Source organism: Cyclopterus lumpus, chromosome 19 (genome assembly GCF_009769545.1).
Source record: "Cyclopterus lumpus isolate fCycLum1 chromosome 19, fCycLum1.pri, whole genome shotgun sequence".
Taxonomy (NCBI): Eukaryota; Metazoa; Chordata; class Actinopteri; order Perciformes; family Cyclopteridae; genus Cyclopterus; species Cyclopterus lumpus.
The window spans coordinates 12,149,681-12,420,499 of NC_046984.1; the positions used below are offsets into that span (position 1 = coordinate 12,149,681).

At 42.3% G+C, this 270,819-nt stretch overlaps 6 protein-coding genes across 12 annotated transcripts; 1 reads left to right on the forward strand and 5 right to left on the reverse strand.

Annotated features, from left to right (window-relative positions):
- Window positions 1-5,723: 5,723 nt before the first annotated feature.
- LOC117748667 (calcium-activated potassium channel subunit alpha-1-like) lies at window positions 5,724-77,498 on the reverse strand. The gene is given in 30 exon segments (XM_034558640.1): window positions 5,724-5,932; window positions 8,072-8,076; window positions 8,701-8,922; window positions 9,042-9,163; window positions 9,897-10,091; window positions 10,871-11,001; window positions 12,284-12,397; window positions 13,270-13,462; window positions 14,325-14,549; window positions 14,877-15,000; window positions 19,462-19,555; window positions 22,906-22,938; window positions 27,717-27,793; window positions 28,648-28,734; window positions 29,214-29,282; window positions 29,949-30,058; window positions 30,281-30,436; window positions 30,576-30,644; window positions 31,116-31,211; window positions 31,325-31,430; window positions 31,961-32,071; window positions 35,829-35,920; window positions 37,537-37,707; window positions 37,819-37,894; window positions 38,839-38,914; window positions 43,706-43,817; window positions 43,911-44,004; window positions 48,157-48,218; window positions 66,867-67,010; window positions 77,274-77,498. Coding segments are annotated over 30 exon segments (3,540 nt in total). The 3' UTR covers window positions 5,724-5,783.
- A 1,491-nt stretch (window positions 77,499-78,989) lies between these two features.
- Window positions 78,990-108,096, reverse strand: LOC117749060 (disks large homolog 5-like). 4 transcript variants are annotated; one of them, XM_034559263.1, is made up of 33 exons: window positions 107,411-108,096; window positions 102,533-102,601; window positions 101,615-101,768; window positions 101,103-101,246; window positions 98,441-98,624; window positions 96,488-96,744; window positions 95,792-96,104; window positions 95,072-95,302; window positions 94,244-94,428; window positions 93,970-94,095; window positions 93,603-93,735; window positions 93,386-93,510; window positions 93,002-93,177; window positions 92,635-92,738; window positions 92,068-92,160; window positions 90,979-91,956; window positions 90,758-90,875; window positions 90,516-90,660; window positions 90,057-90,157; window positions 89,209-89,292; window positions 88,954-89,113; window positions 87,950-88,112; window positions 87,730-87,863; window positions 87,124-87,288; window positions 86,606-86,789; window positions 85,879-86,027; window positions 85,410-85,580; window positions 85,063-85,259; window positions 84,290-84,433; window positions 83,958-84,085; window positions 83,506-83,615; window positions 81,238-81,347; window positions 78,990-80,016 (listed from the first exon to the last, which is right to left on the reverse strand). In XM_034559263.1, exons 1-33 carry the CDS (start codon window positions 107,706-107,708, stop codon window positions 79,913-79,915), a joined length of 5,937 nt encoding a protein of 1,978 aa, XP_034415154.1. In that variant the 5' UTR covers window positions 107,709-108,096; the 3' UTR covers window positions 78,990-79,912. The 4 variants fall into 4 exon arrangements, with proteins under 4 accessions (XP_034415154.1, XP_034415153.1, XP_034415155.1 ...); XM_034559262.1 differs by having other exon boundaries at window positions 101,615-101,783; XM_034559264.1 differs by lacking the exons at window positions 78,990-80,016; window positions 81,238-81,347 and having other exon boundaries at window positions 83,958-84,083; window positions 101,615-101,783; window positions 107,411-107,708.
- Window positions 108,097-111,362: 3,266 nt separating this feature from the next.
- Window positions 111,363-118,929, reverse strand: anxa11b (annexin A11b). 2 transcript variants are annotated; one of them, XM_034558369.1, is made up of 15 exons: window positions 118,799-118,929; window positions 116,324-116,774; window positions 116,181-116,218; window positions 115,864-116,007; window positions 115,674-115,761; window positions 115,467-115,561; window positions 115,218-115,331; window positions 114,910-115,000; window positions 114,642-114,721; window positions 114,465-114,521; window positions 114,268-114,361; window positions 114,010-114,105; window positions 113,098-113,156; window positions 112,848-112,970; window positions 111,363-112,753 (listed from the first exon to the last, which is right to left on the reverse strand). In XM_034558369.1, the coding sequence occupies exons 2-15, from the start codon at window positions 116,763-116,765 to the stop codon at window positions 112,694-112,696; spliced, it is 1,581 nt and encodes a 526-aa protein (XP_034414260.1). In that variant the 5' UTR covers window positions 116,766-116,774; window positions 118,799-118,929; the 3' UTR covers window positions 111,363-112,693. The 2 variants fall into 2 exon arrangements, with proteins under 2 accessions (XP_034414260.1, XP_034414261.1); XM_034558370.1 differs by having other exon boundaries at window positions 118,814-118,926.
- Window positions 118,930-120,030: 1,101 nt separating this feature from the next.
- Window positions 120,031-132,550, forward strand: LOC117748536 (zinc finger CCHC domain-containing protein 24-like). Its single transcript, XM_034558371.1, has 4 exons — window positions 120,031-120,305; window positions 121,247-121,447; window positions 130,686-130,850; window positions 132,022-132,550. The coding sequence occupies exons 1-4, from the start codon at window positions 120,093-120,095 to the stop codon at window positions 132,133-132,135; spliced, it is 693 nt and encodes a 230-aa protein (XP_034414262.1). The 5' UTR covers window positions 120,031-120,092; the 3' UTR covers window positions 132,136-132,550.
- A 1,209-nt stretch (window positions 132,551-133,759) lies between these two features.
- Window positions 133,760-137,046, reverse strand: LOC117749151 (peptidyl-prolyl cis-trans isomerase A-like). The gene is made up of 6 exons (XM_034559374.1): window positions 136,785-137,046; window positions 136,618-136,648; window positions 135,900-135,988; window positions 135,707-135,803; window positions 134,749-134,824; window positions 133,760-134,171 (listed from the first exon to the last, which is right to left on the reverse strand). The coding sequence occupies exons 1-6, from the start codon at window positions 136,935-136,937 to the stop codon at window positions 134,036-134,038; spliced, it is 582 nt and encodes a 193-aa protein (XP_034415265.1). The 5' UTR covers window positions 136,938-137,046; the 3' UTR covers window positions 133,760-134,035.
- Window positions 137,047-137,841: 795 nt separating this feature from the next.
- LOC117748851 (zinc finger MIZ domain-containing protein 1-like) lies at window positions 137,842-243,115 on the reverse strand. Of its 3 annotated transcripts, XM_034558954.1 has the most exons (24): window positions 242,931-243,115; window positions 213,893-213,992; window positions 200,794-200,869; window positions 174,981-175,101; window positions 169,746-169,859; window positions 166,037-166,142; window positions 147,437-147,572; window positions 146,903-147,020; window positions 146,499-146,716; window positions 146,163-146,364; window positions 145,654-145,929; window positions 145,381-145,563; window positions 145,168-145,245; window positions 144,893-145,061; window positions 144,651-144,792; window positions 143,542-143,752; window positions 143,270-143,375; window positions 143,009-143,169; window positions 142,829-142,896; window positions 142,647-142,715; window positions 142,317-142,561; window positions 142,035-142,198; window positions 141,500-141,826; window positions 137,842-141,410 (listed from the first exon to the last, which is right to left on the reverse strand). In XM_034558954.1, the coding sequence occupies exons 4-24, from the start codon at window positions 175,047-175,049 to the stop codon at window positions 141,303-141,305; spliced, it is 3,270 nt and encodes a 1,089-aa protein (XP_034414845.1). In that variant the 5' UTR covers window positions 175,050-175,101; window positions 200,794-200,869; window positions 213,893-213,992; window positions 242,931-243,115; the 3' UTR covers window positions 137,842-141,302. The 3 variants fall into 3 exon arrangements, with proteins under 3 accessions (XP_034414845.1, XP_034414846.1, XP_034414843.1); XM_034558955.1 differs by lacking the exon at window positions 200,794-200,869 and having other exon boundaries at window positions 146,903-147,017; XM_034558952.1 differs by lacking the exon at window positions 200,794-200,869.
- Window positions 243,116-270,819: the final 27,704 nt, after the last annotated feature.

Sequence of the window (270,819 nt, forward strand, 5' to 3'; positions counted from 1 at the left end):
TACATGTAGTAACTGGAGTTAAGACCGAGGGCGCTCAACAAATGTTAATCCTGTTATGAGTTATGAGCTCCATGAGCAAACACTTTTTTTAATACACTGCCTATGTTCTTTGGGAAATCATTCAGTAATCAGAAGCATTAGCAAACTGACATATGCTTTGAAACTCTTATTAAAGAAATATATTTTAGGTTGTCAATCATCAATTTGTATCTTGCCATCAGCAGTTGGTTTCAGTTCAATCGCAGTTACAGTTTAACTGGCATTGTTACGTCCATCTTTTTTAAAAATACTCACAAAATGCCTTTATCGGAACATATTTAGATACTCTTATATCACAAATGTGTTATGTAATTTATTAATTTAGTCTTCTTGCTATCAGTTTACAGCTGACTGTAAACTGGCTATTGTGCTAGCTGTCTGAGGCTCATGCGTTGATATAATCAATGAGACAATTGGCATCATTTGCCACATTTATGTGCTCAGTACATGTATCTAACCTTTTGTCAAATCCATTAAGGTAAGGATGTTTATTGTCATTGTAAAAAACATACAACGAAATTAAGTTGGCAACTCAGTCAGGACAGTAGTAACCGGTAAAAACATGAATGAAAGACAGGACATTCTGATTTAAAAACAAGACATTTAAAAATAAAACATAAAAATAAATACAACATAAAACAGAGGCAGCAATGGCTTAAAAGAGAAAACGTGTCGTGTTATTGTCTGTTTGTGTCCCCGCCAGCACTGTCCGGTGTGAGCTGGGTGGGGTGCTGGGTGTGATGGAGGAAACCGCTCTGGGGAAAAAGCTGTTCCTCAGCCTGTTAGTCCGAGTTTTAATAGTCCTAGATGTGTATATATATATATGCACATTTATAGATATATAACTATATGTATCTCAATACAGTTGATATATACAGTAATTAGGTGTGATGGCTCCATGTGTTTGTTTACTTAGAAGGGGACACTGCCGCTGGCAGCAGGATCAGAGAAATCAGCAGCTTCTCTGCGAGGTGTTAGACTGTAAATATTATTGGCATGCCGTGGGTCTCCCACAGTGCCGCGGTGTGTAAAATCGTTAACAGGCAACACTGAGGTGTCACGTGATCAGTCTGGCAATCAGAGACTATGTTATCATAAAAGGAGAAGGCTTTATGCATGTAGTCCCTCTTTGATGGATACGTGTGTAAAAGGTGGCCTAGTAATATTGTCTGTGCTGAGCCTCACGTCAAAACTATTTTATATATAAACCTATTTATGCAAAGTTAATTTATTATTGGTTGTTTTAAAATAGTCAGACATATCATCTTAGCACTGTCATTGTATTCACAAGTTAATGTAATAAAAGGAAATTCATAAATACAATACAAACTACACTGCAATGTTGAATGCCTCTCAACCCCACAGGACTAACTATTACAGTTTTAATTATCTACTATTGACGACGACCGAAATTATTTTAAAAACAGTTTTACAATTTTAAGAATAATCTTTAAAGTCACTCATCTTTTTGAGGGGCTATTGGCTTTTGGCTTGATGCAACTTTATTTTCTTATCGAAGAAAATCGATATTCCGGCATAATAAAGCGCTGCTGAGTCATCCATTTGACAATGTCTAGTTAGCACATTAACCCATATACCAGTATAAATACATGTTGCTAATGATAAAACATGAAACATCACTTCTCTCTGAATAAAGTGAAGTAGTATTAAACCCTTCAGTTTGCAATAACACAATCTACAATCAAACCTAAACCTGACCATGCAGTCCTGATGCAGTCATTTGGAAAGACTTAACTTTTTGGCTTTCATTCAGAGGGTAAAATGTCAGCAAGGGAATGACCATATTAAATGCATTATTTAACATTGTGCATAATCATTAACTTTCATACCTGGGCCCACTCTATTCACCCTTGTTGGGCTTCGATAAAAGAAAGCAATACACGAAATGTACGCAAAATGAGAAAAACTAATATGACCATTATTAACAGAAACTGCACAGCATAACGATCAGAGGTATAAAAACAGCAGATGCTCTCATTATCCGATAATGTGGAGTCGATTGAACAGTAGGGGGCGACCAATAACTCATCAAAGAATAAAGGAAAACAGAATATGTATCATGTCAGAAAATGTCAAGCAGCCATATTGTATCCATGCCGGTTGCCAATTAGAAGGATGATATTTAGATGTAATTCAGAAAGCCAAATGAGCAGCTTTCAGCACGAAATAAGCACTTTACTGTAGAAATGTATTTATTTCTGTAAAAATGTGCAAATTCAAATAGAATTGTGTGGCTAAACATGTTGTGATTTTAAATGGAAACAGACTACAAACAATGAAAAGCTTGTAAAGTTTAATTAGCAGCTGTGAAATAGTATCGTATATCTAATAACATTTGATGAATTAATTGATGATGAATGAACATGGACGAATATTAGCTTGTGAATCATTTTCCAATAGAAAAGATACATATGAAAATACTTGAAGAAACTATGGCATACCTTTGCCATGTCTGTCAATGCTCCTAATGTGTCAATAATAGTATTAATAATAAGATATAATCTCTTGTCGAGATGCACCATACCAAACAAAAAAATGTAATTATGTTTTCTACACACATTATAACCAATTATATATATTTTTTATGGAATACTTGGATTATATAACATACTATATTATTTACTTTTTTCGACACACTACGACTTTTTATTACATTTTTCTACCCACTATAGGATGACTTTCTTTTCGACACATGACTTTAAAATTAAAATATAAGCGCTCCGTCAACATTTTATAATTCTCAATTATCTATCAGTTTTAGGTCCAGGTCCGAAAACAACGGTGTCAGGGTCCTATATGACTTTTCCCGATATACTATATAGTATGACCTTTTTTTCAACATACTTTTTATCTTCAACTATATACTAAGTATTTTTGACACTTTATGCTATTGCTTTATTATGTTGTATACGTTGTATATGTATACTTTTAAACATACTATACTGTTGAATTTTGACTTATTTTGCTATACAATTACCTTTTTGACTTTTTTCAAACTATATCATGACTTTTTTTCCAACATCCTGCAATATGACTTTATAAATATCTGAGAAAACAAATTACACAACATCATGTAGAACACAATACATCAGCTTTTAATTTGTGAAAATACAAATTGAAATCATGTACAATTTTATGTACAAGCCTATTTGTACAAGACAATAAACTGTATTGATTATTGGGTATTATGACAGTCAGAAATATCAGCTTAGCACAGTCATTGTATCCACAAGTCAATGTGCTAAAAAGAAATTCATAAAATAATACAAACTAGACTGCAATGCTGAATGCCTCGCAACCCCACAGTTACTGTCAAACAAGAACATACTAGAAAAAAATATGTTACATTAAGCTTTACATATTGATTCGAAGAGTACATACATTTAATTGCTATCACGCTCTGCTATTGACAATGGATCATTTAAAAATAGTTTTAAGACTTTAAATTATTTACTACAGTTTTATTTATCTCCAGGGAATTACAGTCTCTTATTAAGAAATTAAAATAAAAAAAAAAGTGTTAAAAGAATGATTTCTGCGCAAAGAGGCAGGTACATTTCTCATTCTCACAGCACAATTACATTTGGATTACATTTAGCTAAACTAGAAGCCTCTTTTCGCAGCGGTGGGTCTTCTGGAGTCCTCCGATGACTTTAAAGCACTGCCTGGCACATTACTGGCACTGAGGGTTGGATGGTTTGGATGCTCTCTGTGCCACTAAAAATCTCACAACTTTGCTTTTTTTCACATCCAACATGATTCCTAGACTAGACTGTGTTGCATCGTCATGTGGATTCAGCTTGCGTTGCTTTTTTAATTTGTTATACATATATATATATATACATATATATATATATATATACTTTCTTTCCCTTTTATTGATTCTGAAGTAAAGTGAAAACAGTGCCAATACAACTGTTTCATAATTTAAAGAAAACAAGAAAAGATTAATAACCACTCTTAGCTCTGCATTCTTGACTCGTGCATGTCCAAAATGAAACAAGTGACCTGTGTTCCTTTAGATGCGTTCGTTTTAGGAATATATCAGATGCGTAATGGATTACCAAGATGGTTTACCAACAGAATAGAGTCTTTTAGAACATATAAATAGCCCAAATAACTTTTTATGATAGAGCTGTTTCTCATGTATCTACAAAAAGCATGGACATGTGCGATTATGGCATTAAGATTGGTCATGGAGTACAAACGAGCGCTTAATGGCCTCCAAGACAATCCTGTGTCAGGCAGTGCTTACAGCCAAAGGAGGAATTAAAGATGCCCACTTCATGCGATATGAGGCTTTCTCATTCAACACATCTACAGACTTATCATATGATGCCATGCTGAACCATAGTATAGATTTGCTCTTTATGGTGTCTTAAGTGAAAATCTCTGTCACTATCATAAACTGTGTGAGATTTTTGGTTATATTCTTTTGTCGACAACAAAACAGCTCTATCATATTTGGCTATTATCAAAAAAAAAAAGAAAAGAAGAGGGGTAAAAAAAATATTGCTAACATTTTACCCCTGGAGAAACCTTGTAGATACTTAAAAGCTTTACTCAATATAATTTCTGGGGTTTTGGACATTGCAACCAAACAGCAAAATGAAAACAGTTATAACAAACGACTCAAAAAGGCAAAGATAAGACAAATATAAATGGATAGAGATAAGGCTGGAGCCAAATGCCATTTACACATGGACGCTGGCCATCTTAACTGTCACAAATGTTGTGAATTAGCTCCAAATGGCAAAGGAATCACTGAGAGTCAGGCCCAATCCCAATGTGTGAGAGGCTGCAACTTGATTGAAATGGCGTCAATACGAAGGGCTCGGCACTTTGCGGTGACATATCACATGATGACACTAAAACATCTCATGTACAATTGTGTTTTTTTTACTGCCTGACTTGAACATTGGCAGATAATCTATTTACTCATTGGTCAAAACAGCTTCATTAACCACAATTAGAACACATGTTTGATAAATAAACCAGGTGTGTAATATAGCATATGCTTAAATCAATCGGATTTCAAATGTTTTTAATGTACAATCTCAAATCTTTAACGTTAATATTTATGTGCCGTCCTCTTTGTTTACCTTATTTTTTTAAATAATTCTGCAGGCTTCCTCTGGTTACCCAGTGTTTAACCAACCGGAAGCCCTTAAAGACGCTGGGAGTCAAAGTTCGTGATTCCGGACATTGGGATCGGGCCTCAGTCACTAACAATGCCATTGTGGTGGGATTGCAGCTGGATGTAAAATACACTTTTTAACATACTGTACAGAATAACTGCAACACTGGGTAAAGTCAATGCAGTAGTAGTAGTTGTTCATCAACAGCTTAAAAGGCAACTTTTACAATTGCAAAACTTGATCCAGTTATTATAATCACCTATTTTTGCAGCAGTAGTCATTTTTTTACATTGCTGTTCTTGACCTTCATTCCCTGAAATGGAACAGAAAGGTCATGGAGTCCGTGCCCCCCACAATATTAGCTGTGCAAAGTAAAAGTTTAGCGATTTTTGACTATGATTGTCTTCATCTATATTTTATCTATATTTCGTGAATGATTCTAAATCTGCTCGCTGCAGAGGTGAACGAGGAAAGCTGGTTGTGTTCATCTCATCTAATGCCAATTGGTGATGTGTGTTTGCAAATGTGAATCCCAGTCTGAGACCTACACAAAGAGTCTTCTCGGGGTCCAAGCGTGTCAGGAGCTCAGCACTCGTCTTCTACTTCTCTGATGGGTGGAGTCAAGCTGCTAGAGGATTTACGCTGACTGGCTTGGTTGATGGTGAGCGTATTCACAGGCTTGATCTGTATGGTCCTCAGGTGGGTATTCTCTGGCTCATCTGTAAACCTCTTTTCTAAGAAAGAGACAAAATCATATCACACAGTTATTGCGAGATGGACGGCGATTACACACAACATAGGGAGAACATTGGATGTTTTTAAGTGAGTACTGGTTTTCAATTGACACGGTAAAGAAAAGAAATAAAATGTTCCCAGATTTTTTGTTTTTTTTAATGGCACGTAAATTTCACTCATTGTCCACGTTTTAATCCTCTAATGTCACTCATCTTGTTGTTACATGTTTTGTTTTTATATAGACCATGCTGCCATTGAAACATGCTGCTTTGTTGGGTCACCAGTTAAACAAAATCAGTTATTGATACTTCTCTGTAAATTACCAAATTAGAAAGTTTATACTTCACAGTTCTTACTCCCAGTGTTTTTATCTGTTTGAAGGGCTTCAGGCTTGATGCAACTTTCTTTTTTTATAGAATGAAATAGTCTGGCATTATATATATATATATATATATATATATATATATATATATATATATATATATATATATATATATATATATATATATATATATATATATATCGCTGGTGATTCATCCACTTGGCAATGCTCATGGTCATGCATTTCCATCAGCATGACTTGTGGTGCTGCATATGCCAGTATATACATGTCGCCAATAATAAAAACACGAAACATCACTTGATACTGAATAAAGTGAAGTAGCATCAAACCATTAAGTTTGCAATAACACATTCTGCAGTCAACCCTACAGTGAGACGTACTGCACAGGTCATAACCATGCAGTCCTGATGCAATGAAAGACTAAACTACTTGGCTTTCATTCAGAGGGCAAAAGGTCAGCAAGGACATGACCATATTAAATGCATTATTTAACATCATGCATAATCATTCACTTCCATACCTTGGCCCATTCTATTCATCCTTGTTGCACTTTGGAAAAAGAAAGTAGTACACTAAATGTAAGTGGCGACCCACTATGCATTTAGCCACTGTATCATATGGAAAGCAGCCATTGTATTCATGCCTGTTGCCAAAGCAGTTAGAAGGATGGTTTTGTCCATGATTGAGATGTAATTCAGAAACCCAACGAGCAACATGCAGCTAACAAACCAAATGTGTTACTGCACTGATGTACGTTGATTAGCACGAAACAAAAGAACTTCATGTAGAAATTAATTTCTGTAAAAATGTGCAATGCAAATGAATTGTCGCGGCTGAAATATATTTTTTTAATTTCAAATGGGAACATATTACTAACCATAGAAAGCTTGTGGTGTTTGTTCAGCAGCTGTGAAAATGTAACATGTGTTCATTCAACAATAGAAGTTGGAGAACGCATACCTAAAAATTATTTACACATTTGAAATCAAAATAAACAGAGATGGACAATAATTCTTATTGACATAAATGCCTGTTAACAATAGTGTTACTAATACTGTGACACTTTTGTATCGCATACGACATATTTTGTGACATACTACTTGTGTATCTACTTTTTGTTACTTGTGTTTAATACTACAATGAAACTGACTTTTAAAATTGCTTCACAATTCAAGATAAGATCATTAACAGGGTAAAATGGCACAAATGTTAATTAATAGTTTGATAAAATTCAACACTCGTTTTTTCACTCAATTTCTTTTTCAAATAAGTTTATACATTTGTAGACTGCAAATATAACCAATCAGTAAAAATGGCCAACAACTTATTATGTATACAAATAAGATTTTCGTGAAGATACATCTCTCGCCTTGTGTTTCATGTCCATCTTATGATTTCATCCGGAGTAACACCACCAGCCTCTTGGTGTCTCGTGGATGTACTCATAAGGGTTTGGGGCTCTTGTTATGAGGCATTTGGTCCATAACTGGAGCAAGAGCTGTGTCTGTATTCTTGATAATAAGTAAAGCGAGTTTCTGCACCGTGCACAGCCAAGGACATGGCATGCTATGGATTTTGTTTGTTGTTTTTCATGGAAATAATCTCTGGGTGCAGTCAAGGAGTGGAGTTTGGCTGGTATGTTGACTTCAGGGCTGCTTTGAACCACGACTATCAGAAATCACCAAGTAACCAAACAACCATGTTGTTGAATATAATTCAATGATAAATAATTTTAATGTGATATTTACATGTGAAGACAATGTAATTATAATGGTGGTGTAACTTTATTATTAACTTTTCCTACTCGCATCTTGACATAATTGATACTTCATGGGTATAGCATTTGAATGTGATTGATTTTTTTCAAAGGCATTAATAGAACACTATGCTCAGTATTTCATAGATGTGACATACTGTGTATAAACATTTAAGACATAATTTAAAGTGCAGCAAGTAAAAAAATTATTGTTTGGTCATTTATATTCAATAAAACTTGGGTCAAAACAGTTAATTGGACACTAAAACAATCACTAGAAAGCTTTCTTTGTGTTTCTCAGAGTTAATCAGAAACTAAATGTTATCTGTTGATTCAAACAACTGCAGAAGGCTTTTTAGATGAGTTTCTAAGATAAAAAAAAAAAAACAATATGTTACATCATAACATAATAATTAGGGAAAAATAGCATCACCCCGCTACTCACAATTACTCACAGCCAAAGTACACGTTTACTGTAGTTCTTGGCATAGGAAATGTACAAGTATGGGGGAATTTAGAACCACAGTAACAACCCATGATGGGAAGAAACTCCAGGGAAAGCCAGCCTACTTTGCCCTATGCCATGAGATGGCCCAACTCGAGGGGGGAAATCACACTGTTCTCATTCACAGACATAGACAGTCAGAGCGCTTTCGAGGGACACCTACTTTTGTTTGTCTCGTGAGTCTCTGTTTCGGGCCCGGTTGGTGCGGTTGGTGGTTGGGATGGAGTGGACAGAGGAGCCCTTTTTGCTGGAGGAATGGGACGAATGGGAAGAGTGGGAGAGACTGGTTCGAGACTGGCCAGCGTTGTGGTCAAACTGCATCAGGCAGAATATCAGGTCTGAGGGCACCAGCTCAAAAGCATATGGTGGATTGGTTATGACATACCTGGAGGAAAGAGATGAATATTTGGAAGGCCAGTTCTAGATTTAGTAGAGGTTGAAACAACGTATTTTCGTGGCAGTTTTGAGCTTCTAAATGCAAAGACACGTTCGGTCCATACTCACCGTTTGGTACATTGGCTTTGGCTGCTGTTTAGATGTGCGTCTCGTAACCGATAGATGCCAAAGCACAACATGTTGTATGTTTTCAGGGCTTTACAAAACAGGTCACCATAGCAACCGCCATCCTGCAAGACGAAGAAGAAGAACAACTCTGTAGTGCAAAAGCAACACTAAAAACAAAACATATTACAAACAAATATATCATAATTCTTTACATGGACTTAATACAGCACCATAACCAAGGAGGTAGTGTGCTTGAATTAACTGCATTAACTTTATGAGAGACAGTTTCCAAGCTAGCCTGCTTGACAACAGAAAGAAGTCCAGATGTTGCTCTAGTCTTAACAGATCTTCATTTTTTGTGTGTTTTTAGCCATTAAGTGTGAGTAGTCCTTGCCTTTTTTTTAGCAGATAAAGTAATTAACATATATTGATGTGCATCAAAGTATAGTGCAATATATGTTATACATTTTACTTTTGAATATGATAGCACACAACTTCTAAAAACTTAAATGAACTATATGTATTCCACACACATATGTTCTGGATTTATTCTAAGAATTTGTCATTCTTCCCTGTTTTTATTGGAAAACATCATATTTGTAAAGTATGACCATAGCCATATATAATATGAAGTGTAGTGTTGCTGGCATATATTTCTCCAAGTGCCAATAAACTTATGTGAGGATAAATGTATTGGACTAACACCTATTGTTGGACATACAATCTCTGTTACTTATCTCAGCTCTGAATCACAACCATCCCGGTTAGTCTGAATCCTTTCACTAAAGTCAGCTCCCACTACAAAAGCAGACAAAGATGTGCTTAGCCCTTGGGTGACAAAGACTAGCCACTTACCCCGAGGTCGGCGAAGGGCCCGTCGTACAGGGCCAGCTGTGCCACGCGACACCTGTCCCTGTTCGCCAGCGTCTGTGGCGTGCTGTAGCCGCCCCGTAACGCATTCTCCTCGGCCAGCAGCCCCTCCAGCTCCGGCGTCGCCCCGCCTGTTACCAATGTCCGGATCAAGGTGAGGATATTATCATTGAAGTATGTCTAAAGGAATAAAGGTAGAGAGGGGGTAAATCCTTCAGCACACGCCACCAAAGTCACAACTGAACCGTGTCAAAGTGCCAGCCCGGCCGAATGGTGCCATCTAGCCTGCCCTGGTGTGTCACTTTGCTCTGCACACTGAGTGAAAAGACAGGAGAATCCAATTACTGCAGGTTACTCTCAATCCCATCAGAGAGACACACGGGAAGTCCTTGTACACATTATTGCTGTCCAGGCATTTCCTAGAGCTAAATAGCAGACACGTATGCAGAGAAGTCAGTTTTGCATGCTATTGAGCATGTTAAGCCTGAACATACACTTTCCTCAGTGAAGTTGCTATCTTTTTAATTCCAACCAGTAACTGCTTTGTTGATTTTAACGAGAGCAAATGTGTGCAGCACGGCCCCTTGTCTCCTTCTGCTCGTACAGCACAGTGACATCTCCCTTGGCTGCTGACAGCACTATTGACTAACATGATGGATGAGGGCTGTCCATTAGGTAGCATTACCTTTGTCTTCACTGGAGCGCACTTGAAGGCAGCTTTGTTCTAACCTCACTCAAACTGAAAGGCAGACAAGTCAAGCCATCATATCTAGTACAAGTTCCAATCTTGTCAGTTACTGTTGTAAGGCGAGCAGAGAGGTCCGACATTTTCTCGGGGACTGATATCGAAAGACGAGATTTCTTTGCATATATCAGATCTATGTCAGTTATTATATCACAGCACAAAAGCCTCCAACACAAGCTTATATATTCTGTAAGCTAAATCCATTCTGACTTACAGCACTCATTAAGGAATCCAGCACACTGACGGCGAAGGCTGTCCCACAGGCAAAAGGTTGAGTGAGGTACAACTCTGTGTCAGGGTCGTCATCGTCATCTTGGTCCAAGAACTGAACATTGGAGTCATTTACTATGGAGAAAACATGTCAATGGCATTACTCATTGTGAATTCTTCCTGTTCATTTTCTGCATTGCAAACCAGATCTTATGAAATTATTTGTGATTTGAAAAAAAGCATGGACTTTGTGCTTAAGCATTGATCAGGCAAATACTGGAATACAAGGTGAATACATTCCCGTGAAGAGGAGGACACAGAAGTACAGATATGGACTATTAGAAATCTGTGAATGGTTGTGAAACATTTCTTTAATTCACAGTTTGGATAACAAATTGTAACTTCTTTGAAGCGACTGAAATTAAACCGTGTCTCGAATTTTGTGTTTGGCTTTTTTAGCCAACTTGCCTCATTCCTCACATTCCATATCTGGGCCATGCACATTTATGACACCATGCATATTATCAAAGCTTCAGTTTTTTATTCAACGTCATCCTGAAGTCAGTATTAGAAACACCAATATTCATTGTTTGTCTTTTTTTTTTAATTCAAGACAGAACTTCCAATTACTTGTAATTCTAAGTCTAAACGCATTAAAAGTATCTCATTGCCCCAGAACCTTCTTTGAAGATGTCTCCTAGCACAAAAACTCATGCAGTGGCTGGAAGAAAGTAACGATGTAAAAATCTGTTGGAGAAATAGTACTTCTGTGAGGACAGAAATAAATGCCAGTTATATCGACGGGGCCAAGATGAAAGAAGGACACGGGCCAGAGAATGTGATCCGACAGAAGATGCTATGAGAACCCCTACAATGACTTCTGAGGGATCAAAGGCCTTGTAATTCTTAGAAAAATAAAAGGGAAAGATGTTGCTTCGAGATAAGGGGGCCAAAACAAGTCAGGCAATTTCAACCACAACCAAGGGTAAAATGTGCTCAAAGTGATGCCATGGGAATGGACTGAGCCTCTTGTGCAGCGAGAGAAATCAAAAGAAAGCTGATATGGAGGCAGCAGCAGTTACAACACTGCAGAACAGGACACAGGCACTTCTTACCCAGCTCAGTTATGATTTGTATGCCGGTCCCACTGCTTTTATCCTGACTGAATGAAATCACAGGCAGTTTTTTGCCTGTCTTTGCTAACGGTGCTAGACAAGTGTTGAGGAAAAACAGTTACTGGAGCATGTCAACAAGGGACAGAAAAACTAAAAGAAAACTCCACTTTAACTACGGTTTATCTAGGGATGGCATCCTCTAATAGAAGATCTGTTTATAACTACATAACTGATCAAAAAAGCATGCAACAGTTGAGCTATCATATCAATCAGCGGACAGAGAAATATGTCAGAAAGCCTACCTAGTTCTGTTATGATGGGAATATTTGCTCCAGTTGTGACAGAAGTCTGCCTCACTAATCCATGGACGGGGCTGTTTTCAGGAGAGGATCTATCCATTCCTGGTGGGGTGAAGCCTAAATGAACATGCAGATAACATAAAGCACACACGTTAATGCAATATTCAATACTTTATCAGAGGCTACAAACAGTCATATCAGCAGAACTTAATACGCCGCGGCTATTTCATCCATTCCCGGCCACCGCCAAATCATACAGTTGCTGAGTGCTATGTCAGCGTATTCTTGACAAGGTCCAATATACGTCTATATATAATAGATGTGGCATACTGATCATTTTGTTTCCTTTTGATTGTGTGCGTGGAGATGGAAACCTCTGTGTCCGCACACGCACACAGTGTGGAGCCAGGAAATACAAAATAAGTGACGCAAGATTGAATTCAAATCGACTTGACATTTCTTGCTTTCCTCAGACTGACAAGTAAGCACATTAAATCAGTAATGCTGCATGTATTATACATAGTCCATGTTTTGACATCCATCACTTACTGCTGACTAAGGCAAATGCGAGGTCATACATGTATTAGAGAAATAATGAAATTGGCGGGGATTTCCCCCCTCCCTCTCCTCAGGTCAAAAGGTTTCTAAAAGCATTTCTCTGTGCCAGAGAATGGCCACTATTGAGGGCAATCTCAAGATAACAATATTAATAAATTATACACATTTGTCTTTTTACATAGTAGTCCTGTGTACTTAAAAATAAAACGTGTAAGCCAGGTCAGGTTTTTGTGCCAACACTGTGCTTGTTGCCACCAATTAGGTTTGTAAAGAAACCAGTTGTTACAGTAACCTGAGGAATAGTCAGTAGGGTTTAATGTCAAACGCAGTGACACCAGGTCAGCCAGGCAGCACCCAGTGAGGGATATTCTCTGTGCCAGGGCCCTGTCCCTTCCAGGCGGTGCAGTGAACTATGATAGGGCGCTCCTTACCTTGGGAATTAGCCTGCAAGACCCCGATGCTGTCGTCAAACAGCATGGATTTGATGTTGAGTGACGCCAAGATGCATTCTTTGTCCTGAAGTGATGCATCGTCAATATTGTTCTGATTGGCTGACAGAATGACACACATGTCGCAGAGGTTGATGTTGACAGCCCTCAGATCTGCTCGACTCAACGGTGTGCCCTTTTGAGAGGAAGCGAAGGAGAGAATTTGTTATCTCACCTATGACACCAAGAGGTAAAGGAAAATGTAGGAACTTTTAAATTGTAGTTTTCACCCTTGAGCCTTTTCTCAGCCCAATCTCCGACAAAATACTTTTACACGCTACTAAATCGCTTTGCCAAATATGTTCTGGAGGAAACTTAATTGCTGCCTGGATTACTTCACTGGCAGTGAAGTCGTTTTTCCACTCCAGAAGTGTATCGCTGAACAAAAGTCATGGTGCAGTGGTTGTGGTGCATGGTTGAGCAAACAAAGCAAACAAAGCACACTTTGACACCGGAGGTCACAGGTCTTCACATTCAGCATCCCCCATGTTGTTATGTTTAGGCAACAGTTCAGGAAAGATCATGGTTTTGATTAAAGACTGAAAAAGTGCTTCAAGTCAGCTTTCAATTACTTAAACATAACAATAAACATTTCAATCATGCCTTTGTTGCCCTGAGCGAAATATGTGAAAATTAACATTATTAAATTACACTTTGGTTTTTTTAAATTTTGACATGATTGATGGCACTAGAAAAAAAGTTCAGGGGTCACTGAAATGATTACAATTCAATTTACAATTATGAGCAAAATATTCAATAGCTGTTTAGCTGATATTTCACTCAGAAACACACATGTCAATCTCATGGTGGCGCTAGAGGAAAGTTCAGGGGATCAAGTTATCCAGATACACTGTTTGGGTAATATAAATGTTTGTTCAACATTTTGTGGCAATTTGTCTCCCAGTTGTCGAGATATTTCATTTTGGACCAAAGTGTTGCGACGTTTATCTGCCAAAGCAAATTAGTTGCGCATTGAAGTATTATTTTCTTGTACTCACAGGTAAAATGGAGACCTTTGGAAAATTGTGAAGCGTCTCCCACTCCCGTTTCAGATACTCGAGTGAGCCGACAAACACAATGTGCTTCAGCTCATGGTAGTGAAAGTTGCTCGCTCTCAGAGGCATGACAAAGTTCCGGAGACCGATCAACGCAGATTTCACATCTCCAAATATGCACACGACCACGTGACCGCTCAGAACAGTCATGGCGGCCTCGCTCCGGGTCTGAGAGGGGAAAGGAAGAACAGATGAAAATGTGACATCAACTGTTTTTTCTTACAAATGTTTTCTTCCCTCAGTTGCCTACTCACCCAGTAAAACATATCATGCAATAGACTATGAAAGTAATTTTAAAAATGGCATATGTATTAGTACGAGAAATGTTCTATGTTCAGGGACTCCATATAGCAAATGACATGTCAAACACCTCATTACAGAGTGTTTAAGTGCCCTGTCAACCTCTGATGGTGCTTTGTGACATGACACATCTGTGACCGGGGAGAAGAGTGTCGGGGACAAATGACGTGTGCCGAGTAAAAGAGCAGAACCCACCAAGATGACCTTCTCGATGTCTTTGGACGGGCACCAATGAAACATCCCCGTGGAGTCGTATTTCTTCACGTTCTCGTCCATGCTCTCAATCTGCTCGTTCCCCGCGATGAGGAGCGGGTCATGTCTATATCAAACAAAAAAGATGGGAGGGAGAGAATGAAAGAATCCCGTCAGACAATGTAAATGTGGATTAAATTAACGGAAATTAAATAGTAGATCTAAATTGTAACATGATTAATAAGAGAATGTAAATCAAAGTTTTTGTTTCATAGATTTATAATACCGCACCTTAAAAAACTAAATGGGTAAATCAAGATTACAATTGCTGATAATAAAAGGGGTAAAAGTGCAAAAATGAAAGACACTAAATTGAGATAAAGCAGTTATAATATGGTCGTTGTAAAAAAAAAAAAAGAAAGAAAGAAAAAAAGAAACTTGTCAAAAACATTCATTAATAGAGCAGAATATTTAGGAATCTTCAAACAAATCCAAAAAGTAGCTTTCTTTTTTATTCCCCTCAATGCTCATTCCTGTCAGTGGCCATCTGCAGAAATGCCAACAAAAGTGCCATGTCATCAAGCAGAGTGACATCAGCGGCAGCAGCCAGGCGGAAGGAGATGGCAGCAACACACTGCGTTGAGTGGCATGAGCACGGAGATGCAATTACGCCCCCTTACTGCATACAGCTTTCGACGTACTGGGCTGCGTGGTAAAAGCTTTAACAGACCAGACTTTAAATATTTTAGGAATTTGCTCAATCATATTTGCTGTTGGAAGTGAAGGGTATATTAATGTTTAAAGAGCATCCGAACTACATAAACGAAAATTGCACTGAGCGCAGTTTCATCCTACCCAACACTGACCACTAAAGTGGTCTCCTAACATGAGTACCTGAGTAACACGCTTGTTCAGAAGCAGAAGAGCTTTTGACAGAGCTCCGAGAGATAAATTAAAATATAAGAAACTTCACCTCACCTCCCTCTCAAGCCCCACATCCTCCACCCTTCAGACAAATAGAAATACATAATTTTTTTAAATAATTTGAATTAAATTAATTTAAATAGAATATAAAATACTATATAAATAAAATAAATATAACGTATATAAATCAAAATCACACAAACAATTATGTAACATTCAATGCAGAAAACACAAACGGATTAATTTGGACATCATTTTGTAAAATGCTCACGCAATACAAGGGTTGATATAAGATAACATTGAATCCTATCGTTTCCAATTCACCTACTGTACCCTGCATGTCTTTGCACTGTTGGAGAAAACCCAAACAGACAGAAGGAGAACATAGACACGCGCTAAAGAAAAGCGCTAACCAGCTAATGTGGTTGAAAACCATCCGCTACCGCAACAACAATGCTAACCACGGAGGCCGTGTGCAGCCCAACACAACTCCCTTTGCACTAAATTGACTTTGTCACATTCAGATCAGACTTGAAGATGTTTTCTTCTGAGACTCAGACAGAAGCCTTCTGTCTCTGTCCAAAACCTTTTAAATATGAAAAAAAAAAAAAGGATTCTGCACGTCTCTTTAATCCATGTGAGTACTTTAAAAGAATGCTACTTTAAGTAGCATGTTAAGTATGCATCAAAGTGTCAGCTGCAACTATCATCCCTCAGGCTCCAACAGACTGAAGCCAAAAAAAGCCCGCCTTGGGCTTATATACCCCTAGGCAAGACCTGGATGTCCTTTCAAGAATGGAAGTAGTTGGAGAAGATGAAATGTCTTTCTACCACTTTCAACCTCTCAGACTCACATCTGTCAAAGCAATTCTAAATTGAAAGGACAAAATGTGTGAATATCAAATTCTGTGGGTGAAACTATGAAATTATCAATGAGTCTTTCTAGCAATACTGAAACACCGTAAACTGTTTTTCCATGATTCATTTGTTATTTACTTTTTTTACTTATTAATTTATGTGTAACAATCAAAACAATGTCAGAAAGTTGTACAAATAATCCATTAAAACATATCAGAGATCAAGATGGTGTAACACTGCTGCCCATAACCCAAACATATTCAAATTAAAATGATATAAAACAGAACAAAGCTGCTTGATAAATTATGCTGGTGTTAATAAATCTCCAGCAATTCACCAAATCAATGACATCATCGCGACAATCATCTTCCATGACTCTCGTTGCACTCTACATTATCGGCTTCTGCTTGAGTCTGAAATGCAAATTCTAATAAAAGTGAAAGCATTTAGTGGTTTTACACCCCAGCTAAATATTGCATCAGAAGTCGAATGTTTCACCACTCACTCAGTGGAGCCACTGTCACTTCAGTTTGCCCTTGTGCAAGATGACTGGTGAGGCAGAGCTCTGCCAGGATGGCTATCGCTCACTGTCAGCCATGACGGCCTGTCACTATCCTGCACTGCCAATTGCCTCAGCAGTCCTGTAGCAGACATGACGTGTACGTCGCGGCACTGTCCGACGTGACCCAACGCGTTGTGACATCCCACAATTAGATGCGTCTTATGACCCATCAAGGAGCCTGTGGAAATGGTGTTAATTTCAGTGAGGTCGTCATTGCTAAGTTCCAGACAGGACGCGTTAGTTTGCCGATACATCTGGAAACAGGAGACAGTTCTGCTTCTGCAGCTGATCGCTCCACGTTCCTTTTGTGCAGTTCTTTTCAGTACACAGAGCGGGGGCGTCTACGAGTGTCTTTTCTGGAAGCGCACTTCTAAACATTCAAAATGATCAGCGGCATAATTCACTACTTTAGTGGTAAGATGACACGTTTGACAAGACTTCACACGTCATGACCGCTAAACATAAAGCCAGGTGTCTGCTTGAGGAGCGTAATGACAGCTGAGAGAGACACAAAGTAGAAGCTAAACCTGCATATTATGTAAATGTTCTATTTCAGCATCACTGCACTAGCTGACTGTAACGTTGCACAAGTAGCGATGGCAAAGACTTTGAAATCCTCCCCATCATGCAAACTGACAAAGACTCCTCAAAACCCACAGCCAATCTGTTGGTCATTACTTATTTACAAAGGCCTTCAGACCGCAGGTACTGTAATAACACATTCGATACGGAATACACCCAGATGTTTTTTTTTTTTCTCGGCTTGTTGCAATGAAGTATCCCTAAGGCTACCGCAGTGAATCGCTCTCACCCGGCGTGTCTACTGCCTACACGCCGGGTGAAATAACACATCCACCTGTACCGTGCGGTGTATTAGCACGGCATGTAGATGGATTGGTTTGGTGGGCTGATATTTAGCTGAGGGCTAAAGCATAAGAAAAGCCTTGTTTTGTTACCCAAGAGTGTTGAAATCTCCTGGAGCGATTACACTTCGACACAACTTTGAACCAAATCAAACAATCAAATAAGGGCAAACGCTGACCTGAAAAAACAGAGGCCATAGATCAAAAGTAGAAAGAAAAAAATCAACACAGCTTTTATATATAATACCAAGTCATTTTTACGGTACTATATTTTGTATCTATTATTCCTCAGACTTAAACAATATAAAAATGTGTGCCTTTAATTTCTGAATGCCAAATGAGTAGCAGCCCTATAGCCCTTTATGGGAGCATAAAGTCATCCGTCAGTTTAAATAAAATGTCATCTGTACAATTCCACTTTGTATATGTCAGGTCGCAGGACTTCCCTGCTGCCTTGCTTCCTTGTAACATGGCACTTAATGACTATTACTATTATCATCAGTGTAATGGCTTCTTGTTGAATAACCGTGTTATCTCCAGTCAAAATCAATAAGCGCCAATTTAATTTTACGAGACAAGATAAAAGCAAGGTAGCGTTTGAATTCTCCTTTCATTGTGATCATACATTTCATCTGTGGCCTTACGTGCTGAAAAGAGCTCGGAGGGATCCAACAATAGATGAATAGCCTCGGGCTATCTATCGTTTAGAGCCTCTCTGACTGTCATTAGTGCCAGGTCTGTTTAAGAGCTGTACTCTGTGGGTGTCACTTGAAAAACCTCGTTGCACCGAGCCCTTCTGCAACTCTGATGATTGCCATGAAAACAGGAGCACGCAAACAATATATACTATTGATATTTGGGGTAAAAAGATGCAAGGAGCCTTAAAGCTACACTAGTCCATTTTTGTATTCGGGGGTTGCTCGTCATGATGATGGCCTCCGAGAATCATCAGCTCACTGTGCAGCTTCCCTCAGCTAGACGCAGCATTTTAGCGTCTTTCAGTATAGTTTCTTTTTTTTTTTACGCCCCGCAACTTAACTGATTTTGTTCACAATCACCACTCTCAACCTCGTTTTCCGCCATAAGAGCAACTGTTCTCAGCAATCAATAGTCTGATAAACCGACTGTACGCTACCTGCGCAAAAACAAACGGCAGCGACTTGCTGGTGAACACAGCAAGCTAAAGAGACAGAGATTATTCTCAGGAAAAACTGAGAAACACTTGAAACACTAATTTAATATTTGTTGAAACATAAACACGACTCCATAGTACGTAAGTAGCTCCGTGTTGATTTATAAAAATGTACTGAGCAATAAAAGTAAAAAAACAATGTCAGGAATCCAGAGAGACAAAGCACAAATATCACCGTTGTTGTCCTACCTCATGATCTTGGGTGAGGAGTTTGGAGAATTTTTCATGCCTCCGTTGCGTTGCTTTTTTTTGGGCGATAACGCAGACTGTTGGTCCTCTTCAACTGCAACTAAAGGCAACGGTGTGAGGGAGTGAATTTTCAGAAGACACACAAAATCTTAAAAATCAGTGACACCAAAAGAACAACACAGCACAATTTAAAGGAAGAGATAATACAGTTACAGAGACACGAAGAGGAAAAAGAGGATGGGTGAACAAGATGGAGTGGACGACACTTAAACGTGTGTGCAATGGAAAACAGCCCAATGTTTGCATGATGACGACAGCATACGCTAGCACATCTTTTGCATGATTGTGTATGAAGATGCAAACATGCAATAGTGACATTATCAACCATCATGCCAATTGCTAAAGTCTAATCTGGGAGGTTGTATTCACCACACACCAATCCAGAGAATTGCTGTAATCTAGATAATGAAGTATACCACAATTATCTCAAGGGTATTAAAATACTTTTTTTTAATCCCTAGTTAATACAAATTTCCTCAGACCTAGACGTGGATAGCTCTTCTTTTGGCCATGTTAATCATTCACATTTAATTAAGGTAATAACGTGTAAACATCGTGCAGCACAGTTTTTTGTGCCAATACTGGATCCAGTCTGGCTTGCTGGTCTTTCTTCATCTTGGGAGTCACGCCCTTGGCTCATATTATTATGTTAGTCCTTGTGCCAGAGTGATTTATGTACAGCTGAGATGCCCCTTGGACATTGTCTTCATCACTACAGGAAACTGCACTGAGCTCTTCATAGGGAACAAATTACAAGTTTTACCATTGAGTAAAGTAACCAGGCAAATATTTTCATGAACTCATATCACAGCTGAAGAAAACGACTCTACTCTGTGGCTGTCGACCGGTAAAATAAACACAAGTGCATTTGCTAATCGCATTTTAAAAAGCCATCGCTAATAGCTTGTTACACGTCATGGAAAATACGCAAGTGTATCTTTTAATGATAGTTCAAGCTGTCAACAACGAAGAGACTAGAAGAGCTTTGATCCAAATGAATGAAGTCTCAAAGATCATGCTACTCTGCAGATGAACACAGGATTCCAGGCGCTGCCAGCAAGAGTGACACTGTAATGGAAAATGTTGAGTTGCGGGGGTGAGGTGGGGTGGGGGCTTCCAGTGGAGAGAGATGCTCCAACACACTGGCCCTTCACATCTTGCTTGGCCTGTTCAATATTTAATGTTTCACAGCTGACAGCTGCACACACTGGGTCATTAGTAAGGAATGCTACACATGCGACCACTCCAGCCTGGCAAGCACATGCTTTGGTTGTGCTGTTGTCGAGTACAGGCCTGCCAAACACGGCGACGGGGGAGTGGGGGGGGGAGAGAGGCCCTTACAGTGTCTGTGACCGAGCGTGGCCTTATTGGAGTGACTGCGATGGTATCTGTATTTCACGGGAAGGCTACGTGCCCGCCGGAGGCGGCTGGCCTCTTCTGCCAGCCCTGGTAGCCGACCCACCTGGCCCAGGTCCCCGGAGTACATGAAGCCCGGGTCCCAGAGCAGAGGGCTCGGGGGGGGGGGGGGGGGGGGGGGGGGGGGGGGGGGGCAGCAGGCTTCCCTCGCGGTTGTTTACCAGCGACTCCACTACGGGGACCCCTACGCTGGCTGACTTGGGGTTCAGTTTAGCTGACTTGTATTGATAAGCTGCAGACTGGATTAGGGGACCGTTGTTTACTGCTAAATGAAGAATGACAATCAGGATCTGTACAATGCAAAGTTTAGGGTTTCTTTGCTTTTAGTTTAAAGGATTGTTTTACTTAAACCCCCCCCCCCAAAACAAAAATGTCCCCCCTTACTTCTCGTGGTATCTAGCCATGTCGATAGCTTTGATTTTAATGAACAGAGGTTTTGAGACATTTTGACCTCCATACCAAAACAATGAAGGTGAAAACTATTTTGTTTGTGGGACACATACCATTAAAACATTATATTTGAATTATCATTGTGTTTTCATAGGAACTATTTTCTTCTGAAGAAATAGTCACAATGAAAACTGTTCAAACTGTAATTCTGTCGATCATCCAGAGGACATGTTTTTGTTAATCATTTCTTTTAAATCTAATTTTTATGTTTGTGAGCACCACAAACACAATTAAATTCACCTCCATTGTGTCGTTGGAGGCATAAATCTCCGAGACAGAGATTTAAAAACGTGGGTGCATAAAACTAAATACAATCTGCATGACTAGTTACCACAATGAAGAAGATATAAGATTCTTGCTTTGTGAGTTGGGCGAACCAACTCTTTGATTCCTCGCATTAACCACAAGATGGGATTTAATTCAAACTGACTTCAAAAGGACCTGCAGTGTGTATGTTAATAAAACATCCTGTGACTCTTATCATAATTAAAGAACAATCACAGGTTTTTGGGCGTAATTCTTTCTGGCACAAGAATGCTAATAGCTGAATAATTAAAAAACCTCCTTTTTATTAAACACCACTTAACCACTTGGTATAGCCACCAATGACATGTTGGATTTGACATTTACTGTGATATTTATAATAAACATGAATTAATAAATATGCTCTCAGGTGTTCCAGCGATTGTTATGCCATAAGAACAAGTAGGTGACAATGTGAGTTAACAACTCTAGCTGCTGTTTGCAGTTTATGCCTGATGAGGGGAGGAATTTGAAATGTAGAAGTGTACATCTCCACTGGTGCCATAATATAAGCATAACTGGTAAAGATAATATGATAAAATAGGAGGGAAAAGGAAGCAGAGGAAAAGTGTCCCCCTCACTCCAAAAATGGCCAGGAGCTAAAACTGGAGAATAGAGATGATTATTTCAACAGTCAGCTGTCTCGCAGATTATCCTCCGCGCTCCAGACCTCCACTGTTCATCTGCCCCATGTCAAACATGCGCAGCACTTCTCCACGACAACTCATTGTGGCACATTTGCTGCCTATCACAGATCCTGTTGAAGTGGACGGCCCTCATGGTTCACACTCCTCTTAATGGCTGGATGAGAACTGAGAAAAATATTAAACCGACTCTTAAATGTTAGTATTTTTTATGCTTCCTGTCTCATCTCCATTATATTATCCTTGCACACATTGACTTTAAATGTTGGGGTTTTTTTTTCACGTTGAATTTTCAGCGGTACACCCTATTAATTTATCTCCACCCACAGTGAAGCAGTAGCACCATCTACTGCCGAGCTGTAACGGATACCCAACACAAACCACTCTGAGACAATTTCCTAATGCTTTGCACATAAAATATAATGACGGATGATGATAGACTGGACAGAGCGATGAGCAGCAAACAGTGAAATACAGCCGGTTAGAGACAGTTCTAGAGGTGAGAGCTGGGAATGCACAAGTGGAAGGGTTAGAAACAAATGACAAAAAGAAAATGGAAATCAAAACTTACTTGATTTGATATATCCATTATAGCTATTTTTAGCTGAGAAAAATGCAGAGACAGATGCAATTACAGGTTGTAATGAAAGCAAATTATAAATGACAACTAAGGCTGACAGATTTCTCTTTAAGGCACGTTAACTGAGTGGTGCCTTGAAGACAACATGGAGAGAGCAATGAGAAATTAAACACGGATCAATTAGGAATATGATTTTTTCAGCAATGTGGTCAGCGAGCTTAAACAGTAGAACATTGTCAGTGTTTGTAGGCGGTCACCAGCTGAATATGAACGCTCGTGTTTGAGGTAGTAGGCACTGATTTGGTGATTTGCAAGTCAAAACACGTCTGCAGTAGATGTTGAGGTTAGATTTGGTTAGAAATGTACGTCTTTTAAACCAAAGTTTAGGATATCTGCTACTTATTTTCTCAATGAATTGTTTGTTTTGGTCTATTAAATGTCAATATATTGAAATATGCTTGTTACATTTCCCGAAAGCCCAAGCTGATGCCTTTAAATAGCTTGTTTTGTCCAATAAATAATGCAAAACATTTATTGTTTTGTCAGAAAATATTCTTGTCATTATTTACTTTAATGGAAAACAGGCGAGGGGAATGTTTGGTATTTTTTGCTTGAAAAAAGCAAAACCAATTCTGCAGATTGACCAATCAATTAGGAGGATACTTGTTGCAAAGAGAAGTCTGTCGTTTTAGCAGAAGTAAATGACTATTTGTATGTGATGCAGGTCCACACACATTTCAAATATCATCTGCTCTTGGTTCTAAAAGTGTAAACAAATGTGGCCTGTCATATGTTTTACAATGCAGGTCAGCATTAACCTTTAGTCAAGAGATATAAATGGAATAAGACTTAACATAATGTGACAATACTGTACGTGTTCTTAGATCTATAGTATTGTGTTTATTTGTTCTTCTCTTTCCCAAAAGCGGTTTCCCTTTTCCTCTTCACTGCCTCACACAACCTGCACAAATGCATGGAACTTTCTGCGAGTCACTTTTTTGGAGCATGGGTCCCACACATGCTCATTAGTACCTTATTTCAAACCCTTGCTTACAATAAAGGTCATGCATTGAGCTTAAGGCAGGACAGTGACAGCAATGTTCAAACAGGGACCTTGCTGGTCCTGGCATCTGTCGCCTGCAATCGGGAGGGCGCGAGCAGAGTCACAGGACTAACAGGCTAGCATCTGTCCCACAACGAGAGAGGAGGAGAGGGGCGGAGGCACTCAGCTGCTGGTGGTTAGGAAACTGTCAGGCTGAGTTTCATGACAACCGGTAGCACTCCAAAAATGAAAATGCAAACATAATTTCCATGTCAGGCCGCATAAGGCCTCGCTCCATGCGTCTCCCGCACCATGTCGACAGCGACTCCGGAGCTCGGCTCGAGCTCAGCTCGCCAGGCAATGCTCACGGCACACAACCCTGGAAGACACGTTGAGGGGTGGAAACGCCCAGAGACGTTCAACTATACACAGAATGGTCTTTGATCAAGAGACGTTCACTAAGACTGCATGACACTCTGCAAACAGGCACATTCTTCATGCCTTCTGCGATACATCAGTGCAATTTAACATGCCTTCTGGCTTTAAAGGGGAATCACATTTGAATTAAGAATTTATATGCAGCTCAATCCAATTCTGGTGGATTCACCGAAATACAATACAGCACTATTTAATTGTCCTTTATTCCTCTTTCAATCAAATACGATTCAGTTCTATTTAACTGTATTATAGTCAACTGTTTGTACAATTCAATCAATAGCACTGGTTTGTGTCCTGCATAGGTTTGGGAGATCTTACCCTCCGTGGTTGCTCAAGTTTTTGATCTTAATCTAATAAATCCAGTACATTAACCTCAATATGTACTGCTACCCTCAGAAAATCCCCTCAGCACCATCTCAAGTTATATCCTGTTCATCCATTCTGGAGGGTACAGTAGTTTGGATTAAGTTAATGTTATTTGGGTTATTCTAAAAAAAGATTTGTTTTTAAAATGACCCTCTCCAGTGACATCATTAAGCACCAGGGGTTTCCAAAGTTTGAGTGTGCGTTAAGAGATTTGTGGCGGGAATGCGCAGCTGTACATTTTTCAAGGCTTTGGCTTTAATGTCTTGTAATTATGTTGGCGAGGTCACCGGTGGGAGGAAGCCCTCTATATTACAGGGGAGAATTATCGTTCGAGCTCTGACAAAATGTTGTGTTAGTGACCGTTTAGTTCATTGAAACTACAGGTCAATTTGAATTTACATTCTCTGACAAAACACACAAGCAAAACAGAAACACTGGCATGCATCACAACAGCTAAAAGTCACCTCCAAAAAAATAGCAACACATGGCGAAGAACACGAGCGGACTGAAAATCATAAAAGCTCAAACAATAAAGCGACATCTATATCCATGACAGTGACGACACAGCTGCTAGAGCGACTGGAGACGGCACACAAAGCGAGAGACATTTTGTACGGTTAACACAGTGCATGTTACAAACACTGAAGAGCACATGTCATGGCGACAACTTACAGGCACGTAAAGTGGCTGAGCAATCATTAACAGAGGACAGCAGAGTAGTGGGATGTCGCGTTGAGGGGAGTCCATGTTACAACGCACATTAACTGGCATGCAAGAGCAGTCCCGCTCTGAGCGGCCGCAATCAAAACAACATGCCAGTCTTATTTTCTTGTAGGCGAGCTTCTTGGCTACAGTCACGGGTTCAGACGAGAGGAGAGGAAGAGCAGGTTAATGTAGAGGGTCGTTCTGGAGGAAGAGTGGACAAAGGCAAGACAGGGAACAGAGGACGGCTGCTTCTGGGATGCACAAGATACACTTTGTCTCGACAGCGTGCAAATGTCACATTCGCCGTTTGGAATGTGTTCCACTCTTTGTGGTTGATTCGGTTTGGGTCATTTTTTTGGGAAATATATGAAGATGTCAATAGGTCATTTGGTTTTCGGGGTGTAAGTGTGACATGAGTGGAGGGAGGGAGAGAAGGGAAAGTCATTATTTTTGTTCCAGCAGCAGAGGAGACAAAATGAGTTTCCATCTCGACTTGGCCCCTTACTTCAACGTGACCACTCCAAGCTTGTGTGCACTATGTCATGGGACATGCCTGGAGCATGCGTTGTGAGTTTACAACTCTTAAATAATTGTGCTGGTTTCTAATTCTAGCTGAGAATTAAAACGGACAGAAATCTCTCCGACAAAAAAGGTCAAAGTAAACGTGACAATGTTTCCTGGAGTACACTGTAAATGCATCCAGAAAGAACAAAAACCACAAAGCTCCAACACTTGGGAGAAACTGTACAAGACCAAAAAAAATCATTTGACATTCTCAACCAACACATACCCGCCCGGGAACTTTTCTGTTTGTCCCAAACCATCCCTGATATCAGATGCGCTGGGAGAAACTGTGCACTCTGCTCAGTAAAGAACATTGTTTTGGGCTGCGTGTCAAACAAGTTATTCCTTTTATCAAAACAGTTGAAATGAGAGAAGTTCCTCATTTCTCATCCTGGGGGCTTTGTTGCTCTGCTCTTATTGCAGGGATGTTGTTTTTGTGAAAGGACTGTGGGGACATCTGGTGGTGATATGGAGTACTACTACCTCAAGCAGGCATGACTGAATTGTTGATGCTCTGTTAATAATGCTATAGAGATGCTGCAATAACGTATTTCTTTTTAGCATTTTCAAAATAACATCCAATAGCGTGGGGTAGTGCATGCTCAACTGTTATCCTCGTCTCTCTGGGTCTTTTAAAAAAAAATGTATGTTTGCTTTTCTTTTTTGTTGAATATTTTCCTCTACTTGAAAGCGACGTGCACATAACAACGGGCGGTCCAGACAGCATCAACCAGTGTACATGCAACATTTACAGTACATTCAAACAGGTTGCTTCAGTCGGGGGTGTAGCAGGCTGTGCTTTCGGAAGGGAAATAAATCCACGTTACTCACAATATATCACTATAAAGTGAATTTTTAAGGAAAGTATGTCAAGTTCCCGAGCAGCAGGAAGAGAATACATCACACATGTTAAGATTGGGTGTTAGCTTTGGTGGTTAAGACACACTGTGTTAAATCCAAGAGAAAGAACAACAAAGTGGCACATGATGTTTTTAAAGTCTCGAAACAAACAATCCATCCGGGTACATGTGGTGCTAACAGTCAGTCTGAATGCCTGTTAATATCACAAAGTGATCAATGAACTGGGACAGCGCAGACAACTGTTATACAAAAGAGAAGATAGAAAACATCCACACAGGAAAACAGACAAAATGCACATTTAGATTGTATTCACAGGTGGTTGGAAAGGACTTTACTAGTTTGAGTTCTCACTTCGCTGTGTATTTAAAATACGTAGAAATTCCATGGAAAATAGAATATGTTACAAATAAAGAATACTTAAAGAATCAGTTCACCCAAAACACAAAAAAAAGCAGATCTCAGAGAAGAATACTATCTGAAAGAATAAATACCAAAAGGAAAGCTGTGTTTTGTAATTTGGGGGAACTGACTCATTAATGAGGACAGGTATTTATGTTATGCAGAGGCCCAAATGTGTAGCTTTACAAGGGAAACTTGGAAGGGCACCTGTTTGTTTGGCTGCGGAAAGAAACCCGATGACCTTTCTTCATGCACAAGTTACGAGAAAGTGAATAATTAATGCAGTAACTAATTGGTTTGGACACATGGCTGTGTAGGTTATGTAAATGCCCAATCACACTGCTCGACTGACGCCAACTCAGTGCTGTGAAGAAATGTTACTGAAGACAAACAAACTTATACAATGTTTTTATATGTAGTCACTTACATTTCTTGCATCCACATTTCTTAATCCTTTTGGGATCAGTAATGTCATCGTGGCAGGCTTTACAGTAAAACAGCGCTCTATGGAAGAAACACAAGAAGCCCACTTGAGTCAATGTCCAAGTGTTTACAGACATTTCATCTTCACTTGTCTGCAACAAGTAGTTTCAGTTTGCATGTAATCACGCTGGAGAAGAAACCGTTTGTGGTTTTTGGTGCTTAGAAAATAAACTGTTAAAATGGAGGCACAGAGATGTATTTCATCAGGAAGAATCAGGTTGGTTAAACACATTTATTCTCCGATTTAGAAAAAAAGGCATTTGCCATTACAGTACATGTAAAATGTCACAAGTAAAACATTTTAAGCTACCTTTCATATTGTAAACATTAGCAACATGTGGCCTTACCCACTAACCTAACCAAAAGCCTCCTCAGCTACTTCATTCTAGGAAGCAACAACATACACTACAACAACATCACAAGCTAACACTTTGCTAGCTAACAACAACAACAACTACCAGCTAGCAACATGCTCAGCTAATCAAACAAAACCCCTTATCTAAAGGTACACTATCAACAAAATCCAATCCAACCTTTATTGTTTTTTGTGAAATCCACCACATCTTTTTATATATATATATTTTTTCTAATTATTATTATTATATATAAATTCGACTATGTAAAACGAAAATCCAATATTTGCACGAACCTCAGGAATGACATTATAAATCCCTCCTATGAATTCTCTACTAGCATTATGGAGATTAGGGAGTTAGATTAGAAAGTCAATAACTCAATTGAAATAATGTATATATTGAAAGTTACTGTATGCATTGATGTGCTAATACAACAGAGCAGGAAAAAACAGCAGCGTGAACCTCTATAAGAATCCTTTTGTAATTGTAAACAATCTCAAGTGCCATTCATTAACGTACCTCTTCACTTCTTTGGCATCACTTGCAATGAAGAAGCCCAATGTCCCCTCCTGCATCTTCATGTGGTTTCCAGGGTTTATCAGGGTGCTGAGAGGATTCACAAACCAGAGATGTCACAGTGGAAAGTTATATCACAGAATTGTACGGTTTTGCACTCATCACTGGCACAAGCTGGCAGGATTCGTATTTGCAACTCATTTGGCACGATAGCCCGTTTATTACATTAAGCTGATGAAAGCGGATAGCAGTGACACTTCAAATGGCATCAAATGATCAGTGCATTAGAGGAAGCACTAAAAACAACTCTTCAGCTGTGTTTTAGGGAAATAACTTCCACCTCCCCCGTTAATTTGTTAGGATGTTATCAGAAAATGCCTCTGATGCCTGTTAGCAAATCAATTTAGACTCCAATTTAGAACACTTTGTAACGCAGCTTATGTCTGCAGTCAAACAGAAAAAGCTCATTCAAAAAAGCTTCATCACTGAAAGCAAATACTGACAGAAGAAGCGTTTAAGTTTTTTTCATCCATGAATTTTAATAATCCACTGTGAGCACATCCACTTACCTGCATTCCCTTTGATCAGACTTATACTCTATAGCTATCAGGAGCAGCTTTAGCTTCACGTAGCAGAGTCTGCAAAAGAAAATAACAATAGAATAAGACGTCATGCAAGCTTATATTTATAGTTTTCTGAAAATCAGCTCAGACAGCTTTGTGTCACCTTTTTCTTTTTCTTAGAGGCTCAGCATCCATTTTTGCTGTGTATTGTACACTTCTTTTTTTATTATAGTTTCTTCCAGTAGTTAAAAAAAATATATATATATATTGTAATTTTAGGTTTTTGTAAAGAAATGGTTCATAAAGTACAGAAGGCGCAGAGGGGCGATGATTGTTTTTTGTTTGTTTTTTTTCCATCATATTTTTCAAGGTCCAAATTGCAAATTATTACAACTGTGATTATCTTCATGTGGTTTGGACCAATTGTTTCATCTTAATAACACTGGATAATTTTCTATACGGCTTGAGAAACGAGCCTTGTGTTTTCTTCTCAAGATAATAAAGACATTTTATATACTAGCTCAAACGTTTTTTTTTTTTAAAGATTATTATCTGAGAATCTTAAATCATAAAATCATGACCAATGCATTGAACTCTACTAGCTACTGAAAAGACAAATGCTAAATGCCACAACGTGTACGTTTCTTGCATGCAGAAAATACAAAGTAGCAAAGAAGTAAACAAAAGATGCCACAAAGCATAACGTAGTTTTAAAAAAATCCTTTGTTTCAGTGTACTTACTCGCAAATGACAGGGAAGGACATGCCCACAAAGGCACTCGATAGGTACTCAGTATACATCTCATTGGCTACTCCTTCGAGGTAATACTTCTGCCATGTGTCCTCCTCAATCTACAACAAAGAGGTGTCACAAAATACAGAGAGCTTGTTCCATTACAAAAAGAACTGATTTTATTAACCAATTTTTTTGCAAGTTCATCCCCATTCACCAGATGCTGCACATGGGCCTCATCTGGGATAATCATTATGATCCATTCAGGCTATGTTTATGGCCAACATTACTTCTGAATTTAATCCAGTGAGCACAGATGGGTGAATCTTAGCTGTGGCTACCTTGATGAAGGACCTCATAGAAAATAGGTTGGCCAGCATGGTGGAGAGGCCCTGAGCCAGGCAGCTCTGAGCGATGAAGCCCAGCTTAAGCTCCGCAAGGCAAATAGCGTCATCTCCCTCCTTCCAGTTCCAGCTCGGGATGTTCAAAAGGTGGGCCTGAAGGCATGCAATGACATCAGTGCAGCCCAAAGTAATAACCCAAACTTGATTGTGTATATCAAAATGCTAAAATGTGACAAGAACAAAGATCTACAGTAATTAAGGACTCAAGTAAAAGTGTAAAGATGACACCAACCTTATTGTGGTACTGCAACATTTGAGTGATAATTCTGATCTTTGGATGGTAGTTCTTGATAGTATTACTCTGCAGCAGGGACAGAAAGAACAAAACTAAATCATACCACTTGCATTAAACTTTTCTTGCATCAATGTCAACTTTTTTAAATTTATTGTTTTAACTTTCTGTACAATATCAACCCAATTTACAGCTGGCAGTTATTTATGCTCAAAATTGTATATCCCAGTCTGTTGTATCTGCATTTCCAAATACATATGGCTCCTAGATTATTAAACAATTTAAAAAAGCACCAATATATCATGTTTATGAATTTGTCACTTCTACAAGCTGAATAGATAAACCCTTAATGCAATTATATGTAAATATTTTTGTGGTGTATCTGAATAACTAGCAGTGCACATTTTCCAGGAACTCCATTTTAATCTTCTTCGTGATTATTTCCATCACAAAATGTGTGCTTGAACTTTGACCAATTTCACTTCTTCCACACCAAAGCCGGTCACGGGGTAAATAAAAAAGTGTAAATCTCGAAGAAACTGCTTTGTTTTACCTCATAATGTTGGATGCATCCTCAGCATCAGGGTCAGCACAGTATTTGTTGGCTAAGATCAAACAAGCATCAGCTGATTCGATCTGGAAACAAACAGATAATGTTATCCAACTAGTCAGTAAGCTTGAGAATAGACTTTATAGGCATCACGGTTTCTCTCTGAGCCACAGAGGATGAAGTATCATCTGACAGGTACCTTCACTCTGGCCAGGTCGTGTGGGTTCAGGACGGATCCTTGGTAAAACTCCACTTGAGTGAAGTGGCGCTTGAACAAGGCTTCCAGCTCAAGATTAGGGGAGATACTGACAGAGCAAAGGAGAAACTCTTACATTTGAGGAGGAACATTATTTATATTCTTCTGAATAGATTAGGTTTTTTTTCCTGAAAGAGATATGCTGCTTTGTACAGAAATTCGGAACAGGACTTGGAGGGAAAAATACAAATATCAAAAGGTTGAGAAAAAAATATATACTTTTGCTGGATATTGCAACGTTTTTTTTATTTAGATTAATACTTTCTCTTTTTTTTTTTTTTTTACAGCGGTGGGTTGCTACAACCACTTACTGAGGGTCCATCTCCGGCCACTCTCCTCCCAGCGAAGTAGTCTCCTAGTAGCAGTGAGTGAGGAGGACGGACTGCAATAGCACAGCTAATTAATAAGTATAATAAACAGTACGTTTGTCAAATTTAGTCTCCCATATCAGTATTTTCCAAGCTAGTGTGGCTGTCATGGGGAACCTAAATAAAAAAATATTTTCTAACATTTTTATTTTTCCCACCTCCATGTCCCTTCCGGGGCTCCGTAGTTTTGTACAATATATTTTATACTTACTTATGGAGAAAAACAATTTCTACATTGACATCATCCCTGTCCTTGTGTAGGAAGTCTTTTAGAAAGTTGGACACACTCTCAAGTGTTATATGACCACAGACCACGATGTGCCTGGAAAAGGAGGTGCAGAATCATAAGGAAACTAAAATGCAGTCGGAATAGAAGTCAAAAAACTAAAAACGCACACACACACACACACATACACACACACACACACAAAACGTTGTTTCATCTTTGTCCTGGAATCAAAAGGTAAATCTGAGACAAGAGAGATGTAATGGAAAGGTAATCAGTACTGTTTGTATTTCGGTGATTTATTTGAAATAATAAAAGCAATGTTACACACTATCGTAACGAGTGAGAACTGAATGAGCAGGTCAGAGAGCGCTGTGGATTTCAGTATCAGATTATAGAGGATCAGCGTTTACTTAGATGGAGATTATGAAATCAGCACAGTTTATCTCGATTCCCACACACCACTGACACTTTAGGGAAGGATGTCTATATTATATTTATATTATATTTTCAGATGTTTACTCACTGTACTGCATTGATTCTTTGATGGGTTTAATGTTCAATACATGTATCATAATCATTGCTGCTTTTTGCACCACTTGTTCAATTAATTTGTGAAGGAAAGGAGTAGAGAGGATGTTATATCCAGTAATGATGATGTTAATGACAACAAGTAGACACAAAGAAGGAAATAGAAACATAATGATGCATTAAAATGTAATGCAAAATGCACTCATATTTAAATGTAAGAAGTCAAAACTAAAATAACACAGGTGTAAAAATTACATGTACTGATTTTTCAAAATTTCTAAGTTGTTAAAACTTGGAAATCCACCGTGTCCACCAGATGTTTGTGTGAGTAATTACAACAACATACTAAAACACAAACAAGCTGATTGTTTGCTTCAGCTCCTACAATGTCAATTTACCAATAATTAACAAATTAGACAAAATAATGAATACAAAATCGTACAAAGATACACAAAAATGACTTTACAAAGCACTAATTGAGTTTTTTCAAATTTTATAAACAAAAGTCGTAAAGATTTGGTTTAAGAGAGTTTCCAAAACCAAGTCCTGGCTTCTTAAAAACTAAGTGAACGAGCACAAGTACCAAACGCATGCTACAAAAAGCCATATTTTGTTCGGAGGCATCCAGCAGAATCTCACTATCTTTAGAAACAGCTGCAAAGCTAGGGACACAAAAGTGTATGTGTTAAAGGAATAGTTTGACATTTGCGGAAAAAAAACCTCTTATTTTTTGCCAAGAGTTAGGCGAGAAGATTGACGCAACTCTCATGTCTCTGCTTTAAATATGAAGCTGGAGCCAGGAGGTGATTAGCTGAAACAGCTAGCCAGGTTGATAATATAAATGCTTATATAGTCATAATGTTAGGTCAGGTTACTCAAGTTCAGAATAACACATAGAAGGTGAAATTTGTGTCTGGGAATGTCTGCTTCTCGAGAATAGATACGCACCTTGGATCACAACAAAACCCATATGTTATCCACTAGTCTCATTAGAAAGTGGACTGGCCTTGCATGGCTCAGTCCTGTGAGAAGAGAGAGGAGGAGATGGAATTATACCCCTCCTTGATAGTTCAGCGCCAATTAGAAGTGAGGATGATGCATACGAACCTGTGACGAAATCTGTGTATGTAAGGACCGAACTTTCGGTTCTAAGGGAGAGTTGTTGTGACTCCCCTGGCATTGCAATCTCAGCGCTTGTACTTTGCTTGTGATCAGAGAAATAAATCTACCAGAACGAGAGAAGTTGTTGGCTGAATTCTTCCAAAGGCTCTAACCGGGCAGGCAATTTTGATCTAAGCTTACAAGGTGCTGTCCAAAGACACACATAAACAAACCACTACCTCTAAAGATATCTAATTAATGCTCTTCTTTAAATCCATGCACAAAAAATGTATGCAAGCTAAGCTAATCGCCCCCTTGGCTCTAGCTTCATGTTTATCATATCGGACATGAGAGTGGTATCGTTCTTATCATCTAACTCTCTAACTATTCCTGTAAACTCAAGATGGATTTCATTTAGTCCTGAGGGTGTAGGTCAGACTGAAGATAAAGGCCAAGAATATTCAGAAGCAAAGCATGACAGATAGACAAGCATAACACAAGTTTTTTTAAGAACAAGAAAACAAAATTCCAAAAAGTCAGCATGAAGCAAGCAAGCAATGGAATTCAGGATTGGATCTATGAGTTTGATCATTTAAATAAATATTAAATAAATACTGAACTCAGGTAAGCTTGGGTTCATCAACTTTATAATGCTTTATTACTGTCTTAAAGGCTCTGTCTTTAAATATTATAATAATAATAATAATAATAATAAATAAAGTATGTATTTAAAGACTCTGGTATGAACACATTATTATTTATTATGACCATGAACAGATGAATCTTCAAAGCAACTCCATACTGTATAGAATTGATTAGTGAGAGTAGCCCATTAGTAAGGCTGTCTATCAGTGCTTATTTTACTTCGATCAGTTATTTCATTTAATGTTATTTAGACAATTTGTCTGATGTATAAATGTGAGTTTGGTTGGGTGAACAAGGAGAACAAACTCAAACAGTGTATATCACAAACACAATACGCAGCCTTATTACAAGTGAAACACCACAAAACATGTCGGATTTTCTCTCAATGCTTCACGGTTCATGAAGTATGAACCTGCGAACTGGGATGTAATTTATGCAGAATAATGGGGGACCCTGTCAAAATAACTGCAGTTTTTAATCACTGTTGCACCATGGTCATTGATCAGGCATATTTCTGATTGGGTTGCAGCTCTTTGTTAAAATCATATCACAAGATGCTACAAACATAGTTCTGGTTAAAAGTGAACTGTAAGAAAACCAAAGGTAACCAGAGCAACAATTAATAAATTCTAAAGCGAGACTACATCACATTTAAAAGAAGAAACTAATTCAAAGTTACCTTCATTCATTCAATACTCGCTTATATATTTTCAATATTTAATTTTTTCCCCAAAAATGCTGGAATATCTCATTTATATCGCAGGGAATCAAAGAGAAAATCCAACATGTGCCATCTTTAAGCACGACACTATACATGTACATGACTACTCAGCCAAAATATTTGTTCTATCAAGTCATTTTTGTCTGGTTTTGAGTTCTCAAGGTCTTATTTTCTGAAAACAAGTGAAAAAGAATCAATCTGGGAGCAAAGTTATTTACTTTCTAATAAGAGTTAAGAGTTTGTTAAAAAAATATTTGCTCAAGTCTATAATTTTTTTAAACATACTGACCAGTTAATTCTTATCGAAAACTATTCAAAATGATCCAGTGCTACTAGATTTGTTTCACTTTTTCCTTTAAGAAAATGACACTTAGAATTCATTAACCGACTAAATTGGTTGTGATAGGTATTTTTGCAGAGTAAAATCAGACATTAATTTATGACAAGCAGCAATGATAGCTTGCACACATATAAGAGCATCAGCAATACAGTACAATAAACTCTAAACATTAATCATGGCCAAGTTCTTCAGTCACAGTGTGACTTTAGTGCTAATAGAGATCATTACATCTCAAATGACTGTTTCATGACGTCTGTTAAAGCAAAAGAGGGGCCAATTAAGTCACACAAAACCACACCATTAAATGTTTGCTGTTTTTTTCATTTGTTTGACTTACTTTCTGCCTCTGGTCGAGTTATAACTCCCTCCATATTTCTTCCGATTAAGGATGAGAGCAGCAATTTCTGGCACGTAGCGAGCAAACATGGCCTACATGCATGAAAAAGAAAAAGAAAAAAGGCATGCAGAGAAGGTTCTACTGCGGCGGAGGCAGTAGAGCCTCCTTGAATACTTACTTTCTCCCATTAACCGCACTATAGGAACCACCATATTTCTTGCGGTTTCCTATTAACTCTATGATTTCAGGGACGTAGCTCGCAAACATGGCCTAAGGAGAAGATCAGAGACAGAAGAAGAGACTAAAAAAAAGATAGGCAAAGAAGGGCAGGTCCTCTATTTTTATTTTAAAAGAGAAACTCTACTGTGTGTGTAGAAGTATTAGTATATATTTGTTAAAATTCAAAAAGGAGAAAGAAAATTTAATAAAAAGTTAATTTAAATTAGCCTTCTGAATGTAGCCTGTAGTTATATCACAGTTACATTGCAAATATTAAGAATAGTATGAAAATGAAAAAAGGAAATTATAAGGCCAATATTTACGGATATTGGAAGAGTAAAGGAGAAAAATGACAGCTGATCAGCGGTATGTCAATCTGCGATAGAAAAATAGAAATCATTAAGAAAAAGCCTTATGTGCCATGTTTCGTCCAACAAACACACGTCAGGTTGATTTGGATAGCGCTGCCGGATGGATGGCAGACATGAACTCTGAGGCTCGACACTGCGGCACAGAGACCTCCTATTCAAGTCAGTGTGAGGACTTCAATTCAAATGCATCAATACATTTACTTATTATCATTTTACAAGTTAGAACATGAGTGCAAAAGGGCCACAAGTCCAATTTCAAAGATTTTACGAGAGAGCAAAAATAATAACTCGGAATGCATCTATTTCATTGCAGTTCACATAAGCATGTTTTTATAGATAATATACACGTTTAGATTTTATGTCAAGAATGACAGTAGATACATATGTTTTGCACTGGTCCATCACATGGGAAGATTTTGCAAAATGTTAAACATGTTTGACATATCTGGTATCTTTTGAAACTTGGATCTTCACTATAATATGAAATATTATTCTGCGGGTTTGAACAATGTCAGGTTTCACACCATGACTTTGAACCGACCACAATCAAATAATTTCAAACTCTCCTTGCCTGAAAGATATTAGATTACTTTGAGTGTGAAATGTATTGATTGAAAGTTTGAAAAATGTATTGAACATTTTTCTTTCCTTACATATACAATGTCACTCAAACCCCTTTTAAGACTGAACTCTACCCATATTACAGTGTGTCACCATGCCGTATAATCCACTCCTGAATAATACTTTATGATCCGGATAATGGTTTCATCAGGTAAACTCACTGTAGAAAATCCCACAAAGGATGTTTTCTGTAAGATTTAGAATGTATTTAATCATCTTATCATTTTTCTGTAAAATCTCAGTTTCATGCATTTTACCCCTTAATATGTCTTTAAAAATGTCTGCGGACATAATGTCGCTACATCCATCAAGCTAGGCTATAACAAATCCTCCCTGTGTCATTGTGTTTGTTGGAAAGAGGGAAGGGGGGGGGGGGAGCCACCTGAAACCGCAGTATTTTTACAGTTAATAAATAAATATTCTACGTCATATAGAAATCATTTTTTTTAAAACAGAACAAAACTTCAGCATCATACCCTGAATAAATGCTGCAATACTGAAGACAACTCATACAATGCATGACATGCAACATACTGTGGTGAAGTGGTGAGCCACTAAAGCCCCCAGTGTAACGAACAGGTGAAGGGCGTCCCGGCGCTTGTTAACACCTGGCGGGCTGTGATGATTGGTTGCATGGAAGATATTAAGCAGTAAGTAATGAGAGAGCTTTTTTACCAAACCACCGAGGATGAAGAAGACCATAAACAGGCGGCCCAGGGTGGTTTTTGCATAAACGTCTCCGTAGCCGACAGTGGACATAGTGACCATGAGTAAGTAGACACATTCCCAGTAGGAAAGTGCCTGGGAATTTTTGAAGTTTTCCCAAGGATCCCCTGAATTTTCCACCTGGAACAGGAGAACGCATAGAAGGAAAGCATTTTGACAACAGTATGAGCAACCATGTGCAATAACAACATACTTTCAAAAACTGGCTTCATTTGGCTCCCAATAACTCACCAAATGAATGAATCCTGCTGCAGTTAGCCATGTGCTTATGAAGATTGAACACAGGTTCACCAGCTTTATTGAGTTGCTAAAAAAAACAAAAAAACATCAAAACAACAATACAAGTTTGAATGATTAGTTATTACATTGGTATCATGAAACTAGTCCAAATGAATTAGATTGGAAGATACATGCTGTAAAATGCATTATATAGTGTTCATATTGTATCCAGTAATAATAGAAGAAAGGACCTACAGTGAGAAACTGCAACATTATGAACAGATTTAAATATTATATAAAATGTAATACTTAGAAATAGAAAACATGAGATACAAAAAACATAATATAACATGCTGCACAAATTATAAAAATCCTTACAGCTGTTGCATTTATTGAAGTTATTATTATTTTTTCAATTAACATGTATTGAATCACATTGCATGCACATTGTTTACAATATATTTCCATAAAAAGGATTATTTTATACCATCCCATTAAAAGATATGATAAATGTAAATGTAATGCTCTCCTCCCTGTGTATGTAATATGTATATGGGTGACGTTCTTTAAATAAGAGAAAAAGTAGGAATAGTCCTTGCGTGACCTCTGCCCTCTCCTACTTTGTGTGTTCTGTCTTTACCTTCATCTGAGTGAATGAGAGAGGAGATTATTCTAAAACACTTTGTTGCGCCATAAGCTCTTCCTGACATCTGTGCAAAAAAAAAAAAAGCTCTAACACTGAGAATCGTGGAGACAAAGAGTGTTGTTTGATTCAAGACTCCCTCATACGGTTCATGTTACTGACTGCAGTACTGAGGAGTAAACTTAATGTTATTGTTTACTGGATCAAATGATAGCAAGCGCTCGTGATACTTTTGCTTCAGGCGAGACATTATTGCATAAAGGCTTACTTCTCTCCTTGAAAATACAACTATATTCATGCTTACAGCTTGACATGCAATGCCCACACATTAACACAAACATTACAAGCAGTTTGATACATTGGCAGAGATAATATATTAATACACTTACCTTGTCTTTAGTATATTCAAAAACTGTAAAATTTCTGAGAACTGTATCAACCTTAACGCCCTTAAAAACCTCAAGCCTGTGAGAAAAAAGACCATAAAGAAGTAATCAGTAATGAATAATGACAATTGGAACAACATCAGAAGCATTTTTCGAACACCATACCTTTCATACTTTCCTCCATGTTTAGCAACTTCATTGGATTCATATTGATAGAAAGATAAACTCCGACTGATCAAGCGACACTGAGCCTCACACTCTATAATAAAAGAAACTTTGTGGATTACGTGGAGAGCGCACCATCCCAGGTATCTCTTCACCAACTCGCAACAGTCTGTTTTAATCCCCGGCGTCTACCTGATACACATTTCATAACGTCGACGTTATGAAAACATGGATTATTAGAGACAGGTGGACAAACTCACTGATTAAACAGATGTGACGTCAAATCCTAAATTTGAAGATATTTATAGGAATATAAAAATATACAATAGCTTTGCCAAGAGTTCAAGGACAGCAAACGGCAACATAAACAGCTCTGACAACACCAGCCGGAGCTTCTCGACATGATTACTGATCGACTGTATACATACATATGTCATATGCATCATTCAAGCTGCGTATATGTTAAATAACAACCTCGTTATAACTTGTTTACTGCCGTCTGGACACCGAAATCCCAATGTTCATAAAAACACGTCTGATAAAGCAAGATAACACATTTTTATTGCGTATGTGTCATTAAAAAAAAAGTACAATCCACCGCAGTGCCGATGCTGCGCGAACAAATAAAAGCCACATCAGCCAAGAGTGAGCATTCTAATAAAATCCATCTCGGAATGCTTTTAATTTCCCTTCTTAGAATAGATTTGTGTGAATGCTAAATGACACAAATCAAAAAGATGTTACGGGCAATCAATCAGCCGGACAAATAGAACAACTTTTTTTCTTCTTTTTTTTTTTAAAATGAAATGACGTGAACCGTGGTGTGGCTTGCCAAAAGCTCATTTCTCATTTCAAGTGAGCGTTTGCCAGATGGGGAACATAATACAGAGCAAATCCTGAACCTGAACCTGCTCCAGCTGGAGCCCAAAGACCTCTGGACACGCCAGCCTTCAGCTTTAGTGGAGATTCCCCTCGTTCCCACGTCCCGCAGGTCTTACCCCAGTAGGAGATTACATTGAAGCATGAACCCAGGCTGTAGCAGATGCTGTCCTGGTCCTCTTTCTCATGCCCGTGGCCCATCCTGACCCTGTATCCATTCTGGAAGAGCTCCCCGGTTGATTTCTTGCGCCTTCTTGTGTTAGAAATGGTCTGAGAGTGTGTGCCTCCATCGGGCGCCCTGTACACTAACATCTTCGTGGGAATCATGTTTTTGGTCGACAAACATCAAGTCCTACAATTTTCTTCACATCCAAAAACACAATTCTGCATCCACCTCGCCAGCTATCGTTTGGAAAAAGAATATGATCCTCCTCCAAAAAGAGAACAAAAAAACAACACAAAAAAAGAATCGGGTGCTGTCATGATATTTCCACCAAACAGGTTGGCGTAAAAAAAAAAAAAAAAAGAAAGAACTCTTTTTCTTTTTTTTTGACAGAAGCCTTTTTGATTTCACCTCAGACATTCATAGCATCCTCGCTGTGATCGGGCGCATTCGTCGAGCTTAAAGCAAACCCTTTTGCCATCAGGATATTAGAGTGTAAGCTCCTTTAGGATTCATCCAGGGAAAGGAAGAGGCCAGGCAGCGAGTGTGACCGTCAGCTGGCTTCACAATGTAACCTACATCTCATCCCTGTAGCCCTGCAACTGCTCTGGACAAACCAAATTCCATTCTCTAATCTTGGACAAGAACAGCATGTCTCGCCTTTATAGCAGGAAACAATAATCCCTAAATTAATCACAGCTGATGTAATAACCGCCATTGTAGTTGACGTTAAATCTAAATGCGCAGCATGAAAAATGGACCTGCAAACAGCAAAAATACAACAGCTGACGGAAATCTAAGTCCGCAGAGTCCACTTAATCTGAACAATTTGAAATATGTGTCACTTCAGCATCTGCCCTAAATAATTTCAGTCCAAATAATGGGCAGTATACAAATTAAATAGATTCATATTCAGTATTACTAAAGAAAAAGAAAAAGCCTTATTTCACAATTTAAAATAACTAACTAAATTATAAATGTTAATTCATTTGTGGAAAAGTGTAATTGTGTACTAAATATAGTTAAAATTGAGACTGTGTTCAATTGGTATTGTAATTCCACTGGATTGCTGGCACAGCCGAGAGCAGACATTCCCAACCTGGAGGTGTATTATCTAATGAATAAATATGTACTTGAACTAATATGAGGCATTGCGCAACTAACTAGAACTGTTTCTCACTTTTTTCCCTTGATCAAATGAATATTATTTCCAGTCAAATTTTTTGGAAAATTACAGACCTCTACGAGGGGGGTTGTGCCCCTAAAGTTAGGAACCACTGGCTTAGAGGACATTTAGTTCCAGTGTACAAAAGCCTCCCTGTGTTTTACTACACAGCTGCAACATGTGGCCCCCCAAGACATGCACATCTTATCCGGATGAGTTATGTTCCGTTTACCTCATTACATTTAGAAGAGTTGCAATGGACTATTTTCACTCTCAGAGATAAATGTGAGTATTTCACACCTGCAGGAGGTCAGAATTCCAGCACCTGAGATTTTGCAGTAAAAACGTACCATTGTGGGTGAAGGCATTTTCTACACAACATCTAAAATGTGTGTCATGCCCCCACCTGCAAGCCTGCCATGCATCGATGAGAGAATATTAACACATTCCGTGTGTGTATTTCAAAACACATTCCGTGTGTGAGTCAAAATGTTCTGACGGGAAGATTGAGTTTTGATCAGAAGAGGGAGTTTTGATCAGAAGATTGAGTTTTGATCAGAAGATTGAGTTTTGATCAGAAGAGGGAGTTTTGATCAGAAGAGGGAGTTGGACAGCTGCAAATAGATGCTGCTGAGCTGGTTATGACCTCCTCGCCTGGTTAACCTCAGTTTAACCAAACAGTAAATCAGTCACTAATCCTCCGCGACCAACTGCTCACCGGCCATATTGACTGAGATTATGCCCGACAGAAGTACTTCCACTGGAACTCATTCTAAAAAAACACGGGAAATGTGAGTGTATTTTTTCAGGCTTCATTGTCAATTTGAATAATAATGGTCTTTCTTTTAATCATTCAAAACTGTATTTGGCCAACCGTGTGCATGACGTGCTGCATTTTGGTTTGCGTGACGTACAGAAAGTAGAAGAACTGCACAGCGTGCACTCACAGGCAGAGCAGATAACAAGAAGAGCAACACCCACACAAACAGTAATAAAAGGGGGGCAATGCAGCCAAAACAATCATGTAGAGAAAATATTGCCATGTCATTTTCTAAAATAAGTGATGGCTAGGGTCCGTCCTCCATCATATCTCTGACAACTTCAGCGAACAAAAACAAAACTAGCAGCATCTCACTGAGCAGCTGAATTCTCCTCACGACTCTTTGAACCCAAAACAACACTGATCCACCAAAAAAAGTTGAAGTATAGTTTGGTGTCTTGTTTCAATCTATTCTGAATTATATCTTTATATATATTTTTTCTCAGCATGTGGCTTGTTCGTAGCGCATCTTTCATTCCACACAGACCTCACAGATGCTCTGCAGGGGAGACGGGGGAGCGGCATGGGTCAGAGGGATTAATGTGTGATCTTTATCTTCTCCTTTCAAACAACAGCACGGTATCTACGTATGTAGAAAAGAAGTGGAGGCATAAGGAGAAAATAAATAAAAACACTAAAGAGCGCAAAAGTAGAGCCAATGGGCATGCAATAAATAATAAAAACAAGCTTGAATATAAGCACTGTTTGAAACAACTATAATAACAATAATATGGACACTCTAGACTGCTCTAAAACGACAAAATCATGGCAATACTGTCATACTCTCCCATGTCCACTAGATGGCAGCGGCAAGCAGCACTAGCTAGTTCTCACACCGAAAGTCACTCACTGGGAAAGCACTCAGGCTTGTTATGCAGCTACACCGATCAAGCTGTCACACTGACTCTAAAGCAGAAGGTCAAGGCTGGGGTCGGCTACTTGGAGGGTTCGTTCCTCAGCTGACCGGAGAAGGGAAAGCAGCTATGAAGCTAAAAAAACCTTACTACCCCCCCTAATCCTGTAATTCCTCACAGGCCTCTCCAAGTGATGAGTCCCACACATTTAGCAGATTGACTTCTATTGTAGCGATCAAGGCCCGACAAAGCCCAGTGCCTGTCTTTTTAATCTATTCGTGTATTTCACAATCACAACATGATGTCATATCGAGTGCCGGAGAGGTGAAGGGCATGTGAATGACACCTGCAGCACAATGACCACTGCCCACAACACATGCTCAAAGGACATGGAGCCGATTACATTTCCATTTGAATCAAATTGCATGAAATGCAAGTTTAAATGGCACACCAGATGACAGCCATACAATATTTGATAGTGTTGTCATGCAACCCAGCATTAGTTTAACGAGTAATGCTCATTAAGACTCAGAGTCGCCATGCTTTTCATTTGATGAACTATGGTATCATGCAATGTTCCATAGAGTTAATGTCATGACAAAATTATCAAATATTTATGGCAAATATTGAAGGTGTTCCCGGGTAAAGTGAGTCTAGTGACGTACTGAGATTATCTGGTGTGTGCCAACAGCTGTTAGACGCGTTCAATCCACTGGGTGGCAGCACAAGCTCCTGGGAAATACAAACCCAAAACAAGCCACTCTCCAATGCAGGGCCTGCTAGTCGGGCAATGGGAGCAATGGGAGCAATGGGAGCATCCTTACCGAGCCAGCTCCTGTTCAGGTACACGGACACAAACACTGGAGGAACCGTGAAGAAGTCGACCACCGAGTTCACCTCCAACCAGAACCACAGCTTGTCATTGGCAGCAATGAACTGATGGGAATGAAGGGTTAAAAAGGTCAGATTCACAGTTTTCAGGTCCACAGATAAGAGTGTAAATCAAGGAAATGCACTCGTTTTACTTACACGGAGGCCAAAGTACAGCAAGAAGAACACGTTGAACGCCATGTCGATCTGCAACGTGAAGTCTTTGTAGAAGTTCTGACAGGACTCGATTGGACTATTAGAGAGGGAGAGAAATGAAGTATGTTAATCTCTTACAAGTATTGGTGGTCAAGTAAGGAAAGGGTTGGTAAAATGCATATATATAATATATATGTATGTATATATATCAATGGTATAAAAAAATTAAAAGATGCATTCTTCTTTTCCTTTTTCCACTTTTAAGATTTCCAAAAGAAGAGGGAACTTAAGTGTTGAAAAAAGTGCAATAGTTGGTATTTTCCAATGTTTTTTCTGTTGAGAAAGGACATGCATTCATTGTCACTCAAGCAATAACTTGTCGAGATGCCCGATTAACCCTTAAATAACTGCAAAACAATCTGTCATATCCCAGGTGCCATATCACATTATGAAAATGCCGCTCTTTTCCTCTACGGCCCGCATTTCCGATCTCAGAAACATTTCAGGAACAAATTAATTCAAACGTGATGGAAATGCAGAGCCACGGCAGTAGTTTAAGGGTTAAATGCATGCAGGGTTCATGTCTTCTTTTATGAAATCAGGCAGCCATAACAAATGCTAGCAATGCAGTGAAGTCTCACCCTCAAAAAGCTTGTATCTGGCACTAAGAATTCAAATAAAGAGAAATCATTAACAAGATGAATGTAGCTGTAATAGGTTAGTAGGATTGGAGGAAATATGAGCTGGAAGTTAAACGATATCCTTCTCAAAATATTATTCACACCTAAAATGAAAACACAGGTTCACATTCAAAATTGAAAACAATGCCGTGGAGAAAGACAGTTAATTAATGTAATGTACAGCTGTGATGTTGAATATACGTTTGATTAATATACCATTTGAATTAATAGTCGAGTGAATTTTATCAAAATAAAACAGAAGATTTTTTGTGGTTAATTGTGTTAGTGCTGAAACAATTAGTTGATGAATCAATTAGTCATTTGCCAGAACGTGTATGTTCAACAATTTTGTTCCGTCTTCTAATATGTGATGATTTACTGTTTTTCATTTGGGTTTTATATCATTTGGGTTTTAGAACAAAAAAAGACATCAACTTGTATAAATGATGGTTTGATCAATCTACGAAAGAATAACTGATAACGAAAATAACGATTAGTTGCAGCCGGGTCGATAAATGAGATGATTAACAGGATAATAAAAGCAAAATCTATTTCTGCGACACACATTATAAAACCATAATATACGGGATTACAGCCTCTTTGTTAGTCTACTACACATTCAACAGCTACCGTCTCCCATGTGCTGTTTAATACCGGTCGGATTAAAGCAAATTGCTTTTGTCATGTAAAAAAATAAAAAATAAAAATCCCATCAAACTCTGTTTGATAAAACGTTGTCCTTGTGGAGTTGGAATTAGGTAACATTGAAATACCTCAGGGATTATTTTTGAACCGATGCCCAGTAGTGACACTCAGTTGATGGTCAGGTCGGTGATGTGATGAGAACTCAATCCGTCTTCATCGGCCTCGCGCTTATTGTCACATCTCATCCCAGGTTCTTGCGAGGCAGTATTCATAAACAATCCTATTTACCTTAATATTTATCTTAAGGGCTGACCAAAAAATTTAATAAAAGATAATTCTCAACTTTTTGCATCTTCAATGCAAAACTATACACCAAGGAAAAAATAGAGCAAATGTCTGAAAATGACTTCTTGTCACTTTTACAAATAAAACATGTTTTGATTGTACTCTAGTTGTATGTATTCCTCCTCCTGGTGCATCGTAGGAGCTCCTCAGCACTTTTGCTTTGTTTGTTTTTCTCCATTTATTTAGCGGTACATTTAACTTAACTGTTACATTCGATTGTAAAAAAGAGGGGGGGGGGGGGGGGGGGGGGGGGGGGGGGGGTGTCTTCTTTTAGGCATCTCTAAGAATAGTCCTAATATACGTTACTAATATACATAGTTCTCAGTCACTGTAATGACACATCCCTGTCATAGCAGGACCATATAGCGGTGTTCAATAATTGAGTTTCATAAGACCTGCTTTGCAAGAGGACTAAGCCTGTTAGGGATCACAAACCCTTCCTGCCCAAAGTCACTCTGGTCTCTCTCTCCCTCAATCCAGGCTCAGATCAAACAGTAGGAGGAGACCTTGATGTTATGGGATGGCACTGCAGAGAAGCTAATGCACTGAGAGTGAAAGGTCACGTAGATCACTCCAACCAGCTATTGTTGGAAAATCTTCAATACCGTACAAGTTTGAATACAATACATGTTTTGTTTTCTTATACCTTACTTTAAGCAATATACGTTTCTTTTTCAAACGCATCAGCATTATTGACACAAGCAGTTGTGCAATAACAATTGCTCCAGTTGCAGTTACAAACTCAAGTTAGTTTTATGTCCTCTTTCAGTTCAAACGGTTTCCAAATGCAGCAGGAATCGATTTTCAGAAAGATGTTTTCAAGCTGTCATAAGCCTTCTTTTTTGGAGAGTTTCTTCCTGTTCCAATGCAAGGGTCCTCGGACAGATAATGTCATATATGTTGTACAGATTGAAAAGCCCTCTGAGGCAAATTTGGGATTTTGAGCTATACAAAATAAATTGAATTGAAGTCGTGAACTCAAAGATAATACTCTAGGACAACTATATGCCAGGCCGTGGGTTTGCCAGCTTGTTGTGAAGTTGTTCTGCCCCCTAGTGGCAAAAGAATAAGAGTATACTCATTAGAGTATGACAAAGTATTCCACCCCAGCTTTGTTCAGCCCTCAGTGTTGAGGTTTGATACCCAGCTCTCGTTTAACATCGATGGAACACCGGCCTACATGGAAGCGTAGGGTGCAAAGTAAGACACGACTACAGCTTCAGGAAGTGAAACTCCCTGTGGCAGTGAACCGTCTCCTTCCTCTCTGTGCAGCTCCGAGCTGGAGTTCTTCTCTGTGAATCTGAGTGGGTCTTGCTGTGTTGACGTCCGTCTCTCTCTCTGTGTCGCTTCCAGCCAGGTCAGCCTGCCCATCATGGGATAGCCTCAGCAGCCCCACAGGACTAATTACAGGAAGGGCTGGTCGGCGACCCCTTAGAAGCATGCAGGAGGGCAGTTGACTTGCTGCTCTTTCTCTAAGTACCGGCCTTGTTGGCTTGACAGGTAGTGAAAGAAATACTGAATAATAGAAAGACATGGACATGACTTAATGAAAACTGGGACAAAGAGCTTTGTAGATGAATATGAATATAAGTCATTGAGCAGGTGCCGCAGCATCATACCTCATTGTGTATTTATAACAAGGGCCTTTCTTATGCGTGAAAAGGTTAAAGACAGAGGTCGTAGGTCATCCTTAATCAGGTGCAAAAGGCGTTAGGCGCCTCTACAAGCAAGTTCTGAGAACAGGGGGCCACAGATGGCATTGGGGAGGGTGTAACTCTACCTGAGCCTGTCCAGTTAATGAAATGAGATCATGCTCACAAGCTGCAAGCCAAGCCCTCAGCTGTGTAGAGTCTTATGAAATAACAAATAACCTGAACGCCCGCCTCCAGGAGCATGAGCCAGATTATGCAGCGGAGACTCCCTCTGGGGCTTGATAAAAGCTTTTATCCTGGTTTATTTTGCTCCACCTCTTAATGGCACATCCTGTCCAAACACCACCAGGATGCAGTAACGGTACACTGTACCGTACACATGGAGCCGAAAAGGCTTTCCCACTTCCTCCAGTTCGATGAGTGACGGTGATTGGTTTTGAACAGGAACTTGGGTCCTTCCTGCCTATTTGGGAGTTTGATCCTTTTAATATAGAGATTAAGCGTCTGTGTGTGTGTGCTCTCAGATACCATCCAGGGCACTAAGCACTCAGTGTTATTAAGGCTAAAACTACACCGTATGCATTATATGAGAATTTACGAGAGGGTAGGAACCAGTTAATGACTGAAGTCTCTGAGGTTAATCCAAATCATAAATCTTTCCATAACACGTAAACAAAGACCATCACACGTAGAGCACAATTGCAACATTTCTACATTCCTCTGACGCAAAACTGACAATTTAAATTGTAATAAAGCTACTGTAAGCTTTAAGGGACATCAGGACCGAACACATTGAAACCGGCTCAAGGCCACTTTGCAGTTTCTTAATCTCTCAAATATTGTGCAGTGGAACAAGTTAAACAGGGACCAATAAACCAGAGTAGCATTAATAGGGAAGTATGTTGAAAAAAATGAATGAATACTTACTCAGAAGAATCTATGAAGTATATAACAAGGGCTCCAATGCTGAGAGCAAATACGAGCACCACCTGGGGAAAATGAGACAAAGGAGCAGTTGTTATAGTTATTCATCCAAAACATACTTGAACACAAAAACTAGTTCAGAACGAAAACATAGATCATAAATGTTCAGATACTTTGCACTCTTGTAGAGGAAATGTATGAAGGAGGACACCAGCTGTATGCATCCAACCTGAAAATATCATTTCTAATGTCTATTAACTAATATATAAGTGATGTTTGCATTGTGTGATGATGAAAATACTTTTGTTAAAGTGCAATATTCATGAAACCAGAAAAATAAATGGATCAGTGAGATATAAAATAAAAATATTAGCAAATTAAATTCAAAATTCATTCATAAAATGTACAGATGTATTTTTGGAGCGGCAACAATTAGTCAAAAAATCTTGTTGGTATTTTACTAATTATTTCTTTGTTTATTAAGCAAAAACTCCATGCTATCATTATAAATCGATTGACCAAAACAAACCATGTGAATACGTCAACTCAGTCATTGGGAGATTTAGACGGACATTTTTCACTATTCTTTTTACATTTTACAGACTAAATCAATCATCAATAATTACTTGACAAAATATGACGTCATGGTTAAAAAAAGACTACAATGACTGCCAGTAGGAAATGGGAAGCAAACCAACTGTATACAAGTTGATTTTAAAAAGTAGACATTTTTAATTGACTTAGATCTCCAATAGTTATTTGGTTAAAGGGCCAGTTCACCCAAAAATAACAAACCTGCCACACTTTTCTATCTTGCAATTAAAATAATTTTGGTTTCATGTGCTGAGATTTAAACAGCAAGTTCTGAGATTTATAATTTTTTTTTAAACATTTTAAAGACTAAATGAACAATCAATTACTTGACAAAATAACCAGCTGATAAATCAGTGATGAATATAATAAGATTGTCAGATGCAGCTCTAGATCTTTTGTTCTACAATATATTTTAGAAGAAGCATAAACTATTCCACAACCAAACTTAAAGTGAACAGAGGAGCAAATGCATTAACAGGCATGAGACATTCGCTCCACACCTTGAAATTACAGAAATGTGTGTTCAAGATGGTGAGCGAATGTTTAATGCCTATAAATGAGCATTGACAGACCTTGATGCATCTCGTCAGCCTGTAATAATTGTGTTATATAAACCAAAGAGAGAGAGAGAGTCACAGTTTGGAACAGCAGTGTCACAAATCAGTTACTGTATATCCGACAGTGTAAATAAACATGCGAGAGCTCGGCTCATCATGTAAATAGGCAGCGGAAGAGTGGGCGAGGTGACAGAAATGGCTTCAGCTTTCACAGACTGGTAATAATAAAAACCAGGGCATTGCTTTTACTCGGTCACTTCGTCTTTCTGCAGGGGGGAAAGCTGCTGAATAAATGGCCGCCTGGAGTGGGTGGAGAGACGTTCAGAGCGGACTGGGAGGCAGGTTGCAGGGTAATAAACATGAGATCCAGAGGTGTTAGCAAACAAAGCAAGAGTTGTCAGGCGACAGCTCCGAAACTGAGATGGCTTAGGTGAAACTTAGGCGAATACCACAGGAAATCAGAGTAAACTGTGAATACAAATAGTAATATCAGTATAACGATATTATATAATACAATCAGTATATTTAGCTATTTAGAGGTCAAACGGTGTCTCACACAATACAATTAAAAAGTGACTGCTGTCATGTTGTGTTTGTGGAACCGGAAAAGAAAGTGGAAGATTATCAGAATCGTTACCCAATTAGAGCATACATATTGCAGAGTAGGCAACAAAGCAACTCAAATGCAACGCAGATCATGAGTTGGTACAATTTACACGTTGTAATGTAGCAGATTTGAAATTCTTTAAAAATAGTGTTTGCCGTACATCATTTATTAATATTTAGAACAGGGTTGGACAATAATTCAATGATAATTAATTGTCTTTCTATGGAATCGTATTGTGAAGAAATCATATATAAAAAAAAAAAAAGATGTGGATAGCGTGAAACACAATTACATCGTCTAAATTGATAATAGCAAGCACATACCAACTAAAATTTCACAGACAATCAGATCCTCTTGAACTTAAGTTCAGTAATCATTTAATTCACACAGCAGTATGCACAACTATGTGGTTAATTCAGGACTATTTATTTAATTAACACAAAATGTGCTATATCTTGCTCTCAATATATGAAGAAATATTGATGTCTGGATAGATGATGATTTGGCGATATCGCCCAGCCCTACTTTACAAGTCAAAGAGCAAAACACCTTATTAATACTATCGCAGCATAAGTATCCTCATTTTCCGTTGTAAAAGTCAGTGCTAATGCTCAACCCAGAGAGACTGAGATACGACCAGAAAGGTTTCTGACAGACAGCAGAACAAATGTTTTACATTTTGAAATGCAGTGCCAGGCTATCTGCGACCCTACCTGGCTGTCATCCGTTTAGAAATGACACAATGGCCGTCTTGAACAAGAAACCAATGGGCATCCATAATGAATGAGCTCAGACTAATTCATTTCCATGATGTGAAATTGTATTGTCAACCTGCAACCACTGATGGCTCTATAGTGACAAAAAGCACCCGCATGCATATTTAATTGAACCTTCCTCTTTGAAAGCCAGGACATCTCTTTATGCCTCTGACCGTCCCAGTTTAGAAACTGGAAACAATGTTGGTGCAACCTTAGAAATGCTAATGCCAACGGCTGAGGGAGATTCAGCAATGGCAGTAAATAACACACAGGCTGCAACAAAGAGGGGGCAATCATGACTGGGTTTGTCAATGAGGTGGCAGCAGACGGTGCCAGCTTTCATCATTCATCTCAGTCAGCGGATAATGATGCATCACATCTGTATCAGGAGACGCTTCCAGCTGCAAGGAGGCACAGAGAACTCAGACTCAGAGAGGGCCGACCACTGCATGATGGAGAGAGCTGCCAAGACATACACAGTCCAATCTGCATTTATTTTTTGGCCAACAAACATCTTGTACTACTCTTTATTTAATGTTTAATGCTGTGGCCAAGAACAAGATGGAACATAGAAGGAAATCACAAGATACAAGAAAATATTTAAATTATTTTATCAAATAAAATAATTAGCATTCGCTGCCAGGAAGGAAACCGCTTTTCAGAAACTACTTAGTGAAAATAAATATGTAGTCAGCGATTTGTTTTATAATTAAAAAAAAGAAATCCAGATCAAGTCAATTTCCAGATGCAAATTCAATGTTTAATATATATATATATATATATATATATATATATATATATATATATATATATATATATATATATATATATATATATATATATATATATATGAAAGACTATAAGGCATTTGTTTTTTAGGTAAAATATTGGGACGGAGCTGAGGGGAGAACTGTACTACAGATTGTTAAACCCTTTGAGGCCAATTCAGTATACTTAAATTAAATTAACTTGATTGGGTTTGCTTTTGAATCTCAAAATAAGCTTTTAAGGAGTCCAAGTCTTGACTCTAGGTCTAGGAGTAAAACAAAACTAGTACAGAACACAATCGGCACAAAAATCACATTGGGGAAATGAGGTTGGCTGAAAAAAAATGGAAATAAATGCAATAAATTATTATAAAAATCTCCACGTTCAACTATGAAGGGTTTGAAATGTTTAGCTATACCAGAAACAAAAAATCTTAATCCTATGCGTGTGAGAAACATTAGTTTCAGTCCACTTTCACAACAGATTAGAACACCAGCAATCATCCCCGTTGATGATGCACAGTATGTCACAGCCCTGCAGAGCGCACCAGCAGGTCTCAAGCATTCAGAAGTCAACCTACAAACATCAGAGAACCCACTCAAGCTCCTCCACTCTTCCTGGAGTGTGACTCACCATCGACCAGCGTGAATAACCTGCCAAAGAAACGGGAACTTTGCTTGGGCAGAAGAAGAAAAAAATAAAATCTCTTTTGCTGTGGGGAGCAAGCTCAAAGTCCAAGGTGGTGACGCCCTCACTGATATTTTGGAATAAAATATTTACTCTTTTGCAATTGGAGAAGCAGACAATGGTTGTTAGGTGCAAATGAACGATGGGTGGCTTTTAGCTCATTGTGTATTATAAGGGCAGTTAATATTACTGTGTATCAGCTCACTGAGATTTAGGTACGGTAGGAACACGCTTTACACATCCTGCAGTGGGAGGCCGTGCTACTCCGTGAGCTGCTACAGTATCTAAAAAAACAGGATTCAGAACAACCAGGTGCCAGGTTGTTCTATATTCCATTAAAAGCCTGCGGTCGCTGTGGGATCAAAGCTCTCGTTGGTGGGATGCCAGAGATTTGTGTGTGCAGTCAACTGTCCGGCGTTATTTGGTTGAAGCCTCAGTTTCCCCACCTTCACATTCACTTCATGCAACTCTGGTTTTAACCGTGTGCAACTTAAATGTGCATAGGAGCATACGCCTGGTGTTCCTCACGTGCGACCCCGTCTGACCCCCGGCAGCTTCTCTCAGGAACACGGTGCTGCTTTCCAAAATAAAATGACCTGACGATCTTCTTGCCAGCCAGTCTATTTTTCTGTCCTCAAATGCCATATCGATTAATAATGCATCTTGGGCATAATAACACAAAAATACAGAACAGAACAATAGAGGGGGGGGAAATAAAAATCAATGACCCATCCTTAAGCTGAATAGTGCAATTACACACTGTGATATGAATTGCTACATAAGTGGATTTCCATTCATCAGCTTTCTTTTCCAGAACCTGAAAACTATAGTTTTGAGTGGCAGAGTGATCAGAATGTTCAATCAATGGAGACATTTTCTCTGGCATGAAAAAGTATTTGTTCATTTGAATTATTGAGAATTTCTAGACAGTTTGCCCTCCCTGACAGCCTTAGAAAAAGTGTACACACGACTCAATACTGTAATTATTCATTCTTTATATTATTGACTGTGAATCACCCTGCAAAGATACAAATCAACAAGTGTGGTTTAGAGCAGCAGTGAATGTGTGGCCTTGTGAGAGACACCTTGGTCATCACGACTGTCCTCAATAACTAGACTTTGATTACAGACCTGCTGTAGTTTATCCTTCGCCAGGGTGATAACAGCAAATGATCATGTTTACGACCAGAGCCATACACGTGATGGACTGATAAACAGACTCTGAATGTACATTTAAAACATTTACTGTTGGTCATTATTGTTGAACTCCTTTGCAGCTGACGGGATATCTGTGCTGTATGATGCAACTTCAGCTCTGAAGCATCATAAAGGATGATGACCACTCACATCAGAGTGACCTTTTGATGCTTTGGGGTTCTCAAGTGTCTATTTAGGGCACTTAAGAGTACACGCAGGGCTGAATTAGGGCTCCACAATCATGCCTCAAATAATAATCCTGATTATATTGCGAGATTTCAGTCGATGATTGTCAATCAGAATTATTAGTCTTTGCTGATAGGTTAACAATTACCGAAAGGCCCTTTTTGTGTATCAACCTTGTGGCTATTTTGAACTCCACAATCTTAAAGATCGTCAACGTCTTAAAAGCTAACATGTTGTGTTACAACTTAGGTCTCGTTTGTGAACGCAGCTGCAAAAACAGGCCGACAATTTAAATTATTATCTGCGAACAAACCAAACATTTTGATAAATCTGCCAAAATGGTCTCATTATACATGAAAATATAAACTATGTGGCAATTAGATGGTTAAGAAAATGACAGATTGGGCCTTTTAAGAGACAACTGCGTCCCTGTTCAGCTCAGACATGCGCTCACTGGGGAAGTCTGGATGTGCTTGTGGCGACAGGCAAAAACACAACATTATTATTATTTAATTTATCTTAAATGTAATATGTCCTGCTCTGCGATTGTATTGTATATATTGTGCATTGTTTCATACTTAATATTCATATTTTATGTTTACTCTGTAACCTTGCTTGCTGCTGCTACAACCACATTTGCCCCCTGGGGATGAATAAATATATATCCATCTATCATCATCCATCCATCTAACATGCATCTAACATACTAATGGAGTCTTGGATGGTTCTCCTGAAGCCTGGCACCCTTCTGAAGCATGATCTTAGTATAATCCAGCATGTGTTTGATGTGTGATGTGTGTCCTAGCAATGGCAAGACACCTTTTGCAATAATAAAAAAACATAACATTTTCACAGTTATTGGGATCACACTCGAGGGTAAAGCGTCACATTGCTCCTCATGTTTAAAGTGTTCAGTGTGAATGCCAATTAAGTGGTGTGCACTGAAAATAAAAAAAATGTATGCTGTATTTTTGACGACTATTACTTTTTCACGAGTAACATGCAACTCTGATCTAAGCTAATATTCCTTACGAGGATTACATTTACACTTTGAGAATAGAACGAGGGGGGAAATGAAGCCCCGCTTTATTGGCTTTATCAGAGAAGGAAGATTCATACATTGAGATATAATAAATGCATCAGATCTTAATGAAATACTTAATGTCATCTTGGCAGAAAGTGTCACATTACTCATCAGATAAGATAACAATCAGATTGCATAATGGTCTGCAGTCACTGACGACAGCAGCAGAAGGATGATAAATATTAAATAATCCCCAGACGTGTGTGGTAAGAAAGTAGCTCATCGTGTGCCATTCTGATCATGCCCGAGCCGTTTTATCAATCGAGTGACGCACGACTGGCAAAACTGAAAGACAGAGCCGGACTAGTTCAATGTGCCAGTCGGCAAAGTGTATGACTCTGACAGAGATATTTATTCATCCTCAGGTTTATTAAGGACATGAGTGATCAGTAGCTGAGTGACCATGATGAACCACAGAGTGGGTGGCTCATAACTGCAGGAGGATAGACAGCCCATAAAACCTCCAGGTGTGGCAGGGGGCCAAAGAAAATAAAAACATTAAGTTATCGTTTCATTTTCTTAACTTTTATCATTTTTAGCACCAACTACCATCTTTAGTGCCAAAACTGCTGAATGTCTCTTTTTTTCTAGGTTTTACGCCATTACTGGCTCATGTGCCGTTTCTAATTATTATTTTGGCACAGTCCATAAACCATAAATTAAAAGGAGTTTATGTTTCCTCAGAACACTTTTACAGTAGGGCATTAATGTCTATTAAAACCGAATGCTACCAGAGAAAAATAAAGAATAGAAATGAACAAATCTGTTGGTCGGCTTTCCTTCAAGGAACAAACCACAAAGAAACCCCAGAGGACGATTGTCTCTTGCATTAAACCCAACAAGTCTAACATTACTTAAAGTATCTTTACACCTTCGGAAAAGCTTCTTCTCACATTTCTGTTCTGATGTGCAATGAAGTGTACTCCAGGATCTATGTCACCTCTAACCACACCCATCAGAGACGCTGAGTGGGGTCAAAGGTCAAACCTCACTGGAAACTTCTGCCTAAAGAGGACAGAGAAAAGATATTTTTTTAAAGATAAAAGGGGAAGAGGAAAAAGAAAACCCAATTTGCCAGAGAACATATTACATAATCATTGTGTGGGCCTATCAAATGCTTGCAAGAACACGTCTGGAAGTTTAAAGTATCGTGTGAAGGCTGTATTTCTACTGTCTACCTGCCACCTGTCTAACTGTTGGCTAGGAGAAATAAAATAATAAAATCACAATCGCTGCGATACATTTCCAGAGTTGTTAAATCCTCCCTCACGATAGCAAAACACTGCACAGAGGTTTATGATATCTGATAAACAGATCAAATGTGTGACGCCCATTTCGATGGAATACTCTGAGCTTCAGTAAATAATAACTGTCCAACGTGAACAAAGTTCACAGTGATGAATTTTCTCACTCCAATAAATATAATTGGCCTTACCTTCAATTTGGATGATAATCATGCCATAAGGTTTGGAACTCAACCACTGTTTGCATAATTAGAGGCTTTTGGGATGGAAACAGGAATGTTGCCATAGCTTCAGTAAGCTAGCTGTGGGCTACATCTTGTATCCGTTTTTAGTTTTTTAGCCTGGTATTTCTTGAATTTTTGGCCAATTGGTACCATTCAAAATGTGCCAAATTAATCATTAACAGTTCCTGTTTGCAATATACCCATTGATATGTACAGACAATTATCACTGGATCACTTTGATACTGAAGAAAACAAAATAAAGTGGATGATTCTGGTTTTGAAGGAGCAAACTGCTGAATTGTACACCGAGTGCATGGCACATGGGGAGGTATTAGAGTACAACATACAACACGAATAGAATAGTCATTTTAAAAACGTGAACTTGATTTAATTCCACTCAACTGAACGATTCCCCTTTTTGCTGAATGGAAACCCTCGCAGACAGATTGAATGTAATACTCCGGCTTACGCCGCATCAGGCAGAATATTCCCCAGGGTTAGTACGCTGCACAGACAGTACAGTATCCTGTACTTCACGGCTTCATCAATGCTCTTCTTTTGTGCCAGCGACTTTCACACTTAAGAGAAAAACCGGAGGGTTTAAGGGATTTCTCTCTTATCTCGTCAATAAGAGCAGATTATTTCTTTGTCTAGCGGGCTTCCTGTGGAGCAGCATGCAGCTGCTTCCTCATCATTAGGGATCACTACCAACGTTACGGCCCTTTCAAAGGGATAGACCTGCCATTCAGTAATAACATCCTCGCTCCCAATGCATCCTCCTCTAAAGGGGAACCAACATCAGAATTTAACAAACATTGGAAAATAAATGTATTGTCTGACATTTAAGAGACCTTTACTAATAAAAGCTCCTGACCTACACCCATGCCACAACAATCCTCCGATTTGATTTATGCATGAATGTACTAAACAAAAACACATTAAATCAAAAAGGTTGCCATGTTAAAGTGGGAACTCTTATATCAAACGTGGTCCTAAGATCTTAAAGACCAAGACCGACATAATCATTGAAGATCTTACACCTGTGAAACAAAATGGGCTGTTTGTCAGTCAAAAACAAATGTACTGCTCGTCTCGGTATGACAAAGACACACAAACTGTTTCAAATAGGGTTAAATATTCACGACGGGATGCAAATGATTGTCTCCTGTATAAATGATGAAGCTTTCTTACTGTGGTGATTTATCAAACAACCGATGCCGACATGTTTCAGGCGAGGATTGTCTCATGTCTCTTCTTGTCATGCATTTTGCCCTCATTTTAATTGATTCCATGATGGTTCAATAAATGGCTGCTGGGAGGTTTGTGTTGTGAAGATAAACTACAGATCTTTGGGGATCTAACTGGACGTACAATGTAGCCATACGGTCAGTGAGTTATCTGTGGGCTACAACTTCAGCCTAGTTTTTATATTAGATTTTGAATGTGCACTCACCTATTATACAGCCCCCGGTGTATACAGTTGATATAAACAATACTTGTAGGAGGCAATAGAAGAAAGTCCCTGATACAGCAGTTTAATAGCTCATTAGACGTTTCCATTCCTGCTGCAAAGCTTAGCAACACAACTGCATTCAGCAGCAGAGGGACCAAGAATAAGGAAGCTAAAAGACGCCTTCGCAGACGTCAGCAGGAGAGACCGACGTTGCACACGAGGGACGAAGCCAGTGTGGAAAGTACAAATGTCTAGGGCTTTGAGACACAACATCTGTGTCTATTTCTTTCTCTTTCCCAAACACATTATCCCACACTTTGTGAATGGTGTCAGTTTGAGACCATATAAACATTTAAATTCAAATACTCTTCAGTTCCAACATGTAAAGTCAATTTAAGCCAGGTAAAAATGACACTTCTGGTTCTTTATTTCCATACGTTACTTGTTGCTGTAAGCCTTATCTTATTCTCCAACACTCTTTGTCAGAGAGTTTATGTTGATGACATTATAATTATTAACACCGTTACAAACGTTCACGAACAGCTGCTGTCCAAATTACAGTATGCGCCACATATTTACGACTTAATATAAATAAATACTTTCTCTGCATGTGTCCAACATGACTGCAATTGTGAGAAACCAGGAAAATTAAATCCTATGTATTATTTTCATTCATGAAAAACAAAGTCAGCCATATTCTTTTAATGCAGGGCGCCACGTAGGAAAAGGACTGTTGTTGTCGGCTAACAGCAGTGTACACCAGAGGATGGAAGTGCCTGCAGGGCCTCTATAAACACTCACTTCTTGATCCACTCCTTTACCCAACATCAACACACCCATCTCTAATGAGTGCTGCTCAGTGAACTGGAGTAACAGGCTTCTGCTGGTTTCTACTGGTAATCCAAAAGTGAAGGAAAGAACTGACAGACTGGGGAATCGGTTCAGAGGTTTGTGAGTGCATCATCAGATTTGATTTTTATTTTAAACTGTTTATACAACATTGTGAAAAGCCCTTTTTTCTGTTTGGACGAATAATCCATGTCGCTGACCCAATTATTGTACAAATGCTTGGCTCACCAAGTATGTTTGGAGACTCTTGTTCAAACATTTCTTCCCACACTCACTGACAACATATCTAACCCAGGAGCATGAAAGGGGGCAAAAACAGTGAGCCCATTGGACTTTTATAAATTAAACTGAGGAACCAGCTGTTGAATCTTATTTTTCTTTTCAAAAAGTCCTTCCAACATTTAGATGATGCAAGTGGTTTGGTCTTCAAGACAAAGTGGGGGGCAAATTATACTCCAATCCAAACCAACACCATCACACATCAGTATTACAGGCTGCTTTCGTCATATCACAGTGGAGTGGAGCTGTTGTGAGCCATTAAAGGCCACTGAAGGAAACAGAGGAGTACAAATGTGTGAAAAACAACCTTTGTGTTGCAGTGCTGAATGGAAAATGATATTTGTGTTGGCTGCCATTCTCTTTCCTGTTAAACTTATGAGTTTTCATATTCTAAACTATTATGATAGCAACCCGTTTCTTTCAGTTACTGACTGTCATGGACCTGGCAAGGAAAGCCCCCCGTCCCCCTTAGTGTGAGAAAACAGTGCCGCAGGTTTAACCTGCTTTTAGCAGACGTTAAATTTCAGACACAATTTCAGAATCAGAATCAGAATCAGCTTTATTGAATTTGACTCCGGTTACAGGTATGCTCTCGTCGTACATACATATTTAAAATACAAATGACAGGATGAACATAAAAAGACATTAAAGACAACAGGTGAAGTGGTCAACCTTGGTTTAAATGTGTATTCCCCTATTCCAATATCCTGCGCCTCCAAACAGGACACTTATATTCTACATAAGTCCATCGACTTAAAACGATGATCACGTCACAGAATATAAACACATATATTACAAGCTGGAAGACAGCCTTTATATTTGGCTTTGAATCATTAGTCAGATTGTACAGATATTTAAAATAATGAAGGTTAAACACTGAGAACGGGGATCGTCCTTTAAACTGTTGGCAGCTATAGGTTGTACTGTAACTATCAGTGGCCTGAAACCCGAAACTGTGTTTGTTTGGCATCGGTCACTGTATACAGTGAGCAATCTGATCTACGAGCGCTGACGACATCCTCTCTGATCTGAGCTGTGACAACAACGCTGCTATTGAAACATTTGTGGGTCAAGCCTGCAGGAACGTCTTTCTCTCTCATGCTTGATTTAGAAGTCTATTTGGGATCCAGTTTTCCTTTTTAAATATCTTTTGTGTGACAGGATTAATCTTTAATTATACCAAAGCAGCATGTTCTCCTCTGTTATGACGAAGAGACTTAAATGTACAATTTGCACTATTATTCAGCTATCAAAATACCCAGTCAAAACCTCAAATCCCACAGTGGCTAAGCCAGGATTTAAGCCATCCTGGAAGCAGCCCAACCAGTTTACAGTGAGGCGTAAAGAGCTTAGGATGGATGTGTCTCCCTCCAGCCTCTCGCTGTCCGTCTCATATGAGGTTGTATCTCACTTGTCTCAAAGTCTTGAAAAAAAGAGAAAGAAGCTGACGAATAAGTTAAACTGACTGAAAACAATAAAATATATATAAATTCTGTGATGTCTATCGGTGTTTGATGGGAGCACAAGTGATGATGACTCACGTCTGTGGCAGGAGGGATTCTAACAGAGAAACTCCGCCCTGCACTAACAATGGAAATGGAAATTCCCATCATGTGTGAAAATGTAAATTATGTTCTGTATCTGGGAAGCTGGACATACTGTAACTGTAGCAGCTGCAGGTGATTTTTAAGGAATGGGGGGGGGGGGGGAGCTCAGCAGCAGGTGGAGAATGTCAGATATTATTGCATAAGATTGGATTTGTATTCTGTAATCCGACACAATGGTGGTTTCAATTAGGCACTCAGAACGAGGGGTTAACTTAAAGTAAACTTTCAAAGTTGGAACCTGCCTTGTGACCAGTTTGCAACATCCATTAACCTCCATATACACATGTTATCAAAGTGCCAGCTGCAAAAATTAAGAGCTACTTCATTTACGCCTCCTTTATATCTGCCTACGAATTTGCTGAGTTTTGAAGACGATGTGAGTCCTAATACAGCAGCGGTTGCCAGGTCATTGTATAGCTAATGAAATCTGGTGAGCCAATTTGAGACAGTTGAGGATATCTTATTATAATACTGCTCCACCGTTTTCTCTGCTCTCTGAATATGATGCGGGTCCACAAAACTAATTATACTCACCATTGTTTGTGCCAAATGAGATCCTGCTGGAAATGTTTCCGCCAAACATAGAGAAGTTCCAAATTAGTAAAGGCGTATCTCACCACCACTACATTCTTCAGTATAATTAACATGTATGAATTTAGCTAAGATCTTTTAAGATTTCTAACTTTCTTGGAAAGAGCAGATTGGTTTAAACCAATTATCAGTAGGCAAAGGGCACATTTACTGCAGTGAAATAACACTGACCGCCACAATAAACAAGGACCTCTACAGCTTCATACTAAATGAAGGGAAATATTGGAAGAAAATGCAAATGCTGCTGATTTTGCACCAAGGTCTGAAAAACAAAACAACTTTGTGAGGCTGTACTTCGGCACAGTGGTGCGTTATAATACTTACCGTCTTAGTTTAGTATGTTAGCATGCTAACGTTTTCTAATTGGCATCAATGTCACTAGTATTACAGGTTTATGGTCCAAAGTATTAAAAAGAATATCTAATTTTGACATGGTCGACGGTTTAAGATGAACCTTTAATGGCTCACCAAAGTCCTGAGGATTCACCCTGAGGGCGACATGGATGACTGTGCCCAATGTCGTCAGTCAGACCAGCTCATTTAAAATGGTCAAAGGTCCTTTTTTATTTAAAAACTGCAAAAGATCTCTTCTTATTCATTCATTTTGTGTGTAACCGAGTCTTTAAGGTTACAAACATTTTGACAATAGAATCCTTAAAGCTTTTATTTTAAGTTTTCTCCGTGTTCGTGCACCGACACGTCCCATTCTTTCCCGTTTTAAGATACAAAAATGTGTCAGGCTCAATTAGGGAACAGAAAAGACTTAATAAGATGTTCTCCGTTTTGACCGGGGACAACAAAAGCAACTCAATAACTTTAGCCTCACATGGCATTGTTTCCTTTCGGCAAGGCCCTGACAAAACAGGACTGGCAGCTGCTGTCACCCGAAAATAGCGACAGACTTAGAGGCGGGCGGAGAGCCGAGCGACGCTCCCACGTTGTTCACTCTGTTGCACTGGGCGCCGTGAAAGTAACACACGATCCCCGCTGGCACCAGAGCCCACAGGTGGCCCGGACAGCCTTCTGTCTTTGTCGCAAGGCCACAGGCGTGTCGGTAGAATATCTGTAACGCACAACAACGCCGACCTCTCTCTCTCAAGCCCAAGAGTCAACGTCGAGGAAAGGGCACGCTCGGTAAATGCTCCATCGTCTTGTTCACCTCAGCCGTGGAAAAAACGCGCGGTAATAAAAGCAGCAAGCCCGAATCCTGAGCCGAGTACAGGACAAGTGCTTCCATCACTTCCAAGTGGCACGTTGGACATGTCCTGCTGCTGCGGAGAAGACAGCAAGTCCCCACTGAAGTGTTTACTCTCTCTTTCTCGCCCTCTCTCTCTCTCTCTCTCTCTCTCTCTCTTTTCACTCTCATCAGTCAAAAAGCTTTTCCATGTAGTGGCACAATTGCCGCAGCTCGAAGAGCCCCTCAGAAGAGGAGGCGAGTTTATCCGCCTGATGAAAGTGCTCTTCTGGCCCAACTATAATTACGTTCAGAGCCCCTCGCTCCCCCGACGACATCAAATCCAGACGGCGGTCAAGTCAGCGGCCGACTCCTTCGCCCTGTCATCCGATAGAACTTCCTCCACGTTTTGACCCCGGTAATTCTAGACAGCTCTGAATCGTGCCGCACTTTGGCAGCTTGTAATGACGACCTAGAGGTGACTCGGAAGAGACCTTTTGAACATTGCTGAATAAAAAAAATACTCCTTGTTGTGTCCCACTGTACCCCCAACAACTCACACCACACACCCGGCCAATTGCTTCTTCTCAAAGTCACAACTCACTCAAATGAAAATGAAAATGAGTCATCTTTATACTGACAGTGATAGCAGTTCCTCTCATGTCAGTTGAGGATACCCACCCATAAATCTGCTTGGAGATCATATTGATGAAGTGCTTTAGGTTCAGGCTCGTAAACCATGATGTTTAGACCTTTTCCTTCAGGATCAAAATGATCTTGCTTGTTTTTGTTCTTTGTACATTCGTGGTTACAATGCAAACAGGAACTGTGCGTAGCTAATGTAGCATCACCTTCCATGGTGCAGAGGACTCAGGTGTAGCTCACAGCTAACTCAATGGCAACAGTATACTTCCTGTTTACATCACCCAAAGCACAATAGGAACCGTAGAGTAAAAAGACAAATGGGTGTAAATGGGAACAACAAGAAACACAGGGGCAGAACAATTAAATCATGAATTTCTTCCCCCTGTACATCTATTTTAATGTAATCTATATTAGAAGAAGGTCCCATCAATATGGTTATTGTATTCCTAGAACACAGACTTCTAAACAAGTACTTTTAAAGAGCATACAATTTCTAACAGACATGTTTAGTACCACTCGCATGCCAGATGATGGCATTTCTAAGTAACCTTACTTATCCTGACTGAGGCATGTAAAGACTGTATCTGAATCCTTAGAACAAATAAAGTTAAACAATGCTAAACAATTGGCGACAACATCCACGACTCTGTCCAACCTGTGACTGGGATTGGGGATTGGGGGGGGGGGCAAGGAGTGCAAACTGAATAGTGCCAGAATGCAGCTCTGTGCTTCCATTAATAGAAAACCTTTCTCTGGCCAGAATAATAGCTTTGCGACATCCCAGCCCCCCCCCCCCCGAACCGAGCACACGTGGGCTAAATGTCACTCAGCAGGATCCTACCATTTAAGAGAAATCACATTTTCGCCCAGAATACTCTAACCTCAGACTTGCTCCATCACACTCCCCCCCATCTTATCATTTCTTGACAATTACATTCTGGAGGGAAGTGCGACTGAACAGGAAATAGATGCGTGATATTACAGGAGACCCACTGAGTTTGTAGGCACAAGCTGCAGCCACCTGTTCAGCCCCCAAAGAGAATTGTGTTTGTTTTGTCGAGAGCAAACAGTAATATGATGACATTCTTGATGAATAGGACGGATGATCTTGTATGATGCAAAAGTGACTGCTGGGGGAAGGGAAATGCAATAATGCATAAAGTGACAGATGGGATCTTTGTGTGTCCCTAATCTGGGGGAAACCATGTCCCTACCTACAGCTGATCTGAAATCTGAGAATGAACACGAGGATTTGCTTTTTATGAAGGAGAAGGAGTGGTGCACTAATTTACAGCAGATAAATCTTTATAGGCTTGGAGGGCGTCGGCAGTGCTAATCAAATGGCTCTGAAGGCAAAGATTGATCTTTTACAATCTTCTGAGTTGCCAGGCAAATGAACAACGGGCCTCGGGGCCTTCCGCAGTTCAGCCTGCAGCCGTTTATGACTCCACATCCACAGTCGGAGGTAAACGGCTCAATGCGGAGCGAAGATCACATTTGGTTGAAATGTGCCATACCTCAAATTTCAGTTTGAAACGCCCGATTACCAAAAAAAAGAAAGAGAGAAATTCATTGATGAAAACTTAAAACCTCCTATGAAGAAGCTATCCGAGGCCTGTGTCATGCACTTTTAACATTTACCAGCTTCTCAACCGTTGTCGCACCCAGGTGTTTATAGAGCCAATTGTTTATTTGGATCTCCATTAGTTGTTACCAGGGTAACAGCTTCTCTTCTTGGGGTCGATGTTAATCAGAGATGTATGATTTATGATTAGATTTAGTGTTTGGTCCTTTGAGTTTTGTGTGTTTCATTCATTACATTTAGCTGACGCTTTTATCCAAAGCGACTTACAATCGTGTTACATTCATACACTGTAGACACAGCTACGGGGAGCAATTCAGGGTTAAGTGTCTTGCTCAAGGACACATCGACTAGGGTGGGGATTGATCTGCGAACCACCTGATTGAAAGACTGACCTGCTAACCACTGACCCACAGTCGCCCATATTTCACCCATTCAAGGTTCAACTGTTGATTTTGCACCTCTGATGAATAACATCTTAAAACTAATTTTCTTGCTGCTTGTTTGTCTCATGCATGGATTAGCTTTTCCTTTACTCCCTGTAAATACCATTCTGAACTGAGAAGAGATAGACAAGTAAGAGTCAGCAGAGACATCAACCAATGTCTGCTTGACTGATCCATAACCTCCATCACAATTGCAAAATATTGCAGGCATCCTGGAGCAGCGCTTCCCTTTTTGCATAATTGATGTTTGACTAGTCTGTAAGGCTTATGATTTATTCTCTCCTTGACTGCATCTACTCTTAAGATTGTAAGCAGGTTTAATTGGTAAAATTAATTAGAGGACACGCATTAGAGGATTCACATGCACTAAGTGCATCGGGGAACAGAACTGAGATTTGTTGGAATGTTCTAGTCCCTGGGAATGAAGTAAAAAAACAAATGCAGCCTCTGCTGTGCTTTGCTAACGAAGGCTGCAAGTTTAAAATAGGCACGCAATAAAACCCTGAAGTAAAAAGTAGTTTGAGGATATTTCAAGAACAATAACGCGGGAATAGCCACACACACACACAGGAAATAGGCTTTAAATGTGCCCCCTAAACAGGCTGACATAGAAAACACACATCTGCCGTGTTTAGGTAAGCTGCAGTTGCCATGGTTACAGACAAGAGCTTGCTGAACAGTTGTGTGTCAAGCCATCATTGAGACAGGGCACTTGAGCTGCACACATAAAAAATAAAAAAAAAACACACGCGTATGAATTGAGGGGAGCGTTGGTGGTTTAAAGTGAAAGGCAAGGAAACGCAGGATGGCAGCTGAGCTAATATCCAGCTTCTGTTAGCAATATGTTGCAGTCACCATTCGCCATCACCGTGTTTAAAACTAAGACGATGCCTGGGGGACAACCTGAGTTCAGCCTGAGTCAGAGTTCCATGTGGCATTTGGAGGAAGAAGAAAATGTGCTGTTTTTAGCCCAAACTGAGAGCATAAAAAAAGCTTTTATTTTGTTATCGGTGTTAATCACCTCCCTGCAGAAGCTTACGGCTACACACATCTCAAAACAGAAAATGTTTCACTTCACTGCGTTTTAAATAACATACACCAAAAGCAGGAACATTATCATCCAAACATGATGCACATTGTTATGAGTAAAGCACCTGACATGAAGTGTTTATCACAGTGACCTTCTAAATGAATCATTTTTGTTTACAACAAAACAGCCCCTCCCCCCCGCACGCAAAACACTTTTTGTCCCATAAACAGTAACAAAGTGTGGTTAGTTAATATTCCACATCAAACCATTATGCTTGAGTGTGGCTGCCCACCCAGCATTCATGATTAATAACCTGCATGGACTGAGCCAACTGGAGTTGCTGCGCCACATATAGTGGGGTGGGACAAAGTGGGATCAGCCACGAGCACTGCGGCAAGCCTTGGCATGGTGCTCCCACTCATGCCATTTCATTTCATCACTCCTCAGTTATACTGTTGCATTGCCAAGCACTTACATCCAAATCATAAAACACTCTTGTAAAATAAAAAGGGAGGAACAAAATGCAGCAGAATCTCCATCATACTGAAAGTGTCCTTGACTCGACGACGTCGAGACAGGTTACAGTAAAAAAAAGAAAGGAAAAAAAAGGATGTGATACGGATCTCATAACATGTGGTTGAAAAGGCATGAGTTCCCCACATGACACTGTCAACAGACACGCCGGGTGCCATGGTAACCACTTCGGCTGAGCGAATGCAATTGGTAAACTCTACATGTCCCTCCCTCCTTCCGTCCGTCCTTCTGGATCCGTTTCTCTGTGCTATCTGAGGGCATTATGGGGTGTGACCTTAATACACTGTTTAAATCTCCCTGGCTTTGTTTTGATGGGTCTGCCTCTAGACTGAGAGATAAGCTACCACGACATGCACTCCAAAATTTATTTATGCGTCACACAAGCAGAAATAAATTAAGGCAAATGTAAGTGTGGCGCAAGCTCCTCCCTCAGCAAGGTTTCTGGCCTGTCCTATAATAAATTAGTTTTCACAAGGCCCTTTCATTGACAGTTCAACCCAAGTGCAGCCGATAGCTGTCATCAGGAAGTTGGGGGGTCGTCACGCTTCATCTCATCGACGACCGGCTAAAGTAGCTCGAGATGTCAAGCGAAGGACGACGACCGTGTGTGAACTCACCAGGACTCTTCCCGTCAGTGTCTGAGCGGATATCATGACTCCGGCCCAGTCTTTGACCGAGGTCATCCAGCCCACCTCGCTGGCCGCCGGGTCGTCCTTGTCGGTGCGCTTGATGCCATCGCCTGTGCTGAGCCGATGGACCTCCTGCAAAGAAAAGGATGCAGAAGGTAACGGGGGAAAAATACGAGTTTAACAATAACTTTTTTTCACATTAAACCGTTTTGAAATTAGCATTGATTTCTACGATAGCGTGGCCCTTATTAGTCAACCTACAGCTATTGTGTATAGTATAGTGGATCAATGCCAGGAAAAATCCTCTTGCACAGGAAAATATGTGTTCCACCGCAGTTTGTTGTAAGATAAATATTTTCCAACTCTCTAAACACATCTGTGGACACCAAGCTGCTGTCCAACTATCATCCAGGCCAGAGAGAGGGCGGGACAGAGGGAGCCAAGAGGTAGACCCACTTGATGGAATTAGTGCTCCAGTTAAGGTTAGTTTCTTAGTCCTATTCTGTTGGTTTTGTCCAGCAGTGCAGAAGTTTTGAGTAATTTGTACACACAAACACACACACACACACACACACACACACACTTCGCTGTGAGTAAAAACAGAAACATCAAGTACAACACAGTACAGCGAACAGTTTTGCGGTTCTCATTATTTTGACTCCCCCTGACCAAATGCACAAAAGTTAGCTTCTGATTGCTACGTTCTCCACCAGCAAGTCACCAACTTTGTCCGTTTGTTCTTTGGCATGCCTTCAGACAAGGTTCATGCTGGGTTTATCCGGGTTTATCTCCAAACATCGGAAGGCTATTGAAAGCGTGTCAGTCAAAGTTTCGTGGCCAAAACTACGAGCTCAAAGGATCTTTAACACTCGTAAAAGTGAGGCGGACTACAGAGTCGGGTCATAATTCTTTTCATTTAATAATATAGTTTAAATAGCCACAATGTTGGCACACAATAGGGTCATTATATAATTGTTTTCCCTAATCAGTAAAGAGTTATACTTCTGATAGTTGACTTATTTATAAATCAAATTGTTCTTCTAGAAGAATACTGATTAGTGCAGCTTTAACCTAAAAAATGTCTCATTATGTTAATATTTTCAGTCCAAGTCTAAAATAATGGTTAATGATATCTGAACAAACAGCTGAAAAACATACATTTTCAAGCTTCGATGAACTGCAGCGCTGTGTGATAATCTTCTTCGGGTGATTTGGACCTTTAACATTGAACATTGTAACTTTATTCATTGTATTAAAAATCCTTTTTTTTTTTTCTTCGATCGGCAAAAACAGAAATCCAAACTTTGTTAAAAGAAACTACCACCTACGTTTTTTGTTTGATTGACAGCTCTGCAAAAAACGCAACATGACCAACTTCTAAAAAACACTTCATGCAGCATTCTTATGGTGACCAGGCTCAAGGAACCCAACAAATAACACCCATGCACATGCACATGCACATGCATACAGAAAACATACAGAGTGAGAGCAGCAAAGAGACTCCAGGAGTGTATCCATGGCAGCCACTGAGCTCCTGGTGTTTCTGCTCCACTGAGTGGGCTGCCTGGCCGCCTGCTTGCCTGCCTGCCTCTCCACCTGTCTGTCTGCATGTCTGTCTATCTGCTGGGACTGGCATGATTCACAGAGCAGGAAATCGAGAAAGGATGCAGGGGTTAGCCATGCTCACCCCACAGCCTCAAGGTGAACACAACACAGACTCTTTATTATCCTCCTCCTCCTCCTCCTCCTCCTCCTCCTCCTCCTCCTCCTCCTCCTCCTTCAATGGTGTCACACATCACTCTCTCTGGGCCCTTCCTCCTGCAGCTGAGCTCGTCATGTTGGATTAGTTGATGCACTTTACATAGTTAGAGGGGGGAAAATAACTGTTTATATGGTTTTACCTTGTGCCATGTGTCGCACTATTGTAGGAAGCATTTTATCTGGTGGAGTTAATGTCCAATATCTCACATTCTCCAGATACAAAATGGGCTATGTGTCCCCAGGATAGGAGATCCACATGATTGATACAAACGCTTGGAGTCCAGAAGCAAACGCTTCACTCGAAGCCTGACAAGATGGATTTGTATGTGATCTAGTGATGCCGTGCAAAATAAATTGGTTCCAATTGAAGACGCAGACGTATACAAACGGCTCACAAATGTATAGCTTCACTTTTGAAGAGAGGGGTAAACATGGATAACCATGGATTTGGTGAGATCGTGAGTAATTATGGCAGCAGGACACCCTATATAAACCCCAATGTAAAGGTTTGGTTCTTAGCAAATTAGTCTAATGATGATGATGATGATGATGATATATATATATATATATATATATATATATATATATATATATATATATATATATATATGTGATGACTTATTTCTCTGTGCCATAGAGCCTCCATTGTTGCCACACTGCTGCATTCCGATGAGTCAATCCCACATACAGCATCCTGCTGATCTATAAATACTCTATAGAACCCTAAAGTATAATAAGACTCTCAAAGAGAAGATACTTCGAGTAATGTTTGCTAAATAACAGCAGACTTCTCTTTTAAAAAAAAAAGGTAAAGTATTAAGAAAAGATTAAACTTCCTAAGTTCCTTAATCTAAAACTGTACTTCAAAAATGTTTCAAAATCTTATTAAAAAAAATGTAATTGTGAATTTGTCAGTAAGAAAGGAAAAGAGAATATTAGCTTTGATGAGAGAAAAGTGCAAACCTAATAACATTTAAAAAAACATTCATTCGCAGAGGAAGAGAGCTTGTTAAGACCCACACTACCATTTTCAGACAAATATACAAATTATCATAACAGCAAAAGATAATCTAAAAAGAACAATCTTGATGAGCTACATTTTTGTTCTTTGCCATCAGATAAATGTGGAGTAAAAAGTTGAATATCTACCATTTAGCAATAAGGATCTTTAATAAAAAAAATAAAAACTGGTTTCAGCAGGGTATTTCATAATGGCGCCCACACATTTCAACCCTCTCCATCATTATTACGAAATAGCTGGCTGCACTAAGTAATTCAATCATGGACAGAGACATTAGTCAGAGACCAGCAGGACCACCAGCAGACCCTGGTACACTTCCTACAGCCGGTCCAGAGCCCCGCAGCACTAACCTGATAACACTATCACAACATGTCCAGCTCACTTAGGAGCTAATGCAGCCAACGAGACAAAGGAAACTGCAGTTTTGAAATGAGGCAACAGGTAACCAGCTGTTTCCAAGGCAATGTGTTCAGTATCTATTGCAGAACGCACACCTTCTCATTTGAGTGTAGTGCATCTTTTGCTTTAATAAAATGGGTCAACAGGCATTAGTTATTTTACACGCTGATCCAAACCACTAAGACTTTCCAAAAGCTAAAAAAGAAAAATCAATCATTAGGCAAGTCACGAAACACCCTCTGGGGGAATTTAAGTTAAATCTGAGCTGTGAATCCCCTGAAGGAGATCAGGGTGAGTGTATATATATTAATTAATGTATTAGTAATGCCCATGGAATTCAAATTGGTTAAATAAGCGACTTAATAAATAACATTTAGTGGACACATTTATATATTCCAAGATGATATTCTCCTCAGATTTATGTCAAGAGCTATGGGGAAGTATTTTTTTATCTTGAGGATGAAAGTGTTCAGTTTATTGGTCACGGAGACCTGTAAAGAACACTTTGACTGAAATGTTACTTTCTTCTTCTGTGGTTCAAGTGCTCTTGAATAAGATAAGAATAATCCTGTTGATGTCATAAGGGTTACCGGGATTTAAGATTGACAAAATCTGCACGAGGGGCACTAGTGAAAGACACTGTCCAGTTGCATTATGGGAAGTGTAGGATTCAGTGTTTTTTTGGCACTTGACCCATACTAAAGACTGAAAGTCAAGTGATCTCCACCTCATTATCAAATAAAGGCTAAAGTGAAGAAACATTTTTTATATATATATTCTCAGCCTCTGCTGTTTCAAATCTTGCAGGTTTTTTTGTGCAATTCTTGCAAGTCCCATGCCTTACATCATTGAAATGAAATTGAATGTCAGCTAGCTTTAGTCAATCTCGTAACTAACTAGCTTTATGGAATTCAAGTATATATTTCTTACCAATCAAACTAATTGAAACTCTTCATATAATTAATTTAGTCTTGGTATAGATCGGGACATCTAAGGTGTTCCTATAAATTTGAATATACAGAAGATTTATACTGCAGTATTTTATTATTGTGATTAGGATTTATTACATTTATAGATTGCCTATATGGGACTCATTTGTTGGGGGAGGGGGGAGTTGTTTTCATCTCCAACATTCTGGTCATAAGCAAAGTAAACGTGATGGACAGTGTGCAGGACTCTTCGTTTTCTTTTTTTTTAAAATACTTTGCAATAACGTCCCAATTCCTATGAATTCTTCTCTTCTCTGAACACTTGACCTGAAGTATGTATCTGCCGGTGCACTTCCCTGCTTCAATGAATAGAGTGACACAGGCTGTGTTGAGGGAAGCGGTTGAGGCTTAATTGGCATCCCGTTGTTATCCTCAAGCACTTTAATGACCAAATCTAAAAGTGCACACTAAAAAACCCACACTGGCTATGGTATTTCGAAATGCCAGAAAAGGAAGAGATCAAAGATTAATGATTTGTGATTCATGACATGCTTCTGTCCAATTATTCTTTTTAAAAAAAAAAAAAAGGGCGAGGGTCATCTTAAGGTCACATGCAGGAAGAAACCTTCAATGCGAAGATTGAGAGAACTGCATTTTTTTAACCATTTAAAATGTAAATGTACTCCAATTCCTTCTTGCAGGACAAACATCGTTTTGGTTTTGCGTATTGTGGGTGTGATATTTACTTTGGTAAAAGTTGTAGGACACACCAAGAGGGTTAAACAATCTTCTACTGGACTTTATTTTAATGAAAGGATACATTTTTAATGTAGCTGCAGACACCAAAGAAGAAGATGTAATCATTACACCCACTCAGGCAGGTCATCTCCTCTTCGTCACTTTGATCAATAGTCAGATCCTCCAAATATAGGTTCCACTATCTCGCCTAAATCGAGTCCCCCTGACACCAGAGGTCATTCATCAACATCGCGCGCCTATTCTCGGGATCCACCGAGACCATTTCTCAAATGACAGGCCCATTAAGTTTGAGTCTAACATATGGCTCGTGACACCATTTTCTGCAAAAGTGAATACATTATTTAAAAATACATTAATATAAATCAATTAATAATAAATCAAGACATTCTTGTTAGAGGAAAATCTTGAAATATCCGAGTCTCATAACTGATCTATGGCCCCTCTTCTGTGTGAAGAGAGACTGTGTTACAAGTCACTCGACCCCACATCCTTCCAATCAATAAATCGCTAAATGAATGCACCCAAGTATTTGGTTAAGATTTATACACACATATATATATATATATATATATATATATATATATATATATATATATATATATACACACAAATATCAAAGAGCAGAGAAACTAAGCCTCCATTCAGCAACTTAACTCAGCTCAGTATGTGGAAGCAGAAGCTAAAATTGGACACGAGTAGAAACGTGTTGTTATTAATGAATGACTCAACTGTTGATGAACATTATCGCAAACTTTTTCAAAGAGTTGAAAGTGTATGCAACAGCAACACTGTGAAGTGTGGCCACGAAAACCTGTGAAAAAAACACAACCTACCAGTAATTAAGTGTGATATTCATCACAAAAGAATAAAAACAAAAAACACACCCGCATAATATGTAAACGTACATAAAAATGTTCTATACAACTCGTCAAATGGATCTCTTGTCTTACAGTCAAAAAGCAGCAGAGGCGCCGGCTCTGGCACCGTCGAGATGTTTAACATTTGAGTTAATCTGAGACCTGTTGGACCCCAGATGGTGCAATGACAGCCAAGCTGCAGCATGCTGCTTATGTTATGCAATGTGAGAGGCTAATACTTGGCCAACTAATTACACAGCCAATCAAAAAAACACATTACAAAAGACTATATGTACTAAAAGAAACTGTCTTTTGTCTTTCTTTAAAGAATGAAGGTCTGGAATTTAAATAAATGATGCTGCCTTCAAGTACCTTTTCTTCTACATTCACATTTGAAGTACAAGATGTAAGAGCACTCCTAGTAAAGTGAAATGGATACCAACAAAATCAGCCTCTCGTATTTTGGATAAGATCCTGCAGCAGAGCGCCAGTTTGCGTTTCAGAAATGTTGACCAAAATTAGCTTGTTTTAAAAATAACCTATGACGGCTGATGTAGTTGACAGCAAAGTGCCACTCAGCTATTCCAACTTTCTGACTCGTAATTACAGCTGTTCGATCATGAGCACTCGTCTCATAATTACAATATTTCAGAAGGCACTTTAAAAGCAGCACGAGTGCGACTCTCCATCTGAAACCTTGAATCACATCCCTTATACCCCCCCGCCCCTCACCCTAACTCCACCCGCCGCATCCAAGGACACCGAGCCACTGCCAGAAGATGCACAAATCAAACATGATTAACCAAAGATGTAGACAAAGTAAAGACATCACGCAGTAGATGTTAATTATTGATAAGATTACAAGCAGAACAAGCCACGGTTTGAAAAAATAATAAATAAATACTGGACTCTACAGCCACGCTAGCGACTCTCTATACTTCCAATAGTCCCAGCGGTGTTTTGAGCTGAATGCTTTTAATGGTACCATGTCCAGCATATTAGTTTCCCCTGCAAGCCTGCTAAGATGTGTTAATTAGCACCAAACACTAAGTACAGCTGCGGCTGTTGGGAACGTCATTAGCTTTGCAGGTATTTAGTCATGAACCAAAGTAATGGACAAATTAAAACGTGGACCTGACGATGGCCTTTTATGAAAAGCTAGGGGAGGCTTGAATACGTGGAGCAAATGTCACTGCTATTCCTCCAATAGTTGTCGGGACATTTCACTCGACACCAGAAATGTCGACGTCATGATGGTGCTAAAAAGGAAAAGTCAGTGGATCTCCAAAATTATTACAGTTCATCCCGAGGGCAACATGAATGTTTGTACAACGTTTCATGTCCGGCTGAATCAAGCAGCTAGAGTGGCTAAAAATATGGGGTGGCGAGGGGCCTCTTTCAATAACTTGAACACACATCGACCAATAACACGTCTACCTTTGTCCACCGTTGGTCATATGGCAGGTGCGTAAATATAGTCAGTTCAGGCAGAGCAGTTGCAATTGGGGAGGTGGGGAGGGGGGAGGGGGGTGATCTATACAATGATGATTGCGGGCTATTATGTATGTTGATGTTGTTCCATATCAACTAGAAATCATGTGACGAGAGTCAGACCATACGATATATGGAAGCGAGGCTTCTTTTGGCGCAAAAATCTGTCAAGACTGACAAGCTGAGCACATGGTGTGCATAATAGTGTGTGTGTGTGAGTACTAGGGCCCGTCACGACTATACCCTGCGCCACAAATATATGGCGTCTCAAACCTCCAGCAGGTCTCCTGCATACAGACTGAAGGAATAATAAAACACGTCACTTTGATGAAACTTTCTCACCGTGAGCCTGAAAAAAAGAAAAGAAAAGATGACTGAGAAGCTGCCGCAGCGTGTCATCCTCCCGTCGTGAGTACAGTGCCACTAACAATGCACAGCTTCTTTCTTCCTCCCAGACGGATAATAGCCGTCATTCATCAGAACCTCACGGACGACGAGTTTCATCAATTTCCGTTCGACGGGGAAGGCGGAGCCACAAAGATGGAGGCTAAGTCTCAGACACGGGAGCCGTTTGGACCGAATGGGGACAGTGAACGCCTCACAGAGGGGGGAAACAAACTGAAAGGGAGGAAACTCATTATCAACTCCCATCTATGAACGATAACAATGTGCACTGAAAGCTCCACGTTTGGGCTGCACAGACATGCACAGACTGGGAGGGGGTGGGGAGGTGTCCCTCCAACACAACCTGCCGCATCTCACAGCCGAGTCAACTGCATAACAGAGAGAGAGATTTACTCTTATAATGAAATCCTTTGCTTGCTAGTTGCTTAGCAACAAAAACACTGATTCACATGGCACATACCATATGCGCCTGACACTGCATTTCTGACACTTTGGAGGAAGGTTGGTTCTTGGATGAGAAAAAGAGGGTGAAGAAGAAAATAAAAAATAAAAAGACGGGGCAGGAGTTACAAAATAAATGCCGGGAGAGCGAAAAAGGCAGAGAGGGGAGGATTGGAAGAGAAAAGATGACCCATCTCTGGCTGACTCCCACAACAGGTTGGTGGAGCTCACCAGCTTCTCTTGGCACAAAAAAAACACACAATTTGACTGCTCTCTTGTAGTCACACATGAACTCAGAAAGCAACAACCTCATCCTGAGATGTATTCCTGTTCCATTTCTGTCCATGTATAAATAAAACTGGGACGCGAGCTGGTGGATTCTGTTGAATATTTTAACTGGAGCTGAAACTCTTAGCTACATCGATCTTTCCTTTAAGTTCAAATAATTGCTCAGGTTTATCCTTATCTCCGATATATCTATGGGTTTTGAATAGTTTGTCAGATTTCTTTTTTTTTTTAAAAAGAAAAGAAAAGGTGATCTGGGATCTGATATGAGAACTAGCATTAGGCTTTGTTTCAGCCATTTTAAAGAATGAACGATTACCTAAATAACCAAAGATATACCAGCAGATTAATAACTGATGAAAGCGGTCAATAGTTGCCCCCCCCCCCCCCAATTGCAACCAGATTCAACCAAAGAATAGAAATGATAGACCCTTCAAATGTTCCGCACCACCCTTCATGCAGCATTTGACATTTCTCCTCATCCACCTTGCTTGTCTGAGAGATGAATGCACATCCTTGAAGTAAAAACATAAACGTCTCTCTCTCTCTGTGTCAGCTATTCCATCTTTGTCCTCAAACATACAAAGAAGGATACCAACTTTAGGATACAGTTGGAGCCAGATGAGCACTCCATACAGCACAGAAACTATTTTTTTGTATCCCAAAGCAGGACTGCAGCCGGCCTCGGACAGATGGTGTCGTAACGATTGTGAAACCTTGTGAAATCTAGTGGCAGTCTGCCTTTAATGTTATGAAAATGATTTCTGGGGATTACACTGTGGCATGAGTGTCAGCCTCCACAGAGGCACTACAGATGCACACCATTGGTAAGAGAATGTCTGTTGGTCATCCAACAATGTAAGACAGCTGACTGTCCTGAACGGGCAAAACTATTCCTGACTTCTGGAGACGTGTCAAACAAATGCTTCACTGGAGGGTTTCAAGCTGCAAATAATAATGACCTCAGACTATGTCGATGGGGAAATACATTGTGGGAAACTAGGCTATGTATTACAACAATCCTTTGAAATAGTTAACATTAGTCACAAATACCAAAGTTTCTGATAGTTTGTGCTTCCGTCGATGCCTTAAAATCTTGTGAGTTTATCCAAATGACCAATTAAATGATGTCTCAAACCCAAATAAAGGGGGGTGAATGGAACTCGTTCCAAAAAATGTAAATGTAAAATGTCCTTTAACTGAGTCAACAGCTATCTCAAGTGTTTTTATAGAGACTAATTATTCGACAGAAAGTAGTTCCAGTGAAAATGTTCACAGGTGGTCTGTAGAGGATGCAGAACAACAAGGACATTGGTGCCATTATTATCTTTTTTAATCACCATTTTCTGCAACACTAATTCAATTCACATGCATTGTTCTGAGGTGGTTGGAAATCTCTCAAAATCTGAAAAAACCCAAGCACAAATAAACTGAATGCAAGAGGATATATTAGATGGATAATGTGTGTGGTTTTTTTGGTCAGTTTGGGTAAGCCTTACAATATTCCAGTGTTATCACTACAAGTACAAGTTACTTTTTTAAAGGATATCTTAAATAGAAAGGTTTAGATGTGATCAATTTAATTTTAATCGGATATTGTGCTTTCAAATTCAACCAAAAGACTACTAATATATTCAAATAACAAATAGTAGCATAAGTTTAAAATCATAATATATTACCTGCTAGTGCGTTTGATCGCTTTCAAAAATCAAACTCATGGAACAAACATAAGGTCGTCCAACAAGTGTCAGCTGCAACTGAAAACCTGCCCAACCTCAACCACACTATCGTTCACCCGTAAAATGAAATTATTTTAGTATAAATGGTATCCATGTGTTATTGTATGTGACATTCAGCCGAGAGCAGAGTTAATTATTCAAAGTCACGAAGGCCTCACTGTCGACGAGGCCTTATTGAACACTGATTTAATTAGGAGCCCATTTCGTAAATCAAACCGGACACCTTGTTGGAGGGCTGTTGCACACAGACCCCGTAAGAAGAAGTCATTTCATTAGGGTGTGGTGTTTTGTGAAATGCCCACGCGTACCTTCTTTTTGGCGTTCCAGTGGCAGCACACAGTCCACAGATATTTGAGAGTTCTCCACAGAAGGATGATGAAGAGACCCCCAAAGAAAGTGACCATGGAGGACGCGAGGAAAGCCCACCACATCCGCTGGCCGTTGCTGTCACAGGGCACATCTGGGGAAAACGGGATGATGACACTCATCTTGGATATGTGGACGGAAGGATCCGGGTTGAATCTCTTCGACATTCTCGGCCTCTGGTCACCTGCCAGCCACCCCCCCTTCAAACAATCAACTCGACTGGAATTCAGGCGCTTCGGGGCTCTCCGGCCGGCGGCCCCTGATGCCCCAGCGGCTCAGCCATGTTAAGTCAACCACCTTCCGCTCCTCCACCTTCTCATCGGGCTTCGCTGAGCAACGACGTAAAAGTTGGGAGTCGACAGCTTGTCGCGCGCAGTAATAACAAAAAAAAACTTCTGAATTCAAGATAGCAGTCGCGCGCCTCTCGGTGCGCGTTCGTGGCTGGAATTGCGCGTCATCCGCGTTTGATCAGCGCATCAAAAAAAAAAAATGTACAAAAAAAATAAATAATTTAAAATCACATTTTGTGTGCCAACTCCCCCAACACGATGTCCCCCCCGACAGTCCCGATGGGTGAAACGGCCGTTACGCGTTGCTGTGACGTGGCAGAGACTCGTCCTCGGATGGATTCGCTCCCCCAGCTCGTTAACAGCGCATCTTTCCGCAGGTCCGCTACTTCAGCCCCGCACCGCCGCGCACTGTTGAATGCGCGCCACGCGTTGAAAAAGGTCGCGCACTACGTCGATATCATTCAGGGGAGGAGGGGGGTGGGGGGGGAAGAAAAAAAAAATAATATCACCTTTTGGGAACAAAATAAATGAAGGTTTCTTGCGTTAAAGAGCGGATTTAGTCGTTGCCGCTCCCCGGGCTGCGGCGGCCGCCTGTCACATCCATTTGTCGGGAGATGGCAGCGCAGATTTACAGGTAGCGGGGGGAGGAGCCAGCGAAAGGGACGTCGATGCTTATCTGGTTGTCTGCTTATTTATAGTGACCGCTACATCCATGGCTGATGATTGTAACTTTGTGGTTACGGCTCTCACTTTTAAAAACTAGTTTGTTTTTTCTTCTTCTAACGAACAACATCAAGAGCTTAAACGTTTTAGATTAATTTTAAAATTATAGGATTTGCGTTGGAACCGAGAACAAACATATTGTATTTGAAAATGTAGCAGAGGATGTTGCGCTTTGATTACGCATCCGTGTGGATTAAGGGTTTATAAGAACAAATCCTCCTCAAAGTAGTACCTTATTAGGCTACTAGATGACAGCAGCATCTCCAACACATTTCTGCTTTTACAGACAAAAAAAAAAAAATAGATTACCGCATTTGTTCTTCACTTAAAAACAATGTGAAACTAAATCAAGCGAAAAACTATTAAACAACTCAGTGAATGAGAGTGTTTCTCTAGAGTCGACAGCCATGCTAATGTGTGGAATGAAAAGTGATAAAAGGACATCTCACCATGTCTCACCCGCAGTGGGGGTTTACTCTCCCTGGTGGACAAAGTGAAGATTGTTGAGGTCCAACTTGTGGCATTTCTTCTTACAAATAGTCTGCTTTGTGCATCATCTTGCACAAAAAGGTGACAATATCCATCAAAAACTGATGACTAAACAAACTATATACATTTCAATAGAAACCGCAGACCAATTGCTTTCCATTAACTGAACGGTTTTTAATATCATAGACATATTAACGTTCATTAGGAGAGGGCCTAGAGTGTTTCAACCAACTTGAACATGAAATGTTGACAACGTCATGTACTGAAAATCTAAAACGTGCGTGTAAAGAGGTTTAGTCGACAGCCAACCATGAACCACAAATAAAATATCCCTTTAAAAAAAAAAAAAAAAAAAATGCACTTGACAGATTAAAACTATTGGCAACACACAAACTGGGGTGTAAAGAAAATGCCTGCTGTGTGATTTATACTGGACGTTGTAGTGTTAATAAATTCGAACAATGGGTAGTGAGGAGCAAATATTTTTAGCTTGGCACAATATTTTTAGGGCTGAAATGATGAATGAAAAGACAGTGCCATCAAAGAGAAAAATAGAACAGACGACTGCAACATAACGTGAAAGTAGGACAGTAATGTGAAAATAGCATTCTTCCTATTAACTACACAACTACATTTGTATAACAAAAAGTTCATAACCAACATCTTTGATTTGATTAGCTAAATTACATGGCAGGAAAATACGTATAAATATAGCGAAGGGAACACGGTGGTCCACTCTTATCTTCAAGAATAAAGTCTTCAGTTTGCGTCGATGCAGACTTCCTGTGGTCCGACATATTCATGGTACAAAGTGGGATTAAAAAGGAGTGCTACTAGATGCAATGGAAAATAAAACATTCAAGTATTAAATACTAGTGTAAACAAATCTATCTGTAGTACAGTACAACGCTATTGTAGTGGGAATATTACATGATCATCATTGTCATCAGTGCGGATATTGCTACATGTGAAAAAGCATTGGAGTTAACCACAATGTCTTTTAGCTGTACCGATTCACTGTGTATCCCATAATAATCACATTTTCTCTAATGTTTTTGGAGTGACGTGCGGTGACATTTCTACAGCGCTCCATCTGGAATCCACAGCACTTTACTTTGTTCCTGCTCCACGATGGTCATGATCTGAGTGTAAATGAAGGCGACACTGCCTCCTTGAACAACGCCTGCAACACAGTGAAGGGGGGGGGGGGGCATTTAAGTGAATACAGGTATATTCAGACAGTGTGAGAAAGTGTTTTGTTTTTTAACAGTAAGCCATGTAAAAATTTTACAAATTAGATCTAGAAAATTTGCATAAAATGTCTTAAATGTGTTGCGATTTAGAAAATTGTGAAATAAAAAATCATAATATGTCTAGTACAAGGGGACATCTTCAAATTGCTGTCCGACCAACAGTCCAAACCAAAATAAGCTGTCTTTACTCTCACATAAAAGACAAATTAAGGCATCAAATCAAACTACTCAGAAGATAAAACTAGAACATTGTGTTTTTGCTTTAAAAAAGGTCAAATAATTTAATGATTGACAGACGATGTATATGTAACTTTTCTGATAATCGACTAATTTGTTTCATCTCTGGAAAAATACATCTCACAAGTTCCCAGAAGACAATGCAACGAGCTATAAACAACATGACATGGCCAAACGGGACTACGCAGCCAAATTATGTCAGTTCAGGAATTTTAAATTACAGGGTTGTGATCAGTTCCACTTCATGTTATCTACCAGATCAGATTTATAACCGATAATTACAAGTTCTCTTGTGTGCAGACGTTGGCCAGCCACCTCTCCTTGTTAGAGCGGATCAGAGGGGATTTTGTATGCGTTCATTCCCAAAGCTCTTTCCCATGAATATACTTCTTTTATAGTCATTAATCAGCCGTCAGACCTGCTGCTGTTCCAGATACCACATCTTTGTATTATCTGCAAAAGACTACAGAGATAAAAAGCTCAGCTGACCTACAGTGCTGTTATAGAGTCACATTAGTTAAACTAAACTGGATTAACATATCAATCTTTTTACCATAGTTTATAGTAACTGGATTGTTTTGTTTGTTGGTAAAATTCACCCTCGCTATGTAGCAGACTCAGACCAGTTCATCCAAATGCCACAGACCTGAACTGATATCAGATACTTAGTTCTTATTTGACGTTTGGTTTTGAGATATCAGCTGCTGAGATTTCTGTTGCTGCCACTATATGAAGGAGATGTATTTGATTTGTAATGGTAGTGCTGGTGTTCAGCCCTACAATGACATATGCATCAGATAAACATTTAGTATACATGTCTCTATATGCTCAACATAGTTATGGTTATTACTGCATTTCCTGTAACTGTGCTCTCTGTAGTACATCCGAGAGAAACTCAAGTCATTCCCACCAACCTGTGAAGAAGCGGCTGTACTCCTGTTCTATTTTCTGTGCCGCCTCATACTGCTCCTTGGAATGTTTCTGAGAGAGTTTATCCCGCAGGTACAAAGGGTCCTTCTGCTCTCTGCAGAGACACAAGCATCAGCACCTGTCAACATCCTTAATAAATTACACCACATAGAATCATAACACGGTGCAATACCAAGCCGTGGAAGGAGTCAGTTTGTCAAACCAGTAAGTACATTTTAAAAATAGGTTTTTGTTATATCGTTTGCTCTAATCACTCCTACAAATCTCACCTTCCATTTATTGACATGTATTTATTGTGCTTGTGTATTTGCAAGCTGAACATAAACCCCAAAACATTTGTACTGAAACAATTGCAGAGTATATCTGTAGGACATGACTGCATACTGAGGTACGAGGTGTAATATAGAAACCATTTATAGGTGTATGCATCTAAATACTGATCCAGTGCATATCATAATTTTAAGGATGTAAAATAAAGAAAAATGTATTGAATAGTTGAATGGTAATAAATACTTGACATTTGAGGTTTTGCCATACATTACAGTATCCACGCTGATCAAACCGTGCAACCTTATGTGCAACTTACAGCAAGTAGGCTATGAATGAGATCCCTCTACTGCAAACCCTTCACTCCATATCTGCACACAGTATTAATACCAATTCATGTGACTACCCAGTCCCCAGGCCTCATCCACTGGACCAACTTCAATTCCCACCCTCATCTCTCCGTGGCACTCAGTATAAAGTCAACATATTGGTTTGCGGTTGCCTCCCAGAGGAAAAAGAAACCCACGAAAAAGCTTGACCATCAAATCGCTGCAGCAGGCAGGCAGTGGGAGGTGCGTTTGTGTGCGGCTGCGGTGGGCGGGGTAAGCGAGTGCATTAGCCGCCCACGCCACAAAGCGGAGCCACAGGCCCCGTGAGCTCTCCCTGGACAGCTGGCACTCAGCTGATGACAGCAAAAGCTTAGCAGGAATCAATCTCCACCATGTTTGCCTGCTGCACCACTTCATAGATTTGTGGGCGTGTGTGGCCGAGAAAGCCTGTTTCGACCAGGCTTGAGTGTGTCTTTATGTGTGTGTGTGTGTGTGTGTGTGTCTTTATGTGTGTGCGTCTGTTCACGCCAAAGTTAATGAGTTGGTAGGGACATGTCCCTACAGTCAATGTGTAATCACACATCCTACATTCAAAATTACATTCTGCAAAAAGGTCAGCAGCTTAAAAAAGACCTGGAAGCCAATCAATACAACTATAATGTATTTAAACAAGAACACCAGTCTTTGCAACAGGAAGTTGGAGAGATGCATCGAAGGTTTAAAAATGAAAAAGATACCATGAGACAAAACACACACACACACGTATGAAATGTACTGCAACCTGTTTAACTGTATAACATGACGAGTGTCTGTAACACTCATGGAGGTGTGCCCAAAGTTTATGTTCTATATTGGTTGCCATTACATGGTTTTCTTTTGGAAGCTAAATAGTATTTTTTAAAAAGGTATTTCTTATCACATATTGTACAGATGGTCTGAGGCAAGTGTGGGATTATCTACCCAGGGCCACAAAATGTTGAGAGCCCTCGCAACACCTGGAAGTCAGATTGCCTTCCTCTACAGTCATAAAATGTAATGGTTTTGCCATCATACAATAGTTTTTTTTATGCAGTCGACAATATGGGTATATCAAAAAATGTCAATCTCACCAGAAGCTCAATATAGTAGCTGCTCTGCCGTTTGATTCATAACATCAGTACATAGTGAGACCATGCACAGGGGTCAAGGTTTTCATGCTACGTGCCTGATTGGACAACCCCTCCATATATAAAGTACCATGCTGAGCGGGTGGGGGTCGGTGGTTCAGCAGAATTAATCTCCCATGAAAAAACAGAGGGGGTTATGAAATATCACAATCATCCTATCAAACCATGTCAGGTGGTGGGAAAGAGCAGGCTGTTGTTTCTAAACTACCGGCACCGTGATTAAATCAGGTTGATCAATGCGTTTTGTTGTGTCTGCGAGATGAATATGTTTACAAAAGCAACATGACTTCTGCAGATGTCAACTTCCAGAGTGTCCGTCTTGATTGAAAGAAAATTACATTTCCGAAGAAAAAACAAAACATGTTCTTAACACAAACAGCCTCCAGAATCAAAAGCCTTGGATGAAGGATCTCCTCAATATCTCGATGAAGGATCTGAAAGCATAAAAGCAACTGAAACAAAACATCTTTCAAGTCACGAGATTACTCACTTTATCTGCTTGGCATTTTTGTAGCGAATGAATATGACGATTGGGTAGATGTGAACGCTGTGAAGACGCTCGATGGCGTGAGGTGCAATGTCAAGTAAACAGTGACAGTCCTACGGGAGAAAAATGACAGCAAGAGACTGCATGAGAAATGGGGAGGTGGCGAGGGCAGTTCAAAAGCAGAATGTTGCAAATAAACATGCCACATGACTTAGATGTGAAACCTTTGCCAAGTATAAAACAAATATATCTTGATCAAATTGGCAGTTTTGCAGAATTTGCAATTGTAAACGTATGGACACGTATGGTGTTAAATACATTTAGACAGTAGTTCACAAACTTAGCAGTTATAAAAAATAAAATACTAATAATGACACTATTGCTGTCGATCTTCTAGTCCAGTGTCCCAGTGATGATCCTTGTATGGAGTTTATTACACAGAGAGATGAATTTACCTTCTCTGTGATCTCTTTTATTGAAGCTACAGTTGTCACATCAAAATGGCCGCTCCTCCGTTTGTAGTCGATGAACACACAATCCTTTACTCCGCGCTCTATTGCCTGCTGAGATGCCTTCATTATCTCTGAAAGTCAAATAAATACAATTTTGAACAATGTTTATAATTCATACAGATTTAGTTCCCTGTACTTATTACATTTATTATTTATAATTTGTAAACCAAGTATCTTAGTCAAATCCTTCTCCGCAGTATGACAATGAGACGCATGTAAACTCCTTAATGAATAAGCAAACCAATAACACACTTGTTGTGTGTGAACATGCTCACCAGGCAGACAACGACAGAACTGGTCAGGAGCCTCCTTCACCAACATTTCCTTACTGGCCTCCACTAATGGGCCCAAGACCAGCACTGATCTGGGGAAAGAGCACTCCACCCTCTGAACCCTCTGGTACATCAGGCTGACTCCATCTGAGCAGTTAAATGAAGAAATACAATTCATTAGAAAATACACAGGAGGGCAAAGAGATACAGCTGCCATTGAATAACCTCAGTTATGAATGTATGCGCCCTGGGAAAGAATAGATAAGAGAAGATAACAGAATTCTTTATTAGTCCCGCAGTGGGGAAATTTACCAGATTACAGCAGTAAAAAGGGGTAAAGTGCACACACACAGTAAACATCTGTTTTGGATTTTACTATGTCTCGTGTGATAAGTAATACACAGTGAAAATACAAAATAGTAATAATAATAAATGTTGTGCCACCATGATTTCCATCCCATTTTAACACCTGGAAGCTACCAATAATGTTAGGTTAAGTCACTGTAACATAGGACATTTGCATTCCCCATCCATATATTTCAATCTGGTCATGATTCTTGAAATTTGAACCACAGAGATGGAAAAGTAAATATATTTACTAAAGTAATGCAATTACGAATTATAATAAATGGGACAAAAACACATATTTCAGAGCTATTGATCAATAAACATTATAAATGTTAATGGCAGGAATACATTTTGCTGTAGAATTAACTATTCTCGTAAACTCATTATGTGCATTTCTAATAAAGCTGCTTCGGGAGATGGTTTCTCACCTTCTGTAATGGGTAAAGAATCTATGCTTATGGCGTCCAGAGTCATCAGATCCTTCCCGTCCTTTGATCCGCTGCGTTTGTGTTTCAGCCTGCGGCGGAAGAAGGACCGCCGAGCCGCGGCCGACAGAGTCTTGCTGGTGCCGTTGTCGTCTTTCATGTCGGCCATGCTGTGTCTTTTGTAGAACTCCTGGTCCATCCTTATGGAAATATATCAGCATGTTCAACTCAACTGTGATGTACCCTTGATGAATATGGAAGTGATCATTCAGAAAAGTACCAATGACATCCTTGACGGCCGTAATTACATGACCTCTAGTCTGGAAAAGTAAACTTTAGGCTGGACTTACATGTATTTACTTGGAATCTGCCCTTTTTCCAACTTCTGTGCATTCTCGTCGAGTTGCCAGGCCATCCAGTAGCCAAAATTGCCATTTGGTAGTGTATCTTCAACATACAGGATGTCATCTTTCTTAAAGCCGAGTTCCTGCTCTACCTCTGCCACCCTCTCATAAAGTGCTCTGACAAAAGAACAATGAAGCAGTTATGACGAAAAACATTACTACACTAAACAAGGACATACCAAATCCACAAATTCATACAAGATTAAACATAAAAGCTTTTTTTTTTTTTTTTTAAGATTCTGCATTTAAGATTTAGCCCTTTCATAGATTAGTTCTAAACACAAAACAAAAATAATTTGACAATTTCTTTATGGTTGTTATTTTAAAAAGGCCAAACATCATGTTACTGAGGTTATGATGACGAATACTGTATTACTCTCACTATTCAAACGAATCCAAAGATCTATTGAAGTACCTTATGAAAAATCCATCTCCGGGGGACTCTTTGATTGCAGAGAGGTTGTCCACGCAGTTCTGGACCTTGAATGTGATTGTTTCAGCTGGTTTCAACATTTCCAGGTAAGCATCTTCTTTAGTTTTGTTCTTCATGCTGATGCCGTTGTACTGTTTGAAAACATCAATTACATAGTTGACAAAAGGACACAGAGCTTGGCTGCCAACAAAGGATGACTCATTTTCAATAAAAGCAAGCCAAACAAAGAAATATTTATAGAGATGTACTGAATCTGCTAAAAAGGGAGCAGTTATTTGAATGTATAACCATAGAGTGCTTTTGTTCAGTAACAGTAACTCAGGTGGTGTCACACTCCAACATTTCACTGGGTGTCAAGGCCAAAACTACGAGATGCAAACCAGAAAGCCACCCAGAAAGTTGATGAATTAGGAAAAGTTGAGCTTCTTTCTTTAAAGTTTCAACAACATTTCTATTTAACAATTAAAAACTAAATATTGTGCCCATTCTCCTCCTGAAATTACTGTTTACGGTGTGTGTGTGTTTTGGAGAGGAGGAGGAAGCGGGAGTAATTGGCTTGGTGGTAGCACAGGCAAAAAAAAAGAATCAAGATGGATTGCTCATTTGTCGAGACCAAAGATTGTGGTTTAAAATGTATACCAGAAATGTGTGTGCAGGGTTAGTTGTGCACAACGTTTTTAGTTAATTAAAATGATTTTCTTGCAAATACCTCCAATATCAAGTCTCCAAGCAGCAGGCCTTCAGGACCCTTAGCAGGGCTCTCATCATCCAAACTCTCCACAAAGATGCCGTAAAGGTTTCCCCCACAGATCTGAACTCCCAGCTCCACCTGGATCCTCTTCAGCCTTACCAGCCGAGGCTCTGCAGCCCGGAGTGTACGTGAACCAGGAAGCCTGAAGAAACCTTCCAGTCAAGCTTTGAATTGGTCTGTCCCTTCACTCTAACCCCTCCAAAATGCCTAGAAATGGCTTTAAAGCCTATATGTGTTGGCTACTGCAATATACAATTGTTACCAATCACAAGACAAACTTGTCATAACTAGCTTATTAATGTTTCAGTCATGGCCAAAAAGGAGTGTTGAGAGTTCACAGAGAACTTTTACTTAGCCAATTTCCAAAGGTGTTCCTGAGATATTGCTTAAAGTTTACAACAACGGGACGGACGTAAAGCCATAAAAATGTCACAAGTGAAAAGTATATTGAATATGAAAATAGTTCCCAGTCCTACCTAAAGGAGCTGTGAGGGCTGGTGGCGGGAGTCGTCTGTTTGGACGGCGGCGTCATGGTGCCCTCGTCCTGCTCACTCAGAGTGTCACTGGGGCAGTGACTGTCCGGCGTGGTGGCGCCGCTGTCACGGTTAGTCGGCTGGTTGCTGATGGACTCCATACGAGAACTAAGGACAACAGTAGAGTCAAAATCTTTTCTACTGTACAAATATTTTTTTTACTGAAAATACATTAACGCTATTTATTGAGTGTAGAAAATTAAGCCAATGTCAAAAAAAAAGACAGTAGTTTCGTTGTGGCACACATTGTGTGAACTGTATCGTTTTAAATATAAACTCTTTGTGTAATGTTTGCATTTGTTGCTTGATCTCATTTGATTTGTTACATTGCCACTGCATTATGTTGTCTGTTTGGAAGTGACTCTAACGTGTTGTTTGCTGTGAACAGCGTATTAATGTTTGTAGAGTAGCATAATCATTCATGTCCTCACGTTATAAAACAACTTTCACCGATAAGCTTCTTTTTTGCCGGAATGGTTCATTTAATGACCTTAAATTCATGCAATCAATCTGTGTAAGTGATTGTTGTGGCGTTCCTCGCCTTCTTACCCTGAACGAGAGTGGTTGCCCAGCTGAACCATGTGAGGATTATACTGAGCCAAAATGGTGACTGTGTCACATTGCTGCCCGATGACCAGCCGCGCCTGCTGCTCGTTGGCATTGCGAAGGTTGATGCCATTAAACTGGAAACAGTAGTGACTCATCAGACACAGAAAGAAAACAGTAAACCACAGATAGATATCTAGTCGAAATGTGGTAGCTGCTGTACCTCGAGGAGTTGGTCTCCGTACTCTAAACAAGCTTGGTGTGCGATGCTGCCTGCTGTCACTTTGGACACAAATACTCCCCCGTTCTCTCCACTCACAATGGAGATCCCGAGTGGTTCGGCTCCTTTCTGTACTATGACATTGCGTGGCTCCTCCAAGTATGGCCTTCAGGGGAATAAAAGAGGATTGTGTTTTACAATCAATGTCAAGACATCTGTGGTAAACCATGAAGACTGCAACATGCCACTCTGATTATACAAACTTAATATATTGTCAACAAAGAAATGATTCTATTCAACTTAAGTCCTTGACCTGTGGTTTGCTTCAGAACATTTCCTTAAAGATACATTTCTAGCCCTCAGTTAATAAGAAATGGGACATGCCAAATGCATTTCAGAAACTAACTTAGTCATGCAATCATACAAAATTAAACAGCATTCTGAATAAATAACAAGAAAAGAAAAATACTGACTTAAAAAGGAATACACATCCATCAACATTTTTGTTATATCATGGCTATTAAACATTCAAATAAATCTATCACAACTGCTGCTAGACTATATTATATATCTGCAGTGTGTACGTCTAGTTATCCGTGCTCTCACAGCCTTGCAGGTAGTGCACTCTATGGGCTACAAGCAGCACCAGACGAACCTCAAGCGTCTTAAAGAGACGCACTTGGGCTTAACTGCCAGTGGAAGTCTGACAGAAGAAGTGACATAAGAGACAAATCTGAGAAGGAGATGGAAAGAGAAAAGAAAGAGTAATCACCCAAAGCAGATTTCAGGTTGTAATTAACAGCGGAAGAGAGTAAAGAGATGAGGATAAAATGATAGATGGGGAGTCTGTTCTAATGATATGAGGGTGGAGGCTCACAGCTTTGTTTACTGCTTCACACGCACTTAATTACAATGAGGCCGACAGAAGTACAGACAAATGGTGGAAAACACGTCATGTTCTGCTGAATAATGCCGGCATGACAACCCTGACGGAGGGGCTGGCCTACCCATCTTTCCGCCTGTCACCAACAGGAGCGGGACTGACTGATATCCTGGGCTGGGTGGAAATGGAGCTCTGCGATTGGCAACTAGTGAAAGACGAGGTCTCCAAGTTAACGGGGGACGTTGGAGGTGTTGGGCTGCTGCACTCCGAATGTGAGAGGGAGCCTGGAGTGGCAGAGGAGAAGTGTATGAATTCAGACTTGATGTGTACTGCTTTGATGTTCATCATCAGACAAAGAAGCTGCACAACTCTATCGTACCTTTGTCAGATCCAGTGGAGCGCGGATAACGAGTTGGAGGGATCTTAATGCGTTCTGCCTTAATCTGTAATGCACTGGAGGAGCCTGAATACCGCAAACAGAAAGTCATTAAAAAGGTTCACTAAAACAGAAAATAAAAAAAGTTTCACTTGTTTATGTGGCTATCAAGCCATGCTGATTGCAAGTTAGGATATTGCTTAATGGAGGTGGCAAGTCATTTCTCTCCCCCCCCCCCCCCCCCCTTGTCGGACTCACAATGAATGTTTATTTCTGTATTTTTAAGGCAGCATAACGACCCGGACAAAGGGCTGGTCCGCCACCATCACACCTTCCTTTCCAAGCATGTAGAAGAACCTGAGCGTAAACCTAATAAGTGCTTTATACTGCAGACTACATGAAGAGGACCCACTATGTAGGTAGATATGAAGGGCTCATTTTAGCTAACGCCAACACAACACTTCTTAGTTTCATGTGATTATACACAAATAAAAAACAAGTTATGAATATCATTTTCTGCCAACAGAACGCCCTAAATCCTACACCATACCTGGAAACAGACTTTGTTGTTCTAAATCAGTAGCGTTCTACTTCGGGTCAGTTTGCCTCTCCGATACACAATTGGAATCTCAGATTTCTGTCACCATCCCATGACAATGGAGGTGTCGTAGAGGTGTGTGCTAGAAACAATATCCTGGTTACTTACTACTTTCAAAAACAGACATCCCTAATAAAACAGTTTACGTTTGTCTGTGGATCGTCCAGAGTAACCAGGACGCTGCTGCTGATCACAAAATCTATCTGCATGGCTCACTAAAAGTAAGAGGAAACTTGTAATTCGGCATTCGTACCCAGTCTGGCACAGGAGGGCAGGGAGTTGGTGCTGTGTGGTGGTTGGTCTCCAGTGCGCTTGTGGCTGAGGTCCAGGCTGAGGCAACCTTGATGCTGGGGGCTAAAAGTGGAGAAAAAAAGCCATCAGTATGTCCTTCCAAGGTCATTCATTCAACTTGGAGCGAGATGTAATTGGCTAGATGCCATATATCTATGAGATCTGGGGCAGAGGAAACACGCTTCTGGTGTATTTTATTGTATAAAACAACAATGTTGAATGTGAACAAACTAAACTGGGACTGCAACCAACTGTCCAAAACCCAAAGATATTCATTTATAATATCAGACAGAAGAACACAGAAAATATTGTGACATGCCCCAATGTTTTATTAACGCCTGTGCTTTTCCTACTATTACAAGTCAAAATGTCTGCTTTTGCAAAGTGTGGAAAATGAAGAAAAACTGGCAGATGTTAACACCTTGGGTGTGAATGTGTGTGGACGCCTGAGCTGGAAGCTGGAGGACAGTTGTTGGTCTGGATCTCATGGCTCCAGGCGGTGTACACTGGGTTCCTCATCACCGCCGTTACTGCAGGACACGGCGCTAGACCTCGCTGTGCTGGGTCTGGAGGAACGCATAGAACCGGATCTGACATAAAGATCAGGAATAGCAAATTCAAGAATGCAAAAGCAAAACAGGCAAAGTTGTTTAAATGACTTACGTGACGTGACGCTGCCGTAGCTGGGGGGTGCAAAGGGCATGCTGTACCGATTGGACCGCATGGGCGAGAAGCGCAACAAGTCCATCGGTTCCGGGGAGTGCTCGTCGTTAGAGAAATTCTGCAAGACGCAAACAAGGAAGGATTTTTCATTCATCAATTATTATATAAAACATGGAAATCCACCCACACATTAACAAGATAAGGACAGTATCTCAATGTACCTGCATGGGGACAGGGATGTGTAATGGAGTAACATTTCGCCGCAGTGCAGGTGCCGATTTCGGCCTGTACCTCCTCTTCTGCCGCTCCTCCACTCTGTGTCGACGCCCCTCCTCAGCAGTTTTCTTGGAGCTGCCTTTGGCTTCACCAGGAGGAGCGTCGGGGTAACAAAGCGGGTCCCCTGCCTCTCCTTGGTCCTGTGGGCTTGTAGCTTGAGCCGGGGTGGTTGGTGGAGTGCTGGTGGTTATTGTGGAGTCGGATGCCGAGCTGTTCTGCTGGCGATGCTTGAACCTGAACGAGTCGCTCCTGGCTGGCGGGGTGGGAGGGGTCTGAGCGGATTCAGATATTGAACTTGGCGGCGAGTGCTTGGGCAAGTGAGAAAGAGACATGTAGTCCGCTTTTGAGGACGCCTCGGGTCTCCTGAAAGCGTTCACTTCAAAGATGGACTTCCTCTGTTTTACTTTTTTGTATATCGAGAGCTGGGCACACTCAGGAATAGAAGGTTCTGTTATGACTTTAGGCCACGTGCCTCCACTGGGCTTTGCTGTTGAACTTTGCAATCGGTCCAAAACTGTCTGAGGAGAGATGCATTCAGAGAGCACAGGGGTGAAAGTGAAGGGACGATGGTGGAGCTCCTGCCTCCTGTAGCAGACGTCTGGGTGGGGCTCTAAGGGACTGTGAGAGTTGGAAAGGGAGCGGGAATGCAGGGAGCTGTTGGAAAAAGGCTTGTGGTGGCAGTGAGAGTTGCCGCCGCCGCTGCTGTCCAAAGAGTCACCTGTATCCTTGCAAGCTGTGTCCCCCCTGCCACCCAAGTCACAGCTGCAAATGTCTGTTTGTGTGGAGCAGTTGTGCTTAGAACAGTTGTGCTTGGAGTTCCTGCAGTTACTGGTGTGCATCTCACAGGGCTGGAGCCGAGAGATCTTTTCCGAGTCTCTCAATCCTTCAAATAAACTTTGTCCAGAATAGCTCTGTGGTAGGAACTGTAGAGGAAGGGATGTGAATCAATGCTTATTTCACTATACCTTTTATTTATTTTAAGTAACAATAAATGAAAAGCATACAAGTGTGTGTTTAGGTCTGGAGGACTTTACCTTCATGAGGGAGATGCTGAGAGAATCACGGCAGTTCCTCAGCAGAGACTCACATTCAGAGAGCGACTTGTTATCCAGTGCAATGCCATTGATCTGTAGTGGACACGATCAGAAAAGATCTCAGTAGTTAAAACTTGGCTTCAAAGGCAACATAATATACATCATTACACTAGCCAAAGCTAGGGAATTAAAGTTTGCCAAGTATGTGTGTGAGAATAGTTGGGGAAAGAAACAAAGATGACAGAATGCGTAGGAAATCTGCTTCATTATCGAGTGCGCTGTTAGATGGATGAGAAGAATACAATCTTAAATACACTTTTATTTTTAAGTCTCACAGCTAATCAATGTTGCAGTTTGATTGACATTCATTGACAAGCTCCTTGTATTCTTATGTCCTGTCTACTAACTACCAATAGGAAGATAACTATATTTTGTGCACTTCATAGAATAAGTAAATTAGCAGCCTGTGGCCAGTAGAGGGCCCTAGAGGCAGACGTCTCTGCCCACATGTGGTCAAATGGTGGCATCATCTCTCGTCATGTAACTTAATGGCTTTTTGATACTCACAGCTAACAGTCGATCCCCGACAGTAAGAGCGCAGTCTCTGGCAGCTGGACTCCCTGGACTCAAAGTGGCAACAAACACGCCACTTTCCAGACCGATGCCACTGTCTGAGAGGTAAGGCAGACAAAATAAACAGAAGTCCTATTAGACAGTTCCATCTTCAAAAATCATGAACAATCTATCCATCTTTTTATGCAACCATCCATCTCAAATAAAAACAAACACCCTGCTAATTACATTTACACTATTACATGTGTTGTACTAACTAATAAGAATTAACTAATTAATAATGACAGAATGTGATTAGTTGTATGTTAAAAACAGCATTTTATTGGTAAAGTGTGTTTCCTAATTGGAGTTTGAAGCCTACCTTTGTGTCCAGCCAGGTTCATCTGGATCGGCGTGATGATCCGTCCTCCGAGTGACTTCCTTCTGCGTACCACCAGATTGATCAGTCCCTCGCCGCTCAGCACCGCTTTGATCACCTGTTTCCTATCCTTATTGGTCAGGTCCACATCATTCATTTTCAACAACCAATCGTTCACCCTGCACAGAAGGAACCAGAGTGATAGGTCAATGAAACAAAGTCTCTAAAAGAAAGTAAGGACATACATTTCACTTTTGTTATACTTCAAACTATATTTAAATAAAACCACTGCATTTTTTATAATCTAAAATATGGTCCAATTTCAAATGATATACACGTATAAAATGTGCTGCAATTCCTAAAGTGGCAAAGTAGAGAGGCATTTACCTTAATCTTCCTTCAGCAATACTTCCTTTATCCACTTTACTGACAAATATGCCACAATCTCCTGGTAAATAAGGATCATTTACCCCTTCAGCGATATCAAACCCAAGCGCTTTCAAATCCATGTCCTGAATAGAACAACACATAATACATTTAAAGTTTACAAAAGTGAAATTACTGAAACACAAGGAAAAAAAAAAAGATTCACAGTGGTTCTTACTCTGTGCTTCTCAAATTCTACAACTTCCGTCTCCCACTCCATCGAGTCTGTGTCGATGGCTGAATCATGTGAACTGTGAACCATCAGCTGACGAAACCTTGCTTCCTTTTCTAACTGGTCCTCCATCTTTTCTCTGCAGGGCACATAACATGATAAGTGCAGTCCACTTTAAAAGTAATTTTGCTCACTCAGTGACATACTTCCTCCACTGGATGGCACAAAAGATCTGGTATGAAATCCTTATGGATCCCCAAAACATGAAGCACACAGACTCTGACACTTTGTGAATTGACAACAGTAGATACTAAAAGTCAAGGCTTGAAGCTAAAAATAGTGCAGGAAAAAAAAGTGTGGCGGAATGACTCACTTTAGTTCTTTGAGTTCCCGTGCAGCGTCGTTCTTTTGCTTCCTTGTGTCATCCAGGTTCCTCAGAGCATCCGCCAGATCACTCACAGCTCTGTCCCGCTCTCGTCTCAGGTTGTCACATAGTGTGCTGATAGATGCACATTTTCATAGAGAAATCAGCAACAGACCAAATGTAAACAAATCTATTTTGGTCCAAGTCTTTCTTCAATAACACGCAATGTAAACACAACATATTTTCATATAACAAACACACATCTTCTGAACTCATTCCTTACCGTATGCTCTCCCTCTCTGCCACTATCTTGTCCCTCTCCTGAAAGGCCCAGTCTCGCCGGCACTTGGCTACCTCGGCCTCTTGCACGGCCTCTTTCAGCTCCTGAGAGACGGCCTCGTACTGCTTCCTCAGGATATCAATCTCCTTGTTGGCTCGTTCCATGTCCAGAGTGGCAGAGTCTTGTTTCTGGAGGAGTTGGAAGGAAATGTACAGGGATGAAAGACGATGTAGGACTGGACACAGGATGTGAACAGGAAGATGCTTTTATCCATTATTGAGCTGTGTAGACACATTTTACAGTTTGTAAAACGTCACTTTTTCCCCAGCAAATATTTTTTGCTCCAACATGTTTTTTTTTTTTTTTTTTTGTAAAATTTGTATTCTCATATAGCAGATTTGCTACGTAACTAATGTAGTGAGTCAGATATAGTATATGTCTCACTGAGAGTCTGCTGGTGTATCTGCTCTAAATAACTGTACCGCAGGGAGGCTGCTAAATATAGAGCATTAATTAAGTCTATAGCTAAATTAATTCCATTAGACTCTATTGTAAAGTTTGGCTTAATTATCCGTTTCTGAGGCAGTGCAGTTCTCTTGTGCACTTTAAAGTCAAGGAGCCTTTTTACTGTTAATTTCCTAATGCAGGAATCTCAGGACTTTCATTGCAATTAAATCGGATCACACTGAAACCAAGTGTGATGGTGATGCAGTAAAATCAGTGTGAGAAAAAACCGACAACGACTATACGAGATGGGATGAAGGGATTATTGTCATGGGGATAAATCCATCCCTCCATTTGTAATGATAAATCTCCCGTCTGTCGGGCTACCTGTCTGGCCTGGTAATACTCTCGCAGCAGCTGGTCCCTCTGGATGATGGCCTCTGTCCTCTCCTTGCGGGCCACGTCCCTCTCCTCGCGCACCGTCTCGATGTCCTTGCAGGCCTGGCTCAGCTCTTTCTGGGCCTCGGCCTTGTCCTTTACCTCGTGGCAGTATTTCTCCAGCAGCTCGTTCTTTTCACAGATGGCCCGGTCCCTGTCCACCAGTGCTGAGGCCAGCTCCTTGAAATCGCACAAAATCATATCACAAGTTGACTATAGACAAATGTCAATAAGTCAATAAGAAATAGTTGTTTTTTTTCTTCTTCTAATTTAGTTCTACTTTGCGTCATTTCTCTTTTCTTTTTTAAAGGTTCATTTGTTTTGAGTTTTGTTATTGTCGGGGCGACTCATACTGGACTGCAGCCTTTCAATACCAATGATGACACATGATTGATTTTTGGCTAGCCTAAATAATCTCTGGGTGTTGCCAAAAATTAATGATGACCGCAGCTATGACCAGCTTAACAACAATCGATACATTTGGAACACAGATATTATGCAATAAGCCACACACACACTTTTAAATTTGAAGCAATCATGAAATTAATGTACTTTTAGATACGATTCAACAATTCCATGATCCAATCAGGACTAACTTTCCTCAATGTAAAATATTGAATCCAAAGTCATTCTTAGTATGAACTAAGGACCCTTTGATTCCGCTGTTACCTGTCGGAGAGCCTCCAGCTCTTCGCTGGCCACCCGTCTCTCTGAGGAAGTGTTCTTCAGCTTCGCCTCGGCCATCTCCAGCCCAGTCTGAAGCCTGTCCACCTCTTTGATCACCTGATCTCGCTCGCTCATGATCAAGCGGTACTCGTTGATCACAGAGTCCCGCTCCTCCCTGTATTTCTCGCTGTCCTTCACCGCCTTGAGCTGCTGGGTCTTCTGCCGGGTCGCCTCCGACTGCAGCCGGTCCATCTCTCGCTGCAGCTCCTTGTTCTGGGCTGTGGCTTTGGACAGTTCTTGCTGCGTGTTGTCAAACCTGCACCGCATCGAGAATTAAATTGGGTTTTACTGCTCCTTATAAACTGTCACCCTTTACATTTGTATATTTTCTGAATACAATTTCTCCTAAAAACAAAACTAATAGCAGCACAGACAGGCAAAAACAGTGACCAGGCTTTCAATCTCAGCATCATAAATTAAAAGTTAAAATGGGAAAGCATCTGCACAAAGACAAAGCTTCATCTGCCTTGGATTAAGAATCGTTTAAGCACTGTGCAGATTTGACCTTGGCTCAAGAACTGAGTTTGAAGCAAAGTTTGCTGCAACTGCTGTTAATCATTAGACTTTTTACAGCTGCTTAGTGCGTGCGCAGCTCCGAGTGCTACTGATTGTGTGCGTCTATGATATTTCTGGCTTTACCTTCTTATAGACGAGGAGTACTGTTGCTGATAGTGGATGGCAGCATCTCTCTGCTTCAGCAGCATATCCAGCTGTTTCTGGAGCCGGTGGTTCTCCTCCTCAGCCTGGTCCAGACGACTGAGGTCTGCGTTGTGACCGGCCGTCTTCTCGTTGTAGTGCTTCCTCAGAGCCTCGTAGTCACTCTTCAAGGCCTCCAACTTGTCAACAGTTGTATCATAAAGCTTGTTGAGGACATCAGAGGCGCCCTCTCTCATCACCTGGAAATGACATGATTCTTTCTGAATTAGAGGGGGACAATGAGACTACTTTTTTCATCAATTTGCAGTAAATTAAAATAAGGACACTCAGGATGCCGCCAAACAATGCTTTACATAATATTAAGATGAGGTTTGGTCACTCCATTATAATGTTATGTTATGTGTGTATATACACACACATCACATTCACACCTATGGCCCCATATAGAGTCCAATTAACCTGAGCTGCATATCTTTTGGACTGTGGGAGGAAGCCAGAGAACATGGAGGGAACCCACGCGGACAACGTGCAAACTCCACAGAAGGACCGCCCAGACTGGGATCCGAACCCAGGCCCCTCTTGCTGGCGACAGTGCTAGCCACTACACCACGTGCTAGCCCAAGATTTGGTCATGACTTTCAAGTTAACTTTCATGTAAATAAGGACATCTTAACAGATCAAGCAAATTTGTGTGCCAAAACACTTAACTTATATTTAAGTAATCAACCTGAGCTTCAGTCCTCAACTGCCAGAGCAACACTTCAAGCTTCGAGCATAACATTTATGGAAAAACACAAACAGCGCAACTTTTCCCATGTCTGTAACAGTCATAACAATAAGAGTGCTTTCACACCTAACCGGTTTGACGCGGTAAACTTTGGTGCATTTACCGGTTTGGTTCCGTTTGTTTAGTCTGTTCTAAACAACTGCATCAAGACCAAGGTGCGAAAAAGATATTCAATAGTAGATTAAATTCATAAGCTAAACTATATATGCATTCATTCAATCCATGTGCTACAGTCAAGGAAGCCATCCTGGGGCCTTCTGGTGGTATAGTGGTTAGTTTAACTACAATGTTCAAAGTCAGTCGGAGACCTTTGTTAACTCACTCTCCCAATGTTTCCTGTCTGGTTCTATACTGAAAATCTAGGAAACAATCTATATAACTAGGAGAGTTGACACACACACGCACGCACACGCACACAGGACTTTGCCTGATTCATCAGAAGAGTGGTTAGACTGCTCAATGAATGAGATGCCTCTTGGGCCATATATCATATCATGTTTACATCCCTTGTTTTAGTCTCAAACTTACACACATATACATATATATATATATATATATATATATATATATATATATATATATATATATATATATATATATATATATATATATATATATATATATATATATACATACATACATACACACATGTATATTGCATCACCAGCGTCTAACAATTACACAATAAAAGATTTACTTTGACATGAGCTCTGAGGTTAAGGAGGCATGCATCCTTGCTACCAAAGAGCCATGCAAGACATTCCCTGATGGACATATTGTCTGACTGGAGTCAGAAGGTCAGATCGTTAAATATAACCGACGGTGAAAGAGTAAAAGATGCACGGCAAGTCTTTTGTCGAATTTGAAAGAATGTTTTGATTGATGGAGACATAGAAGTAGGAGTTTGTCTGAACCCATTTCTCTGAATGATGGTGTCGTCGTCTTGGACGTAGTAGTCATCGAGAGAGAAATGCATTGATTTGTGTCTCGAATGTCAAAATCCAAATGATTGAATCTCAAGGGCAGTCGGAGATTGAAATACGGACGCAAGAACTAAAGTGCTGTCAGACAGTAAGCACTAGATTATGCATTCTCATCTGTAGCTGTGTAAGCATGAATGTAGATGGGATTGACAGTTCCCCAGGTACCTGCTGGTGCAGTATCCTCATTTCAGCCACCTCTCTCTGGTCGTCGTCACGTAGCCTCCTCAGCTCCTCGCAGGCCTGCTTCACGTGGTTGTGCTCCCTGACCAGCTGGATGTTGTCCCCTCTCACCGCCTCCAGCTCCTCTTTCAGCTGGGCCTGCTCGCTCGCCAGCCGGCTGTGCAGCGTACTGGGGAGAGACCAACGGCAGTAACATCAGGCCGTGGGCACTGCCAGCCGAGTTTAAAATCAGCATTACAGCACAAACAATGACTATGCCTTAGGAGTCACAGATCAACAAATACTCAACTAACAGTTATTTTGCATATAATATAGGATTTATTTTTTAAGCATCATTTAAATACCCATCACATCCAAGGTGACATCTTCAAGTTGCATGTTGGAACAACCGTCCAAAACCCAAATATATTCAAGAACGACTTAAAAACAGCACTTAAGAGCTGGAACTTGAGAATATTTGGCATCTTTATCTTGATAACCTACTCAAATGATGAAAGGATTTGAGTAGGTTATCAAGATAATGATGATTACTGTAATTTCCTTTCAAAAACAACTAAACATGTCAGCACCACTCAGATATAACACTCCATAGTTACTACAAAATAATGCATACAATTTCCCTTGTTCTGGGCATTTTTAAACACATAAGTTAGTTGCAGACCTAAAAACAACATACTGATAAGTTTGCTATTTGCAAAAACGTAAAGGCATATTCAAATAGAAACATTATATTATCTGAAGAATGTCAACAGACTTTATGGTAATTTACTTCATAAGTAATGCAATTGTATCTTTTAATATTTGCTCAATACACAACTGGTAGCGGAGAGGTCACCAAACAATTAGGATCCATCCTCTAAAAAGTTTAAAAACAGAATTCTGTATTACATCGGTGTTTTACCATTAATGCATTTCTAAAACAATACATAAAATATGAAACTGCAAAAAAATTAAAAAATCTTGAGCAGTTCATTCTGTGACAAAGAAAATAAAAATAAAATGTAGCGCCTTCCCAACACCTCAGATGTCACAATTTCCATAGTAATAGTTAATTTAGTTATTTTTATTCTTTTATCGGTTCATTCTGTCACATCACAGAACACAGCACCAGAAATAGAAGTGACTTTCACTGGTCTAGTAAAGAGAGGGCGTAGACCTGTGAAGACCACCAGTATGTCCGATTCCCGGCAACATACTGACGCGGCTGCTTGACCACCGTGGACACACGGCCGTCTACCGCCTACCCCTCTTTCTAGTGCTGCACGCTGGAGCCGGTGGGACTCGGCGAGTTTACATGTTCTCAGCGTGCAGCCGGGGATGATCCCCAAAGTCAAAACATGTACCGGTAATCTTTTTTTTTCTCCTGCGCGAATCGCCACCTTAACGTGGTGGAGGAGTTTGAGTGGCCGGATGGTCCGGGGAATCAGCCCCTGGCAGACAGGGCTCGGGGATTAGTTTGTGTATCCCAGTTTAAGTTTATGCCAACAGTTTTTAGATATTGACTTGAAGTTAAGTGTCTTTTAATGCCCAGTGTCCTTCTAGTCCTTTACCCACTATATTCCCCACCTTAATTGAAAATCTGATGAAATAAATAAACATGGGCTACAACCATAGACAAGTTCAAGCTAACTCTGGGTTTCTAGCAAGTCGTTTGTAGTAGAAAGCTACTCTGATGCACCCTGGTTGTTATGCATTATTTAGTTCCTTACTTAGGTATTTAGGTAAAATATTTCCATGGTCAATATAGATTGTCAAAATATCCAAATATTCTTCTTTTCAGGCAATTTCAGAGATGCCAATTAGTTTTGTACAAGTATAAACAGTAAAAACAGCATCTTATGCAACACCGCATCCTCCAGATTTACTGTGTGCCAATGCTAGCCTACAGAACGTGTTAAGCCACTTATTGATCTTAGTTCAATACACTGGTTGGGCATGAATGTGGATTGTGTTGAGTGTGAATGGATGAGTGCAGAGACAGAAAGGACAGTAATAAACAGACTTTCTCCGATGTGAAAACAGTGCCCAGAAGGAGCGGCTTAAAATGGCAATAATCTGTCATCTGCCTGGTTGCATTTAGGGCCAGATGTCGGCTCCCTACACTTTGGAGACAGTATGGCATCATTAAATCACACAAGTGGACCAGCATCCCTTTCGCATGGACTCGGCACGGCTTATTTCACAGGACATCAAATGCTCTGCTGGTAGCATTATCCTCATGGCACAGATGGCGTGCCATGCACAGAGTTCAGATGATTATTACAGAGCACGCTTTGGTATGAACTTTTCAAGAAGGGGATTCCTTTCAGAACGTAATTCAGTCTCTGCTCAGAACCTTTGGTCTGAAATGATGACTCAGGATTTACACTGCTAAGAAGACAATTAAAAAATATATATTTTTCTAAAACAAAATCACAACGACGAAATTATAATTGATGAGGGGCTGTCAGGATTTTTTTTTAGTCTCAACTCATAAAAGGCTTCAACCTTGATTACTCTCGCAAAAGTAAAATCTGTTGTGAATATGTCAGAGGGTGAACTGAATACCAGCTAAAACCCTGTAGGCTGAGGGTGAATGCACAGAGCACAAATGCTCCGGCTGTTAAAAAATGTACAAAAAAGCCCTGTAGTAGAGCTTTCCACTCACTGGTAGAAGTCTGCTTTCTTCACAGCCTCCTCGCACCTCTTCAGGGTGCTGCTGTGCTGGTTCTGCAGGGATTGCAGGTCTGCCATCGCTTTCATGCACTGCAGCTTCAGACGCTCGTAGTCGTGACCTGCTTTTGAGTTTGGTCTATTTCACAGAGAGGGAAGAAAGGAGACAAAATTGTCAAAATCGAGTTTTCAGACGCCACATGGGAGGATGAGAGAAGCAAGAGTGAGATGAACATCATACAAACATTGTGCTCATGGGAAGACAAGGGAAAAGAATAGTCATTAAAATGATATGCTACACTCTTGTTTTACAGAGTTGAGCATATCTTAAAACAACTTTGCGTCACATAACATCTGACTTCACTTGTTTCTTTGTTGCTTTTAAAAAGCAGAACTTGGCAAAATGCCTCCATTCACAGAGTGCAGGTATACACAGGATGACTGCGCTTTTTTGTAAATGTTTGTTTTGGAAAACAGGCAGTTAGGTGCATGAGATCCGAACAGTACCTGCAGTCATCGAAGGTGGTTCCGGGTGACGAGAGAGCCAGACGTTTGCGTAGTTCGTCCCTCTCACGGGTCACATGTCTGAGCTGGAACAGAACCGTCTCCATCTTCTCGTTAACCTGGTGGCTGTCCATGTGAGCGGGCGGAGGGGAGGAGGCTTGACCGGGCGTACCTGCGTGAGTCAGCATGTCACTGGTGGCATGTGCCATTTGTAAAGCTCAAACGATGGGGGCATTTGTGCAGCTCCATACATTTCTCTTCAATGCCCAATCAAGCTAATAGATTAAAGTGTACACACAACTGGCGTCACACAAAACTATAGTCCATGTTCCTTTTCTTTAAACATTTTACTGAAAGCATGTAGGCTAGAAAGACAAAATGAAAACACGAACAAAAGACTACTTTACTGGCAAGACTCACGATCCTCAGGCTGAACTTACTTTGTGTAAATATTAACCAATCACAAGCAAGAGCTCTTTGTTGCAGCTACTGGACCAAAACTCCATACACAGAAAAACCCCCACCGTATCTTACTTTATCATTTTAATCATTGCTCAGATTTTTGCAGCCAAAATCTCCCTCATTGGAGTACTCATTAACCTCAACACTCAAATGCATTACACATAAATCCCTACACCAATACAAATCAAAAGCTTGGTTTCCCTCTCTCCCTCAGAAAGTGTGTGTGCGTGTGTGTGTGCATGTGCATGTGCAGAGGTTTTCAAAATCCTTCTCACATCTGTGTAATCACTTGCATGTGCTCAGCGTCTAAACAGGCAGCAATGACTGACTATTATTTGACAAACACTTTCTCACAAACCATCAAACACTCTTTTTTTTTTTTCCCCACCGCCAGGAAGATAATGTTTTTTTATTGCTGACATTTCTACACCTGAACACCACCATGAGCGCCACACTCACCTAAGCTGCTGAGAGAGCTGCTGCTTTCCGAGTCCGACGGCATGGTGGACAAGATGCTGTAAGTGGAACCTGCGAGGCAAACAAAACATTAAAGTCAGTTGTGAGTGTACTCGACCGTGTCTGCATTATACTCAGATGATTATCTCCAGCATTGTGTGGTACAGCAAAGCTGTGGAGCTTGAGTTACATTCGGGGGGCCTTCACTGAAAAAAAGGCCAGCTGGAGGCATAATAAGGTGGGACTTTCCCTAACTTGGGATGACGACGCTGCGGGCTGACAGCAGAGTGTGGCTAATTATCAGTTGGGAAGGAGCTTGAATACTGACTAGCCAGGGCCCCAAAGAGGCTGCAGCCTCAGAGCTTCTCCTTTTATCTCCTCTGACAACATGACAACGTCCCCCCTGTGAAAGCCCCTTCTTTTATAGCCTACAGTGATTCATAATTAACTGTACAGAAAGAAAGCCTCAGTACAACACTGGAAGTATTATGGAGAATATCATGTCATTTAAAAAAAAAAAGCCAAAAAAAATGCTATCACTGGTAAAAGTATCGATTATTCAATTAAAGCCTGAATGTGTGTGCGTTTAAAGCAGCTTTCAGATCGTTGTGATGACACTCAGCACAACTGTTAAAACACTTCATTTCTTTACTATCAAAATGTTTATGTTAAGTGTTTATGAAAAAAAAAAAAAAAAAAAGACCATTGATGGATGTATTGTGATTGGAAGTCTCAAATATTGGCATCGGCTGCAAAGATCCAGTATTGATTGGGCTACAGTTTCAATTATTTATACATAATAATAATAAAACTATAAAATGTCAGAAAACAGTATAAACAATTCCCCACAACCAAAAGGTGAATAAAACAGTAAATCCTCAAATTCTACCAGAGGAAACCAGAATGTTTTGACTTAAACAATGAACAGATTGTCAAAAGTGTGATATATTAATGTGTTGTTGGTTGAATCGTTTCAACTCTACTCCCAACTTTTAACTCTTTCCATCAAATGTGAAGCTAGTAAGCACCTCCACACAGTTTCCACCTTTTAAGCGTGTCAGGAAAAAGGCTTGAGATGTTTAACAGACTGAACACAAGTGATCAAACGACCAGCAGTGGACATTTACGGAGATCTGACTTGGCTGTGGGAGGAGCAGCTTACAGTTCAGTTCAGTTAAATCAGCAACCTCCAGCCCTGATGTAAAGTCTAGCGCTCGACTGGAGCGGGAGCATGACAAACGATTCTATTTACCCACGTCCCAGTACTCTAAATCAATCCCTATCTGGATGAGTTCCCACTAGCTAAAGGAGACTAGGAGTTTGATTAAGACTGGAAGGAGCCCAGCTAACATGGCTCACCCCTCTTTTTCCCAGCGAAGGAGTGAAAGGAAAAAAAAAAGAAAGAAAAAAAAGACTGATGTGCCTCAGGAACCGTGGCATCCCATGGATCAAGCTCTCTTTGTTCTCCCTCTAGCTTAAATTTCCCATGACTCTGTTTGAGCAGACAGTGTCTCAATGGGCAAGGTTCACCGTGTCATAGCTCACTTTTTCTGCCCGTGTGGAAGTCATGTGACCTCGCTGCAGTCCGACCCTCACCCCTCAAGTATCTCATTTAGGTTGATCTCTTGTCCAAAGGTCACAGCAAACTCTGTGCATATTCTGAACTAGGTTAAAACATTTATCTCAAAGCAGAAACACCAACACTAGGAGCCGATATCTAAAGATCACATCTGGTGCTCCAACTATATCTGGTAAATATTGTGCATTTTCAATGAAAATGGGTTCATGTTCAGATCTGACAGGAAGTGAAATTTAATTTAAGATTTAAAAGCTCTAAAGCTCTTAAATTGTGCTAGTCCACATTTTATTCTGTATTGATCCAACAACAAGTGTCCTTCTGGCATCTAGTTTCAGGAAGGCAGAAAATATGAATTAATCTTGGTGGTGATTAAAGTAGATAAACAAGCATGCAGTGTTCCAATTTGGTAAATTACATCAACTCAATGTTCATATGCAAATGACCCATTTACTGTACTGCACAATTTCCATTGCACATAATTCAGCCATCATTTACACCTATTCTTTTCCTGCTGTAATGTTTTAAAGAGATGACTGAGGCAATGTGTCAGATTTCATGCAACTCCCTCTGGAGAAAACTTTACACAACAGTTGTCACATATGTAGTAGTGCTCTACAATACCTGTTAACAGACTTGTGTGTGTAAAATCTGACTTCCCGTTTAACAACTATTGCATTGCGATGAAACTTGGTGAAACTTTGTGCAGAGACCGACGGTGCCAAGATAAATAATTGGCTCAACAACTAAAAGTGAAACTTGGTGCAGACATTACTTATCTTTGTGAACTTCTTGACTTTCAATTAGCTCCATTATCAAGTCAAGCTTTTCATGTCAAAACTTGGGTTTTTTAACAGTTTGAGGTTGTAATGTTATGGTAATCCAGAGTTGCTAGCGTGGCTGTAGACTTGTGTTTTTCCTTGTATAAAGAAATTTGAACTCTCGTACACTGACAGCTCGTCTTATTTTGCAGCAAAGTGAACACGTCAGCCTCGATACACACCCTTGTGATTTGTTGCCGTCATGCTATTGTTCTTCTAGAAAAGGTGAGGACAATCCGTACACAAAAGGTCTCCAGCCCTGAGGCTATGGTTATATAACACAGGGTATTGGGTGTTATAACTGGGTATTGGTTTATTGAAAAACAAAAATGAAAACAACCAATATTTCACATCAGTGAAAATCTTACGGCTCTGTGATCATTTCCATTCGGCTACATTTAGCATCTCTGTTGTTGAGATTAGAGTACCTGCAGGGGTTAACTAATGAAGCTCTCACTCATTAACATCGTTTTGATTTCAAAGATGATCTAGCCCTCTCACCCTCTGGGATTCTGGGTAACTGGGGAGTAGCTAGATCAGGCCTGTGCACACTATTTGAAAACATAGGCTGTAACTAGCTACTGTTTTCCTGGGGAAAGGCCCTTCTTTAGGCTGTGCAGTGGAGGAACCAGTCTGCCCAGTAGCAAAAAGCAGTTCAGCCCATTTGTATCCTGTGTGACTACCAACAGGGAGCTGCAGACTACGAAGAGCAGCCCAATCCATGTTCATGTGTGCAACCCTCTACAGCAGCAGAAAGCCTATCAGTGCTCCGTTTTAGACTCGGTGCACGATTGTGAAATGCAGCGCAAAAACGTAAAAGCTTAGAAAAATAGACTCACTCTGCAGCTTCAGTTCTCTCATAAATAATGAGGAAAGAATAAATGCATAATTAACACCTCACCGAGTACAACGCAATAGCTGAGTGTGAACAAAGTAACTAGCAATGCAAATATTGCTTTTGAAATGCAAAGGTGCAGTAGATGTGCTGAACAAGAACTGTGTACCTGTGTGCAATTGTGCATTACTGCTGCTGAATATTACATATATATATATATATATATATATATGGACATAAATTGTGGAGCAGCTTTTCACTCTGAATTTGATGATACATTTTTCAGCATCATGAAAACAGTATATATTTAGAGGTATTCATCGCCGAGTAGGAGAGGGTGGTGTACATTTATAAGCAAACAGGGGGAAATAATGACACTCATATTACTGTGAACGAACTGCAGAGAAGAGTAAATAAAATCACAAAAGAATTAGACAGGAGGCCGAGAAATGCCTCATCTGCAAGATAATTGTTTAATGTCGAAAAATCTGTTATATTCCAAAAACGTGTAGTGTATAGTGCTGAAATATAAATACATAATGAAGTAAATTGATTAGTTGATCCAGATAAGATTGACGATAGTTGCAATGATGAATTAAACTAATTTTGATGAACTTTTGCCGATTGCAGTTTCTCAATTAAGGATTTGCAGCATTTCTCTGTCTGATGTGATGGTGAACTGAATATATTTGTGTTTTGTTCTGTTGTCCAGACTAAACAAGCCATTTGAAAACATCCCCTTAGGCCATGGGACATTTTGATAAGATGCTTTTTTCACTATTCCTCACATTTTATAGAGCAAACGATTAAATGAAAATATGAAAATTGGCAGACAAATTGCTAATGCACATAATTGTTAGTTGCAGCCTGACAAGTAATGTGAGCATATGAACTTGGGCTCTGGGATTTGTGATGAACACACACACAATGTTTTTTAATAGACCACATTAAATTAATATTAAAATAAGTAATTTATACATTTATTTTTTTTTATGTATTCTTAGTTGCAGTTAGTTTTGTACTGAGACACAAATGAAACAATCTACACTATATATATTCTCCCTTTATAGTAAGTATATGTGCATTAACACACATTTAATTATTTACTCATTTGACAGAGAGTTATTGATTCTCTCTCTCTCTCTCACACACATACACACACACACACACACACACACACACGTCAGGCAGTTCTGCCGTCACTACATTGATTGTTTGAGTCTTTTTAGGTCCATTAAATACTTTCACAAAAGGGCTGGCAGGCTGTGCTTTTAGTGACATGGCAAAGAAAACAAGCACAGTAGTGTGAGTGTAAATAAGCACCAGGTCACATGATGGCGAAGCCCCCTCTCTCACTCTCTATACTTGCCCAAAGGAAAAGCCATGCCGTTCATCAAGTTGTCATATGGTCAATACCCCTAATGGTGATGAGATCATGACCAGAGCAGGATCGAAACCAGGTCGGACCATGTTCAAAACAAACACACACACAAAAAAAGGACACACGTTCTCTAAACACACACCACACATAAAAAGCTACACACGCGTCCTCAATAATCAACTTGTATACATGCCTTTTCCTTCAGGCACGACAATGCACCGCTTCATTGTTACGTGTCAGATAGCTCGTTAGATATTCTGCTTCTTACCGGTTGTGTGATCCACTGGTCCGGTGCCATTCAGCAGCACGGAGTGCAGGTGAGGGTGCAGCTTCTCCAGGGCCGTGCAAAACTCTGCGAAATGGTCTCTGTCTTTACTTATGAGTATCTTCAGGAGAAGGGCCACTTTCTCAGAGTTGCTGGAGCAGTTGTGTCCCAGCTCGTAGCGTTCGGACTGGCTGAGGGTCCCGCAGTGAGCCAAAACATCCACAACTCGGTCCGCATCTGTTATCGACTCCACCAAGTTCTGGTAACATTTCTCCAACAACTCTTTATGCTTGGGCTCCATCTCTGTATCGCTCCGCTTCGGGTTTAACCAAAAATCCGCTTCGGGGACAAAAACCCAGCGTCTTTACGTTGCTGGTAGTCAACTTCACTTCGTGCTACTGTCGTGACTCGCCGAAACTATCCAAGTCGACCCAGTCGGGACGGTTTTCAACCCGAATTGAAGGATACACAAGTAGCCATATTTGTTGCCCAAGGCTGTTGACTGCACGAAGATGACAACACATTTTCCCAACCGCCGCTCCGTCCTTCCCGACAAAAAAAAAAAAAAAGCTAAACAAAAAAAAGAAAAAAAGAGACGTCTCTGCCCTTTTTAAGTTCCGCTGCGCACACGTTACGGAGACATTGTCGCCCCGAAATCAAGTTCGTTCGACATGTTGAAAAGTACAAAAACAAAACTCTCGGAGAGTCTCTCTCTCTCTCTCTCTCTCTCTCTCTCTCTCTCTCTCTCTCTCTCTCTCTCTCTCTCTCTCTCTCTCTCTCTCTCTCTCTCTCTCTCTCTCTCTCTCTCTCTCTCTCTCTCTCTCTCTCTCTCTCTCTCTCTGTGTGTCAGCCTACAAACTCCGCCATGTCTCGCCGCTCAAGCAGCTGTAGCTCTGTGCCAATCATATTTCCGTGCAATGGACATTTAAGGTAAACGGAGGCGGGGCTTTGTTTGCAGACGCACCTGGCTCCCCCGCCGCTTTAATTCACATTAAACTATTATGGGGTGGTCATACTTCCTCAGTACGGGGTGTAACTAGGTACATTTACTCAAGCAGGCTACTGTGCGCTACTTAATAGAAATGTGCGGTGTTTCTACTTTACTACAGTATTTCCATGTTACACTCGTCCACCACAGTTCAGAGGAATATATTGTACTTTTTCCTCCACTATGTATCTGACAGCTTTGATAACTGTAGTTGAGTGCAGCTTATCAATGCAAAGTATATAAATCAACTAAGACATTATGGGTGTATTGTTATAGACCTTGATATATATTGTTTGAAGCAGAACTGCAAACAAACAGATCTGTGGTAAGAGGAAACCATCTTTTATGTGGTGTCCCTTTAAGATATATGTATATATTATATTTACAATTAGTCCCATCACTAATTATAATGCCATAATATTTATGTTTTTTAAATGGGCCATTCTATATAATGAGTATGTTTACTCTTGATAATGTAAGTATATTTTATTGGAAATACTTTTGAACAGTGTTTACAGTAATGCAGTTGTATAAATATTACAGCATTACAAATCATGCAATTATTGATTTGGTCTTTGCTTCCCACAGCCTCATTTGTTCACTGATGAGGCTGGATATTATTTAACTATAGGGGAAATCTGGGAGCTTTTACTTCATGATTTGATCTCTTCTCAAAGCAGATTATATACCTCCATATTGTATAGTTGCCTGTTCCTCATCTGGATTGTCCCCTGACACATCTGCCAGCTCTGTGAGCTTTCTTCTGCTCCACATAATCCATCAGATCTCTCAGGAGGCTGGTGTCACATATCCTTAATAAGAAACAAATGATCTAAATGCACACAATGGAATCACACCTATTATTTATGTGTGCCTGTAGCCTTAGTGCAGACAGCTGAACTGCAGAGAAGCTGAACGTGGGAATCTTTGAGCTCGTTTATCATAATTGCTGACAGTGCTCTGTATTATTAAGGAGCTTTAGTGTATTCAGTGTATATCCTTTATGAGGATTGTGACTCACCAGGAGCTAGCTGGTGCACACAGGGCCTGGCTTTAAAGCTTAATGCCGAACACACTGTGCCTAAACATTTCCCCACTGAAGTTTAGCACAGCTTTAACAATAAGTGGTTACGTAACAACTCAACTCATTTCTGTTTTCCTGCAGGGGAAATCCTTTCACTCTCACCAAGAACTATAGTTGGAATGTTTATGAATTATGTAAATTCCTAAAACCATCACACGAGATTGAAATGAGGGGCTCCTACCCCCAAAAAGCCTCAAACGCATGCAGTGAAAAACATTAAGACATTTATAGAGTAATTTGTTACTTCTGACAGATAGTTTGCTGCTCTTCCTCAGCTGTATGTCTGCAGACTGCAAACACAAATAAAAGGAACAGGTTGGATGGGTTTTATTTTCCTATTATGTCCAATATCACAGGATGGAGCTCAAGCCGTGCAGGCTGCAGCTCTGCAGGCTGGATAGTGATATCTGCTGCTGCATCTCATTATGTGTTGTTCATCTAATCCCCGGGTTTGTAATTTGCTTATATGCACTCATGAAGTTTAAAGCGGGATTATGTCCCTGGCAACCAAATGTCTCCTAACTGCACATTCCTCATTGGACGGCTGGAGAAAATCCACTGCAAATAAGCAATTTGGTCAATGCTTACTTTAACCAATTGTCTATGAGACAGTATTAACATTAGAGGCCAGTGATGGAGATGTGAATTAAGGTAAAACATGGACTAATCTCAATAGATTTACAAAACTAGATATATTCTTTCAGATTACGGTTGCATCTATCAGTTGACAAAATGCTTCAGTTAAGTTGCGTTAGTAGTTTTCTTCAAACTTGCCATATAAAAAAAGAACATTACAGATAAAGCATGGGCCATTTGGTAACTTAGGGAACTCATGTGAAAGATACAATTGTTATTTGATTTCATTTTGTGATATGAAATTTGCTCTAATAAGCAGGTGTGTGACACTCAAAATTAAAAAAAAAAACACCTTTATTTAGTTAAAAGGTGAAGAGAAAGCTCTGGATGGATGATAAGAAAGTGTGAGGGCTAATTTAAAGGCGGACCTTCACTGCTCCCAAGTACCGCCGATACCAATGACGCAAACAGATGCTGTCGATTGGCTCGATTCCCATAGGCACATGACGTCTCCAATGCATCCCTTGCATGTGTCTAAGTGTGATCGAGCCCCAGAAGGAGTGCAGCAAGTCCACATGTAAATAATTAAAAGGCACTTCTTTTTCTCTAGAAATCAGGATAGAGGGAAGTGTTCTGTTTTGTCTCCAAAAGTAAAAGCAAACCAAATGGGAGGCCCCACTGATTCTCTTTCGACCTATATATTTAAAAAGGAGGTATCGCGGAAAACAGTCTGGGCTTGAGAGAAAATACACAAATACCAACATCAAATATTCATCCCTCTTTGTTCCCTAGCTGGTGGGGGCTTTTCATTTTGAGCGCGTATGAAAAGTAGTGAAGTGAGAAAGGTGTAGAAGAAGTGCAGCTCGGTGAACTCATTTGTCTCCCCATCACAGCCCCTCTGAGGCTGCACTTAAAGGCCAGTGAGCACAACAGAAACAAGACTTTAGGACATCCCTGTCTCCAATATGGACACTATTTATAGCCTTGAGAAAAGCTCTCTGGCATATCACTTGAGCTACATCGCAAACCTGGACATGGTTACCCCCTCTCAGATTATACAGCAAAGCACAGAGACTTCACTTATTCAAGCCACATTACTCGCATCTTTTAGCAAAACGTGCAGCTCTTGACGCTCTGAGGATGGGGGGAGGAGTTTGTCTGCATTCGTTGTAAAACTGACCAAGGTGGTGGAAATGAGGCTGCCTTTGAAATGCAAATGGCTCATTGTGTGCTGGCTCAGAGCAGAACATCCACAGTCAATGTTTCATGCAAAACACATGATCCCATTTCACAAAAGACAATCCAGATATGCCAAAATGTTTTTTTAATGAAATGAAAAGTGGCTGTTTGTGAGACCGGGACGATCACATGGCAAAATGATAGCAAAAACTAAAAAAGGCATTCATTGAACTTTGATAATTAATATTGTACAAGAATGGCAAAGTAGACTTTGTGCAATGGATATTCGGTTCAAAACCAAACATTCAGACAGCAGACATTAGAAATGACACCTCATGTGAATAAAGAGCCCTCTACTGGCAGTAAAACATACAAACCGGTTAAAGATACTCAGGAAAAAAAAGTAAACAAAATGATGCGAAATTAACAATAGAAGGATTTCTGCATTTCTGCAATCGGTGCATGTATGATTATAGAGATTGTTGGCAAGATAAACCAAAGTGAAACTTCATTTAGCTCACAACATTTTTACACGACAGCCCTGACAAAAAGGCACAAAATTATCCGTCTTTGGCTTTTCAGCATTCAGAGAGAGAACATTGTCTCTTGATGGCAACCAATGATTGGAACAGTTTACACTTCAAAGACAGCAGAGTTTTGAAAAGCTGATATAAGGCAAAAAGCTAAATTGCATAGACTTGCAAGCACGAGTACAATTATTGTTAGTTAACATGGACACATAGAAGAGATGCTTTTTTGCAGAATGTTATTTCTTACAATAAAAAATTACCTGGAATTTAATTATGGCTAGTTTAACAAGCATTAAATGATCACACCTTTTCTGTGTGTGATCAAGTCAAACATAATTTGCTCAAACTTGCAAAAGTGTCACGCAACTTTGTCTCGTAATTGGCCCACAGTTGAAATGCTTGGCGTTGAGGTAACCTTACCAGAGTAAGACAGACATAATGCATTTATAAAGTAATTAGCTCAATAAATCCTACTTTGAATATTCGATATACGAGACACTCGCCTTGTTCTGCATCTTACATGTTTCTGAAACTCTATTCCTCTTGCAAATACGGGTTTCTTTAAATGACAATTATAGTTTAGCAGATTGTTGGATATTTTAAAAACTATTCTATAATATAGTTAGTATAGATATATTATATAGTTAACATCTTACTCAAGTACAAGATTTTAAAGCTATCTGTCAACTTAAAAAAAAAAAAAAAACTTTATATGAATATATATGTACTATTTGGCAATCACTTACTACAATGCAGCAGCACAAATAAAAGAAAATCTATCATTTAAAATCATACTGAAAACAATACAAAAGAAATAATGACTGACTGTTGTCATAGGAATACTAACTTAAACATGCATCATGGTCCTATAACATCATTTCAGTGTGGACATATATTTTGTCCTTATGTCGGTTTATCTTCCTTTCCTTTTAGTCGTTACCTCCACACAGCTTCAGCAGCAGCTTCTTGTAATCCCCGGAGGTATCACCCTGAGAAACGAAGCAAAATCAACATGGTTTTCTAAATATGTTCATGAAATGGAGAAACTGTGATTGTCAGCGTAACATGGTTTGTGGCACTTACTGAGATGTGATTGTACAGTGATTTTCCGTAAGTCTTCACATATGCCTGTCTGATGTCCAACATATCGACCTCACAGCGGGTCACCATGATGCGGATGAGTGTTTCGTCCTTGGTCCCGGCCCCCTGTCGACACATCACATCGCCACACTCTATTGACTGCAGCAGTGACATCGTCTCCTCCGACTCCCAACAACAATGGCAGCGCAGGAAACAGTTGGTTTGTGACAAATAAGATACAATGATGCTGTACCTGCATGGCTTTGTGGAGCCTTTCTGCAAAGTAGGCTGGAGTGTTCTTGATGCATTTCACTAGGGAAAAAAATGAGCAGATGTAAACAGATGAGTCTTGGATGAATCTGCAACCCCAGACATTTTTTACACACGAATGTCTGGGGTTGCAACAGACGCTGTAAAGAGGATAATGAAAATTCAAGAATAGTCAAAAGCTGATTGCTTGATGTGGACAACATAATACACTGATGCTGTCCATTCAAACTCAGTGCAGTAATAATGAAAGAGGGGTGGGTATGTTGTTGCCTTTTGTTTTTAGCAGCATTATTGCAAACAATTATAATTTCTCCAAAATTCTTTTGTAGCCCTCCAACTACATTTCTCATCTAATCTTCACTACATTCAAGATGTAACAATTGGAAGGACCACAAATATATTAAAAGATATTCTAGTCTGGTTTCCTGGAATTTGGCACCCAGATGTGGCCCATCTGAAATAACTTAAATGCATTGCGCAACAGCCAACCGAATCATCTGTTCTTCTGATTGCACATCTGCACAAACATAATCTAAAATGGCTGGGACTCTGGTTTTAAATCAGATTCGATAACATTTTTAGAAAATCAAATCACAGTTATCAATAACTGTATTCTGATGCAGCTGTGGTTGTCAACATTTTCCACTTTTTAAAATAACCCATTTGTAGAGTTTGCTTTTGATCAATCATCACGTATTAAAAAAAAAAAAAGAAGGTATTTAGGTCAAACGGCCGCCAGTTTGCATCAGCACAATATTTTTAGTCCTTCCCGGAAAACCAGTCCAAACAAACATCTTGACGAGTGGCTTCAATATATACTTAAAGCTTCAACATGTTTTTTTGGAAAGCCACTTCTGTTTGGTTGAGGTTTGGAAAAGAGACCAAAAGAACGTACCCACGGCCACCATGCCAGACTCCACATTGCCAGACATTTCCCTGCAGATGCTCTTCTCAATGTCTCTCCCACACATCTGCTGGTACTCCTGGAAGACTAATAAAAGACAAGAATCACAGTCATAATATTTGAAAACACGTGTGAAATGTGTATCAAAAAAGGTCAACATGTGTGGTTGTGACAATGGAACAACAGAAGGCATGCGGTGGACTTCGATAGAGGACGGGAAGTCATGGATCGATATTTGAAATGACACACCTGCTCGAAGGTGAGGCTTGCTGCGAGCACACAGGATGGCATTAAACTGAGACTCATCAGTTCCGACTTTATTTTCCCCGGCCGCATACAGTTTCTATCGCCCACACAGACACACACAAATTCAACAAGGAACATGATCAGACGTTCTGATTTCTTTCCAAGATTGTTACAACAGCAAACCAACTTGAAACCAGTACCTGAGCATCCTGTTTGGCTAGGGAGACGTCGACAGCCTCTCTTTCGTCACGATTTCCCTAGATAGAGAAAGGCGTGGCATGTTCAATACATTCACGGCCGGAGTACAATGACAGGACTTAAAGGTTCACATTAGACAGAGCCGATTATAAATCGGGTGGAAAATGTGCAGCAGCTACCTGAGAGAGAGAGACGAGGAGTCTGCGGAAGTGACCGGAGGTGTCGCTGCTGATGGCGTCCTCCAGGCTCTTCCCGTACTCTGGGAGGAAGGTGTGGCCATTTGTTAATACGATAATACATTCATTTGCATAATATTTGCATTTTGTTGAGACACTTCTCTTTCGCAATTCATTTTCCAAGCACAAAGAAAAAGGGTAGTTGCACTACCTACAATCAAATTTGTATTAAACAATTTTTTTATTTCAAAATCTCAAGATCAGAACTCACCAGCTTTGTAGATTTTGGTGATGTTAATAATCTCTGCATTGGAGCGTGATGAAAGAATCTCAATCAGACAAGCTTCATCAGTTCCCGCGCCCTGCAAAAGTATAGAAAAGCCTCAGTGAGACACAAACACACACCTGCTTATTAGAGTAAACGTGGTCAGAGGTCATCAGCCATTACTTGTCTGGCCTTAACATGCATTTAGAGGTTATTTTTGTTCTTATTTTCCAACTACATGATGAGTAACATGCGGTTTGGACTACAACACCAAAATGTAAGCATCTGCTGAGACAACAACTCAAGCTTCCAACCTTTATAGCCTCTCGGAGTTCAGATGCATCAAACTGTCCAGGGCTCTTAACCATAGCAAGAACCAGTTTCTCAAAGTTTCCAGTGAGCTCAGACTTCAGATCGTGGAATAAATCCTAAGAGAAAACACACAAAAATTATTGGATATAGCTGCAATACAGGGCCAATGATTAGCAACAGATTACAGAATGAATTTCGACTGTAAAAACAAAAAACTAAAGAACTCTGTGAGAAAATATTACAAAATATACCTTTCCATAAGTCGTTTTATAGGCTGCTACCATTGGAACCCGCTGTTTGTTGGTACGGCTTCCCAGAAGTTCAGTGATGGCATTTTCATCAGTGCCTGTTGAAAAGGGATCAATTATGATGTGGAACAAAAAGGGACTGAGCAAATAAAATGCTCATCAATGTTGAGTGACAACACTTCAGATGGGTTTTTAACATATATTACTGACCAAAGCCCTTCATAGCTTTGCGAAGAACCTCAACATCCCTCAGTGGATCAGCACCAGGAAAGTCTTTCAAAGAACCTCTGTACCCTTTCTATGAAAAATAAATAAATAAAAACATGAGCAGATAAAACGCTGCACAATAGTTGGATGTGCATTGGATCATAGTTTGAGGATGAAGATGAATGCATCTTACAGAAATGGCAGGTGCCTTAGGGTTGGACGGAACTCCACTTCCATATCCAGGCATTGAGGGGTTATTCGCGGGGGCTCCGGGGTAGTTTGGCATGGGCTGGCCTGGGGCGGGGCCCCCTGGGTATCCCTGCTGAGCTCCTCCTGGCTGCAAACAGAGAACAGCTGTAAGTGCTAGGTCCATGGGGACATATAGAGCAAATAGGGTTTAAGTAGGAGATAAGGTGGTTTAAGCAAGCAAGAGATTCAGCTTAAGTCAGTCCATATGTTATTAGTAATGTGGCACTGCAGTGGTTTAGAGTGAGATAAGAATATGTGTACCGCTCCATGGCCGCCTGGTGCTGCACCCCAGCCTCCACCTGCAAAGAAAATATTGACGTAACATACAAAAGGCAATGTATTTAAAAGAACAAGTCTGATGCATGCAAAGAGTAACAATTCAAGAGACTATCTTGGAGCCTCACCTCCTGGAGGCATGGAAGGATAGCCTCCAGCTCCTGCCTGAGGAGGGAAGCCTCCAGCTGGGGCAGGGTAGCCTCCGGGCTGGGAAGGGTAGCCCCCTGCTGCTGGAGGGTAACCGCCCGCTGCGGGAGGGTAACCGCCAGCCTGAGATGGGTATCCTCCAGCCTGTTGGGGGTAGCCGCCTGCCTGTTGGGGGTAGCCGCCTGCCTGTTGGGGGTAGCCGCCTGCCTGTGGAGGGTAGCCGCCTGCCTGTGGAGGGTAGCCGCCTGCCTGTTGAGGGTAGCCCCCCGCTTGTGGAGGGTAGCCGCCCGCCTGTGGAGGGAAGCCGCCTGCCTGTGGAGGGTAGCCGCCTGCTTGGGGTGGATATGCCCCTTGTTGAGGTGGGTAGCCCCCTCCCTGTTGTGGGTATCCACCGGACTGAGGAGGGTATCCTGGGTAGCTCATCTTCAGAACCTAGGGGTGACATGAAGTTTGGGCTTGATACTCTGACGTATGAGGGTCATCATGTGGCTCCTTTTAAATGTATTGTATTTCCTGTTAAATCTGGTTTAAATGTACTTCCTAACTCGCTCAGTCTCTGTGGGTTTTATGATGTGGTAAGACAAACATGTGTTAAAACCCCCTGTTTAGTTCCTCAAGTTACACAACTATTTGGTCAAAAAGGCCAACCGTAAAACACTGAACTGGGAACTATGCAATATCAGAAGAAATGCCATTAACAATTGTTTATTTTCAGCCATCTATTATGAGCATGACATTTTCTCAGTTCTCTAAAAATAACAAACTGATACCCAATCCTCTCACCCTGCAGCCATTTGGTGTCATCTAATAAACACTCTAAACTCCACCCACAATTGTTGTTAATGAATAAGCTGCAACTTCAAGACAAGGCCCTCACTTGAGCCTCTTGCAGATTACACTCAACAGGCCGTTTGACCCCATCACTACAGAAACTCACCACTTCTATCTGCTCTGATCCTTAATACACGATGATGACAAAAGAGTTCAAGTTTTACTTCCCATTTCTCAAACACTGTAGAATGAAGAGTTGTTGTTGGAAATACACAACTGCTCAGGTGCCTCTGTGTCATCCCATTTCCAAGCAAAACACTAATTACAGCTGCAGGTCGGTCAGCTGTACTGAGCGATAATCAAGCACACTGTAAATACACTTGGTTTACATGCACACAAGCAACTAGGTACTGGTAGAAAACCATGTGTTTATAATATTTTATTTTTCTTCAACAAAGCAAGACCTTGAGGCAATGCAGAACCAGCTCTGGAAAGATGTTTTCCGGACTGTTACAGTACACATAGTCAAATGTTTGGCTCTCCAAACACGACTTCTTTAGAGTTATTTACAGACAAAGAAAGGTGTTGGCCTTTTAAAATATGAATCATTTAGAGCTATTAGTTACGGTTAGTTAGTTTAGATGTAGTTATTCTGAATTCAGTACTTTAGGGGGACAAAAACACAGTGTGAGAGGTGACTTCATGAAGGGCGTGTGCTTGTTAACGTGTCTCTGTTGCTTCGTCTCCTTTGGTCCTTTGTAATCTGGTTGTGCTCTGTTGAGGCTTTTATGTATTATCGTAAAAAAACAGTATTTACATCCCACCACGCATTTTTTTAAAGTAAGGTAATATGAGCAGCACAATGAGTTATGACACGACGTACATAAGAACCAATCCAGCAGTTAAAAACATTTTAACAATTTAGTATTTTGTTGGTCGTATTTTAATTTTTTTTTAAAAAGCACAAAAAAATAACATTATTAAAATGTCTATTACTTCTCGATTCCTGAAGCTAATTAGTAACCAATATTTTGCTGCATCGTATTTGTACACCTCATGACATGTTAAAGCGCTAGTGTACGTTACACTTCCAGGTCATTGTATACGAATAGCACTGGAAAGAAGGCTAAAATAAAACGCTACACCCATTAAACCAGGCAGAGAATCACAGGCCTGTGTTTTCTCAACTAACGACTAACGTTAGCTGTATGTTAACTCTAAGCTCGTACATTACTCTTGTATCTATAGATAATAAACAGGCTATACGCCCATATGCCGAGACGCCCGATGTTAAATGTCACGCTAACATCTTTGACGTCCAAGAATTCGTACCCGCCCTTCGGTCCGTTAACGTTACACACGGACGAATAAGTGGCTGTTTAGCATTTAGCATCCGGTGTATACAAATACAGAGAGGGACACATAACGCAACACATACTGATACAAGTATCAGTACGCCATTTTAAAATACTTTTATAATAAATTAATAAATAAAAGAGGGGTGGTGGGAAGAGGGGGAAACGTTTGTTGGTGTTGAGCAACGCGGCTCATTTCCCAGATTCCACACTGAGCTCACAGATGCCGCTGGATTTCTTTATTTAAGTATATTGAAACTTTGCTGTCGCCTGAAACGCAACGTCAAATCGTATTTACGGTCCAAAAACGTGAGATTTAGAGTTACTTACTGAACTGCTACGTACTTCAGATGCAGGAAGAGACGAACGGAGAGCAGCAGAGAGATTACACCGGAGGTGGGCGTGTCTTCGGCGTTGTTTCCGTCCTGCAGCAATAACCTTTGAGCGGTTATTATTGTCCACCCTGATGTTGACTCATCGGGCCGTCGCGTTTAGTTTTCATCCCAAGAAGATACCGCAATATTTGACAAGAAGTGAGGAGATTTGTTTTCCATGGTGATATACATGAGGATGACACTGTTCATAATTAGTTTTCAATCTTGTTCACCAAAATATTTTAAATACCGGGTTTTTCTTTTAATAGTCCCTTGCCTGAAGGCATTTACAAATATATGTTTATTTGGTGTATGTTTCATGGGCTAAATGTGCATTTTTTGCTCCTGATATTTGAATTACGTTAAACACTCAGGGTCGACTACACCAAAATCAAACACTAGATGGCAGCAGTCTACTTGGTCAAGAAGAGCATACACCAGGGTGGTTTATAGTCAGTCTACCTGAGCACAATGAAGTGTGGGATTTTCCTGTTTGTATTTCATCTTTTTGTATTACATTTTATTTAAGTTCATCGCGGTGTATGATGAATATTACATATAATGAGAAAAAAACATCCACATGTATCTCCCTTTTCCTCTCCTCATAGTTCATCACTGTAATCAAAACAAAGTGCCTTCATGGGTTTTCTTAGAAAACACATTATATTTTACATCCATCTTTGGCATCACAATCTAGACAGTCATCAGTTGTAAACAATAGACAGAAAATGGGATTTAGGGGGAAAACAATTTAACATAAATAGCCATATAGACATAATTCAAAATAACTCATTCAAAATAACAAATTTCCCTTCCTGACCCTTAGATAACTTCTAGTTTTAGACCACGTTGAGCGTCCCTCTCAGATACGTTGGCTAACTATGTAAAGAAAAGTTAAGCAGAAAGATGCAAACTCATGTCGGACCTCCTTTTCGCTGTGACGCAGCCCGGAGAGTCGTGGCTGGAGCGCTGCTCCTCGCTTCCCACTGGCATTCAGGCTTTTGCGCTTCACGCTTCAACTGCGCCCTTCCACGTGGCTGTTGTCCGGTAACTGGGGTCCTCCAGGGCTCCCCCAGGTGAACACTAAGATCACACGCATCCAGCTGGCGCAAAGGGTGTGTGTGTGTGTGTGTGTGTGTGTGTGTGTGTGTGTGTGTGAGGGGGGTTGGGGGGGGGATGACTGAAACAAGTTGTGTGATCCAGTAAATCCGGCGGTTCTGACGGTGCTGTTTCCAAGAAGCGCAAACAATATGATGTCTGCTATAGAGAATGGTGCCCCCGTGTACCAACCTGCACAGCTGCTCAACTGGGTCTACATGTCCTTGCAAGACACTCAGAGCGGCACTTTTGATGCGTTCAAAGCCGAGTCGGACACTTCACCTCTGGACATGAACATCTCCAAGCGCAGCGCAGCTGATCTGAGCGCCAACTATCTCAACAACTTCTTCCACCTGAGGAGTGAGGTAGAATTCATGTCATATAAACGATTAGCACTTTGCATGGCCGTTTTCAAACGTCATGCCCACTCATTCATCTGTTTCTAATGCTGCATGTCAAAAAAAGTCTCTGTCCTTAGATGACTATTATACACACATATTTCACTCCAGGTTATTTGCGTTGCCCATACAGTAAACCTCACCTGCATGCCTTCATGAGAATTGGGTCGCACTGTGGTGAGTGGGTAGTGCATGAATATGGGTTGTGTACCCTGGTATAGTGCCTGAGTGTGTTCAGACTGTCCTGGTGTCAGTGTGCAGCCAGAGGGGGAATGGCAAGTTAAGAAAGACCTCTCACAAGGTTTGAACAAAGTTAGAGTTCACCCTGACCCGCCTCTGGTCAGAGGAGTACATGCTGTGTTCAATCAGTGGGGCTTGGTGCTGCTTATTTGAATACTGATCCATTTAGGAAAAGTGAGGAAAATGGGCATATATCATTAAAAAGGGCGTTTTTGTAAAAATGTTGTCATATTGATATCATACTTTGCTGTACTTTTACTTCAAATGACATTCTTTAACTGCTACATGCTGTGTTTGTATGTCTAATGCAGACCGTTGCCAACAGCAATGTGCATGTGCATCTGATCACAATTCTCTTTCTGTGATGCCTCCAGAGTAAACTGCAGACTGTTCTTCATGTTTGCCCCTGCGGTGCCATAGCACCCGTCTCCGCCAGAGGCACAATGATGCTGATTGTACCCTGCCAATAGAACAAGTTAGAAGAACGCATGACAAAGGCATTTTGTTCTGACGAGGAAACGGACACTATTGTGACACACAGTGTAAATGCAGTAAAGGCAGCACATCTGCAGGCTTGAAATAATGCCAGCTACTGTCAGAGACACAAACAGGGGAATCAATCAGGGTGATGGACTGACAACAGTAATATTTTTTTTTCTCTGCGACAGGCTTTGAACAATAATTTCTACAAGAGCTCCTCGCCCTACGGGTCCCTCAACAATATCGTGGAAGGCCTGAGCTCTCTGGCGGACCATTTCTCAGACCTGTCTCTGTCCCCCGAGACACGCAAACCCAGCAAAAGGCCGCCGCCCAACTACCTGTGCCACCTCTGCTTCAATAAAGGCCACTACATCAAAGATTGCCCTCAGGTGAGCCAGTCAGTGATGCTGTGCATCAGTCAGGTGCAGAGACTGCTGTGCAGTGTGTAGGCTGCTTGAGCTGTCTACGGCGTTTCAAAGAACATATGAGGTGACAAATCATGACGTGAATATGACGACATATATGATTCGATTCTCATTTCAAATCCACAAGCTAATTGTAGGGAGGCTTTTCGCTGCTTTGAAAAAATAAAATGATATTAAAACTATAGATTCCAAGTTAGAATATTCTGTTTGTGTTCTGTTTTCAGTGTAAAATAGATTCCTCAGCACATATTTAAGTTAAATGTACCACCGCAAGTTGGTAATGAGCAGCAGATGCCAGATTGCATCTGGGAGCCGGCCTTAATGAAAGATGATAGGTTTCCCTGTGGAACTAGGCACGACCTCGACTCCAAACAGGAGATAAATATTACCACTGCTTTATTTGCAGCTGCGGATCCCCATTGATCATGTTCAGAGGGAAATATCTGACATTGGTAAGGTGGAAATAATAAAAATGGAAATACTCACATGACTGATGGACAGCATGTGCGCAAGAAGCGGCTGGCAAACTTTTACTGGTCAGTTTTAATAAGGTGTCTTTTACGGCGTAATTGCTTTCTGTTGTGAGGCAAGCAGAGGATTCGCTAGCGTGAAAGCTGCGCCATAATTCCATAGATAATAATACTGTGATTTCCAGCAATTTATTTTTTGTCAATTTGTTCAAGAGATCAAATGTCAATGGGGGAGGGGGGGTAACGTCTAAAAGATAAAATATTGTTGGTACAAGAGATCAATTAAGAGGTGGAAATACACTTATTTGCTTATATTATATATTATTATTATATGGTAAATACGTTGCCGGAGCCAGCAGCTCATTAGCTTAGCTTAGCATAAAGACTGGAACCAGCTAGCTTGGCTCTGTTCAAAGACACATAACCCTCAACTCGGGTTCCCTTTGGACAGAGCCAGGCTAGCTGTCTCAAGTCGTTTGTGCTAAGCTACGAAGCTATATACTGTGCAGATGTGATGGAGGCATTCTTCTCATCTTCCTCTCTGCAAGCAATTGAATACGTTTGACAAAAGATTCCTTTCACTAAAGGGGAAGAGTAGGAAGAATCTGTCTGTTATCTCACATCGGCCCTGGCCACATCTCGATCACTCTCCTCCCGAGCCTCGTCTTTGAGAGCTTCTCACCTCCATCACTGGTGCAGTTCAGCAGTGAAAGTGGAGGAATGCGAGGAATGTGGAGAAAATAATTTGCTGTGAGCTTATTATAGCTCTTAACATTTCCCCATCTGTGCACACCTGGACTAACGAGACAGAAAGTGTGTTATGGTTGGTTTGTCAGTTCCAGACATTTCTTTCAAACGGTACAACAACACAGTGACACTTATTTCTAAGTATATGTCAGTATTTAGGGTATCTTTGATATATAACCTGACCAGGAGGAAAGCGGTGTACGTCCTCCTAACACCACTTTTTGCACAGCATGTTTCTTTCCAATGAAGAATAGAGAGGCATAGATCAAAGCTTTGCAAAATCACTTGTTTAAAAGCTGTTTTTTATGGAGTGGTATAAAACATCTTATTAGCGGCAGTGAATTTCTTTGGACTATTTGTTGCAGACGTCCATAGCTGACTGGTTTGCACTGGAGTGGACAGGAATCAAAGAATGTCACGGCTCAGTAAGATGAGAGAAGAAGCACACAGGAAGTGGGTGTGCGGGCCCTTTAACAGCCTCTCTTTGGGTGGAATGGGGCCCACGTCAACTCTAGTCTGCTTCTTTGATACAGAAACACATGGTACCTCTGTGGAAGCCTTACGTGATGAAAAATAATGAAAAGTGCCAGTTAAGGCAGAACCCATGAGTTTGAGTTGCAGCCATACTGAAAGGTATTAGAAATGGTATCCATGCTGTGCTCGGCATGAAAGCGGTAAACATCCTGTTGACAGCGTAGTGGAGAGTTGGGTTACTCGCTTCACCAGAGGGTTAAGACGTCAAAGCATTACTCCGGGATTATTTACGATTCCTCTTTGCAGCCACGCCCCTCAAAATGTGCAAAATCTGGAAACCATTTCTGCCGCCTGGCTCTCTGCCGCTCCACTCTCGCTCTGTTTCAGAAAGATGATGTCAGATTGTATCATGTGTTGCTAATATCTCAGACCCACGGCAACGATTACAGAGCATTTGTCACGACAAACGGACTCTTCATTTGAACGCTCTTCTCCGTGACTAATGAACTAATGAACAAGCTACGTTTTATTCTTGTTGGCCGGAATCGGAGGCATTTTTAGCTCTAGAAATACATACTGTTTTGATTTCTCACTACCCAACTGGCCGCTACTTTAGTGTCTTCATCTGAAAATCATCTGTAATCTGTAACATTTTGAATTTCAAAATGGTTTCCATTTTCGACCAAATGTGTGGAAAGTTTAACACCTTTCGCCCCCTAACCCAGGGTCAGATCATTTTATTGACCCCGGGCCAATTAAGTAGCCGAACCCCGAAAACTGTAATGAGAATACACTAGTGACAGTGTGCTGAGAGTAGATGGGTGTATGGTGGGAAGAGCCGGGGCTAAATAAGGAGAGCATTGTTTCTCCAGAGGGGCTGTGGAACCAAAGGTCAGGAAGTCAGGCTGTATTGTTCACTCAGCTCTGCTTGGCTGCAGTCATCTCCGTCTCACTCTGTCTCTGTCTGCGCTGCCGGACACTCTTTTAAAGGGCCAGAAAGCAGCTGCCCAGAGATGTCTGCATTCAGAATGTGTTTTTGGAAAACAGCGGGTAGCACAGGAAGTGGATGTATGTCTCACCAGTTAAAGTTTGATCAGGTTGGAATTGAAGGGAAACGTCTCCTTTCATAATTACTTTAGAAGGAGGAACTTTTGAGAGCTGCCGGCCTTGTAGAAAGATGATTCATAAGCAGAGGGGGAAACAAATAAGTTGCTTCAATTCAGCCCATGATTCAGTATCCTTACTGTAACTCCATTGAGTTGCTGTTTGGACTTCTTTTTTCGTATTTAACAAACAGGATACAAAGTGTTAATTTGAATGGAGTCAGGCTAACTGTTTCCACATGTTTCCAGTCTTTGTGCTAAGCTAAGTTAGCTGGTTGCTGGATACGACAACGGTATAAAAAAAAGTCTGTATTTTAATAATGATAAATAAATTTCACATCAAATAATATTCCACAGTCTTCAGTACTTCCCGTGATAATTATTTATCCTTTACCAGGCAGGAAAATGCTCTACTAAATGACATTTAGACTAACTTCTTATCCAGAACAATACATAATTGTGGCTCTTTAAAGGAATGGCTCAACAAGACGCTACAGCCAGGAGATGCCTAGCTTAGCTTAGCATAAACTGTCTATTAACACCCCATATGTTGTTTTTTCAATCTATACTAAGAGTTTAGAGCATCTTTTCTGATGATATCTTGGTTTAAATACTGATAATGACATCAGTTTTGTCTTTTGGACTGGACATTGTACTTAAAGTGGAGCGATGCAGTTCATCGCTGCACGTGGAACTGGTGAATCTCAAGCAACGCTGTCTAATTGCTGTTGCTTTGGTCCTTTTGTTTTCACTGGTGATAAACGTCTTATCTGTCCTCAGTATGCCGTCTGTTGCTTTTGGCCCGGATCATTTGCTGAGGAGGATGAGCAAGATAGAGGAAACCGTGGTATGTGGGGTAGATAGACTGCCGCTGATAAACAGTGGCCGTCTTCTACTGAGCTGATGAACATATAGGAGAAGAATGCTGTCCAAGTCAGTCCGCGTGTGGTTGCATGTTTTCAAGAGAAAAGCGTGAGGAAATGTGGGTGAAAAGTCTCTCTAACTCCGTGGCTCAAAACATATTGCGTCACATCTTTAGATATACACTATTTGTACCTTGATACATCTAAAAAAAAATATTCTTGAAAATCAAAGTTAGTTCTTGATTTGAAACAATTGCGCCTGGAGTTTAGTTTATTAGTTTATTAACTGGATCCCCATTAGCTGACGCCTTAGCGGCCGCTAATCTTCCTGGGATCCACAGAAAGGACAAAATGTAACACATGACGTGAAACTGAATAATAAAAAATAAATAAAGTGCAGTCGAGGACTAGGATGTATATTGTGCGGTACATCAGTAATTTATGCAAAGAAAGATCAGATGATTCCAAAAGTGATGGAAAATGTCAAGTAGTTAATGTCAAGTGATTGATGCCCCGAGGTGCGCCTTTTTTTAGTTTTTAAATGACAAGTTATTACCTGTATAAGATATATGATGAGGTCGTAAATTCAAAGCAGTACTTGCACACTTTCAAAACATATTCTGAGCCAGAAGTCAGTTATTTGACATAACTTGCATTTAGGTGAAGCCAGTTCCTTAGTTATGGCAACTTCAAAATGTGACACGTTGTATGTCCTTGTGCTCTTGTGCACCAATTCCTGAACATGACAATGAAATCAAGTTAAAAGTTGACTTGTCGGCCTAACCTGAGCATTGCTCTGACACAACAGTCGTAACATTTCGACCTTCTCGAGTCTCGCTCGGCTGCGTTTCGACCTGAAATTGGGAATATTGTGCTGTTGTATTTCTTGTTTGTCTGCCCAGGCCACCTGGCCCGGTCACTCACCCTTAGTGAAACATTACACCAGTTTACAGCTGTGGGATTGCTGCTCCGTCAGACTCCGGGTGGAGCGGAGTGTGCATTGGTCGATAATCCTCCTTCCGTGAAAGCAGCACTGTGCGTGAAATAGATGCTGAGAAGAATGTTGTCTGTGAATCTGCGTGTGAGGAAATCTCTCCGCCTGCTCTGAACAATGGGATTGATGCAAGATTGTACATCTGGAGAGCCATGTATGAAAATAGAAAAACATTTGCTGTTTGGCCTCCAGTTGTTGTTTTTTCTTCTTCTCATCGTATTTGGTTTGGAGAGGGGGGCTGGGGGGGGGGGGGAATCCATTCAGTATTTTCAGATGTGTGCAAGATTTGCAGAAAGGCTGCGTGAAAGGATTACAGCTTCATATCCAATAACTAACTTAACTGTCATCATAATCTAATGTGTCTGTGAAAGCTATACTTCAGATGAAGACGCAGGGTTGGATTTCCTGATTAGTCTCAGTTACACTTTCTATTTGCTCCATGACAACTGTGACGTATAATCGAAAAAGAACTCATCCAGTCTGAATGATTTCTGCATTGTATTTGAAATGTATCGTTGGGACATTTGTTTCAAACATAAAGTAACAGTATATCTGTTGCATCACGATGCAGCCTTCTGAGTCTCCTAACTTTTAAAAGTAGAATTTCTTGGCTGTAGGACAACAGCTATTATTCAAGGTGACGTCTTCAAATAGCTTGTTTTGTTCGACCAACACCCTAAAAGCCCAAAGATTTTTATTTGACAGTGATATAAAACAGAAAAGCATGAAATCACCACCTTGGCAAAAGCAGGATCCAGAAAATGTTTGGCATTTCCGCCTCTTAAATAACCAGCAATTAAATAATTATTGTTATCAATAACACAACCAATCTCCTCACCTCTCTTTGGATGCAATAATAATTGTCTTCCATAAAACCAAAACTAGCTATTCTGATGCTCTGGAAGTCATGCTCTTTAAACTCACATGGAGATAATTAATTTCACAAGTTAATGAAAAGCATCACTTAGGTCGACACAGGAGTCTATAAAACATAGGAGACCTATTGCTGTGGGTTTCAGTCCGGGCAGTAATGTGTTGTTTTGCTTTGGTAACAGCTGGGCTTCTCCATGATGCTCTGGGGGATTGATACAAATGAAACCCAGCGAGCACTGCGGGTTTGTTAGTGTGGAGTAATTGACCACATGGTATCCAAAGGCCTGGTGTTGCTGTGTTCCTCCAGGATGAGCGTTTCATGGGGCAATGAAAGTGGGGGAGAGAGAAAGGAGGAAGAGGTGTAGGGGGGATTTGGAGTAGTCCATTGTTTATCCTGATGGTTTCCAGATGATGGCAGGGGGAGGCAGCCAACCTCCTGGGCCTCTCTCACCAGGCTGCAAAGACCTGGCCCAAGCTTATCTGCTATAGCCTTAAAATCTGCCTTTAGATCACTCTGTGCACTCTGGGGCGGATTAAAGTTACACAACTGGAGTTATGGCTTTTGGATGGGATGAGTTGTAACGCACATAATAAATGAATTCAAAAAGTATATTTGTGTTAAACCAAAATCTTTCTCGCAGCTGGTTTGAGGCTGCAAAGAGCTTGTGAAAATGTGCGGCCTATTTGATTTTTAGCTGTGTTAAAAGGCAAGATCAAATTTAAGGAGATGTTCATCCCTCAACAACCTTGAACCAAGCCTAAAACATCATGCCATTTTTGTTTGTAGCCATGCTAGCAGCGTAGCTTCAGGGGTGGCATTGTTGGTTGGTCCACCACTTTGGTATCAACTATTTTCATTTTTTGTCCTGTTTAAAAATAATAAAGTTCTCTATTGGATGGATTTAGGCGAAATTTGGGATTGACATTCTTGGCCCCCAAAGGTTACATTCGGATGACTTAGATGTCCTGACATTTCTTCCTTATGGTTGCGTTACCAAGAGGTTCCCATTTGTGGTTTAACGCATCTCAACAACTATTGAATGGATTAACATAAACTTTGGAACGGACATTCATGGTCCCCAGAAGATGAAGCCTACTGGCTTTGGCAATCCCCTGACTTTACGTGTAGTTCATAGTATGGTTTAGAATGAAATGTCCCAACAACTATTGGATAGGTTGGAAACGGTGTCAGAAGGTGGAGAGAGAATCTGTAACCATAAATGTTTAAAACGATTTAAGAGATGATGGATTATTCACACAATAATTCAAATATATTCTTAGGTGTGTTAAATAAACTAGTTGTGTCCTGAGTGCAGAAGGCTTAATGATGGATCTGTGCATTTTTCTCTCTCTCTCAATTCACTCAAACTTTCCTGCTTTCCACACGAGCATCCAGTCATTGTCGGGTCATAAGTGTGATTTTCATTTACCGGCTGTGAGTGTCACATGTTTGATGGGACCGGTGGAAACTACAGACTGCGCCATGCCCTTTGCTGCCCTGTGGGCTCCGGACTTTAGGTAGGGTTTGTTTTGCTCGTCCTGCAGAATGAAAGCTGTTTCCTCCCTCAGGAAGATGATGCTCTGCTCTCCCTGGCCATGAAACGTGACCTCCCACAGTGCCTCATGGTGGCGAAATGATGCAAACACATGCCTCAAAATGCTCCGCCTTCGTTGTTTTGACGGTTGGAACCGTAAACACATTTTGTTAAACATATATAATCCTGGAAATTAATAAAATGATCTGTTCCTGCTGTGAAATCAAAACAAGATTTGACGTGAACTCCTCTGGTGATGCAGATTCTGTCCTAATTTGAACGTGCCCTACTTTCCAGCCGAGGTGCTTTTTAATTTAAACCAGTCTTGTCGAGATGATTTCGTTGTGATGGGTTTTGGATTTTGTCATGTTATACAAGTGCAGAGTTCATCTGGGTTTTATTTCCTCTCCGCTAAGATCTTTATGTCCGGATTGGTGAGTCGGAGCCAGCTGGGAGGGATGACTGAGAGTCTATGGTATTTGTCCTATAGCAGGGAGGCCTCTCCCATTGGTCCCCTCACAGGTCCGGGCCTCCTTTATGGTCCCTCGGGAACACAGCTGGAGAGAGGGAGTTCATTTCTAATGGGAAAGCTGAGACTCCTTCTTTTCTATCCAACAAATGCGTTCAGAGGGATTCAGAGCATAAATATTGCAGTAAACAACTATTTACAATGTGAAGATATAGTGGAGTAACGTCTACCTAGTAGAGAATGAGGTTGTGTGTGTGTGTGTGTGTGCGCGTGTGTGTTGTTATCCGTGCTTATTTACGTCATACACTGCATATAAGAAGTGGACGTAGTCGCCGTGATGTCACCCGTTGGTTTGTGGAGTGACGTTTTGAAGCCTCGAGTTGGGCATTTTGTTCGTCACCATCTTGGTTTTTAGCAGCTGCCATCTTGGATTTTGGCAACCAGAAGTGACACGCGAGGGTGGAGCCAAGTACAACCGAACGATGAAGTAGACATGTTTAAAGCGACCAAAAAGGTTCCAATGAACGAACTGAAAACACACCGAAGGGTTAACGTGGAAAGACAAATGTTGTGTAAGCCACACATTAGAGCAAACCCTGCCACCATCTATCTAAATGGGAACATCATTAACAAAATTAATATCATGCTGGTGAAGAATGATTTAGACTAATATTTAGTGAGGGGATAAAAAGAGTGAGAAGTAGAGTCAGTTTCTCATAGAACTTTATAAAAACTGACATCTTTTTGCAACCACATGACGCCCCCTGCTGTCGATTAGAAAGAATGCAAGTTTAAGGCACTTCAGCTAATTTTATAATTGTTACGGTGGAATCACAATTTCTGGGTCCGTCATGAGATGCCGTGGGCCCCCAAAACACTTTTTCCCATAGTCTTACATTGGGGAAGAGACGTCTGTTACTCAGCAGATACATATTTGTTTTAAGTTAAATCAACTTCCCAGTACGAACACATGAATAGCACTTGGCTTATCCTGATATTCTTACCATAACCATAACCATAGCCATAGCCAATGCCTTACCTAACCAATCCAACCAAGGAAGGCAACGAGTACGAGCCAATCAGAAGCAGAGTAGGGGTCATGCCTTCGCTTCAGCAGGATTTGTCAGTATGTAGCCGCACCTGCTTTTAGTGTATATTAGTGCATGTGAACGTGCTCAGCTTCGCCATGTTGAGAATAGAAATAGGAAGAGACCTTTAATGATTAAAATATTCCAACTTTGAAAATTAACCATTTAAATGTTTTCTGTTTTTCTTCTACAGGTCTTCTGTCTACAAAGTCCCTTTTGTAATATATGGCTCACTCTCCCAGGACTGCATTAATTAAGCATCAAAGCAAATGAGCTCTTTAACTTATTTGGACAGAAACCATAAATAATCATCTCATTTCAAAACTACTCCATAAACTCGCGTCTCTTGACCACCAACAGGGCTGCTATCACTTCCTGTTGACCGCCGTCCAAAAAGAAAAAAACCCCAAAAGGTCGACCGGTCTTACAGTTTAGGTGGCGAGAGGCAAAAGCCAAACTGTTTTGCAAAGCTGTCGAGGTTTACATGTTGAGAAACGTCTAGTTTTAGGATGCCGTAAGCCCCAAGTGGGTTGCACATGAGGTCACTAATGTACGAATTGTTGTCTGCCGGGTTTTTTCTGTTCAGGCTCGACCCAAAGGTGAAGGCCTGACCCCGTATCAGGGAAAGAAGAGGTGTTTCGGTGAATATAAATGCCCGAAATGCAAGAGGAAGTGGATGAGCGGGAACTCCTGGGCCAACATGGGACAAGAATGTATTAAGTGCCACATCAACGTCTACCCTCATAAGCAGGTAAAACTGCATCCGACCTCCGTATGCGTCCTATACAGAAGGAATCAGCAAACTAGGATGGCTGCTTGGTAGCTGAGGGGCCCCGAGATGAAGTCATCTTTAAGAAGTTTGTAATGGGCCCTGCTCTCTTATTCAGTTGAATTATCTCAAGGGAACGATGCCTCACTGCACTCAACAAGCAGAGAACCAATGTGTGACTGCACGTAGTTATATTTCCTTGTGGTTTGACCCTTGAGGCCAAACTAAGCAGTTTAAGTGTGGAAATGACATCCTGTGTAACTGTAGTACAGTCATACTGTTGCAGGCAAAATGTTTTCATCTGCAAAAATACACAAACATGCATTCTAATATATTCTTACGTTCGATTATATCACTATCTTATGACAATACAAGGCCTGTGGACTGTAATGTTTAACCAAATCCATGAAATATCATTCCGTTATCCGTAACTTCCGGTAGGAATAACACTCTCTGCTCCTCTTATTAAGTTCATCCACGGGCCGAAAGAACAGCTGGTTAGTTTCTTATAATTGTTTGTCAAATTTTTATAGGCATGGCATATTTTATATAAACTCCACGACTCATGAACAAACTAAGATGACACGAGCATCAGCTGAAAGAAGTTGGCTTTTCATCAAAAGGAGATTTTTCTATAAAAAGCATGGCGACCATCAAACCACCACTATTTTGTCTCGGACCCTGATGCAGATTGTAAAAAGTTAAACAATACTGAATTATAATGAAACTATACACCAAATTAAAATTTACTTTAAATGATTATTTAGAGGTTTGATGCACACTCTTGGAGTGACCACAGCCAAGTATTGAGCACACGAGGACAAACTCCCCCAGAAAAAGACTTCAAAAAAGTACATTTCATTATTCATTTAAGTGTACGATTACATTTTCGGTCAATTTTAGCTCCCCACTTGATGTTCTAAACACAGTTTAAAGAACGATATATGCTGTCAAGAATATAAGTCAGTTGGAAAAACTCATTTTGAATTAAAAAAAAAGAATACAAAAAGAAAATAAATCAGCTTTTTAATGAAAGGCCATGTATACCTTGTGTGTGGGTGTCGTACGTAAACTCCTTCCCCATAGAGGAAGCCAAGGTTAGTCCTCGGCGTTGTTTCTGGGACTGTGATAAGTGATTGTTTCTTTGTTCCAGCGACCTCTGGAGAAACCGGACGGCTTAGATGTATCGGACCAGAGCAAAGAGCATCCGCAGCACCTGTGTGAAAAGTGCAAAGACCTCGGCTACTACTGCCGCCGCGTGCAATGAAAAGAACACTCTACTTGCCTTACGAACCACTTTCGAAGCTTTATAAAAAAACGGGAGATGTATTTTATTTACAAAAAAATACATGATCATTTACCCTATATGCATCTAACGGTTTTATTCTCATGACACTGTGACTCTGTATTTTTGTATTTGTTTTAAGTATCTCTCCATGGAGTCGAGTACTTTATATTTGCTGGGTTCTTGTAACTTACTCAGTTATCATTATGTGAATATTCATTTGAAGTCTTAATTATGAAGCTTACCAACTGTGAATTAAAAAAAGCTTACGTTCTGTGTTCGGTCTTCACTCATGTCTAACATGTTGGAACAAAGGTTTCCAGATGAAGAATATTCTCTTTTACATGTGTGTATATTCCAGAAATAACTTAAATGTAATGTTTCTGTATAAAATATGCAACAAGTCTTTACTAAGTAGGATATGCAGTATTCATGTGTATCTGCATTATTATTATTATTATTATTATTATCTGTATTATTAGTACTGGATGATTTTTGAATATATTTTTAAGCAGTTACTGTTTTTATTATTATACTTTGTGAAGGAATATATTAGCCAACTAACATTTATTCTTTATACGTATGCGTCTGTAGGTAGTTTGTCATTCCAGCAATTAAAGCAATGCAATAAGGTAGAACCATTTAGATTCCTGAAAAATAAGACATTACAGCAGTTATATTTTAGCACGCAGTCCTCAGAAAGTCTCACCTAAGTGCTTTTTATGGGTCAGAGGTCGTGATGTCTCATGGAAAAGGAGTACACATCTGAACGTACCAAAGATCATGAAGGATTAAGTGGAAGGTTGCATGTGCATGTTGATTTCGAGGCTCTTTGTATTTCAATGAAATCTTGATGATAAATGAACATGGAACAGAAATACACTCTGACTTATAACTGTTGAAGATGTGTGAAACCCCATTTATTGTGCCTAAATTCAAATGATCCCTGAAAATGTTTTTGTATTAAAATGTATTGACACGTGTTCCTGGTTTCTATAGGAGCATTGTTCTTCATAAATCCACATGTCAGTGTGGATTAGGGCAGATGTGATGGCAAAGTCCACACAGGGCCGTATGGCTGACAACGGATAACATCAAACTCTGTCTTCAGCATTAACTGATCCAGATGTTACACATTTTCATCTAAAAACAACAGAACCTCCATCTCCCCTAATATTTTTTTTCCAGCATCTGGTTAAATTTACTTATGGCGAAGCAAAATCTGATTTGGCCTCCTCACACTCTCATATAGCGCAGCTGGCAGAACAAAATGCCAAGCAGTGAATCCAAGCTGACCCCCCCCCCCCCCCTTCGCCCCTCTATCCAAAAAGAAACCTTCTCTTTCGCAGAAGCCATTAGATGTGACATTTTAAACCGTGATTATTCTGCAAAGACGTCAGCAGAATAAATACTTAGCGGAATAAGATCATTAGTCAACTGAGGCTGATGAGGAAAACAGAAGGAGGCGGGACGAACGATCTCACTCCTCGGTGAGTGATAAAACATCCGCCTCCCCCCCCAATAAACGGACCCACCTTTGACTCAAACGCATTTTGTAACTTTGACATCCACGGTCGTGCCGTATAAAAAACAGATGGCAAGAACATTATATTTAGAAAAAAAAAAGACAACTTTATTCTTTGCAAAATAATGCCTCTTTTCCAAACCTGTTTCACTGTATGTTCATGTATTTATATCTCTCCTCAAATACAATCCAAGTCGTCATTTCACATTTTATACCATGCCAGTTAAGTGCGTTAGATGCGCCACCTGAAGTATCTATTGCCAGCAAAGAGAGGCAGCACTCTGTACCGGGACCCCTTTCCCTCACATTGGAATAACAGCAGGAGACGAGACATCGACCGTGCCCACAGCTCAGAGTCTACTCCAGCTCTCCACAGTCCGCGATAGTGATCCTCTTGGAGGTTCGCCCAGACCGGGAACCGAAAGACTCCACTTTCTTGATCACGTCCAGTCCCTCCTTCACGCTGCCAAAGACAACGTGCTTGTCATCCAGCCTAAACGAAGACAGCAAGAGGTTTATTATCACGGCCCCGGACTGAGAGACAACCCATCATGCACCCAGCTGGGCTCGACAGTTGGGTGATGACGCTATTTCTGCAATGCTCCTATGGGTTGTCATTGAAATCCTTTTTTTTTTTTTGCTGAAAGGATGACAAAAACAATCTGAAACAGCATTTTAACAACAACCGGACACTAACAAAATACATATTTTTTAAAAAGCTGCGTTAACAAAAGCCTCCTATAAGGTTGGGTGGTTTACCAAAGTTTTCCAACTGGGTGGGGAAGCGAAAACACAAAACATAAAAAAAGTGGATGCTTTCCTTGGTTATGTGATTTTCCATTTTAAATGATCTATACTTATATGTATGTGGATGCTTTTACACCCGTAATGTTCAGTTAAACCCCAGAAAATGGGAAGTAAAAGTTATTGGTTGAAACTGACAATGTGTAAAAAAAGTGAGAATAATGTACCGATTGTAATACTGATGAGAGAGAGATTATAAGACAAATAACGGCGAATTGTAATAAAACAACTAGTATCAACCCAATGTGGTGTTTGACAGCACATACCATTCTGTTTTAGTGGTGCAGATGAAGAATTGGGATCCGTTGGTGTTGGGTCCAGCGTTGGCCATAGACAAGATGCCTATAATGCAGCAATGAAAAAGTTATTACTTTGGGAGAAAAAAAGAAAACTGCCTTTCAGCTGAGCTACAAAGAAACTCGAGTGATGAGAACCGATTTAACGATGCACTGAATCAATTTGAGAAACTCAACAAAATCAGTAAGAGTCATGGATCACAAACACACAGATGCTAATTTAAAATCTCATGGTCACACAAGGAAAGGAACAGAGCTCAATAATACAAGGAAGGATGGTTGAATTCCACTTAGGGGCTTCAGTTTTTGGGTCCTGGTATTGTGCATCGCCATCTCACTGGACAAATGACTGGGGCGCTTTAATGTCTTTTTTTCTTCTTTGACACAATCAAAATGTCTGTTGTGAGAAGTTACATTGAGTGTAACATATTGACTCATCTCAAACTTCACCAAGTTAATTCATAAACAGATCACTCATTATCTGTATAACTCTGCCACCTGCTGGCGAAAATGAGTAAGACAAACCATGTGACGCTGAGGGACACTAGGCATCATGCTTATTTACATTAAGTCATATTTTGAGATGCCCTCTTGCAAAAGGTATATTCAGGCACCCACACAGTTATTCTAAACATTTAAGTCATGTTAAATATTGAATCTGTTCCTGGTCTTTGTTTAATTTTAGCTCATTATAATACTATTATATTCATCAGTGGGTTTCCGATACTTTACTGGAGAAAAGACTTCCTGAAAATCACCAGCTTATCCATCGGTGACAAATACCATCACGCTTCTTAAGTGTGACGTTTAATGCATTTGCATTGTATCCCACTGTGCAGTCAGACCGTATTATAGTCTGGAGAGATTAAGTCTTAATGCTGCAGCCCTGTGAATGATGTTCCCAGTAGTGTACAAAACGAATGATTACCAGGTCCAGTGTGCTTCAGCTTGAAGTTCTCATCGGCAAACTTCAATCCATAGATAGATTTGCCCCCAGTTCCATTGTGGTTAGTGAAGTCTCCAGCCTGAAAACAAATAGCACATCTCGGTCACTGCACTGCAACAGCTGCAATGCTCGACAACAATGGGCACACAAAAGGAAAAAAAAGAGAGAAGCCTACCTGGCACATGAACTGAGGGATCACCCTGTGGAAAGTGGATCCCTTGTAGCCGAAGCCTGGCTCCCCTGTGCACAGCGCTCGGAAGTTCTCTGCAACAAAGATAGTCCGTCAGATCCCCCGTCTGACAATCCACACAGCTCAGTGTTCCCAGAACATCAGGGGAGACAGCAACAACAACAAACAATCATATTTGAATGTGTGACCGACTTCTACTGGCTAGTGATTTCTTGAAGTGTTTGTTTATTTCTTTTCAGGGCTGGGCTTCTAAATGCAACCATTTCTTTTTGACCAAAATACCCTCAGTATTGAATATCTGGTGACCTTCAAAAGTGCCACATTTAAAACCTTACTTAAGTAAAAGTATTATCAGCTAAATGTATTTTACACATCAAAGTAAAAACACTCAATATGCAGTGTTGTGATCCCTGACAGTACTATTATATATGATGTTATTGGAGCAATATTAGTGCTGCATTAATGCTTCACGATAAATGTTACTACTGAACTTGAAGGTTGCAGCCCTCCTGTTTGCGGTTTTTTTAATAGGATGCATTTTCTAAGTGGGTTTGTAAATATCTTGCTTAGCTTTAAGAAGGAGGAGCATTTTCTTTACCAACAAAAACATTAAAATAAAAACACTTAAAATCCTTCAATTTATCCGACTAAAGCTGACAGACAGGATTTGCCACTCGGATGGGGCGGAAGAACAAACACTCACCTGCAGTCTTTGGCACAACTTCGGCGTTGAGCTGCAAAAAAAAATAAAAATGCCAGAGGGTCAAAACAGTTTGTTCAATGATAAACTTCAGACACACTGTCGGGTGTTTCGCAGGTGTTGTTTTTCTCAATTGTTCCCACGGCACGCGCTACATTGTGTCCCCTCACCTCGAAGGTTACCCTCCCGAGAGGCTGGTTGTCTGCAGCAATGTCAAAGTAAACCGTTGGGTTTTTGTTGGCGGCCGCGGGGCCGCTGCTGCACATGCGCGCGGCGACAAACGCCAGAGAACATAGCTTGATCCTGTTCGGTAGCATTAACATTTTAAAAGCTAATGTTGGTTCAGTCGGCCGCTCGCCTCGTCAATGAGAAAGTGTCACGCTTACATATGAGGGGAGACGAGATGAGAGGAGGAAGTCTTTCTTTCACCACCGGAAGTGCTTCTTTTTTATTTTGTATTCTTTATTCAACAATTGCACATGTACAATTACTTAAATTGTCAATAATAAACGGCCAAAAAAAAAAATACATTTAAACTAACATGCGAGGAGAGCAACCGTAGCAAAAAAAATGAACAGGAAGACACAAACTGACATATATTAGAGGCAATGCATGCCGTTACTGTTCTTATGACCTTTCACCGGAACTGCATTGTCTCTTGTTGAAAACTCGCGAGATAACACGTGATCACGTGTCACCAACATATAAGTAGCCCAAGACAAAAACAAAGACAAAAACATATATGCCTATATGAATGTATTTAATGACATACAAAAAACTATCATCATGAAATCACACAACATATAATTTCATGGGTGCAAATTTAGCTTTTTATTTCAAATTGCAGACCTTTAGATCTGGAACTTCCCAATGCATATAAAATAGTGTAAAACTGTCTCCACTTTGAGCACAACACTAAGCTTCTGCTCAGCTATCAGTGCATCAGTATTAACAATATACATTATTTATAATATAGGTCATAGAACTGATCAACTCCTCCAAGTCATTCCAATGAGCCAGTTTACAACCCTTGTTTGACTTATTCTGTGATGTTAAAGAATGTGGGCTGCTATTATTTCCAAAATTCAAACTGGCCTTAAGCTACATTAATTAAAATGTGATACCCATAATTTACACCTTCTGCTTGCATAAACAGCCTCTGGGAGTTAGGCAGGTGTAATCCTTAGACTATGATGCAAGTGCACAAAAGACAGGACCACAGTGACATACAGGTATCATCTGAATACATATTTATTAGATAAATATTAGGTTGTCACATCATCTAACTACATACAGTTCTGCAAGACTAAAAATCACAATTAGTTCCTTTTATTTTCTGACCAGTTTAGAATATGAAATGATTGTCCACACAATGTACACAATAGAGACAATGGCCACATTGCATGAATCACCTTAGATTGTATGATTTTTCCAACTGCTCGTGATATAAAAAAATTGTACAAACTATGGATTTGGTTACAATCTTCTGGACCCGTCCCTCCCACCGCCTTCCTCCCACCCCTCCGAACAATTTTCTTTGTAACCTTTTTTTTTCTCTTCCTTTTTTAGTTTAGCACCTCAAGAGTATGCAGGTGACAGACTAGAACACTCAGGCTAAATATTACATGTGAAACATAGCTGTCCCAGTTCCCCAAACAAAAGAGGCGAAAGTATATTACATAGGGAGAACAAAATGCTGAGAGATACCCACAGACACTAACTAACAAGTTTAATTTTCCATATTCAGCCACTTCCAGTAGAGGGGTTGCAAGCTTTTTATTATTCTGAAGAAACAATGCACATTCCCAGGGAAAATGAATAAATTTCTGTTCACATGTCTCTATTTTCATTTACATATATACAGGCATCCTTGGGACGTTTGATCTAGCCTTGCCCTCAACATCCTTTCCAGGCCACAATGATGAACGTGCCCTTTCTCTCTGTATTGTTTTTTTATTTTTTATTTTCCTTTTTTAAAAACAACTTCCCCCAGATAAATGTGATTGTGCAACTAGAGATTTGAGGTGCTGCCTTTTACCAAATTGGCTCACTTGAAAGTGAGAGCAAAAGGTGAAATGATAGGGATTGGGATTGATCAAAAGTTTCAATTCTGATAATAAAATAGGAAAATGTGGCAGTGTATCGTTACAAGAGGGATTATCTTTTTCGATTTGATGTCTCTTTGTGACATAAATATGAAACAACATGTCAGTGTGCTGAACTGGAACAAATAATATTTCTTAAATGACGCTTAAAATAATGTTTACATAAAACCAGGGTGGTTAAATCAGCACAATTCTACAGTTGAAAGAAATTGGATTTCTAGCCTTACAGATTAATAAGAAAACCAGTACAAAATAATTTACCAAAAACAAAAAAAGGGGATAAAAATGTATATGGTCTCATGCTTTTAAAAAAGCCACATTTTCTATAACAAAAATATAAACAATATCATGGATTTCTTTAAAATAGGGTTGTGATACCACTGTGTATTGACAATTATGATATTCACATAGCTCACTAATTACAAAGCCAGCCGATACCACATCTTTTTTAAACCATCACTGTTCAGTATCACTGATAAAATGTCAACATAAAATGATGAACAGTAAACATTTTCAATCAAATACATCGGAGCGTAAAAGAAAAGATTGCGTCAAACCGCGCTTGGCATCTGAAAACTGAAATGATGCTTCACAATCACTGTGAGCTGATGTAGGGAAGGGGGGGGGGGCACATAAACATGGGACACCTGCCTATCAAGGACAGGCGTGAGACAGAGTGCACTGGGAGGAAAGTGACTAGAAAGCATGGCGGCGACCTGCAGGAAATAGCTTATGAGACATTTGGACTGGCCTCCCCACAACAAGGAGGCGAGACAGCTGTCGTATGCTGGTTACAAACAAAGTCAGTGGTTAGATGGGCGTCTGGGAGCATACCTTGTTAGGTCGGACGACTAATGATCAAAGGACACACATTATCAAGATGATACAAAAATATTCACAATGATATTTACAGTACAATAGCATTTTTTTTTTAAAAATAATACATTTGCATACTGAACAGCACTCTCCTCAAAAAGTGAAATTGAAAACAAAATGTGGCAAAAGATCTGCACCAATACTGCTTTAAAAACCACTTCTTGAACAGCAGTGATGGATAAACTGTCTTTGTCCTCCCATATATCTATGAAATCAATATTTCTTCCCATCACACAAATAGAAACACACGCACACAATCTCACACTCACTCATACGCACACACTCACAGTCTTTACACAGGACCGAGCAAACACAAAACCTCTCCATTCTCATCCCTCTAACTTTGGTGATGTTGAGCAGTTTCCCAAAAAAGATTTATGGATAGTTAAATTATGCAGCAAACAACAACGAGAAAACAAACATAATACAGTATATTCAGCAAATACACGATACATGTATTGCTGATATCAGCATTATCCCTTCAATGTTAGTGTTAAATAAATCATACTAAATCTGACGGAAATCCAAAAAAACAAACGTACAAACAAAAAAAAGAGCGGTGAAAAAAAGCAACGGATAAAAACCACACTATCTTTTTTTTGTTGTTGTTGCCACTTGGAACAGCACTAGACAAGGGCTTGGCACACATGCACTTTGTAGACTACTTTAACAGCACATCATTTAACGGGGAGAGAGATGCGTCGTGGCAAAATTGCTGACACGAGCAACACCGAGGCCTACGCAGAGCAGACGGCATTGGAAGGAGTCGTTGCAGGAAGAAATAAACGCAGCCGGAGCTTCACCGGAACCCAGGTTTGTCATATTGTACCTTTGCATTAAAATCACTCCTCTGCACAGGAGGACGATAACTATACATTATGTCGAAATCCAGGTATGCTATTCTTGATGCGCAATATAAACTTTTTGCTTTGTTTTAGTGGGGCCAAACATCTTCTCCGTTCCACCACTCAACTCTCAGGACTGAAAAGTCGGTATACCTCTTTTTGACAAAAATATGTAGGTATCACAATTGTAGACAAAGTGGAAGCCGATTGTTCCCAAAAATCTTTTTAAAATGTTGAGCAAAAAATTTGTTAAAAACATTTTTGCCAAAGGACAGACATAGGCTGATCCAACTGATTTAGTTTTTCCTTCGTAAAGACAGATTTTTTTTTTCTCCATTTTGCATTGCCAGAATCTCTTGTGCTTTTTAAATGATGTGTGGTGGACAAAACAGCGCGGCTAACCAGACCAGTCAGGGAATGGAGCTGTGACACCGGGAAGCTGTGGCCTCTCAGTCTGGAATAACAATATGAACATATCACTGGCCAGATAGCGCAGGTTTTTAACAGCTATTTTTCTGTTTTATACATTAAAGTCCTTTTATCTTCTCAAAAGGAAACAAAACATGAAGAAAAAAATGCTACAACACGTTCCTAATGTGCACACATACACACCTGTGTGTGGCGTAGAAAAATAACAGAGTACAGCTGCACAGTTCATAAGTATCGCCAGGGGCGGGGCCGCATCCTGCCTGGTCTTGGAGTTTTTACCTCTTTCAGTCAATCTGTGCTGGCCAATGAAAACTGTACAAGAGGAAGAAGAGAAAGGGAGTGCATCTTTGTGTTTATCAAGTACTGAGCGACCGCCCAGGGTTCTCGGGGAAACTGCAGACAGTCAGAAAAGTTTATGTGTGTCTGAATTGCCTCAGTTGTTTTCGAAGAGCGATAGAAGGTCATCGTTGCTATTGCTGGGGAGGTCTGGTGGATCCAGGTACGACAAAAGCTCATCTGGGTTAGCGAGTTCTGGAAGAAGCTGGAAGGAAGGAGGGACGGTTTGGTTAGTCACTGAAGAGAACACAGATTATTGAAAACTGAAATGTTCTGCCGTATGTTGGGACTCACGTCTAAAGATGGCTCAGGCATGTCCGACCCTGCTTGGCTGTCCAAACTGCTGGAGGGGTTGAAGGCCAGGTCGCCGTGGGGATGGTTGTTGGGGCCGGTCGGCTGTTGTTGTTGTTGCTGCTGCTGCTGCTGTTGCTGCTGCTGCTGCTGCTGCTGGTGCTGCTGCTGCTGCTGTTGTTGTTGTTGCTGAGGAGGCAGAGCTTGTCGTGACGGCTGAGGAGGCCCGCTGTGGTGTAGCTGCTGTCCTGATTGGCTCCCAGGGTGTGGAGATGCATGTAAGCTCTGCAGAGGACAATGCGACTGGTCATTGCCTGCAGAGTGAGGTATCTGTAGGGAGACGGGGGGAAATCTTCAGATTAACTAATACTCATTGTCATTCATCCTATTTTGATGACTTAATCAAAAACTCAAGAAAATAGAGAAAATTGTACATTTTTATGATCTCTTCCAATTGCTTGTTCTGTGAGGGAATTCATAATGGGTTCTAGCGTCAGTCATTTTATTTTGAAATGCAGAGTTGATCAACTAAACTCACTGAGTCAGGCATGTTGTGTGAGAGTGGCTTGTCTTGAGTCATCAAGCTGTTGGGCATGTCGGGTGGGTGAGACAGCTGGGGACCGTGCATGAAATCATTCATCGACGTGCCACCAGGCGTGCCGTGAGGGAAGTCAAAGTTCCCGTGTCCCGGGTAGCTGTTGCCTTGGAACACAAAATAAAAAAAACAGTAAATTATCTGACGCGACATTTGTTGTGCATCTCCCCGACATTCAGAGGATGTTTACTGAGGCACGTAAAATATAAGGACTTTGTATCCTACCTTGGCTGCTGTATTCACTGTTGTTTCCCCCTTGCTGAGAAGATAACAACGGGTACGGTGACGGTCCGGGGCCGAGCTGAGCTATCATCTCCATCACATTGGGCATGATCATCTGGCTGGGGCTCATAGTCTTAAACCTCTTGGCCAGCGGTCCATCTGGATCCTCCTTGATGTGGATATCAGATTTTATAGCCACCGGCCGCCAACTACATGTCGGATCAATGGTCACCTCCTCAAACTCCGAGCTGGTGAAATACAGACGAAATGGTTAAGATACAAGGAAACAAAGAGAAATAAACCATATGCGCCTCAAATTTGTTCCCAACTTACTTTTGAATGGCATTTAAGATTCCCCACATGTACTGGTCCACTTCGAGTCCCTCTAACAACGCTGTTTTACTGAGGACAGAAAAGAGACGGGGCTTAAAATGCTGAGGGAGACAATTCTGTGGATTACCGTCAAAAGTACAGTCAGGGCAAATACTGCTTTGTATTCAAGCTGATAAACGTACTTGCATACAGGACATCGCCATGTCCCCCGCTCACAGTTGAGTTGTAAATATGATTCCAAATCAAAACACTGGAAGAGCAAGAAAAGTAGACACACTTGTTAGCCAGTACATTATTTCCAAATCCTTCTTTGCATGTGCTGTTTGACTCTCGGCGTGTGTCTGCATCCCTGCAGTGCTCACCTGAACGTGTTTGCAGTCATGGCCTCTTGCTGGAAGTTGTATTCGCCGGAAGGTGATTGGACATTTGAGGGAAACCTTAATGGCCGTCTGCTCCACGCCGTCCTCGCCGTTGAGCGCTGCGTTCCCCGACGACGCTGCAACGCTGCTGAAGTTCCTCTTGACTTTGAGACAGGAGGAAATAAATATAGCGCGTAAGCAGGGACTCCTAGAACGATCAGGACGTTAGCGTGCAAAATGTGACGTTTTTTCTTCTTCTTATACCTTTGGTGATGCAGTGTTCTGCAGGCAGAAGCCTCTTCTTCAGTAAGCCCTGGAGCACCGAGCGAACTGAGGGCCTATGGACGAGCTGCAGCACAAACAAGTGCGACTGCAAGAGGAAACATCAATGTCACTCACACAACTACTCTTAGGGGGAACTACTTTTTAACAATTTTTATTTTTTATGTCCGACTTTTAATCATCTGGCAACTACTTTTTGCGCCTGGTTTTGTAAAAAACTTCTTTGTATTAGTTCTGCAGATGTGTGTACTCACACAACAGCAGGCAGTGACTGTGATCTGGATCGTGTTCCTTCCTGGCTGGCATACTTGTTTTAAGTGCAGGGGTTTGTGGGAGGTCTTATTGTCGCCCCGCTCGATGGTGAGCGGTGTGGCGTTTACGCTGACTTGGACAGATGCCGGCCAGTTGGTGTTCATCTGACGGTCTTCGTGGTGGTAGCACTTAAACTGCAGCTCCAGGTCCGATCTGCACGGACAAGAAAAGAAAAGATCTTCATGAGCGAGTGTTACAGAGTGTCCTGTGGGACATAAAAGACAACCACAGTCTGATGTTTGCATTCTTTACAACCTTCTCATCAATCCTAAAGCAAACAGACCACCAGAGATGGGAGGCGAGATTTAGATTAACGTCGTCTCAAAAGAATTCCCATTGCAAGACTCTTAATAAGCTCCAGATGGGAGAATGACTTTGGCTTGAGAGGGGAGTAATGGGAATTACAATAATCTAAATCAGAGAAAATGAATGGATGAATGACCTTCGTGGGCATTTTATCTTTTTTTTTAAAATAATTGTCAGCGGCAGACAGTATGAATGCACATCCTTTTCAATCAGCTTGCCAAAGGTTAAGATGATTTGAAGAATGTCCATTGGTTCTTTACTCTTATCTGTGACGCAATTTCCGTGATGACTGAGAATCAAATGATCACTGGGCTTTACACTGAGGTATAGTTGGGTGTCATCCACATAACTATATATTATGTGTCCATCATATTGATGGACACATAATGTGTTTTTCAGTTATTTTTAATGGATGATTCACCTTGCACATTTGTCCTTGTCATGGCTAACCCCAAGTTGTTTGTGCACCAACAAGAAGATGATCCGTCACTGGCTTGCTATCCAAAATCGGCCAGTTATACTTTATGGGGCTTGTACGTTTCAACATTTTTCGTACAAGGCTGGTCATGTCAAAGGAAAATAGTAATGACCCTAGACTGGCGCCCATTGGATATTTCTGCCAGTGTTTTGTTCACCAAATCGTCCTAAAACATACATGTGAGCGCCAAGAGCCAGCAGCCAGGAACTAAACCAGACATCAAAACTCAAAAGATATTGTATGTTGATTCATTTCATGGTGTCTTACCTCCACATGAGCGTCTGGTGTACAGAGGGCCGTAAGTGGAAGACGTGGTTGCTAACAGCCAGGTTGTGCTCTAGCCTGAAGGGCTCTAGGACCACCCCGTCTCGCACTGGGAACGTTAGCCGCAGCTCCTCGTTGTGGTTGGCTACATTGGTTGAAGAAGAACCATGGTCAGACTATCATGAACCTTTAAAGAATTAATACACAATTAGGATTTCTTCATTGGACGTTTTTGAGTTACTAACCTGGAGGGGGAGGGAGAGCAGTGATATTTGGTTTGATGTCAGGAGGGAAAGGGGGCTTCACGTCCTGGTTTGGCGACAGGTATGGAGGGATGTTACTTCCTGGTGTCATTGGAGGGGTGGGGTTGCCTGGCACTGGGGAGTGAGGATAGTTACCCACCGGTCTGGGCGGCTATATTGAAGACAATCGATTAGTAAATCAAATGTTCATAGTAATATGAACAGCACAAGCAAGAGAATGATGTGATGAAACACAATTGGTACAAAAATGGACTTACCCCATTCATAGTACCCTGGCTGTACTGATATCCACTCCCAGAGAAGTTATTTGTTTGGCCATTAAAAGATGGTTCTTGCTGTAATTTGATGAAACGGATAATTTTTTTAAATTATTTTCAAAAAAATAGCTGACACCTAGCTAAAAGGTTTTCGTTATGATACCCTGCAAAAATAATTATCAGCATTTTTTGTGAATGGCATCATTACTGCACCTTATAGTACTGGCCCATGGCACCACTGGGTGGTGGGTATTGTCCCTGCAGCTGCTGTCCTGGCATCCTCTGGCCAGGGTAGTTTGGGGACGGCAGCGGCCTTGAGGGGTTCTGTGTGGGGTACGGCCCCTGCTGGTTAGGGAACTGGCTGTTTGGTCCATACTGCTGCCCACCATAGTTTGGCTGTGGATTAAGGGATGCCATACATAAATTCAACATTCATCAAACAAGCTAAACCTTGACGGTGAAAGTGTTGAATTCACATCCACTCACCTCCCCTGGGTACGGCCTTTTCATGCCCTGCATACCCATGCCCTGAGGCCGGGGTCCTGCATAGCCTTGCTGGGGCATCCTTTGGCCGTGGGCCCCAAAATGCCCCATGCCTTGGCCCCTGGGCTGGTTCATTCCCATGGGGGGTCCGCTCATGCTGGATGCATTCATGCCAGTGCCCATGTTCCCAGGGTTGGATGGAGGGCCGCGGGGTCCTGGCTGGTTCATGAACTGGCTGCTGTACGCCTGGTTTGGTCCCATCTGGAAAGAGGAACTCATCTGGAAAACAAAATGGGTGCAATCAACCATCTAAGAGTGAAAAGAGTCTATTAAAATTCAAAAAATATGTCCCTGTCAGCTTTTGTTATAGCTAAATGTGCTATTTGGCCCATTACAACTTCAACTAATGATTCGCACTTAACATTGATTTAACCTTGTTCCCCAATAACCCTAAATCAACTTGTACTGAAAGGCAAAGTGAGAGAGGTGCTATATTGTTTGCCGTGTCCTACCGGTCCATATTGGCTCATGTCTTTGTTCTGGTTTTCCTGCATGGCAGCTACAGTCGCTGTGGCAGTGGCGGTTGCCGTGGCGGCAGCGGCAGCAACTGCAGCAGCGGCAGCAGCCGCGGCAGGCTGGGTGAAGTCTGACTGAGGACGGGAGTGTTGCGGGATGCCCATTCCTCCAGGTCCGGCGTTAGGCCCTCCAGGGTAACTATGACAAAGAGCAACGCAATATAGGAAATTAACTTGTGCTGGAGGAGTGCGACCATTTTATCTGACAGAATTCATTCTTTGCAAGCGGTTTTAATCATTGCAGCGACAGCTACTAATCAACTGTCCACTTACTTGCCACCAAAGCCTCCTCCTCCAGGGTAGTTGGGTCGTCCGTACATGCCCTGCTGCATGTAGCCCTGGTTGGAGTTGCCCTTGCTGGGGAACTGCTGCTGAGGACCAGGGAACTGAGGAGAGTTCATCCCTGGATTGTTACCAGGCATACCCGAGCCCATAGGGTTGCCCCCAGGGTTCATGGGATTGTTGTTGTTCACCATGGGATTCCCCAACACCTGTTGGACATAGACATACAGAGATACAGGGGTAAATGTTGGATGCTTTAACATTAAGACAGAAAAGTAAAAAATCTGAATATAGGTCTATGTGACTGCTGAGGCAGTCACCACCTGCAGTATCACTTATCAGATGCAGTCCACTCAGAAACAATTCTACTCTGTTGGTCGGATATGTGATCTCACCTGGCTCTGCGACGTGTTGGTCACGCCCCAGACGGTCGTAACCACCGACAACGAACCTGGAGGCTGATTGGTGTTCTGTTGCCAGGGGACTGAGTCATAGGGAAAAGACCCATCTCTGCTGAGGAAGGATGAAAACACATCATGTAGGCAAATAAAATGTGCCCTGCGTCACTTCACAAATATTTGCCATGCACAATAGTAGTCAAAGTAGGTATATATTATATATTGCTGAACGATAGGAAGAGAGACAAAAGGTTTTATCGTTAGGATTATAAAGTAAAAACATGCACAAACACTGTGTTGTAATTATTAACAACATATTCTAGGGGTAGTGAGGTACTGTTTGTCCGTATTGACTGTGCTACAAGCAGTTAGGCTGGCAGTTTGTCTGGCCACTGATCCAGAAGGAACACCGGGCTTCATGTGGAGAGGAAGGGCTTTCCCCAAGGGCCTGGTCTGTCTGTTCACACACCCGACGCACACACAAACACACCTCACACACAAGCCAAAAAGCGCAGCAGTGTGAATACTGACCCGTGTGAAAGGCCGGGCTTCATGGAGCTCATGGGGGGCTGCATGGGCACTTTTCCCGGAGGCTCGTTCTGCCGGTTCTTCTGGTGACGGAGGAGGAGGAGGCGTCCCAGCTCCTCACACCACGAGGACAGAAGAGCTGTAGAGAGAGAGAGCAGAGGAATGAGTGGATCAGTGGACTCCCGTGAGAAATAACGTCGGCAAGCGCTTTAAAAAATACAAAACTTGTAAAAACTGCAAAAACTGATAATGTGAGAAGAGGAGGGTAGAAGAAACAACAACTTAGGCACAGAAGCTTCTGGAGAAAAAAGCAATGGCCTGACTGACAAAATGATGTGTAGGGTCTCTGTCCGGTCTGTGCCAGGTACAAAACAAATACAGGTGTACAGTCTCAGGCCACGTGACTATGCAACAACATTGAACATTTAAGGATCATATAAGATGAAAAATCATAAGAAAAGGCAATAACATTTAAAAAGCCGGACCTTTTCTGAAATGATGTGCTGAGTAAAAGGTAAGACCGTATTATAAAAGCAGTTGTGTCCTTTCAGTATTATTTTTTTGTTGGTGTGTTTATACTATTTGATGATTTTTCTGTCCTTTGGACAAATATAACTTTTACTCTGCTTATGGACGCTTTTATGTTTATTCGATTTAAGAATGAAGCTTCTTACATTTTCAGAGGAGGAATGCATTACTCATATCCACGATAGCATCAAGATACACATTAGAGGGACATTTGCATTCGGATGCACACTTCTCTGCCACTTTTATAGTTTGAGTGATTATTACCCTTTCTTTTAATAGATATTTGCTCTGTTAATACGTTTATTTCTATTAATACCATTTTATTAGTTAGGTCTTCATTGTATAAATGTATCAGTCCTGGGAGTTTCTTTTTTCCCCTTTTTTTTGTGAATACTAATGATTTTTTTAATAACTAAACCCCACATTACAAAAAGCATGGCTTCATCCTGAAAAACACATTTGTGTCACTTTATAAGTTTATTTAAATGCACATTATGAAAGGTAAGAAGAGGCAACATGTCAACACGCAAGATAATTAGAAAAATAAATAGCTTAATATTTAAGACCAGGAGTACCTAGAGATCACCTAACTGACACTAGGAATCTCCTCCTACAGTAAGACACAAAAGGAGGCTCCTTCATGGAGCAAATATAAGAGATCAGCTTCAAATCCAGCATGTCACTGCAGCTCTTGGCCACTAGGGTTCACTCTGGGCCTGCAGATGGTCTCCAGCCCTTCCCTGCTCTCCTACCTACCGCTCGGTTTGATCGAATCATATGCTTTTCATCTGCAGTGCATGTTTTTATACTGTGCCAACTACAAAACACTCACTTTCCCTTTTTACTCTCCCTCTCGCTTCCCTTCCTCCGTCTAGCCCTCTATCTGCGGCGTCAGAGGAGAAAGGGAATGTGGATTCAATCAAAGAGCAGGGCAGCCATCTCCTCTTATGATTCACAGCACTTCCAGGCTGACTAAGGAGAGAGGAGAGAGGAGCGAGGGAGGAGGGGGTGAAACGGAGCGCTTGGTGATTACAGCTGCAAAAAGCCACGTCAATATGACAGCAGACAGTGCAGGCTGTCCTCGCAGGCAGATCCACCCTGCTGCTACACGCAAGGACGGGCCACCACAGCACATATTACACAGAGAGGGAGAGATATAAAAAAACCAAAAAGGTTGAGTGAGTCAGTGAGAGAGGAGGCATCAGGCTAATGGGGCTGATGGGAGGGAGGAACAAACAAAAGCTTCTGACTCCCATCACAAACATGGCAACCCAGAGATTTGCCCTCACATGAGTGCTTGCAAACAGAGCACAAGCCTGCTGACGCACACACACACACGCACACACATGTAAGGAAAGACACCCCCACTGGCTCATTTTATAGGAGGTAAAATAAATAGGACACGTGATGTCCTCTGAGTGCGAGATGTCCTCTGAGTCCTCTATTTCCGAGGACAAAACCGAATTTCAGCGTCGGCACACAAACACACACCTTCCCCTCTCAAAGCAGCGCACCCCAAAAAGGCACGTCCTCTCCTTTCATTTGAACACTGAGCACACCAGCCTCGCTCTGTGTAAAGATGAGGGCTGGAATACAAAAGACATGTACAGATGGTGCCAGCAGTCTCTCTGCCTCTCCCTCTCCTCTGCCTCCCCTCCCTCCCACTCCTTTAAAAGCAGCACGGGGCTCAGGCGCAGAAGAGGCAGCTGGGTTTTTCCTCCATCCCACCCGCTCATGCTCCCTCGCTTTTTTCCCCTCTCCCTCTCTCTCTCTCTCCCCCCCCACCACCACCCCCTCCTCCTTCCTGCCTCCTGTTCTTGGCAAGGCAGGTGCCAGGAGACAGGCTGTGCCGTTCCTCCAGAGAATTGATCTGACTTTGCTTGGGTTGACAGAAAAGGCCTCTCAGGTGCTCTTCTCCTGACAACATCACACTCGCAGGTTGACGCAGAGATTTGTAGGTTAGTTTTAATTTAATATAACCGGGTCCAAGTGCGGCTAATAGGTTTACGAGTTTCACATCTATGTTAAAACGGCCTGCAGTGTTTCAACAGCACCCTCCCTCCTCCCAGACCCCTTCTGATGGAGAGAGTTTTCAATTCAAGGGCCTGGCGTCCGGCCAGCATGTTACAGCTCAATTAGGTCCCATTATTCTCTTCCAACAAGGGGTAACTTGCACTTCTTCTCTGTTGATAAACACGTCTCCACAATTTATCCCCTAACTGTGCCACTGTGAGGCCGTCTGGCTGAGGTGACGGTATCCTTGTTTCACACCAAGGCCGACATCAACAGCCGCAGGACAAAAACAACAGTGTTGAACCGAGCAGCGAAATGACAAAACATATCGAAGAGAAAGAGGGGAAAAAGAGAGAAGCGAGAGGGAAGCACCGGCGCTCCCACTTAAAGAGGAATTACTCTACCCCACCATTAGATAAAGGGCTTATCACCACACAAAATGATCACCTCCGCTGAGCACCAACCCGTTTAAAGGAGAGGCTCTGTCACTGACTCAGAGGATAAACTTCAGGTTTCATGTGACAGGAGGAGGAACAGCCAACCCGTAACTCCTCACAGTCTCTCCCGCCGCCTCCTCCTCCTCCTCCTTCACCCAAGCATTTCTCAGGACAGTGCGGATGATGAACACAAAAGGATTACTGTTTTTCTTCCCCTCTCCTCCTACAGACGGTCCTTCAATAGACTCATCTGTTTCCCTCCCTGAAAAAAAGCCCAAAAATGGAGATAATCGTCTCAGGTGTAGCTCTTCAAAACGACTATTCGGGAGCAAATCAAACTGCCGTTTGGAGCCACGGAGCATCTTTTTCCTCTGTTTACATTGGTCTCCCTGGCGGCTAAGGGTCTCTGTCTTCCGTAAGGAGAGGAGCCTACCCTGTTTGCCTTGTAGATAGTCCCAAGGGCCCAGCTGAGTCTGAGCCGTATTGATATTCTGGTGCTCAGCTGCGCGGCCTGATGGTCAGCCTTGGCAAAGGGCGGTAAACGCATCTGCTGGGACTAGATGGGTGGTTCAGTGGCCGGGCCTGTAGCCTCCAGCTTTACTCTCCGTCATAAAGCCCCAAGGGGACATGACAAATGACATGGACAGCATCTCTGACAGTTGTTCAATGCTCTTTCCAATGATAATGCTCCCCCACCCCAACTTTCACCACACGTTCAGACAGGAGGCACAGAGGTAAACTGTGGTGATTAAATACCTCAGTTCGGCCTCTTAATGCTCTACCAAAAGAAAAGGGCCTCGAGATTATAGGGTCAGTCCACCTTAATTACATGGTGTCTGGCCATTGTGGATTGGCCCTATTTTGAGATACTTGTCTCAGGGATTTCTGTATCTACCCCGATACAATGGAAGTGAACATAATTTAATTTGTGCTGCTCAAAATATTATGCATTACAAGGAACGTGACTTTTTTGTTGTTTTTTCAAGGGAGCTACGGCGCTACATGCGTAGTAGGCTGATCTTCTCTAAAACGTGACGACACGCCGAGGCTATGGCAGCTACGTTTAGACCATGACTGGTCAGTTTGGGCCACTCGTGTGTTCAAGTTTTGGATGCCGCTAAAGATGGTTGAAGGTGAACATAACGTGAAGAAAGTAGAAAAAAAAGAAGACTTTTCAGTTATGAAACAAGGCCGACTTTCCCAATATTTCTCGTATCACAAAAGCAACTGAAAGAGTGTAAACACTATCGACGACTCTAGGTAATTACCAATAAATCTGTCTGCTGCTGCAGTGGAGCAGCGGTATAAATCAAAACCCATGCTCCAGCTATCTACAGTTATGCCATGGCCTCAACTATAATTCCATCTTACGAAATAAATAGTCCCTATAAATTTTTCTTTTGACATGTTCCGTTTTAATTTCTTTAATGCATGTCAAATGAAATGCCATCCACCTCCATTGTAATAGGGTGACGGCATTAAAAAAAAGAGGAAAAAAAGAAGCTATGAGCTGACCCTTTAAAACAGATGTAAAGCAAATGAAACCCATCTCCTATGAATAGTGGCTGTGGGTTCTGCACAAACAACCTGTGGGAGAGGATAACCCGACAGACATGACATGTATGGCTACCATGTAAAAGGTTTGCTGCCTCCTCAAAAACATGTTTCTCTGCTCTTGGTCTTTTTCCTGTTCTCCCTCCCTCTTTCCCTCCGTTTACTGGCAGGAGGACTGCATGGGAGGCAGCAGGTAGGGCAGATGCCAAGAGCTCTCATGATCCTCGTCCCTCCCCTCCCCTCCCTCCCTCTCTGCTCTGTATCTAATAGACACCTGCTCCCTTGTCAACCCTGGACTCCCACCTGGCATTGCCCCACATGGCTCACTAACGTCCACACAAACATGCAGCACACATCCAGTCGTCACATCGCACTCACGTTGTCAGCAGCACTTCCTCACTTATTCCCACACTAACTGTACCAATGCGGTCCAATTTTTGCTGTTCGAGAGAAATCACAAACCCCCAAACGACTTGTTTGAAGACATTTAGGCAGAAGGGCTGAAAGGAGAACAAAGACCATGAGCAAACTAACAAGAACGGCTCTAGTGGGCTGCACTCTTTAGTTTCTGAGGGAGCTCTATTCTGTTTCTCTCTCTCTCTCTCTCTGCCCAGAAAGGTTTGAATGGACACAAGGCCTCCTGCAGGCCAAAGTCAATTAAAATAAGAGAGAGTCTAGGGAGCCCTAGTATCCCTGGTTACTGAAAGCACCCAAGAGGCCATGCAAAACAGCTATGTTTAGTTTTAGCCAAAGAATCCCTGGCTTACAGGCTTCCCGGAACTGTAAAATTGTGGGATTTACCTCATAATATACAGAAAACTACATGAAAACCTTGTTGCTATGACACTGCTTCGAGCCAGTGCCAAACTTTCCCGCGTAAACCAACGGATGGATCGTAAATCATCTCCCTCTCTGCCTCGCGGCGCTCCGACACAGTCACCACAGAGCCATGGACGCCCGCCCGGCATCCATCAAACCGCTCTTTTTTTTGGGAGGGGGGGGGGTGTCTTTTCACAGATGCCACCAATTGTTCACCGGTGCCAATTTGATAATGAAATGGAAGCGACTCGTCCATGGTCTTTTGAGGAGCGGGTATAACAGGTTACAGACCTGTCATCCTGCGGCATACCAGAACTGCTTGTCCATGGAAGGATAAGTAGATCAACGCCCACAGGTGGACCGCCTTTCACACGCGGCGGACACTTTAGCGCTCTCAACTACGCAACGCTTCGGCAGCGAGCGCAAACTGGGTGTCGTAAAAAAAAAAAAAAGAGTCTGTAAACTGACTTCATCATCTCACTTTCTAAGACTTTAAAAGTTTGGTGAGGTCATTTGGTGACATATTTCAGGGTGATGTTTTCAGAAACCTGATGAAGTGGGAAGGACGTGTGAAGTTGGGAACATGTGAATGTCGTGGCCGCCATGTGGCATCAAAATGTGACATCAAAATGTGACACATTTCCCCTGAGGTGTCTTAAACATACGCAATCAAGTAGCTATTTCATTAAGTGAAAATGAGCTGCGAGACAAATTACCAAAACCATAATGACAGTGAGAATGTAGCAGTGGGAAAGTATGATAAAGCAGCGACACGTTGTGGATTGAAAGCATTAGCGCTAACGGTTATAAAACAGCCCGTCTATATAGGCCAGACAACCGCCTCCTGTCTGCACCTCATCTCTGTCTGCTGCTTTTTTTTTTCTTGCATTATTTCCTCTGCTGCTCTCTCTCTCTCTCTCTCTCTCTGGGAAGTCAGTGATGTTGGAGTCTTGTCAATGAGTACTTAGGCCAGTTGCCTCATGGGGAGCCAGACTTGCTGGCGATGGTTTTATGGCCCATTTCAGAGCTGCGCCGGCTTAAATACAGCCTCCTGCTGGCCACATGGCCACAATGTCGTGCCATGTCCATCCGGCGAGGACAACGTAGAGGAGGGGGGGCTTGGACTTGTGCCAAAAAGGTTTTACTGAGGCCACAAGCATATGTGGCCATGTGGAGGCAAGCGGCACAATGCAGCAGATTTTGTGTTTCTGGGTTGTTGTTTTGACGTCCTGTGTTCTTTGTTGCAACATCAAAATCCTCTCTAAGCATCGTAACTGACGGATAGAAACGCGGTCCCTTATTCCCCTTCACGCTTCTGCTGTTGTAATAACTCCGGTATGAAAATATCCAGCTAACCCCCTTTGTGATGCGCATTTGATATACATACGAAAATGCAGGATTCCTAAATATATATAAAAGAATACATACAAGATAAATAAAAGCTGTGCCCACAGATTCGAGATGAAGATTACACTGTGTATCTTTAAAGACATCCACTTGGAACAAACTGAATACTGAGCGCAACCTGATACAATAAACGCCACAATCCTGAGATGATTCATGCAGAGCTCATCACTCTGACTGACGTTTCTTGGTCATGGTTCTACAGGAACCAAACCGTCGCCTAAGCAGGCCAGTGTTTTAAAAGATAATCTCTCTTGGCACATGCAACAAATCTCTTCATTAAAAACAGGGCATGCCATTCAGGGTCCCTGTAAAGCACGGAGGTGCAAATCTACCACGTTTCACCCCCTGGTGAGAATTAATTCCTTGAACATTGGATCTCCAATCTGTTACTCTATGTCGCTCCCCACGACTGTAAGCTGATTGGGAGCAAAACTCTTTCCAAACCTACATCTTTAGGTCTTAAATCAGGAGCTAAACCCTGACCACAGCATGTTTATAGTGTCTGAGGCCAAGTCTCCTCAAAGTACCACTGCAGTGGTAGCACATCTACAACAAGAAATCAGGTTATAAATCATACTTAACTGCAAAGCATGCCATTGTTTTTCTTTTCAGGTAGTATGTGTTATTCACTTTGTATCGTATTTAAATAAACTGTGTAACTCGCAGTAATGCATCACAGCAAACCTCACGTGTGCCCTCTGGTGAAAGTTACATTGCAGCTTCAATTGAGACGTTGGGACTGTGTTTTATTGTTGTTCAATATAAATTTCTACTAATTCTATAGTGTTCTGTTTTATGTTGCTCTTCCAAAGATTATACAAGTGATTAATATGGTTCAACTGAAGCTTCAACAGTTAGCTAACGGATTTTCAAACTGTACATTAATGAGTTGAAAAGAGTGGAAACAGACATTAGCTAAAATCTAAGTAAACACGCATACATGATTTGCAATTAAGGAAGTAAAACTTGCAAAGATCCTGCCATGGTCCTTTAAACAGGGAAAAAGCATCTTTATCGCCGAGTAGCAGATGAAGCAACTTCTTTGTGTGCCACAGACAAGCACATTGCGTTTGGACAAGACACATCTTCAGAGGACTTATCTGACTGACGAACCTTTCACCTGAGCACACTGAGGTCTCAACTGACTGCACCAGCACAGAGTGTGTTTTTAACCGAGCACTTTTGCAACCAGATTATCAGATGAGCAGACCTGCAAAGAAGCTGCTTACAGGAGCCAGGCTGTTTCCCCGAGCAACAGGCTGCTATTAACAAAGGCCCGGCCTTAAGCCCTCGCCTACAATGATACTAATTAGGCACGGAGCAGATGTGCCCGGACTAGTGCCCACCTCGGGGCGCTGGCCAGGGCCGGTAGTGTCACGGCGGCATACGCTGGTGACTGATTCACCTGCGACCTTTAAACAGTGGGCCTGGGGTCAAAGCCTCACTTTAGTCGTACAGTGGCAACAGACACTGGAGGAGCATGGGTCGGGTCCCGGCACCCCTCTAGGCTCATTAGAGTCGTCCATATGTGCAACAGTGCAGCATTTGAATAAAAAGCTTCCTAATGACAAACAATCAGGCCAAATGGCAACAATGACACTAAAGCCGTATCCATTTTAATCTGAACTTATCTGTACATACCAGCTGTACGTATGCCTGAGGCAGAATAAAAATAAATGAATAATTTTGCAAATAATGATTTCATCTTGTGACAAATAAATATTATTATTATTATTATTATTATTATTATTATTATTATTAACTTGTATTCATCTCATTCCTTCAAATTTAATTCCTGCATTTCTATTATCGTTTTAATAACTTTTAAATATATTGAATTATGCAGATTCTCACACTGTAGATGTCTTTTAAAATTATTATTAATTATACTTAATTTTATAAATTCTTATGTCAGTTAAGTTTCCAGTATTTTATCCATAAATTAACATTTTAAATCTACATCAGGAACACACAACATCATTTTAATTTGACTCTTCTACATGTGGCCCAGTACTGAAACGCGGTTGAACGTTTACTGCATTCTCATTGATGCTTGTTGTCCCAGTTTTCTCACAATGGTCGTTAAAGTTTCATTACATTGTTGTGACTACCGTGTAAGCTCCATTCCAAACTCTTACTGGTTATTTATTCCCACAAAAGTGTGTAGTGTGTTTGATTAACATACGAATCACCAAGTGGAACAAGGCATAAACTTAAGATTGTCAATAGCTTTAATGAACAGCCGAGAACAAGTGTGAACTGTGACGCAGGCAAGATGATAAAACAACATGTGTGACATGCTTCATACGGTAAAACTCCGACAGACAACACAACAGTAGCCATGTAGCTTTTCTAGATGACCAACCAAAAAGAAAAAAAGAATAAGAAGGAGAAAAAAAAGCACGTCTGATGTCATTCCATGTACAGTATGTCGACACGGTCCAGTGTGAGGACATAATGTAAGGACTGTGATGAGGATGGTTGGTTGGATTCAGCCAATGCATGAGTTTCCTGTGCGACACACAGCAAGTACCTGAGTCAGACTGACACCTCCTGCAGCAGCTGGTTTCTGTAGGGTTCAAATTTTACATTTTACTGAACTTTACAAACATGTCTAAGATATTCAGTAAATGACAGACATTTGACCAAACCTATGAGATGACGGAGTGATTGAGAAATATACATCGAGGTATAATTCACAGACTGTCTGAAAACCTACAAAGAAGAGAGAAAATAATTGAACATACTGTACTTCAAATGAGAAAGAAAAAAAATATGGATGTAATGGAATTGCAGAAAACGTTCAAATAGATAATACTTTTTTTCTATCTTTTTATTTTTTTACAAAATGGCAAATATCCAGTGCTGGCAATTTAAGGATGTGTGTCATTCCTGCCACTACAAAAATGACAAAAAAGTACTATTAGAAAAGTATAGTTATTGCTTTCAGGGCCGATACAGCTAATCACCACAGGGTATCCGCTAATCAATGAGCGTACCTTTCGCTGTTACTATTGACTGCATGTGTAGCTCTTTATCCGAGCAGTTAACAAGGTTTGACCAGAATTCTATGATAGACAATGTAAGTATGGTTAATGTGTGCGGCGTGGGGGTTGTGGAGCGTGCCATAGAAATGTGAAAGAGGAATTATTGATGCAGTTTAAGTCTCTGCTGTTCACCATTAGAGGTCGATTAAAGGTCATAGATTACTTAATGCTTCTTTAATGGGCTGCATTAGCATGGCCCAATACCGTCATGTGTAATCACTCATAACTGTCTCACTTTCTGAATCTTTAAGACCGCGGGTTTCTCTCTTCTGACGTTGAAAGCATCTTTTCACTGCTTTAAAAATAAATACAAAATTAGCAACAAGATCACTTCTTTTCTGCAGTATGGCAACTCACTCTGCTGTAGATACAGGTGAACTGAAGTGCTTCCACCGCTCCACACAGTGATAACCTGATCCACACCACGTGTTTGATTACTTTCCAGCTACTCTATGGGACTGATCATAAATTAAGATCAAACACCAGTTCACCCGTGGAAGTCTGCTTTTTACTTTTTGCTGTTGTTTGTTCTTTAAAAAGGACTTGCAGTGAGATTAACAAGGAGATGGATGCTGGTGTGTTTCTCTTTGATGGGGTGGAGAAACTCTACCTTCCTTTACACATGGCATTTCAGTAACATTTCAATACTCTTATTAGTTTCAGAGACCCCATCATACTTCAATATTTCCATCTTGTGACAAATTTGGTGTGATGAATATATGTCTGTGAACCATGCGGTTTTGTTGTGCCTCCTTTGGAGGTTTCAATATTTAAATGTGATCGAAATTCTACTTTCGGTTTGATCCCAATATATGAGGAGGTGTAAACAAACTGCATCCTATAATTACTTATGGTTGGACATTCTATAAAAATAAAAAAAGGCAAAAAACAGCCTGCGTCGTCTGCAAATACACAAGTGTTATCAATGGCGCCTGAGTGCCGATTGCTGTTATTGTGATTAGGGACTTTATCGAAGAAACTTCAAAGATAAAAGGTCAGTGCAATTTCACACCTCGGTGAGATTGTACAGAGAAACAAGAGATTCATTGAAGCTGACAAAACAACAGTAATGAATAGTTGGAAGTGTGTAGTGCCGTACAGCTAGCCAGACAACTCTTCACCAGCAACGCCTGTTGCAAAACCTCTCTCGTGTTGGGATGTTGGGAGCTGTCCCACCGCTTAACATAACCCCTCTTAGTAGAGAGAAAGCCAAATGAACTATAAAGAAACCAGCATGCCAACCAACCGACTAACAATTAAATCAAAAGGTTGAAGAAATGACATCAGCTGACTGTCTTTCTTACCAGGAACTCATTCATTAACAGGAATGTTTCACCCAAAATCTGTCTTTTGCTAGTTAGCGTAGCTCGTCGGATTCAATGGTGACACACATTGAAAAAATCATCACTGTCCAAAGAAACTTAAAAAAAGAACCTCCTTGTTAATATTCAATCAATATGAATAGTATGTATAGTATACTTCTGACAGAGAGTTGGAGCCTTGAGGAGGCAAACCAGTGACACAGAAGTTGTTTATTTAGCGATAAAGAGTGTTGAAAACATATTGAGCATAGAGATCAATGGTGGTTTTGACAGGTTTCTATGGATGTTTGACTTATATTTTGCAGTGACTGGATCACCATTGGAATCCATTGTAAATGGATAAAAAAATTAGCTATTTTTCGAGCACAAAGACAAGAAGCATTTGATATTCCCTAAAGATTGATTTGTGAGAGACAACAACCACAACAGGTGCATTAGTATCTCAATGCAGTCAATCCGGTTTCTCCCATTTGAAAACCTCAGTGCACCACACATGACGGCACCAGGAGAAACACTGAATCACTGATCTGAAACCAGTGAATTACTACATAGGGAGAGAATGTGTGCGTGTCTCTGCAGTGAGCCTGGCTGCTTGTCCTGTGTGGCACAGAGGGGAGTGAGTGTGATGAACTGCCAAGAGTCTCGCGGAAAACGCCGCCTCAAGTAGGTCAGCGCGACTCCGGGAGATAATCAAGGCCATTTTGACCCCTTCTGTGTGAGCTGTAAGTGGGTCAAATGCAGCAGTCAGCTGTTGCGAGCTACTCGTCATACTGTCAAAGCCCATTCCGTTAGTTTGAGACGTGGCGGGGTGCCCGCCTGCACCCACCAATGCAGGAATCAACCCTCTATGTGCCCCACCACCCCCGCCCTGCCAAAGGGTGAAATAATGTGAAGTTACTCTCAGCAGCAGCAGAGGCAGATCCACCTTTCCACTTGTCACTGAATACACCCCCTACTAACACAACTCTCTAACTGTTGTCTCCTCCTTTTGACAGCTCGCAGCTTTGTAGCTCTGTAGCTCTGTCCTCCTCACAGCAGCGAAGACTCTCCCCCCCTCCCCCCCCGCCCCCTGCTGCACCCTCCATGTCTAAAATGCCACCCGCATTGTAACCAGACTAACTCCAGCAATGTCCCTGCTCATTTCTCACTCTTAGCTGCACAGGAAAAAAAAGGGGAACTCATGTGTCTAGAAAGACTTCTGAGCGTAAATCTGCAACAACAGAACAAAGGCGATACAGGGCAGCCTTAATCTCTGCACTACTGAAGCCAGCAGCTATTTTAAAGCTCTTTCTCTGTGTCTCTCTATCCCTCCCACCTTCCTCTCTTCTCTCTAACATTCTCCCCCCCCCCCCTCCCTCCCTCTGCCCCTACATTTCCCCGATGTCTCTGGGCAGCAGCTTCTCTGTTTTCCTCTCCTCTCTCTCTCCCTGCGTGTCCAGTGACTGACTGCACAATACATATCAATTATTCATGGCTGCTCTCTCCGTTTCGCAGGCAAAACCAATCACAGATGGAGTCATTGCTAATGGGCTCATGCTGTACTTGCCACCGGCTTCTTTGCACTCAAGCAACAAATACCCCAGAGACAATAAGAGGGAAAACAGAGATAAGCTGTATAAAAAAGAAAAAGGAAAAAAAGGAAACTTCATACAGCACTAACAGCCACGGGAGAATAGGAGGACACACGTTTGTGGTCAGAGAAGAAGAAAGGTATTGTCACAAATAATTTAGCAATATTAGAAGCCGGCTTCTGCAGCAGTAAAGGGTTAAAGACAGAGAGGCTGGGGAGGGGGGAGAGAGAAGGGGGGGGGGGGGGGGGGGGGGGGGGGGGGGGAGAGAGAAGGGGACACAGGGGGGAGGAGGGGTGTGGTGGTGAGGGGGGGGGGGGGGGGGGGCAGGCAAAGAAGGGGAGAGAGAGAGAGAGAGAACCAAATGCTTATCTCCTCACCTCGGATGTATGCAGCAGTTATTGATGTATCTTCTTTTTCTGTCTAGTGATCCATTGCTTGCTCTCCCAATACACACATCACACAGAAGCAGCCACAGCCACTTCGCCAGAAGGGAGAGAGGGAGGGCAGGGGAGGGGAGGGGGAGGAGGGAGGGGAGGGGAGGAGGGAGGAATGGAGAGGGAAAAAAAAAATGCAGGCAGCTCACATTTCAAACCTGCAAAGGGGGGTGGTGCCTAATGTGCTAGACAGCCTGCATCTTGGCCCGTGTCCAGAGCAACGAGTAAAAGAAGCCTCAATCAATTCATTTAAAGCAACATTTGTGACGAAGGAGATGCAGCCCAAGTACAGACGAAAAGTGGCCATAGGGATGATTCAGGTGGCATACACGAAGCAGTGATTTCAGCCCCCAAAACATTGTGTTCACATAAAGTCGACTTAATCCATCAAACTGGTCATTGTAATTAAGGGGCAAGGAGGAGGAGGAGGAGGAGGAGGTGGCTGGGTATTGTGGCTTCCTGATGCACTGAGTGTTTGAATCAGGGAGGGAGGGGCCAATTAGACCACATTCGTGAACCTTGGTGCGCTTTTGGATACATAATTACACACATATAAAACATGTAAACTGTGGGTAGACACACCACCTGAGGCAGTCTGGAGCGTCTATTGTCATCTGCAAATAGAAATGCTCACACTCACCGAGTCAAATCAGGTGTCAACTGATCGGTGGCTAAAATACAATAATATGCATTTAATTAGAGACACGAGGTACAATGTTAATTAATTCTAACATGCGAACATCCGATTTTGTTGCACTGCAATTTACAGAGCCATATGGAGTGGCTGAAGACGCTACAAATCACCTCCTGCTGCCACAGACATAATAACTGCGACAACTACAGAGAAGGACCGAGAAGCTCCAGAGCTCTTATCGCCTGTCTGTATTTACTATCAGCTAAGTGCACGGCACGTGACTTACAGCCCTGTATCCCCACTGCAAGTCAACACATCCATCATAGCTGGCTGGAAGACTTCACACACAGTGATCATACACAGTAAAAGTCCAAAGTGGACCCTGTAGATTTATAGCGTTTGTGACACACTTATCATATATAATATGACTTTAAGCTAGCAAACTCTGACCAGGGTCCATCTTTACTGCATCTGCTGCAGACAAGACCCCCAAAGTCTCCAAAGATACCAAATATATAAAATAAAGTGTATAAAATAAAGCACAATACGTCTAGAATATTTTCATTTGATGAAATAGTGCAGCGGGTAAGCACATATCAGGTTTTAATGAACGTGCAGCTTACAGAATATTATCTCCATTTAGTTAACAGGAGGTTTAATAAACAAAATCACATCCAGAAAATAAATCAGAGTTTGCTGATAAACATCAAGCATTAACATGAATATCAACTCATCTGATTTGTTTTAGTGGTCGACTTGTAAAGAATAGTGCAGTGAGTATAATGTATGAGGTGTTTATACAGTAAGTGGTGTGAGTGAACACTCCTTAGACTGGATCTCACTTCATGGCCTAAAATAACCACGGCTGCCTCACCACCATCTGAAATAAAACTTCCATACATGGAAAATGATGTCTTAAATGTGTATTTTAATCTGATTAACTAAAGGCTGTATACGTTTTGGATACAACTCAACTGCTGCTGATAGTAAAGCAAGCTCTCGGCCACCAACAATGTGTTATTCTCTATTTAGGAAAAGCCACAGCTAAACTCTGACATTGGGTGGAGAGATGGACAGAAGGTAAAACAAATTAAAACAGAAACAACATTTTAGTGTGGGAAATTCTGGGAAGAAAAATCACAGCCCTTGTGTATCTGACCTCTGTATTGTGTATACACAGGACAATGACAGCTTGGTTTTCTGAACCTTCTTTCTTTGAAATCAATGAATTTTGGCACACTTGTCTTTGCAATTCTCATAAATATAACAAATAAATAAGATTACTAGCATTGATATTCCTCTCTCCATTTAGTATTCACTCAAGAAAATGTTATACATTGCCAAAGCCTCCTTGAATTCTTTGTAATTTTAGTCTTATGGCAGTCTAAACTGCACATCCTTCACCTGTGGCATGTCTTCATCCTGTACATTTTAAAGCATATCAAAAGTTGACTTTATTTGGCTTTTTTAAATAGATTTCTAGGAATTAATCAATTGGTCGCACTGCCTAATGTTGATGTACAATCCTCCCACATTACCTGAGGTCCCACCATAAAACGTCCACTATCAAACCAACTAAACGAGACGAAACAAAGGGTAAAAACTGTTGTGGTTTTGAATCATGCTGACGTGCTTAAACTAAAACCCACATTGTCTTCGGATCAAACTTGAATACAAACCGGCATGTGTGAAACACGTATAGAAACAAACCAGAGCTGAAGCCCAACTAATTATCTGCTGAATAGCTGGTTTACCAGGCGTTTGTTACATGAGAGAATGAACTGAAAAACTTTGACTGGTTCCCGTCCCTTATAAGTCGGTGCCTCCTTTCACTCTTTAGAGCTGAGGAATTCCAAGAGCTTGCTGAGGCGCAAACGATTGGGAATGTGCTACTCTGACCCTCTTGGGGGTGGGTGGGGGGTGAGGGGGGTCGGGGGGGTCGGGGGGGATCGTGATTAAGCGTTTTGGAGACACTTCTGCACCACACTGAACCATCTTGCAGGAAGGGTGTGACACTGATGAAAGAGGCCTAAGAGGGCTTGCAATGTATCCTGTGATGGAGAGAGAGAGAGAGGGGCGGGGGCCTGATGAGTTTATCCACACCGAGCAAGTGATCCCCCTGCTTTGATGTCGGCTCCACATGCATGGCTTTGCCCTGCGGTAAGACAGTCCAAGTAATCACAGATTAATAGAGCAGGCTAATTTCAGTCACCGAGAGGTCACTTCTAGCAGACAGATGCCCCTCCTCCAGCCCTGCCCGAGCATTGTGGGTCGCTTGCAGAAAGACAACTGGCCGATCCCTCGAAGTACATCTATTAAAGAGTACGATTCACTGAATCACACTGTGTGTCGAGTCAACATCTGAACCTCTAAACTGCTCACTTTGCTATAATCCGGTACATATGCTAACTGATAGAATCAATAGGAGGAGATAATGAAGTTTGCTTCAGGCGAGGAGATACATATTGCTGGTGTCATTAGGATCAAGGTCTATTTTGCCTTTCTAAGCTTTTCTCTGACAAATGCATTTAAAAACTAATGTCTGAAGCTGTTTCAGACATTACATGATGGATATATTTGTCAAAGTTACGACCTGTTTCAGCTGTAAGCTGCTGTGAACATTGATTTCCTACTGCTGAACACTGCTCTTTCCTTCCCTTCGGCGCAATTTCCCCCTCAATCCTCTCCCATGTTCGGGAGAGGAATTTAGATGACATAACAGAAATGTAATAGAAAGACCGTGGTGCGGGTCAGAGCCAAGACAAGTTAGGCCTGGTTAAAATTGGACACCAAATCTGATTTACTTATTAGCACTCAGCCATTGACCTGATGTCCCCTGTGACATACGGCCCCGCTCGTAACTCCCAGAGATCTTGCTCCCTCCCGCCCACTTATAACACAGATTTTCAGAGCAGATTACAAGATGCACGATGTGACTGAGCCGGCCAGTGGTTATGAGAGTAGGATTTGGCTTCTAATGCACCCTGGACACCCTTTTTCCACTTTTTTTTCCTTTTAAGAAAGCCCCTGGGCTTTGTGCAACACAAGCCCTTTTGTTGTGAGATAAACACAAGGTGGTACTGTCTAACTACAGAACAATACAAAAGCTGGTCATGCAACAAATGGTAGACTGTCGCATTTATGACTGAGAATTTGAAAACAATAACACAACTTGGGTCACAGCCAGGAAAACAAACAATTTCCAAATGAATCATCGCTACACGAACATCATGCAGACTGTATTCAATTAGACATTCGATTGCCCTCATCTTATGTCCTGTCTAAAGTAGCTCCTAAGATGTGAACGGCCTATACTAACTGGTCTGTTTCCCGTGTTGGATGGCTGACCTGCTGCCGCCATCCTGGCCCCATCATGTGACTAAAGCCCCCCCTCTACCACATTTGTCAATGGCCCTGCAGGATGTTGGGGATTGGGTCCTGCCCCTGGGGCCCTGTGGGGAGTGTTGTTTAAGAGCCGTCTCCCTGGGCTGCCAGAGCGGTCTTTCTCTCCGGCTTTACAACCTCCTCGATTGGGGCCTCCACTCTAAAGAGCTTCTGGGAGCGATGCAGGAGAATGTCTCCTCAGTGGTTCTCTCTCTCTCTCTCTCTTTCTCTCTCTATGCCTTACAATATCCATGCATACAGGTTCATAATTGTCCATGAAATGCACTTTGGGGTGCTGCCTCGACTGGAGTACTTGCCGGTTTCCAAATGACGACTATTGCAGAAAATTATCCAGACAGAGAATCAATTGGAAATCTTATCTAAGCCCATAAATTAGGGCCTGAGATTTGATTTAGCATTAAGTGGAATTAGAACATTTGGCAGTATGAGTTTAATTGCAGGCAGAGAAGGATTCTCCACTCGCGGCCTTGCAAAAAGAGTGACAGTGCGTGATTTGAAGGCTCGTGTTGCCACGTACGAAACCATGGACGCCGTAAATCAGAAAAGACAAATACAAGTGAAAATCCAAACAATATGTGATTCCTGACTTTCATGTCCTAGTCGACTTAAGAGTGCTCAGTAAAGCGGCCGAGCACACAGAAGCAACTGCGCAAACCCGCTTTACTCATAACCCAAGACAGGTGGAAACCACAAATCAAAAAACTGTAACGGAGCACAAAATATTCCTGTTATCTTCCGAGCTTCCGACAGCCGATACATCTTCATTCCCGTCGTGCTCCAGCAAGCCTTTATTTTTTGCCAGCTTGATAACAACATTTAGCAGTATACATCTGTCCCAATAATCCGTCACTGTACTAAGATGACGGTGCTGTGTGAAACCAGGAACTCATCGTCGCTGATAAAGTAGTTTTTTTGTTGCGTGTGACAAATTGAGTATTCTGCTGTATGCACTTTGTCTTAAAACTCCAGAGATGAAATCAAATGTGGCTGTAGTTCTCCACGTTGTGAGCAAGTTTGGAAGTGAGATGCGACATGAAAAAGTCAAGGTTTATGCCGATACTAGAGGGCAAAGGAAAAAGGTATTTTCCGTCACTATTTTAGTTGAAAAGAAAAGAAAAAGACGTCTGAACTGCAGAGAGCCTTAAAATAATCTAAAATCAGCACTCGTCTCTTAATGATTCCAACATTTTGATAAGCAACTTAAAACGTTAAAACAAATTAAACATAACAAAGACAATTTAGTCTACTGGAAATGCTGTCCAACACAGTTAGGAGGGCAGTGCTTTTCTGGAGTATCAGGGTCCTAAACAGTCTAGTGGTGATGGGTGGGTATCATGAAATGCTGCCAAGAATTCAGGCAGGAACGTTGAGCTCACACAGGCCAGCACGGCCAGATGGTCGGAGACGGCGGTTGAGAAAACTCTAGTCTTACCTGCTGATTTTGGAGTGAACTTGTCCCTGTTGGCAGCGCACACGGCCAGGAGCCGGTAGCCCAAGTCCAAGTCGTAGCCCTGCTGTGCGGCTACTCGGCTGACCACCTGAACACAACGACAGCAGGAGGCACTCAGTCAGGACATTGGGATATGTTCTATTATGGTGTGAGGTTCATTCATATTGTGGAAGAAATGATAAATGACAGAGAGACTTTGAAAGATAAAGATGTATGTTGCGTCTTGGAAACAACATCAATATTATGATGCTGTAAGGCGACATACAAGTAAAAGAAATACAGACAAGATGTCAAAAATGTGTTTTGGATTTGTGGATAGTTGAAGATTTCCTTTCATTGTAAACCAACAAAAAAAAAAAAAACATGCAGGTTTTTGGAAGGTTTATGAACTCATTTAATATTTTGATTTGCCTTTTCTATTATACCTCATGACTATCTTTATTCCGAGAAAGAAAGTCACAAAATTCATCAGCGAAAACATGCAGCAAGTGCTCAGAAAGTGATTACTTCTTCCAGGCATGCACACTCCTTTAAATGTGTTATTTGATTTTCAGAACAGAAGACGTTTAAACATATTAATCTGCATCTGCATACACGTAGTGACAGACACTTGTTGGGATTTATGTGCCTGATCATTCAAATGCAGAAGTTGGCAATTTCTTCTGATTCCGTGGCTTAAGTTTTAACCAAAATGCGATGACGTTTTTGAGATATCTTGCAAACAAACCAGCAGTCATACAATATGATAATTACACCGGAATGAAAACAAAATCTCTTCACTCTGAAATGGGTATTAAATTCAGATTTTAAAAGATACACCATTGGATCTATAGATTACCTAATAAAAACACAGTAAATACCGGTCCATCCTGGTACTTAAACTCATCAAAGGACTTCATCATTTCGTCTTCACAATCCCCCGGATTCTGATGAGAGTGCAGTTCTGCAGCATCAAAGATCCAGTTCAACTTAAAGGATAAAGTCACGACTACTTTTATCAGTTCCATATGAGTCGGTGGACAAAGTGTGGCCTCTGGTGCCGCGATGCCCACTGAGAGGAAACATTAAGAGAAACATCCACATGCCACAGGAGGTGACGTAAATCACCCTTATGTGGCACATGTTGCTTTGATTTACCATTGCCATTATCAGCTCAAAGAGACCCACTCAAGACGTTAAGACCCAAAGGACATACCAAGGCCTGTGTGGATCAACGGGCCTCGCTAGAGACGGATTCTTCTCTTGCGCCTGGTTTTCATAGCCGCGATCCCAAAGGTTCAAGACGAAACCCTGAGGTAGGCACAGCTGAACACTGCTCCCTGCACCATATCATTATCTCCTGTAAGTATAGTCTTGACGTGACACCAAAACAGACTATGCATATGTGGCCTTTATTTATAGGAATCCCCCATTAAGAAGAAGATATACGAGTATAGGCTGTCTAATTACAATCTAAACTTGTGAGGGACGTTTTTCTGAATGGTAATTTTAGTGTAAGAAGTTATCACAAGTTCTAATTTCAGGATTCAAAATGGTGCACAGTCTGTGGAGTTGTGGTGATGGATCGTCTACGATACAAAAGTCACTCAAACTTCACGCTGTATACTTACTATCGGCACACCAAATTATTAATTCTTCATGCTTTAGAATACATTTGCCATTAAATGTAAAAACATTGCAAAGAGCCTCCTGGTGAAAGTCTGGGTGTAAAGAGGCAGATAATATCTTATTAATTTCAATATTAAGATAACACATAATCTTGTCTCGGTCTAGCACCCTTTTTTTCCTTCAAATGTTTTAGTTTTTACGGTCAGTAATTTTTTTTGCAGTGGCCTGATTCTTAAGAACTAATTTCGAGAAAGTCATTTTTGCTTACCCCACGACTTGTTTGGTAAAATAGCAAATGTATCTTGATGACAACATATTCATCTGTAAGTAGAAGATGATATTTTTTCCAGGTGTGGCCACCTGTCCATCATCACCAAATGCCAACGCCGAGGCATGCAGGCGACAGGGCATATAAAGGTTCACCATCACAGTCTGAGATTTCACAATCGCATCAGATTCTCTGCGCTCCCTCCCCTCTCTGCGCGGTTCACGCTAAAGTCTATACAACCCATAAAAGAAAAAAAGGAAAAGATTTTCACGGCAGGAAACAAATTGAATTGGTGAAATGGAGGAAAAAGCACCTGCTGCTGCTGCACATTAAAGCAGTAACACAAACAATCACTTGAATGGAGGGAGGTGTCAGAGCGGTTTCACTGTGGTGCTCAAGTACAAATCTCTCGGGTTTCTCCTCTTGCTGTAGTCACGCTCGCTCGACGGGGTTACAAATTGCACCCAACAGGAGCTATATGTATCTCTTATCTACTGCTGGAGGCGGTATGGAAATGAGCATGTTAAAGCACAGAATGGCCCAAGGTGACAGGTGAGTGACACATCCGCAGTCCATCCATTGTTCTATCTGACTGTCTGTTGGGTCTCTTGGCCCAACACCTCCAGAGGACAGACAAGTCATCTCTTCGTTTAGTATCTCTCCTGTCTGCACTGGAACAGAATGATTCAAAATAAGTTTTTTTTTTTTATTGAAGAAATACTATGGAGAAAAAGGTTTGACCTGTTTGTAGTTTGCTCCTTTGGAGCGGACGGCAGCTCAGCTTGGACAAAACAGAAAACAAATAGATTCCCCATGTTGGCCAAGAGCCGTGACAAAAATCAACACACAAAACCCTTCCAAACAATACCATCGTCCATAGAAACCTTTTAAAACACTAATCTCTCTATCCATAAACGTGGCATAACACCTACAGTATATGTGTGGCAGAATGTGAACGAATCGACAGATTGCATTTCTGTTTGTAATTATCGGCCAATTTAAGGTAACAAAGTTGCAAAGCTGTGTGTTTAGGCATGGCTTGGTGTTTTTCAACAACATTTGTGAACATTGCTTATGGCTAAAAACAAGCAGAAGCTATAATTTGAGAAATTTCTGTGGATGTTTTCACCATTAAAACGGCACCTTCATTGGAATCCATTGTAACCGCTGCAAACCCAAGCTGCAAACCTCTAAGAGCCCCCTTTAAAGCCAAACGAATGGGAAGTGAAACGCTATGAGTTTCTTTAGTGGAGTATTACTTTTTTATATAAACTGAACATGAGAAAGAAAAGAGGGTTTTTCAGACTACAATTTACCTCTAAGTTCGAGTCTGATATGATCAAATTACTTTGATGCATTTTGCCCCAAATCATTCTTTGTTTACAGTGCACATCTCAAAACAGTCAAGTTTTCTTTCTCCCACAAGATATAAATTATTCAATTAATGAAAAGCCCCTAGGCATTTCAGAAAAGGAATTAAGGGCTTTGTAACTGTATTTCCCTAAAAGCGCTGATTGCTTTGTGGTTTGAGGACATTATTGCTCTCCTTTTTGTGTGCCTATTTCAAGCGCCACAACACAAACTGTAACTGAAGTCACTGAGAGGTGACTGAATCTCAGTAGTTTCTACCGGGTGAAATACGTTTTATTTTCCAGTGACCTCAGAGAAGATCAGGCAGCTAAACATTAGTTCCCTCATAACCCAGAGGGAGTTATGGAAAGAGCCAATGCAGCATTTGTTGTCGCAGCTTTTTCATTGTCCTTGAACATTCGAGTGTGAGACTGAAGAAGGGGGTCACCATGACTGGCCACTTACCGTTAGGCATCCCATCAGGCTTTGCTCGAAGGGGCGCTGAAAGGCTCTGGGGTCGCCACACCAGTCCAGCAACTCGGTCGCTGCTGTTTGGAAATTTGCTGGATTTTGTAAGTGCTGGAGGGGAAAAAGGGAAAGATTGGGAATATGTTAGAGCCCAAGCACAAGGTCACTCGTAAGCAGATCTAAACTATTTCGCTTTTAAATTATTCGCTCATCCCCGATCTTTCAATTTCCTTGATCAACAGGAACAAATGTGGAGGATGCGATTGGACTTAGTTTGTTTGCGTCCCTGAACCTCGAATAAAAAGATGGAGAATGGACGGATGGGTTGTGCGAGACAAACTCACTTGTCACCAAAACACGGTAATATCGTGATGAATAATTAAAAGCACTCAGAGGTGCTTAAAAGAAAACATTTTCACGACCACATGTCGCAAAATTGATCTTATTACACCTGGGATGGCTTGTGTTGTAGGTTTAAAGTATTAATGTGCAGGGCTGAAGGGGTACGTCCCCATTAGAGTCTTGTTCCACTTCCCTCTCCCCAGGTTTCTGTAGCACCTCTTTGCCACAGTAAATCACCCTCTATGGCGGCATGAATAGCTGAGGAAGCCCTTATTTGACCAGCCGGCCCTGAGCCGTGTTGTGACTTTATCCGACAACAGGCTCCTTGACCTACAGGTACCCCTTCATGGCATTCATTCCCCGACTGGAGCCAGCATCCCACTCACTAACCCTGTCTTTCTGTGGAGTGGCAAAAGAAATGGAAAAATAGACCTCACCGGTTTGCCATGGCAGACTCACTGTTGCACATTTCTCCTCTAAAAGCTTTCAAACCTCAATATGAATCACTTTAAACAGAGCAGAGCAGGCACACCGCCATCCACTCTTCAGTGATCTTTTGCCTTTGTATAGATAATATGCACAAGCCCTTGCAGTGCACTTGTACAAAGCAGGAACAAATGGACTCCCACTCCACGGCATCAAAGGTAAATAGAGAGGTTTAGCTTAAAGTGTACGGCTGCCTACTTAACTACGTCTGTGTGCTGTGATTTCACTGTCGGGGACGAAAGGAGAAGAGGACGTGACAGCGATGCAGCCACTAGCTCGCAGTGCTTTTTTCTTGTTTGCTCTTTAGGGGGCGGCAGAGGTCAGGATTTGATAAGGCAGCTTTCATATCAATTTACAAAGCCACCGTTTGACGAGGGCCGGATAAAACCAGTCTAGTTTATTTCATGTACCGTCCCCACTCGCCCTACATGTCTTTGTTTTGGGGGACTAGGACGAGACGTGGTGGTGTTGCTGAGCATGTACATTATACTGGTGGATAAAGTCTCCTGGAGATACACACACATCTACAGATGCTAAATTTAGACGAGTCTGGAAGCTAGACAACACACGCAATCAGAGCACCGAGGATGGAAAGGGGGAGGAGGAAAAATATGTAGAAGGGAGGGTGAAAAAAACACACACAAAAAAAACACACCACCAACACTTGGGCTTGAAGTGATTACTGTTCTTTTGCACTCAGAACAATTGGTCCCACCAGTGTGGCTGTCACACGGAGAGCTTGGCACTGCTACGCCACAGATGTTCCCCCTACTCCGGCCAAAACCCACCAATCAAACCTAAACTAGTGGCCAAGAGACCCCCCCCCCCCCCCCCCCCCCCCCCCCGTTCTACGTCCCCTGGGTGAGAATGAACCTCCAGCATTTACACTCCAGTAAAAGCTCGGCTCAGTTCGAGGGAAACAAAGACAGACGGGATCCGCAGTGTCCCGAGAATACAGCTTTCTTCAGATACAATCATCCTCTGTAGTCACGTCTGGTAACGACTTGATCTTCACATCTGCAGCTCGACTGAATGTGACAGCGCACGAGAACTGGCAAAGACTCCCTTGCCTTCAGAATCACAGCTTTCCGTTAGGCTGCTGTTGTTATTCAGCAACGCCCCAGAGCACTGAACACATATTAATGGAGACAATTAACCCTGGAAAGAACACAGTGGCAGACAAAAAAAAACAGCTGCATAGCCAGTGCAGCAGCAAAAGGTTGTCTTGGCGTATATCATGAAATATTGACGCTTTCGGTTTTTTGAGGGGCTCCTGCAGCGAGAGGAGAGTTCATAGTCTCAGCCTGTCTGACAGAGAACTGGCTTCCCCACAGCGAGAGGAAAAATACTGCCTCTGAAATAGATACCGGTGGTATCACGCAGCCCATCTTCCCCCAAAGTGTTCACAACGGTGCAATTCGAGGAAAACAAACTGCAACTGAGAAACTGTGTGTTTGGTGGTCGAGTCAGATAACTGTTTTTATGTATCTTTTTTTAAACATCCTCATCTGTTTGGAGGTTAAACAAGCGGACATATTTATTTCGCTGTTCAAAGTTGTGAGATATGTTCCCTTGGGGTATTTAGCACCACCGTGAGACGACCACTCTTTTCAATATAATAACGTACAAAGCTGCTACTCATATTTCAGTGTTGATTAATCTGCCGATTGTTTTTTATAAATGTCCAAAAATAGTGAAAATGGCCATACATTCCCATGTTGTCATCAACCCCCACTGCTTATTTAGTATTATGTAGTAAGTATTTACCTACTCCCTTAACGCTAATGTCAAACAATGCAGAAGTAAACGATACAGACACTTTTCAAGTATCACAATTAGTGTATCGGGGTGAACAATAACCATGTTTTCATAGTGTATTAACAGTTTGGTTGAGTTATTGTTGAGAAATCACATTGTTGCCAATTTCACAACAGGACGGTAATTTAAAAATTGCCACTGTAATGATTTCTGATTTAACTTTCGACCCCATGATTCAATCAGGCTGACAGATTCCAATTTCCTCTACTTTATCATCACGCTCAGCAGTAATTTATCATTTGAGCAACAAAATCAATTTGTTCCCCTGTCCGCCGCGCTGGCTGGGAGTATTCAGACAGACATGTCACATCTTCCAGAGAACAACAACACAATGGAGGAGGCTTCATTTATATTCCTGCTCCCCTTATAGATGCCAACTTTCAGCATGTGCACACTTTCAATTAAAGCAAACAGCTGGATTGGTTTACAATATTTCCTTAATTATTTTAATGGCTTGGATATTGGACAATAGGGAGCAGGGGGAGAAGATAGTGAGTTAATTGTTCTGATCTCCCCTGATGATCATCTTTGTGTGCGGGGAGGAGAATAGACGTCCGGCTGAATGGGCTCACTGCTAGTCTAATTGGCAGGACATAAATGGTATTTATTATGCGGGTCTTCCAAACCCTGATTGTCTGCGGCACAAAGCTGCCTCTATTAGCAGGGTGCTGGCTCTTACTGGTTGGTTTGAAATGACCCGACGCTTAACCATTTATTAGATGGACTGGAGGCCTCCTTGTATGCCATGGATCTCTCTAATTGGCATGTTTACCCATGTGCTGCTTCCCCCGGCCGCGAACATTGGGACATGTTTGTTTAAATTTTTGCCTTGCGGGGGTTAATACATTTAACCCTGCAACATTTGAATTGTTTACACTTTTGTGTGAGACAGACGCAAATCCCTTTTCTTGTTATCTCAACTTCCATAACAGAATAATTCATTAGCGATACAGTGCATTCATAGAATCCAATTTCACCTCCCATACAACTAAAGAAGGAGGGGGTGTTGAATATTTGATATCCCGCTGTGAGGAAGGTAACCAGACTGGAGACGGGGAGTGTTTACCTCTCCTTTTCCTTATTACCTAAGGACATCAAAGCTTGGCTCTGCGCATAGGGGCTTCCCTCGGTTTGCTCCCTAAGCACTCGCCCCGTCTTGAGATCTGCCTCACCACGTCTATTCTACAGTAATAGCTGGGAACTCCCTGCCGAGGGTAAAACAATTTGCCACGTCCGCACTTGTGTTTAAGTGCAAGCCCCATACATTGTCCCGAAAGGAGAATGCAGGAGGTGCATTTATCGGGGAGGTGGACCTCAGCAGAGAGCGCAGAAACAAAACGGGGCCGTCAGTTAAGAAAAGAGATCAAAGGGGAGCGAGCCCTGTAGCCCGGGGTTACGCAAGTATGTCCGCTTCCTCCTGCCAGAGATTCGTCCCGCAGTAAACGGTGGGGAGAAGGGAACAAAAGGAGTCGCTGGGAGTCAGCGGTCGTGGAGGGAGAAAGAAGGGTGATGACGGGGGAGGGAGGGGAGCCTCTGCTCTTTGACCCCAGTCAGTAACCTGAGTCACACCACAGTCCTGATAGTGAGACCGAGCAGATAAGTCACTTCACTGTGGCCAAACAGGAAGACTGTAGGGACTAGACTGTACAGTGTGGGCACAGGCACAAGCTTAGACCAGGAAACACAGAGTGTTCGCTTGCTACTGTCCCACTAGTCAATCATATCCCCCCCAAATATAGAAATGAAAAGTCTGTCCATAAAAAGTTGCGCTTCATGTCTCTGGGATGCAATTGTTTCTCAAGAAAAACGTTGTTTTTTTTCAGGTGAGATACATGAAAAAGTCATCAGCTACAAGGGTTGCAATATTATCTCAACCCACTGAACCCTGAAAGATGAAATCAAAACTGGATTCGTATGGACTAGAATTGTGGCACAGCTAACCTGAGGTTCACCGAGCATCCACCTGCAGCATCTGATTCTTCATTCTCCTTCAGAGAAAGTTATTACCGTCACTTCCTGCTGTGCTGAGCTTCGTCCTTGAGAATGACGAGGTCACAGCCCAGATGCCAAATAGCAACGGCGTAATCTATGTTTACATAACAATACGTGCCGCGGCTGACTCAAACTAAGTAGAAGTAGCAATACCACAGTGTATTTTTACAGTTTGCCATCGTGCAGAAAGAAAGTGCTGCAATGAAATATCAATACTTTTACAGTTGTGTGTTAGCCTGAAGGCAGTGAGTGCATCATCAAGATGAATCATGGCATTTTTTTCAGATTGGCTTTTTATGTGACAGTTTGTCTCATGTTTTAATATAGAATCTGAATATACTCAGATTAAAAAAGGAACAGCGAAGCCTTTTCCGCCTGAAATACGTAAATGCAATACTCGAAGTAGGACGTTTTCCAAAATGCAAACGCTAAAATAAGGAACCTGTACTTCAAGATTTACCTCGACAATCTTCATATGTCATTTGTCACTTCCCACCTGTATCACATGTAATAGGTAGCATAAATGTGCCTAATGAGGCGATCGTGTCAAGCCCTTACATCAAATAAACCAGACAGCCGACACAACACTCTCACCTGTTTGATACACAGCAGACGGTCATTGGTCTGCTGTATGTGTCTGTCCATCGACGGAATCGAGTTCATGTTGATTGTCCCTCTTCGGCCTTCTACCTGCCAGCCATTAAACTGGAGCGCTCTGCAACAGAAACACACACACACGTGTTAAAGCTCACCTCCTCTCTGCGAAGCTGCCAATCCCATCACCACCAGGATATTGCAGTTCAGTGTGTACATATATGTGTGTGTGTGTGTGTGGGGGAGGGGGGGGTGTTGCTGTGAACTGAGGAGGGAGATATTGATTTGGCAGGTGACAAGCACCTCAGAGAGCCCAAAGGATGACATTCCTCTCAGCTCCTGTGACACCCTTAACAAGCCCTGGCAGTCGCCCCCAAACGCTGCGAGACACCTTCGAAGAGGACACAGTGGATGGCTTAGAGAGGATGTCTGACCATGTTTAAAGCACCTCAGGGGCCAAAATGAACAGAGGTGGAGGGACACACACACACACTCACACAATTTGTAGAGCCCGGCCTCAGAAAACTGCATGAAACCCTTCCATCCCGGCCTGTGAGAACATTAACTTGGCATGTGGTTCCCTGTTTACATTACTTAGCCATTATGTAATCTTTGGTTAACAATTATCTGTACCCTGGGCCCAGACATGCTCTACATTTCATTTCTCCCTCCCTCTCCCACCGCTCTCCAGCTACATAAGAGTTCCTCTAACAAAACCCCTTACAGCGCACTATTGATTTTGGAGCAGCAGCTTATGGAAAACCTCTTTCTTTCACTCTTTTTTTCCTTTTTTTTCTCCTCTCTCTCCAGAGGAATAATTTTTCACGGAAGGCAAACAACGAGGCTGTGATCTGACATGCTACATGACATTATCACAAGTTAAAAAGTATTACAAGCTACATTAAAGGTTATCAGCTTTGCCCGCGGGGGTCTGATTTAATACTGCTTTCAACATCAAATACATATCACATTCAGGGTGTCAGCTGTAACTCATAGTGACCTGCAGCTTCAAGTGGAGGGGTCAGTGAATTAACACGCACATGTTTGGGTGGTTAGTGGAGAGTGAATCCCTCCATCTTTACCTCCATCTTCTTCTGACCCCCCCCCCCGCCCCCCCCCCCCCGCCTCAGTCCTCCTTTATCTCATCTTGTCTTAATCTTTCCTTCTTGCTACTGCAGGGCCATCTCTTCCTGCGGCGCATCATCTCTCACTCAAACACTCGCCCCCATCACTCAGAGCCCTCCCACCCTCCGCGCCATCTTTCTCCATTACCATCACACACTGAGAAATTTCACTGCACAAAGTACCGGTGAGTTGAGAGGGGGGGGGGGGGGGGGGGGGGGGGGGGGGGGGGGGGGGGGGGGGGAGAGAGAGAGAGAGAGAGAGAGAGAGAGAAAAAGCAGGATGCTGCACCATACTGATAATGCTCACTTAGGGGTCTCTAGCTGGATTTAACGGTAGGGCCAGTAATCTACTCCACTCGACAGCTAAAGAGCTTTTATGCTACCTATTGGAGCTGCTCATGCCTGTACTTGAGAGGAAAGAAGGGCACACGAGTGACTTCCTCTCCATAAATTAGACAGCTCATGAAAAGAAAAGAGCGAGCCGGCTCGGAGGAGTTTTCTTCCATTCCGACTGTCTTCGCAGAAAGAAAGTATTTGTTTGTCAAAACTTGAGGGAGGACTTAGTCGGACCCCTTTGTGACTTGGCGAAATTTTGGGGGGTAACTGTGGTAATATAAAAAGGCATTTGCGTCAACAAGCCTGATTCAATATATTTTTCTTCCAAAAAGAAACATGCTGAATTCAAGATGGTACAAAGGTTAATAGTGAACCTATTATGAATCAAATACAGTCAATGAATATCTTCAAATGCATCAACACCACCTCTACTAGCGGAATTACAAAATCCGGTGTCTGTCAATGAAGACATTGGGTCACACGAGAAGAAGCGTCGTCCTGAGCTGGTATGTGGCCGTGCACGGACTTTCTTCACACACCCCTCTAGTGTTTGCTGCTATAACACAGCCCACTCTCTCCGTGCCAGCTGATAGTGAGCTGCTCCTTGGCGAGGGGCGGCCCTGGACCATCGTGCCCCTCAGCCACCAGCAGGTGTCTCCCTGGCCCTTCAAAGGCCTGTCTAGTGGCACAAAGAAGGCGGAGCGGTGTTGCTTTAAGCCTTTACAAGCTCTACAAATCCTCAGCTGCTGCTTCCTAACAGGGCCCACTCAGCCCGGCAGTGCCTGTCTGACCTTGTGGTTATTGATGAGGGAGTCGACCTGCTCTCTCCGTCTCTCTCCCCTCCTGCCCTTCACTTCGCTCTCTCTCTCTCTCCCTCTTTTTCCCTCTCCATGTCATCCCTCTTAGCTCCAACAGTGAGTTAAAATGCCCCTGTTTTTTCTGTTAAACACACGTTGTAATGACACTCCTGACCTCCACGCACTGGGAAAAGCCCAGGTCCATATATTTACATGTATTGCCTTCCCCAATATCATTTTTTTTAAAAGTGTGAGATGGCAGTGTTGGGGAGTAATTTAATTTTCTTGTTCTAATTAAACACTATTCCTTTGTTATATCTTTAATGACTAACAAGAGCCAAATTAAAGATTAAACCCGCGATGCTGTGGAGATATGACAACAGATGCAATTATGAGGCTTCACTCTACTTCCAGCCTTTTTCTCCTCCTAATTTACAGATGTTATCGTCTCTGCGCTGTTACCTAATGTGAACCTATTTGCCGTGATTCCGCTAGTTACCCCAGAAACCCTGCCGCACGCCTTTGGAGGGGAAATCGGTGGCGATGAATGCGTTACTTGAGCTTGATTTACTAAATTGCGCGGCGGGCGTTTCACAACAAGTAGAGAGCTGCAGATTCCTGCACAACAAAAGAGATGTAGGGGGGGGGGGGGGGGGGGGGGCTTGGAGGTGGGAGGGGAGGAGGGAGACCTGCTTTCCTTCCCTATTCAAGGGGGAGCTAAAATATATGTATTGAGTGGGAGCTGTAATAAAACGAAACGGGTGAGGAGATGCAGGCTGGGAACAAATATGAAAGGCAGTGGAGGATGGCGGCAAGGTGATGGAGCACCACCGGAGGATTGGATGAAATTATCTCTTTATAATCAGGGGGCTTCTGCATGGCTGCCTCCTCCATTGCCCAGTGACAGATGAGGCCTACCTCTTCAAATGGGCTTTTCACAGCCCACCTCTGGGGTAAAACAATGTTTCTCTTCCCCCCCCCCCACACACACACACACACACACACACACACACACACAGTACCACCACTTCAAAAGTTTTGTTTCCGCACGGCACCCCGCAGAGGACAGGATTGTCTCCCGTCAGGCACGGGCCCATGTTTGTCACATTACGTGATCACGTTACATAAGTGTACCTTGAAAAGGACTGCGGATTTAATTTGATGACAAAACTGTGGCGCGGCGGGGACTGGGAGATGGTGACGCTAAATAATGTTGAATGAAGACACTGAAGCAGAACATTATCTCCAGTAAGTAAGAGGGATTGCTTTTTTGAACTGTCACAATCTAAACATTATTTCAGACACCCAAAACCCCGACCCTGCATCTTCAAACAGAGTTTCGAGCCCGTTAATGCAACGTTGTGCGCCTCTGCTCAGCAGGATGAAAACAGTCTGAGGGGGAGAAGTGTAGACAATGATTAGCTTTATCCCACCATCACAGCAGAACAAATGGATCACGAACCCTCGCTGCTTTACACAGTCTCTCAGCTGAGCTGTCAAGGCACAGGGAAGTGGTAAACAGATTTAATTTATTCATATAAATGGCTTGTGAACCAAAACAGTCAGGCTACTCTGGGGCCGGGCACAGTGCTGCTATGAGTATATTACCAGTTCATTACAACTTGGGATGTAAGTACCTTTTGGCTGTTGGTTATGATAACATGTTCATGAAAGTCATTGCTAAGATCCGGGAACTTGATGCTACAGGACAAACATACCATTTTGGAGGTAAATGTTCCTGTAATGGTGGCAATACCACCTGACTGAATTCCCCCAACTGGGAGAACACAGTGTTGTTAGTATTACTGATGGGAATGGTATCAATGATCAAAGTGCTGATGTAATTTTAGTACTAAAACACATGAAATACATAAATACAAATATATCCCTTTAAAATGTTTAAATGCCAGACATATGATGTCCTCTTGTACAGCCCCAGTGAAAGTGACATCACAGGATTGGGTTCCGAACTATTGGAGGTCGCAAAATCAACTTGTACGTACACACGTCACAGAGACCCTTCCTCCACAGAGACGCCGAATATCCACGTGAAGTAACAATAAGCAAAACGCATTTTTGAGAGGAAACGTATGCTTTCAGCGAGACACAGGCGTGTTTGAATAAAGACACATTTCTCGCCTTTTGAGGGACTTGGCCGAAAAGTATTGTAGTCGGAGGTTGGCTACAGGTGTAGAAAGACGGCACTGGCCACCATCCCGACCTCTCACACACACACACACACACACACACACACATTCTCACCTTCCCGTCAGTGCTGCACCGGCATCATGATACCATAACAACACCCTCAGTCCCTCCTAATGTGCTTTACAACAACACTACAGGCAGGGTGTTACACCTCAACAGAGCTGTGTGAAACACCCCCCTTAACCAACACACACACACACACACACAAATCGAAAGCTCAAAGTACTGCTGACACTATTAAAACAGAACACGGTGGCCTAAGCAGAGGAATCGGCATCACTCTCGCACCTCGTGGCGACACGTTAAGACGTGCTGCTCAAGGTGATCGCGTCCCTGCGTGTCATCCATTGTGGGTGAATTAGGCAATACGGGGCTAATCTGCGCCATCATTGACTAGGACTCGACTGTTTGCAGCACTTGCTCGAGGGCAATAAAGATGAGGGAGGAGGAGGATGAGGAGGAGCAGGAGGAGGAGGAACCAGCTATTCAGCCTCATGATATTAATGAGCTTTGATTCCGAGATATGTCTTGTTTTCTTCCGACTGTTGGCCAAGGCCGACGTGAAAGCTCCCCTTTAATTAACCCAACATTGTAGGGACGCCGTTTTCTTGCTCCGAGGGAGGGGTGTTTAGTTTGGAGAGGGCAGATCTAGGACTCCAGGTGTCTGCCTGGTTCTCCGCCTGGTAAGTGGCCAGACAGGCAGGGAGGACAAAGCTGTGTTTGTTCGACGGAGGAAAAAGCAGAGAGGATGGAAATGTGTACGAATCGGCGCCGCTTCCATTGTTGCTTTACAGAATGTGCCGTAATCCTCGGCAGGCTCCATCCAGAGCTGGCACGCAGGATAATATGAGCTGCCTCCTGCCTGTCCCACCTCCCTGCTCTACCTCCCCTCCCATCAGCCCTTCTCCATCACCTCCTTCTCCCTTCCCCCATTTCTCTGCTGCACACACATACGGACACACAGCCACTCAAGTGCATACACGCACGCACACACACACGCGCACACACACACACTCTCTCTCTCTCTCTCTCTCTCTCTCTCTCTCACACACCTCCCCACATGGCTCCTTAACAGGCTTGGGAATGGATTTCTTTTATTTAATGTGGTTTGGTCTGCAGCTCCAGCGGCAACCATGAGCAAGGGTGGGCTCGCAGTTGTGCCACTCACACACACACACACACACACACACACACACACACACACACACACACACACACACATCCAAGGAGCCCTGCTGCGTTTGTCGCTGTTCACTGATCTCTCCCTCTGTCTTTCTCCATCTCCCATTCTCCCTCTCTCTCTCTCTCTCTCTCTCACATATACCCACATTCACTCCCTCCCTTTCCTGCCCTCTCACTCTTTTTTTCATGACAGCTCACATAAGCAAGCCTCCTGGATTCCTGTGGGAGCCCCACGTTCAGTACACAGAGATTGTTCAGCCATCAGGCACATCTGCAGCGTGATTAGAAAAGCAAAGGGAGCATTGTGGTGGGGGCAGGAGGGTGGGGTGGTTGAAACCCCCACCATTGCTGCTGCTGCTGCTACACCCCCAAATACACACTACCCCAGCAGCAGCAGTAGAAGAAGAAGAAATCAGAGGTTTTGGGATCATAGAGGGGCCTAAGCAATATCTCCTCTCTAACCAAGTGTAACGTTTCAGCAAGTCTCAGAGGCCGGTCGCCGCCTGCGATATGAAAAAAAAAAGAAAGAGAAAAAAGGGACAAAGGCAGATGGGGGGCCAGCCTCTCTTCACCACCAAGCCCCCACCCACCCTCCAAATCGCCCGGCTACCAGAGCAAGCAAGGGGAGAGAAAAGATTGTCCCATACATCCCACACGCAAACATGAGGAGCATCAGTGGTTTCTCCGTGTCCTGTTTGCCCTCTCCCGCCTCCTCCAAACAGCTACTCTTTTAATTTCCTTCCACCCTTACGCTAATAGCAGAGGAGGGGAGCGGGGCGGCCAATTCCCCGGGGGCGCTGGAGGCAGCACAGATGAGCCACATGACTGCGTGTCGCCTCCAAAGAACCCCACCATGAAAAGAAGAGAAAAGCTGAAGCTAACAGCTAGCTAGCTACTAGCCTCGTGCTCTCTGGTGCTCCATCAGAGTCACAGCTTGCTGCCAAGCTCCCCTCTCTGCTCCGCAATCCTCCAGGAATGTTGGAGGCATGTGATGATGATGATGATGATGATGAAACCAGCGAGCCAAAGTGTAAACCTGCACTGACTGTTGCGATTGAGGCGAATTTCGGCACTCAATATTTCACAAAGAAAGCCGCTGCGACAACCCTCAGCCCCCAGAAACACTTTGTGAATCGCGAGCACAAGAGGCAAAGTCAAAGAGGCATTTTGTTTCCATTTCAGTGAGTGATATTGGTGCTGTGTATGTGCTGACACTGTTTCAGACAACTTGTGTGCTTTTCTTTGCCCTTCTTCCTTTCTCTGCTTTCTTTTTTTATTGCCAGTCTCCTGGTTTATTATGCATGCAGCTCATGTGTCCCTCCTGTTCATTTCCCACATACCATGCTTAATCCGGGCAGCTAAAACTTTGAAATAGCGTGAGCCGCAGACGCAGCCGCTACCCAGGAGGAGCCATTATGAGGTCTGGGAGAGAGAGACTGATAGGGCTAGGGGGAGGAGTGACAGGCGAGCTGCAAGATACATGGGAAGGAATTCAAAGAGGGCTGAGAGCAGAACACAAGGGGTGTACGCGTTTGTGTGTTTGCTGCCTTCGCAAGTGTGCGTACGGTGCGGCGTGCGGGCAGTGGTGAGAAGTCAGGGAAAGTTGTGTGTGTTTGCCGGCCCGTGTGTGCGTTTGATTGGGTTATTGGTGTGGGCCGGGGGATGGAGGACCTCCTGATCTCCATTGTGCCAGTGACCTTTGGCCTTTTGTGACTGAGTGAATGGGAGGAGAGAGGCGCAGGGAGTGAGAGGGAGAGATTTTTAAATAGTGCATGAGCTCAACCTGCCCCGACTCTGATGGACAGCAGCAACTTGAGCCTTTTCTGTTTCACCGAAGACGCCTGTGAAGACATGCCATCAAACCGCCAGCACTCATAACGACCTCACGAACATCTCTATTTTAAAATGTCACCAGTCGACTGTCTGAATCTTGGCCTGCTTTCGTATATATATATATATATATATATATATTAATCATTATATTATTAAACATTATCGGTGTCATCAATCAATTAATTGTTTAATTAATCTAGCGAGGAAGAAATAACAGTCTTCCTCTGAACAAGGAACCGTTTAATTCAATTAATTAATAAAAAAGTACACCTTTTGCACATTGTGGCCAATGTCTAATATTATTCACGTTAAATTAATGAAATGCCCCTTAAAAAAAAAATCCATTCTTTCGCTCAACTAACCAATCCACAGATTTATATTCCATTCATGTTGACGACATCACACAGAATAGGCGAACCTCGTGTCCCAACGTTTCACAGGCCACTCCACAGGACCTGCATTGGGATCCCCTAACTGGCATGGCTCATAAAAGATCTATTTATTTATTTTGTTGAATATCAGCACGTTGTTTGATAACCTCGCTGAGCAGACTGATCCTGTGTTAACAGCTTGCTCGTATCTGCAGCCATCGGTCCCTCAAGGGAGATGCCTCTCATTCCACAAATGTGCTCAATTAAAAAGAGCGGAGTGCTTAGAGAGGGGCAGCGAGGGGCCATTCCCTGCGCCTGTTTGATCTGGATTTCCTAATTGGTCAATGACAACACATTACCAGACAGGCGGACGCTTTATCCGCAGAGGAGGCTTTTGACTGCAGCGGTTCGGCCTATCTCCCCCCCCCAAAAAAAACACATACAACACCATTCATGATCAGGCAGAGTGTGTGTGTGTGTCTGATCGTGTGTGTGTAGGTGGAGAGGGGGTTAGGCAGAGGTTAGGTCGCACAGGCTGCCGTATATCAGTCACAAATCTTCCTCATGGAGGACCACCACCATGTGATGAAAACAGACAGACACACAGACCTCCACCTCCACTCCGCGGCCTCCGATCGTGTCCACAACTCGACACTTGCCCCGCTCTAATTTGCCAGAGATTGCGGGGCTGCCATGTTTTGATTGCTATTGTGTAAATGAATCGGTAAGCCTCTCATCTCGCGTGTGTCTGTGAAGAATGCCAATGCTTCTGGGAAGAAAGAAAGAAAGGAGATTCTCCAGGGGAGGAGGCTACGCAGACTCCTCAATCAAACAGGGAAGACTCCTCTTTTCCCCCCAATATCTTCTTTTTTTTGTGCAGGATTATTTCATTTCAACGTATATTATTTCACCCCATCCTACTGTGTGGTGCTCTTTGTGAAATCGCTACGGGACAAACAAAACAAAAAACTAAAGACAAGGAGCTTGCAAGCAGTCTCAGTGATGCGGATGACTTGTTTGTAGAACAGTATGTCTCATTTTATATAATCTTACAGCGAGCTAAAAATAACATCAAATGAATATTGAATGCCAGGACAGAGGAGGCGTTATGCAATTCAAGACTTGGGCTGTCAAATGGAGCGATAACAGCCCCATCCTCACACACACACACACACACACACACACACACACACACACACACACACACACACACAACACACACACACACACACACACACACACACACACACACACACACACAACACACACACACACACACACACACACACACACACACATACACACACACACACACACACACACACACACACACACACTTTCATAGACGCTAAAGAAAAGAAATAGCTTGCACAAATGCTTTATAATGTGGAGAGTTGTCTATTTATACCATTTTGTGTCATCAAAGGGTGTTTTCAGCTTATTAGAACACCCAAACGAAATATCACTCCTTCAATAAAGCAATGGTGAGCTAGAGAGGCTTACTTCCCCATGTCATTACTATACTATAGTGTGTGTGTGTATATATATATATATGAAATATATAACTATAAAAAGCAGAGACGCAGCAAATCCTCACATTTGTGGAGTTGAAACCAACATAGGTTTGGAATTTATACTTGAAAAATTAACGATTAATGAATTTTCAGTCGACTGACCATACATCAACATACATGCACCCCTTACTATTGAAGAGAGGACCTTTCTTCCTGCATATCAATAGTATAATATCCATATCTTGTATGTTCATGGGTGTTGTTTAGCTACCATCCATCTAGCTGTTTGCAAAGAGCAGAGCCCCGCATTATCCATCAGGGAAGTTGAGATAGCTGACAGGTGAACATAAACAATGCTGCCTGCAGGAGCACGCACACACACACACACACACACAGAGAAGGTGTGAGAGGCAGAAAGACACTGAGGGAGAGAAAGAGAGAGAGAGACCCACTGGATCAGAGAGGGGGAGGAAATGAATGCTGCAAGAAGTGGGAAAAAGTGGAGAGATTCCGTATCCTCCTGTTTCAGCCCCTCGAAAACTGCTGAACCATCAGCAATTTCAGGCTCGGTCATGAATCTCTCCCTGCAGTGCTATGCTTCCCCCCCCCCCTCTCTCTGCAGAGGTGTGCGGCCTTAGTCACCTGGCCGACACACACACACACACACACACACACACACACACACAACAACGTGAAGCTGCTGCGTGATCAGGCGACTATTTACACTCCTCTGTGCAAATCAAACTTTGCATCTTCTTTTCCATGACTGCCGTCAGGAGCGAGGTGATATGGAAAGCGGTTGTTTTTACAGACGCACAGGTGAAGAGCGACCCCTGAGCAGACGGGCTTGTCCTGGGGGATACAGGACAAGACGCCGTGGGACAAAAGGCGAGGGGAGCGCATGCACACACGCCAGGACACAAGTAGAAAGTGCTGAGCATATAATTAGCTAATCCAGTAGAAAGCACAGATAGGCAGTCACTTAATTAAAATGATTAATTAAGGGCAATAAAAAAAAAAAAAAAAATGTCCTTCGTTCAAAACTGCCGTCTATAATTACAAGTGACTCCCTCTTCTCTGTGGCATGCGCGTACGTTTTGCATGTGAATGTGTTTGTGTGTGCGCACGTGATCGGTGTACCTCGATGAGAGGGAGGGAGAGAAGTCAGTTTCTGCGGCTCATTCAGCGTTAGGATCCTCGACTAATGAGATTAGTCAATAATGGATTGAAAGCAAGCAGCCTCCCCTCGCCGACACAATGGCCAGACAGGCTGCCCTGTCAGCGACACATCCTCCACTGGTCGATGCGCTCACACACACACACACACACACACACACACACACACACACACACACACACACAGACACAGACTTAGAAACACATCTAAACAACAAGGGCCACCTTTTTAACATACAAATTGTGTTATAGTATCGAGCGGCTCCTATTTGAGACGGTGCTACGTGCCTTGCAGGCCGCGGACAAGTCACCCTGGGATATGAATTGAAATTGGGAGCATATCTCGTCTTGATCGGCGAAAGAAAAAAAACAAAAAAACAAGATGGATATTGTCGACGTCATGCCGGGCCTTTTGAAAGCCTTAGATCTCTTTCATCACATGAATGAACACTTGGTAGTGAACGCAGAGAGAAAAGGAGTCCCGCTCGTTCCTCCACCGCCGAGTGTCTGAGCCCAGGAAGGACAAACAAGTCTTGAGAGTTGAGAACTCTTCTCGTCTCAGATAAACAAAAGGCATGAAACGGGCTTTAAGGCCTGCCACAGCACAAACAGAGCTCTTTTCCAACGTGTGAACAACCTGTTCATGAGGGTAACATAACCTTGCGCAAACAAGAACCGTGATGCATGTACAATAGTGAGCCTTACATAAAGAGGTGCTTTAGAGCACCAGCAAACACCACAACTCAATTGCCTGCTTGTATTCATGTTGATCAGAAGTCTGCTGTTGCTACTATTCAAACTTGCTCTGAATGACAAAGTGCGCAGCCTGTGTTTTTTCTTGCCCTGGGTAGCGTCTGTCAGGCTACAATACTGGCTGTCCTCCGATTGGTAGTGCTTGTTGGGGCGACACACAGCCTGAGCAGAAGACCTGCAGATTCAGCTGGAAATGCATGATAAGGCAGTAAATGACTATTTGTAGTCCACATGATCTATTGTTGAGTGCCAGTGTTCTATTAAGGAAAACACAGTAAGAGTAATCGAGACTACTGCATTAGAGGGATGCATTATATGTACAGCAATTTGCATCTCATTTTAAATTCTTTTCATGGACTACCATTGTTATGGAAAGCGTGATAACGAAGTTCATAAAAATGTGTCATTTGCTAGGTTGAAATAAATGTATATAAATGCAGGGAACAGCAGTAGGTGTTGACCAAGCCCACAGCCTTGTCTGTAAGTGTCGATGTCAGATCCTATTCAACACAGTAACATCCAGATTGGCATGTATGGCACTGAGGTGTGTTGGTGTTCCTGTCAGGCAGCCTCTCTGGCTGGGGTCAGCATCGGGCTGTCAAAGGTCAACCCCCTGGTAATTTGTTTTACCGCTACCCCATCACCATCCAAACACAGGGCGTCGTATCAGGTAAACCAATTATTATCAGACATGAATCGGAGGGCAGAGAGGTCCCACATGACCACTTCCTCTATTATTAGCGGTGGGTCTCTTTCTCTCCGTGAAAAGGCACCTTGTCCCCGAGTCCCGGCGTGTGTCTTTTCTGCCGCTTAACAGCTGCCAAGTGACTCATTTACCTGCAATGTGCAATTCTGTGTGGAATTTTAAAGGTAATTTAACCTACATTCAGACAAGAAAATGAATTAGGCGCCGCCGTTTCTCTCTCCCTCTTATTTCACCTCCCTCTTCCCCCCGTCTCAAAAGCATGCACAAGCAGTCAAAACGGCGAGCTTTCTCCTGCTTAGTATTCAGCTGTAATTCTCCAGGGTGGACACCATGCTGTGTTGACAATCTGCATTTTGATTGGTGTACACTGGAAGTTTCCGACACGGCTCTTGAAAAGCGGATGCATCGGAAAACAACACAGAATGGCCATTTAAGAAATGGATATTTAGTCGACTGCGCCGTGGAATAGCAAATAACTCGGTGAGATTTATCTTGTTTCATTAACCAGAGCCGGCGCTGACACGAGGATATGATGGGACACTGATCGTTTGCTGCGCTGCGACTGTGTTGGCCAACATGGAAATGCCAGCGATATATAACCCTCTCAGAGAGCCATTTGTACAATCTCACCATTAGGAGCCACTTTGTTCCTGTAGCCCCTCTGGCCTCAAACCAGGCTTCCGCCTCCGATGGCTGTAACCATAGCAACTGCCTTCATTCAACACTTGCAAATAATGAAGACAATGTGTTTTCCATTTAGATGAGCTTTTCTTTCTTTTTTTACTTCAATAAGATATGGAGAGTCCAGTCTGACTGTTTCATTAAGGGGGCTTAACAACATGATTCTTTTTGCTGGATGCACTGCGCGATCTGAATCACGGATTAAATTAGTCTGGTGGGACACGAGTCAATACCAGTGTTCAAGATCCAATATTATGTTCAGCATCTAAACTTGGAAGAGCTGTTTTTCTTCCTGGCCTGGGCGGATTTGAGCGTTGTAGGGAGAAACATCAAGAAAAATGGAGCAGCGCCTCAAGGCAAAAAGAATTTAGTATCTTGATCACACAAAGCAAAAACTAAAAGTACAAGGAAGGCAAATGAAGAGTAGAAGTGTGGGCTCGTAAAGGCATTCAATAGCCTGCCGATTATATTTGACTCATAGCCGTTTAAGCTGCACTGCACCGGTGTACACGACTCTTATCATTCCTGTGAGTAATTATAACACGGTGCTCCCCGAGTTAATTGATATCTGCAGTTGCCACTGTACATAGCGCAGTGCAGACTTGATACTGACATTTCGGCTGTGATCACGTTTACTTCCAGATACAGTGATATACTTTGTAACCCGGTTCATCATCCGACTACCGTTTGGGGGTTTCCGCCAGACATAGTTTCCACCAGATGTATAATGTTATCACAACCCAAAGTAACAACGGTTCAACAGTGAAAATAAGAAAAGAGTTATTGTTCGACTACTCGCTTTTATTATTAATATCTTCGGGTCAAATCCTTAAAAAAGTGCACACAAACATGCGTAGTGGAAAAGAATGGAAAAGAACTGTGGGGGGCAGGAGTCTCCTTGTTTGTAGGGAAACCTCCCTGGAAGCAGAGCCAGCTATCCAGGCCAAAATTAATTCAAGAGTTTTACAAATCACCAGACAGGAAACATGGTGTTGTTCTCCACTTCCACCTCTTCTCCTTTCGCGACCCAGTGAACATTCTTTTGTATTCGCTGTGCGGTTCGCTCACAAGGAAAAAAAGCCCACAGAGCAGATAGTTCCTCTTAATTCCTGGATGGCGAGAGTTTATGTTGCAGAGTGAAGTGCCGCTCGTTGCCTCACGTGGGCGCGTCTGTGTTAACACAAACCCATTTAGGACTATTGACTGGAGGAGCTGCTGCTACCAATAGAGTTCCTATGATTTCTGAGCTCTCTGTGAACCTCCAGTCTGAGGATTCTGTTCTTTCCTGACAACGGAGCGGTAACCTTTACAGAAAAGAAAAGTGCAGGTTTGTTGCTACAACAAACAGCGCGGTGAGCTCCGGTAGCTGGTGTGTGCGCGAGGGGGCCACAGTGCACCGTGATTGATATACAAGAGATAAAACACTGTTTGACTCCAGAATCCGGCTCCAATCACACGCTCTCGGTGACGCACACGCCGCACGCTATCTCCGCCACACACGGGCCCCGCGCTGCTGATAAGCGAGGCCGAAGCCGTCATATCTACCTCTTCTGGAGGAGTTTCTTCTTGAATAAATAAACTACTTCCAAAATAAACACATCTTACGGCTTTACAGTGCGATCTCAGTAGCCGAAGTGGAGACTGACGGCGATACGGATTCTAATTCGGCAATTAGTCGTAGATGGAAACCTTATTAAGAATAGATTTTTCAAATGTGAGGATTTGCTTTCATCTCATTGGAAATTTGAAATCTTTGGGTTTTGGACTGTTGATCGGACCCAAAAAATCTCCTCGGCTCTTGAAACTTGTCATGGGCATTTCCAATTATCTATTCAAACATGTTCTAAGTATTAATCAGTTTGTGAATCAAAATAGATTGATACAAATTGTAAAGTAGCGACCGTAGTCCTTCCCTTAATGCTGCAAAATAGACAAAACCCACTTCAGCATGTAGCTGTTCATTACTTGAATATTGTAAAGCAGCACGAGGAGTTTTTATGGAAAGCTTGTATGATTGGTACACTTCAGCTTTATACGGCGCATGTATTTTGAACGAGACGAGCCTTCTTGATAGAGATGGAGACTGCTGGCATGACTGATGATGCATTACGTCTCAATTGGGTGTTTGAAAAAATATATATTTTATGTGGGTCCTTTTATCTTTTGATGTGATCACAAATAAATGATATTGGTTAGGCTTTTAGCCATTTGTGGTCCCAAGACATTGTGGATTCTTTTAAAGGATCACGTTTAAGCACAGTCTCTCTTTTCGCTGCCTGTAGATATGCAAGTAATGTAATAATGTAGTGGCACGTCTTTACGTGGTCATATCCAACACAGAGGCTCCACCATCGCTTCTTATAGGGTCTGAATGTCACTGCAAACACACACACACACATACTAAAATAACAAATACAGTTAAAGCACTTCAGAGTGTGGACACTGAAGCTAAAGGTTAAAGAAAACACAACAAAATTGAAGACTGCAGGAGAATTCTGATGAATGTTACACGCACACACACACACACACACACACACACACACACACACACACACACACACACACACACACACACACCACACACACACACACACACACACACACACCACACACACACACACACACACACACACACACACACACACACACACACACACACACACACAGACAGAGGGACGGCGGCTGCAGCGAGCCTGTAAGAGACCACCAGGTGTGACCGATTCATTATTTACCTACAGAGGCAGGCTAGCAGCGTCTGCACGCTGTGCACAGCCCTTCCTTTGTAGGAGAGATGTGTCGGGATCAGATGAGAGAGGGCACCTTTGTGGATAGACATCTTTGTTCACACCCTGCCTGCCTGTCTGTCTTCCTTTGCTGCTCCTCACTCGGAAGGACAAACTCCAGCTATGGTTTTTTTTTTTCCAGTCTGAATAAAGATAATTAGACTTGCCCAGAGCAGCGTAACACGATACAGTACTGCGAGTTTTTTTCTACTAGTACTGAGTAGCTCAAATTTAGTAATTACTATTCACAGTAAGCTGGGATCAGACCACGCAACATTTATGTCTTTCCAGATGGTCACTATGCCAGATTAGGAGATTTAACCTGCTGTGACTTGACCGAGAGACGTGTCAGACTATGTTGAACTTGAACCCCCGACCAATCGGTAACTGCACGGCGTGCAAAAAAGGTCTTTGGGGGCGGACGCGGACTGGTGGGACCAGCGATGTCGTGAAACACAGTGCTAGTTGTTGAACGAGGTGAAATACATACTCGAGGAGGCACATGATTTCCACGTGGTATTTCTTTTTGGCTTGCCGGCCACCCCCATTGCACGAGCACGTAGCCGAGCTGAGAAACGCCCACAGATGTGTGGAGGACATCTCAGTGAGCTCAGCAAAGGTTGCTGCCGGTGAGGAAGGGGAGATTTACAACAGACGACTGCGGATATGAAATGTTGACGGAGGGGAAATAAGCCTTATGTCAATATGAAAACCACACGAGGGGTTGTGGGGTGGGTCACCTCATATCAGCGATTCCTTACGTAAACTCTGTACCACAACACTTGAGATAAAAGCCCTTAAGCGGGGCTATTTGGATGGCTTAGGTGAGACCACCTTCCTCAGAATGCCATCTTGTGTAAACTCCATTCCATTCTTTTTTTTTTTTTTTATCTTCCATACGGCCACAACACTAGTGGAGATAAATTGCTCTTCTATGGACAATTTGGCACAGGTTTGCACCCATCGAAGGTCATTACGGTGGCTGACAAAAGCTTTCATTTAATGAATGTGTGTAAAAGAGTTCAGCCTCTTCAGCGTGCGTGCGTGCGTTAAGTTGCCGTGTTTGAAGGAGCCTGGTTTTATTCCTTCTTGTAACACTCTAATGACTTTATTGTTTCATTCTTATCCAGCCTCCTGAAGGTATTACCATATAAGCACCTGTGTTATCAAAGGCCCGCAAACAATTTCCTGGATAATTTAACAAAGATGCGATTGTTGATTCGGTATGAGGTGTTGTGACTTATGGGGTGTGTGTGCGTGCGAGTGTGTTCATATTTTGAGATATCTATTTTCTCTGTGTGTTTGTCTGTTTGCGCATGTTTGGAGATATCTATTTTCTGTGTGGGTGTTTGTCAGCATTTTGGGATATCCATTTCGTGCTGTGCTGTGTGTGTGTGTGTGTGTGTGTGTGTGTGTGTGTGTGTGTGTGTGTGTGTGTGTGTGTGTGTGTGTGTGTGTGGAGCTTAAACCTGTCTGAACCTGGCTACAGCTGGCCACTTTGCAGCTCCAATTGTAGAGAAGAGCTGCCTTAAATGGAGGCTGTTTTGGTGAAGAGGGGCTGGACCGAATGTTCTGCATTACCATCATGCTTCATGCAATCTGTATCAAAACCCCGGGTGAGGCGAGCAAAAAGGGAACACTTGCATAACGTAGGAGCCTGATGTTACCCTGCAGAATTGGACCTCTCTACTCTTCTCCCCCCCCCCCCCCCCCCCCCCCCCCTCACCCACCTCGCTGGTCTCTCTTTTTTTCTGTCTTTGACGCTTTCTCTCTCCCTCTCTCTCCCTCTCTCTCTCTCTCTCTCCTTCCCTCTTAGTCACAGGGGTTGGATTGTTCTGCTGAGGCTTGGCAGAGGCCACGGATGGGAAAAGTGCAGGGGAGGCAGCTAACACTTCCTGCCTCCCTGAATCGGAGAGTTAACCTTCACCGAGGGCACAATGGCTTCGCGTTAGCAAAACCACCCGACATGCAGGCAGCCGGTCACCACCCACGTTCCCGTTAGCCGACCCCTTTTTGAGCGACTCCGTCCTCTCTCGGACTTCATGTCCAACCAAGGCTGCGCCGGAGATCTACACAATAGAGGAGCTTAATATGCTGTACAGTATATCTACAGATATAACTAAAAGAAAAGCTTTTATCCATATTTCCATATGTTATACCCAGAAGCTTAAGATCTTTCGTTGCACATTTAAGAGCTGGTATTCTTCCTCTAGCTATTGAGGTTGGCAGATTCAAAAATATTCAGGAGGAAAAAAGGCTGTTGGTCCTGTTTTCATCTGTACTGTACAAACTGATGTCAATTACAGTAATTACTATTACATGTGCAAGTATACATTTAACATTTCAATATTGTTAAAATGTTAATTTTTTGACATTGAGTGATCTAGTGTTCATTATTATTACTTGAACATGTATGTGCTGTACTCTGTATCTGGTTCATATCAATTTGTGGTGTCTTATAAGCCCATGTAAAGAGGGCATATTCATTTGAGAAGCTTAATAGATTAAGGCTTTTTTTTTTTAAACAAATGCGAGAAAATTCATTATCTGGTTTTGGCAAGGTTTTGCTATTTTCTGACATTTTACTTAATCGATGAGTCAATAATGAAACTAACTGTTGGTTGTAGCTTTATTTGTATACATGAGGCAATATTAAAAACCTCATCGCCATTATGAACCAACCCATTCTCTTTGGCAACTCTTCACATACAGATGCTCGGTCAGGACCCCTTGGACATGAACAACACATATGACAGCAGACAGACACAACCATAAACAAGCCAGGACAAACACACACACACACTCCACTGTACATTCACCACCGGGACAAACCTCCCAATACAACCACTAAAAAAAAACCATGCATGACATCACCCACCACCATAAAGGGGGAGATTCACGCTTGTGAATGGGATGCAGATAAGGAGGGAAACGGTATCTGGGCCAAAGAGATGACAAAGTGCAAGGCTGAATTTGCCAAAAAGGAGTCACTCCAGTAAAAGGAAAGGATGGCATGCAGTGGACGTGAATGGTTTCTCCATTGTTTTCACTGACAAAAACACAAGCATGAACACGGCGAGCCTCGGAGAAAGTAAAGCATTGATTTTGCACACTGCCCTCTCTACTGCAGAGGACTCCGATCAATACGCTCAAGCAATACTCTGCACAAGTTTAACGCTTTAGCTGGACAGAGGCAGACAAGTGCTTTGTCTGGAAATTATTCCCTTTTTTATTTTTTTTATTGCACCAGCACCACCTTTTGAAAGCAAACAGAAGCAACTAGATCTGTTTAAAGAGACAGCGCCGCGGAGCTCCACGGTTGGCGGAGGGATCGTCGCAGGGCAGGCAGATCACGCCGTGGTCATGGGTTCATCTAAATCAATGGCGGAAGTTACACGTGTTAGCCACTTTGTAGGGTCATCAGGAGAGGAAAGCGAGCGAGAGAGAGAAAGAGAGAGAGGGAGAGGGGGGGTCAGGAGAGAGGGTCATATTGCAAACCAGGAGTCGACCAGAGAGATGACCTCCAGCTAAGGTTGTGACCTTTGACACAGAGCGCTACGGAGGCTGGAGGAACAGACACTCTCCATAAACTGAATCGAGATAAGCATCAGATTCTTTGAAGTGGTGATTGAAAACTACACGGAGAAGGTGGTGCAGGTGATCCGATGCCTTCTGACATTGTGTGAGAGCAGACAGGAAAGCTGTGTATGACTCTGCTAATGAGGCAAGAACCGAGCATGAGGGGAATCTGAAAAACGGAGGAAAGAGAAATTATAATAATAAAAGAGCTTGTCCTCTTTTGCCTGCAAGACTTTCATTTCCTGACTGCCAACTTTCCCTTTTAAGGTTCCTCCAAAGTCAGCGAGAAAAACTCCCACGTCACCTGTAAAACATTAAAAAGCGTTGACCCAGAGATTTGAACACTCATTAAGCGTTTCAAAGTGGAGAATTCTTTGAGATCCCCTCTCTCAGATGTTTCCCTCCGTGTCGACCAAATGGTATATCAAGTTCAGGAAATTAGCCAGTTCCTGTTGGGGGAAGAGAGAGAGAGAGCCGAGAGAGGCCAGCGTCAGTGCTGCACAGTTTTTACTACAGCTCCTCTCAGGCCTCTATTACATCCTGAAGACAAAATAACACCAGCTCTACGCTTGTACGCTACTCTGAGAAACCGTTCCATTACAATCCGGGTGAATGCTGAAGAATCCAGCTCATTGAAATCCAATAACTACATTACGCACTTGTCTTCCCCATAGCAGGATATGTACACTTTCACAGCACAGTAAAATATCTCGGGAGGAGTGGATCAACATCTCAACACCTTACAAACATTCCTTCAGGTTAGTTTTGTGTGAATAATATGGCCATTAGATCTTTTAATATCCTCTAGATAAATTGCTGTGAACCCCTGAGACACGACTGCTGTCCACACATCAGGAACCAATCAAAGGTCCCTCCTGGTCATGGCTCTGCCAGGCTTGAAGCGGCAACATTTCCCCAGGGAAATAGAGAAAGGCCAAATAATCAAAGACACTTCGCCACTTCCTGCCCTTAATCGGTCCAGAGCATCTCAACAGGCCCAGTTCAGGGCCGGGATGAGGTTAAGACGGCTTTCCTCGCTTTAACCGAATTAAACGCGGGCAAGATTACGCTGTGGATGTCAGTACAAGTTGACCCAACGAGTGACAGCGCCACTGCCACCGTCACCAACCAGACCGGGTTTGGCATGTCACACAACTGTGACCCCTGTCACTCACAAAGCAGACACACACACGCAGTGCGGTTGTAGGTTGAAACCCTAAACCTGCTGTTTCCATTGCACTCTTCAAACAGACAACCGGCCCTGCAGCATGTGGCGTAAAAAGGGCTTTCTCATGCGTGGATAAGCCAGCGCGCACACAGACACAAAAACAAGTTAATGTGAGAAAATGTAAGTTGTTTACTGAATTTTTCCACAGAAAATCCTTTCAAAGTCAGAAGTCAGTACGCCGTGGGTAGAAAATTGGCCAAGTGGGCTCCTGAGCGGCTTGAATCTGCACACTGTCTTCTTAAACTCTATTGACCGGCAGCCGTCAAGGCAGACCCTGGCATGCTGCAACTGAAATTAGGTTAGGAGAAGTCATTTGTCTTTTGTGTGTGGTGGGAGAGGCGAGGGGGAAAACAAGAAGAAGAAAAAAGAAAAGAAAACGGTGGCTAAAGAAGCCAGATTGAGCAGGAAGGCAATAAAGGGGAAGGGGTTCATGCAGACTAACATCTGTGATATTTCTTCACTTCATACTCGTTCCCCCATCCCCCCCCTGCCTTGAGTGTGCCAAATGCTAAGGTGGGGCTTACAAAAACAGCAAAGAGCGAGGGTAATTTTTTAGTGAGCACAAGTGTTGTGCATGGCCATGTGGTCTTTTTTTTCGAGAGATAACTTTTCTTGGAAAATATCTCAAACATAAGTTGTGTTGCTGTGATCAGAGTCTGTCAAAAAAAAAAAGAGGTCGGAGAATGTCTTCATTATTGAATTAGCTAAACTGAGACATGGAAAGGAGAAAGTTGAACAAGTATAAAAAAGTTAGTCGTAGCCATCAATGACGAGCTCCCACATTCCCCACTGATATATGCACAATGTATATATACTGTGTATTGTTTCATAGCTAGCAATCGGTGGAAATTACACTTGGATCTTGCAAGCCATCCGTATTATTTAATACATTTTCCAACAGTGACACACATTACATAACATGCCATTACACTTGATATTTACAGATCATTATGTGGAGATTCTTCATTTAAAGCCTAGATCCTATTGTTTCAGTACAGCAATAATAAACCTAAGATGTTGTGGGGAAGAAAAAACCTGAAATGTCAGTAACTGTTTGCTGTTACTGTCTGGTTTCTTTACATTGTACTATCATATTTTACACGCAATATAGCTTATATCTGAATCTACAAGTCACAATCCGATAATTTGCAAATGTCCATGAATAGGCTAAATTTAGATTCAAAGTAGTCCATCAAAAAGTATTCCGTTTTGACTTAAATGCAATCTTATTAAATATATTTAATATGCATACATTTTTTGAATTAGAAAATGCAACGGCAAGTTAATACACATGTGCATATGCCTGGATGTGTCAACCAGGCATATGCAACAACAAGGCAAGGAGGCGGAGGGCTATCGGTGGCAATTGCTCATGGATAACCTGTAATTTTGGCTCTTCAGGGGACCTAACAGGCTAACTAGAGTATTGGGCTAACAGCCCATCCACGGCTGGCGGGGGGGAAGCCTCTCTTCAACGCACTGGTTCATTATCTCAGTCTCTTCCCAGGTACAGCACCACCACGAGCTGCCTCAGCTTCCTCAAACAGATACTTATAGCTTGTTGGGCTTGCCCCACTTCACCTCGGATACATATTACACTTACACACACACACACACACAGCCCCACACACACACACACACACACACACACACACACACACACACACACACACACACACACACACGCGGGCAGGAATGGAGAAACACAAAGCATCTCTGTGCTCTAATCAAATCACTTGCTTGTTTTCTTACAGTGGGGGTAACAAGAAGTGCAGGCTTTGCTAATAGGCAGCTAGCAGGGTGCCTGCAATTTTCATCAATGTGCACTCTCAATTTTTAAATTGAAATAAATGGAGAAGTGAAAACAGCTGTAGACCTATACATTTAACCACAGGGGTGGTTTAAAAAAAAAAATCAGAACATTTGAAGACATTTTAGGATGTGCAAATGTGTTGATTTGTAGGGCCGCAACCCAGCGACTGGTCTATAAATCGTACAAATAAGTGAAAACATGCTCATTAAAAATTCCCAGTGCCGGAGGTAAAGTCTTCCGTGTTTTGTAAATAAAAGATCAATTAAATTGCAGAACTTCACTTTTTAGAAACTGTGACCAACACTTTATGGCTAACGTTTGTTTCTGGATGCGGCCCCCCCCGACAGCCCCCCCCCCCCACCCCACCCCTCACAGCACTGGTCTGCGGAAAAACACTTTGCTGTTGCTGCCACCTTGTTCTCGTGTCAGGAAACATTGTTTGTCTGCTGGCTCAGATGGTGCCTCCTGTCTCCAAGATGAGACCACTCCTCCTTTTCCCTCCCTCTTAGCCCTTGAGCCCCCGCCCCCCCCCCCCCCCCCCCCCCCTCATGGTTGGGCCCACCCCAAAGGGGGGGTTGAATTTAATAAAGGCTCCCTCAGCCACATGCTAAAAAGGTATGCAAATGTGCAGGTCCTTCTGTTTTCTGATGTCGTCCCCCCCCCCCATCCAACTGACTGCTCTTCTCTCCAAGCCAAAGCAAAACACAGAGGGAGAGAGAGCGAGCGAGCGAGAGAGAGAGGGGTGGGTGTGTGTGAGAGAGAATTTGGGTGTTTGTTTTTCGGAGGAATGGATTATTTTGTTAGGACCGCTCTTGGGTATTTGATCTGAAAAGCTATTACGATGATTGCGATTAGAATTAATTACATTATGAGCTGTAGGAACTGAGAACGAGGTACTTGACGTGCTTCCTTGCAGAGACAAATCACTAACGCACACACACATCCAATAATTCCTTGAGAGCCAAAACATGAAATTAATATTGCCATAAAATCAGTAACCTCAGGACCATTGTTAATTGATAAAAATACTAAAAATTAAACAGCCGTATATATATATATATATATATATATATATATATATATATATATATATATGCTGTAAAAACTTAAACAATATTGACTTCTCCAGCTGACTCTGCAGCACCTCCTCCTCCCAGATATCAGTGATCCCTATCTAATACAAAGGGCCCAGCCTTTGCATGGCTACCATGATGACCCGTGTTCATGAGGAGGTGAGGGCTGATCATTTTGTTCCGATGTAGTGAGCCGTGACAGGCAGCAGTGCGGGAAGGCGGACGGGAAGGAGGAGGAGGGAGGAGGGGGAAAAGGGAGGAGAGGAAGGCCACAGAGGGACCCACCAGAAGCAGCAGAGAGCCAGGCCAGACTGAGGGGACCAGCCTTTCCTGCTGCTTCCTTCCCGTGCTCTTGGCCAGCTGAGCAATCAGGTCACCTCTCTTTCCCGTGTCGCTTCTGGTCAATTCTCTCTCTCTCCTCTCTCTCTCTCTCCTCTCTCTCTCTCTCTCCTCTCTCTCTCTATTATCATTCTCTCCCTCCTCTCCTCCCAGTGCCACAGCCTGCAGCTGTTGCGGCTGATGTCATTTTTTGATAGGATTCTGTCTGTGCCTGCTTGTTGGTTTCTGCCTCTCTGCCTAAACAAATGCAAACATGGCGAGGGGCTCATTTAAACAGGCGCACGCTGAGGATCTTTCATGCGGGACACACGGAGAGGAGGAGGAGTGATTTCAACGTTGCTCTTATGCAAACCCAAGATGATATGCAAAGTCTGGAGGTCTTCCTGGTCACATGATCAAAAGTTGTTTCCATAACTATGCAACAACGCAACAGCACACCAAGCAATACAGCCACTTAAAAAAAAAATCTGAGCTCCCCATTAATGCTAGCACGCTCCCAATGTTTGTTTTTGGCCTACACTTGCCAAGTCTAAAGGAAGGGAACAGGAAGTACACAAACATGCCCTTTTGACCTCCTACAACCACCATTCACAGAGTACAACTAGTTCTTCAAGCTAAATATAAGGTCATACTGTAAGCAGAGCTGAATCTATACCACGCTACAGTTACAAAACATTATCAGAAAAATCCACTGCAGAATTTAATACAGCGCGTGCTTCAAGCTATGAAGAGAGACGGAGAGAGAGAGTTGTGATGATGCTAGCTGACAGTTAATTCCCAGCTTTGAGAAGATTTACCCCAACATTGTCATGATGAAAACTCCCTTTCTACACATGTTGCAGGAGAGTTTGCTGGAGACTGATCAGATCCCGTCTTAGCTTGTTCAAAGACCAGGAATATTTACATCATTGGCTCAAATGGCATCCGAATGAGTGCATCAAACCCCCATCGAGGACAGAACGGGGCATGCCTGCAGATTTGGCACATTCTGGTCTCTATAAACAAAGATGAACATGATATTCAGAGTCTTTTTCCACAGTAATATATCTTAAAATGAGCAATCTCACAAGATTGAACAGATTCTGGAAGCAACAATCTGTTGAAACTGAGAAAGAGATAAATAAAGACGGTATGAATGTGTAGCAATGAGACACAACTGTTGTCCTGACCTTGAGATAACTGCCACTTATGAAAATCTGTTTTGGTATGAGAGACAACGATTATAGCCCATTTCTAGGCCAGCACATAATCAGTGTCCAAGTTCCAAATCAATGACCTACTTCCAAGCACATACACATATCCACTGCACATACGCTGCGAGGCAAACTCTCTTTCAACAGCTTAATGTGGAGAGATCCCGAAATCAAAATCGCGCCGACACTTTGTTTGGATCTGACGATTTATCCGGGTGTAGATGTTTTTTTCGAAAAACACAAATGAGGGCAGCATGATTTCATAACAGCAGGCAGAGCAACGGAGGCCCCGCCGCAGAGCTGCCCGCGTTATTTTGACACGGGCTGGCAGCGAGGGGGGGGGGCGGGCAGCGGGGTCACGGGCGCCAGCGCTTTACTAGTGAGAGTAGATCCGATCTGACCCGGATAAAGTGGAGAAACAGTCGGCACCGACTTCCACAGCCTCCACGCGCTGTGAAGAAATGTGAGCGGCGGCTTGGTCGGCGAGGTCAGGACTGCACAGAGCGCAGACCCAGCATGCCGACTCTTAATGCAGGGTGGGCTATTTACAGAAACACGCCACCCCATCGCCTCCTGTGCTCACCCCCCCACCCCAACCCATTGCCTCCTGTGCTCCCCCCACCCCCCGACTTGCCACTACAACCCCCTCGAGCAGATTCCCCACCACACAGCTCCATGTTCCACGCAGTCATGCAGACAGATGGGAGAGAGGCTTTTCTGAGCATCCAGCTCTGTCTCTCTCTTAGCGGGTAAAATACCTTCTCCCCTCGACGCGACCTCCTGACTTTATTCTTTAAATGAGAGAGAGTTTGACCCCTGGGTGTAAACATTCAAGATGAGAGGGAGAAGACAGAGGCTAAATGTGCTGCTGCCCATACGTACACTTGCTGCTGTCATGTGGAACCGCCCCAGACAGGCTGCAGGCTGATGACAAAGACAGACCGGCAGACATGATTTAATGAATGGAGGACACTGGAGTACATGTGCATTCATTTCCTGATGTGAGGCTTTACAACTTTAAGAAGGTCGGCTGCCCCAGATGAAGGAAAAAAAAAAAAAGATTTTCCCCCACACTAAAAGGATAGATTTGCATTTTGTCAACTCGATCTCCAAACATTACCCACATGTCCGTATGCAACCTGAATGCTGTGCTCGTGCCGTCTCTGAATCTCCATTTGAAGTGACCACAGTTCTCTTTTCCTGAAAGAAACACACACAAAAGTCCAGCAGAAGCTAATATGAGGCTTCAGCAGTCTGAGTAAGGCAAAGCAAGTCTTCTTCGTTCAATATTCCCCCTTTGCGTTTCCCCAGAGTGTTTCCTTGCTGAGCTGCTGCACAGGGACAATAAAACAAAAGGAATGTAACTGGCTTTGGACGATACCCACTTGATTTGTCAGGAGGCTGCAAACGTATAATTTCATAGCCATGCAGACAGATATTGTTGTATTTTGATATTAACCTCACACAGAACTACATTTTGGTGAAGAAATAATGCCTATGAATGTTGACAGTAAGGTCCGTATATTATCCAGAGTAACCCTGACACGCTTTCTGTAAAGATATCTTCTGTAACATATTATTTTTTTGTGCTATGAACACCAATAATTCCATTCACCTCGAAGGCGACTAGAGGTTAGTGAGTAGATATGTTTTAGTGGGTGAACCAACCCTTTAAAAACTATTTCATGTCTTTCTTCTCACTTCTCAGAAAGGCATGACAGTTATTAGATGAATTCTGTGAGGTGAAAACATCCACATAATTGCAGGTATGTGATTTACCTTGGCCTGCTGAACCATCAAAAAGAAGCCTAAGGCCGTTACATATTTTGACGCACTCTTCCGTCTGTGTGTGTGTGGCGTTTGGCCGGCTGTTTCTCTGGGGGAGCATTGATTCAGCGTAATGACTTGTGTATAGAAAAGGCCCTTTCCACAATGGAGAGCCTTGTCTTGCCATACTTGTTATCCGGTTTAGATAACACAGGTGCAGAATATGAACACACCAGCGAGGAGACTAATCCTTGACCCTTTTCTCCATAAAAAAAAGGTACATAAGGCATCGTCACAGAATCGCATCAAAAAAAACATTATACTGAACTAATATATATACACAAAGCAATTAGTGGAACTGGTTGGGGAATGTGGTGATGGTCTTCTATGAGTGAAAAGGCAGACAACTGTTCAACACAACTTAAAACACTCCAGACTAAATGAATGACTTCCCTTTCTCTGAGCTGTGCAGGTCTCCAGCAAGGTTAAATGGGTATATCCTGCTGACCCTGTTGTCGCAGTCCAACCATAAACATGACCCGTTTTGGTTCTTGCACACTGCTGCGGAGCAGAGGGAGCAACTCAAGGAGCAAAAGGTTCAAGTTGAAAGCAAGGGGGGGGGGGGGGGGGGGCGGGCGGGCGGCAAAAGGCTGTGTTTTCCAGAATTCGGTCCAAATTGTTAGGAATGAGGGGGAACTAGAGTAAAGCAAAAACATTTGAAATATGTACAGTATGCATGTATGTATTTGTAAATAATAAGCAAAGACGTGCAGAGAAATCTTCTGGAAACAAGACAACAGCATTAAGAGCCACTGTCCTGCTCAGAGCATTGTCGTTTGATAAAGACCTCAAAGCTGTGTTTCTGGTGAAAAAGCAGAACAAATGGGGATTACAATATTTGAGGAAGTAGAGCCTTTCAGTTGACCTACATCCCCCCACCGGGACTCCAAATTATAATCCCAGCATACATGCTCAGCTATTGAATTTTTAGATTCTGTATCAGCACCATGAAATGTGTTAGATGGCAACTAAATGGGGGGGGGGGGGGGGAGTAGATTAGTAGCAAGAGATACTGAGAGCTCTGAACGCATCTGGAGCTTGAAATGTGGGTTCACGGCTCATGATTTTTGTTTATTTAATTGTATTCCAACTTGACAGCTTTAGATCCAAACATTTGTGTTTACAGTTTTTAAATTAACTCTAAGACTACGGCACAGAGCTAAAACACGGTGAAGAATCCACAAAGCTGTGATCTTTAAAAAAGCCTGAGACACATTAAATCATTCTTTATCATTTAGCAGCAGCCTCTAAGGTTTTGATTAGAGTATTCAATGAACCTGCACTTTAACACTCCAAATCAATTATTAGAACCAGTACGCGCACGCACACTTTTGAACTGGTTAAATCGAATAATGATTTAATGCATGGCCATCCTCTGGCAAAGTCCAGCGCAATAATCATACTCGTGCACAAGCAACATCCATTAATGGCTTAAGTGATGGTGGCGTAATCGCTTAAAATATGCTTTTCAGTGTGCTAAATGCATAAGAAGTGGATTCTAGGGTTGTAGTTGGAGCTTTAACCCGCATTAATGTATTGTAAATATGTTTCCGGATGACTGAGAAGATTACAAAAAAAAGGAGAAGTACAAAATAAAGTCTCACTTCCTTCTGTTTTTCTTCTCTATTCTAAGTCAGGAGTTGGAAGCAGATTCACACATTTATTCCATCTACAACGGCAACATGTTGATGAATAATCAAATAAAGGCCACTTAAAAATGTGCGCGTGACAACGATCGTTGCAGGTTTGACCTTGTAAACAATTTTAATTAATATTTACTTTCTATTTTTTATTCAACCCTTACTTAATGAGGCCTACGTGAGATTACACTTTTTTTTCCCCTTCATCTCGTAATAGTTACAGATTACTACCAGTAAATCACATCATATATTAGGTTATTTGTTTCAATACAACCTCCTGTGTGTGTGAGAGAGAGAGAGAGAGAGAGAGAGAGAGAGAGAGAAAGAAAGGGAGAGTGAAAGAGAGGGAGGGAGGACGAGAAGAGAACAGAGGGGGAGAGAAGAAGAGAAGAGAGAGAGAAAGGGCGAGAGAGTGTATGTATGTTTACGTGGCCTCAGGAAATGCCAGGACAGACACGCGGCGTCTCCCGCGCTTCAGGCCCATGTGACTTCAATACACAGGCCAGATTGTTTGCATGTTTTGCTCGGGGGCCGCGATAACAACATTTGCTCAGAGAGAAAATCCCAGAGCCGAACTCCGCCAGTGGAGGTGTGGTCCGGCTCGGCTGCTAATCTCTCATTAAACTTTTTGAGCGATCAGCCATCCTGCTAATTTGCATGATGACTCTTGCGTTTGTGTCCCCGCAGCGATCCAGCGCAACTAGCCTCCGTTGGCTTCCTGCGCTCATCACATTAGCATAATGCAGATGCAACCAGAGTCAGTAACCTTGCTGTTGCTAAACACTATCTACAGAAAATACACACCAAAGCCGTGAGCGCTGCAGTGCTCGACACTTTACCAACCTACTTTCCTACTGCTTTACGCCTCGATGTATAGCAACGCTGCGTATTATTATTCCAAAAAAATAAGAAAGGGAAACATATCAAGCCTCACTCTTTACTCACTCTTTCAACTCGTTGGCCATGTACTTCAACACGTTTTCAGATAAAGACAAATAACGTGCCTGAAACTGACAGAAACGCGCACTTCTCCTCAATAAGAGAACAGATTATTTCCTGTGGATTATCATTAGACAGTCAGGATCACGATGAGGCAAAAATACGGCACTGTTCCCCCATTTCTTTACCAACAGGAACACATTTCCCATCCCTCAAAGAGCTCTCCGGTCTCGTATAAGGTTCCGAATCGTGATCATTATAAAACTCAGCCTTTCCCAAGAGCTCTAGAAGCTAAACAGTGGTGGCAGAGATGTAAATATTGTGAGGAAAGGCTCTAATCTTTTACCTCTTCATTTCCTCGTACAATAAATATTTGAGCAAATCTCATTACCATAGGTTCAAGCATGTCAGTTTGAGACACAATGTTCCAGATTGCGCAGAATGAGAGACAAGGTAAAAAAAAATGGTGTAAGATCCGAGGTGATGAATTTGAGATCGGGAAAAAAGAAAAACCTGGATGCTGCCATAGAACGCTTGCACCCATCGTTCCCTTTGTGTTTGTACCTGGCACGAAGAGAGAGCCGTCTGGCTGGACTTTTGTGCATTTTCTGCTTTGATAGTCTCACATCCCTATTAATCTCTCACAAAGACGCCATTATAGATATCATTAAATGTGGTGTCCAGCAAAACGTGCGAGCAGCCAGTCTGAATAATTAATTCCTTCTGTTCGTGCTGCGGGGACTCTTCTGATCACAGCTCAACCCGGTAACACGCTCTGTTGTGATTGGCTAAAGCAAGGTCAGTATCTTAGGAGACCTCGCTCTAATATCCAGCAGCAATTAGTGGCTGCTGTGCGGATGTTGCACATGTTATTATGTGATAGGGGAGCGAGGGTGACCGCAGGTAGAGATTTAACGCCGTGTCTCTGAATGCTGTCGCTAAGCAAAAAGGGCTTATTGAAAAAGCACAAAGACAAGTGGATAGTCTGTGGAGAACATGTGGCTAAACAGAAGAAGAAGAAAAACACTTAACAAAACGAAGCATAAAAGAAAAAAGCACTGAAAGAGCATCCAGTTCCATCATTATCATTATTTCTTACACATATTGAAATTTCAAAACCAAAGTCTCCTCATTCATTTCAACAAGACTAATGCATTGACACAATAATAATGTGACATTTCATGTACTTTATGCAATCGTGCCACGCCACCCACTTTGGGAACCATTGCCATACAGCATTGTTCGGCGTTTTGGCATCTGACAGGCTCACAAATATGTAGATACTGCACTGTTTTGAGTTTCATTGCCCCTTATTGCGGCTGTGTTTGCTGGGAAGCCAGTGAGGGATCATTAGTGAAGGGGGGAGGGGGGGGGGGGGGGGGGGGGGGGGGGGGGGGGGGGGGGGGAGGGGGGGGGGGGGGGGGGGGGGGGGGGGGGGGGGGGGGGGGGGGGGGGGGGGGGGGGGGGGGGGGGGGGGGGGGGGGGGGGGGGGGGGGGGGGGGGGGGGGGGGGGGGGGGGGGGGGGGGGGGGGGGGGGGGGGGGGGGGGGGGGGGGGGGGGGGGGGGGGGGGGGGGGGGGGGGGGGGGGGGGGGGGGGGGGGGGGGGGGGGGGGGGGGGGGGGGGGGGGGGGGGGGGGGGGGGGGGGGGGGGGGGGGGGGGGGGGGGGGGGGGGGGGGGGGGGGGGGGGGGGGGGGGGGGGGGGGGGGGGGGGGGGGGGGGGGGGGGGGGGGGGGGGGGGGGGGGGGGGGGGGGGGGGGGGGAGGGGGACTGTGTGGCGTGTGAGGGGAAATGCGGGCGCATGTCGGGGGAGGAAAACAAGCCACTAGCGAGCCCACTGTAGCAGTCCACATCCTCCACAGGGAGGTAGAGGAGGGAGGGAAACTGACCGTTCCCGCTGGAATGACCATCAAGGGAACAATGCAGTAAAACACACAGTCATGAGAAAGGACCACTGTCTCCATCAAAAACACAGAGGCAACAAGGGAGTTAAACAGAAAGTTCCAGTAAAACGTCTGCGAGATGGACACTGAACAAGCTCCGTATGAGTCAGTCCATTGTGAGGCTCCCAGCGCACGAGTCGACTCCCCAGTGAATCGAGGCAGTCAGCTGCCCTCCACCACCTCAAGGCCGCGGGGGCCAGTCTAGCACAGGGCCGCGGTCATGTGACCAGCGGTCTCTCGCACAACCGCCGGGTACTGTACTGGGAACGGAGCCATAGACAGCGAGCGCTCAGATAGGAGTCTCTCAGGGAACAACTGTGAATCCTGTTTGAACACGTTCAGATAATATACTGCCTTGATATAGGGACAGAGGTAGCAGGTGTTTGTAAATCCATAGATGACTGCGACTTGAGATTTACAGTCTGCTGGCAGGAGGGTGCAGTGACATCAATACTGCAGCGGGAGTTTGTCTGAGGCCTCGCTGAGGACACCGAAATACCCCCCCCCCCCCCCTTCCACTGACAGTGATACACGCGCAGCTGTCTAAATATTGCTTCTCCCTTCTTCTGCTCTTCATCTCGCCATTCCTCGGCTCCTCTCTCGCCTTTTCTGTCCCTGCGCAAGCTTGTGGCCGCCGAGCGGGATGAGTTTAGGAGAGACAACTGTTCCACCGCCACCGCCGGGGATGCCCACATTTGGTGCTGCGTTGTCAGGTCTGGGCCGGGAATAACTCACCTTCTGCAGTCCAGCTCAGAGCTATAAGCAGCCGCACACCTGTGGTACCAATTATCCTATAGCTAACCACAATTAGATTACTCCAAACGCGCAATCATATTTTCGAAAAGAAGCACCAGCAGCCAGCGGTACCTTTTTTGTTTGTTTGTTTGTCATCATTGAATCACTGTACGCAATTAGGCTTTTAATGCAATTCATACAAGAAGCAAGAACAAGGCTAATCTCATGAAAAGGACAAACGGAGCCATTAAAAGTCCTCTGCTCTTTACTTCATTATTGGCTCAGCTTGCTCTCCTTATGCAAAGAGTCCCCAGGTGCATGAATGTTTCATGGCCACCCTGCTGCCTGCTTCCCTCCTCAGATTCAGATTCTCCCTCCTCTCAGAGGAAGCTCAAACTCCGCTGTCAATTGCACTCCCTTACACTCTGCTACCGTCATCCTCAGCCATTAGTGGAGAGGGGGGGGGGGGGGGTGCGGTACATAAAACAGATGTTTTGCCCTGATGACTTAATCATCCCCTTCACTGGGATTAGCATCAGTATCATCATCCTCATCATCGCCTTTGATCCCAAAAATTGCCAAACAAGTCTCGAATTGATGACTATCTGCCACGAATCTGCCGTGAATTCCTGAGCTTTCAAAAAGATCAGACTCCATTGTATGAGATACACACACATTATACATATATATATATATATATATATATATATATATATATAGAGCCACAGAGCTTGAAGAGATACATTGGGAAAATCAGTTTCATATCAAAGCCTTGAAAATTAATTTCACAGTTTTTAAGGTTACAAATTGTTGCATACCATATCTGTAAACATTAAAGCATCTGTTTTTCATAAACTGAGGTTTCAGATCCTTTTAACGAGGTAAATGTAATTTCATCAATTGCAAGTCAACGTTGGAGTTCGGAAGTATTTTGTAGCCGTTTCGAGCTGGAGCTAACTTGAAAGGGATATTGTCACTTATCTGATTTCCTCCCAAGAGTGAGATGAAAAGATCAATACCAATCTGATATCTTGTCACATAGTTTTCACAATGTTATTCGATACATTGTTATTTCTAAAAAAAAAAGAAACGTAAAAAAATGGTCGTACAAAACCTGATGAACTTAAATTACAGCGATTGCTGGGATCTGGACTTATATTTTGTCCTCTTGCTGTAAATAAATGTTCAAACTCAGACCAGCTGATTGGCTAATTCAGGGACCTGCAGCGCTTCTACTATCATCATTTCATTAGCTCTACGCAGACATATGACAAATGGAATAGTTAGCAGAAGCTGTGTGGAGTCACGTCAAGCTTGTTGGGTCTTGGTTTCCTTCTACAACAAGAATGGCCTAATGAGACCACACTAACAGCTTTCAGTGACACAGAAAAAAATGCAATAATATGGTCTGCCATCAGGCAGGAAAAAAAAAAAGTAAGAAGCTTGTTAACGTGGTCTTATTCAAGAAGTGGCATTGAGGTAGACCACTCACAAGCAGCTTCTCAAAGCCAAGTTTTTTTTTTAAAGCAATTTACACCATGCCATTAATTAATATGTTGGCTCATGAAGCGTGGCATATTCAGGCTATTCATCACGAGCAGGAAAGCTCGACAAGTTTCTCCGTGGAAGGCATGTCAAAGGGATATCAGCTTTAATTTGGCATCAAAGGAAGCAAGCGCCACACAATTTGTTCAATACTACTTTTTTTTTTGTGTTGCAGTGTTTTTGTTTGAGTAGAGCCAGGCAGATAGCTGATACTGACCATTGTTGATCTGTGATCCGCACAGATCCCCCCCCCCCATCGGTTCGGCGTGCATGTGAACGGATTAATTACACAGTTAAACGTTGACCGCTGCGGTGTGAAACAAAGTGTTGCTGACAATATGCAGTCAAATATGAGATCAGGACCGGCATTTATGCTTTTCTGGGTAATTGCCAATCTCTGATAATGTTACATTGTAAACAACCAATCCATGTTTAACATAGACTGTGTACAAGAAGGTTTAAAGGGACAGGACGGTGGCAGCACCGCTAACGGCGAACAATCGAAGGTTCAGTTACATTATGATGCGTTCAGGCTCCGTTCAGTGAAAATGAGTCTTGGGAGAAGGTCAATTGTAACGTATTCACAACAACATAATTAGAGACTAGAGATGAAATATGACCCGTTTACACAAGATCTAAAACAGCTTATAATACATCATTAAAACTAGTCATGTCAAGATTTGTTTTAACCAGTACATTTCCTTATTATTTTAATTGTGTGTTTTTATGAGGAACAAAAACATAAAAAATGACAACAACAAAAGTAAAAGAATACATTTGGACTTTTTTATGGTTTACACTGACTTTAGAGCGATTACAACAATGTGTGGGATGGTGGCAAAATAAAAAGTCTTGGCCAATTAGTCTCGGTGATAAAAAAAAAAGTTATATTTGCGTTGCCCCACGAGCTGATACGAAGACGCACGACATGTGAAGGAGGCGAGGAGATTCAACAGGGTCGCAAAGCAGCGAGGAGGTTCATCTCTGTTGCTTCATGGCTTCCTCCTGCTCTACGTCAACTCAGACCATCGGAGCACCATGCGGAGAACATCTGCTCGGAGCACACGGATCCTTTGCACCGCCGCGGCCCCCCTGCCAATCAAACATGTTCTGGCATGTCGCCGACTATCACCAGCGGTCGCGATCGCCTTTAAAAGACAGCCGGAACGAGGGGTTGACGCCATGTCTATTTTTAGTCCGGTACACCGAGTTCTGCCTCTGTGTTATGCTGCTCTGTTCCGGCCGGGGTCATCAGCAGCAGCACGGCACCGGGATAGCTCCAGTTCTGCTCCCTGACCCCGGCCCTCCAGCTCCTACATCCGTGGGAGAGACTTACAAGATTCCTGGGCGGCTGTTAGGAGAGCTATCTCTCCCCCCCTCCCCTCCCCCCCCACCCACACAAAAAAAAGAGGCACTTTCTTGACGGATGCCATGTTCATCCGCCTCTTTTTCTCTCCTGTAACTAATGGGCTAATAATTCAGCTGTCACCCTGGCATGTTATCTCGCAGTCTCTCATGGGAAGAATACCGGTGCGGAACGTCTACGCCACAGTCTCAGCTCTGAGAGAGATACGCCTTGGATTCCCAAAGTTGCTTTCCAGCTAAAGGTATTGTGAAGAGGCGGTATCAGCGGGGGATCCACGGAGGAAAAACCCAGACAGAGAATAGAATAGACGGATCTGTAAGGAGGTTGCAAGAAGGCAACTCGGGTTGAGTGCTATCTTGTCATCCCCGGCTACTGAGCCAGACTTGCACAGGAAAATCATTCCTCCATTCATCTGCTCCACGTCGATGATGAACCTTTCAGTTTATAGTCTGCACCAGCCATGGATAATTGTTCACGGTTACGACACCATCATTAGACAGCGTCATTCTACAGCGCATCTACTGTGGTAAAGTGCTTGCTGTTTACTTTGTGGCCACTTTTACCCAAGCTGTGAGATGACTGCATTTCCCAGCAGGTTTTAGGACAGAATCTCTACAGGAATAAAATGCGCCAGAAATGCATGCTAACCAACACCGTGTCAACAATAGAATGTCACAAAAAAAATGGCACTTGGCAAGAATGAAGCATAAATTACGTAAATTACTGTTCTTAACGAAAGAGCCTCGTTTACATATAATCTCTGGCGTCTGTGATTTTAATAGCAAAATAAACATAGATAGATGGTTTGCATAATTTGGTGCCTTTTTTATTATTATTTTGTTCCCCTTTTAAACACCATGGTAGTCACACCCTAGAAGATTATCATTACAAGGATTTCAGATCTTTCTCCTTTCCCGTCACTTTGATCTACCATTATCGTTGGGGAATCTATTGTTTATAACCTTGGAGTAACAGATAGTCTGCCTGTTATTTCGGTTTTCATGCAGTACATCTTGACAAATGCTGTCCTGTCTGTTATGTCTGCATGAGCTAAAAGTAGTTCCTAAAAAAAAATAAACTTTTCTTTTTCTCAAACCCTCTTTTCAAAAACGTATCCCAAAAAAAAGAAACTTAAAAAGCACCTGCTTCAGGAGGCATCCAGCACAGACACTGCGACACGGCCGCATCCCCCGTTTATCAGCATGGCAGCTTGTCACTCAGACCTCTGGGTGCTCGGGTTGAATGTTAAACTCTCACCGCTCTGCTTGTTTAATAAAGTGCTTCCACTTGACTCAACACTGGTCAGCGGAACAAGGGAGTTGTGATTGCGCCGGGCTGTGAAGCCGCTGCAAAGCATTCATTTAGCCGAGGTCTATTTGGTCAAAATGCCGGCCTCTCTGTTATTATATTCAATAGAAATCTCTTCAGAACAAGAGTTCACTCCAACGAGTGATAATAATCCTTCTAATAGGCTTGACTGTTTTGAAACTTGAAGTTAAGTGGCGGGCTCTGCTCTTTGTTTGCCCCGTGCTGGGGACGTGGACATGTGTGCTCCGAGGCCAGGCCCTCTATCCTTCCTGTTCAGTTACCAGAGGCCTCGCGCTTATCAGTTCCAGATCTCGTAGAACAGAGAGAAAGAAAGACCACTGACAGGAAGGGGATTTTTCTTTTTTTCTTTCTTCCTCCTCATTTTTATTTTTTTTTCTCTTCCTTTAGCGAGGTTAACAGAATGTCTGCACCCCTCACGTTTCTCAGCGGAAAGCAATTATTCATTAGGGCTTACACATTGGCGCAGAATGGAGACAAAGACAAACCTGGCAACCTTGAGATGTCAACCAACTGAAATAAAACTGGGTTCCAAAACTGGTCGGCGCCGAGAGAGAGTCGATAAATCGATCAGTCGATCTACAGAAAATAACCTCGTCGACGGGTTTCAGAATCGTTTATCGCCATTTATCAAGCCAAAAAAAAAATACAAAAATCTGCTTTTGGTTCCAGCTTCTCGAATGTGAACATTCTGTGTTTCTTTTTTATTTATATCATCGTAGAGTGAGTATATTTTGGTTTCGGATTGCCGGCCAGACAAAACAAGCAACTTGAAGACCGTGGGTCCGTCTTTCAATCAGGGGGTTGGCGGTTCAATCCCCACCCTAGTCGATGTGTCCTTGAGCAAGACACTTAACCCTGAATTGCTCCCTGTAGCTGTGTCTACGGTGTATGAATGTAACATGATTGTAAGTCGCTTTGGATAAAAGCGTCAGCTAAATGAAATGTAATGTTGAAGATGTCATATTGTATTTCTTTTCTTTTTCTTCCTTTAAAAAATAAAATAAATTAAAATGTCATAGCCTAAACAATTAGTACAAAAATAACAGAAACGATTCAATAAAGAATAACACTCGCTTCCTTTCTATATTCAGCTATCAACCTCAGGGATCTGCTTTTTCTTTTCACTGCAGCCTCTCCATCAAACCCAGCTAGATGTTCCCTCCGCGAAGGCAACGTCACATCGACAGTGAGAGGGGGGAAATCTGTCAGGGAGTGAGCGAGAGTGAACCGAGCGCTCACGTCCTGTCCCTGTTCGTGTCGCATCCACCCTCGTTGCACTCGCTCTCACTGTCTACCTCGCCTGACATTTCCACAATAATCACTTTGGTTTATCCCACTCAGCTCTGTGGTGGGCAGATGTTTGTCAGGCCACCATGTTTCTCAGCATTCACACTGCTCTAATCAAGATTAACCACTCTTATCTATTCAGTGTGTGAGTGTGTGTGTGTGTGTGTGTGTGTGTGTGTGTGTGTGTGTGTGTGTGTGTGTGTGTGTGTGTGTGTGTGTGTGTGTGTGTGTGTGTGTGTGTGTGTGTGTGTGTGTGTGTGTGCGTGCACTGGATGTCCCAATTCCTAATCCATGAAGCCATAGCTGTATTTTATAATACAGTGGATGAACCAATTACATTCCCTTTCCACGACATAATTCTCCTTTTTAGTACGTACACTGAGCCACATATTGCGTAAGGATGAACTGGTGGCTGGCTGGTTGAGAGGATTGCCATGACCTTCTTCTGTGTGTGCGTGTGCGCGTGTGTACACATTCGTCAGACTGCATATAGACTCGGATGTCGGCAAAGAACATAAACACACGCAACATCTCAGCACTTTGTTACTCACAGCCCCCCCAGGAGCTCCTAATGAAATCAACATGCTTTGCAAGGTGAGCCGACGCTGACCACACACAAACTGCTGCCATCAAATGTTTACCAAAGACACTCAAGCACAGCGGACGACCGAGCATGTCCGAGCAAACAGAGTTGTAGTCTTTAAATCAACTGTAGTGACAGGGGAGGCAGATATCAGTTTCCACTAACAAGCTTTGTTAAATTCCAGGCCAAGCGACTCCCAGGTAATTAAGAAGGTTCTTACAGAGCCGGCAAGTTCAAGAAAAAAAAAGAAGAAAAAAAACATCCTTTTCTTTTGAGGAGAAGCTTACATGTTCTCGACCAACTCTTGGTCAGGACCCCATGGCGTTACTTTCCAACACACCAGGAAGTCCAGCGTGTCAAACTATGACACTCCACTACGGTCGCAATGATGTGGGTCATGTTGTGAATTCAGACAAAAACCATCATGGTTGGGCTTAAAATAAGTCTAGAAACTTAAAGTAAAAGCACAAACAACGCAACGCAAGTATTGAAAAATGGCGTAACTACGGTGCGTCTCCCCTCAGACGCCAACGGGTGCCTCGTTTGCAAAAAGCGTCTGGATATGACGCCCCGGGAATAAAAGCGGGCTGATGCAACACAGCTAGTAATTCACCGCGACGTCCTCCTTTTTGGACTCTCCAGCTTCATGGCCCTAAAAAAACAGTCAAGCACTGGCATGAGAATGCTGTTGGTCAACGGGGCAAATGTGCTCATCAAAAGTTCATTTAATTTGAACCCGATGTGAAAGATTTGCCCCCAGAAGCAAATCCACCTTGAGTTGCGAACGTACCCGTGTAGCTGGTATTGCACACAATGCGACAGCTGCCAAGTCAAGCATCACAACTTTATAAAAAAAAAAGAGGGCGTAGAGCACACACTAAATGAATGAGACAACCTGATAACACCAGCATAAAGACCTGAACACAAACCTGAAGGTTCTACTGCTACAGTAACACTCACTTCAGAGCACCTGCTGGGCTCTGCAGATCCCACCACCACCGAAGAAGAAGAAGAAAAGAAAAAAGTCTCACCTGCGTTGACTTCGATCCTTGATTCCTCACCACAAAGGACCCCCCCCACCCATTCACACACCAGGAGGAGAAACACTTCAGCGCCTCACGTCTTCTGCCCCTGAGAGAAATCAGAGTGGGGAAGGGGGAAGAAAATCAATCAATCAATCAGTGCTGCATTATCCAACAATCTCCAAACACTGAATTATTACATTTGCCGGTTTTCATTCCCCCCCCCTGAAAATCAAGCCCACTCGATGATTTTGCTCCTCACAAGACTCCTTTGGGCTCCGAGCGGCTTCCATCTTAACGTGATACACTTCTTCCCTGCACGGATAAGCTCCTTCACGCTCTCGTGGCCATGAAGGACGAATCAAAAGAGCAGCCCGTGATCAGTATGGTATCATAAACATCCAGCACAGAGTAAGCTCATTGCCGTGGAACATTCACAATTCACTCCTGATTGACAGATAAGCCTATTAAAAAGAGACCTTCACTATAGCTTTGCACTTAGCCTGAGTTGGAAATGCCCAGTGACATTCGGAGCCCTCAAACTGACCACATTAGCTATTGGTGAGGTTCAAAAAGGTGAGAACCAATGTGTGAGAAACCCTTACAAATAAGCCACTTAAGGACTTAATATGATAACCCAGAAAACAGAGATTTATTTTGTATTCAGGGGCCACACAGTTTATAATATTGTCTTATCTATTTTCACCCAAGGAAGTATGCGCGCAGACTTATTTTCCAAAGTGAATTACTCCTTGTGAACAGTTGTAAATAATGAGCATGATAAGCACATGCTGGATTCTAGCATGCGTTATGTTTCCATGAATCGTGCGTGCCTCTGCCGGCATCTGAGAGAGCGGACACAAAACACTTTGAACTTTGACCTCTTTGTGTAGAAACACAGACCCTCTGAGTGTCTTAACTTTATTTAGGAAGTCCTTAAATGCAAAGAAAGGATGTCTTCACGAGAGAGTACAATGTCCTCGACCCGCTTTACTTTAAGGTAGTACTGGAGGATAGTCATCTTTTAAGGTAGCAGGGCAGGTGAGAGGCTAAAAACAAACTATTGCCCCGTTTCTTTGTTCCTGTCCAGCACCCAATTTTTCCTTAAATGCTCTCCTATTTTCAAAGAGCCTCACACTCATTTTCAAGTCAAAAAACAAGTTTACTCCTCAAATGAACTATGACATTTCTAGGAGCTCCCTGGGATGGTAGAAGGTGAAGAAATTAATAAACATGTCTTAAGGGTGTTTTTGCTCTAGCTTTTTGAATATGAGTGTGGAGGGTGTTTGCATAGGGCACCCATCCACCCTCCCTCCTTCCTTCACCCCCCCTACCTTAAAGTCTATAGCGGTATCCTGTTAGTGTATCGTTTTCACAAAGCGTCTGCTTAGTGACACGCAGCATGCTCGCCATTTCTATACCCGAGCAGAGCTTCTCCTGAGCTCATGATCTGGTTGACAGGACACGGCTAATGCTCCAAATATAAAAACTGTCTACCCACAAGGTGCATTTTCACATTCAGCAGGAGAAGGGCAAACCCTTTATTTAATCCTTTTTTTTTGTAATCATTGGAAGATTTTTCAGGCAGCATTTCTCCCCTGTTGGAAGTGCCGTTCTCAGAAAAGAGAAAGTGAAGGAGCGCTGGGGGCTCAATGGGTCGAGAGGGAGGAGGGGGAGGAGGAGGGGGAGGAGGAGAAACGCTGGGTGCCTCCTTTTTAAAGCCAGATTTTCCCCAGATACCTCTGTGCTATTCATCAACAGCTTTTCCAGGGCTGTGAAAAATCAATGTGCTCTGCACTGCAAACAGTTCATAATGACGGGGGATGGAGGGAAAAAAGCTCAACTGCAACAGAATTGATTTGTTTAAGTACAATAACACGGCTCTGCAGCGCGATGAGGAGGAGGCTGGAGCCCAGACAAAGACTGACTGGCAGTATGAAACCACAAGCAGTAATTGACAAACTGCTGGCAAAGTGCAAATCTAAAATACAGACGGCTGTTATCTAATTAAAGGAGTTTTTCTCTGAATTACCACCTGAGAGAGGAAAAATACCTTTTAAGTCTCAAGTGACTGCATATCTTCTCGAAGAAAGTAAACCCCAAATAAAGAGTTTTAAAACAATGACAACATGTGTTTCGCTCTCATTAGATGATTTAAAAACATATTCACACATAAATGTATTCCGATTAATGGGATTGAAGATTTTTTTTCAAGAATGTCAAAACATCATTTATCTTACAAGTTCCAAGACTTGTTTTGTCCAACCAAAAAAACAGTTTAGATATTTAATCTATAAAAACTGGGAGGTATTTACATTTTAGTAGCCGTCTATCTTGCTCAATAAATGACGTTAACGGTTGACCAACGGCCCCAATTGATATGTTTTTTTCTTTAAATTAACTGACACAAACTGAAAAATCATGTTCACACACACACACTTGCTCTAATCATGCGTGCAATTCCAACACACACAGATAAACAAACACACACACACACACACACACACACACACAGATTATTTGTACTTTTGGCAGGGAGTCACGTAGCCCAAGCCAATTCAAAGCACATGCAGAGAGGGTTTGATGTTGCATAAAGCAAAGTCATCAGAATGTTTAGAAGATGACACCGGGCTTCACCCAGAGAAAAATAATATCAGAAGCTCGGAGTGAATTGCGTCAAGACAGGCCAGCACAATAAAACATTTCTCCCAGCCTCTTTTAAGCCGACACAGAGGTGCATTTATCATTGTTATTATTCCTTCAGAGAGGCCCTCCCAGGTTTAATTGGGTCCTGATGGAGTCAAAATCCCCACTGTCGCCAGCGCTGGACAGACTCATTCCTTCCCAGTGAGCTCCAGGTTTTTACTGGCTGCACGGAGAACAGTCACTCCATGCAAAGCTGTGCAAAGCGCCCGTGAAACACGTGAGTCGGAAGGTCGGTGGGAGCGCGACGCCACCCGCTAAGAGGGGACACTGGCAGGAGAGGGACACCTGGGGAGTAACTCTCACCTGGCTCTGCTCTCAACGCTGTGGGAAAAGCTCTCGAGAGCCACAGGCCGTCCGTCCAGCGAGCCAGTTCTTTGGAGCAATTATATAGCTAATTTGCATTTTAACTCCATGCGAACAAATAGAACAGGCAAGGGATTAAAGAGGGTTTTTTTCGGCCTCAATGAAAAAAGGGAAACAATGAGCTGAGGTGATAAAACAGCTAAACTTGCAGAGCTACTTAGCATTTGCCGAGTGAAATTAATGATAAGGTGGATACTTCCTCAAAAACCTTTAATTACCTCTAATTTTTGCAAAAACTGCTGCAGTTTTTACCATAAAACCTTTGACAAATGTGTACCAACGATCATCTTTTTTTTTTTTTTAAATAGTGTGAAAGGGAAGAATCTTAATCTCATCAATGCGTTATTCGTAAATACCAGCTCTGAAACTTTTGAACTCCCATTCATCTCCCTCAAGAGTGTTCTACTTCCACTTGGTGTTGCATTGGCACAGAAATCACAACGCATCCTTGAGGCTGCTTCCTGTTGTTGATATGCTCAAGACATGCAAGATCAACCAAGATACGCAACCCTGCCTTTCAAAAAGACAACCGACAAAGACCCTTGAACGCTGGAACAGCAATCGTCGGAATGACAACCTCGACGTTTGTAATGATGTTTCTGCAGAGAAGCAGCTTTTCAAGATAAAAGCAGGATTGTGAAGAGACACACGATGGTAATCATTTCCCCATAGCCAGTGTGTTTATATGCGTCTATAACGTGACACCTACAACTGTCATGCAACACTTTAATTGTGGAATTTTACCGGATTTTAAGGTTGAAAACTCATCAATCTTTCAAATTGCATGTTACCTATAAGGGCTGCGACTACTACTACTCACTAGACATTAAGGTGTTGATGACTATTTAGCGTAAAGCAGGTTGTATCCAAATATCAGCATTGGAATACTGTGAAAATAGTAGTTGTATGTAACCTAGACCTCTAAAAACATTCACTATTGTTTTCCTGGTTGATGTCTTTTGACGTGTGAATCACCAAACGGATGTTCACTAGGATTCCATTTGTGAGGTTAGAATGCTGCATATACTGTTCACGCTACAGTACTGACACCCACATGCCGGGTAGCAGAGGAGGGATTGAACATTTCCCACAGAAGCAGTTATAAAAAGGCAAAGCCACACGCATCAGGTTTGCAGCGAGTGCTGCCGTGATGACTACAGGTTTAAAGATAATGTGTTTTAGCGTAATGCGTTTAGAGGGCATGAGACACCGGCTCAGTTAGCTTTCAGTCTTCACTTTCTACTGATTAACACAAATGCCGGCGCCTTGTTAACCACCGCTGCTGTAATTACGTGGAGCCTCACACACACACACACGCACACACAACCTATACAGCACACACAGGCAAAAACACCCCAGTGCAAAACAGCGCCGCTGTATACAAGTTGTGAGCCACCAGATCAGCATCACAGCAACCGCCAATTATTTGTCTTATTCATGCAAATGCAGGTAATTTACTTCCTGCTGTGCACAACTTTTCCGACTTGTTTGCCCTCCAGCAGCCGTTGTTTGTATTGTGGATCACCTAAACAAGTGAAACAATTAAATGAATTGATCCCAAAAAGGCTTTCAATCGTGAATAATTTTAAAAAGGTTAATTTAAAAAAAAAAAAAAAAGGTTAATTACAACTTTAGTTTTTTCTTTGGAGCCCATGTCTATAAAGCATTTCATAATGCCTTGTAACGTCTAGTATCATAATACCTTTTAGTAGCTGGTCACTTTTTACATTTCTTTAATGGGATCATAGTGTATCATAATTGACACGGTTGTGATACGTTATAATGCATTATAATCACTGTGTATAATTATAAAGTGGTCATTATATTATGCCACTACTATCCTTGCAAAAACCAAATGTCAGTGAGTGACTAGCCATTATAAAATATTATGATACTTGACCTTTTAAGACAATTCTGAAATGCCTCATAATTTGTTATGATTATTGTTATAAAGCATTATGAATATTAATGAAAGCTTGTATCTATAATGATCCAGCTCTAAAAGCCGAAATAGTCACCAAAATAATTTGACAACACCAAAGTCCCACAGGACAAGAAATGAGCAGTTAGACATTCAGACAATTTGTCAACGAGCCACCAGTTTAACCAGAGTATCGAAAACACTAAAAGTGAAAGGTAATAATTAGTACAGACAGTACGGCGCGTCAAAGTTGAACCAGGAAGTCAGTCTGTAAACAGGGTTGCCATTAAATTCAATTAAGAGTTATTGAAGAGACCGCTAGCTAACGCGTTATCGGTCCTGAACGCAAGGGTGGCCAAACAAGACCCAAGTTGTATGAAACAAAAATATCGTCGAATGCCCGAGTTTCCTATTTCAAAGGAGTGATACTGATGAGATTTACATGAATTGATGGCTCCAATTTTACTCTCCTCCTCCCCCTCACGCGCTCTCTACGGCGTATCTCGTTTCAAAAGCGAGAGCAGCCCATGAGCCTGTGTTTTTATTCCTTTGTTTCCAGCCTTTCCCTATCAGAGCAAGGAGGTTGGTAGCAACTCCCACGAGGCAGATCGAGATTGAGGTGTAGGCTGCTGGCAGAGCGCTAAAGCAAAGAAATGCTGCACCGTCGGACCACAGACATAGAAATGATGCCCCCCCCCCCCCCCCCCACACCCCACACCCCACACCCCACACACACACACACACAACTCTGCAAAGCAAATATTGTTCTCCTGCAGTCAGACTCTTCTTTGGTCACCTGGCTGTGCGTGTGTGCGTTTGTGTGTGTGTGTCCCAAGGGTTTACGAGAGGTGAGAGACTTCCTAATGTAATGGAGACAAGCAAGACAGAGAAATAGAGGGGAGAACGTCGTGAGCCAATTGCAAAAGGAGAGGTGGGTGTAATGAGGCCTGATCTGTCACAAGAAAGAGCCATGGCCCTGTATTTGCATTTTCAGCCTCCCTTATCTTTTTCCTCCTCCTTCTCATAATAAGGAAAAAGAAAAAAGCAATGAGAGGGAAGAAAGGTGGAGAGCGGACATATACACAGAGGAATCCAGGGAGGGGAAAGAGATCACATTACTATTGGGAGGGGGGGGAAAAATGATTAAAAGGCTGAGATGAGCGCAATCCGCTGGCTCAAGAAGAAAGAGGAAGGACTTTCCAGAAGGCAAAGCATCACAGAAAGAGCCGCCTCTCCCTGCTATTCAACCATGACTATGGCGGCACAAGCACATTTCCTCCATCCGCCCTTTCACACTATAGCCTATGGCATGCGTGCATCATGCACATACGGTCATTAGCGGGGTCGAGGCTATTGATTTATTTATTTTTTAAACACTGCTACCTTCTACCTATAGGAAACACAGAGTCGTCTGTGTGGTATTCCTCGGGATCGGGATTGCTGCAGCTAACCAGGTATAACAGTGTTTAGATGACTCCTTCGCAGAGGACTCTCGAGGCAAAAAGGGAGAGAAGAGGAAGAGAAAGAAAAACAGCAACATCAATAATGAAGTGAAGGAGACGGGGGAAGAAAACAAAGCCGTTCATAACAAATGAGAAAACAGGCAGAGCGTCTCATTGCGAGAGCGCTAACGACAATCAATTAGCAATTGCTCATGATCTTGGGTGCGTCGGAGTATAAGGTGTCTTAATGAGTCCCGTTTCCATTAGCTGCTCGACTCGAGAGGCATAAGGAGGAGGCTGCTCCCACCAGCTCCTCCATCTCAATGCCTAATGACTACGAGAGTGGATTACTCCATCAATTCCTCGCTTCTCTTTGTTTATCCCCTGCGTAAATAATGGTCAACCATTACAATGCATTAAGCGGGCCACTCCACGCAGAGAGAACGAGAGGGAGAAAGAAGAGCACAAGTGCCTCGACGGCATCCTCCAGTGATCTCTAGGAAATCGGCTAATACCGCCCATGTGGAGAGAGAGGAGTGTGTGTGTGTGTGTGTGTGTGTGTGTGTGTGTGTGTGTGCGTGCGTGTGTGGGGGGGGGGGGATAAATGTGGTAGCTACCAAACACCTCATACAGTCAATCATGTTGCCTTAAAGGGCCAGTTGACCCAAATTACAGAGAGAAAAAATAAAACCCTTTCTTTTCCCCCCACCACATAAACCTTTCTAGTTGGTGGGGTGGTGGGGGGTGAGCGAATGAAATAAAATAGCTTAAGTGTGTGCTAAAGCAGAAATAAAAAAAGACATGCGCTCCAGCAGATCGTTGCTACTTTGAGACAGGAAGTCTGGCCTTTTTAATGTTCCTCCCCATCCCAACATCCAATTAAGCATCACAGTTCTGCATTGATATTTTGTCATGTGAGGAAATGGCTCTCAAGCAAAGCCATATTTGAAAACCGGGACTATATTTCCTAATGGTTATTGAGACGCTAGCAGGAAGGGTTTCGTTCCTGCGTCTCAGCTCCCTGAAATATTTGGTTAAAAAGGGATTCAATAGAAAACTATTTCATCAGTAGCTCCGGTGAAACGTGTTCACATCAAGGTCTGTGAATCATCCAACCGGGACATCGTTCGTGTAATTTACCTTGAAAAAGGGCGATCAGGCCTCAGACAAGACACCGTCAGTAACAACAAAGTGACAAAGCTGGATTCGAGCCTTATGGAATCGACGCCACAGAAAGGACTTAATCTGTATCCTACGAGAGAATATAATGTACCCCGGTTGTTGCCGCGCTTCCACCATGGATCAATATTTCACCCAAGGCTCAATCACTCCCTTTCTATTTCCTCTTTCCCTTTCTGGCACTCTCTGGTTTCCCTCTCGTGTCACAGCACCGGACAGAACAAAAAAGATGTAACGCATCAGCAGAAAAACACACAAGTGGAAATGATCTCGCCGCTGCAGCCGCTTGGGTCATGAATTCAGCTAACTGTGCTTATCACAGGCCGCCACTATTAGTCTTAATAGCCGCGGTGACAGCCCGCCTTTAGAGGAGCAGGGCTTTGCTTCTCGGGGCTCACCACAGACAGGTGATTCTCATCTGCGGCCCTTCATGTGTCACAGCAAAGGCAACGCTGGCTGAAAAATGTCTGGCGGCTTATTGGAGCAAAACATCAGAACCCGGCAGGTCATTACAGACACCAGAGCCATATGTTGTTACGCACTCGGCATCAATCAAAGACAAATTAAGAATTCAATCAAATAGTGATCACATTCAAGCTGCTGGTAGCAGTTATCTTGAATTACGAGGATGTAAAGACCCTAAATAAACACATAAGCCAGACTCCACACTAACACTCAGCACACAGTATGTAATGCTAATTCTTTATGTACTGTCATGGACTTTCTTTCATCATTGTCTATACTAACCACAACTGAAACAGGATGCAGTAAAAAAATATATATTTTGGTGCGTGCTTTTTGCCAATTTGAAGCTCCTCAAATCAATAGTTTTGCATTAGCAAAGGAAAAATGACTCTGCTGCATACAATATATGAAGGAGGTCACTTGTTGTGTTAAAACCTGTCGAGAACTCTCTCCCTATTCCCTTCAGCTATACGGAGTGTTTTAGCTTCTTTTAACTCAGTTATTTTGGTTAATCTTCTTGTTTTTGTTTTGGTATTCTAGAAAAAAAGCTGGGATAAACTGACTCTGTGCTACCTGTCCAGCACCAAGTGGCTCGCAAAGCCATTTAGCAGATAGTTAGCCTCCTATTTCCCTCAGGAGTTGGTGGAAAACATAAGAGAGCTAAAAGGAAAGAGAGAATTGGACTTATATTGGTTGATTGCTATCAATGAAATGAAATGAATGCTAATGTTGCTCGGTATCTGTGTGTACACGAACTGTTTGCTAATGCATTTGCCTTAACAAAACAACTATTCTAGGATCTTCACTCAGTTTTTTTTTTAAGTTTCTTTTTTTTATGAACACAACACAGGCTTGAACCTTTGACTTTTTGTCAGAGAACCAGATGTTATCTCATCCTTTGTACTGATGATTTAAACTGGGAAAGTGATATGCCTGTCCACGCCTTGGAAGCGTTCCAACTGCCAGTCACCTAACATTATCTGCTGTATGGAAAAAATTACCAGACTTTAACTTCAGGGAAGTATCTATTACGTTGCACTTTTCTTCCTGTAGCGTTAGCAGCAACACGCACAGCACTGCAGGATTTAATGCAAACACAATGGTGCACTTTGCTCAATGCCAGGGCGCTTCATGACTTTGGTGTAAGAGGGAATATTGTCAGGGCCCAGAAGTGCATGTGGCATAAGAGTCAATGTCTTACTGAGAAAAACAATGTTTCCCTTGTGAACCAAAGGTTACTTTCTGTTCCCTGTCAAGGAGCCGTGCTGCGTTGCCATTGAATGCGACACATAGCCTGGCTGAGCTGAAGAGAGGGGGCGGCAAAGTGAAGGTGTTAAGTTAGGTACCTCAAAAAGAAAAATTAAAACCACATGAAAGAAGCACACACACACACGCAACCAGCTCGCATAAGAGGCGGCCTCCGACAACGCCGGTGTACAACAGAAAACCCGCTGAACACTCAAAAGGTCCTCGCTGCCCCTTAACATGGGAGCCAGACAAACGCAGTTTGGAAAAACAGATGTCAGGTCGTCTTTTCAGCCAGAACGCTTTCCCACGAGCCGGGCAATCCTCAGTCACTCGCCTCCACAAATGACCGAGCTAGTGACCGGGACCGTGTCAACACGCTGCCTTGTTCAGACAGGGAGAGGGAGGGATTACTTTGATCCACTCTGAGGCATGTCTTCCTTTACTGTCAAGAGCCGGTTAGGATTTCTGGAGAAGGGGGGGACGATTATGCACCAACTCTGCAGCAATACATTTTTTTAGTTTTTGCCACAATGGCACTTGAAGCCCAAATAAATGTTAACTAAGAAGGCTTTGATGGAGTCAATGCTGTTGTAACTTCCAAACCACAAAGAGACAGTAGAGGTAGCAGAACCCTTGACGACCTCTCATAGCTGAGATGACACTCTGTTTTACAAACATGACAGAGTGTGGAGATACTGGGCTGAACAGCCTGTAGCTGCAGATTTGTGTGTGGAACAATGGAAGTCTGTGCTGATTTCTGGCCTAAACAATGGCAGGATGACACAGAGCCTGACAGACACACACAGAGCAGCAGGATCTACACTGCAGACAGGAGAAGCAGCTTCACAGAGCAACAACACTGCCAAAAACATATCCTTGCTTCCTTTTTCCGCTTCCAACATCTTTTATGTGTTTTGGCACCTCTGGCACTCATAACTCTAAAGTGAACAGTCAAACTTTGAGCACCACCGTGAGCACGACCTCGTGGAGCGAAATGAAGCCAGTCACTACAGAGCAATTGAGCATAAGCTAAATGAATCTGAACGTGAAGGTATCAATCGTTTCCATCCAAATCTAGTGCAGATTTGTTTTAAAACTGATGTTGATAAATGTGCGTTTCTATACTAACTATTCTCATATCTGCGAGTGGATAGAAACTTGCACAAGTTGAAATGTGCATGAAAACAGGTGGATGGAAGCGCTCTGACGATGTCATTTATGGGCCTTAAACTCAAATTGCCTGGAACCCATTGAGCTCCCTGGTGCAGATTGAGTACAACACATCAAACCTACGTGAAACAAAATGAAAATATATTATAAAAATGTGTAGTTGTTAGTGGGCAAACGCAACCATTCAGTGGATTTCTTGCCAATAAAATAGTAATAATAAAGAATACAATATTTTAATATTAACATTACATCAAAATAAAATAATAAATAAATAAAACACAATCAAATAATACTGCAAGCTAACAACAAAAAATGGCAGTGCTAAATAAAAGGAGGTGATGAAATTTGAGGCGCTCAAAGTGTGCTGTATTATTAATGTCCTTGGAGCAGGATTTGAAGCAGCTTTGCTTCTCTTATCAATCATTCATCTGCTTTCCATTGAACACACTCCGATCCTCCAGTGTCAAATCAGGCTTGAAGTGGGTAAAGAACCACCAATCTGCAGTCTTTCCTTAATTAAACGAGTCTGACATGAGCCTCAAACACCTGCTCTCAAAGAGATCAACAATGCTACACTGATGTGGATATCCCAGGCAATCCGTAACCTGTCAATCATTTAATAGACAACACTCAGGTCTCATAAATTAGGAATAGGATGCCAGAACCCATTTGTGCTGGCTCCTGTGCATGTCCCTGTGTTTTGAAAACCCCTCAACGGTGAAAACTTGAGATTGAATCAGACTGAAATAATAATGTTGGTGCGACTTTTATAATAAAATCAGCCCAAGCTGCCGCTTTTCTCGCCTTGCCATCTCGCACTCTGTCTGAACAGGATCCCATTTCGCTCGACTACAGCAGGCGTTTGGTTAACAGCAAATATAATCAAACTTTGTGGTCTGTCTATCTGTGCAGCCGAATTGGAAGCAGTTCTTTGGTGGCAATCTCCAATTACCTTCTGCGTGCAAGTGTTCACTGCGCTGGAACTTTTCCATTTCATCATTACACTCAAGCTGCCCCCATCCAAAGCCAACCAGCAGCGGTGGCGGCGGCAGCAACACAGCAGACCGTGACATCCGTGCACCGCAGGGGGATCCTTCCAAGCTGCAGTGAATTCTTCGTTTTGTCTGGGAAAAGATTCCATGTCTATACAAACTGCAGGTGCAGTGAGTTTTTTTTTTTTAAACCACCACAGTGAAAAGGGGGCAGGGCAACACTCAGCACCCCCTCGGCTATGTTTGTCACAATTACTCGGTAGGTCAACTTTCCCCTAGTCTCATTAAGAGGTAAAACACGGAGGCTAGAAAATCCGTCTTTTTTGGACCCCCGCAGGAAATGTTTCAGCTTGCTGCCGCACGCTCGGAAAGCCACTGATGCAATCGTTCTCCAGCCCTCACAGTGGATTTGGGAAACAAAACAAGAATGAGGGATTATTTGATCCAACTTCCATTCAAGGGGCCAATTCAGCCCAAACAATCAATACTAATCAACGGGGAGATGAAATTCACTCTGCCACGGCCTAACAGTCGTGTATCGAGACTTAGAGCCTGCACGCAGGCTTTCTCTGCTCCTCTTCTCACAGATCCATTGCTGGAAAGTAACCAAGTATAGCAATTCAAGTATACTAAAATAAAGTGCAGTTGTAATGTACTTTATTTGAGTATTTCTATGACAATGCTTGATGATCCTTTTAATCCAATACATTCCAGAGGGAAATAATGTATTTTTTACTCAGTTCAAGGCTACAGTTTCATCACTTTTCAAATGTTCACTTTACATAATGTTGCATGTCACATGATTATGTTTAAAATATGATGCATTGTTATAGGGTAAACTAACTTTAGCCTATAAATTAGCCCCATGTCACCATGCTAGCATTAACTTGCTATGTACTACATTTAAGAGAGAAAGAGATGCTTTATGTAAATTCTAACTAATGGCTTTATGTATGTATGTTTGATAAATGATATATTATCAATAGACCAGTAATCAGCCATCAATAAAGACAACTTCTGGTTTGCCACATTGTGAAAAATGTATCCGTGTCACGAATAACTAACTGAGTTTTTAGCTCGCCAGTTAGCTCGTCATTTCATCAAGAAAATGGACAGTTTAATTTGTTCCAATGCCAGCATTAATTTATTAACAACTTATTGTCATTGTTATCTGCAAAGTTGATAGTTTATTCGAAAACAAGAAACATATTAACAAAATAAAAGTTCTGAGTACTTGAGCCTACTATTGAACCGAAAGCAGCGCCAAACTGCAACGCTAGCAAGCAGCTCGCGAACATAGCGAAACGTTTATACTAGCAGTGAAAGTAATACATATTTCTCTCAGGAGATGGTGTTGACTAAAATGAAGCAAAATGAGACAATAGTGTACTTACATTCATCAGGTGGGCAGAAGCATGACTCCAAATAGCCTTGGAGCGCTAATTTATGAATGCCAATGTTGCTGTGTCAGCGTAAACAGGCAACCATTAGCAAACGGTCGCAGTCAAAGTTACTGAAGTAAAAGTATGCGAGTAGAATCAGAAAAATGCACTTGAATGCCCTCTGTGACTGTTATACTGTATCAATACTGCATCAATGTGTAAGCACCATTTTACTGTTGCTGGAGTACATTTTTAACTGTTTCATGTAAGGCTGCATCAAATTATATTTATTATCCAGATTTTTTTTTTAATTATTCTTTATTTTGTCAATCTTTCAAATATTGTGTAAAATGTCAAACAATTACAATTACAATCATCAAAAGCTTAAAGTGATACCTTCCCATTGCATACATTGTAATCTTTGAATAAAAAATGGCCGACAGCATTTGTATACTTTTGGATAGTTTCATCTTTAACAAAGCATCATATTTTATAAGCTCATATGTTTTGTATAAATTGTTAATTAACTAGTAAATAAATATAAAAGGGGAATAAAAAGAAAGCATAAAGTACAAGTATCTCAGAGAGTAAATGTACTTAGTTACATTCCACCACTGGGCTTAAGTGCAGTTTTAAATGCAGAACTAATAGCCATTTGTAATGGAGTATTCTAACAGGACCTTGATTCTTCTTTCATCACCGCCCAAATCTCATTGCAACACCCTGCAAATTATTAATCCACCGCATTAACCATGCTGACAGTGTCACACTCTGAGAGGGTACAGCCTGTAGAGGCTGTCTTTTATCTGAGGCAAGGAACAACAAAGAGCATGAGCTTTTCATGTTAACACAGGAAACATATATTTAATGAGACAACCACTGCATTCTCCGCAGTCATGCTAAGTGAGTCTGACCCCACACCGCAGCACGGCCGTGCTGCCAAACAACCGTCGCGGCAGTCTAGACGAGGCCGATCGGCAACGAGGGCCTTCCGAAAGCTCTTGTAATGCACAAGGAATTTGGTGCGGTTTCCCTCGGAGAAGAGAGGAAACGCATGAGTGAGAGTAAAGAGGGAGCGAGATCCCTGCAGAGGTCAGAGCGTGTCCTCGGAGGTGTCAGGGGGAGTAAATGGGCATGACTGCAGAACAAGGGGGTTATACCCGCTCTCCTCCCTCCGCCTTCCTTTTCTTCTTCACAGGGGTGCCTTCACTGACTCGTCCCCGAGCGCCTCGGAGCGAGAATCAGCATGGCTTCCCTTGCATGCCACGCAAATTGGAACAGGAAACGATTGTCAGCTTGAGGCGAAATCACCACCCTATTAGAAAACAAATGGCGATGTGACGCAAAGGAGTAATTTTTCAGGAAGGATGCAAGGAGCTGCATGTCGACAGATCGGGCTTGTTTGATGACTGCGGAGGCTGCTGCTGGTTGTCTGCACGGCTGTCTGAAGGCTGACACCAGCATCAAGTCCCATGAATATTCAGTGACCAAGTAAATAAGGCAGATAGCACTTGACATGTTTAACACCCACCTTTGGCACCTTACCTCTACAAAGCCAACGAAGGTGAAGCAGCGGAACAAATATGTTGGTTGTTTGTGGGCGGCAACAATCCCTGCTGATGAATTGGGTGTTTTTTTGAACGAACAGAATGAGTTTCAGTGGGCGAGCTACATCAAAATAAGCCGGACTTTGAAAAAAAAATAAAACACATCCTCTGTCGGATTTGAGTTGCTAAACTGCTGGTTTTTTTTTTTTTTTTTTGGAGGCAGGCATTAAAATGAAAATATGTAGCATTATGCCTTGCAATATGCTGACATTTACATTCTTAGAAAAGAAAAAAAACATGTTCCCCTCAGCTATAATCCCTGCTGGTATCAAAATGTTTGCTCTCTAAATATTTACCAACCCAGAGTCACATCTAAAGCCTAACACAGGCACCTTGAGACTTCCTTTTTCTTTTTTTTCTCCTCCCAAGTGTTGTGTCCCAAAGGAAATGCAGTGAAAGCACTACAGACTATCTTGCAAGTGAGTAAACTCTCTGAGCACACAACGCATTCCTCCAACACCTCAAACAGCTCAGAGAAAAGAAACATATCTGCCACCAACAAACTGCGCTGCTTAAAAATCAGAGTCTGAGAGACGAGCGGGGATTCATTTGGTTTTGCAGTTTTTGCTCAAAAAAGGGTAAACATATTTCTGCGACAAGAAAAGTCATGTGAGTATTGACATTGATATTTATCGCTGGGCTTTTACACTGGACCTGGCGGGGATGGGGCGGGGGGGGGGGGGGGGGGGATCAGAGGGGGTGCTAAAGGAACACGCCAAAAAAAGGGGGGGGGGGGGGGGGGGGGGGAATAGCGGGATCACTTTTCACTTTTGTATCGACACCTGATGACCCTCCATTTCTCACGGACTACCTGTACAGTAAGGAAAATTATTTGAGGTGTCTGTAAACAATTTATTAAAGACACAAGTTTATTAAATGGAGGAATGAATTTGCCCGAAAGACTGCCTCCACGGGATTAGCTTGTTCTGGGCGACAAAAGAATGTCATTTAAATTGATTTGCTAAAAAAAGACGGTCCCAACTGTCCGGACCGACCCTGCACTCCCATTGCTCTGCCAAGTGTGTACTTTCTTCCTTCAATGATGTTGGCCCTTACAATGGATTCTAATGAAAAAGGAACACACTTTTCAGAGCCACCTTTTAGCTAAAAGATTGGAGGATGACTTAGTGGAGTATATCGTTAGTTCCAGTAGATCACTGAAGTTGTGCTTGCATTTGCTGACTGGCATTAGCTGCATCAATCTCAATAGAGCTGCAGTTAATAACTAGGCATTATGGATGTTTTCTGGTTAATGGTTTGGCACATTTCCTCGAAACCAGGGTGAAGCTTTTTAAAGATACACATCAAGTGAAACAAAACGAAAAAGCACCATATAAAACAGATGCAATTACAAAGAATGTTATTTTGTTATATTCCTTTAATGGGCTTGTTAGCAGCTCGTACATGATCCCATACTTAGACACACACACACACACACACACACACACACACACACGTGCAAACCCATATATTCACAACAATCTGAGCTGTCAATGGATTGTGAACACAAAAGGGGTCACGCGGAGAGCACTACCCAGCTGTGTCTCTGCAGCCTGAGCAAGAACACAGATTTCGAATGAACCGAGTTGTATACCACTCAACACCACACAAAGCCCCCCACACACACACACAAAGCCCCCCCCCCCTGACACACATACACACACATACACACACACACTCTAACCTCCACTTACCACCAGCCCCACCCACTCCTCAGTGCACCCTGCCTCCTGATAAGCTGGTTTGCCAGGCTTGCCAGTGCCGCTGATGGCTCCGTTTGCACAACCGCTCCATTGTTGCCGTGCAGAGCGGACGACTGCACTTTGGACCTTTCAGTGGGGAATGCCTTCTAGTGTGTTTCCCTTAAGGGCATCCACTGTGGTTTATCTGCAAGCTGCCAACCACACACACTTTTAACACTGCATTAAGGATATCTAAGGGTTGAAAACATAAACAGTAGCCCCTGCGTATCCGGTGCCGCCGCCGTTAAGCACTAGTCAGTTTGCCTGGCAGCTGATTTTTCCGGAGCTTAAAAAGACTCATAAAAAAAGGCAGCTGAATTATCTGGGTTGCTGGAACCTGATCCACTGCCTTCTGACCTTTTGCGCGAAGCAATATTAAAATGTAATAGTTGGGCTGAGTTAAGTGATTGCAATTTATGAGTCCATTTACCTAGATTCAATATTGGATGACACATGATTACCTCGGTGAAGTAAAAGCTTAGGTACACGAAAATAACCCGGTTACGCACAAATACGGAGCTTTATCGAACTTAACAATCAGCTCAGTGTCCGTCTGCTGCAAGTCTGGCTCAGCGGAAGGCTGGACAGAATTTTAAAAATGCACGACAAGACTAGAAGAAGAAGAAGAAGAAGAAGGAGAAGACGTTGGAAATTAAATATCCACACTTATACAACTTTTTTTTGGGGGGGGGGGGGGGGGGGGGGGGAACTCCATTAAGCTAAAATTGATGTGTATTGAATAAATGTTGCCTCTGAATCTGGTCAACTGGCCAAATGGATTAAGTGTATCAAATCCATTTTCCTGAGTGCATTGAGTGTCAAAATGAAACATTTTCAATTTAGCCCCTTAAGGTCCAAGATTCCGTCAGCCTGCTGTAAAACAAGCTGCTTACCGAGCAAAGACAGGCTGCAACACATCTCTAAATGTGGCCCGGGCTTTAAATTAGCATGACACAATCCACATATTTGCTTCACTGTGCAGCCAGAAAGGAGCTACATGACTTTCAGGCATTCAGCTCAGACTATAAAGAAACAATGTAGCCTACTTTGCACACTCCTCACTGCTCTCTTTTCAGCCACATCCTCTTGGATTTTATGACTCTGGTTAAAATGCAACCATTAAATATTCATGTGTGAGGGCTTTCACCCGTGAAGCAGTTTCTCCCCCCCTCCCCCTCTCAACCTTCCCCACCCCCACCCCTCTCAGAGCTTTAGAGAAAGTGTGAAACTTTTTGGGATTTTAACTGACAGGAGTTAAATATATATATATATTTTTATTGGCGGTTTAGCACAGTGAAGACTTCTCCTCTCCAACATCCTACTCCGCTGATACGAGCAGCGCCTTCTTGGCTTTCATCCTCATTGTTCTTAAGATTGCAGACATGGAGTGAGACTCTTGTAAATTAACATGACAATACACATTGTGGAGATTAATGAAAACAAATACTCAGTAGCTGAACAATGACACGATGAAAATTGATGGTTGACAATCATGCCAAAAGAGGATAGTGTGTGTGTGTGTGTTTTTTAAGTTATCATAACCTATTTCTTGCTCATTAATGTTTGACTTGTTGTCTTGACTGTTTATTATGCAAAACATCAGCAGCAAAAGTAATGACACAAATAATTCATACTTTCCCTCTTAGAACTCCTGGAACACTGAAATCCATTATATATAGCGAGTTAGAGTGTCTATAAAAGATTAAGGATGAAATTATGTCTTTAGGTATAGACAGTCGCATAAATAAGGCTGAAATGTGATTTTGCTGCAGTGAACATTAGGGAAATTTTCGGAGGCTTTATTTGCGTTGATGTGATCCGCATACAAATCGAGGGCTGCAACATTCGAGGCTTCTCCAAACAAGCTATTTTGTAGACAAATGAAGCAACTGCTCAGACATGAACCCGGTCTTTGGGCCCCGAGGTGGCAGAACGCATGTACGACAACGCGTAACGTGATGTATCCGACGGAAACGCACGGGAACAAAACCAGGCCCGACAATAGTTGGTTATGAACTAATCTTTTTAGTGACTTGGGAGTAACGATTCCTGAACTAACCGCCGGGGTCTTTGTGAACAATATGTGCCGTCTACAAGCAGGTGCAGTCCATCTCTCTCAGAGTTTGGACAGCGAGTGTTTGTGTTTGAGAAAACGCGCGGAAGCTCGCGTCGCTCTTTCATCAGAAGTCGGTCCTGTTCCAGCAGCGAGCAGCTGATTGAGATGAATCACGGCTCTTTCTTTCTACTGCACCAGCTTGAAAGAAGCCCGAATAGTCAAACTTTCCAGCGCTGCTCGTCGCCGTCTTTGATCCCAAACAAATAAGAAAACCAAAAAAAAAGAAAAAAAAGTGGAGGATGGCTTGTGAAACACGGAGGCTTTTCAGAGGCATTCTTCCACTCTTGGAAGGCTGCCCGGTCTTTTGAAACGTTTTTTTGTCTTTTCTTTTTTTTCGTCGGTGACATTACCCAATCGCCTCCCAATTAAAATGATTGAAAACATCCAGGAAACACTGTACGGCTAATATCATCACAACTAGCGTGTCAAAAACAAACAAATACAGTGCTCACGGAGACAAAAAAAGGAGCCCTTTTGAGTTCATAACCGGCATTTAATCCGCTGTAATGATTTACAATATGACGAGACGGGCAAAAAGTACTGTGACAGATAGAATGGGACCCAACACAAATATAATTACAGATCGCATGATCTTCTCCACCTCCCTCTGCCGGTGCCACACGAAGAGGATGCATGACACGCAGCCTCGAGTGATTAGCTTTTTCAATTTGCTCCTCAAAAACCAGCTGATGCCGTAAATATTAAGAGAAACAACAACAAAGCAACAAAGCATCAGGGATGCATGAGAGCTCGGGTTGGCGAGGTCTTGATAGCAGGTATGTGTTCTGAGTGGAAGTGGTCCCCATGGAGAACTGTGGCACCAAATCCAAAGACGCGCCATTTGACCTCGAACACCCGAGGCCGGGAGAAACCACGGAGCAGCAGTGTGTTTCTTAAAGAACGAGTACATTATAAGGATGGGTGCGTTCAAATAGGGCTGAAAAGACTAGCATCAGAAAATCAATCTGCAACTGTTGTTCTCATATGTTGCTTTTAGACAAAAAAAACAAATACTGGTTCCGGCTTCTCAAGCGGGAACATGTGCTGATGTTCTGCGATAGGGAACTACGTATGATTTGGTTTTGGACTGCTCGTTAGAAAAAAACAAGACATTTAGACATTTAACTCAACGATTAATTGCTAAATCAAGAAAATAATTGACGGATTAATCCATAAAGAAAATTGGTTGCAGCCCTACTTTTTGTTAAATACAATCTGTCAGTGAAGTCGGAATATATCTGCCTTTTCCCTCAAGAAACGTATCTTTGGAAATACTTGAAACAAAGTTGATTTGTATGAGAAACGGGTTGAAATGATGTCATTATGGAGGACTTCAGAGGCAGGAAAGTGATCTGCACACATGCTGTTGAAGACATATTTTTTAAATTAGAATCATAAGGATAGGCATAAAAAAAGTCAATACGACAAAGTCGTGTCGCAGCCAGATTTCAATGGCCCAAAAAAATAAGTGTCGTAAACTAAAAGTGGCAACACGTAGGAGTAATTCTCCAAAAGAAAACCTACTGTGCTCAACCCCACCGGCCAGCTCAGATTAGGTTTCACATTCCTACCGAACAAACACACACACACACACACACACACACACACAAAAGAGAGAGGAGACAGAGAGGTGGAATGAGACACGGACACTTTTGTTGAGACATTTGCGACCTCAGACCATTTCATCTTGCTGACGATGTTTACACTACAAGTCAAGCACACGGATATCTCCTCTCGTATTCTTCAGCCGAGACGTGGAGGATCAAACCATCTCCCTTCATGCTGATGTAACACACACGGACACACACACACACACACACACACGCACACGAGTGAAACCAGCGGTGCACCGTGTACGTCCATGGTGACGCCAAGGATGCTGAGCTCTCACAAAAGCAGATGGTCAAAAATAGCGTCCGCTGTCAAACATTTTTTGTAAGCCGTGGGACCCGTTGGGCCACACGTGTTTGCCAAGAAGGAGCAGTGGTGCAATATATGCGTGTGTAAAAGTAATCCGGTCAGTTACAGCTTCTCTCGGTTTGATACTGAGAAAGGGAGAATGCCCAAAGAGCTTATGCAATCTGCACCTATAAATAGGAGTGTGAAGTGTGCCTATGTGTGTCTCGCTGTGTGTTTACATCCGCACAACAGTTCCCAAGTCATTAGTATTCATCAGCGGCAGTAGTTGTTATGCTATGTGATTACTATTATTGTGTGAAACTGTCTCGTATCTCTGTTCATTGCACTAAAGCCGCCGCTGAGGACGGGGACGTCCCGCCAGCCACCGGACGAGGGAACATAAGGGAACAGACAGGACGTGTTTACAGAAGAGTTATTTAAAGTCAGCGCTGGGACTGCATCGCGCGTGGCTACGAGCCATACTTGTACACGCTGTGCCGACGTTTCATATCCTGAGAACCTGGGTCAGTCGGAGGCACACTCAGCAGTGTACCTAGCTGTTAAAACCCTTTGAGCCCTGGCCATGTCAGGGATTATGCGGATGATACGGTTCAGAATGAATTTGGCTCATCAGAAACAGTCTTGTTTGACACGTATTATGTATGTTCTCAGACACTTTTGGATGAGAAAAAAAAATGTCATGGACTATGACTCGTGTAAATAGGGGGAACTAAAAAAAAAAGAAGAAGCCATAATTGGATTTGGAGTTTGGCGTTCCCGTCGTCATTTTTTTGTTTATTACTTCCATGTTTTATGCTTATGCTTTGGCACTACAGTTCCAATCCTGCATTGAGTGATGTAAACAGGAAGTAGTACGTTGCCATGGAGCTGGCAAGTTACCCGTGGGCTATGGGCTATTTTATTCCCAGGTTTGTCGACATTGTGGAAAGACTGCGAGCAGTTTGTGTTCACACAACAGACCACAATCACCTGCATTACTTGGACATGAAAGACGCGCTCTAATGAGGCAAGATCAAGGTGCATGGTTCAATTTATTCACCCACAACAACAACAACAACACAGGAGCTGAAGTGCTCTCATCCCAATCAACCGACGCATAATACAACGCGTAACAAACGATTACAAATAAGGAAAGATGATTTTTTTTAAAGCCATGCGATGCCTGACACAAAATGCATCAGTCGGATGCTACGGGGTTAATGCATTCCACCCCACCCAGTGCCGACTCCAGTCATGATCTCCTCTCACTGCCCACAGCTGTCAGGTTAGTGTATCGGCTCCGGTCTGTGACGCATGGCTTCCACCTGGGTAACCGACCGCACACAGACACCGTGTTGGATTGAAGGAGCTGTGTAAGCCGACACAGTCAGTGGGCGTGGCCTTACTGCCGCCTGCGCTTCATCTTAGGTTTGACTGTTTTCTTTGAGCAGGGTGCAAAAAAAGTAGGAAATCTGAACCCCGGTAAACAAATGCGGTCACGATGAACTGCGCAGGATATATTTCTCTCTACTTTTGGACATCTTACGGGCAAAACTATATTAAACCAATAACGTGTTGATGTCGTCGTCCTGTGATTCGCACACACGGCTACTGTCCTTTTATCTGCTGAGGCCCCGCTTGATGCTCAGAAGAGAGTTTGTGTCCCACACTTTTGTTCATGTTCGTCAGAAAGAGGACTAAAACTGGGAAAAGGTAACGAAAGGCAAGTGAAGCAGATCTACGAGGTTTAAATGAAGGGACACTTTTCTCCGCCGCAGCTCTACCGAGGCACAGTTTTTCCATGAAGAGCCCTGAGACCAATTTTCTCAAATCAAGGTCTTCCGCATCAAACACTCAAATTTTAACTACTGGCTATTTGAAAAGAGTATTTCCAGGCATCCATCAGAATTCATAGCACATAAAGCATCCTGATCTGTTAAAGTCTAATAATTGAAACAGGGCAGAAATACATCATTAATAATTAATTCCCAGAGCCGAAGACGTCTTCAAATAGCTTGTTTTTTTTAAATGTATAAACCCAAAGATATTCGATGTTCAGCAGTAACAAAACAGAGCAAAGCAACACATCCTTACATTTCTGTGGCTGAAAGAGACTCTGGCAACAGTTGCTAGGTGGTTTTCGTACGCCATGTCAATCAAATAGGGCTGCAACGACTGATTGTTTTCATTGTCCATTAATCCGTCTATTATTTTATCTATTAATGAATTAATTAGCCATTTTACGTAAATGTCAGTCGTTTTCGTCCACAACTCAAAGATGAATATCTTTGTCAACTGTAACAGAGGAGCATAGAAACCAGAAGACACTCATCTAAGCAGCACATATATGACTTTTTGGGTGTCGGTAAATCTTAGTGATGTTTTAAAGTGCTGTAAATGAAATCCACTGTCACAGAGGAGCGTCATCATTTAGAATCGTGGCCTTTGCGATCAATAATCTGCGGAGCCCTCTTCACTTCGGGTCGTGTCGTTTTTTGTTGTTTTTGTCCCAGTGGCTCTGCAAATGATAAAAACAGGTTACGGTACTTACAGTAAATGGGACCCTCAAGGGGGGGTCGACCTTAAGGCGACGGACGAACGAGAAACTGTGCAACACGTCTGTGATTTTATCCGCTTGTGTTTTACATCTTAAAATCGCAAACTTGAAACCATTTGACATTTTGAAGGAGGGATCTGGGGGAGGGGGTGTTGCTGGAAGAAGAGATTACCCTCAGACTGTTTCTTTGAGAGCGAGAGAGAATGGATGGGGGGGAGGGGGGGGGGGCGTTTTCTGTGTATTAGTAAATCCCAGTTAATTTTCCCTGTCAGAGCACAATGAGATATGGACCCCCGCGGGCTCTGTTGAATGTAATTCCAGCACTTGCTCAGAATCACCTTCATTACTCATCAGAGGTGTGGATCTCTCCTCCCAAAAAAAAAAAAAAAACTACCTCCGGAGCGCGTTCGAGACGTTGCGATGCTCCAACAGAGACCCCCCCCCCCCGTATTTTTTGTGAGATTACACCTCTTGAGACGTTTTTACATTTGCAGAGCAGCTGCTAGTTTCTCAGTCTGAAATTTGAAGAGGGAAACATGTCTGCCATGCAACACTTTCCCATGCTGCAAGACTTGACAACCCTTCAAGGTCCCCGGGTTGGATCCTTGCTTAATTTATAGGAGCTGAGACTTTGGAGAAGCCGGATGTTATTCATGATTCAGAGCCTTTCATTTACACTTAACACTGCGGCGCTGCGCTGTGACATCATCTGCGTATGTTTTTCACAGCATGTCACATTCAACATGCATGAGTCTGCGACTGCTGGGAGCCTCAAAAGCTCCAATTATTTCCATCGCGGGTTAAGACTCACAGATTGGATTTAGTTCTTCATGGCACTCTCTAACTCGCCTGTTTAACTACCAAACCCTGCTGATGGCAACAAACGGGAACACATTATCGGTGGGTTTAATTGCATTTCCATCTCTTATTTAACTTCCACGCCATCCAGATCTTCAGGAAACCGGACAGCCAAGTAACTTCAAAAATCACAAAAGAACCGGATGATTATTTTTCATTAGAAATAAATTAGCTCCGTCTACAGTAAACAAGGAAATATTTCACATGGCTTTCGAGCCCTCGTTGATGTCTTCAATTATACTTGATTTGTCAACAACTATCAAGCCCATGACATTCAATTCACCGTGGAATAAAAGAAAAGCAGCAAATCCTCATATTTTAAACAGGAAACACAGACTGTGTGAATTGACCAATGAATTAAATCCGACAATTTGTTTAATGCCATCCATATCTTCCAGAACTCTGCAAGGCACCAACAACAAATACCGGTAGAGCTGCAAGTTCATCAATCCATCAGCCGGATGTACAGGCATGCGATGATCAAAAACATTATTTTTATTGTTTTTATTTGCTGATTCAAGCGTCCTAAAACGTGAAAACATCGTGCTTTTCTTTGTCATATATGACAGTAGACTGAATGTATTTGGGGTTTGGGATGTGGAAGATCACAGCGGGCATTTTTGACTTTTTATAGAAAAAAACATCCCTAAGAGGAGAACCGTTGGCTGTCGCGCTAAAACCTCCACACAATAGACATTTTACATTTTTCCTGGTATACCAAGCAGGCGTGGGATCAAGTCAGAAATACAGTTTTTAGATCCATTAATCACGAGTTGTGCGTTTTCTGTTCCGGCGAACTTCCCCTCCAGCATGGCTGCAGCTGTAAGAGGAGGCAAGGCTATTGTTCGGACTAACAAGGGGCGCAGAGGTCACTTGCATTTTCACAAGAGCTTTGCCAGAGGGGTTGGGGAAGTAGCCGGCACACAAGTCTGTTTGGTATGGATCTACACTAAAGCTTGTTCTATAAAGTCACATCACTCCCAGTCTATTATAAAAGGGGATAGATTAGATTAAGTGAGATTATGCAGAGAGGGGCTCCCTAAAAAGAGCAAAAATAACACACTCGGTACTTAGCAGGCGAGTCAACAGTGGGATTAAGCCAGAAGGACACGTTCAAATCCAGTGCTAATATGAACAATGGTCATCCTTCCACGGGCTCAACCTTTAAGTGGTTACAAATGTTATTGCTTTAAATTCCCAAAACACATTTCCCAAGCTGCAGCCGCAACAAAATCCAGATTTTTATTGCAATTTTTTGGACATAAAGACGAATTTGATCTACAATCTGACAAATCTCAAAACCTCAAATGAGGGTTGTATTTCTTCTCTTGATCAAACGGTCACCCCGTCCCTGTTAAGCCCTCTCTCTCTCTCTCTCTCTCTCTCTCTGTGCGTGCAGTTTGCACAATAACAACTCCTATCACCAATGCAACCGAAAATATGCACAAAGTGGTTGCACACTCTAACATGATTAAATGATGTGTGGTCTGGCGTCACTCCCAGCACCTCTCCCATCCCTCGCTTTCTATCTCCCTCCTGCACGAACACACACACACACACACACACACACACAGACACAGACACACAGACACACAGACACACAGATTCCCTTTCCCTGAGCTGTGTTTTGAAAATAGAAGCTTCATATTAACAGTCAACAGTCAAGCTGACAGGTACAGTCTGGCCATTCTTTCCATCATAAAAGCCCCTCGGTGGATATCTTGCACAGTACACATGTTACTGCAGCGGCGTGTTGCCGAGGCGGAGCGTCGCAAATCATCACAAGCGCACACATGAGGAATGCAGAACAACACGTGGGAAGTTTTCGGTGGTGCGGTGCAGAATAAATTCTTATTTTATTGTATTCTGAACGGCGGGCAAAGAATTCAGATCCCTTACCGGAATAAATTAAATGAAGTACGACATCACAGGTTAAATAACAGACGCCTTAGCGGTTTATTACTTTAAGTACCTTAACTACTGCGACTGTAACATGCTCAAAGTTGGGGTCAGGGGTTGAAAACCTGGGTTCAGGACCCCTCCGAGGGGTCGGCTGGATAAATACTGAGGGGTCGCGACACAAATGTGAAATATTGGATAGTCACGCCCAAATGCAACAATCTGAAGACGGAGGGGGGGGGATCACTCTTTGGTGAAACTCACAGCCAGCTTGTGACGAAGGGCTGCAAGTACACGTTGCATCATTTTTTTTTTTTTTTAAAAGGTCACAAGCCGGTGACCCCAAGATCTTGCCCTCCAAGGTCTTAGTGGACGAACTATGAAAGTACCAAAAACACACTGCACACTGTAACTATTACCCGCTCACATGTCCAGTGAAATTGTGCCTTCACGAGTGAGCGACAGTGTGAAAGATTTGTTTTTTTGGTTCAATCATTAACAAAAGCATCATATTTCTGTTATCAGTTTTGTGTTGTAAAGCAACGATAGCTTTAAAGCAAATGACAAAACCCACAGTATATAAAAGAAGTACCAAATCTGTGCTGAAGAAAAATGGGATTGTGAGTTTCCACCGTGAGTTATCCAAAACAATCTCGCTGCCAAAGATATTACAGTATCAAAATAACCCTTTACGGTGTCGCGAACGCTCACAAGTAACACATTTATAAGATTGTGAAAACCAAAGTGCTGTTTGACAGCTAACTAAACCTCATGATTAAGCTACTACAACTGCCCACTGACACACTTTCTGTACGGCGAGCGCCACGCTTGCCCTGGCCCCTCCTCGCTCATTGAAAATAGCGTCAGCGGCTCGGTGATTCATCCCGGGGAGTTCATTCTCTCGAGCAAAGACAACACAAAAAGGACCTTGAGCGAAACCTACACAAACCCTCCCACAGCCTCTGACCGCGGAGGAAGAGTCGCTTTTAATCGCTCGCCTTGTTTTTCCCCTGTCGGAGTGCTTGAGAGCTGCAAGTGGAATTCCCAAGAAGAATCAATAACATTATGACATTATAAAAAGGCATCTAACAGCCCTGTTTACCAGCTGCCGAGGCGCACATTGTTGGTTAAAAGGCTGCTCACCATCGGGAGAGGCCGCTACGATGCAGAACCTGGAGTGAAATATTTCAAAGCAGTATTTTATCGCATCGATACTCGGGGTGTAAAATGACACTGCGCTGTGTGTTTCAGAAATTTTTTTTTCAAAAAGACACATCGGATGCAGCATACAGATAATATATCAGAAGGTGAGCGTGGCGAGCTGAGACACACCGGCTCTCCTCACAAGCTGGCCGGCATACTGCCGCAGGTAATGAGGCCTCTTGTGTGTCCTCTCTGATCGGAGAGTTGAATAATTTCCCATGTGGCTCTGCCATTTCCAGCTTCTGCCTTTACTCTCACCTCGTCGGGCGGGTGAGAGGCGAGAGCAAAAAAATAAAAAAATAAACTCCCTCCATGCACTGAAAACGTGTTGCCATTGTCGATCCACAGTGCTACACACACACACACACACACACACCAACCTCAGGCTGGCTGCAGTCCAGACAAAAACAAAAGTCTGCTTCAGTGTTTCTAAAGAGATCCGTGTGATTCAAATTAAAAACTAAAAGGTGATGCTTTGTTTTCTATTTGTAGGTTTTGTTCTGCGTTAAGAGGCGGCTCGGCATCAGCTACAGTTGTATTCTGCCTGGCTGTGTGCCGACGCTCTCTCATTGGTGAGGAGGAAACTCGGTTAATAAATGGTCAACTCCAGCAACCCAGACACACGTGCTGGGTTGCAGATCTCTGTTTCAATGTGGCTTTTGTTTGACGGCTGGTGTTTCAACATCCTCAACTTGAATAGAAGAAGGTCAGCCTGGTGGGGTCTGCCCCATGGTTATTCAGGAGCCCCAACCTGAGGGCCCCCCCGCAGGGGTGGGGCGACTGGGAGGGAGGAGACAGGACAGAAAACCTCCTCCTCCGTCTGACAGCACTCTAATATATGACAGAAGCCACTGGAAGCTGGACGTTTCAACACACACAGGCAGGGCTCAGATCACACGTGCCACCAAGTGCTTGTAAACCAATTGAGAGGTGGCCCATGAAGAGATTCGGAGCAATCAAAAGAACCAGGTGCACGAAGACGGCTAGCCTCCAAAGTCTTTCGGAGAGTTTGAAGCGGAGACGAAGCCTGTCAGTTCATTCAACCCAACAAGAGCCCTGACATGAAATATGTAAACAAGCTGCTCAAAATCTGGTGTCGCCTGCAGAAGTTTTTAACATGATCACCCACCCTCCACCCTCCACCCCCCAGCAGCTGGGTCCAAAACAGTCTCCAGCCAGGACGAATTGGGATGCTGCTGCTGCTGCTGCTGCCGCCCCCCCAAAAAAAAGCAGACAAGAGGCAAACGAACTTTTCAGCAACATAACACAAACAGGAAGAGCTCACCAGAAAACAAGACGAGAAACAGCTGCAAGTTGTGTCTCGATTGCTTGCTTTATGATGATGATGATGATTTCCACAAGCAGAAACACAAACAGTGCATGAACACATTGACAATGGCTGGTAGGCAGATCATGGGAATAGAGTGTAGCTTACCCCCCCCCCCCCCCCCACCCACTTGGCCATGCTTTTTGCTTCCTGGACAGGACAGATGTACAGTAAGTGAAAATGAGCCCAGGTCCACATGAGCCCCCCCCCCCCTTCAATCCCAACTGGTTCCATATTCACACAGCAGGAATTTAGGGAGTCAACTTGTTAAGCGCCCTTGCGAAGCTCCAGCAGCAAAGATAACTCCAGGCTGACATTAATACACAGATATTTAATAGCGCACACGTGCGCCGCTGTTCACAAAAGTTCACTAAATACAACGTTTAGCGTGACATTCAGCGACCAATCGGCGCAGCTGCAGTGACCGCTGTCTTCGTCCACAGACGCCGCGCAGCACCGATAAACCCACATCGGACGAACCATGTGCTTCGTGCACATCGGAAGCCGAAAAAGGTACAACACAACTCGTTTAAAAATCAGGAGCTATACCTCGAAACCCTCTGCAGGCACATACACACACACACACACACACACACACACGGCATGATTCATTCTGCAAAGCGCAGCGCACACAAGGCTGCTACAATGTCGCCTGCGAGCCCCCCGAACGCGTTGGAGATCAGCGCGGCATCTGTTACTAACGAAATGCTCAACCTGCTTCACAGCGCCGCCGGTTCACTGCCGACGGCACGGAGCAGCCGGGGAGTGAACACAAAGCTGCGGTTGGTTATTACGAGGCTCCGACGTGCTCCTCGGTGCCAGTTCAAGTGGTCACTCTATTGTTGAGAAACAATCTGAGCCCAAAGTGGGGAAAAACAAACAAAACAACAACAAAAAACCTCCGCGAGACAAACACAAGCCTCGCAGCGCGACACCGGGGAACCAGCGACGTGAAGTTTGCGGTTACTCACCGGGTTATTAAGCGGAGAAAGTCCTCGTAAAATTTCGGCTCTTGTTTTTTTAAAATATCTTCCCCCCCTCACGGCCACTGAGAATGGGCTCAACGTCAGTGGGTGAGTAACTGAATAGACTCGGAGAGAGCGCAGTAAGTTGAAGTGTCAAATTACATTGGCTATTCTATTACCGAAGGGACCCATGCTCGGTGGCTGCTGACAAAATGTGTCGCGGATTCTTTTTTTACGCGGAGAAGAGGACGCGCGGAGGGAGACGGGGGAGCGGAGCCGGAGCGTCGCTCAGCAGCCATCTGGTACACTGGATCCTCTGGAGCGACCCGCTCCCTGTGTGTGTGCTACCTCGCGGCTCTATCGAATTGTGTGGACAGTATTTTTTTTATTTATTTTTTATTATTTATTGGGGGGGGGGGGGGGTTAAATGAGAGCACACAGAACTGACCAGTAGTTTCGCACATTAAGATGGAAAATGGGCACGCTATCTCTTTTATTCTTTTGTATCTCTTTATTGATTAATTTAACGGCACATTATGGTTATTTATCGCAATTTAAAATGAATTATTTATCACAATGGCTTCTAACAAAGTCATATTGATATGAGCACACCACTATTTACCACTACTGATTATCTATAATCAGTAATAATAATACTAACGATAGGTACACAATTATCAAATAAAAAAATATATACAGTAACATCGTAATATTAACAAATGATTATACTACTACTGCCAATACAAATGCATGTACAATAAATAAATAAAAATATTAGAAATATAATAACATCATGAAATACTTATATTGATACAATGTGAAAAACATAATAATGTTTATAATAATAATAATTATAAGTAACCATCCCCATCTTGCATCTTTATTACAATTAACACCGTGATTAAAATACTATACTTAATATACAAAAATAAACATCAACTATGGCACATATCACAGCCGATTAAACATAAACAAACACGCGCACGCCCTCACTCCAGTGGGCACTGAGGCATGCACACGCGCGCGCCGCCATGCCGCGATCCTCCTCGCAGCTAACGGACGCCACCCTCCGTGTTTTGCAGGTCGCCGCTCTCTGATGGAAAGCTCTGAATAACAAAGACATGTTTGAGAGCAGCAGCGGCATCAGCGGCAGCGGCGGCGGCGGCGGCAGCGGCAGTCTGGGCTGGGCGCTGACGTCAAGGAGCGATGACTGTGCCAAGCAGCATCCAGACTCCAGTCGATGCACGCGCACGCGCACACACACTGACCTGCTGCTGCCACTGTGACCTGTTGAGAAGCACCCCATGTCAGAAGTTAAAAACACCCCCCACCCCCACCCACCCCTGCTTGCTGTGATTGACTCTTCAAAGTTGGGACGTGATTAGGGTCAGAGTGGAGTTGTCTCTCTTGTACTCTGATAGTAGAAGTCACCATGCAAGTGATCCACTCCGCTGGTGGGTCCTCCGAAGCCCCCTGCTTTCTGGCCTGTGTGTGTACCCCAGCTGTCTATAAATTAGGGGGGAGGGATGGGCTGGAACAATAGGCGCCATTTGTCCTGCTAAAAGGTGACAGGAAGCATTGATTTCAGCCCCGTTCCAGACTTGTAAGCCATCCCCGAATTTGCTAATGTGAACATTTCCCTCTAACGGAGGTTGGAAAATCTTAGGTAATTGTGATTCACAGTGGTTGCATCGGGATGCAGGAGCAAACGTTAGTGTCCGGGATACCAAAGCCCCGTCGATTTTATTGAGCTGTTCCTTAAATAAGGCAATAAAGCCCAGCGTGTTCAATAGGTGATTGTTGCAAGGTGCAACATAAACAGCTTACAGTATATCTATGGAAGAGTGTGACTATATTAAAAGATAGGAAACAAAGAACAAACCGGCAAGCAGACAAAAACTAAAGTTATACCTAAATCAGTATTGATTTAGTCCAATTAAAGCCAGTTATTTTAGCAGAGTCCGCAGTGCACATGAGATAAGTGGTATTTAAATTAGCTTTCAACTGTTCTTTTTATAGTCCTTTTCCGAGTATGAGACACAAATGTTAACATTGTATCAATGAAAGCATGACGTAGACGATGGAGAAGTTTAGATCTAGACCATACAGCCGATTTTAAATACAGCCTTTGGGTGATAGAACTTCCTAAATGTTCGCCTCTAGCTAAAAATACCTCCCATTCACCAATTTGTCTCAGGCCACTTGAGCCTGTCCCACTCAGCTGGAAGAGCTACAGGTATTCTTGAGGGGGATCTCATGTGTGATCAAATATGTGAGTAAGTACTCTCCTCTTTCCTGGGCTGAGCTACGACAGACACAATCTAAAAGTAAGGATGAGATGCACCTTTCAACCAATGATATGGCAAAAATAATAATATATATATATATATATATATATATATATATATATATATATATATATATAGAACTTCCTCATTGACTATTTCTACAGAATAATTGACCATCGTGATGTGAAGTCTTCCCAACCGGGTTCCACTGGGATGTTTTGGGAGGGATCACCCTGTCAGTCCTGTGATCACAGTGTTGTGACACCTTCTCTCTCCAAACGATGTGACGGGTGTGATGTTCGCGCTGCGGTTAAAACACTGTCACAAGGTGTGCGTGATTGTCAGCATTTTCTGAATACAATTTCTGGATGGATATTATGAAACATGATTTTGAATGTTTATATTGACTATGGGGGGGGGGGAAGAAATAACTGTGTGTAAAATGTAAGCGGTCGCTTAAAAAAAATAATCCATCAATGTGGTGACACGAGACGTGACATTTCTCTTCTTCTACTGGGTCCATACAGTCTACATTTAAAGTCATTAGTTATTAAAAGAGGGTCAGACCCTAGACAACTTTGACATAACAGCAACACTGTAACCTCTTAGCATTGTTGATAATGTTAGTTTATGTTTTGAATGTTTTAACTAAAAATTATGGCCATATTTTGCACATTACACCTTTATAAAGACCCACGTTTCAACGATTATAGATATTCTTGCATTTCTCCACCACTACTTTTCCTCCTCCTGAGATTATATTTGCCTCATGGAGACGAAACCCTTTCGGGGAAATCCCATCGTCGATGCTGAACCCGCACGTCCTGACGACATGAAAAAAAAAATAAGAAAAGCTGCACAATGTGATCTTTGAAAGCGTGGGCAGGGAGATGTCTGTGTTTTCATTTACAGTTCCCACCTGGTTTATGAATGAACAACCGACAGGCTCCAGAGACCAGCCCACATCCTCCACAACCAACCAACTGCTGGCCGTCTTCCAGTCCAAATGTGTTCACTGTGCACACTTTACTCTGCTGCGGACAGAGAGCTCATGCAGCTCGGTGGTATTTCTGAAAATATGGAGAGAGATGGTGTTGGAGTAATGCATTCCTGAGGGTCTACTTACTGCAATGTTCAAGGGCTGCGCCGGTGCACATTTTGCTTCACTTTCTTCTGCTGAAACATGAAAATGTGACTTAAATCCTTGCCTCAGATAACCACTTGTGTGCTTTTTTTTTATTTGACAAAGCACCTTCCCAAACAACTGTGCGGTATTGGGAGGGGGTGTTGTTTTATGGGATGTGTGCGACCTGGTGACAGCTCTGCAGACTGAGCAGGAGTGTGGTCAACAAATAGGATTGCAGAGGATGGAGGAAATCAGCTGGGCACTGAGGAGGAGGAGGAGGAGGAGGAGGAGGAGGAGGAGGAGGAGGAGGAGGAGGAGGAGGAGGAGGAGGAGGAGCAGCAGTAGCTGTCACAATTTCACCACTAAAGTCAGCGGCAGAGATGGACCACTGCGTCCATCAAAGTGTAACTTCAGGCTTCCTCTGCAGTGTTGTCATATCCCAGGCAGTAAGATGTTTTGAATTAATCATAAAAACATGGAGTGAGAGAGATAGCTCAGTTGTGCGGCCTGAAACTCCTCTTTGCCTCCATTTCGGACACACCGTCAAAAACGTTCATGAGGTCTATATATTTTTTTTAATAATAGAATGTCGCATCTCAATAGAGTGACAGAAGTGATTATTCTATTACCTGCAAATTAACTCCTGACTAAATATCATGAATATTAGTCGGGACTGGTATATAGGTGCCATTGGCATTTATATGTTTCAGAGTATGTATATGATATATGTCTTTGATTGAAGGACGTAAAGGACATACAATTAATTTAATTCAATGGAATCAGTAGATTTGCTTCGGAGGCGAGTACATCTGCACGGGGCATTTTTGTAGCATTCGACTATGTTGAAATTAGACAAATTTCTGCCATTGCCATCCGCCACTTATTGCAAACTCTCAGTGCTGACGTTTAACGTGATGGCGAGCAATTTAAAATGAAGGAGGAAGCTGTCATGTTAGCAGTGCCGTCGTTCTAGTTTTATCTGACATATCTTTGAGTAATAACTGCTCCACAAACGAGAGTTTTGCAGTGATTGGCCTTCCCAGGGTTGAAGATAATATCTTATTGTTGCAGTATGCAATAGAGTTGTCTGTCTAAGTACTTAATCATTTCCTCTTAATAAGGGATTAAGTGTATTTTGTATAAATTCTACCTCAAACATCGTTCCCCAAATCTCATGCTTCAACATTCAAAATGACATTTAATGTATTACATTAATTTGCAAATATTCAAACACAATTTCTAACAAGATATTAATACATCAGTGCAGCATCTGGCATGAAAGGTTGCACCAGTCATAAAGGATTACAGTGTGTGTGTATGTGTGTGTGTGTGTGTGTCTGTGTTATCATAGAGTAGATCTTCTGTGTGTAGAATTGATTTGTAAATACATTCTTAACAATTTCTTTCAAACTCAGTGAAATAAATCCCATTCAGACCAACAAGCTGCTGGCACAGCCTTTTGTTAGTCCATGACTAAACAAACATGGGCTGGAACATTGAATTAGCCTCTGTGTTGTGTACGTGTGTGTGTGTGTGTGTGTGTGTGTGTGTATGGGTGTGTGTGTATGGGTGTGTGTGTGCGTGTGTGTGTGTGTCTCTGTGTGTGTGTGTGTGTGCGCAACAAAACGCAGCTTTTACTGTTATGTTCAGAAGTCTGAATTCAGACGTGTTAGTACTGAACATGACCACAATGGAAATACATTTTGTTGAATGTTATACTATTTTCTCATTTATTATAACCCATAATGTATTTAATCAGATAATATAATATAATATCTTACAATATTTATGGTTCTGATTTGGATATCTGTGTTTTTTTTTAAATCTTTGCACAACAGAGGGTTATCATGCAAGTGATCGTGCGTGTGTGTGCATGCGTGTATTTGTGTGTGTGTGCGTGAGTGACTAAGTGAGTGAGTGTGCACCTCTGTGTCTGCCCACGGCAAGTGGAGCTCAGCTTTCTAGTTTGAATAGTGTCTTTTATGTATTTTTGCATGTATGTGTAGTGTGTTATGACAGAAGAAATGCGTACAATCAAACGTACCGAGCAATAAATACTGAGACAACAGCAGTTAATTAAAGGGATATTAGCAGAAACATTATGATGAAGTGCCTAAATAACAAGCGTGAACAGCGAAATGCCACTCGTGCTTGAGGTCCAGCAGGACACTTGACACTACACAAGGACATCCTGAGGGCACTGCAACAACCAAAACACACGCACGCACACACGCACGCACGCACGCACGCACGCACGCACGCACGCACGCACGCACGCACACACACACACACACACACACACACACACACATATATGCACACAAACAATAATGCGCCAATGCACTGAACCGTAAGACCTTGGAGAAGCTAAACCATCCTCATTTCAGCGTTATGTCGGTGCCAACTGTCAGAGGTGCCTCTTGCTGTTCCATAATGATGATCAAGCGCTTCAATCCGCCAGGCTTTTCTCTTTTTTTCCTCTGTTGGGAGCCCTGTTTGCCAAATGATGAAAGGCTTTTTATGATCCTACCTTTCTCTTCCTATATGTATTGTTTGACATATGTTGTCCCCTATATTTCCCTGACCCCTCCTTGAACTCAATACATCCATTTAATGCAGCGGATAAATGGCGGGGAGCAGGTCTCTGCTCTGGGACCTCTTGGCACTCGGCTCGGTGCTGAAAGAACACTTATCCCCACTCACCCACATCAAATTCATTTTCTGGCATTGACGCGGAGCAGCACCGTGGTCAGATCATTTCGAGTCAAGGTAAACTGCCAATAGTACACGCCATGAAACAAGATGAAACATGAAATATGTTGGCACACAATGAGCAGTGTGTGTCTACTTTGCGTTCTTCCCCTCACTTCCTCTCATTTTCTCTCCCCCTCAGTCACTTGAGCTTTAGTGGCGGCATAACCCCCCCACCCACCTCCCCGAAAGGCAATTACCATGACAACACCAGTCAGGATTTGCACCACAGTAATTAGTGCGGTGAACAAAAAAAAAAGAAAAAGGAGAGAAGTACACGTTTTCTGTCTGAGAATTGATTTGACGCACATCGGAGGGTAAGGTGCAGCCCTCGGGATGAACCTGTGGCGACGAACGAGGAGGTAAAAACATATCGGAGCTCCAGTAGCACACAAAGAGAGAAGCAGAAGGCGAGCTGTATCGGGTCAGTGTATTAAGATCTCCATTAATCACGATGATACACTGGAACCAATGAATCGAGCAGCCACGTCTCTGTGGAAGTGATGTCATGCTCATGTCCGTAGTAAAAAATGATGGTGGAAAAAAGGGGGCTGCTCCTAGTCTCAGCAGGGCTGCATAAAAGAAAAAAAAAATCATAAAACATCTTCTCATGAAGAGACTCTTTCTTCCAGTATGTAAACAGCGGCTGTGGCCCTTGATTCCTGAGCGGGGGAGAGAAAGTGGGAGGGCCATTTGTTTTCATTTTTTTCTCCTCATTCTCGTAAAGAAATTCCCAGCGTAGTGCATTCTGAATCTCATTGCCCTGGATATCTGCTTGTTGGAGGTGTGTGTGTGTGTGCAGGCTCACCTCCAGCCTTGCTCAGCGGCTGTAATAGATGTGTTTGTTGCTAAGTGCCGGGTTGTAATGGGATGCTTGTTTGCCTTGCTCGGTGCACTTTCATCCTTCACTGTAGTGCTAATGCCACGGAGCAATTTGTCTCACGGCTGCAGAGCTTTCCGATAGGCGAAGAAAAACAAAGACGCCGGGAGTCGGGCGTCATCTTAACACTTTGCACATTTGAATGTATGTTGTACATGTGAGTATTCATGTCGTCCGTTTGCCACTGATTGGGAGGGTGAAACAGTCCAAATCCCTTTTTCATCCTGCCTTTGTGCACAAAAGGTGCAGGTAGTCCCGATGGAGAAGGATGCCCCGTCGGCTGCAGGCCAGCACTGAACCGCCACATACACTGCGGTGCTCCATAAATAGAGGAGAGTGAGAGATGGGCAAAGGTGGAAGGAAGGGTAAAGATATCACCGGGTCTCATCCCACACACTCGGATTGTCACCGGCCTCAATGAATCATCCAATCATGGTTAATCTTCATCGCTATAGCCTCCAAAGAAAAAGTCCCCGCTGCTGTCTCACTAACACTCCATGCAGTCATTCCAAGAGGCCCATTAATGTTGTGCACAGTTATTGCTGTTGTCATTGCATCATTTATATGTCTGAGTATCTTTGGCCCCTACACAGGATGACCTCAGGTCAGCCCGTGGTGTCATGAAATATTCAGCGTCTCGCAAAGCAGACGCTGGCTTCTTTAGGTTTTGGTACGATGAAGTGAAATCCTCTTTGTCACAACATCATTAAAGATGCTTTCTGGGTTGTATTGTCAGATGCTGCCGCAATACTGGTGCAGTTACTGCATCAGAGTGTGTGTGTGCGTGTGTGTGTGTGTGTGTGTGTGTGTGGTGGAAACACTCCACCTTGCCTGTAAGTGACATTTAATTTAATTAGATGTAATCATCGAATGGTGCATTCTTGTGAGTTGCAGCCATGACCTGGATATGTGGATTTGTAAAGAGAAATCTGGAGCATTAAAGAATCTGTAACCTCGTTTGTTCAGGACATGTGCCGTTTGCTCCCCATGTAATAAGTGCTTTATTTGCACATGGTTATTGTCATGACAAAATAAAACACATTGGAGCTCATGCAATGTCAAGGAAGCCAATATAAATGTTCCGCTATCTCAGTGTACTCAAGTCTAATGCCTCACCTTGAATCATCTAGTTCCTTTCTAACCTGTATAATTACTGTGGTGGCAACAGGTAAAATGGTTTTGTATCACGTCCCACTATTGCTGTGTTTTCTGTCTCTTTCTGTTACACGTGGTGGCTTGAAACGTAGCCAGCAATGAGGCTTAAATGGATTCCATGGTATGTTTTGATAAGTGGGCAGTGCGAGAGTCCTCACAGTGGACCCTGAGGAGGCTCTGATTTCATGTCATAATGAGACCCAGCTGTCAGAAGCAGAAACCAAACTCTTTGTCAACACATGCATTTTCACCTCTGTTCCATAGTAAGTCACACCGAGTGCTAAAGGTACAATTTGTCTAATGGTAAATACATTAGATAATTGGCCTAATTATAGGTGTCGTCTGGGTTTGACAAGAAAACATGTTACGGTAATAATCAGTGACATTTTCAGTACAAATGCAGAAAAACAAACACCTATTTTCTGCTGTTTATAGTCAATTGGTATAGCACAACCGATTTGAGTATTTGCAAATGGTCTGGTGCACAAGAAGCAAGAATACTACAGAAATACTACAAAATACGCTCATTACATGCATCATGTCAGTTTTAAAAGAAACTGCCGTCTTCACAGGAAGCTGAGGTTGAGGCAACAAAACTGGGAGGAATTGTCCATTTGCACGGGACACGACCATCGATTCCTTGGACAAAAGTCCTGTGTTTGTTTGACAAAGCTCTCCATTGGTCTCCACCAACTCTTATAGTTGTAAATATATATATTTTTACCAAGATGTTCTAGTTAATAACTTAGATCTGTCTGCCCATTTGGCACCGGGCAGGTGGCATGCAGTGGCTTTTTAAAATATTTTTTTGAGTGAAAGAAGTTGTTTGCTTCATACGAACAGTGAGACTGAACACTATAGTAAATGTGCTAGAAAAACAAAGAACAAGAAAAATGTAATTAGTGACGCTGTAAGGGCAAACACCAGGGAGTAGTTCACTCCTGAATGCTTCCTTGGCTTATTTACAGGGATCTGTTGCATGGCAGTGAATCCACGCAGCAAGCCTCCCTGCCTGTGCACTCCACAGGGCATTCACATGAAGCAGACTCAATATCTAAGGTTCACTTGGCGCCACATGCAAATGACGACTTATCTCCAAACGGTGCCGGGGCCAAAGCCTGCGAGGCATGGTCACAGACCGCTGTGGTGATTCATTTTGGCATCGGCGAGTCGTATGCTCACCGAGGTTGGGCTGTGCCATCCCTCAGGGCTCACATGTGCGGTCAGATACTCCCAAGACTATACGCCACAGTCTGCAGCCCTGGGGGCTACGGGAACAACACAATCGCAAGAGGTGGAAAGATGATAGAAGGGCTCATTCTGTAGAAGTGCTTCCGTCACACTTCTGCAAAGAGCTGAACAGAATAGCGGAAGAAGAGGAATGCATTTCCTTGGGTGACCCCAGTAACAGTAAAAAAAACGTGGAGGTAGAGCTTCACTTGGTGGTTTGCATAATACTATTATAGAGTATTTCTGAAGAGTTGGACTTCATTTCCCTCTAAAGTTGTGAATTCATCATCGTGAAGTATGGGATGAACTCCTGGATGTACGCTCAAGGGCACGAGCCAGGATCCAGCGAGAGGAAAGTGTAATCTGCCAGCACCGACACTGAGCGCTGACCCACGACCAAGGGCTGATGGGATACAATTTCAATCGACAGGCTCAGTTATTGGTAGGTACGGACCTGGAGCGGTTCAGGTCATATTTCTCTGGCCTTCATTAATTGGTATTTTGACTACAGTCCTCTCTCTTGTGGTAGACCACCAGTCCACCCACATGAAGTCCTTGAAGTGTGACATTGCAATTACACTCACAGTGACACATGGGAGAAAATCCCAGTGTGCTAATAGAGATCTGGCCGGCCTCTTCTCCTCTCTGCACTAAAAGGAAAAAGGAATTTTCAATACCATGGCCATTTATAGCTGCTACCACATGGCAGAGCCGAAGGAGAACTCTTTTTCACTATTGATGGTTGTATAAATGCTAATGGTTTGTCAGTCAATACAGCATTACAGTGCCCCTGGTAAATAGAATTATGATCCGGACACACTGTATAAATGATCACATGATTGATGTGTTAAAGTACTAAAGCTCCACATTATGGCTCGGCCGTATATATTCAGCACAAAGAAAAGGTCAGTAAAAGACCGGGTCAATAATCCTGGTGTAACATCGTATTCGTCGATGGTGATGTCGAGCCTGTTTTTTAACCAATGGCATTATTCATTAATTGGCAAAGTGTCTCATTTGCATCGAATAGAAGCGTCTGTAATGAAAACACACTTCTTCTGCCATCAGCAAAATGAACGCAGAGCTTGTTTGTGAATGCAAATATACCGTTGACATTATTCAAACATGATGCCTACATACATACAAATGGAAATACAGAGCATGTATATATTTTGTTGGACATCAAATTTGTAATGCAAATAAAAAATGTTTTATGAGATATTCTATTAAATTGTTTGAGTATTTTGGTATCTGTAGTCCATATAACTTACCTGAAGTATCCCCAAGCTGAGATAAAAGAGAGGTTTATGACCCTGAATGTAAATCCCTCTTTCAGGGGAAATACTTGGTTTAAGCTTAATGTAAGTCAATGCACTGTCCCCAAAAGTCATGAAAACACGACTCTGTGTGTGCGTGTGTGTGTGTGTGTGTGCGTGTGTGTGTGTGTGTGTGTGTATGTGTCTCCATAAAAATCCGACTTTGGCTTGGAGGCACAACTTGAATTGCATGACTAATAATATTGAGGTTTCTTTTTTGATATACTCGAAGAATTAATTATATTCTAATTAAGGGAGGTACAGCAGTTCACATACATGAAGGAAGTCTCTCATACAGTATCTGTGCTGTCCAGATAGTAAATGACTTGTTATTCACATCATAACTTGCATCCAACTGCAAGTAACGCTGTGCAGCGAGATAGCCGGTTTGCCACTTTGACGAGCAGCAGTGTGCCAGCGCTTCCAGTGGGTTGATTTGAATTGATTTACAGGCCACGTAGTGTTCAAGAGTCAAGTGGCCACCCAACAAGCCCTCCAAATTAAATGACAAACTGCCACTTCATGAGAAGACTTAAACACAACATCGCCATTTCTATAGCCATTTTAGTTTTTTTAAAATCTATCTATTATACTGAGCCTTTCACAGACTCTCCCACCACTTCCTAGCATGACAGCTAAAAAGACCGTTTGCAATACAGTGAGAGGAAAAGGCACACGTCAGCACATGTCACCCAAGACTCCCCCTATTAAGAGCTAAACCTGACCCTGCTCCGCAAAGTGACAGGGACAGAAGGTGAGAGAAACATCAATAAGAGGAAAAAAATAAAACACCTCAATGACACCAGCGCTGAAGCCCAAGAGGGAGTCGAATAAAGTGTCAGCAACTGGCAATTAATTCATGCTTAGCAAGCGAACAAGTAATCATTAAGACTAAGAAAGAAAACCAGACTACAATGTTTTATTTACCTTTTTTTATAGCTTTCTTTCAGGATTTTTGTTACTGTACAATGATATGAGTTGAAGCACTCTGGTGGATTTCCTCAGACTTTCTGTGCAGAAGTGCTCTTGGGCAAAATGCCCAACACATCACTGCTTTAGTTTAGCTGCCCTCCTTGGATAAATGCTAAATGGACAGCATTAAAAGTATGTTGGCGCTTTAGGGTTGTCCTCTCTTTCACTTCCAGGCGGATGTGAGCCATCACCCGCGCCTCACAGGGTCTGACAGTTATAAATGCATCAATGTGCTTTGCTTTGGCGATATTAATTAATGATGACACTGTATCACAATCTATATTAAAGCATATTTCCATTAGCAACCCCACTGTTTCACTTCACTGCAATTTATCGGCATCCAAAAAAAGCCTTATTTAAACCTTGTTGTTTGAATAATTGATAAAGGTATGAGAAAGAGTAGAGCTCTCTAGAGAGTGCTTTGGAGTGGTAAATCAGCAGTGTGAAACACTATTTGATTTACCAACATTCACATCCACGCAAACGACAAAGAAGAAGAGGGCAAGACAAGATGATGTCATTTAAACGATGCCAGTTAAACCACGATGGAAACGTGGCACTTATGTTTGTTTCAAGTCTTAACTTGATGTTTTTCGTCTTCTGCCATTTTTAGTCTCGTCAGGGATTGCGGGAAGTCCCGTTCTTCGTGTACGTTGCGATTCACTTGCCAGGTCTGTTTGATTTTGTTTCATCAATTAAAAAATGTGCCTAAAAACAAAGTAGATGGACCCATTCTTCCTGATCAAGGATTCGAGGTTGAAAGTCTCACTTCGCAGATGAAAACCGCGTTCAAAACATGCAACAAGCAACGTCTGTCTCTGCTTTTATTCCATTTCAACTATTTGTGTGAAAAGACCTCAAGCCACACGGCTTATAGTATTCTGTATATTTTCAATAAACAAATACAACACACAAGTGGACCTCCGGGACCCCACTAGATCACACAGTGACAATCTCTCAATACGCTCTCATCCCTCACAATTTTCCACTCCCTTTTTTTCCTCAGAGGAGTCATTCTCTTTTGCGTTTTATAAGCTTCTTTTTTTTTCTTGAGGAGGGGTATAAGGGGGACCCCATTTCTCTCCACCTCCTTATCCCTAAATCCAAGCTGGTTTCCATGAGAAACAGGGAGGAATGTGTTTCATTAACATTCTTTGTGGATGCATATGCACTTCTTGTTCATCAAATCTAAAGCAGCCCACCGCCTCCCTAATCGAAAGCAGCCCATGACGCCTTTTAAGTGGGGCTCAAGTGTCTTCTAAAGAAGCAGCATGTTCATATGAATGCCACAAATGACCACATGTTTGAGGGTGTGATCCCCCTTCGCTAGAAAGAAAGGATACAAATCATTTTGGGAGATTATGGGATAGAAACGGTGTGAACGTGTGCCGCCATATCAGCTCTATGGAAGTGATTAACTGTTTGGTGTCTCCGGCTGTGATTTATTTTTTTTGGTGTACTTTTTTACTCGATGCCATGTTGCGACGCCAGAGCCGAGCTGTGTGGCCCTTTCCTCGCTTTGAGGACGGTCAAGGAGTGCAGAGGTCGCGAGGACCTCAACACTGAATTGACCTCTGGTATCGGAGCACTCTCACACACACACACACACACACACACACACACACACACAAAACACACAAACACACACATACACATGGATACTGAAAGGAACAGTGGTCTCATGCAGCTGTCTATCACCAAACACTTGTTTGAGTAAGTAGTGACATGTGGCTCAACAAACATGGAGGCTTTAATGACATATCCAATTGACTCACGAGATTTCTCAGCAGTGTGATGGATGTCCTGTAACTAGAATGTTTTTAGTTTGTATCTGTGATGTGGTATATGTAGATAGTTTTAATGTTATCTATTGAAACTGTTCCACTGTCTCATTGCAATGCAATTATATGTAGTTAGTCAGTCATTATCGCTCAAAAACACTTCTCATGACTGTATGACAAATATGGACCAAGAGGGGATTCTCTTGGAAGCAGGGAGAAACATACGACAAACCTCTCATTATAAGTATTTCCCAAAATGTCAAATTCAGCCACACAAATGAAATATCAATCCTCATGGCCAGATACCACCAGAGGCAAGTAGACCATTTAGGCCCTTGTCCCCCTTCTGACTGCCACATCACATCCCTCACCCCTTTATGTTGAGGCTCGTGACTCAAACAGACTATTCGAGGAGATGCCGTGACTCAACTGGCCACTGACACAGTGACTCGAAGGCAGTTGGTATAGCAGGAAACACAAGGCAGATCAAAACAAGCTCTGGTAGATCTGTGTGGTCTCTTTGTGGCAAGGCGGACGTGGAGAGGCAGCAGGGAGCAAGTAAGGGGGGGGGGGAGGAGGCCACCATGTTTCACCTCCTCGAAAAAATCAGACAGAAAGTCATTGATTTTCTCATGACATACCCAACCCCCCCAAAACACACCCCATCAGAGTCAGGCGGCTGGCGTGGTGAACATGCACACCATCTCACACACGAACACACCCTCCTCAAACCCGGAGCCCTACCCCCCACCTCGACCCGGCGACCACCACCCCCCCCCTTCCCCTATCTCTCCTTGTCTCCCTCTCTCTCTCTCTCTCTCTCTCCCTCTCTCCCTCTCTCGCTTCCCCTGTCTCATTTATGCCTTTGCCGAGCAGCTGCTGCCCAGAGAACTGAGGGAGCAGCGTTCACATCTGAGCACATTAGTCACCAGATGTCACCTTTTGCTGCCAGCCCATCGAACATCCAGGCAGACAATGCCCCGTGCATTCTGAACATCTGACTTACGACGCCTCCGACAAAGGGGGGGGGGGGGGGGCTGGGATGGCACTCTGGACTCCACCACGCCACGGCTGGTGGAGCTCAAAGCCACGTCGACAGTGACACCTACAGCTTGTCCACACACAATTGAAGTGGAAAAGCTAGTCGTAGAGGGCGTCGATATCAAAGACTGCCATGAGATACACAAGCTGATGAGGGATGAGATCTCTCTGCAGAATGGATGACAGCCCAGTATATCTTACACCACAGAACAGCAATTTTTTTTTTATTTTTTATCTTCACAAACATTTATATACAGAAATGTGCTGAGAACATTTTGGAATGTTGACGAGTTTTTTTTTTCTTCTTTCTGTATCCTAAATACGTCTCAGCTGCTCGGAGATCCGAGAGCGGAGAGATGCTTCCTGACAACCCTGATGTTGCCTCCGACACCTGCAACAGATCTGCTGCTGTCACCTTGAGGGTATCAAATCTGTGTTCAGACTGAGAGACGGCAGCTCGGCATGCTCTGCACTGCAGACATAAGGAGAACAGACATCAGGACATAAGGAGAAGGCCAAGCAGAAGGTTTCACTCAAACGAGGAAACAGAGGTATAGGAGCAGAATAGCAACAACAAAAAAAGAGAAAGCCCAGAGGCATGAAATGTATGAATTGCACAATTTCAAATCTGGCACATGGACTTATTTAAGCCTCAGGTAGATGTGTATGTTGTATGTGTCAAACTATGCATCTCTTTCAATCAGGGTCACTCACACTATTAAATAATTCATGGTAGTCTGGTAATCTCACTTGTCTCTCACTCCTTATTCTTGTAGACTTGTAGTCTTCAGCCCCAACTGACGCTGACCCAACCGACATCCCTTGAGGTAATGTATTAGATTTCATACAGCTCCCTCTAGTGCAACAGGAGGCTTGAAACAACTTTTCATTCATATATATGTATAAATATATACATATATATGCGTAGTACTTCCCAAAAACAGTGAATCAACTTTGATGGCTCAAATCTGCACATGTCCAATTCAATCTCAGAGTATTTTAAAAACGTTGGCTTTGGACGTAAAGAAAACGTTGACACTGAAAGCAATGTAGTGTTTTGCAGAACTATTATACTATTGAAGTTGGTGTTTGGTGATAGTGTTGTTGTTGTTGTTTTTCCAATTACTTACTATTAGAGGCTTTTCGGGTGAGCTCACTTTCTTTTGAACTTGTTCTAGATAATATGGCTAAACTGTCGGCTTGTTTATCAGATAATCTTACTGCCTATTTATTGCTCTGTTAAGCATTTACCAATCATTGCATTTCCAGATCCCAACAATTACTTTGCTGAGTAGACTATGTTTTCAAAACTGTGAATGAATTATGCCCAAATCTATGACAATAAGTAAAGGACAAACTACTCACTAGACACTGATTTGTTTGAAGGTGTCACAAGTCAAAAAGGTTGGGAACCACATATGACTATATGATACGTATGTCTGCTTATGACTTCACGATATCCACAGATCGTTGCCCTGGATCAGACAAAACAACAATTTAAGGGCTCTTTTACTTCCATTGTTTATCCTTGTTGCGCCTTATCAGCAGAGTGATGCTTCCTCCTCCATCCTCCCCGCCTCTCTCTCTCCTTCCTTCTCTCCATATATTAAACGATGGGTGGCACTTTCCCCTCACAGCGCTATCTGTTACGTCGAGTCACCTCCAGACAAATTAGCATATTTATCATCAGCTTCACAGACTTCAAAGTCAGTGCTTGCTTCTCAGAGAGGTGGGGAAGCGCCACCAGGAAGCCGGCGCAGATTGCAAAGCGCTAGGTGTTCCCCGGGGATCAGATATCCATTTAGGTGAGAGGAGGGGGGAGGCTATAAGCAGAATTCAATTCATTTATTTGCAGTGGTGATGATGTCTTTAGCAGTGACTTTAAATATTTGCTCAGTGCTAACCACAGCTTTCACCCCAGCTAATGCTGGAGGGAGCAGTGCAGATTTTATTTGAGGTTTTACAGGATGTGTAAAGAAGCATGCATGTCAAGGAGAATATTTACGTGCCACGCAACATAACATTCATCGACGAAATAAACAAAACGTAAAGGCCATTTACATGAAATATCAAATAAATGCAAATCATGCAAATTAACGCCCCAAGTGTGCACTTTTCTTTGCAACGATTTTTTTTTTTTTTGACAAATCCTCTGATCTGCACGTGCGTGCTGCCAGAAAACTGGATAAACAGTCGAGTAAATCTTCTGTAAACAGCATCAGTCCTACCTGAACTCCTGAAAGCAGCTTCGGTCAGGCAGCATTTTTCCTCATTGAGTGCACACTTGATGGACAGCTTGTCCCAGTGTGTGGCCGGTAAAACAGCCACTCGGGTTAAAGAGAGGTCAGTGAGCAATGGGTTTCCCCTTGCATTACTGTGCGGCATTGCTGTACATGACACGTTTCAATTAAAGTGTCCACACTGACTAGGGGAAGAATGATAACAGTTAAATTCAATACACCATACAGGTTCACACTGTTCATATTCTCTGAATAATTGTGAAATGGACATGTACAAAATGTATTATGTATCCTTTCTTAAGCCCTAAAACGTGCAAGAATGTGTTTTCTTCAAGAGTCACAAGCTGGTTTTCATGAAAAATGCGAATGATGGAATTTATTTTTGTATTATTTTTTATTCTTAACTAAACTGAGGAATAAAAATGTTGCGATGAAAATCTCTCAACCACATTTTTGTCACCAAAATCTGGCTTTTGTCTCCAGTGGGAAAGGTTACAGTCGGCATTATTCTCAAGACAAGTTCCTCTGTAGTGGTAACAGGTATTCATTGGCTCCTGTGCTGATCGGCAGTGGGTCAGGTGACCCCTATCCCTAACCCCTTTATTCCAGCGCTCCTCCGTCGGTAACTTGTTTAAAATAACAAGTGATCGTAAAGTTACTGTACCATGTTCTGCTTTACACAGTTTACTACCCTTTTTTTTCAGCAAGTTAGTGACACAGAAAGTGACACAAAAAAGCATACTGGTCTACTGGCACTGGAAAAGGAGTCCATCACAGTTTCCCCACTGGTTTGCCTTTTATTTACCTTGAATGCAGGTGGTAGCTATATTTCATGACGACACACCGGATGCTATTTGTGTCACATGACACTTACACAAAGCCAGCACTTGTTCTAAACCCTTATAATGTATACGGGCACTTCCTCTGTGAACCACCACTGTGTTAAATGCCTCCTCTTTTCCTCACACATTCTCTCTTGATTCTTAAACATACATGCTCTGTTAATAATGTGATTTGAATCATTAATACGCTACATTGTAGGCACCCATAATAATTGGAAAATTAGTTACAGCACAGTGTCTAACTGCTTCCTACAACACTAATGCCATCCCTCTCTCTGTGTCATCTAAACCCTATGCTAATGAGGCCCGGGCACACAACATGCAGGAGGTTGAATATCAATTTAATCAGGCCCTCCCTGCAGGGGCTTTCAGAGAGAAATGACAGCCAAAGTGCATTAGTAATTCTACTGCTGTCACTTCTCATAGCTGCTTACCTTGCAAACAAACTGCTCTAATGGCACCTGCCTGCTGGGCAATTTACACACTGTAGAGGCAACAGAACATGAAATGGACTGGAGACCACTGACCTAAATAAGAAAGGGCTACTTCTAAAAAAGCAGTGGCTGTCATAAACGTGCTGTGTCTACGGACAATTAAAATGCTTTACTGTCACTGTCTCCACGTTCGAGACTGCTTTTTTAAAAATCAAAATGTGAGAAACAAGGCAACAGTTGCATCAATCCAAAACCTGTTTTTCTAACAACAACAACAACAACAAATCTCTTGATCTGAAGTTTCTGCCAATTTGTTTGCCATCAAACGTTTGTTACCCTTACATCCTACGTACCTGATTAATATCTATAGATAACAGTCACAAAAAAAAAATACTTTAATACGCAAACAAACAGATAAAAGGAAGAGTTCATTACCTCCACTCATACAATTGAATTGCATTGACATAATCCCCTCTTATTCCTCAAGGGGATGGGGGAGGGAGAGAGCATGATGGGATTGGTGGTGGTGTGTGTGCGCATATGTGTGTGTGTGTGTGTGTGTGTTGGGGGTGGCATGGCTCATTTCAGTGTCATCCTCTCTACATCGGCAAGCAGGGGGGGGGGGGGGGGGGGAATATGTCGCTCCTCACTGCACCCAGTGTTGCAGCCCATGTTTTCATTCGCTCTGTGTCATCATAACACACTGAGGCTACCGAGTGTGTCAACACTGAGGCCTGATTGGAACAGGATGACTGGGGAGCTAGCGCCACCTGTTGTTAATACTCACATACTGACTCGCCGATATTTTCTATTGTTTGATTTTTAAATGAAACCTTTCGTGCTGCTTTTTCTTCGTCGCACAGGCCTCCGGTGCAAGTCCTCTCCTGCAGCATGCTCGATATGCTGCGGCCAGACGCCTCTTAGCAGCCAGGCCTCTTCGCATCAATACGTCAGGTCAATAGTGTTGGGTGGTATTGAATGTGTTAGAGAAAAAAAAAGACTTCACTCGAGGAGGTGGGTTGGTGGTGGGGCCGGGGACGGCGTCCAGGTCTCCTCCAGACGAGCAGATCCATTCCAAGACTGCAGAGAACAAGAACAAATCAAGGCTGTGACTGGCTGAGCAGGAGAGAGTAGGAATCTGGAGTGTAGATGAGTCAAGTGGTAGCATCAGATCTATGGAGTCATCCTACTGTGGAGGGAAGTAGACTGCCTACAGCTAGTAGGTCTGCTTAAAACCAACACTTCCAAATCATGGTTGCCAAACCTCTAACTCTAATTCTCTGCTGCCACACATATAGACCTTGTTACTCACAGCAGACCTTTCACACATACATTCTTGTAGATCTTTTATTTCTTTTTATGCCTGGTCTTTAACATGGTCAAGAGTTCTCTCGCAGGCATTTTTGTACACCCATAATGAGGAGCAGCCTGGCGTGATTAGTATTGTCTTGGGCGCACATTAAACCCTGATAGGATGACACAGAGCAAGACTAAACATTTCCCATCCAGTCGTGGCGACTGCTCATCTAACCGTGGCAGATACTGAGGCAAAGGGGGCGTTTGTTTGAGCACCGCGGCTGGTTTCATTTCTCCCTTAAGTATGCATGAATATTTAAGTGGCTGCATGCAGACGCTGAGACTACCTGATTGTCTGTTTAACCAAGGCCGGCTGCTTTTTCAGTAGACTCCCTCTCGTCTTTAACTACTACAGCGCCCCAGTGAGAGTCCCCTTGAAAACAATTGATTCATAGTCATCAATCTCATAGCCGAGGGCTGGGTAATCACAGCCAGAGAATCAAATCTACCACACTCCTATTCCACCAGGGAGAGAAGTCTGTAATGAAATAACCCTCCTCTCTGCCTTAATTGTCTTTTGGGCCAATGGCATACATATTCAGGAAATGGGTTGTTGTTGTTTTTTTTTCTTGTGTAATTAGGGGAAATTATTTAATTACGGTGCATATTATAAAACCTCTGATGAATCAAGACAAAGATATGCAGTTTTGATATTGTCAATAGCATGTGTTGCATAATATGCTTCTTTGAAGTTTCACTTCACCCATTATTTTTAAACCCATGTGTTATCTCTTTATTCATGGCATATCTAGTCATGCAAATAGTTTTGGTTGCAGAGATTGTGAGATATCTGCCTCTGAAGGGCGTTTTTTAAAAAACTCGACAGCAATGTGTCTTTCCACAAACAACATCTTGGTTGCACTGAATAAACCACGCAACTCACTGTCAACCTTTATCATAAGGACTATTTCTTTAGTAGAAACTAGATTAGAAGTGAACTGACCCATCACATAGAGAAGCAAATGAACACACACAGATACACACAGGTACACTCGACACACGCACAGCTCTGATCGCTCAGATTGTGCTGTATGCAAATGTTTTGCCATCAACTCAGCCTCGCGGAGAATGACAGGAGCATTTGATGCAGCGCAGCTTTTTAGTGGAGTCCCTGCAGAAAGCTATTTTCACAGGATGTTATGTATGCATTTTTCAGACAGATTGCTGCAGGAGACAGGAGCTCAGGAGGGAAGCAAACACGACTGGAATGAAACACAAGCCATCGTCTGCTGAATGAAGCCAACCGCAACGCTGGCCTAAAAGAAAGCTGAAGTGTCTCACATTCTTTGCAGAGCAAAAATAACATTAAATCTTTGACATCTTTTTTCTCGAAAAAGCTAGATTAAGGATCGCATGTAATGACTGTTAGAATTTTCACATCATATTCCCATAAGCCTGACAAATTTGGCAGTTTTATGATGCGACTGCTTATTCACTCAAATGAACATGCAATACTTGTTCATTCATTGCATACATTATTCAACTAATTATACAATAAACAGTGAATCCCCATGCATTTACTGTAGTTTATTTGCATAATATATAAATGCAAAACCATTACAGGGAGTGTCATGCTTTCCCACATGGGACTATTCCGTAAGACACCTTTACAAAACATTAATAATATTCACTGTGCGTCATTTTCCCCATGCAGAAAAGACTTGAGCTTCAGTTTACAGCTCACACATTAGAATCTAAACTGAATATTATAAATAAATTCTAAATACATAAACAAACAAATCACACCCACTTGATTGATACTGTAAAATGCTTTCTTTATCAGTCCAAGTTTCACATATCATCATTAAAAAAACTGTAAAGAAACAAAATGAAACCAATTTCTATCTCATTATTTTTACTTTCTTCTGACTTCTTTGTTCCAATATTAGATGGCAATCTTTTACATATTTCTAATTATACAGAATAGATGGTTTGGATTAAATAAGACCAAGAGGTTTGAATATGCATATAACTGCATGTTAATAGCCGTGTCACGGATTCGACTGGGAGAGTGTGCATGAAGAGCTGACAACAACACAGAAAACAGAACAAATCAATAACAAATGTACAAGTAGGGGCTATAACTTCACAATAAGGATGTAGCTTTGGTTTTCTCCAGATCTCCGTTGCTAAGTCATATATAACATCAAATTTATAGCACACATGTCCATTATCTGTGGTCAATGGGCCGTTCAGGAACTGTCCAATCAGAAAAGCATAAATTGAACCACTGTTGCTGAATTAGTCCTAATACATGGAAATCAGTTAGCATTTTTGCACTTTCGGTCCCCTCCTCTCAAATTCACTGTTTTTTTTAATGGGTTTTTGATTAGATGCCTGAAATAAAGTAACTTTAAAATACGTCAGTAGCAACAAAAGGCGATTGCTAAGAAGTGTCTAAATGAGACTACTAAACGTCATCCCACCCCCTAGTTTGCTTTCATAGAATCATTGTGTATAAAATCTAATTTTATATTATATATTATAAGTTCCTATAATAACCTACAATTTATATTATATTATAGGTTATTTATCAAGGGAACCAGTGCGATGCTAACTTTCAAGGTTGAACAAATAACATTTCAATGTCTACAATACAGCTAATTAGCCGGCTAATTAGCTCTAGACAAACAATACATGTTTCTTTATTCCCACGTCTTTACCCGAATCATCTGTTGGACATGCACACGCTCACACTAACTAGCTAAAGCTGACTATTAGCAGATGCTGAATATAGCAATTATATACCTATGTTTTCACTAAGACTCATGTTTCCGTTAGCTTATATGAGCCCTTCCTATAACTGGATACAACGTTGGAGTCGGACACACAAAGCAAACATGGTGGCACAACCATTTTCTACGGTATTAGTATCCTTATCAAGTTGCACCGTACAAACGGTCCACCTCTTAGCTCTCATTACTGTGGAAATGAGTGCATATTTATGCCCGAGACATACCAGACAACCCTGTTATGAATACCTCAACCTTCATCAGGACTCCAAAAGCCTTCAGCATATCTAAGCACTGGACATATTACCATAACAATTGCTCTCTACCATAGCACGTAGATCACATATGCTACATTGAAATACTTGTTTATCTATCTTCTTTACATTAGGCCGCCATTTATCTGTGGTGCATTAAAGGAGGCGAGCCAGTGAGTGCTTCAAGAAATGGGACCGTTTTCTTGGCTTTTCTGCTGTCTTTTCCCTGAAGAGGCCTCAACCCAACCCTGCCATCTGCTGGCTCCATCCAGGTGAACAAAAACTCATACCGACAGATGACCCACAGCCCCCCGCCCCAAAAAAGATGTCAGACATCCTCATCCTCCAGCAGCGTTGCTCTTTTTTCTTTCTTTCAGGAGTTGGATTTTAAAAACATGACACTTGTATGAGCAATATAACAAGTGCTCTTAAATAATCTTGGCATATAAAAACGGTTCATTTTTCGGAGGAAAACGAAAGCAGGAGGGGAAAACAGAGTGTACGTGAGGAGAGAGAGCAGTGTGGGGAGTGTCGTTGGAGGGGGTTTCAATGCTTCTAAGAGATGCCTAATTTCCCAGCACCATCTGTTCCTGGTTCTGCGAGCTGGAAGCCTCGCTTGTGTCAAACACCTCCCACACGCTCCGAGCAGCCAGACTCCAACAGCATGGACTTCATCACCTGTTTCAAACAACTGCACAAAGTGACCTGCTGCATCCGTTAACTACTAATCACACTGTGTTTGATGATGTTGTTAACCCGGTGGTTGAGAGGCTTCTTCCCTCAGGCTCCTCACAAAAGTCCCAACCAGCCGTGAGCCACTGCTAATCCGTTCCTTCGGAGGAGGACGACAATGGAGAGATTGATGGAGGAAGAGAGAAGGTGGACCAGAGCAGACCTGGAGGCTGGAGTCGACCCTGCTGCCCCCATCCCTCCCCGCCCCCCCCCCCCCCCCCCCAGGAGGACAGGGAGATAGAAGGAAGACAGAGGCACATGAACAAGGCCATGCTCCTCCATTTCAATCAGCTGCTGCCGTCTCACATGGCAGCAGAGCATCCGGAGGGGAGGCGCCGTCATGAATCCTAATTGCTCCCTTTTCGCCATATTGCAGGGTGTTTCTATGCAAATCTGTCCAGAGAGGTATCTAGTTTATGCAAGGCCAACTGTATGAACTGAAATGTGAGCAGGAATCTCACTCAGACAAAAAACCTTGGTGGGGAGATGCCTGTGTTATAATTCATTTGGATAAATTATTCATTTTGCACATGGCTCTCCTGAGTGTAGGACAGAGCACGGTTTCACACACGTTGCTAATGTTTTGACGTGTATGTATTCCACTGCATCGATGGGCACTGGCCTCAAGTTAAGATGTATGGCTTTAATAAGAGTGACGAAGATGCAAAATAATGAGATGTCTGGGAGGAGAGCGCAGGGTGTCCGCGGAGAGACAGAAAGGAACAATAACATTATTCTTCAGCATGTGGACTTATGTGGCTGTTGCAGGCAAATTCATATGTATACCTTTCTAAATACCTGGTGCAGCTCCTACACTAGGAATGATTTTTAAAACGGTATCTGTGTCAATCTTAAATTTGCTCATTGTCAACATGTGTGACCAGTAGGGACAGTGTGCTGACAGGATGAAGCTATTTTATGTCTGATATTAACCTCTATGTTTATTTCTACTGCGGCCCGACATGCAGTCAGGGATCAATAAAAGTCATGATCATTTTTAAAATGCCATGGATTTGTTTATGTGCCAGAGTAATATTTCACTTACTTCAGTGACAAAGTGCAATGTGTAACAACTGATGGCCCTGGCTCACATTCAGGATATCTGTCAGATGATAAGTTAGATACATATTAGACAAACACACAAACGTCGTTGCAGGTTGAGTCGGACTTCTTCTCTGTAGTTCTAACACAATTTGGGTTGGAGCCATTTTCTCCAGTATGTTGACCGTAAAGCTTATTATTTTCGTCACGGGAAGGAGGCACGGTTGTACCCTCTCTCCACTTTCGAGGCTATAGGGTAAAAAGACAGTAACTTTGGAAGATGTATTTGTCCATGTCAAGTAAAGCCTCATATTAGCTTGAGAATGCATTATTGCTCAGCACAAAGACTGTGAGGACTAACTTTAATCCCCTGTCTCTTTAAACTAAAACTGCGTTAGCGCGGGATCTTTTCATGGCCAGTATGGTGGAAGAGAAGAATTTCAACAATCAATAACTTTTTGATTGTATATTTGGCCATATGAATATTGTTTTAAGGCATAAAAAAGTGATCGAGTTGAAGTAATTTCTTAAAGGTGCTATTTACGTGATTGGGAGCATCTCCATTTCCTCAACATGGAGATGGCTGGGCCGGCGGCTCGCAGCTTATGGTGCTGACAGAGCTAACGGTGCTTACCTGAGGGGGTGCTACGCTAGGAGTGGGGCACACTCACGTGCACAAACATGCACTAAGATAATTGCACAGCCGGCCCGGCTATGTCAATAAAACATGAAGAAGCTTGGATAACAACACAAACAAAGGGAGACCGACTTCATTTTCTAGTCGTATAGATTAAATAGATTATTCCACTTTATCTTTACATAGCAGTCGTTGTTTGCTGCTCTTCATCCTGTATATTGCACTTTTCAGCAACATGTGCTGTTTTAAAATAGATGCCCATCCTCAGGCCATCTAAGGGGCCACCTCTATACAGTAGCTCTGTTTCTATTATGTTTCGTCTGGTACTGTGTGTATGCTAAAATAATCAAGAATATTCTTCTTCTCTTACTGTCTGTACAGTTGCATCAATTAAAAAAGCTCAATAAATAACAAGACAAACACGCTGTGCTGATTGATGACCAACCAGATCTTATAGATCAAACATTACTGCTGTTGTGAGACCAACGGTATACAAATGCCTTGTGCTGATCAATACTAGTTGTGAGATGAATACAATGAAGCCCATCTCCATCCCTCAAATGAACATACCCATACACTCAAATGCACTCTGACACAGGGCTCTTATTACAAACCTGTCCGTCACAAATGACCATAATCTATACTGTGCTCCCAATGGCTCTCCCGGGAAGCTGCCCTCATTTCATTTTTCATCTCATCCTCTTTCACTTAATCTCCAGTAGTTCAACCCCACTATATCCAAATATGAGGAGACATGGGGTCCTGCTGTTTTGACAAGTTAAATGACTAAAGGCAACGATGTGCTTCCCAGCCGGTCTGTAAGCAGCACACGTCGCCAGCCACCGCCTCGTATGCTTAACGCCAACGTGTGTGTGGACGTGCACGCTTTTGACTGTGCACAGTGCTCCTTATTCCTGCAGCCACCCGACCCTCTGCAGCATCTTTTTTTGAGGTGAAATTGAAATGGATTGTGTAGCTCAATATTTTATTGACATCAACTTCACAGAGTGTTGCTACAGTGACACCGGGGATAATTATTTCACCACAGATTTCTTCCTCTACGCCTCTACTCTCTCTCTCTCTCTCTCTTTCTGCCTTCCTCCAAGCCCTTCCATTCCTGTAGAGAATTAGTTCTGCATAAATTACCCAGTGGAATATTGAATCAGTCTCCAGCCACCAAAGGCGAATCTGTGTGGCTGATTACCGAGCAGTGTGCACAACATGCATGCGGACAAACACACACAGAGCAAGAGGAAGAGGGGCCTCTAAGCGAGGAGCTGACACCATTGCAGTAAACATGGTAAGAGGAGGAGGAGGAGGAAGAAAGGGGTGGGAGGGAGGGGGATCAGCCTATCTGGATACGGAGAGAAAGAGCTGTATTAGCCACCCTAGCTACACACTATCTGCTCATTACTTAGTCATTAGCAGGGCCACGGTTTTAAAGGAGGGAGGGATCGATCAATTGTCATGGGTCAATGTTTTGCAGCCCCATTATGAACCTTGGTTGGCTCTGTAAATTAAGCACAGTAATTACTCATGTTAATTACACAAAGATGGTGGTCGCATTGATCTACAAATACGTTTTGCATAATGTAAATGGTATGATGAGTAAACACAGGGTTGCACTTGAGTATTTAAATGGACGCCCCGCACTGATCAGATGAAAGTGGTAGAAAGGGAGTACTTCTCTTGGCTCTGAGGGGGTTATAATCATTTATTTATTTTTGTCAGTGTAGTGCTGAAACTATTAGTTAATCAATTAGTCAATTTACAGAAAAAACAACAATTTTGATAACGTATTCACCATTTGACATTGCAACTTCTCAAATGTGAGGATTAGTCACTTCTCACAGTTTATTTAACTGCAAATAGAATACTTTTAGATTTTGGAACTGTAGGTCAAACAAAACAAACAATTTAAAGACATCATGTCGGGCTCTGGGAATTTGTGGTGGGCATTTCCCTCTATTTTCTGCCTTAAAACTAATTCACTCGTCAATTAAATGAAATAAATAATCTGGAGGTAGCTGCAACTAGCAATTAAACTCTATATTTGGGGGAAATTGGCAAAGGGCATCGACACATATACCCTGAGGGCTTCAGCACATACAAGTGAGCAAATGTGAATTTTACAACAATAATCTAAAAACATTTTTATAAATCGAAATCTAATGTGCAGGGACGGTGACCAAATCCCTGGACACCCAAGTCCTGAGAGAGAGAGACAGTATTTCTCACTCTTAGCTCTGAGCTATTCGATTCCTCCACAGGGAGCATTGTGTGTGGTTGCCCTTGATTGAAAGATTAGCCCACTGTATTTGATACATAGTTTATACACAAATGCTCAAGAGGCACTTTAGGGCAGGCTCACTGAGCTGCCTCTCAAGCTGAAAGAAACAGTGTTAGCAACAGTCCCTCAAGTGTTTTTGAAGATCATTTATTTTGCTCTTTACATATATTTAAACAGACTGATACATCGGCACAACCAAAAGTTATGTGTCATCAGATGTAACATAATAGAGAGACCTTTGGGGACGCGTTGCCTCCAGAGGCAGATTTAGAAAGCCAAGACCATGTTGAAAATATTAGAGGTTTAATTAGAGGCCCTTCGTGATGTAACTGGCAGCAGAATTAGAAAATGGAAAATCAGATACAGCCAGGCAATTTTCACTGTTGGTGGTTATCAGTTGACAGAACAATTAATCAGCACAAGCACGTTGTGGAAGGAAATCCTCATCAGGAAGTCATCAGCCGCCATCAGCACTTCCACTCCAATGCATGAAACAACACAGGTAGAACAGGTTTGTTTAGTCTCTGCATCTCCATCTCTGCATTTCTAGCCATTTGAAACACATTTGGTGCCATCTAGAGGCAGAAATTGAGACTGTAACACATAGATTATACCCCACAGGCCAGCAGCGATGTCTTTTGAAATGCCTTTTGTAAATAATCCTCATAATCTTATTAGTGACACTTCACCGCTGAATGATGAATATATATATATTTTATATAAGCACAAAAAGGGATGTATGCTAAATGTATGGTAACACCCATATACTAGTATATGTTGTTATGATCGAGAATATC

Coding starts and splice junctions, on each gene's coding strand:
- LOC117749060 (XM_034559262.1), bottom strand. CDS start 107,708: ATGGAGCCCAAGCATAAAGAGTTGTTGGAGAAATGTTACCAGAACTTG. Junction 94,429..95,071: donor AGTATTACCAGGCCAGACAG/GTAGCCCGACAG, acceptor CAACTCCTCCAG/AAACAAGACTCTGCCACTCT. Junction 86,790..87,123: donor AGCCCTCACAGCTCCTTTAG/GTAGGACTGGGA, acceptor AGGTTTCTTCAG/GCTTCCTGGTTCACGTACAC.
- LOC117748851 (XM_034558952.1), bottom strand. CDS start 175,049: ATGAACTCGATTCCGTCGATGGACAGACACATACAGCAGACCAATGAC. Junction 145,062..145,167: donor GCCAGGGTACTATGAATGGG/GTAAGTCCATTT, acceptor TCTTCAATATAG/CCGCCCAGACCGGTGGGTAA. Junction 143,376..143,541: donor CAGTCACTGCCTGCTGTTGT/GTGAGTACACAC, acceptor TTCCTCTTGCAG/TCGCACTTGTTTGTGCTGCA.
- LOC117749151 (XM_034559374.1), bottom strand. CDS start 136,937: ATGTTAATGCTACCGAACAGGATCAAGCTATGTTCTCTGGCGTTTGTC. Junction 136,649..136,784: donor TCGGGAGGGTAACCTTCGAG/GTGAGGGGACAC, acceptor TTTTTTTTGCAG/CTCAACGCCGAAGTTGTGCC. Junction 134,825..135,706: donor GCTGAAGCACACTGGACCTG/GTAATCATTCGT, acceptor GCTGCATTATAG/GCATCTTGTCTATGGCCAAC.
- LOC117748536 (XM_034558371.1), top strand. CDS start 120,093: ATGATGTCTGCTATAGAGAATGGTGCCCCCGTGTACCAACCTGCACAG. Junction 120,306..121,246: donor TCTTCCACCTGAGGAGTGAG/GTAGAATTCATG, acceptor TCTCTGCGACAG/GCTTTGAACAATAATTTCTA. Junction 121,448..130,685: donor ACATCAAAGATTGCCCTCAG/GTGAGCCAGTCA, acceptor TTTTCTGTTCAG/GCTCGACCCAAAGGTGAAGG.
- anxa11b (XM_034558369.1), bottom strand. CDS start 116,765: ATGAGCTACCCAGGATACCCTCCTCAGTCCGGTGGATACCCACAACAG. Junction 116,008..116,180: donor CACCAGGCGGCCATGGAGCG/GTACACATATTC, acceptor CTCTGTTTGCAG/CCAGGAGGAGCTCAGCAGGG. Junction 114,362..114,464: donor TAGCCAAACAGGATGCTCAG/GTACTGGTTTCA, acceptor TGTGGGCGATAG/AAACTGTATGCGGCCGGGGA.